Below are 224,557 nucleotides of genomic sequence, written 5' to 3'. Positions count from 1 at the left end.
AGGTTTCTTGCAAGGAATGTTTATGTGCCCGTTAGAGCCTGCAGTTTTTTTTTTTTGAATCTCATGTGCAACGAAGCAAATCTTTCTCGTTCTATTAGCAAAAGAACCCGGACTGAAAAATTAATTTGGAGCCCTCTTCTATCTATGCCCCTTTGAAAAACGACAACCACTTCACTTAAGCTATCTTCGCTTTTTTTATTTTCAGGCCTAGCTTCAGAATCTCTACTCACTGACATACATTTCTTACTCTATTGACTTGAAATTATCTCATACCGTTTTCAATGGGTCAGATGTAGCATCGTCGTATTTCGTCGCCTTTCAAACGAAATACTCCATGCAGGCGACAAACGCCGAACTGATGTGTTGCTTGTTGCGTTCGGGAATGCGTATGCAGACAAGTACTAGTCATGCCTCAGGTGGTAGCTTATATCTACCCAAGGACGACAGGAGCAGAGATTGGTAATTTAACCAAGTATTGCCCGCTGTATCATATTTGGTACAGGGAATATATTAACTGAACAAAGCTACTATTGGTGTGGTGATAAGCAGCTATTGCAGACCTAGCATGCTGTAAAAAGTTAGTGACTTGCATATTATGCAATCGAAAATAGTTATTTACAACTATTACTAATTAGGTTATGTGCCCAACAAAGTTTCATTCATATTTTTCTTAAAACGAACTGTACAAGAAGAGTAAAAGCAGAGTTTTTTCGCAAGTTTTCTGAAGGAATATCTGTGCGCATTTTAGAGTTAAATGCAAGAATGTGGGCAATTCAAAATTGAGAGTGTTAGGTTGAACTGACATTGGCAGTGCGGGCCAAACGAATGCAATCAGAAACAATTAAGGTGTCAGTTTGAATCGAACACAGCTATCCTGTTTGAGAATTAGATATTCTACTGCGCACTCACGACAGGTCTCGGAAATGCTTCAGGAATGAGCGTACGAAGGCGTAAAGGTCAATTGGTGTTGCAGTGTTGCATACCTAACTCTATAGACATTTTATATGTTCTCCTGAGAACTGGCTAACCTCCCTGTCTTTCCTCAATTATTCCTCCTTATATGTTCTCGTATAAAACAGTCGTTACGTTTGGTTAACGTCTGTGCCATTTTTATTGTATAATGAAGGAACGACAACGTTTTCATTTTGTTCCCTGGTCTTGAACTTATATTTGTTGACTTCGAGCTTAACGGCCATTCACATTTACTCTCGCATTTGATGCAGCAGATAATAAATGTGTATTTGTGTTGCGAGTTTTGCTTTGTTGACTGACCTCCAGTGCACCGTATGCTCTGACCCCCCTCCCCCCAAAAAAACTCCTTGAATCGCAACGTAAAATATATTGGACGACATAGTGCGACCAGTCCCAGTGTACAATACATTGGACAACGCTTTGCGGCAAAGTGACAACACATGAAGAAAGACAACGTGGCGAAGGTGGAGAACGCGACAGTTACCCAGATGGCATCGCTTTTTTTCGCTTTAGTTCTGTTCGAGATTTTAGGTTTAGGCATTCATCGTGATTTTCAGCTGCGAACAAACGAAGTCTTTACTCATACGAAAATTTTTCCGGGATGAAGTTTTTAACGCTATCACGTTCGAGTCTTCACCGATAGCGTAGAGCGAGTTTTTCCATAATAGAAAAGATTGAGCAGTCATGCGGTCTTGGGCCTATTGATGAATACACAACGTTAGATCATTGGGAGCGTTGCCAAAAGTTATTGTATAAAACTATGAAATGATTGAGTTTTACGAAAAATTTATTACGCTTGCTCTTCATTTATATTGGTAACTGTATTGTACTGTGCGTACCCATTCCAGTAATATTAGGTATCAAAGATGTTTTAGAAACTCGTAGAACCAATAAATCTGCTTCATTCAGATATGAAGTAAATGTTACCTTGTGTATACTTTTTTCCATGTGAAACGGGCCCTTTTAGCGTCATCAATATTTTTCTCAATAACTTCAGCTAATGCTGGGGCTGTGCTTTATGACGCTGTAACACTTGTTTGATTTGACTTACGCACCACCTAATATTGATATTGTTACCACATATGCAATTTAGGTATCTGCATCTGTGTAGCGGAAACAGGGTGGTGCGAGACGAAGAGGACGTTCGCCGAACCAATGCCGAGACATTGCTTTCTTTGCGACAAACAGTGATCTGCAATTACTATATCAGACATTACAGAATTACCTAAACATGATAGAGGAATGCATGGCTTGAAAAAATTGGAATGTCTCTAAACGTAAACAAAAGCGCGCTTCTAGCGTTCTCTTTCAGGGATCCTGTCAACATCTCCTTGATGTATGGCACAGAGCAGATTCCCCAGGTGGATTCACTCAAATACTTAGGCATCATATATTACAGCCCGTTAAATCGGAAAAGCCACATCGATCACGTTGGGTCCAAAGCAACACGAGCCATGGGGTGGTTACGCAAGCTTAGCAACATAAAAAGGGGTTGCGAAGAAATACATTGGTAATGGTCTATAAAATGTACATTCGTCCTATCATAGAATTCGGCTGTGCCTTATTTTTGGTTAGTGCGACATATAAAATAAGACCACTAATACTATTCGAAAAGGAGGCTTTACGACTGTGCCTTGGACTGCCCAAGTTTGTTGCTAACAATGTGCTATACATGGAAGCGCGTCTACCGTCATTGTTGAATAGATTCAAAATGCTTATTATCCAAACATTTTTAAATCTATACACTGTGCCCCAGAGAGCATCGTTTTATGCATTTATTAAATAAGCAAGCTTATTTTTTGAAACTTGGTGGTCGCGATTCCACTGCCCACAGGTCATGTGCGTTCAAGTGCTGCTGGAACCACTGAACGTCAAAGTCAAACATATTTTCTCAGCAAGAAACGTTAATTTAGATGTTCAAATAGAATTTGAAAATATTTATCCCTCTAACGCAAAGCAAATGCCATTTCAACATTTAAATGATCGGCTGCAGGAAAACTTGGAACACGTGAACATGAACAGCATATTTGCGACTGATGCATCCGTATCAAATGAAAAGGCTGGGCCAGGTATCTTCTCACGTTTCCTTGACTGGTCTTTTTCGGTTAGACTCCAGATTACACACCAATCTTCATAGCAGAATTATTTGCTATTGTACTGGGCCTACGGAAACTTCCTTTGGGCGAATCGGAAGCAGTCGTAAATACAGATTCTTTTTCAGTATGTGCTGCTCTATCTTCAGGAGCCAACTTAACAATTATGCACATGTTTCGAAAACTCATACCGACAAACTTGAAAAAACTGCAGCTCTTATGGGTACCAGGCCATCATGGCATATATCTCAATGAGATGGCGGATGCACCAGCCACAGTATCTCATAGCGGTACCCTTATCCCGATTTTGCCTGATACGGCTTACGCGACAGCAATAAGGTTTAGAAACCTCTGTTTGCATGAATACGACTACTACTCAATGGATAAATATCGAGATTTCGCACATCTAAGCTACCGCTGGAATAGACAGTGGTGCGCAACATGGCGCTTGGGAGTCAGTTTTACAAGACTGCGTTGCAGAATTATGCAACTGAATTATTATTTGCATAAAGCTGGTCTAAAGGCGTCACCTTTATGTCAGACTTGCGAAGAAATGGAAACAATAGATTATTTCTTTTTGTTCTTTCGCCAATATTCTCATCAGCGGAAAAGATACCTGGTAGCTCCACTTGAAAAATTAGGATTAAAAATAAATGTGGCAGTAATTTAGTCGTATGGCAGCATTAAATTCGGTTATAGCCACAGGGACGTCTGCTCTGCGGTATTTCAATACATAATATACAAACAAAGCGATTGCCATGTTAAACTGCATATATATATATATATATATATATACATATATATATATATATATATATATATATATATATATATATATATATATATATATATATACATATATATATATATATATATATATATATATATATATATTGTGAAGGGGTTTAATAGCCGTTAAAGACAGCGACGTGACAGCGTGAAGAACCATCCACCGATCGGCACAGCAACGGACCGAAGCACGAGCCGAGAGCGCTGGGCGTTGGCGATGCTTCTTGCTGCAGGCCCATCTTCTTCTTCACAATTACCCCGGCTGAAAAAGGAGCCATCCTGGCGACCTAAGAAGTTTCAGGGAGAGGCTCATGATACGGTTTTAGGCGGGAAACATCGACGATGTCACGTGCACGCCAGCGCATGTCATCCGATCGGGAAACTGGCTCAATTAGGTAATTAACCGGAAAGGTTTTCTCTAAAACGGTGTAAGGCCCCTCGTACCAGGGGACAAGTTTTGATGAGAGTCCGGGAGTTTGGTATGGGATGGCAAGCCACACGAGAGACCCCGGGGCATAGCTGGTATCCGGAAGAGAGGTGCAACAGTTTTCTTTCTGGCGTTGTTGCTCGTCCGAGGTGAGCGCACGGGCGAGCTGGCGGCACTCTTCGGCACTCTTCTTCTTCACAATATATATATATATATATATATATATATATATATATATATATAGTGGTTAGAGCATCGAACGCGTAATTCGAAGGTCGTAGGTTCGATTCCTGCTCACAGTTGGTAATTTTTTCATCCACTTTTCTTTCTTCTTATTTACAATCCATTGGTTTTAATAACTTCCCCTGTACATTCCTTGGCATTACTGTCTGTTATATCTCATTAATATTGTGTTAAAACACGGAAAAACGAGCCCTTAGGTATACACTTCTTTCCCTTATTTCATTGAACGAGGGTCTCGTACTGGCAGACTTGGTGTGTTTAGGTTGTATAAGAGGGACATTTAATCAGCTGCCCGCTCATAATAAGTTCACGTGCCACGTGACGCCAAAACATGCGAATAAGAGTGTTTTCACACTCGTTCTTTGGCTTATAGATGGCGCTGACTGTCACTCCTACTTCTAAATTCACAGATAACCCCAAAAAAGTGGATGGAGGGAGGGCCGCTGTGATAGCTCAGTGGTTAGAGCATCGAATGCGTAATTCGAAGGTCGTAGGTTCGATTCCTGCTCACAGTTGGTAATTTTTTCATCCACTTTTCTTTCTTCTTATTTACAATCCATTGGTTTTAATAACTTCCCCTGTACATTCCTTGGCATTACTGTCTGTTATATCTCATTAATATTGTGTTAAAACACGGAAAAACGAGCCCTTAGGTATACACTTCTTTCCCTTATTTCATTGAACGAGGGTCTCGTACTGGCAGACTTGGTGTGTTTAGGTTGTATAAGAGGGACATTTAATCAGCTGCCCGCTCATAATAAGTTCACGTGCCACGAGACGCCAAAACATGCGAATAAGAGTGTTTTCACACTCGTTCTTTGGCTTATAGATGGCGCTGACTGTCACTCCTACTTCTAAATTCACAGATAACCCCAAAAAAGTGGATGGAGGGAGGGCCGCTGTGATAGCTCAGTGGTTAGAGCATCGAACGCGTAATTCGAAGGTCGTAGGTTCGATTCCTGCTCACAGTTGGTAATTTTTTCATCCACTTTTCTTTCTTCTTATTTACAATCCATTGGTTTTAATAACTTCCCCTGTACATTCCTTGGCATTACTGTCTGTTATATCTCATTAATATTGTGTTAAAACACGGAAAAACGAGCCCTTAGGTATACACTTCTTTCCCTTATTTCATTGAACGAGGGTCTCGTACTGGCAGACTTGGTGTGTTTAGGTTGTATAAGAGGGACATTTAATCAGCTGCCCGCTCATAATAAGTTCACGTGCCACGTGACGCCAAAACATGCGAATAAGAGTGTTTTCACACTCGTTCTTTGGCTTATAGATGGCGCTGACTGTCACTCCTACTTCTAAATTCACAGATAACCCCAAAAAAGTGGATGGAGGGAGGGCCGCTGTGATAGCTCAGTGGTTAGAGCATCGAACGCGTAATTCGAAGGTCGTAGGTTCGATTCCTGCTCACAGTTGGTAATTTTTTCATCCACTTTTCTTTCTTCTTATTTACAATCCATTGGTTTTAATAACTTCCCCTGTACATTCCTTGGCATTACTGTCTGTTATATCTCATTAATATTGTGTTAAAACACGGAAAAACGAGCCCTTAGGTATACACTTCTTTCCCTTATTTCATTGAACGAGGGTCTCGTACTGGCAGACTTGGTGTGTTTAGGTTGTATAAGAGGGACATTTAATCAGCTGCCCGCTCATAATAAGTTCACGTGCCACGTGACGCCAAAACATGCGAATAAGAGTGTTTTCACACTCGTTCTTTGGCTTATAGATGGCGCTGACTGTCACTCCTACTTCTAAATTCACAGATAACCCCAAAAAAGTGGATGGAGGGAGGGCCGCTGTGATAGCTCAGTGGTTAGAGCATCGAACGCGTAATTCGAAGGTCGTAGGTTCGATTCCTGCTCACAGTTGGTAATTTTTTCATCCACTTTTCTTTCTTCTTATTTACAATCCATTGGTTTTAATAACTTCCCCTGTACATTCCTTGGCATTACTGTCTGTTATATCTCATTAATATTGTGTTAAAACACGGAAAAACGAGCCCTTAGGTATACACTTCTTTCCCTTATTTTTATATATATATATATATATATATATATGTGTGTTTTAGACCTACCTTTACCTCTGTCTGAAATCGCATCTGATAGCCAGCATCGCTCCCTGCTCAGCTATACTCCTTTTTCGATTTTTGGCTTTTCTTTCTATAGGTTTTTTTTTCAGTCCGAAATTACGTTGTGTTTGAAAAACCATAAGCCTTTTATTAAGATCCTGCCACCCGGTTCTTGGCCGATCTCCCTTTGTGGGTGTGCGCAAGATTATCAAGGCTCATCATCATCATCATCATCATCATCATCATCATCATCTTCATCATCATCATCATCAGACCGCTCAGCTGTGAAGGGTTGGTGACGAGCTTGCTGAGCGGGGGCTGCCCACCACTGTGTGGCGGGGCCGTGACGAAGGCTTTGGCCATATCGCTGGTCGGCCGCGAATGAGTCACGACGTGGCCACGGTGTTCTAGTTTCACTGATATCTGTCACACATACCGATGGTTGCAAAGGAGCTAGTGACACCGCCGTGTTTTTGGGTGTACTGGTAGGCGGATGAGGAATGGTTTCGTCAACCCCACCACCTTGTCGCTGCAGCTCTTCACGTACTATGGCCTGAATAGTAACGGCAAGGTCGGTGGACGGGCTCACGTCGACGCTGGTGACCGTTGTCACAATTTGCCAGCCTACCAAATTTCGAGGAATACGTTGGGTATTGAGCTTCTCGAAAGTACGGCAGTGACGTTGAACGGCGGAGACGGAAGTGAGGTCTTCCCTGCCTATCAAAAAAATGTAGACATCCTCTGCTATACTCTTCAGAAGGTATCCGACCATGTTCTCTTTAGACATATACGGGTATGTGATCTAGAAGAGCATCAGAACCTTCTCTGTCTAGGTAATACACGTTTCTCCAGGAGTCTGAGCTCTTTGACCCAACGTGCGCTCCACGCTTTTTTTTCGAATCAGAGTTGCCGAAGCGTTTCTCGAGTTCGTCAGCAAAACGATCCCACGTGAATCTTCATGGTTTTTGTATCACATCAGGGCGTTTTCCGTGAGAAACAGCATGGCACTTCCCAGCTGGTTGGTGGGATCCTAGCAGTTGTACGGGTTCACCTTTTGGTAATGCGTCAGGCACGCATCCACATCATCTCCTGCTCTTCCCGCGAACGGGCGGGGTTCCATGTAGCGATGCCGAGGTGCAGCCGGCACTGACCTTTGCGTAGTTGAGATGCCGTTAACTTCGCTCTCAGCCATGACGGTTATTGTCGGTGCAAACCGGCAAGACGACGGCTCCGGCGAAGTTCAAACAGCTGTGGCTCCGTGGTTCGTTGACGTGCTGTTAACCAGCACCTCCACCACTCTGTTACGTCTACGAGAGGGTTTTATTCAGAGGCGACGTAACGGTCGACTCGAGGGTATTCAAGGAACGTGCACCAGAGATGTAGATGTAGATGCAGATCCTAAACTCGTGGCTCACACACACTTTGGGGATCGGCAAAAATCAGGTAGCTTACCAAAAAAACTAATGTCCTCTACCACCAACCGAAAGTCCGCTTCGTCTCACACCACCCTGTTCCCCACTACACAGATGCACATACCTAAATATCATATGTTGTAAGAATATTGTCGGCATCGCCTTCGGCAGTTTATGTTATTGATCACTGGTATAAATCCCAAAACGTCTTAAGAATGTTCATGTTCATTACTATACAGTGCTCGCAAAATGTACCATCACAAGTAAAAATGAGACAAAAAAAACATAGGGTGGAGTTTTTTTATTCAAAATATCACACAGAAAACCCATATACCTTGCGAAACACTCACACTTACGTCTTCACGTGGCTAACATCATGATATCAGTACGTTGTCGCAGCATACTTGTGCTTTGCGATGCATGCATGCATACACGCACAAAGTAAAAAGAACCAAAGGGTCGGCAAACTTTCATTTTCAAAAAGATAATTGACGAAATAAAGATAAAAGCATAATAACCTGATAAGCACCAGAAAATAACACAAGAAAGTGGTCTTGCCACCACAAATCAAAGCGCACAATGTGCATTGAGCACTGAAACTGCGCCTGGTCCACTCAGCTGGAGCAAAGTACGTGGCATCGCTAAGACGAGGTGGAATTGCCGTAACTTGGCGTAGAAGACGACGCACGCGCAGTAAGATGAGTGGTCACGTGCACGTAGGAGCGCAGCTCTTCTTCTTGAACGGCCGATTTGTCGCCCATGTAGTAGAGCGAAGCATAGGCCGTGGTGAGAAACCCTGTGCCAAGGAAGTCGCCGCAGCCCGTCAGGCAGGGGATGGCCGCGTTGTCCGGGTTGACGCCCCAGTTCCAGAGGTGGTACACAATGAGGCGCGCCAGGTACAGCAATACCAGCACCTTCACAAATCGAGTAATTCTTGGTTGCTTCGGCATAATATTACTAGTTGCAGTCGCACGTGTCAAAGCCCCGACATAATTATTAGGCATGTCGTACCAGAGAGCTTCAGAAATTCTGACACGGCCACTCGCCAAGGTGTACTAGTCGCTAGGGCACTCGGCTGCTGGCTCGCAGGTTGTGGGAGTGAATCCCGAATACGGTGCCTGCATTTACAATGCAGGCGAAAGTTTTGTAGGTCTGTGGGCTCAGGTTTGGGTGCACGCTAAAGAACCTAAGGTGGAATAAATATCCGGAGTCATCTACTACGGCGCTTTTCATATACATATGGTGGTTTGGGGAAATAAACCCCACATATTATCATCATTGGATCAAATCCCAGGCTTAGCGGTCGTATATCCGACGGAGGCCCATGTGCTTGAGGCTCTTGTGCTTTGATTTAGGTGAACATTCAAGAACCTCAGGTGGTGCAAACTTCCGGAGCCATGCTAAACTGTCTCTCGCATATACATACAGTGGTTTTGGAACGTTAAGCACCAACAAATATATTGTGGCTAATTTCGGCAACAAGTACCAGCACCTGTTTTGTCACACCACCATCACTTTAGCTTACCCTGTCGCAGACATTGCTGAACGTTTCACATCTACATCAGCCGACGACAAGCTTCGACAGACACCAAGTGACGTGACTTCGTTACTTGCAGAGTTGATGTCGATTTGACCCTTTCGGAACAGCAACAGACTGAGCTACGTGAACTGCTATATAGGGTTAAAGAGTGCTTAGCATCCAACTCGCAGGTTGGTCAAACACTGATCCCCAAATACCGAATAACAGCGACAGCATATACCGACACCTCACCTATAAAACAACACCCTTACCGCGTTTTGGCAAAGGAACGTGACGTGATAAATGTTCACGTTAAAGAGATGCTGCAAGATGACGTTATCCAACCTTCCAAGACTGCTGTAGTCATCTCCGGTTGTTCTCGTAAAGTAAAAAGATGAATCACTGCGCTTCTGCGTAGACTACAGAAAACAGCAGCATGGCTGGAAAAGACGTCTATCCGCTGCCCCGCATGAATGATTCCCTCGACAGACTGTGGTAGGCTAAGTATTTTTTATCGATGTTCTTCAATAGTGGCTTCTGGCAGATCGAAGTTCATAAACGACAACACGAAAAAACCGCCTTCGTTAGACCAGACGGCCTATATGAATGCAAAGTACCCCCCTTCGGTTTCAGTTCTGTACCTGCGACATTCCAGAGCACTAAGGACGCTGTTCTTACCGGTCCAACGAGGCACATGCGTCTAGTTTATCTAAATGATGGTGTCATGTTTTCTGCGACCTTTTAGGAGCACATAAAGCGTCTGCAGGCAGTGCTGGAAGCACACCGCTCTGCTAACCTGACGCTGACGCCAGAAAAATGCCACTTCAGTTATAAAAAATTTAAGTTTCTCGGCCATATTTTCAGTGGGGATGGTGCTCGACCAGACTCTGACGAAAGCACCACCGTGACCCCGTTTCCTGTTTCACGTGAGAAGAAGGTAGTAAAAGGCTTTATAGGGCTCTGTGCGTACTATCGCTGTTTTATAGCCAATTTTTCTAGGATTGCTGAACCGCTCATTCAATTCACTCGTGAAGACGTGTAATTCGTCTGGGAGGAAGAACAGGACGTAGCTTTCTCCGAAATACGGGAGCATTTGCAGACACCGCGAGTCCTCGCTCAGTTTTAACCAAGATGCTGATACTGAAATTCATATTGACGCCAGTAACACGAGTTTTGGTGTTGAACTCATCCAACTACAACAGGCCACGGAGCAAGTGATAACACTTTTCCCGTACCGACATAAAGTACTCCACGTCAGAAAAAGGGTGCCTCGCTGTTGTATGGGCCACGATGAAGTTTAGGCCTTACCATCATGGACGCCACTTCAAGGTAGTAAACGACCAACATTCGTTGTGCGCATTAGCCAACCTACAGGACCCGTGCGGGCTTCTGGCACGATGGAGTCTTCGTGTGCAGAAATTCGATTTCATGATCACTTTCACATCCGGCCGCAAGCACGAAGAGGCCGACTCGTTGTCCCACGCCCCTGTCGAAGTTTGTGGCCATGACAACGAAGATGACGGTAGTACTACACTACCCTTACTACAACCGAACTGATTACACGACCGCACGTGGACAACGAAATACGTGCAGTTATCAAAAAACTTGAAAGACGTAGCTCTTCCATATCTCATGATACTTCTCGAAGTCTGTCGTCATTATGCCTATGAGATGGGGCCCCGTATAAGAAAAACTCCAACAGCATTGAGAGAACTTATCTTCTAGTCATGCCAACTGATATGCGTGACGAAATGCTTCTCGCCTGCCACGATGAGCCCACATCTGGTCACATAGGTTCCCCTCGAACTCTCGATCGAGTTCGGCAAGCGCACTACTGGCCTAAGCTTTACGCATCTGTTAAGCGATACGAGAAAATATGCCGTGATTGTCAACGCCACAAATCCCCGTCACTGAATCCCGCGGGGCTTCTTCAACCACGCGAACCACCGAGGGTGACATTCGATCAAATAATAATAGATTTACTGGGGCCCTTTCTGCTGAAATCTGCTGAAACAAAGGCAGTACATCGCGGTACATCATAAGCGTAGTAAAAAAGGGCGTGTGTGGGCTTCGTAGCCTTGGCTGTGCTGCCACAGGAAGTTGTCACCGAGTATAGTGAGCACTCTTTCGGCCCGTTTATCTGCAATAGAGAGGACACCAGAAAGCGAAGCTTACTGGTTCGCCCGCCTGAAGATGCGCCGAAGTGATTTGGCCTAACCCGGGCGTTGTTCGGCGTTGCGAGGGTTGGCAGAGCCGATGGCGTTCGCGCATAGCGACATCGCAACTGCAACCCCGACAAGGCGCGGGCTAGGGAAGCCGAATTCAAGCGCCGGAAGTGAAAGATCAACGACACCGACGAGTTGCGAGGGCGGGAATGGAGAAGGCGCGCTGGTAACACCGACGAGACGCAAGCCAAGGAAGCGAAGCGCGAGCGTCTTCAACGCGTCGGCAACACCAACGAGACGCGAGTGAAGGAAGCCAAGTACAAGCACCAACAGCGGAATGCCAACGCTGACGAATTCTCGACGTCTTCGTCGTTTGGCAACTTCTCTAAAGCGCCACACGCCTCCACTGAAGCGTCCACCCGCAAGCGCTGGGCTCCGCCGGGCGAACAAGAGGCGACGTGTAAGAACAATAAGTGCTTTTCTGAAGACACTACTGGTCCGAGTGAGTTGCCTTGCGCATCGGTGACGTGTTGATCTTCGTGCTCTACGTCACTTTCAACCTGCCGAAAGAGCAGCTTCAGCGCTGTCTGGAGGAGACGCTGATTGTTGAAGCGAGGCCTGTCGATGTGCCTGTTATAGTCGTGGGAGATTTCAACGTTTTCGTCAGCGGAGGTAGACGAGAATGGCTTGTTCACTACATGCTAGACGTGCACTCGCTGAAGTGCGTGTCGGTGGAACGGAAATCACCCACCACAATAAAAGGAATGCGCATCGATCTGGCCTTTACCAACTTCGACGCAGAATGTCTGCAGGAACCTCTCAGCGTGCACTTCACCGATCACAAGGCGGTGATCATCAAGGCGAAACACGCGCCTGCTCCGGTACAGTGCCCGTGTCCACTCTGAAGAAACGACTAGACATACGTTAGCCATCGCTTCAAACGAATCTTCCAGTGCTCACCGCAGCACCCACGTTAGCGCCTTTCAACCCGTCACGCCACACGTGCGCAACGCTGATGTTTCGCACTCCTTCAGGGTGCCATTCGAGAGGGTTCAAATTTTTTAGTATCATAAATTCCGATTCCTAGTGCTTCTTCAACGTCCACCTTGATTTAAGTACATGGGCCTATAGGTTTCCCACTTCCATCGGAATTCGGGCCGATGCAGAGGGGATAAGATCCAGAGCCCTGCTGCTGACACTCGAACACCCTAATTAATAGACTACCGTGGCGGAACTCGAATAGGACAGGTGCTATTACGAATGGTGGCTAAACAGTCTTTAAAACAATTTGTTGGCCGATCAATGTAGTTAGTTAGGTGTAATAACGTCGACTTATAATTTATACTTGTACATAAAAATTTCCCCTCTCTTATTCACAGCATTTCCTGTCGCCCTTTTATTACAACAAGCTTCCAGAGTAACCGCGGCTCTCCCGTCAATTTAGGTATCGCTACTTCAATAAAAAGGACTTGATTCTGTAGTACATTGCAGAGAGTGGCGTTTGTCAAAAATGTCCTCTTGCTCATGCTTGTCATAACCTACCTCTGTACCTCCTTGTTGGCATTTTTACGTATACATTGCTTTCAATTCGCCATACTACACCCTAGATCTGAACTCTTACATTACATACCTTCATGAAGGGCCTTTGGAGGGTTGGTTTTGGGACGTTAAACCCCACATATCAACATTTGGAGGGTGAAGGCCGAACATAATAAGGATAGCCTCGGGGAAATTTAAAACGGCTAGAAAACAACGTGCTTAGATGAAGCAATTCTGGGTTACCTTATAGAGTATATGATCCGGATACTTAGAATTTGAAAAGGTTGAATGTGACAAGCAAGTATTTTTCTTTGTCTCGCCTTTCTTTTTATTCCGCTGGTGAAGTGTTGCATGCAATATGTCTGTTGAAGCGTCTTTCGACGCATTCGCGTCGCCTTTTGCACTCATACCGGAGCGCCAAAGCACCCATAGAACAACAACTAAAAATTAATGATATAATGATAAATAATATTATTATTATTGATAAAAGTCTAACGGTATAGGCATGAACAATATTAATATTAGTAATGAACTGACTGGTGATAAACTAACGGCTAAAGTGAATCCCCACATCCTCCATCCCTCGTGCGTACGCCTCAGGCTAGGCTTAAAACGCCATGATGACCTATGGGCAGTTACAGCACCTCACCGTGACTTCTTGTTCAAGCAAAAAAAAAACACCAGGCTTGCGCAAGACGCGCTGCACTGTCACCGCGGAAGCTGCAAGAGTGGTATTGCTAAAGAAATTTTTTTCATTCATGCATTGTGTAACTGCTACGAGCACACTTGCAGGGTAGCGATTGTGCCATAAATAACAATTATTTGTGGTAGTAAGCCATTCACTATGCCATTCTTGGTCATAACGCGATTGGCATTGTGTGATGTCTGGTTGTTCCTTTGCTGTTCTGGAACAATTTATTACTTATAATAACGCGATTCCTTTCTCGACATGAAAGCTGCCATGTGTTAATCTGAAACAAAGTTGCACGCATGAAATTTCAGGTACCGGTGTAGCTCAGTGGTAAACTACTGGCCTGGCTGGCAGGGGACCTGGTTTTTAATCCCAGTCAGGCCTCGGAGTTTTTATTTACTTCGCTTGTTTCTTTTTTTCCACAGCGCGCGATAGCGGATACGGACACCGGCGACGAACAATTACGGCACAAAGACCCTTGCGCTCTCATAATATCTTTCTCTGTAATGCAATAGTGACAGTCTGAAAACATAAAAATTACTACCAAAGTTTATGTGGCCATTACCCCCTGAGAAATACTGAACTCAAAATTATGGACACAAAAGATGCCAATATAGTCATGCAAAAAAGAAAACCCCTCCAGCTGCGCATGAGCTGTTTATATATGAAACTGAAACAGCGAACATGGGAAAACGGAGACAACCATTCACCTTTGGTGCCCTAGAGTGCGTCTCTCAAATAGATGGCGCCAACGACTCGTGGAGTGTCAAAGCGAGTAAAGGCGTAGTTTAATTCCCTAAGAAAGCACGTATTATTGTTGGTGCTTAGGCTGCTCATTTTTGCGCCGGGCTTAAGTTTACTAGCACCAGACGCGATAAAGAATCATTTGGTACAAGTCAAGTATGCTTCTGTTTCATTGCAATTACCAGTTCTACTTGGTGATAGTTATCTCAGTTTTTTTCCTAATTAAAACATAAGCTTGCCAGTTCAATAATTATTTTTTATTTTGTACTTATTTATTTAGGTATTTATTTGTATTATTATTTACTTATACGCTTATTGATTGATACTGCGATCATGTACACGATCTTGGCAGCTTGGTACATTATGTAGGTGCATAAAAACAAAAAAGACACAGGAAACAACAGATTTGTTAGCACGTGTGCTTTGATGAACAAAACTAAAGGGCAATAAGCGCTACTCCAGCATTCTTTGGGTCCAACAGGTGTGTTAGCACGAGGTGAAAGAGAAAAAAGAAACATACGAAAATTATCCTAGCCAGAGTAGATAGTTGCTTCATACCGAACGTGAGATTCCAATTGCGAGTTAATCTTGCACCACACTTTTACCGGGCTATTTGTTCCGATCCCTTACAGTTAATTTTAGGAAAGAGAGAATTTGGAACGTGTCACGATTACAGTTACAGCTAGTGATTTCCTGTGTCTGGTATCGCAACCTGACAAATATAGAAAGTGCGACGTGTCAATCTTGTATTGACCTTTCATTAGTTGAAACAAATAATTCTAAATGGCATACACGAGAAGAAAGGATGACGTAATTGAGCCAGCTTTGGCAAGCCGATCCGTTTTGAAGCCACCAGCGTTGGCCCAACATGTGACATATCACGCCAAGATCAAGTACGCAACGATTCTTGCCGATACTGCGGCGCGCTGCGGAATGTGGCACGCGGCAGATTTCGTTCTAAATCATTTTGTTCGGTGCAGACCAGCCGGCTCACGCAGTAGGTTTAAAAGCGAAACGCCACCGAGGCGAGTGAAACCCAGCGCACGCTCTGACATTTTGATCATGTGTTGGACCGACACGGTGGGCTTCCCTCGTGTGATGATGCTCCTTCTTTTTTCTTCCTTCATCCAGGCCCCACCGAGACAGCAGCTGCAGCCATCGAATAAGGCGTCCAATGCCTAATGATTTGAACTAAAGCAGTAGTTGTCCTCATGTCTACTATATCGGGTGTATTTGTACGTCAACACTTGGGAATGTTTGTGAGCGCAGCTCGTAGCCCTGATGGTCGCGTGCGGAATACTCATGTTTTTCCTCGTGTGTCTAAACGAAAAGTGAATTCTTGGCGTTTCGTAATTACGCAACATCATCGGTGGGGACCCACCTGTCCTAGCGATGCACCACAGTAGGCTGCGAAGAAGGTGATGGTCATGGAGACCTTGCCGAAGCGCAGAATCCTAGAGAGCACGGCGAACAGCGTCTGGCCGGGCACCACGACGCCGACGAGGACGTAGGCCACGTTGGCCATCTCTCCACCCTGGTAGTACATCTGCAGGGGCCCCACGCAGACGTGTTCCCCGAACGGTATGTCTCCCAGTGGCGTCACCCGGTTCATGTAGCTGGACAAGCTGCAGCTAAAGACGGCCGCCAGGTTGCCGCCCAGCGCTGCAATCGGTAACCATCAGACACGCGAAGCAGAGTATTTCATGGTTGGCTCGATTGTGATTGAAAACGAACTTTTTTACACGAAAATGTGTCACGCCGGGGTACACCACCGCTCCACTCACGTCTTTCCCTCATGTATAATACGTTGTGAAGTATACATGCACAGATGACCAAGAAAAACTTGAAGAAAAGAAAACATTGTTCAGTCACCACTAGTCACACATATGACACCTATATATAGCTCCGCTGCGTGTCGAGTGAAGCGACTCCACCACGGAACGCACATTAAGCAGGGCCCTAACGGTGAGCTATTTATGTACGTTATTTTCTGTTGATTGTGACCATAGCTCGGCGGCACTTCAGCGCGTTCACTTTATATAGCTGGTGAGATAGCGAGAAGAATGTGGTTGAGATTTAACTTTAGAGTCATCGTTCTTCCTCTGAATGTGTTCCCACGGTCCGCACGAGTGAGAACGCCTCTGCAAGACGTTGCCGCTCGTGTGGGCGTGCCCTTGATGCGGGTGGTTTAAACGTGTCACAGCTAGTTTGTGTTGAAGTTACGGAGTGCACAAATGCTAATTCGCTCACTGCAGTGGCCGCTTTTTCGAAAGGAGTGCAGTGCTGAACTGATTGGTTGGTTGGTTGCGAAACTTTATTGAGGTCCTGCAAGGCGCGCGTCAGCGCGCAGCGGGCGTCTCCCACGTCGGGACCGTTGGGCCAAGCCTATCAGCCGCTCCGCGGGCCTGCTGGACGGCCCAAAGTTGGTCGGCCAGGAGGGAGCTGCGAAGGGCCGCCTCCCACCTGACCGATGTAGTGTTGGGGTTAGTGTACATTGCCTTGCACTCCCAGAGCATGTGCGCCAGCGTGGATACATCCCCACATTCGGGGCAAGGGTCATTGGGGAACACGTCAGGATAAATAGCGTGAAGGGATCTCAGGTTAGGGTACGTGTCGGTCTGCAGTAGTCTGAGCGTAAGGGCTTGTGGCCTATTAAGATTTGGATGAGGGAGTGGATATAGTCTCCGCGCGAGGTAAAAATATTTTGTTATTTTGTTGTACGTGGCAGGCGCGTCCCTGTTTTCCGCAACCCCGTTGGCCCCGAATCGTTGCCCGGAACCCGCGCGGTCGGTAAGTGCGCGCGCGGCCTCGTGGGCAGACTCGTTGAGATTGGGGGGAGCGCCTTGGACCTGTCCAACATGTGCAGGAAACCAAATCAGTACGTGGTGCTTGATGCCGTCGCGGCCACCACATTGGAGCACGCGCAGGGCTTTCTTGGAGATTACACCGCGCTCGAAAGCGCGAATAGCTGACCTAGAGTCACTATAGATGACCTCCCTTTCACCTTCCAGGATGGCCAGGGCGATGGCCACTTGCTCGGCAACCGCCGGATCGTCAGTGTGAACTGATGCGCAGTTGGTGATTTGTTGTTTGGAGTCGACGACGACTGCGGAGAAGGCGCGGCTCCCACGGTACGCGGCCGCATCGACAAAGCTGACGCCGTGCTCCTCACTGTGAATCTGCTTGAGAAGAGTGGCAGCTCTAGCCCGTCGCCTACCACGATTGTGTTCGGGATGGACATTCCTCGGTATCGGTGCCACGGTGATGAGGTCACGAATCTCACGGGGTACCTGTCTCATCTTCTCGTCCACTTCAGCCGGAGAGTGACCGAGCTCTCGGAGTATATGTCTGCCGGTCTGGGAGCTCGAAAGGCGCGCGAGCTGGGCCCGCTCCTGCGCTTCGGCAATCTCCTCCAACGTATTGTGTACTCCGAGCTGGAGCAGGCGCTCGGTGCGCGTCCTGATCGGGATACCGAGGGCCCGCTTGGTAATCTTTCTGAGCAAGACGTTGATCTTGTCACGCTCGGCACGCTGCCAATTGTGCATGGCCGCGACATATGAAAAGTGGCAGAGCACAAAGGCATTGACCAGGCGGATTAGGTTGTCTTCCTTGAGGCCTTGGTAGCGGTTGGCCACCCGCCGAACCAGCCGAACCGCGTTATCCGTCTTGGCAGCGAGCTTGAGTATAGTCTTGCCGTTGGAACCATTGGACTCGATGGTCATGCCGAGGACCCGAATGGAGTCAACTCTGGGTATCGCACTGCCATCTCCGGTGTAGAGCTTGATATCACTCTTCGAGATCGGCTGCCAGTTTTTGGGCTTGGGCCCTCGCCTAGTGGGTTGGTAAAGGAGAAGCTCGGACTTGCTTGGGGAACACCTCAGGCCTGTGGGACGGAGGTAATCTTCCGTGGTGTCTATGGCCTCCTGCAGGGAGCGCTCGACTTGCCCGTCGCTGCCACCTGTGCACCAAATGGTAATATCGTCCGCGTAAATTTTGGGTTAATGCCTTCGATACATGAGAGCCTCTTGGACAACCCGACCATGACAAGATTGAACAGGGTGGGCGATAGCACTGACCCTTGTGGCGTGCCGCGCGATCCCAGCTCGATCTCCTCGGAGACAAGGTCTCCCACACTGAGGGTGACTCTCCTACGGGTCAAGAACGAGTTGACATATTTGTAGAATCTGACTCCAAGGCCGAGCTCAGCAATCGACCGCAACACGAAAGAGTGAGCAACATTGTCGAAGGCTTTCTCTAAATCGAGGCCGAGAATGGCCCGCATGTCTCGAGTGTTGCAGTCGATGACTTGGTGCTTGAGCAGCTTCATAGCGTCTTGCGTCGAAAGCTTGGCCCGAAAGCCAATCATGGTGTACGGGTAGAGCCCATTGTCTTCCAGGTACCGAGTCAACCTATTGAGGACCACATGCTCGGCTACCTTTCCCACGCAGGATGTGAGCGAAATGGGGCGCATGTTGTCCAAGTTGGGTGACCTCCCCGGCTTAGGAATGAGCACGGTGCGCGCGACCTTCCACGGGTCGGGGACCTCGCCGCTCTTCCATGCCTCGTTGATGATCTCGGTGAGGTAGTCGATTGATCGGTCATCCAGGTTGCGCAGGGTCTTATTAGTTATGCCATCGGGGCCCGCGGCAGACCTCCCATTGAGCGCGTAAAGCGCCTGCCGAACCTCTTCGTGGCATATCTCGGCGTCCAGTTCAGTGTTGGCCGGTCCTGAGTACTCGGGGTACGTTGTTGCGGGGTTCGAGTCGACAGGGAGGTACTTTTGCACCAGCTGCTTCAAAACCTCCTCTTCTGAAGACGACTGCTTGGCTTTGTGCATGGCTCGCGCTAGTACGTTCCGCTGGTTAGTTTTGGTGTTAGTCTCGCTGAGCAGGTGCTTGAGCAGGTTCCATGTCTTGCCATTACGCATCTGGCCATCTACCGAGTTGCACACCTCGTCCCACTGCTGCTTGGAGAGCACGCGACAGTGCTCCTCGATGGTCTTGTTTAGGTCGGAGATTTTCTTGCGCAACCTGCGATTGAGGCGCTGGCCTTTCCAGCGGGCGAGAAGTGACTGCTTGGCCTCTAGCAGGTGGGCAAGGCGGCTATCCATTTTTTCAACCGGAAGGTCAGTACTAATAATCTTGGTGGTACTTATGACGTCCTCTCTGAGCTGGCTAATCCACTCCTGTAGGCTTGGCCTGGTTGCAGGTAGGGGTCGGTCGTTGCGGACTTTGCGAAACTGGTCCCAGTTTGTCCAAGAAAACTCCCGTGCCCTCTTTCGGACCATTAAAAACTGCGTCACCAGGACGTAATGGTCGCTACCTAAGTCAATGTTTGAGTTGGCCCACTGTACATCGGGGAGATTCTTGACGAAGGTCAGGTCGGGAGTGGAGTCTCTGCAGGATGAGGTGCCCAACCGAGTTGGAAAGGCCTTGTCGGTGATTAGAGTCAGGTCCATGTCCGTCGCGTTCTGCCACAGTTCCGCGCCCTTGCTGGTATTGTACGGGTAGCCCCAAGTGTGGTGCGGAGCATTAAAATCGCCCGCCACAACCAAGGGTTGGTACCTGCCAAGTTGACGGCCTTCTTTATGAGGGCCCTGAAGCGCTGCCGTCGGTCCTTAGGACTACTGTACACGTTGAGAAAAAAGATGCTGCTTCGGTCCGAGCTGCGCGGCAGAATCTCGGTCATGACATATTCGGCGCTGCTGGTGGCCATTTTGAGGTCGTGAGAGATGTGTGTGAGCTTGTTACAGACCAAGGTGCAGACGCCCCGGCCATCAGAATAACGCGAGACGGGCTTGTAACCAGTCAATGTCACGTTTGGAGTTAATGTTTCCTGAAGCAGAATGACGAGGGGTTTTTCGCTAGAGCATCGAATGTACTGCTGCAAGGATGCCCCTGCAGTTCCATTGCCAAATAAGAAACTTCTCACTTGGCCTGGCCATCTTGGTGCTTTTGTGGGCTGGTGCTGCCCTCAGATTGGCTAAGAATAGCGTGGACGATGGGGCCCATAGCGCCGGGCTGGGGTTGTACGACGGTGGTGGAGGTCAGAGCTGGTTTCACTACGCTTTCGAGAAACGACTCTACCTTGGATACTCGGTCGTTTTGCGCGGCCAGGGTGATCTGCAGTTGGGCGAAATTCTCCCCGAGCTTATTGATGCTCTCACTGAGCGCGGATAGCGTGTCTTGCACCACACTTTTACCGGGCTATTTGTTCCGATCCCTTACAGTTAATTTTAGGAAAGAGAGAATTTGGAACGTGTCACGATTACAGTTACAGCTAGTGATTTCCTGTGTCTGGTATCGTAACCTGACAAATATAGAAAGTGCGACGTGTCAATCTTGTATTGACCTTTCATTAGTTGAAGCAAATAATTCTAAATGGCATACACGAGAAGAAAGGATGACGTAATTGAGCCAGCTTTGGCAAGCCGATTCGTTTTGAAGCCACCAGCGTTGGCCCAACATGTGACATATCACGCCAAGATCAAGTACGCAACGATTCTTGCCGATACTGCGGCGCGCTGCGGAATGTGGCACGCGGCAGATTTCGTTCTAAATCATTTTGTTCGGTGCAGACCAGCCGGCTCACGCAGTAGGTTTAAAAGCGAAACGCCACCGAGGCGAGTGCAACCCAGCGCACGCTCTGACATTTTGATCATGTGTTGGGCCGACACGGTAGGCTTCCCTCGTGTGATGATGCTCCTTCTTTTTTCTTCCTTCATCCAGGCCCCGCCGAGACAGCAGCTACAGCCATCGAATAAGGCGTCCAATGCTTAATGATTTGAACTAAAGCAGTAGTTGTCCTTTTGGCAGCAGCGGTGGCAGAACCGGCAGATCTACTGATTTTCGTCTGTTTGCGCAGATTTTTTTCGTCGACCACTGCCTTCCTGTCGGTGGCCTGTGTGGAAACCATCTCCCTGCTATCAAGTTTCATCGCATCGTGTGCCATTTTCACGCCGCGATTTCTTCGGATCAACTGATATCTCCAACTGAAGCTACCGACGATCTTACCGCTGGGGGCCACCACCATCACCGAGCTTCACTATAAAAGTCACCGACCCTGAGGACAGCGGCTCTTTGGCAGCAGCGGTGGCAGAACCGGCAGATCTACTGATTTTCGTCTGTTTGCGCAGATTTTTTTCGTCGACCACTGCCTTCCTGTCGGTGGCCTGTGTGGAAACCATCTCCCTGCTATCAAGTTTCATCGCATCGTGTGCCATTTTCACGCCGCGATTTCTTCGGATCAACTGATATCTCCAACTGAAGCTACCGACGATCTTACCGCTGGGGGCCACCACCATCACCGAGCTTCACTATAAAAGTCACCGACCCTGAGGACAGCGGCTCTTTGGCAGCAGCGGTGGCAGAACCGGCAGATCTACTGATTTTCGTCTGTTTGCGCAGGTTAGTTCACGCCCGGTTTAAATTTGCTTTGTTGTTCTTAGCGAGTTTTCTGTGCTGCCGCTGCTGCCAAGTGAATTGTATTTGTTCTGTGTGCTACATTTCCTGGTACTATGTCGACACTAAATGCATGCCCTACATGTAACGATGCCATTAAATCCGATGAATTGTCGGTGGCATGTGGCGAGTGTAGCCACTGTTTTCACATTGGAACATGTGCAGGCATATCAGAAAAACAGTATAAAAAGAAGTCCGAATCGGCTAGGCAAAAGTGGGTTTGCTCTACGTGCAAAGATAGTAGAAAAAGTGTCGAGATTACTGAAGGGAGGCCGGAAGCTGAAGTTGACATCAGATCTATTCTCAGTGGCATAAGTCAGAAGTTAGACGAGTTGTTGCCGCTCAGGGAAACAGTGCCAAACATCGAGCGGTCGATACAGCTCATGTCGGACAAGTACGATGAGATGTTGACAAGGCTTGCCGCACAAGAAAAAGATACGAAAGAAATACGGAAAAGACTTGAACGCCTTGAACAGGACACCTGCGCTAGTGATGATGCTTCAAAAAAACTTGAGGCCGATTTAAATGAGCTCGAGTGGAGAAGCCGCAAGTTTAACTTGGAAATACATGGTGTAAGCGTCTCTGAAGGTGAAAATTTGCTTGCAAAGGTAAATTCTGTTGCCAGCATGATTGACGTTTGTGCACTGGACGCAGCAGACGTCGCTGCCATTCACCGCCTCCCATGCAAATTTGGCAAAACACCAGGTATAATCGTTCGGTATGTCAGACAATCTGTTAGAGACGAATGGCTGCATAACCGGTCAAAACTGAGAGAAAAGAAATCAAGCCTGTTCATCCAAGAGAACTTGACCAACCAAAGTCGGCAACTGCTTCGAGAGGCTAAGGAATGGGCGAGGGAAAATCGGTACAAATACGCATGGCACAAGAACGGGAAAATCCTGCTGCGCAAATCTGACGGCGATTCCGTGTTAGTAGTGCGTCACAGGACCGACTTTCCCGTCTAAGCCTGCTAGTTGCTGACTGTATCTAGATTATTTCATTCCTCAAAATGGCTAGTCAAAGTCCCTTTCTTCCACACGAGCTAGACGCTTTTGTGACAAGTCATCACGCACATTCCTTGAAGTGCCTTCATCTAAACGTTCGTTCACTCTATAACAAGGAAGAAGATATAAATGACTTCATCAATGGTTTTCATTTTCTGTTTGATGCAGTAATGCTTAGTGAAACTTGGTGCAGGGATGATCGTGATTTGTTCAAATTTCCGTCTTATCAATCGTATTGTGTAAACAGAACTAATCGCCGAGGCGGTGGCGTTATGCTGTTGCTAAGAGAGCACGTAAACTGCGAGCTGCTTTCCAACTTTTGTATCTGTTGTGATGATTTTGAAATAATAACAGCTCGTGTGAATGACTGTATGTTTTCCGTTTGCTATAGACCACCAAGTGGAAATCTTCCTAGTTTCTTTTGTTTCTATGAACAGCTGTTATCATTTGTTTCAGAAACTGGCGATTATTTGGTGTCTGCTGGTGATTTTAATATCGACCTGTTGACCATTTCTGCACCACAAAAGGCCATGTTAACCATGCTGACTTCTAACGGATGCGAAAATTTAATCTATGTACCGACAAGGGTAACTACTGAAAGCGAAACACTGTTAGATTTATTTATTACTAATATCGATTCTACAAAAGCCAACAGTGGTGTAATAACGTGGGACCTTAGTGACCACCTCCCAATATTTGCTCTACTAAGAAAGCAAAATTTCACGATAAATGAAAAGCATCAGTACATTTCTTTTCAAAATATTACACAAACAGGTTTGGATAATTTTAGAGCTGAATTGCTACTTAGCGATATTCCGCAAATTCTGAAAATAGACGACGTTGACATTGCATACAGTAAACTTATTGATGAAATTTCTCGTGTGTATAAGCGTCACTTCCCACAAAAAAAGTTTAAATTGGGTAAAAAAAATAAGAAAACCATGGATAACCCCTGAATTGTTACAAAAAATTAAGTGTAAAAATGCGCTTTATCACAAGTTCATTAAAAGTAAGGAACCAAGCATATTGAAAGAATACAAGTCGCTTAGAAACAAACTAAACAAAGAACTAAGGTCACACAGGAAATGCTATTTTCAAGCTGAGTTTGATAGCTGCTCGAAAAAACCCGATATGTTATGGAAAAAGCTTAATACTGTCTTAAATCGCCGTAAATCGTCTCCACGTGTAGAAAAGCTATTTCTTGGTGGCCACGAAATATGGGGCGATGATTTGGCGAATACATTTAATGATTATTTTGTGAGCAATTCTAATTCTTGTGCATCTGCTGATATTACAAAATTTATGCCTGATAGCAATCCATCTTCCTTTTTCCTTCGCCCATTTACAGAGTCTGAAGTACTGTCAGTTTTTCTTTCGCTTAAAAATAGCTCAAGTTGTGACGTTGAGGGCATGCAGGTTCGTCCAATCAAGTATGTGCTTGATTTAATTTGTCCATATCTTACCTACATCTTTAATCTGTCTTTGGCGAGCGCTATCTTTCCCAGGAGGATGCAGATCGCAAGAGTTTCTGTGCTTTTTAAGACAGGTGACATAAACGATATCAAAAATTATAGACCTATTTCGATATTACCAGTATTATCCAAAGGGCTGGAGAAACTTATACACGTGCAAATGTCTAATTTTTTCGATAAGCACAATCTTATATCTACAGCCCAATTTGGATTTAGAAAACACCTTTCTACTGAGTTAGCCTTGCTACAACAAAAAGAATTCATTTTAACACAATTTGAAAGCAAGAATCTTGTGCTCGGCCTTTACATTGATTTCAGTAAAGCATTTGATTGTATCCATCATTCCATACTACTTAAAAAACTTGAAACCTATGGTATTCGCGGGCACTGCTTAAATCTCGTGAAGTCGTATCTAGATCATCGCCATCAGTACGTCCAGATTGAGCATTACCGTTCAGACTTAAAACACATCAGCAGAGGCGTTCCTCAAGGTAGTATTCTCGGCCCCTTTCTTTTTATAGTTTACATCAATGACCTAGTAAATATCTACAGTGATGCGAAATACATTATGTACGCTGACGACGCTAGCCTATTTTTTTCGTCACCTGAACTTGGTAGCCTTCAGAATAACACCAACACTGCTCTAAGGGCGCTCCAAGAATGGTCAGCAGCAAACGTTTTGCAAATTAATACTAAAAAGACAAAAGCCGTGATTTTCAGACCAAAATCTAAGCAGATAACCTGCGATCACATCACCCTTCTTTACACAAATGAAGCAATAGAAATAGTGAGTAGTGTGAAAATACTGGGAGTTACCTTCACACAAAATATGCTTTGGGATTTACACATCGAATCAGTTTTAGGCAAACTATCTCGTGTGGTTGGTATGATGGCGCGTCACAGATTGATATTACCTTTTAAAATAAAGCTTCTTGTTTACAATGCGCTCTTTTTTTCTTCCTTGTATTATTGTTTTTTGGTATGGGGTACGACGACATATACAAATCTTGAAAGACTTCATGTACTGCAGAAAAAATTTCTACGGGCGCTTTTCAATGTACCCTACAATTCCCATACTTCAGATTTATTCTTGAAGGGAAATGTCATCCGCGTGTTTACCCTATACAATTACAAGTTAAGTATAGCGTTCAAACGAGAGATAAAAGAAAACCTAAAGTTTTTCCACGAGTTATCTCATCTTGCCAAAAACACCCATTCATACGGCACTCGTTACATAGAACAGTGGAAGGTGGTCACTGCGCGGACAAGCTATTCTATGCAGAAGCTATCATACACGCTGCCAACCCTTTTAAATTCATTTCATAAATTACACATTGAATTGAAAATAACTTCTGCACGAACACTGCGCGAGCATTTCATCAATTCATGCTAACATAGTAAATAGTGTAAAATATTGCTTTTTTTTCATTCTTCCTTACTGATGTGTTTTTTTTTAGACATATCTGTATTCCGAATATGTGTTTCTTGTGATTTTTTTTTCTCTTTATGTGAATGTTTGCCATCGCTGCCTGCACTGTAGGGGTGGCTGCGGGCCTCTGTCAAGTTGCTTGTGCTTTCAAGCAACTTTTACCCGCAGTCTCCTCCATCGCTGATGGAAATAAAAATTATTATTATTATTATTATTATTATGTCTACTATATCGGGTGTATTTGTGCGTCAACACTTGGGAATGTTTGTGAGCGCAGCTCGTAGCCCTGATGGTCGCGTGCGGAATACTCATGTTTTTCCTCGTGTGTCTAAACGAAAAGTGAATTCTTGCGTTTCGTAATTACGCAACATCATCGGTGGGGACCCACCTGCCGTAGCGATGCACCACAGTAGGCTGCGAAGAAGGTGATGGTCATGGAGACCTTGCCGAAGCGCAGAATCCTAGAGAGCACGGCGAACAGCGTCTGGCCGGGCACCACGACGCCGACGAGCACGTAGGCCACGTTGGCCATCTCTCCACCCTGATAGTACATCTGCAGGGGCCCCACGCAGACGTGTTCCCCGAACGGTATGTCTCCCAGTGGCGTCACCCGGTTCAGGTAGCTGGACAAGCTGCAGCTAAAGACGGCCGCCAGGTTGCCGCCCAGCGCTGCAATCGGTAACCATCAGACACGCGAAGCAGAGTATTTCATGGTTGGCTCGATTGTGATTCAAAACGAACTTTTTTACACGAAAATGTGTCACGCCGGGGTACACCACCGCTCCACTCACGTCTTTCCCTCATGTATAATACGTTGTGAAGTATACATGCACAGATGACCAAGAAAAACTTGAAGAAAAGAAAACATTGTTCAGTCACCACTAGTCACACATATGACACCTATATATAGCTCCGCTGCGTGTCGAGTGAAGCGACTCCACCACGGAACGCACATTAAGCAGGGCCCTAACGGTGAGCTATTTATGTACGTTATTTTCTGTTGATGGTGACCATAGCTCGGCGGCACTTCAGCGCGTTCACTTTATATAGCTGGTGAGATAGCGAGAAGAATGTGGTTGAGATTTAACTTTAGAGTCATCGTTCTTCCTCTGAATGTGTTCCCACGGTCCGCACGAGTGAGCACGCCTCTGCAAGACGTTGCCGCTCGTGTGGGCGTGCCCTTGATGCGGGTGGTTTAAACGTGTCACAGCTAGTTTGTGTTGAAGTTACGGAGTGCACAAATGCCAATTCGCTCACTGCAGTGGCCGCTTTTTCGAAAGGAGTGCAGTGCTGAACTAATAAGAAGTAACAATTGTGAGAGCTGCTGATTCTTACTAGTCCTGTGTATACTTGAGCGTTCATTTCTTGCGCGTTCCTTTTTATCTGCGCAGCCAGCTATTAGTGAGAAGCTAGTATACGGCTCTTAGTTGGCGCTCGTCCTGTTGTATGTCCATTTCGTGCGTCTGTCCTGCTTGAGCAGGGCACGGCAAGTTTGAGCTGCATGCAGTTTTTAGATGCGGAGCATCTAATACTCGAGGCTTGTAGTGCGGCGCCGTCCGCAAGCTTCCTCCTCCTTCTTCCACCATGTGTGCATCCCTTCCTCCTCTACACACCGCGCGCGCTTCACTCCTCCACCATGTGTGCACCCTTCCTCCTCTACACACCGCGTGCGCTTCTCCTCTTCACGAACATTCGCTAGCTGTATAATGTAGCGCGCATGCGTGGTCACGCTTCGAGAACATCGGCAGCTGACGCGCGCATATGCGCCGTCGCGCTTCGAGAACATCGGCAGCTGACGCGCGCGCATGCGCCGTTGCGCTTCTCCCCCTTCTCGAACATTCGACAGCTGACAGTTCGTGCGCCGTCGCGCTGTATATATACTCAAGGTCGGCGCTCGCTCGCTCAGTTGCCGCTCGTCGGTTGGTTTGTACGGCGCGTCGACGTCCAAGGTCGCGGTGAAATGAATTCCAACGAATCCACAAACACAATGATCGACGTCCCTTCGACCAGCGCCGCCCTTTCGCATACGTGTGTACGTGTTCACTCATTTAACACCCCCTCCTACAACCACGTTAACCAATTTAGCCATCGACCCAAGTAAGTCGCAATTCAACACCCCATTTCACAACCACGTTAACCAATTTAGCCATCGACCCAAGTAAGTCGCACTTTAACACCCCGTTAACCAATTATATGCTCCGCATCCTCCTCAGTGTTCCCCCGAGGGAAGCTGCGGGCAATTTTTCACGTTAACCTACATTTGTTGCTGCCGCCTTCATTCCTTCGCAGTTGTGGAAATGCGCCGTAAATGTTCACATACCTCTGTCAAGATACGTTTACCTTTCAGGTAAAAGCCTATTCTATGAAGGAAGGAATAGTCAATGCCCCCTTCATTTCTATTAGAGCCAGTGCAAATGCGCGCTCCTCTACGGATGCCATCGGTCCGCTTTAGTTCAGGGAATGGTCGTGCTGCGTCGCCACATGTGAAGCTGCTTGCGCCACACGTGCGTTCAAGCACTTTCCCTTGTAGGTATAGCGGACACCTTTGTGTCTCGAATATTATATTTCCGTCAGATTTGTTCTTGCTCCTTGGTTTGTGGCTCAAAGCCTTGCCGATGCCACCTCACGGTGCTCTTGAAGTCAGTGCATGAAGTAGTATCGTAATCATGCTTCCCCATTGTTTGCTTACATAGCGCCATGAATGCCGACATGCTACCTCGGAACACCGTAGCATTTACAGAAGCAACGTGAGCGCCAACATTGTGAACCCCAGGAATGTAAGACACCGCCCCAGAGATCTGTACACAACCGAACAAAACATTAGAGAGTTTTTGTGCTGGGTACGCATTCTCTTGGGGCGTTGCCGGCTTGAGAGCACGCGGCGTTGCGTACACAACCCATACCCAACCGGAATGCCTTTTAGTTGGCACCACGGTTGCGCGCACGCAAACGCAAGCCGCACGAAGGTCACACGCGCTCGTAGCAAGACAGCGTCCGGTCCCGTAAGTATATTTTCATTATTTTTTACAATCTAAAGTGTTAAATTTGATTTGCATAGGTAAATGAAGTGAATTACTTTCAATAAAATATTTTTAATTATTCTGACAGCTTTCAGCACTGAAAAAACTTTTTTTCGTATGTGCCGTAGTTGCAACTGAAGCCGGCACCGTCGAGGCCAAGCAATCCGGACGGCCGGTCGTTGTCTGACAAACGCGACAACAGAACCAATGGTGTAACTTGTAACTCTGTAAATTTTACCGTGTACGTGTACTTCTTTACTTTAACGTGTTACCACATACCGTCTGCATTTACCGTCTTACCTAAACGCGTGTCTTCCAACGTTTTCAGTTTCTCATACGAAGATGTTTACATACGTACGTAAATATGTACGCCTTTACGTTTTCGCGAACCATAAATGGTGATGCTAACTGCATTTAACTTACATATTTTTGAATTGCCGATGCGGCAAAATCACGATACTTTTTTATCGTGTACAGTATCCTGGTATATGCAAAAAGATAAAAAATACAAGGTTGCTGTAACGATGGTGTCGACATCATGTGACACTTCATCCAACCAGTCTCAAACACGTTGGCTTACGCGTAATTTTTTTTCCAGCTGAAAATGCTTGAAAAGGTAACTCGATTGTAATCATGCTGCTGGCGTTTTTGCGCGAGACGTACAATGCGCAAAGTTTCTGCAGTAACAGTTTTGTATTGCCTACTTTGCTATGGCCCCGCTAGATGGCGCCACCTATTCAGCTGGTTGGGGGCTCGCACGTTTTTCGCTTCTATGTACTAGGTCATTCTAGCTTCTGTAATCTGCCTGAAACAATTTAATCACTATTGATCTACCGCCAGTACCTCACGCAACAGAAAAATGTCCACCTGGGGCGTGAAGTAAAACCTTGCGCTGCTTCACCGTAGGCGGCATCTTAGAAGGCGGCCGATCCATGCTGACCAAGATTTAGCGCCTTTGTGCTATAATAACTGTGTCAAGCTAGTGGCTCTGGTCAGTCTCGGCTTGGCTCGCCCTAAAGGGGAGTTACATCACGGGTAACATGATGCGCCAGGGCAAGTTATCTCCGCTGGGAGGCCATTGGTGGCAGCGTTGTTTATGGCAGCGCGGACGCATCGCACCAGCAATCTTGCGACGCATCTGTTTGGGGGTTTGGGGTTTTTGGACGTTGGGGCGGCGGCAATACCGCCGCATCAACGTCCTGGGTACGCAAGCCGCTCGGGTACCCAGCACTAAAACCATACGAGGGAGTTTTAGTGCTGGGTACCCAAGCGGCGTGCGTACCCAGGACGTTGGGCCGGCGGTATTAAAAATGCGTGAAACCCCAAACAGATGCGTTGCAAGACCGCTGGGGCGATGGGGCCATGCGTCCGCGCGGCCATAAACAACGCTGCCACCACTGGCCTCCTAGTAGAAATAAGCTGCCCCGGCGCACATGCTGGCGCATCATGTTACCTTCAAGGCGAGCAAAGGCGAGGCCGGCCAGAGCCACCGCTTTGACTTCTAAGTTTTAAGCACAAATATTATAGTGGCTAGCTGCTATACAAATAGCATGACACAAAGGCGCAAAATGTCGGACGGCATGGATTGGCCGCCTTCGCAAGAATTCACCGTATCCGCACTGCGAATACTCTAGCCGTCAAGCTAGAGTAAGCCAAAGGGCGAGCACTTATAGCGATTACACGGTTTCAGCCAGCTTACCAAAATTAGAATGGCCTGGAACATAGAAACTAAAAATATGCCAGACCCCGACCAGCTGAATAGGTGACGCCATCTATCAGGGCCATAGTGAAACAGACAATCACAACTTTGTTATTGCATAAACATTGTGCATTGTACATCTGGCGCAAAAACTGCGCAGCGAACAATATTACAAATGAGTAACCTTTTTATTTTTTTCACCTAAAAATTATTGCGCGTAAGCTAACATGTTCATGACTGTGGTTGCACAAGTATCACAAGATGTCGACACTGTTGTTACAGTAACTTTGCATTTTTAACTTTTTTGCGTACACCAGGATACTGTGCACGATACAAAAAGTGTCCTTATCACTAAGTATGTTTCATTTAGCATTTTAAATCGTAAAAATATTTAAATAACACTTACGCGACACAACGCTATGGCGCTGCGAGCGCGTGTGACCTTCGTGCTGCTTGCGTTTGCGTGCGCGCCTCTATAAGGCATTCCAGTTGGGTATGGATTGGGTACGCAACGCCGCGCGTCTCCAAGCCCGCTACGCCCCAAGAGCTGCCGTACCCAGCAATAAAACTCCCTATTTCGTATGATTTGCGTCGTGAGGTGCTACATGATGGGCTATCTCCCCCATAACCGCATAGAACAGGCCGAAGCTTGGCGATGGGCAAGAGCTGGAGATGGCAACGAAGGGCTAGACCTTGCACATCTGGCTGGCATATTATAAAAATGCAAGAGGCACTACATATTCACTATTTATTTGTTTATTTAATTACTTCGCTCTCAAGTTATCACTGAGAGAGAGTTTCAATTCAAGCCCTTAAACTATGGTGCAGCCTCGTACACGGCTGCGAAAGTAGCTGTTTAAAGACATTGCGTAGAATGTGGCGGATTCCAGTGTTTGAATAGCCTGACTCACCATTTACTGCAGACAGGTGCAGGGCGATTGGCGGATAAGCGAAGACTGCGTAATCCAGGATGTAACCACCGAAGCTGCAAAACGCATTGGCAATAAAAGTTGCTAGACACTTGTATTTAGGAGCTTTCGTACGGAGAGCTTTACAAATTGTGCGGTAATTAAACTTGGAGCCTCTTAGAATATTTCACATTGCCATTACGAAATTCTATTCAATTACACTTGTTTACGAGACAGTATTATAGGTGACAAGGCAAACGTTGAATATCTGAAATGAGGACTGCTTTTAATGATATTTACTTTCGTTTACTGTGGTTTTATTATTTACCCGTTTTGTTTAGTTATTTGAGGGTTTATTTATTTATTAACATTTCTTTTAATCAAGTTCCACATCATTGCAGGTAGAAGACACATTAAATTGCTACATACAATACCTAAAAAGAAATAGAGAACAAAACAAAATAGAATGATCCCATAAAATGGATTCGTACAGAATAACCTAGAGACTGCTGCAAATGCTTGAATGATATGTGGTATTCAGAACCCCGAAACCACCATATGATTATTAGAGACGCTGCAGGGGAGGACTCAAAATATATTGAATACCTGGGGTTCTTTTACGTGCATAGAAATATCAGTAAGTGGGCCTTCAGCATTTTCGCCTCCACTGACAATGCAGCCATCGCAACCTGCAATCGGTCCCACGACCTGCCAGTCAGCAGCCAATTTCCTCAGTAACTAGAACGCCGCAGTAGGGCCTGCTGCCAATGCTATACAATGGCGTTAGTAGACAGAACAGCAGCAGTAACAGCAAGGAAAGCCGACTTAGACGTAGATTACGGGGAGAAATTTCACCTGAATTAACGCAAAAGCTTCGAGTGTAACACTCGCTTTCCTAATGAGCAATGGGTGCGTTCTCTGCTCACTTACCTCGAGACCGTGAGTGCGATAATAATTGGCAGCCACCCGATGCGCAGCACTTCCCGGGAGACGGTGTTGCGTCGGGCCAGAACTATCCACATTGGCAGCAGGAGCAGGCACAACGCGATCACCAGCGGCGCCAGATCTGCATATGGTTGTCAAGAGCACATTGTAAGCAGAGGCGTGGCAAGCTGGGCCAGTCGCTGCTGCCTCGTGGTTGGTGCAACCGCGCATGAACAGACGGGAGCACACAAAAAAAAGGGATGAAAGAAAGCTGTATTGTACGTAAATCTACGCAGATGAATATTGATACAGCAAGACCCCTGAAGGTATGCGCAACTGATGCACACAGCTTTTAGTGAATAACTGCTGGCCTTTGTTTGCAACAATTTCTTGTCCACTAACTCTGGCACTTTAAATTATATACTATCAACGTCAAGTGGCCCAGTCCACCCAGAGGTCGTGTTCTGAACGCACGGAAAACTTAGCATAGAGCAGTCGCACCTGTGCCTGAAGCCTACGCGTATAATACCACAACTTGCATCATCAGAACCAATAGTGTCAGTATAATAAACATTGTGATCAATCGATATCATTTATTCTTATAGCAAGTGAGTCCGAAACTTAACCGAACACCTGAAGCACGGCGGCAAGCACGTAAGCATGTGCGCAGTGAGGAAGCGTAGTGTAACTTGCACAAGAACGCGTATAAACAGGCTTTACTTTACTTTTGCAAGATCTGGTCGTTTCAATGCTAATAAAAGTTGGCAGAACCCACGTACAGTGGGAATCAATGAAATGCGAAGCATGAATGAGAAAGGTTAATATGTCACTTTGAAATCTGCACAACGTGACGAATTGAAGGCATATGATGCCTTCTATGACTTCCGTGTCATGACTATCATGTTTGGATGTGTCGTTTAACTTCGTCATCTATTGACGTCACAGGATACCAAATTTCGTATATGTGAAGCTAGCGAAACAGTGGCGAGCACGCAATGAGCACGCTATGGCGAGCACGGTGGCGACCACGTATGTTGTCATGCTCTTACATGACACGCGGGTCAGGATTATTATGTTTAGACCAGTCATATATTTTGTCACTCATTGACGTCACGTACCACCAAATTCGGTATATGTAGAGCTAGCAAAACGACCGCGAGCGCAACATGAAGGGCCCATTATACTCCAACGTCGCATTTACGCGAACACAATGGGTACAGCGACGCTACGTTAGAAAAACGCGAGCACTCTATAGTCTGACGCCAGGTGTGACCGGCGCGATCAGTGTTCGTCAGTGCGGCCCGACGGCAACCGGTGTAAAATGTGGCATGCTGCATTTCGTGCCAATGCGTTACCGAGACAACACTGCGTCTCTCTCTTTTCGTGGCGGAGGGATGCCAAACACGCTGAAACGCACATGCGTTAAAGCGACACAACGCGGCGCGTGCCTGCGAGTATATGGCAGCACCAGTGCCTGGCGTGCACCAACGCCGGCTCGACGCGACAAAATAACACTGGCGAGCACGCGCACCACTTCACGTCGAAATGTATTGGCGTCTTGACTCTGGCATGTAGTCATGTTTTTACATGACACGCATCTCATGATTATCGTGTTTGCACCAGTCACATACCTCCGTCATCCATTCACTTAGCGTAATAGCAAATTTGGTGTATCGAACGCTCACGATTGGCAGCAAAGGCATCATGAGCGTGGCATATAGTCATGTTGTTACATGACAGACATATCATGAATTTCATGTTAGGGTTTATCCCTTGTGTTTGCCATGCAATTATGTCATGCCATACCAGTTTTGCAAGAAGCCATGTGAACAAACCACCGCAAGAGCTGCAGGACAATGAAATGTAAATCTTGATATTCATAACACACATGATATGATTTTCATGTTACGACTAGTCAGATATGTTCTTAATATAGTCATGTTATGCCATACCAAGATTGGTATCTTTACTCGAAACGGCCCGGAGAGCTAAATGTCGTAGGCGGCTAGATAGATAGATAGATAGATAGATAGATAGATAGATAGATAGATAGATAGATAGATAGATATGCTCAAAGTCACCGAAGTTCGCTAAGAAATGCTTCGCAATCAAATAGGTCGTGGCAAAGACGCACACGGATGGTACAGCATTAAAGACGAGTAGCCGGAGAGCAGGAAAAGCGTGGTCAGATCGCCGAACGAAGCCGCGATGGCCGGCGCGATGTTGTCCGGGTTTTTCTCGCACTTGGTGGACAGCACCACGACCGTGGACATCACGAAGCCTGTGTGATGAAAGAAACAGGAATTGAAAAAGCGCTCTTTCTGAGTACAGAACGTCAGGTTGCTTTAAATTGTAGGGCAGCATGTAGATGAATGTTCGTAAGTGTTCAATTTGCAAACAATGTGGTTAAAGAAAGCCTTTGTTGACATTTTCTTGTTTAGGTTAACTACTGTGCTCAGATGAGTGTACTGAAAAGCAGTGAAGGGGATCTTTATGTCACGCCTTTGACTTCGCCTTACAGCCTTGCGAAGCGATATGTCTAAAACAAAATTTCCCTACAGGTCTTCAACGTTTCTTTTTAGATGCGGAGCATCTAATACTCGAGGCTTGTAGTGCGGCGCCGTCCGCAAGCTTCCTCCTCCTTCTTCCACCATCTGTGCATCCCTTCCTCCTCTACACACCGCGCGCGCTTCACTCCTCCACCATCTGTGCACCCTTCCTCCTCTACACACCGCGTGCGCTTCTCCTCTTCACGAACATTCGCTAGCTGTATAATGTAGCGCGCATGCGCCGTCACGCTTCGAGAACATCGGCAGCTGACGCGCGCGCATACGCCGTTGCGCTTCTCCCCCTTCTCGAACATTCGACAGCTGACAGTGCATGCGCCGTCACGCTGTATAAATACTCAAGGTCGGCGCTCGCTCGCTCAGTTGCCGCTCGTCGGTTGGTTTGTACGGCGCGTCGACGTCCAAGGTTGCGGTGAAATGAATTCCAACGAATCCACAAACACAATGATCGACGTCCCTTCGACCAGCGCCGTCCTTTCGCATACGTATGTACGTGTTCACTCATTTAACACCCCCTCCTACAACCACGTTAACCAATTTAGCCATCGACCCAAGTAAGTCGCACTTTAACACTTGTTAACCAATTATATGCTCCGCATCCTCCTCAGTGTTCCCCCGAAGGAAGCTGCGGGCAATTTTTTTCATTTGTTCAGTGATATGAAGCTGAGCTCACACTTTTAAATGCACGTGTTAAGTTTATTAGTTAAGTTATACTCCTAAAATTTCATGAAAAGGCGCTATTTGCTCGCTGTCTTCACAATTGGTTTTTCTGTAGCGGCAGGCATCTTAAGAGGGTTGAAGATATTATTTGAAACAGTAATTGGGCAATTAAATTATTTGCTGTTTAACTACTGTAGTTAGACAGTTAGGTTAAAAGGCAGTATATAAGCCCTTTATGCAAAAAGCCGATGTCCGCATTGAGATCTTACAAAAACGATGTGTAATATGACTGCTAATAAATAAAATAATCCCCGATTTGGCGGTGAAACCAAATTGAGGGGGCGGTATATCAACCATCTACCGACTCCTTTGTGTGGGTGTGTAACCAGCATAGTTATTACAAGAGACCCTTTTTCCAAAATCTCAAAGCAGCACTGTGTTCTTCACATCAAGGACTCCAATTCATCCCGTTCACTTACCTACTTGACTCCGCTTTGAAAAGGTGTATAATGTAAGTTTTCTAAGTAGTATTCCAAATTATGTAGTCAACCCTTCTAAAATTCCTTTGGCGACAGAAAAGACTGTAGAAATTTAGCAAATAGCGCATTTTACTGATCTCTAAACAAAATTAGACACATTTTTCAAACGCTCTGAATATATACGTGAAGTAATGCGATATGAATAGAATCCACTAATTATGTGCACATTGATATTTCAAAATATTCGCGCACAAATGACAGAAAATGAATGATTGACACTTTACCCTATCCGCTTGAGGAAGCGTGACCATTCGTACAGCGAGAAAGCTCCCGATATATCAAGTCAGCCAATACATATGCCTCTGTATAAAATGTTCAAAATATCAACCTTGTGTATTAAAAGACGATTGTCTTTTTAATTCAGCTCCTATCGTGCCTTCTACTTTTATTGGTTTTAAACGCCTGCGGTATACAATTCTGTGGGCATCGAAATAGAGCACCGCAATATGTATGCGCATTTTCACATGTGTGTCATCACAACAATATTCCACATTTCTTGATGCCTATGAATTCTCTCGCTTTTCAAATTTGTTTATATTATGTAACACACCGTGCCTATTTAGTTTTGTCAACTCAATATTTATGTGTGAATTTCTAAACTTCTCAAGAATATTTTTAAATGCTTCACAATCGCATTACTTGTTTTGGTCCCCTGCTCCCATATGCAGTTCTTCGGTTATTGAGGCTATGCAAAACAAATACGCAACTGAGAAAGAGACTGGCGGTGTTGACAGCGGCCAGCGCTCCAGCGTAGAGGATGGCGATGTGGGAAGGGTCCCAGAGACCGTCAATCGCCAGACCTTTCAGGACGGCAAGTGAACATGTCAGGAAGGTCGCCACTGTCGACTGACACTGCACGTGAACATAGATCGACAAAACAAGGTGTAGTTCATACAGTGGGAATCGATGACATGCGAAGCACTAACAAGGAAGGTCAATATCTCACTTTAAAACCAAACCAACGTTACCAGACGGACGTAAATTATGCTGTACCCGACTTCCATCCATGATTGCTATATTTAGACGTGTCATTTACCTTTGCTTTCTATACACACCACTTGATACCAAATTTGGTATATGTAGATCTAGCTAAACGACCCTGAGTGCGCTTTGAGCACGGAATGTATTCATGTTTACAAGACACGAATGTCATGATTATTATGTCCGGGCGTGTCATTTACCTTCGTAGTCTGCTCACGTGGCGTGGTACTAAATTTGGTATATGTGAAGTAAGCGAAACGAGTGCGAGTGCAACACGAGCGTGGAGTTTAGCCATGACTTTCATGATATGCATGTCACAATTTCTAGGTTAGAATCTTCGTCATGCGTTATGTGATACCCTACCAGTTTTGCAATGTGTCCTGTGAATGAAACCACCGCAAGAGCAGCAAAAGCATGTAATCCAAATCATGATATTCATGACATAGCTATCAAGGTTTTCATTTTATTAATAGTTATATATGCTCGTCATATAGCCATGATATCGCATACAAGTTTTGGTATTGATACCATTATTCAAACGGCTAGGAGAGCTAAATGTCTGAGATTGTATAAAAGATAGATAGATAGATAGGTAGATAGATAGATAGACAGACAGACAGACAGACAGACAGACAGACAGACAGACAGACAGACAGACAGACAGACAGACAGACAGACAGACAGACAGACAGACAGACAGACAGACAGACAGACAGACAGACAGACAGTCAGACAGACAGACAGACAGACAGATAGATAGATAGATAGATAGATAGATAGATAGATAGATAGATACATAGATAGATAGATAGATAGATAGAGAGATAGAGAGATAGATAGATAGATAGATGGATAGATAGGGATAGATAGATAGATATATAGATAGATGGATAGACAGACAGCTCAATTTACTGAACTTTGATAAGAAATGCTTCACATTAAAAAAAGCTTTCTCATTCAGGGCTAACTAAAACCTGGACTCACAAAATTTTTTCTCAACAGGATTACCTTGGACTCAAGCTGATGGCCAGAACAGACTATTGTGAGTCTGAATGAGTTGTATAATGAATGAGTGATTTAGCCTCTGCACGTAAACAGGTGATTAGTAATGAGCTCACTTTCCAGGCCCAACAGCACTGAACGAACAAAATACTAGTTACTGTAGTTATGATTTAAATAATTTCACGCACTGTGTTCGATATGGCGTGAATCTCAGGGTGATACAGTTATGAACAGAGGAAACTCGAAGAATAGGTTACATAGTAGAAGAGTTATCACGAGTGAAAACTTGACAACATTGTCTGAGACCACGGCTTATGCGATTTTTTTATGTGGTTGAGGCCTCGTGATAAGCGTGTAAGCGACACTACGCTGACATCAAGCGTGCTTGCGGAAATAAAGACGAAAGCGCTGGGTTAATGTGACCTTAATCTTTTACTTCAGTTCCCAGTTGCTGCTTCTCATGTGTCTAGATTCACTAAAGGAAATGTTTCATGTGTGATCTTGCCGGACTAATCTCGACATACTCAACTTTTATATTGATACACATACTCCACTAGTAAGTACACTTATTTCCCAATTTCTACTCTGTCAACTTATCGATTTCAAGCTGTAATGGATTAGAACTACAGCAGCAGCAATCTCTGACAATAAGATGTTGTCGCCATGCTCTTCCTTTCACGTTAGCGTTTACTATGAGGGTTGTTTTTTAACACAAAAGAGTTTTATGCCGGTGTCGACTAAGATTTCAGTGACGTATTTACGTCACGGAAATGACGTCGAAAAAATATTCACAATCAGAAAACGAAAAAAATATTCTTTTAATGACAATTGAAACCATCACCCCTAGGTTTAGGACAACATAATCTGGACACACTAGCCCCTGTGCCATAGTCACATGTTTTGTACGCTTTTAAAAATACGTCACTTATATAAACCATTGTCCTTTCATGCTCCTGGTATACAGCAGCAAGGCAATATGGCCATCACATCTGCCATTAGTTTATTCAACACGTCGTTTCTGAGCATTCATACCATTCGGTGTGTTCCGTTAAAATGCGATTTTGTCAACGCCTTAACACACCACCAGGTGGCGCCCTAATCCTTAGCCCACTCAGTTTGGACTGGCATGGTGAATGAACGTGTTTTTGGGCGCTCCCGATTGACTGCGCCGATAAGTGGTTTTGCATGTTTTGAGCTTGCTTTTATAACTATAAGGCAGCAGTCAAAACCTTTGTAACACTTATTGCATTGCACGGCGTTTTCGGGGTCAGTCTCCAGGTATTTACTCGTTTGTGTGTGTGTTTGTGTTTTCCTCTTGCCACCTCGTGGGAGAGGTGCAGGTACACTGAACACGCACATTTGTGTAGTAGAGATTATACTTCCTTTTTTCGTAGGGCATGGTTTGTCGTATGCCGTGTTTTGTAATTATCGATTGAGACAATTCATAAGGACAATTGGTGTCAAAAAGACATGGTTAAAAAGGCTGTAAAATGTTCACCATGTGGGTGGGTTTGAAAATAGAACCAAGTGCAGACGCGAACGAAGTGGAGGCTGCCGGCAAGTGTAGGCAATGTGAGATCGAGAAAAAAATGGAGAAAATGATGGTTGTCCAGAGTGAACTGCTGATGAGAATCACCGAGCTGGAGATCGCGTTGGCGACAGAGCAAGAGAAAACGAAGGCTGAGAGAGAGGCTCAAATTCACCAAGGAGGCACTAGCGAAGGTGAGAAAGGAGCGGCCGACGGAGATAATGGTAGCGCCCCATAACGGCGGAGAAAAAAGAACAAGCAAGTTTGAAAAAAAAACAGCTTCTGTCGGTTCAATGGTCACAAAAGCTAGCTTCAGCGAAGTAGTGGGGGGGCTGGGACGGGACACAGCAGCTGGCGTCACAGGTGCAAGAGACTCCATTCCCCCCCTCCCCCGGGTGCAGGATGCTCCAGCTGAAAAGTCACAGCACGTGATAATCGCCGGGCACTAGAATTGAAATCGATGCGCAGAAGCAATCAAAGAGAGGGCAAGAGGTGACAAAAAGCACGCAGTAGGAACGTTCCCAGGACGCAAGTTGGAAGCAGTCATGAGGCAAGTGAGCGCGGAACTAAAAAATACAGCTGATAAACGAAACCTCGTGATAAATTCGGGTGGTTTAAGTGATGTCCTAAATGAAGATACGGCAGGACCATCGACCACACTGGCAAAAGGAGTCGATGACATGTGCACCATTTCTCCTCAGGTACAGGTAGTGATATGCACGATACCGGAGGTACCGGTGCGTAACGGCAACCTGCAAAGAGTGGTTGTCAACGCAAACCAAGAGATATGACGAATGAGTCGAAAGAAAGGCATTGAGGTTGTGGAAATAAACAGAGAGGTGCATAGATGGGGTGGTTTTCAACGAGACAGAATTCACTTCGATAGGAGGCAAGGCCATGAGGTAGCTTAGTGACTTGCAGGACGCGCCGTAGCTTTTTTGGGGGGTATGCAGGCCCTTAGGGGTGCAGGATAGCTAGTATCGAGGAAAACAACCAGGCAAGTTCTTTGACAAGTGGTATAGACACAAACCATTCCAAATAGGCATCAGTATTTAAGACACGTAGAGTCCGGGGCAGAAATTGACGTAGCCACGAGGGCCGAGCCAATTCGCACGTAGGGCGTATTAACATGCAGGGTGGCAGAAATATAGGCTGGAGTGGGACAAGGTAGAAGAACAGCTAAGGAATGAGAGGCCGATGGTATATGGTTTTGCAGAAACAAATCTTAGGGGCATGGAACAACCTCCTAACCATCCGGACTACACGCGGGAATACCTTAATAGAACAGATGGTCGCTGAAAGGGGGGTGGTATTGGAACGTTCATTCATAAAAGTACAGACTGGCAAAGGGTCATGCAGGCATGCAAGGAACATTTATGGATAAAAGGAAAAGTGGCCAGGCAAGTGACGCTTCTCGGTTTTGTGTACAGGGCGCGGGTTCGAATCCCGGCTGCGGCGGCTGCATTTCCGATGGAGGCGGAAATGTTGTAGGCCCGTGTGCTCAGATTTGGGTGCACGTTAAAGAACCCCAGGTGGTCTAAATTTCCGGAGCCCTCCACTACGGCGTCTCTCATAATCATAGAGTGGTTTTGGGACGTTAAACCCCACATATAAATCAATCAATCGGTTTTGTGTACTTGTGGACAGGGACAAAAGGCAGAGAGAAAGTCAATAAATGGTGCAGTGATGAGGAAATGACTTTGACGAACTAGTAGAAGAGTTCGAGGTATTTGTATGATGAGATATGAATGCGCACATAAAAGATATGGATGGGTATACTGATCCGACAGGCAGAATGCTAATAGTAGTGTGTGAAAGGCATGATTTAATCATTTGCAACAGCACTGAGAAATGCGAAGGGCAGATAAAATGGAAGGTGGGAAGGCTGCAGTCGACAATACATTACGCAATAATGTTACATAGGATGTATGATCGGCTAAGGGTGATGAACATAGACGAATTTGGGTCCAGAAGCTTAGGCACTAATCACAAACCTATGAAGCTGTTTAATCATTTGCAACAGCACCGAGAAATGCGTAAGGCAGATAAAATGGATGGTGGGAAGGCTGCAGTCGACAATAGATTACGCAATAATGTTACATAGGATGTATGATCGGCTAAGGGTGATAAACATAGACGAATTTGGGTTCAGAAGCTTAGGCAGTGATCACAAACCTATCAAGCTGAGTTTCGGGGAAAAAAAGAACTGGAAAGGCAGCATTACGAGCAACCAAACGGTAATATTTATTCAGAAATGCAAATAGAAATAGCAGCTAAAGAGATTGAGAAAATAATCACCGAGGATATTAAAGCAAACTGGACGTACCCAAATATAACTCGATAGTTTGAGTTAGAGCTTGCTAAGGTACGAGTCAAATCAGCCGGGAAAAGCAGACACAAGCCCAAGAGCTGGCGGGATGATGAAGGTAAGAGATCAATAGTAAGACGTCAAAAAAGCATCTAGGGGACACAAGTAGGCTAACCAGAAGGGTGAACCGGAAGATGATGTGAAAACAAAGTGGGATAACTTTTTCAGCTCCAGAAGGAAGCATCGAATTTGATCAGTGAAAAGATAAGAAGGGGGCCCGATGAATGGCGGAAGTAAACAGGACAGGTTAGAAAGGCAGCTGCAAACTTTTAGAACCATTTCCATTCTCTGAGTAATAAGACAAGCATAAAACAGAGGTTTATAACTACAGTTAAAGGGGTCAGACTAGAAGGGGATTAGGCAATGAAATTTATAATAACATTGATGACAGAAAAGTTCAAACACTAAGACAGCGCTGCATGCACCGTACCAGATGAGGATGGACCAATTAGTTGAGTGGCTCCCCTGGGACAAGGAGAGGGGTAAAGGGCAGAAAAAAAGAGTTTCTAATAGCACATCAGCAGGCCCTGATGGTATCAGAATCATGGATAATAAAGAAACTAGGACCAAACTCTAAGCAAACCTTAAGAGAGGCAGCGAGCAAAGTAATAATAGATGGTGAAGCCCCCGATAGGTGGAAGCTAAGCAGGATGAGCATGATCTATAAAGTAAAGGGGGCTAAAGCCGATATATACTACTACCGTCTCATAACAGTAACATCAGTAGTTTACAGGCTGGTGATGCAGATAGTAAAGAAAAGTTTACAGCCATGGGTGGACAATGACGAGGTGCTGAAGAACTACAAAATGGGTTTTGCAAACAAAGAAGGTTGGAGGACGAAATGTTTTTATTGATGCATTGTAATAAAATAGCGGAAAAGAACATATGCCCCTATGGCTGACTTTTCTAGATATCAAGGGAGCTTACCATAGTGCGATTCAAGAAGACTTGTGGAGAATACTGGACACACTAGATGTGGAAAATGGAATACCTAATCTTCTAAAGGACATTTTTAAATGTATCAAAGTAGTTATCAAATGGGAAGAACAGGTATCTGAACCTATTGAGATACGACGCGGACTTGGACCGGGATATCCCTTGTCACCTTTGTTATTTATGCTGTGTCTATAAAGACTAGAAGCCAAGTTAGAGGAGAGTCGACTCGGATACAGCCTCTTTTTTGCCAAGCAAGGAAAACACATTGAAGAGTCAATACCAGCATTGATGTATGCAGATGATATAGTAATAATAACTGACAACAAGGGATATCTGCAGAGATTGGTAGACATTTCTGATAATGAGAGAGATAGGTTAAATTGGAAGTTCTGCAGGAAAAAATTTGCAATCATTTTTATTTGTTAGAAAGGCAGTGATCATACTATACAAGAAGTCACGCAAGAAATAGCGAATAATTACGAATACTTGGGTGTATGAATAAATAACGGGGCTAGGTACCTAAGAGAGCACGAAAGATGCGCAATAGCTAAGAACAACAGGAATGGAGCTGTAATGAAAAATAGGGCACTTTGGAACTACAATAGGTATGACGTTGCGAGAGGAATTCAGAAAGGTGTCATTGTCTCGGGTTTGACGTTCGGCAATGCGGGCTTGTGCATGAAACCAGAAGTTCAAGCAAGATTGAAAAATAAAGTGGCATTGGTATACTTGCTTTGGAAGCATACGGGAATACCCCAAATCAGCCGGTACACGGAGACATGGGATGGACATTGTTTGAATTTAGGGAAGCTAGCAGCAAAGGTAGAATTTGAGGAGCGATTGAGAAAAATAACAGGGGAGCGTTGGATTAGGAAAGATTTCAGTTACTTGTACATGAAGAAAGTTGATACTAAATGAAGGAAACTAACTCAAAATTATCAAGCAAGTATTTAGACAACAGCAGAATACAACGGTTAAAAAGAAGGGGAACGAAACAGAGAAGGGACTTGTGAAAGATGGGATTGCTTACGCAATCATCACTGGAGACCTACCGAACTTTCAAGAAGGAAATTGTAAGGGAAAAGATGTACGATAATTCTCGAGGTATTTCTCTGCTCTGCGAGGCTAGAACGGCACAATTGCGGACCAAGACGTAGCGATTATATTTGAAGGCATAGACACGGTATGTATTGCGTGTGGAGAGCAGGAGGAAACGGCTGAACATTTGATAATGTTTTGTAAAGGACTTCGCCGTATAGCCGAAGATACTGGCACCCATTTTTTAAAAGCATTGGGGTTTAGCGACAGTGAAGGCAAAATAGTCTTTAAACGGGTGGAAATAACCAGGAAGAGGCTTAGTGATTGGTGGCTACAATCGAGGCGCGAGCAAAACTCAGTCCTTAAACACACAGTGGTAGTACTTAACTTTATGGCTAGGTGGCTTGAGCCACCACCTGATCTAGTGGGTACAGTCGAATACAACCATTCATCCAGCCACTCGTCGGCGTCGTTCATAGCATCCAGCTATTTCAAAGAGATCTCACACGCCCACCGACTTTACTGGCTTTAACTCCGCCTTCCCCACGAACGCTCACCCCGCGAACAATCGCCGCATACCGAAGTTAACAGGCGACGCGCGTTGCGTTTCTCTGTCGCCGGGCCAGGCATTGGTCTGTAAGTGGTGCCTATAGGTGACCTTAGCGCGAGTTTCTCGTCCAATCAGTCACACTTTACCGGCTGTCACATTTTATTCTCTAGTTGTGCTCTCCCCTTTAACTACTTGAACTACCACAAGCATCTGTGGCCACAAGGTTTTCTTTATTCCTTAATTATGGGTGCCAGTCGTGGAGATAGAGATGTATGACTAAGCGACAACGTGAATGCATCCATGTTAACCAATAGACATTGTGCAAGCCCTCTTACCTCATTGTAGTATTAACTTTAAACTAGTTCCCTAAGGATGCATATTACTTTCGTGTTTTACTGACTCCTATAGCGCAGGGATCAGCGATGTTTTAGTGGCGAAGCTTCTTATTCCGGGGGTCGCGCATCCGTGATGTATGTAATAGTAGTAGGTAGCCACCTCTCGTTTAGTCTTTGGAATGTCCGCTGGATGGTGGTGCTTTTATATGATGAATATATGATGAAAAGACGCGAGATGGCGCTACTTGAAGCGTTCACTCGATGGATGAAACGACGAACGGATGGAGAGATACAGATTCACAGACGGACACACGGATGCACAGACGAACGCATGCACGGACGCTCATATGGGCGGACAGACGCACGAAAGAACGCATGGACAGACGCACGGACAGGCAGATGAACAGACGCAGAAACGGACACGCGGACGGAGGCATGAATGGACGGACGTACGCATGGATGGTTGCAAGGGTTGATGCGTGGACGGACGCACGGATGGACGGAAGCAAGAACAAACGGATGGATGGGAGCGGGAATGAACTGACGAGCGTTTCGCCTCACCTCATCATCATTCATTCTGTGGATGTGCTCTGATTTTTTTAAGAACCACGGCAAGACAATTGTTACGCATTGTAGTATGGTGGTACACCTACAAGTAGTTTTCCTATCTCATTTTCACGGCAATAAAGTTACTTTCATACCAACAAAGTGTAGTCTTACTATAAAGGGCTCAGTTGGCCTATTATACAGAAAAAAGCGGAGACACTTCCTGAACATTTACAGGAAATCCAAGCAGTAACTGATGATGAGTGGGGCGAAGCGTCTGTCTGTCTGTCTGTCTGTCTGTCTGTCTGTCTGTCTGTCTGTCTGTCTGTCTGTCTGTCGGTCGGTCGGTCGGTCGGTCGGTCGGTCGGTCGGTCGGTCTAAATTTTAGTGCATCTAAATTTTAGTGCATTCTAAATTTTAGTGCGCCCATCCATCCGTCCGTCTATCTGTGTGTCGTTCTGTCCATCCGTTCACTGCTATCACACTAGGGCACGCATTACATGGACAAACAGATGGACGGGCACTTCGCCCCACTCATCATTACGTATGCCGTACATATGGTGTGAATTTCTTATTATGAATGCACAATCTATCCTCTTTATTCATAAACTATACAAAAACTACTAATGCCATCTGGTGAGATTTCTGAAGACACATATATACAACGCCATCTAGTGAGTAATTTTTAGAACTGACTAATAGATGCTACTACAAGAGACTATTAGAGAGGAAGGATAGACCCACAACCCCAAAAGCTTCGCACCTAAAATTTGTAACTCTACTGTTTCCAGCAATGCAAACTTTGCGCTAATGGTACTAGAAAGTACCACAAAACAGGAAAAACTTCATCATTACATTAAGAAAACTGCTATTTGTAGAGTTGTGGCCGTTTGTGATTCTATAATAAAATGTGAACTTTTCTGCTGATGTTACGTTTCATCTTTAAATTTAAGTAACGTGAACTTTGTTATTGAATTTATTTAAGAGAGCTACAGCGAACATTTACCATAGATGACAATTTAGCCTTTTTTGTCTCAACGGCATACTGAAGCCTTTATGAATTGCCAAACCACAATCAACCTATGAACTTTTACCCGCCAACCTACGTTTTACAAGTTCTGGCGACATTAAAAAATAACTTTTTTTGAATATATCTCCCAAAGTGATGGTTCTACTCGATTGTGGCCTGTGTGAATACTTGTCAATTCTATCGTGCTCCCGAGTCGAACTCTTCGTTGATATTTTTGTAGAAAAATATTGCTGCAAAGTTTTACTGAGACCCGCGTAGTAAATATAAAGGATTGCGGATTCAACCGATTTACTGAATATTTATAATACTGTTATATTTATTTTTATTGCTTTTAAGTTATCCAGATAGTACAACGCAACAAGACAAACTGTAGTATAAAAGGTGTTTCTGCATATATTTGAAACAAGTGCGTTCGCACACTGTGACCAATTAGGTGAGCAAATGAGTGTTAGCGTGCTTAGAGTTGCATTTTTGATTATTACAATGGAGAAATTTGCCCGTACAATCTGTGCCACTGCCACACTTATTTTCTGTTTCCACAAAATGATGAGAGCTCTGCATCTACAGGAGCAGCTTCCACATTCATCAACCTGTAGTACTTCCATCGAAACTACCCCGTCTATTTCCCTTGTGTATTCCACTTGAAATACTTAACAATAAATGCTTTTTTCGATTCTAAAGTCGAAAGCATGTTTTTAGCGTTTATAGTTTTGATACCCGTGAGCTACATTAGTGTCAGTGCTGGCATAACAGACCACTGATAATTACTCATTTGTTTCGTACACCAGACAAGTTATCACTAGAAGTTATCATCATGCAGGCCTTTTTCAAGATATCGCACAGGCAGGAATTTTATAACCACAGTCTGAAATGATGGATAGAAATGCTACAGGGAATACCTACTTACACGAAACTAAACCTAGCAAAAGTAGTGGTTTTCAGTGAAAAAAATGAACATTGCATTGCAGAACGAAATGGTAGAACTATTTATTGGGTTGGTTTGTTCATATATTTATTCACCCTATATAGTAATCTCAATTATGACCACTTAATTATCCATGTGAAATATATTTTCCTTACAGTTCACTATCAAAAGCTTTCGAAGATTGTAGCAGTGATTAAATGAGCAAAAGTAGGTACGTTACCTGCAAGAGGGCGATGTTTGCAAATATCATGGGTAGTTGTTCGCGAACCCGGTTCAGGTTGCCCAAGTTTGCCTGCGAGATAAATAAAATATGCCTTGTAGTATACTGCATTGGGAAACAAGGTTGAACTATTTTAAGTATAGGATATACTCTACTATAAAAGAGCCTCAAAGGGGGCCTGTGACACTGTTTGAACACGTATTTATCATTAGTTATTCTGGTGCTGTGGAACCCATTACTTTTATTGCAAACACGACAACGTCAAAATGACGCAGTTGTAATTTATTTCACGGGCTAAACCACCTTTTTACAGGCTACCGCGACACACAGCGACTATTTTTATTATAAGAAGTGACGTCATGTCATGTGGCGTTACGACAAACACTGTACTATTTTGATTAGTTTGATGCGAGAAATAGCAGGCCGTATTCATATGGTGGTATCTAGGCCTATGAGTGAATGCTAAAACAGCAAGAATCTTTTTTTATACTTTTTCAGAATGAGATCATTCCTCTTTCGAAATGATGTGTTTTCAGAACAACGAACACAACACTTAACCTGCGAACGATGCTATAGCACACCGGCAACTAAAAGTGGAAACTTGTACCGAGTTTTTAGCGAGCCAAAAATGCAACAGGTGGTGAACGCCCGCGTTGCTGAATAGAACGCACCTTGCATGCAAACTGAGAACTGACCTTGCCCAAAGCGCTTGTGTGTATCTTACCTAGTGTGACCATGGGAGCATCTGCTACTCGACGCATGTGGTTTGTAGTAAGCACGCCATCACGCCCTCAAAAAAAGCGATCAAGCGGTATTGTTCGAACGCCACCAAGAGATTACTTTTTTATGATGTCCTTATGAGACGCGCGCTGTGAGTGGAAGTGGTCTTTGACGTTATCAGGCGAGTAACATGTGAAAGGAAACGTTTCTCGTTGTCGTCTGCTAAAATATTGAACTTTAAGGACTCATAATTTCACTTTCTGTGCACCAATTTTCATCATTCTTGTTGCATTTGTTTCAGTAATCACTGCTACACGCGTTTCAATGCTAAATAAGGCTGTAGTAAAAGTGTCGCGGGGCGCTTTGAGCCATCTCAATACATCTTCAGTCCTACGCCCGTATTCATACACGCTCTTTTTCTGGAGCTTGACTTACCGCCACCTTCAATGCCACACAAATGCGTTTACGACAGAATACTACCATGGGTGGCCCTGAAGGCGACGCCAAGGCACCACCAACGCACGACAACTGGTGCAGTCTCGTGAGCCTCATATAACCAAAAAAAGCCTACCTTTCCCCCAATAACGCACCCCTAAAAAGCTATAGTTTAGTCCCTGAGGCAATGCACAACAGGCCATGTGTGCTCCCACAAACCCAATCTGGAATACAAAATACAACCACATTTTATAATACCTGATAGCAAACCTATGCACTCTATGTGCATCTCGCGCTTTGGAAGGAGTATTGTGTTCTTGCTGAAGCACAAGAAATTCATTTTTGAAATATATAAATGGGAAAACTCTGAAAATAATTTCGGTAAAGCAGCAGTGACTACGTGCGTTTGACGGGTTCTCGTTTTCCTAAAGGTAGAAAAATTTTATTAGTTTTAAGATTTGTTATACTTTTATAAAGTTTAACGACTTATATAACAAAAAAGAGCAGAACCGAGTGAATATACCATTTAAAATTAGCTTGCTGGGACGTTCGGCATTCTAAATTTTAGTGAACAAGTTGAAAATATTACATTCAGTATTTTCTATTCCCGAAAATTGAAGTTTACTTTGAAAAGTACGTTTAGTTATAATGAGTTCAAAGTGTAACGTGAGAGCAATGTCTTGTCCTTATAGTGCGTATTTCAAAAACCTCGATGAAAATGTTTTATGTGTCATGTAACCCGAGAAGTTCAAATCGTGGATTACTTCAAAGTAAGCGATAAAGCTGAAAGTAGCTTGTGTCAATGAAGTTTTTGCATATAACTGTACTCTCTGTAGAGGGTAGCACACTTTCAACCAGAAACATTTATGCGAGCTAAGTATCTGTTTTTAGCTTTCTATGCACCCACTACATGGTAGCAAGCGGATACATGCCTTAACGTCCATGATTTTTGTCAACTGTGGCAGGCTTCAAACCACGAGTTATTATAATTATCGGGTGTTATTACACCCAGTGTCAATGTACTCCTGTACCACGTGATTTTTACAACGCTATGTCACGTTATATTATGAAGCCTGTATACAACGCTCTTGTGTTTGTAAAGCATGAAAGTTCTTTTGACTGCATTTTAAGTAGAGGAAGTAATTTTAGCTGCATTTCCGAGCATCGACGTGGCTGTGTGGCTGAATTCATGTTTGAAAAGGAAAGGGCCGGCATTCGATCCTCACTCGGTCCCGGACATGTTTATTGTTAATTCATTTCATTTGACTCTTGTGTCAATCATGGACAAGATCATAATTTTTTGCTCCCGACGAACGATGCCGGCCCCGATGCAGACGCCAGCATATCTGCGAAACAAGCTTTCTGACGTTATCACATGAAAAAGTGTGGCTCATCCACGGGAACATTGTAAGGATGTTGGGGCAGCGTTATCAAGATATGTTCGGACTGGAATTCGCTGACGTGTAGCAAGACCGCGCTGCCAGGACGACTTACTTTTGCGTCCGGATGACTCTTTCTGCAGCAAAGCTACACGTTTATTCCTCATATGCCTGGGCGCAAGCTCTAGCTCTTTGTTAAAGTGAACCTTATAAGACTACGTCATGTTTCACCCTCTCGCCTCCTCATTTCCCCTGTCATGCTCACAAGACTCCTCCACGCCCTAACTTCCCTTCCCACCTTCTTGCTATGCTATGTAATATTAAGCATGGTTAAGGGAAATTCCTGTATTCAGTATGCGCTGGAGCCGTCATTTCGACATCTTGTCTTCAATTCTGCACTACTTTCTTCAGTGCTTTTTTATGCATGCTTCATACCCTCCCCTTCAAAACAAGCAAAAACAAGTGGAGGGCAACATTGAAAGCGGGCGTGGTGGCGATAAGGAGGCCGCCATTTCGAATTGGGTTCTTCAAAGAGAAACAGGCATTCCCTCAAAACGGGAAAAAATGCGCGGGCGTTGAGTCGGAGGGGGAGAGGGGGAGATGCATCACTGAATTATGAAATATATTATGATTATGCTTAATTCATTCTCAATCTGACGGAGGCCACACGTGTAAATTGTACGTCAGAAATTGATATAAGGGCTCCACTGTCATCAGTTTTTGTTGGGCATGTACTCAGTCATATTGCATGAATTCAAGAACCCCCTTGAAAAAGTTCATAACTAAGTTATGACTGCGTATTTTCTTTCCTAGTGATTGGAAGTTTGCTTTGGCACAACGCTTTAACTTAGCGGGTCATGACTTCGATGAACTCTAAAGAGATACTAAAAGCAACTATTAGGTCAATGTTTACTGTTATAAATATTGGTTCATAAACCTCGTGTGTTACCTTTGTGCCAAGGAAAGGCCTATTTTGAAATAAAATCACGTTTTAGTGGTCCGCAACAGGTTAGCGCACTTCAAATTACTTGCCTCAAAAAGTGAACTGCTCATACCAACTCACGTCACCGTTGCAATGTACAACGTTGCCCGGCTTTCTAGCAGCAGATCGAAAGCAGTGGGAGCCACAGCAGAAAATACGGCCATAGATCAACTTCCCACCATTGGCTCCAAGATCGTAGACGTTTTTTGGTTCAACTGTGACCCGCTATGTGGCACCATCTGTCCAGTTTAACTACGCGGAAATTGCATTTTTGAACCACTCGCGCCATTCCCCATAGTTACGTCGTCCGGTTCTTTTTTCCATTAATCAAACAGAAACAAAAAGCAGCGATTTATTGCGTATTTTCGTGCACGGAAGGTTTTTTATTTAGTGCTGTTAAACAAATTACAAGAGAATAACTCTACGTGGTTCATCTGATGTAATCGGGATATTTTTAAAAATGCCTGGCTGCGGCGCTTGTGTTCTTGTGAATCTACCCTGATTTTACGGTAAGTAGCGCACTGTCGTTGATAAAATTGTCGTTTTAGATGCTGTCATGCATTGAGCTTTCTTTCTGGCGGAAATTGTTATGTTACTTTAGTGTCCCTTTAACTTTACAAACATAAGTTCCAGTATGCATGCCAAGTTGTGTAGACGAATCTGTGTCTATTGCATTGTTTTTGCGATAAAAAGTGACTAAAGTTATGATAGGTGGCGATAGTAGCATCAAAATTGAATAACTTTCAAAGCGTTACCTTTATTTTGTGCCCATTTACAGAGTGTTGAAGGGTTTCACATTTTTATTACCTTAACAAGCACACCTGAATTAGTGAACTTTGCTTCTCTTTTAGGCCACACTGTTTCAAATAATGACTGCATTTTGTCTAGAAACTGTACTTAACTAGCTTCAGGATACCATCTTATAGACGATTCCTCTTCACATCTTCTGAAAATTGTGCGGAATAACAGTAGTGGAGCGGGGATCACGCTTATGGACAAGACTTGAAGTCCATGAAACTGCGAGTATTAGGGTGAGTCAGATAGTTCAGTTAGGCGTCTTAAAAGTGTGCCTAAAGAAGGAACAATGAGTTCGTTGTTTTATGAGATGCAAACATCAAAAGGAGCTTATGATATGGAAGACGCCATCGAAAATCAATAGGTTTTGTAATTTAGGTGAAGGTGTGATTAAAATTTAAACATGATACTCTACAGAGCAACTGAAAGCTACAGTCCTACAGGCACGCATAAGAACGTACATTCGAATAGTGCAAGTGGAATAGAAAAGAGAGGACATTGATTAGTTCTGTATTATGTGGGTCGAAGAGTGGCACACTGAATACGCACCTGGGTGCTAAGCCTCGCAACCAGGGTCTGCTCCAGGTTGCCGCTGAGTCCCAGCAAGGGTGGAATGACCACGAATATGTGGTGCACTATCACATACACCGGCCACTCCTGCATTGTTGAAATGAGAACATGTAGAGCAGGCTCAAACAAGGTGTAGTCACAAAACAGCATGCGGTGGCCCCAAACACCAATAAAAGTCCGAACATTTTTTTCCCTCAATTCTTTCCATCTTATTACAGAGGAGCTAAAATCAACAAGTGTCTCTTGAGCTTTCCTGTGAGCAATCAAACGATATTGCTTTCATTTGGTCCAGCTTGAAAATTTCTAGAAATTTTCTGTTGTTGATCAGTAAGACCCATATCCACGTGTCGTACTAGAACTTGTGCGACCACCTCATGCTGCATTGCTTGTACAAGCAAAAACTATATATTTTTATTTTCAGTAAGGGTAAAATCTGTTTTACTAACCATTTGACCAGGACACGTAAGCATAGCATATGTGGCCACTTTTTACATTAAAAAAAACAGATTTCAGTTGTACCATACAGCAAAACAAAGCTTTAATTAGAACTTTTAAAACAATGCAAATAGTTTTTATCCGTTCAATTTTATGGAACTTCATTTACAAAGACCTAATAATGGTTTAAATTGGATAGCTACTCAACCCAACAAGTCCGCCTATTTTTAGAAGGTGATTGCTTTTGGTCAGCCAATTAGTATATATTAAATACGTGGCCGTCAAAAACAATAACCACAATCTGTTTGGTCGTGCTCAAGGAGGCAAAAAGTTTGCTGCGATTTCCTTACTAAATTCATAAGTTGCAACTAGAACCATTCACTTTGAAATACGAGGTAATATAATTACTGCGAATGAAGGATACTGGAACTACGCAGTACAACAGTTTATATTCCGCACTATTACCGCAGGTCGTGCAGTGCAGTTTTAAAGGGCGCGATGGGGAACAATTTATCAATTTGAAGGTTTAGAGGCTTGACATTATGCGATTAATCAATTCAGGGTATGCTGTTAGGACTGTGATGGGAAATATCTTACACGTTACTTTTTTCGCCGAAATACTTGAAGGAATTGTTAAAAGCGACGCGCACACGACCATTGCATGAACATGAACTCAATGGAGTGTCTAGTGTCGTAAATACGGGTTGCTCTCTTTTTTATGGAATAAAGTTTTGGTACGCTTCATTGCGCTAATCCTGCAGTGAAGGCACGGCAAGCATGTAATAAGGCCTTATTTTTTAGCAAGTTTCTTCTGTGGGAAATGCTATGGCGCTGGCAATGTGTCATATATAAGCAACGTATTGGGTTTAACCGCCAGCCATCTGAAAGTTCAGTACTGCTCAAATGTTACGATGAAACTGCAACAAATTTGTGAACTAATCTAAAGATGGTGTAGTGGCTCAAGTCAGTAGCTGCATATATAGCATCATAGAAGCGCGTACATGAGAGACACAGGGACGCGGCATTCTATTACTTTCTTAAAAGGGTATTTGTAGAGTCTGCCTCATCCGTTTGTTCACTTATGAATACACAGGTATTTTAAACTATTGGCAGCTGAAGACACCTAAAGTTACGTTGCATTTCAGGAACTGTCTACTTCCCGTCTTCAACTCAGGCTAGCCCTTGGGTGAAGGAAGTCTCAGCATAATTTCCAATTTCTTAACCCATTGTAAAGCATGTTGTCGTTTGGAGTTTGCCAATGAAGAGGGAGGGAGGGGGCGAGTGCGATGAAAATTCACTCTTACACTAAATGGGCAGCCCTACCCACGCCCACGATAGAATCTCTAGATTTATCGGTTTTACCACAAATGTGTTTTTGCCGAGGTGCACCACGGCTCCGCTGACCTATTTCTGTCACTGATATCACGCAAAATATATCCTAACCGATGGCAAACTTCTCTAAGGGTTTCGAAGATACAACCTCCCATGCCACAGCGGGCGGCACAAAACCACTAGGCCATGGAGTGTACGTTGCCCAGTTTTCATATACATGATAGGTCGTTCAGCGCGTTCACATCTGTAGCGAAATGGCCCGAAAGACGTGCTTTGGGCACGCGGTAAAGGTCGTTGTCCTGTATCTAAGATGCGCGCGCGTCTTCACAAAACACGGTTGTTCATGCGCACCCACCAATCTCGCAATTAAGGCGCTATGTACCGCTTGCACTTCCTTGGCAAGATTGGTTTTAAGTTACAGTAGTTAAGGAGAGCACGAAGGTTACTTCGCTAGCTACTCCAACCGAGTTAATCCAAAGCTGCTCACACACGAATAATTAAGAATCCTATCCGTGACAATTGTTACTCTGCACGCGTCCCGTGTATGCTCCTTTTGTGCGTGCCTTCTCCTTGAGCTGCACGCTGCAAATTTCGAACTGCTTGCTGTTCCTTGCGTGACAGTATAATTTGTTTCTGCAGCATAGATTCCTTATATTCGTTCGCTTTTGTGCACTAACAAAAGAGAATAAACTATTAACTGCCTCTGTTATGACGCGTTTCTCTTTCCTGATATACTGATTCCCAGACGGAGAGATCAGCCATGTTTTCTCACATATTCTACTTTTATTTGTACTCTCGTTTTCTTCCTTTTTTTTTCATGAAGCGGCTCCAATTGCTGCCTCACGAAATATTCACAATTGAGAGATTGCGCCTACTTGTTTCTGTCTGTCTTTTTTTTCATCATTTGTGAGTGTCTCCCTTGTTACAACAATGCATTTTAATATTTCACAACGTTCATCAAAATTGTTTATGAAGCTCTTATTTTGAGTGACTCAGTAGTTCGCTGTTACACTCCCGCCATTTTTACCTTGACCACGTCGAGCAGGATGCCAGCCAAGGTGGAGCCGAAGCCAGCCAGGATAAAAGGCACGAACACCTGAAGCGCCGTCGAGATCAGCTGAGCGTTCATCGTTCGTTCACCAGGAGTGGCGCTCCCAATAGCCATGTGTGGCACACTTGCACGGCCGATAAGGGCAGTGCCAACGCAGGCGTCAATCGAGAGGGGTGCGCCCGCTTCGGACGGACAATAATCCGGCGTTGGTGAAAGCATGAACGACGCCTGGCCAATCTCACGAACAAGCAACGACAAGCTTACGTCACCGTTGCGAGGGTCCTGACGGCCTTCCTCTGACGGTACCATGGTGGATGGCCGCTTTGAAGCTACAGTGCGTAAGCGTTGCAAAAACTGTAAACTGCTGCCTTCATTTTACTCAATACTGCCGCTTTGTGGAGACATCATGTGACTAGCTTCTAAATAGCGTAAGACTTGGTTTAGCTGCTTGCGGGTAGGAGCGTGTAGGCGCTATGATAAATATATTAAGACATTCCGAATTGTGCCTCATATAGACCCTTTTCAAAATTGTAAAGTTTGCTTTCCTGCTATGTGACTTGAGCGAATATTGGTGGCTTGTCATTCTGTCCAAATAGCTTCTTTAAGCGGGTCTCGCGTACGCAATAATGAGAAAAATGTTGAGTCGCCTCACAAAATTAAGCACTCATAATAAACAAGACCGAGCACGTTCAACTAGGACTCAGGCGTGCGCACGAAGGGGGCAGAAGGGACGGCGGCGCCCCCTAGTCACCTAAGAGGGGGCGCAAGATCTGCTCCTTACATTGACTCGGAAGCGGGGCACCCTGCTAGCCACACAAGAGGGAGATCGTAAAATAGGCCCCCAATATTGACCTAATAGAGAGGGTTGTGGGCGCAGCAATGGACCTCCGCCTCCCTGACTACGAGCGCTACGCATGCCCATGACTAGGACCTAGGACCACGTCTCCGCATGAAGCACGACAGGCACCACCATTACTTATTGAAAAGAAAAGCAGTTCAGAGGAAGCGCACTTGCGAATTATGAAAAACGTTCATTGGGTCTTGCGGTTGTACATCAGAAACGATTTGAAATGCAGGCGCAAAGTAACACACGAGATGAGATACCAGCGCTAACTATGCCATCTGGTTTGCCATCTCGTGTCTTATTTTTAGTTTGCGTTGCTCGCGCTGCATTTCCTTTCAGTTATAGGATGGTCAAACGCTGTCTAGCCTAAACACCGACGTACCGCCACCACTTTATTGAACTTTCGCTCAAGTGTCAATGTCAGCAGTAGTGAGCGTCTCAGGCAATGTATCTGTTTTCAACCGCGTGATAGAAACAAGGAGGCCTCAAGGTGCAATATGATGGTGGGCTAAGCGGCTTGATAAAAAACAGTATTATGTATGAGATCGAAAACAACACGAATAGAAAGGGAAAGGCTATGGAAATTCGCTTTTGTTTATCTGTCGTGGTAACACCATGTGAAAAGTTTCAGTGCACATGCTTGATTTTGTGTTCTTCCTTGAAGGAGTGGCCTGTCATTTTCTTTCAGTTCATGCTGTTTTCCTGCTGTTATCAAAACGTGCCACGAGGTTTTCCTTTCTTATGAGCGCTGTCAAAAAAGAGGTCATCATCTGCTCCCCGCAGTTGGGACTGAAATGTTATACTAAATGTGTAACTTCATGCAGTATTCTAAGACGCACACTTTCGAAAACACACAGTGGTGATAATTCACGAAGATATAGCGTAGGATGCGTTCACTCGTCCACGATTTCCGGTGGTCAGGAACTGCATCCACAATAAAAGAGCGTGGTTCTTCGATAGCGGAATGTTTCGTAGGGTGTAAAGATTGCAAAAAGCGATGTTTGAGATGTAGATTTTTTTCATGAGTGAGCAGTTCATTGTGATCCTCAAACGCCGTGTATACGGGAAGAGAGGGAGATATGAAAATCTCTCTCAAGGAACGCGCGATAACAATGATGCTGTCTTATTCCACTTCATTGAGATAAAAATTTGCTCTTACACCTACGTGATTTGTCAATGTAATGGTGAACAGTATTTTTATGTTGTTGGTACAAAGAAAATATATTAAATTGAGCGTAATTGCTGAAGATTAGCTTACCCCCCTTTTACCTACTTCTCGTGATCCTGGAAAGTTTGATCAAATAAAGACTTACTGGCGTAAGCGTGTCAGTTTATGGAGAGCGCAGTTTTATAGCAAAATACTGTAACTGAGACATTAGTACAATAGTAAGTGCCACATTCTAAATCATTGAAAGGAGGATGGACAGAAAGTTCACGAGCGACATTCGTTTTCTTCTACCCTCACGCACGCACGCGCGTACCCAGGGCCACACATACCCACACATGCGCACACACTAAAACACACACACACACTTAACACATACATATACATACGACACACACACATACTTCTTGGGAATCAATAAATTATAATTTACATACAAGGCCGTATGTGCCAGTTATTATTGTCGAATATCAGTCACACAATCCACCTTCTTCATTAGCTGTGCTGCCCTCTGGCGTTTTGGCAGGGCTTTTCCAGAAGTAAAAGCTCCTAAAGTAATGTTTAGCGACATTTCAAAAAAAGTCCGATTCACAATTGTCGAATTTCGACAAAGAGGGGGGCATTGGCTTTCATTTACGTAATGTAGAAGCGTTACGTCCCGTAGCACAAGTGAACAACAAAATTGTAGGACTGAACAAGACCATCCTTTGTCCGCTGAACATCGTAGGTTCGCGCTTACTTTTCCTAAGCTAGTTATGAGCAAGCGAGAAACATCTGTTTACCGGTAGTGGTTCCCGAATGCCACGTGGATATATTGTAAAAGATTACTACCAGCAGTCTATCTAAAGCCACGTGAATTTGCTGTGTAGAGTAAGATTTTGATAACGGCATTTGCAGTTGTGGCGAACAGTGCATTTCCTGGGAAGAGTTCCAATGTGTGAGCTTATTACCATTTGTACCAAGTTTTGAATCGCGAAAGCGGACAACGTAAGCACGCAAGGCCTGACCGTTACCTCGGTTGGATTTACTCGGTTGAGTTTACTTGTCCATGGTACCACTACCAAGCGGAGAGTACAGCATGTGTCAGCGTAGTCGTGCGTTTGAAAATACTGACCGGGAAGTGCTGTCCTCTAGCATGGTTCATAAGTGGGATCAAAGTTAAATGAGATTTAGAGTGATATTTCATTACTTGTGAAATTGTAAACGTTACATATCCTATTTCCTCGACTCTTTAGACTGCCTTATGGTATGAACAAAGCATAAAAAGTGACTGCTTCGAGAGACTTGCAGGGAGGATAATACGGTGTCTCTGATTCGGCAAAAAATGACCATTGCTCAGCCCCTAATGCCCAGGACTTGAGTGTCAGTAAGGCAAAAGATAATCACCTTTTTAAAGCAATGGCTGAGCCTCTTCTAGACTAGAACGCTCCTTGTGACGCTGCGGGAACGGAACACAGGTGCTGGCACGGACGCAGACTTTTTCTTCTGCGTCTGCTTCCTCGTGTAACGCGTGTCTTTATCGTGATTTCTGCTTCACGTTTTAGTGCATCCATCACAGCACGTGCTCTTCTTCTGCCGAAAAAAAATTGCTCATCTTAGACAGAGTGGCGCAGCATTGCTTAACAGCAGAGGTGGTGAACTTGTCATAGATTGGAGCAGTAAATTCAATATGTCTGTTTATTCAGCTTGACACCACATAATTTACCCACCGTTGTTATTTCATCACCCTGTGTACAAGTCGCAGGAAACGTTCCGTTCGGACAAGATTAAGTTGAACTAGACGATCGAGAGACGAGGTGTGGATTCATGAATGTTACAGCTTTTGTGCGCCACACGGCAAACCATACTTACATTGCTCTACAAAATGTGATTGTGATTTCTCTCTTTTCTTTGGCTCTCTTTTGTGTGTTTGTGTACTTGTAAGGTTTGATGATGATGATATTGATCTGAGATGAATGGCAATCACAGACAAAGGGGAATGGGCCAAGAACCGGGTGGCAAGATACCAAAATAAAACTAAAAACAATGAGAAAAAATACTTCAGAGATAAAATTGCAAAAAAAACTTTTCTCACTGCATTTTTTCCTTTGTCTCTGTATTTTTTTCACTCATCAATCCTTCTCTGTTTTCGCTTTTTTGGCTCTCTTTCAATCATTTATTTTGCTCTCTTTTTGCTTCTCAGTCACTCGTCTTCTAACTTTTGAGCTGTTTCTTCTATTTGTTTTTTTCTTTCTTCCTCACTTTTCCTCACCTTTTTTTCTTTTTTTTTGACCGCCAGCCTCTCGACTTCTATCTTTGTCTTCATAGCTTTTTATTATTTGAAATTATTTGCGCTTCTACTTGTTTTCGCACTCTAACTCTCTATTTTTTTTTCATCTGTACCCGTCCTTGCCTTCTCCTCTCATCCTTATTGTCACTTTTCATTCCTACCCGTTCGCCGTGCTCTACTATTGACCGTGAGATCGAGGGGAGTCACCACTTGGCGGCAACTGTCTGAAGCGCGCAGTTATCACCGTTTTCATTTATTCAGAAAAAGTGCACTAAGACCACATCTTCAAGAACTGGGCTTGAAATTATCAGAACCTGCTCTTTTTTTATTTTGGAGCCTCTACAATAGGGTGCAGCCATGGGGATGTTTTATTCGCCATTCAGGAATACACCACTGCGACTAAACAATTTTATTGCGAAATAGGGGGCTCACTACATATTTTTCAAATTCCCATTTGGCACTAGAAATCATAATTAAATAACTAGCGTTTCCAGTAATAAAGCAATGCGGAAAGTATTGGGCGAATTCACCTTATAATTGGCTAATATCCTCCATTTGGGTACGATTCATGTGCAAAGGAAAACAACAACAACAACAAGTTTAAATTGCTCCGTGCGTCATCTGCTAGCCATGTCGTGTTTCTCTGTGTGTGCGTACGTTATGCATTCTCAAAGGGTGATTTGTCCGGTCATGTTAGTGCGAGTGTAGCTGCTTGATTGTATGGCTTAAAGGACGTACGAAAGAATATGGCCTGCCTCGGCTGCTAATACAATGATCGATGATTGATATGTAGGCTCGAACGTCACAAAACCACCATATGATTATGAGAGACGCCGTAGTGGAGGGCTCCGGAAATTTCGACCACCCGGGGTTCTTGCTAATGCATTGTAATTAGATCAGTGAGTGCAACTTTCCACAGTGCTGTTGATTGTCGTCATGCCGTCCATTTACTGAAGTTATTCAGAATAGGTGTCACTTTTCACTTTAAGCACAATTAAAAATGCTCCTGACATCCTCTCAAACATTTGTACTAATAAATGGCGTGTGCATTCAGTGTTTTAGGGCCTTCCTTCTGAAAAAAAACGAGGCTCCAGGCTACACTTCTGCATGCTCTTTGCAGGTGCACAACTACAGCACTGTAGTCTATCAATTGTGCGAGGGGCCTTAGTTGAGCCTTTATGTCTATGGTGTCCCTACACATGAATATTACAATCACAAAAACTGGGAACCTTCTGTAGTTTGACTGTTCTTGAAAAGAAGTTACCATAAGCAACCGTGTGCTTACACTTACGAACACCTTAAAAAGCCCATACATTCAAGTTTATTTCAAACGGCATTACTTTCATTTATTATTGCAAAGAGCTGAAAAACTCATGTTTTTTTACATTGTCTTGAGCGTTTTTGTGGCAATGTTATCGGCCGACGAAAGGCAGTGGTGATATTTTGTTTGAAAAAAAAGAACTTGTCCCGTAAAATAAGAAAACTTTTGATGTAGCACTATCATATAGGTATTATGCATCGATGAAAGCTTTCTACTAAATACTTATGAAGTTTTTATATCGACTGGTGCATGAACACGTGTGTATACGTGGTAAAAGTAGTGGGGCGCAAAACACTGTCAGCCACTAATCTTTCCTGTACATACTAATTGGCTGTATCACATATGATGGTGTACAAAATGAGGAAAAATTATCATTTGCGTATAAGTGCCACTAATGGTACTGAACACATCGCACGGATATGCGTGCTTTCTACTATCTTTCTTTCTTTTTCGTTGTATGCAGATGAGCAAGAGGTAAGTAAGTAGTTCCATCCTAATACAGCAGAGTGTAGCAGGCGGAGCGCAAACTAATCACAAATGAACAACACAGCCACAGCGTGATTTAGTGCAAAAAAGCACCGACAGTCACCCAGTGCAAACATCCTTTTGAAAGGCAGAATGCGCTTTGCTTGCTGGCAATGGTAACCTTGCATAGGCTTCGTGTACCTATTCAGTAGAGAGGAGCGTAGATACTACCAATCAACTGCGATCCACACACTATACTCGCCGAAAATCGTTTCTGTCCGCAGGCAACAAAGCGCCACTGTGTGTATGTATACGCGCCGCACACTTCCTATGCAAACGTGCATGGAGGTAGCCCGATCTCCCCGTGTATACAAGGATAACTTCTGCTCTACCATCGTGCCTGATATTCAATTAAAAACGATGAAATAAAAAACAAGAAGCCTGGGTAGACAAATGATTGAAATGCTCACCTACGTATGGTGCATGCGCGGGTTCGAACCTCGCATCAGCAAAGAATTTTTTCCTCCCGGAATGATCTGTTTGTCCTCACCTTCCTATCCTTCCCTGGCGTCCTTTTTTTCTGTCTCTCTGTACTTGTTTTTTTTTCATGTAGTTTACTTTTCATGAAACGGTACTCAATATGGGTTAACTCACACAACTTTTACAGAGCGACTTTGTTGCATACTCGTAATCTCAACTTTGTTTTGCAACACTGCTGTCACGTATGCCACCACGTAACGTACAACTGCTCAAAAGATAGAGTACCCTAAGTGTTTAAAAATTGACTCCAGCAAATATATTAAACTACAACAGAAGAGCTGTCCGTCGATATTTTAAGAAAAGAAAATTGTCGTCTTCATTTAGTTTACATTTCTTTTTCATGCATAATGCAAGGTATAAGCATGGGCAAGAACTCAAAAAGCACAAGGGGGACAAGAGTCCTGCTCTTCGTTCGTCATTCGAAAGTTTGGCAGATCCCACTTAATTAAAAATCGGCGTTATGAGAAGGATGCTTATGGAAGAGCGTTAGCTATACACGCTCGACATGTACCGCCACCATGAACTGTGGTAGGTTGAAGCGTTTCCTAAGCACCCGATGTTGGTTACGTGCGCACACATCGCCAACGAGTGTACATCTGCCACGCATCTGCGTCGTTCCTGTGCCAATGGGTCTTGAATACACGTCCAGGCGGCTGTTGACACCTCCTTAATTTGGACCAATCACTGTGAAATGTCAGCACCATCAGTGAAAGTACAGTTGTTTCTTTATTCGTTCATTAATCAATATTTATCATTTATTGTTCACACATACACACACACACACACACACACGAAACGAGAACATATGTGTAAGCACACGACTTTGTGTGTAATTATCCATATGACAGCGCAACAGATGACCACCCACTCTCTTCGTCCGTCCATCCATCTGTCCATCGGCCCCTCTGTTGGTCTCTTCATTCGAGTGTCCTACCGTCCGTGCACCCGTGCCTAAGTCTGCCTGTCCATCGGTCCGTCTATCTTTTGGTCCTTTTTACTAGTCGGGGTCTTCAACATAGACATCATGAATTTTGAGACCTATTCCTTCACCCATGAGTTGCCATTCACGTCGTGAAGGTGCACTGAATTTTCTTGACGCTCTCGAAGTAAACCTATTGTCTGTTCGCGCCACATTTTGGTTCATTTAAACTCTCAATCACTTTCTGGTGCATTGCGTTTAACTACAGCTGAACTTAACGCCATGTGAGGGCTGTATCGTTGGAGTACATATGTATTGGTAAGAAAAATAGGTAGCCATCCCTGCATTCCCAATTCACGCTTCTCGAAGATTACAATCTATCTGGATAGCATTTGCGAGACCTGGCGTGGCTCTGGAGTAGAATTCATTTTGACAAGCAAAATACTGGGGCTGCAAAACTTCTGGGAGCCTGACATCATTTCTTTACATTACCCGCTCCAACGAAGCCAATGCCAGCTTTTCCTTGAAGCTCACCCGTTAAATCTACTCATGTGTGTTCTCCCCGCTCCTAGGTAGATATAAAGTGTCAATCACCTGTGGCACGTACACGCCCACGGGTGTGTGTCATTGTCCAGCGAGAAGTGTTTGACAGCTTCGCGATAACATAGTAGCCTAATATTGTTCATGACTAGCGAGTCGTATTTGTGAAACCCTCCTACCCCCACATGCAACTTTTGGCTTAACCCAAGGTAACGGGGCGCTCACCGCAGCACCCAAATGTAGGCGGATAGATAGATAGATAGATAAATAGATAGATAGATAGATAGATAGATAGATAGATGGAAGCCAAGGATGCTTGCCGTATTGCCGTACGCAAAGAAATCACTCGAATTTAGAATTACATAAAGGCGATTGAGTGCATAGATTATTTTGTCTTTGGGATCTTAAATGCTCTTTCCTAGATGTAGGGATACCTGCTGTAGGTTTTTTGTGATCATAATGACTTGATTAAGAAAAAAATGCTTTCTCTTGATTGCTGCCCGTGAGCTAACGCAGAAAGCGGAATCTTTCGAAGTTTTATTTCATTTCGGCCATCAGTGAAAGAAAGTGCATCATTGCAAGTGGGAAACCATTCTTTTGAGCTAGAAAATCAAAGAAAAAACATTGTGCTTACTAAACGCTTTTCAATGCGTTGAAACGTTAAAGTAAAGCTAGTAGGCACCGCTTCAAGATGTATGCAGTGGAAAAAAATATTTATAATACTGAGGTTAATTTTTCCCGCCATTCGGAAATATTCTCTTCTTGAGGATAGTATTTTTAACACGATATTAAATGTCACAAAGACAACGAAATAATATATTGGCATTATTGTATTGCGTTTTCTGACACTAAGTGATTTATGAGATGGATTACTTCACCAGCACCTGTTGTAAAATAATCACTCGTTTACACAATGTCTAAATTATCGTCGATCATCGTTAGGGCAGATGAATGTGCTATTAAGGCAAGAATTATTGAATGTGTTTCTGATGTCTTCTCGTACGTCAAGTGCATAGCACCTTATTGTCGAAGTATCCTGACCGCTTCAGTACAACTGACTCGCTTCTAAATGGAACGCACTTTTTTAACACTAACATAGCATTAATAAGCGTTCTCTGCGGCAGCTTTGAATATATAGCGCATCTTAGTTTGGTTGGAAGGTAAATGTGTCAACCTGATTGCTTAGGCAAAGGTCACTTTTCTTATGCCGGTGAGTAGGCCACTCGGTCATGAATTTGTCGCATACGTATTTTATAACTTTCTAATTCGATAAACTTTCTGATTGTTTTTGTTATTCGAAATGAACACCAGTCAAAAACTGGCCTTGTGTTTAAATAATAATTCACTAAACAACTAGTTCAGCTCCGCGTAATTCATGACAGATATAGTGACACGGGTGTGTTGATGAAAAAGACTGGTGTTCTATACAGGATGAGGCTAGCTTCTCGGGCCAACAAAGCTCGCTTGGTCTGCCCGAGATTACTTTATGGTCCAACATTAGAGCTCTATGATCCCTCTATAGTTGGTCCGAGCTCGCTCTACGGCGGCCATGGACGTCAGGCTCTGTCCAGGTGGCGCTGCGAAAAACGCCACCACCAGCACCCTCACCGCTGCGCTGATTCTAAATAGGTTCTGTGAAGAGAGCCGTCCGCAACCGAAAATGCTTAAGCCATCTTTTGTCGATGTTCATGCACGGTTTTTGAACGTTGAGGACCTGGCAAGCTTTTTTCGTCAATCGAAACTCGCTTCAGAAAATTTGCAAGCTCCTCAAACGAACTGCGGGTACATTGCAAAAGATGTTTCAGTTATTTCGGCGTGCAGCACCTCTCAATTTAAGGGCGATCCAGCTTCGAATAACATTGAATTTGATACAAGCACTGCGCTGTGCGTTCTGTAACGGCTAAACAAGTTAAATTTGGGCTTACACATGATGCAAAAAATCATCACGTGAGCAATGTATCTTACGATCAGTGGTACGAACGTCCCTTTATCAGATGACCCCAGTGATTTCAGCCTTTGCAGTTACATTCTTAGTATACATATCTCGCTACCTGAGCCTTGTGAATATCGTTACACGTAGGCACGACACAATTCCTCGTAAAATATGAAATATACATGCAAACATGGACAAACATGAGCGAAAGGGAAAGCAGGGATCTTAACTGCAATGCTCAGGTAGCATACATAATTTTCGAGCATGGCAGAAGCTGATCATGAAAGGGAAGGAAATATTATATGTTTAAACGACTGTCTCAACAACGAAACCAACAATTTTGAGTGCTGCTACTTTTGAACTCACACATGTAAAACCGTCCACCCCGGGCCAAGTGCTCATCCAGAACCGGAGAACTACAACGAAAAATCCAGAATAATGGCTGTGTTCGAATTCTTAGAGAGCACTTAAACCGTCTACGCAGGCAGCTTTGACGATGGTATCGAGCCCATGCTGTCCGAGAAATGGAACACGTTTGGATGGATGGATAGATGGATGGATGGATGGATGGATGAATGGATGGATGGATCGATCGATGGATGGATGGATGGATGGATGGATGGATGGATAGATGGATGGATGGACGGATGGATGGATGGATGGATGAATGGATGGATGGATGGATGGATGGATGGATGGATGGGCGGACGGACAGACGGACGGACGGACGGACGGACGGATGGACGGACGGACGGACAGACGGACGGACGGACGGATGGATATGACTGTACTCTTTAGATCAGGTGGTGGCAAGCGCCACCAAGCCGTAATACTTAATGAACGAAAAACTAGATTTATCTTTATTCCTTCACATAGTGAGGTTGAGGATTCGTACTTTGCAGTGATGTGTTTAATTTTCACTCGTGTCTTGACTTTAGCCACCAATCGGATAACCTCCTTATAGTTATTTCTACCCGCTTAAGGTGTATCTTGCCCTCCCTGTCCCTAAACCCCAGTGCTTTGAAAAACTCGGTGCCATCATCCTGAACTAAAGGATGAAGCCCTTCACAGAACATTATCTAGTGTTCGGCCCTTTCGTCTTCCTCTCCACACGCACTGCATACCGATGTACCCCTTCGTATTTGGCCCGATATTTTTTAGTTCGCAATACTCCCGTCCTGGCCTCAAACAATAGATAACTACCCCGAGTATTATCATAGATTCTTTCCTTGGCCATTTCTTGCCTAAATGTTCGATAGATCTCTACTGATCACTTCTTAATCACGCCAATTCTCCACATATCGGCCTCAGATTCCTTCACCTTCTTCTTTACCAATAATTTTTCATCGTTTAGCCCCCTGCTGTTGTCTAAGTATTTACCAGTCAATTTTCTGGTTCGCTTTCTCCATTTTGTATCGACCTTCTTCATGTACAAGTAGCTGAATACCCTCCTAGCCCAACGCTCCTCTCACATTTCTCTCAATTGCTTCTCAAATTTTATCTTGTTGTTAGCTTCCATGCCCTCAAATGATGTCCGTCCCATATCACCTTGTACTTCCTGATTTGGTGTATTCTCGTGAGCTCCTAAGGCAAGCCTACCTATTTCACGTTGTTTAATTTCTAATCTTACTTGAACTTTTGATGTCATGCGCAAGACCACATTGCCGAACGTCCGAGAAGGAACCATAACCCCTTTACATATTCCTCTCACAACATCAAACCAATTGTAATTCCACAGTGCCCTGGTTTTCATTACATCTGCATTCCTCTTACCTTTAGTCGTCACGTATATTTCGTGTTTTCTCAGGTACTCGGTCTCATTGCTTATCCATACGCCCAGATATTTGTATTTATCTGCTATCTCTAGCGTCACCTCCTGTATTCTAAGCTCACTACCTTCATTGTCATTGAAAATCAGGACTGCTGATTTTTCCTTACTGAATCAGAAATCTAACCTACCTATCTCATTACCGCAGATGGCCACCAATCTCTGCAAATCTTTCTTGTTGTCGGCCATTAGCACTATATCATCTTCGTACATCAATGCTAGTAGTGCTTGTTCAATGAGTTGTCCTTGTTTGACGAAAGAGATGTTAAAGCCCAGTCCACTTCTCTCTAATTTGGCCTCTAATCCTTGTAGGTACATCATGAATAACAAGGGTGACAGGGGACACCCCTGCCTGAGCCCCCGTTTTACCTCTGCAGGCTTGAATATCTGTTTTTCCTACTTTATAATTACCTTGTTACCTTTATAGATAATCTTTATAAGATTAGTGGCTACATCTTCCACCCCTAATGTGTCCAGTATTCCCCACAGTTCCTCCTCAAACACGCTATATTGCGCATCTTGTTGTCCAAAAATGCTAGCCACAGGAGCCTGTGTTCCTTTTCTGCTATTTCGATGCACTGCGTCAGTGAGGACAGATTGTCTTCCAACCTCCTGTGTTTCCGAAACCCGATCTGCAGTTCCCCCAACACCCCTCATCCTCTATCTATGCTTGCAGCCTTTCCTTTATAATCTGCATCGCCAGCTTGTAGACCACTGATGTCACTGTTATAGGACGGTAGTTGTTTATGTCAGCTTTGTCCCCCTTTTCTTTATAGACCATGCTCATCCTGCTAAGGTTCCATGCATCGGGGACTTCACCACTTCACCATTTTTCGCTCACTGCCTCTCTCAAAGCCTGCTTAGACTTCGGACCTAATGTCTTTATCAGCATAATTGGACTAGGAACCCTCTTCTCAGTCCTTTCCCACTCTCATTGTGAAAATGGAGCCATTGCGCCACTCGATTTATCCTTGTCTATTGTGGTGCCTAAAGCACTTCTTTGTTTGAAATTTTTCTGTCACTCTTGTTCTAATATATTCAATAGCTTGGTCCCCTTCTAGCCTAGCATCCTGAGCTGTATTTAGAAACCTCTGCTCTAGGCTCGTTTCTTTTCTTAGGAAGTTTATATAGTTCCAAAACTTCGCAGCTGCCTTTCTACCTTTTTTATGTACTTCTGCCAGCCACTGAGCTCCCTTTCTTCTAATCTCGTCATTGATCCTAAGGGTTGCATCCATTCGAAAGCTTCGAAAAATTTGCATTTTCTTTGAAGATCATATATCGGTTCACCCCACTGCTTAGCATGTCTGTGTTCCCTAGAGGCTTCCTGACGTTTTGCTATGGCTCTCTTAACTTCCTCATCCCACCAACTTTTGGGTTTGTGTCTTCTTTTCCGGGGTGACTTGTCACGTGTCTTTGCAAGCTCTAGCTCAAACAGTCTAATTAAATTCGTGTATTTCCACACTGATTTATTATCGTCAGTGATTACTTTTTCAATTTGTTTAGTAGCTACATCTATTTGCCTTTCTGAATAACAATTTTCTTGTAGTTGCTCATCTTATCTCCTTCCCGCTTTCACTGCTCTTCTAGAACTTAGTTTGATACGTTTGAGATTACTACCCAGACTTCTGGAGCACCTTCACCTATGTACATTCCTCTGAGCATATCATACATCCTATGTGACATCAGTACGTAATCTATCGTCGACTGCAGCCTTCCTACTGCCCGCGTTATTTGCCCTTCACACTTCCCGGTACTGTTGAAAATGAACAAATCATGCCTTTCACAAATAGCCATGATCAATTTGCCTGTTGGGTTAGTATACCCATCTATATCTTCTATGTGCGCATTCATATCACCTAGTATAATTATCTCGCACTCTCCTGCTAACTCCTGAATGTCATTTGATATACGCTCTACCATTGCCTGGTTTTCCTTTCTGAGGAAAGCCGGCTTCTACGCTACGAGGCGCCACCTCGCGTCGTGAAAAGAAGGCTAAAATAAGCAAATGTAAAGATTGTATTTTGTGGCCTATTTCGTGTTCAAAGTTTAGAAAAAATAAACGTTACTCACATTGAGTATTTGGCGAAGTGTCTACTTGTGTGCAGATGACCATTCCGGCGAGATCCGACATATCTGAGCGAATTGTTGAGTCGCCATTTTGTTTAGACAGCAAAGTAGCCTGCATCGTATTTGTCTACGATTCGGTCTTTTCGGAGCTGTCTATTTGCCTTCTACGAGAAAATTGGAATGGGACTTAAGATGACTGCCGTCCATTCAGCTGTCTATTTAACCATCTATGGCAAGTATTGAAAAGTACCCAATGTTCTAATATTCAAGTATGAATCCCACGGAAACCCACGCGCTGTCCATTATTCTTTATTCAGAAAGTAATTATTCTCAATATGGCTCAGCAACGACTGCCACAGAGTTCACTCTAATGGAAATAATTAGGAAATCTGGGTTTCGCTTACAATCGAAGCACTCATAATTGCATTGCATTACGAATCATTTTGGCAGTAGACGTATGAGGAATCTTAGTCACGTATTTGTGCTTAACTCTTTCTTTCTCACCTGTAATTCAAAATTTTGGGGGAGGCTGGTGTAAACTTGTCGTCAATTTTCGATTTCTTGAGTTTATCATCCTCTTTTTACTTTCAAAATTTTAGATTTACAAAAGTGATTTGTCGTTAAGTTTCTTCCTTTTTTCAAGAACATTTAGCCAGAAAATAAATAGTGTGACTGAGTGCTCTAATATTTTCACGTCATTTGGACCAACTGCTGTAAGCATCACTGATGAGATTGTGAGTATTCCTAAAAAAATCAAACTAAAGTAATAGCACGAATAACCACATAAAAAGATTATTTTCTAACTCATTACGAATGAAGGAAAGATTTGATTAAAATATAGTGCATTGTTCGGTGTTCTTCTTGAGAAACTAAAACATCCGTAAAGTGAATAGTGGAAAGGAACAAGTATTGGTAATGGGCCCTTATCTCCATCAAGTCACGCATTATAGAAAAAGACAAGGTCTTTATTCTGGGAAGGCCTTTACACAATCGTTCCTTGAAATTAAACAATCCAGGGAATATTTGGAGAATTCCCCTTATAATTGGCCAATCCCCTCTATTGGTTACAAACCATGGGTTCGGACAAAAACAACAACAACAAGAATAACAAGAACTCCATAAGATTTATTTGAACCCGCCCATTTCTTCGCCCATCTCCCACAGTGGGTATTAGCCACAAAAGAACGTGAATTTGCACAAGAAGACGATAATTGGTACAAGAATAACAACAACTCTATAAGATTTATTAAGACCCCCCAGTTCTTTGCCCATCTCTCACAGAGGGTATTAGCCACAAAAGAACGTGAACATGCAGAAGAAGGCGATCATTGGTTGGTGTAAACAAAAGCTCTTGTTACGTGCAAGCGCTTTTTGAGCTGCAAAGCGGACATTCACTGACGTTCTCAGCCTCATGTCTGAACAATTCACAGGTCGATTAAGTGAATGCACCAGCCCGCTGAGACCGCCCGTGTCGGTGTGCAGCCTAGAGAAGGAGGAGACGGTCCTTCTTGACGTTAATCCAGCGGTGAGTTAATGTGATGTACACAACCTGCTCATATTGCAAGCTTACGTGCAAGGAGTTGCAGACGTTGAAATATTAACATTGGTTAATGAGCGACCCATCATGCTGCTTATTCAGCAGCACACCTTTTTTGCATAGCAGTGTGTGCGTATTGGGAAGCAACACAACGTCTGCTTTATTGGCAGAGACGGAATCAATAGCACAGAAATTCAGAGAATTCCTTACAAATATTTTCACACATATTCTGCATTGATATTGAGTACCTTCTACAATGACGCCCGTGAAATATATCTTTTGAGAATTACGAAGAATATAAGGCACTGAACAGCCAGAGTTTGTAGGTTTCATGATATATTGCTGGTGTCCGTGTTTTCCCACCCTCCAATTCGGAATGAGTCGTAAGTGAGTACGAGAATGATGAATAAGCAGAAATGGTATAGTTTTTGTAAGCCTGGGAGCATGGGTTTCTTGACCAGCGGGGGTATGAGCACATGGATGGGAATATGACGCAGAGAGAAGCCTGCGCTGGTAATTTAGCTTAATAATTCAGGAAGACAAAAACTTACAGCGGCTGTAATCATTTTGAAGTGCGCCATACGACGTGCATTATAGCGTGCCTTTCACACGTAAAACTAAATATTTCAATAGTAATATGAATTTTAAGATCTTTACGACAGACGCCCTAAGTTTTTTTTAAAAATTATTATGAAAAATCGTTTTTCATGAAAAACAACAACCTGGGCATGCTCAACGCGGACACTGCCTTCTTCGTTCAACGCGCCGAGGAGGCTCGTCAACTGGCCCTACGCCGTATTCAGGCTCACAAAACTGCCGACAAACGCCCCTACAACCTTACACAACGAGAGGTTACCTTCCAACCAGGTGATGAAGTTTGGGTGTGGACCCTCATTCGACAGCGTTGTCACTCTTAAAAGTTGCTGCAGCGCTACTTCGGCCCGTACAAAGTTCTACGCCGACTCAGTGACGTTACTTACGAAGTTCTCTCTGAGGGCACCTCAAGACGTTCCCGTCGGTTTCCACAAATTGATGTGGTGCATGTGTCAAGGCTCAAGCCATATTTCTCGCCTCAGCAATCGAACGTGGACTGACTTACCATGCATTGACTTTTTTGTCACTTTCGTTTCTTTTTTATTGTCTTTTGTCCTTATTCCTTTCCTTATTGAGTACTTCTACGACACCATACCATTTTTTTGCCCTTCGGCGCAGTTGTTAGATTCTATAGTAGCTCCTTTTTTTCTCATTTTTTTCAGCGCTCATAACCAGCATCGAGACGATGCTTTCCGAGGAGAGGGAGTAATCTCACAGGTAATATAATGGGTATGAGTCATAACTGTAACGTGAAATCGCTTGGAAGTAGAGAAAGAAGAGGACTTTTGTTTTCTGGCCTGGGGGTGAGCTAGACGTTGATTCGTCGTGATCTGTTATTTCGTTCGAAGTAATATATATATATATATATATTTATATATATATATATATATATATATATATATATATATATATATATATATATATATATATATAAATATATATATATATATGTTGGAGCTAACACGGAAAGATCCAGCCCTGACAGCGTTCAGTCTTCGAACTCATTTTTTTATTATCGCCTGCACCCGCCACGTGGCCGAAAATGCCAACTTCTTCTTCTTCGACGAGCAGCTCATTGAGGCGCTACAAGGCTCCCCGCCGTAGAGCGGGAGCCGTAGGAATCACCAGAGAATTCGCCCAGTGGACATGCTTGGTTGTTGGTATCCAGGCTTTAGGTTGAAACCCCGCGGCCGCGACCGCGGCGATATACGCAGGTTTTAGTCGATCAGCAGCCACGACGTCTTCACGGCCATTGATGTCCAGCGTGAACGTCTTAGGTGTACGATGGAGTACGCGGAATGGGCCATCATAGGCTGGTGTTAGTGGTGGCCGTACTTGGTCACGCCGAACGAAGACGTGACTGCAGCCATGCAGATCCTGACTGACGAAGACAGACTGGGGGTGTCGGTCGGCAGGAATCACAGGAGCAAGGTCCCGAAACGTGGTGCGCAGCTCTCGAATGTACGTGGAGGCATCGTGAGTGGAAGGTAGCGATGATGGCTAGAAGAATTCTCCTGGAAGACGCGGGGAAACGCCATAGACTAGTTCGGCTGATGAGCAGCCGAGATCTACTTTCAATGCTGATCGGATGCCCAGAAGTACGAAGGGGAGGTGGTCGAGCCAACGTTACCTTGGCTGGTGAGCAGTGAGGGCAGCTTTCATTTGTCGATGAAGCCGTTCGACCATGCCATTGGCGGAAGGATGGTAGGCAGTCGTGTGGATGGTCCACGGGGTCGTGTAAAAACAGGAGGTCCAGTGGTCACAATGTGGTGAGTGATGAAATGATTCACCGGGGACTCTCTGGTGTGCGGCTTCGTGATGCTGGGAAAGTCGTCGAGTATTTTTGCATACGGTGAAGCAGGTGTGAGAGCTCGCAGTCCCGTTGGCGAGGAAGTACAGAGTACACCGTTGATGGAGAGGCGGGTGTTGAGATCAATGAGGCGATGAGCATGCATGTCCACAGCAAGGTTGAAAAAACTGAGGAAGTCAGCTCCAAGGACAGCTTGCGAGACGTCAGCAAGGATGAAAATCCAGCGGAACGTACGGCGTAGTCCAAGATCAAGTGAAAGAGAGCACGTGCCGTATGTGCGAATGGCGGAATTGTTGATCGCTTGGAGTGGGCAGGTCTGTTCGTTGTGCCGGCGATCGGCACACGAGGCCGGAATGACGCTAACCTGGGCTCCTGTGTCGACTAGGAAGCAAGCGCCAGTGATCTTATCAGAAACATAGAAAAGGCGGCATGACTTTCGACCAGTACTACTGGCCGCCGTCAGTGGCCGGTCGTCGCAATTTCCCGACCAGGAGCACGGGCGAGTGCACTTGCGAGCAGAGGCACCGAATCGGCGGTGGTACCAGCACACGGTTGAGGATGAAATGTGTCGCGGCGCGTCGGGTGGCCGAAGTTCCGGAGAACGTGGGGGCGTCGAGGAGCGACTGTGTATATGGAACCTGGATGACGGTCGACGATGCGCAGGTACAAAGTCATCGAGGCGCCTGACAAGGGCGTCCAAACGGTTCTCGATGCTCCCGAGCACCGGGTCTGCAGCGGTGACCGGTAGCGGTGTGGTAACGGCGTTGAGGCTATGTGCCCGCGAGTAGTCCGCCACTTGGTCAGCCATTTCAGTGAGTGTGTCTAGTGGGACATCTCCTGCAGCTACGAGGACCGGGACCATGCTCTGTGGTAAGCGCTGGAGGAACAACTCATGTAACAGTTTCTCCTCTTGAGGGGCGAAGGGGCCGCCAAAGAGCTGGCGCATGCGTCGCAGGAGCTGTGGTGGGCGACGGTCACCGAGCTCTGTAGCCGTGATGAGCTGTTGGAGTCTGCTGTGTTCGGACTCAGACTTGCGGGAAATCATAGCTGCCTTCAACATGTAGTAGAGATGGTTCGGGTGCGGCGACGCTAAAATATCAGCTAAGTCGTCGGCTACGTCCGGAGGTAACCAGGACAACAGATTCCAGTACCTGGTCTGTTATCTGGTGATTTGCCGTAGACGGAAGTGCGCCTCTACCTGCAGAGACCATGTGCTGGGGCTGTTGGGCCAAAATGGTGGCAGGTTGACATGCTGAATCGCAGCGACTGCAGCACCGCTAGGTCTGGCGTCTTCTTCGGCGTCAGGACCGGTGGGTTTGGTGGTAGATCCGGCGGGATGATCGGGGCTGTGTGTTCTTTACCGGGTCACCATTAACTGTCGGAGCTAACACGGAAATATCCAGCCCTGACAGCGTTCAGTCTTCGAACTCAATTTTTATTATCGCCTGCACCCGCCGCGCGGCCCAAAATGCCAACTTCTTCTTCTTCGACGAGCAGCGCATTGAGGCGCTACATATATATTGTCGCGAGAGGAAACGATAGGCAGGAACTCGAAGTCAAGGACTGTTTACTCAGCCACAGCTGCCATTCACTTCTTCGCTCTCGTCTTCTGCTACCTACACAGCGTGGCATTACCCTCTCCCCAAAGAAAAATAAAGAAGAAGCATCGAATGAATGCCACGGCTCCGAAAAACAACGAAAGGTAGTAAGAAATGTCTGTGTCCTTTGAAAAGAAAAAGGACGAGATTAGAAATAAAGAGGAAAGAAAGTAATGTGCAATTGTCTTGAAGGATATTGCCACATCACAAAGTTCTTGTCTTGCAGTCAACGAGAACAGTACGGCTTCATCCTGGAGACGTGAACCACATCCGAGGAGTGGGGTCTGCGAGAACGATGGGACGTGTCTGCTGGGACAACTTCGTGGTTCACTTCGTCGAGGTGATGAAGAACTCGGTGGGGCCTGAAGTACCGACATAACAATTTTTCTGAGCGTTCACATTGACGTATAGGAGTCTAAACCCAAACTAGGTCACCGGGTTTGTATATTACTGCTCTGTGGTGGGTGTTGTACCAGCGAGCATCTTGATTTTGCCGCGATAAAATGCGAAAGCGCGCCAGCTGTTGGGCGTCTTCGGCACGCTGAACGAATACATCTGCGTCCGGGGTAATCGTGTCCGGCAGAGTTGGTTGCAGCATGGTGTCAAGCATTGTGGTGACGTCGCGGCCGTAAACCAGACGAAAAGGAGCAAAGCCGGTGGTTTCCTGCAAAGCCGTATTGTAGGCAAATGTTATATACGGAAGGATTTCATCCCAATTCTTCTGATCCTTGGCGACATACATCGAAAGCATATCTGCAATCGTTTTGTTAAGACGTTCGGTTAACCCGTTAGTCTGCGGGTGGTACGCAGTTGCTGTTCGGTGCGTCGTGCCGCTCAGCAACAGGATCTGTCGGAGCAACTGTGCCGTAAAAGCAGTACCACGATCTGTGATGACGACAGCTGGAGCACCGTGGCGGAGAACGATGTTCTTTATGAAAAAGTCAGCCACCTCGGAAGCAGTTGCTCGCTGGGTGGCTTGTGTTTCGCAGTATCTGGTGTTTCGTCGTGACTAGCACGCAAATTATCATCACGGAGAGCAGCAGGAACGACGAAGAGGTAAACAGTTTTCGTTGAATGAAAGTTGCGCTTGTAGAGGATGCCTTGGCGTAGACAGAAAGATGACAAATCACGCGCCAACTGATGTGGGGGTTGTGGGCGACGTCCCTCAAGGTATTCAATCAGTGGTTATAATTCTAAGTCTTCCCGTTGCTGCTCAGCCACGTTTAATGATGCGAGATTAGCAAGGCAGCTGAAGTCTTCATCACTGTCTTCTTCAGCGACCTCGACGGGTGCGCGGGGAAGACAGTCAGCGTCGGTGTGTTTCTGGCCAGAGTTGTAAACCATCGTTATATCAAATTCTTGTAACCGAAGGCTCCATCATGCGAGACGGCCAGAAGGATCTTTCAGATTCACTAGCCAGCAGAGAGAGTGTTGGTCACTTACGATTCAGAAGGGATGTCCGTACAAGTAGGGCCTGAATTTCGTTATGGCCCATACAACCGCCAGACATTCTTTTTCAGTCGTCGCGTAGTTCTCCGCTAATGACAATGTGCGGCTAGCGTAGGCGATGTCGCGTTCCACGCCATCTTGATATTGCACGAGAATAGCTGCGAGGCCAATGTTGCTCGCGTCAGTGCGGACTTCTGTGTCTGATTCGGTGTCGAAGTGACCAGGGATCGGAGGCGTTTGTAGGCGTTGTTGAAGGTCGCGAAACGCGCCGGATTGTTTGGGGCCCCAGACGAAGGCGACGTCATCCTTGTCGAGTTGTTGTAGAGGGTCGGCAATTTTCGAAAAGTTTGACACGAAGCGGCGGTAATAAGCACAAAGTCCCAGAAAGCGGCGTACATCATGCTTTGTTTTCGGTATCAGGAACAAAGCAACTGCCATAGCCTTGTGAGGATCCGGGCGAACACCACTGCTGCTGACAATGTGGCCAACGAATTTCAATTCCTCATATCCAAAATGACACTTTTCCGGTTTCAGAGAGAGGCCGGCAGTGCGAATAGCCAGAAGAACCGCCTCAAGCCGCTCAATGTGCCGTACGAAAGTCGTAGAAAAAACGACTACATCGTCTAAATACACTAAACAAGAGTACCACTTCAAGCCACATAAAACTGTGTTCATCCTTCGTTGGAACGTGGCAGGAGCGCAGCACAGGCCAAAATGGAGAACTTTAAAGTCATAGAGACCGTCCGGTGTAATAAACGCGGTTTTTTCTCGGTCCCGTTCATCTACTTCAATCTGACAACATACGCTACGGAGATCCATGGAAGAGAATTAACGGGCGTGTCGCAGGCGATCCAAGGAGTCATCAATACGAGGAAGAGGATATACGTTTTTTTTCGTTATCTTGTTCAGTTTGCGGTAGTCGACGCAGAATTGTAATGAACCATCTTTCTTTTTAACCATAACAACTGGTGACGCCGAAGGACTAGTCGATGATTGAATTACGTCGTCGTCGAGCATTTGTTTCACTTGATGACGGATAGCATCTAGCTCCTTCTGCGACACGCGGTAAGCATGTTGACCCACGGGTTGCACATTGGTCTCAGTGATAAGTCTGTGCTTCATTAGAGGAGTCTGTCGGACTTTTGAAGTAGTGGCAAAACAGTCACTAAAGGATGAGAGGAGACTGAGGAGCCTTGCCCTCTTAGGTTCTTCTAACTGGCGATTGACGTTGAGGTGACTAGTCACGTCATTATCGCAGCTGTTCTCCGTCGAGGTCGTCGTAATCAAAGGTAAGGCGTCCAAGTCATCCAATGCCTCCAAGTAAGCTATGGTTGTACGTTTCGCAAAACGCCTGTGTTCGCCACCGAATTTCGTAACTAAAACCGTAGTCTGGCCATTTCGCAGTTGAACGAGACTTCGAGCAACGGCCACTTCCCGATCAAGCAATAACGTCATGTTACTTTCGGCGATGCCCGTAATCGACTGCTCCCGGGGACACTCAACAAGCACGAAGATACTACTGCGAGCTGGCAACGTGACGCAATCATCGAATACGCGTAAGATCATGTCACGATGTTCGTTCTCGATGTCGGAATCTGGAGAAACACAGTTAACAAAACTGACGAACAAATCACGCAGAATAAATATCGCTCCATATTCTTGCAGAAAATCCATGCCCAAAATGACCGGCCGAGAACTATTGGGCAGTACAAGGAATGATGCTACAAAAGCCGACACACAAATCTCAAGCCTGGCGGTGCACCTTCCTATAAAGGATACGAGGTGTCCTCCAGCGGTGATTAGTTGAGGGCCGTCCCACGTTGTCAGCACCTTGTGTAGACGGGTGGCCAATGAAGCACTCATCACCGAGTAATCAGCTCCCGTGTCGACAAGCGCAGTCACCGGATAACAGTCGACGGAAACGGTAATGGCAGCGGACGTTCTGTTGGCGGTTTCACAAACAGGCTTTAACGGCACGTCGTAAGGCAGTGGCGGAGGGTATTTGTCGGTGCGCGTGACAGCGACCTCACCTCCGGAGGTCGCCGTTTTCAGTTTCCCCGATGTGGGCTTGCGCCACTGACACCAGGGGACCCAAAGGCGGGTCGGGCGCGGTGTGTTCATGTGGACGGACGGGGTGATGGTGACCGTGACTGTCGTCACGGCGGGACAGGTGCATGATGACTACCTTCCAAGTAATCTCCAATTTCTTTTGGGCGTTCACCATAGCGTGGACAACGTGCATCTGGGTGGAATCCGCGTAGGCCTATTCGTCGGTAGTAACAGTAGCGGTACATGTGTCCAACTTCGTCACAATGGTAGCACAAAGGACGATTGTCGGGTGCAAGCCAGACGGTGGACTTGCGCGGGCCAGGATGAAAATCGGCCTGAGAAGGCAGGCGATGGGCTGGACTTGGAAAGTGTCTGGGGGTCCCAGCAGGTGGATGAACAAAATGTGCCGTCAACGGCGTAGAGACGCATAGGGCATCCACGTAGGAAAGCGTGGGAGCTTCGACTTGCAATGGTGGTGAGGAGTCAACGAACTGCCTGATTTTGTTACGAACGACGTCCGTAAGAGCAGCACTACTGGAAGGAGACGCTGCATGAAATTTCGGAAGTTCCTCGCGTACAACTTGCCGTATGAGTTCTGTGAGGACCTCCCTGTTATCACCTCCTGGTACAATTAAGCACGCAGCGGACATGGCTATCTGACGCTCATACTGCGACACCCGCTGCCGAAGCATGCGCTCCATAATTGTGGCCTCACGTATGAACTCGGACACTGTCGTAGGAGAGTTGCGCACAAGGCCCGCAAAAGTTGTTCCTTTACGCCTCGCATTAGCAGGCGTAGTTTCTTGTCTTCTGGCATGTGGGGGTCAGCCCGTCGAAACAATCGCGACATTTCTTCGACGAACATGGCCACGCTCTCGTTCGGCACTTGAAACCGCGAAGAAAGTGCCTGCTCCACTATTTCTTTCCGTTCGGGGTTACTGAACGCCTCACGAAGCTGCCGATGGAATTCATGCCAACTTGTGAATGAAGTTTCGTGGTTCTTATACCACACACTTGCCGGGTCTCTGAGGGAGATATACACGTTCTTCAACTTACGGCGATTGTCCCAGTCGTTGATGGCGGCGACCCGGTCGAAATGGTCAAGCCAGTCTTCGACATCCTCACCGGCATCACCATGAAATGGGTTGGGTGCGCGAGGCGTGTTGATGACACAGGGTACGCTAGCGAGTGGGTCATGCTCGGTTTGGGTTGCGGATGTGGCAAACATTGTCCTTTGCCAAGGGGCCATACTGTGGTGGTAGTCCTTGAAGGCGGCGGCTGCTTCGATAGATATCAGCAGACTTTGGTGCACTGGCGGTGATTGCTTCTGGTTCAGGACCAGCAGGCATAAGACGTTGCAGTACAGTACCCAGCACCTCCACCAGTCTGTTGCGAGAGGAAACGATGGGCAGGAACTCGAAGTCGAGGTCTGTTTACTCCGCCACAGCTGCCATTCGCTTCTTCGCTCTCGTCTTCTGCTACCAACACAGCGTGGCAATATATATATATATATATATATATATATATATATATATATATATATATATATATGTATATATATATATATTGTAGAGAAGCCGCCGAACACTGAAGTGGGTCAAACTCTCAAGTGTTCTCTAGTGGGTCTACCAAAAAAGGACGCCGCTCGCGCTGAGAGTCCATGCTTGGCCGTTACTGTCGCCATTGTGTATACTCGCTGTGTGCCTGCTAATAAACGCCATAACAAATTGGTGGAGAGTGCTACGATCCCCTTTGCTGCCCTGGGAACTGCGTTCACGTACCCTGCAATCTACCATGTCCCACGACGCCTCTTAGCAAACACCTCCTCCCATGCCACCCCTTGTGCCGGTGTCCCCAGGATCCGAGATCCACCCATCTTCACGGGCGCCGATGGCACTGACGTGGAGGACTGGCTCGCTATTTATGAGCGCGTGAGCGTCCCCAACAAATGGGACGAGGACGGCAAGTTGACCAACTTGGTGTTTTACCTTGCGGGCGTTGCAAGCTTGTGGTACAACAACCACGCGTTCGATTTCGCAACCTGGTCCAATTTCAAGAGCGCTATTACCAACGTTTTTGGCCGCCCTGCCGTTCGTAAACTGCAGGCCGAGCAGTGCTTACGCGAACGCGCTCAGCAGGCCGGTGAATCATTCACCAGTTACATAAAAGATGTCCTGGACCTGTGCAAGAAGTCCAACGACAGCATGTCCGAATCAGACAAGGTCCGGAACGTCATGAAGGGCATTGACGTCATGAGCGCCTGAAGGCTTACTATGACCCGCTCGTGGTGACAAGCTGTTAGGTCGCCAGGTGGCTCCCTCTTCGACCCCGGGGTAATTGTAGAGAAGCCGCCGAACACTGAAGTGGGTCAAACTCTCAAGTGTTCCCTAGTGGGTCTACCCAAAAAAGGACGCCGCTCGCGCTGAGAGTCCGTGCTTGGCCGTCCGTTACTGTCGCCATTGTGTATACTCGCTGTGTGTCTGCTAATAAACGCCATAACAATATATATATATATATATATATATATATATATATATATATATATATATATATATATATATATATATATATATATATATAACTGATCCCCTGATGAAGGGAGGATCCCTCCCGAAACTGTTGGGAAATAAATATATTTATCCTTGTTGACAACGCTCCCGTTGTGCCATATCCCACATATATATATATATATATATATATATATATATATATATATATAAACAACTTGCCAAGAGCAGGAATCGAACTTTTTTCACCCACTTTTCTTTCTTTTTATTTACATTACATTGGTTGTAATACCTTCCCCTATATATAGATTCCTTGGCATCATTGTCTGTTAGATCTCATTATTATTGTGTCAAAACATGGAAAAACGAGCCCTTCGCTATACACTGCTTTCCCTTGTTCATTAACGAGGGTCTTGTACTGGCAGACTTGACGCCGTTAGGTCGTATACGAGGAACTATTGGTCAGCTGCCCACTCGTAATAACTTCACGTGCTACTTGACACCACACAGGCTCATAAAAGGGTGTTTTACACTTGCCGCGGTGCCTACAGATCGCGCTCACTGACACTCCCACGTTTAAACTCACATATAAACCCAATAAAGCGGCTGGAGGGAGAGCCGCCGTGATAGCTCAGTGGCTAGAGTATCTAACGCGTTATTCTAAGGTTGTAGGTTCGTTTCCTTCTCACGGCAAGGTATTTTTCCCACTTTTCTTTCTCCTTATTTGCATTACATTGGTTCTAATTACTTCTCCATACATTCCTTGGCATTATTGTCTGTTAAATTTCTTATTGATATATATATATATATATATATATATTGTCACAGGGGTGAGAGAATGAATGAAATAAATATATTTACAAAATATACAGGGAGAGTCATAGGCAGCTGCAGCCAAGATGGAAGAACAGCAGCAACAACAATACGAGCACGGTCACTTTCATCCTCTTCGTCATCTATGATGCTCTTTCGTTGCCGATGTCGTGCAACATATGACCCCCAGCTGCTGACAGTACCGTCTCGCCGCCTAAAGGAGAGTGAGATCATATGCGGGTATGCACGGTTTGAGGCGCGTCACGTGGACGACGTCACTAGCGGGTGCGGACGACGATGACTGACTCACCAACGGAGCAATCTCGTATGTGACATCGGTAGGCCGGCGTAAAACCTTGTAAGGCCCCGAGTAGCGAGAGAGGAGCTTCGAAGAGGGGCCAACGTGGCGGCATGGTGTCCAGAGGAGGACCAATGAACCTGGAGAGTAGGAAACTATTCTGTGAAGGCTATCGTAGCGGGCCTTCTGAGAGAGCTGCGAGCTAAGAATACGTTCCCGGGCGATTTGGCGGGCCAATTGAGCCCGAGCAGTGGCATTCCGGGCGTACTCTGTAACCGTTTGCGTAGTTGATCGGAGAAGAGTCTCGAAGGGTAAAGTTGGACGGCGGCCGAACAATAAATAGAAGGGAGAGAAGCCAGCGGTGTCGTGGCGTGACGAATTGTTCGCGAATGTCACATAAGGCAAAGTACTATCCCAATCAAGGTGATCTTTGGAAACGTACATGGAGAGCATTGTTGTCAATGATCAATTTAGGCGCTCGGTAAGGCCATTTCTTTGTGGGTGATACGCCGTAGTGAGCTTGTGACGCGTCGAACACGAGCGAAGGATGTCACTTACTACTTTTGAAAGAAATGAACGACCACGATCAGTCAGCAGCTGTCGAGGACCACCATGGTGAAGAATTACGTCATGAAGCAAGAAATCCGCGACGTCAGACAATATATATATATATATATATATATATATATATATATATATATATATATATATATTGTCTGGGTGGCGAGTGCTATAGCAGCATCTTCAGCTGTGTCCGCACGTTTGGCGATGATAGTCGCCGATGCCAGTACCGCGCCCTTGTAATCTGTGATGGTAATCGCGAAGACATTACGTCCTGGATATTTGGCTGCGTCCACGTGTCACACCTGCGGGTCATTGCGATGCTTTTTCCGGATCATGTTAACCTGGCGAGCCCCCTTTCTCGGTGCTGTGAGGATGCATGCTTCGAGGGATCTGCTGAATTTCAAGGCTTTCTCACAGCTGTGACGGTATTTTGCCTTTGCGTTCTTCGTTGGGTCCTAGGGTGGTCTGGTATCCTGTGCGTCGAAGGACGGTTTGCCCTGTGAGTGACAGCTTGAGTCTCTCGACCTGGTTAATTAGGTGTGCTTCGGTGAGTTCTTCCCACGTATTTTGAACTCCCATGCGAAGCAGTCGGTCAGTGGAGGCGGCTGGCGGCAGTCCTAGGGCAAGCTCTGTAGCCTTTTGTATCAGCAGATTAAGTTTTCGTTTCTCCGCTGTCTTCAGGTTGAGGTAGGGAGTTCCGTACGTTATGTGGCTGTAAAGGAGAGCTTGTACCTTTTTAGGTTGTCGTGCTCTTTGAAGCCACTGCGGCGCTTAGCCGCCCTTCAGATTAGGTGGGTGAGCTGTGTCACAGTGTTCTGCAGCTGGGGTAGGGCAGCGGAGCCAGACCCATCTTTATGTATATGTGTTCCAAGGACTCGAAGCGTGTCAACTTGTGGTATTTGGACTCCCTGTAGAAAGACTTGTGGGTCAGGAGTGTCGTAGCTTGGTGGTCTACCCCGGGTGCGTGCCGCAAGTACTAACAGTTCCGATTTTTCGGAGCACATTGGAGGCCCCAGGTCTTGACATATCTTTCAGTGATAGAACCGCCTCTTGAAGTCAGTCTTCCTGTTCACCCATACTTGAACCTCTTGTGTACATAGTGATATCATCGGCGTATAAAGGGTGAAGTATCCCAGGGCCAGCGTCCAAGAGACGTGGGAGCATAAGGAGGGCCAAGTTCAAAAGCACTGGTGATATCACTGAGCCCTGCGGCGTGCCTTTGTTAGGGAGTTGAAAAAGCTCGCTCCTGATATTGGCAATCCCTACAGTGGCAGTGCGGTTGGTGAGAAAAGCCAGCATATAGGCGTATGTCTTGGCGCCGCAGCCGACATCTTCCAGGCTACGCAGAATAGCTTCGTGGCTCACATTGTCAAATGCACCCTTTACGTCCAAAGCTAGAACAGATGACTTACTGTGATTGCTCAAGCAGAGAAGAATATGTTCCTTTATCTGCAAGAGGACGTGCTGAGCATTTGGCGGAAGCCGAACAAGGGGTTCGGGTAGTGACCATTGTCTTCGAGATGTGTGGTGAGCCGCTCATTTACCATGTGCTCAAAGAGTATCCCAGCGCAATATGCAAGGTAAATGAGATGAAGATTCGCAATCGAGATTGGCTTGTTTGGCTTGGGTACCATGGACACCTCTGAGTGCTTCCAGGCTTGAGGTAGCTCGCCCTTCCTCCAGCAGTCGTTATAGTGCCGAAGGAGTGCCGTCAACGCCCTGGGCGGTAGCTGTAGTAGGTGCTTATTGGTCACTCCGTCTTTTCCTGGGCTCATGTTGCGCGTAAGCTTAGCGAGGGCCGCTTAGCTCTGCGAGCGTGAAAGGTTGGTCTAGTGCTTCGTTCGGTGCTCCTCGGTACTCCCTGGGTGTCGAACTGTTGATGGAGGTAGCTTGCTGTTTAACCGAGCCACGCAGTTTTGCTTCAAGTTCTTGGAGTAACTGGTGCTCTGTGCCCTCACAGTTGTGCATGAGCCACTGCATTGTATTTCTTTAATTAGTTTTTGTGTGGGTGTCGTCGATCAGGGCTCGAAGAATGCGCCAAATCTTCTTTGTGCTCAGTGTCCCTTGAAGTTTGTTGCAGAAGGACCGCCAGTTCTTGCTCGCAAGGTTTTCGCCGTACTGCTGTGCCTGTCTAGTGAGTACGGCGATGCGGCACTTCAGCTTGCGGTTGAGCTTTTGCCGTTGCCATCGTTTATTAAGCGATCACAGAGCTTCCCATGGGTGAAGGAGATGATTATCGACTGCCGGATCGTCCTCGTTCAAGTGTATCGTTTTGGTATGTCCATCAGCAACACTTACAATACTGTTTAACCAGGCTTCATTGTCTTCGATAGTCGAGTTATCATGAAGGTCATTCCTGTAGGCGGTCCAGTTCATGAGCCGAGCTTTTCCTGTCTTGAGTGAGCGGTGGGCCTGTTCATCCTCTATTTGAATTATGTGATGGTCACTCCTTAGAGTGTCTGGTAGCCTTGTCAACGTTGCGTTGTGCACGTCTTTAGCGAACGTGAGATCAGGATTAGTATCCCTCGACACGCTGTTGCCCACTCGGGTTGGATGGAGCAAGTCATTCCACAGCGTCAGACCGTGTTGCTGTACAGCGTCGTAAACACGCGCCCCCTTCTTGGTGGTGCTGTGATAGCGCCAGGCCGTGTGTGGAGCATTGAAGTCCCCAACTATGACGAGTCGGCTGCCGTTAACCATTTGATGGAGCTCGTGGACGAAGTGGTTGTATTGGTGTAACTGCTCCCGCGGAGGGCTGTAAAGGTTGGTCAGGTATAAGTTTTGTTGAGTCTTCCGAGTGGGGATTATCGCCACGATGGTGTGTTCGATGCCAATGTCTTCAATTTCATAAGGCTGTGCGGTTAGAGTCTTCTTTACTAAAATTGCAGTGCCGGATGAGCATGTGGGAGTGCTGTAGCCAAGGAGCTTGATTTTTTCTGTGTGGGTTTCCTTCAACGTGATCGTATCTGGATTATTTGTTTTAACATATTCTTGCATGCTTGCAGAACGAGGTCTGTAGGATCTGCATTTCCAGTGCCAAATTCGAAGAGCGGGGAGTGGCTCAGACTGTCTATGTGCGGGAACTGCCATTCTGGCAGTTGATTCCCGCCTGGTGCTGGTCGTTTAGTGCTGTCGATCGAATTTCCACTGCAGTTTCCTCCCCTAAAGTCTTTCGCTGTTTCCGCTTGGTCCTTGATTGCTCCACCAGCTGCTCATGGGTAACGAAATTTTTGTATGCATATGTTATGAAGTTATGCTGTTGTGCCATGAAGCCATCAAGCTTGGCGTCGAGCGTGCTTACAGTACGGGTCAGTGGTTCTACCTTTTCCAAAATTTTAGTAACCACTTTCTGTATGGTTATGTCTATGAATGCGAGGAGTTTCACAGGGAGGGCTTTTTCGAAAGCTTCAAGGCGTAGTTCGACGAGTTCGAGCATCTTTGCTTCATGTGCTTGCAGTCTTTCTTCTACCCGCTTCATTATTCTGGCTTCCGTCTGTTTTAGTATCCTGTCGTCAAGTTCTAGTGTGCTACACTCGGCTGGTGGGCGTTGTTGTACCCTCCGTTGTAGATCTTGGACCTTATTTTTTAGAGCCCGGATGGTCGCTGTCTGAGCAGGCGAGATGGTCGAGGCACTTGTAGTATTTAGAGAACTGGACCCGTCACTACCAGTCACCGCGGTGGCGTAACTGATTCCCCTAACGAAGCGAGACTATGATAGCGTGCGGGATCCAGAGCGACCTTTTTTCTTAAAGCGAGAGAGACTTCGGTAAAATTTTGGGGGAAAAAAGGGGGCGCGTGAAATTTCTGGTGTGATAACTGACCCGGGTAAATCATTGGTGCAAGCACTGCAGCGATTCTCACGGGAGCGAGCTTTATCGAGCTGCTGTCGTCTTACTTGATAAGGAGGGGAGTTGCCCGGAATTTCTTCTTGCATTCTTTTCCAGCAGTCTCATGGTCTTCTCCGCAGATCTTGCACATCGGTTGGCAGTCATGTGGTTCTGTGTCCTTGTCGTGGCCACATTTGTATCAGAAGTTCACTTTCGGCTGAGGGCAGATGTCTTTTCGGTGACCTATGGTGCCAAAGGTTCGGCAATATTGGATGGACTTCCGGTATTGCTTGCATCGCTAGTCTCCACTGAGGTACGTTACGTAAAAAAGAACGTGCTGCCCGTCGAAAGTGATAACTGCAGCTGTGGAAGATCCCAGCATGCGCGCGCCAAGGACGTTGTATCTTGGGTCTACGCGAAGTCCTGCAACAATCTCTGTGGGGCTTGTTCCTGGTTCGAGGCCGTAGATCACTCCGCGGCACACATCATTGGGGTGTCGAGTGTGCGGATTTATTTGATATATTGCTTCACCGAGCTGTATAGCATTTATAATTTGCAGTTGGGAAGCTCGTTCAGTACCCGCTGTTCTTGCGATGATCACATTCTCTACTTTCTCCACCTGCACTCGCACATGGTCATAGAAGTCCTGCTGGTCAAGCCACTGGATCTTCCGATGGCATGTGTAACTTCGATTAGGGTTCGTTTTGAAAGATCTAGTCCTGGTTGCGGGCCGATACAATTTTTAAGTCATCAGCAGGGAATGGCCACATCCTAGTGCTGCGTTGACGTTGCGGTTGAGATTCGGCGTCTGGCTTCACAGGTTGCGTAGCTCGTTCTTCGGCTGACTTGTCTTTTTTGGCTGACCTGCCTTTACGGCCAGCGTGAAGCCACTCAATGTGGGCTTTGCCTGTCGTTTTGCCACTATTTTCATCAAACGTTCATTGTGATGCCGTTCTTGAGGTACCCTCCGTGTTGTGCACTTGCATCATACTCGGGCTTTCTTGACGTGGGTTAGGCGTCTGCGTTTCCATGAGAGCGTTAGCACTTTACCTCAGACGCTGCGTCTTTGTGTTGCGTGAGCAGCGTGCTCGTGCACCTGTGAGCCGCTGGCGCCCAGCTCGTTTCGCAGGCCCGTCCTCGTGCCACAGCGGCGTTCGCGTGCAGCGCGACCTCTGAATTCCTTGGCGATGTTGCGTCCCACCGAACAGGCACAATATGTTTAGAGTTCAATATCTAGTAAAAAAAGTACACTCACTGCAATGAGTCTGGTATCAAACCATGTCCTGCAACGTGAGGAATCCCAGGTCACCAAATGCGAGCAGTGTCCAGGCAGGGTTGCAAAGAAAATAGCAATAAGAGCAGGAGCCCATGTGAGGTGCGACTAGACACCTCAGCCCCCCGGTGGCAACCGCATCACTGGGAAAATTAAAAACAAAACTTCAACCTCAATCTTCTTCTCTAATAATGAGCTTATGATAGTCAAACAAATGTCACCAGAGTTTTCAGAGTGCAGTTTGTCAATCTAGACGAAATCATTGTTTCACAACAGTGTTCCTTTATTGTCACGGAACGTCAAAATGCATTGATCCGCACTTTCTTGTGCGTATGTGTTGAACACAGCACTGTTCATTTAGCTGTTAAAGATGCAAAAAAGCAAAGCTAACACCCCAATATGGCGTATCCAAACCCACCCATAGGATGGCCTATAGTATCAATGATTATACAGGTCAGCACAGTTCGTGGGTTTTCGATGCTTGGAAAAAAACTTAACCTATCACAAGTATCCAATTCCTTAACTCATCTTATCTTCATTCAACTTGTCCTTGCAGTTACTTCCACTGTGACGCGTCGAACCCGAGCCAAGAACGGTGCTCGGTGCCGCCGTCGTGCTGCCGCCCCGAGTCGACCTTCACTGGCATCTTCTGTGGGCGCAGCGTACTGAACTTGTCCGATCACGAGGCTTGGTTCCGCGTTCACACGGGAAGCTGCCCCGACGCGACAAACCGCTACGTGAAGGAGCACGTCATGATCCTCGGGGGTGTCTGCCTCGTCGCTGTCATTGTTCTGGCCTTCATAGACATGGTTACAAATGCCGTAGTTGACGAGATCGACATCATTCGCAAGATATATGACCATGTCAACGGTGCAGAGGGCGGAGTGTCATCCACATTCACAACCTAAGATGCAATTTTCGTTAGAACGTGTCCCGTTTTTTTGCTGTTTACATTTACACGTTCAATCTTTCCTGGTTATCTATATTGATCACTTTTATAAATCTTTTTAAAATATCTTTAGCACCTCAGGCCACAATAGCGAATAATCGCAACCTAAATAGTTGATTGAAAGATGTGAAAATTCAAGAGCTTGGTTTTCTTTGTTATACAATATAATAAATAATCTTAACAGACAATGATGCATAGAAAGTCTACGAAAAAAAGAAAAGTAGGCAAAAACGTACCTTGCTGTAAGCGGTAATCCATCTGTCCTCTTTAGGCAGGCATCCTCTTTAGACAGACAATCTCAGAGTCAAGGCTGCTAGTAGCCCTGACTCTGAGTTTAGAACAATTTTCGGCCTGTTAGCGTCACGCACCACGTGAATATATTACGAGCTGCCAGCTAAATAATAATCACTTGCATACAGCCTAAATACATCAAGTCTTCGAGAACCAAGGCCTCACTATGAACAAAGGAAAGATATCGGAAATTTAAGGCTCATTCGTCATACCTATTCCCCTCTGGGAATATGGATGAGGAATAAAGTGGTACAGTACATGACGTAGAGGTGACGCCTTCTTTGAATGAAAAAGCTGAAATCCACCTAGATAGAGGGATTTCGATTCCCAGAAAAGCATAGAGGCCTGCGTGAGTAACAGTGTCCTCTTGCCTGCTCCTCTACACCGGGGTAGGGAAACAGGAAAGCAACCACACGATGGATAACGATGTTGATATGTGGTTGTGATTATATACCGTTGCTACAAGTTGACCAAGTGCTATATTCTACATCGAGTCGAATAATTTACAAGAAGGTTATAAGTGCTCTTACGACCACAGTCTCACTGTTGACCTCAAGTGAAGCGCCGAACACAAGTTGATCAAGTTGCGGCACATTACGATATCGACAAGTAAAATAAATAAAATTCTGTCATTCGCGAGTTCATGCAGGATAGGTAAAAAACAGTGTTCATGCGTTTATGGCACCTGATGGTGAATATAACAGGCGCCACTTTCAGTGCAGCCGACAATATGGGTATAACAGGCGCAAACGTTTTGGAAAAGGAACATAAAAACGCAGAAAGTACAATTGCATTTTCTGCCATTATTGTCAAATATTTGAACTAAAAATCAAGCAATTTTTTCCCTTCGACGACCGCAGTCTTCCTCTAAATATTGTCAAATTTGCCGTGTGTGCTTGGCGTTTCGTGTACTGTCTTCAAAAGCCATTTCAATGACATGCGCCTTATTGCCGAATTTCCCCTCGCTCAGCATTTTACTTGTATCATTGGTGAGTAGTGAAGCAGGACCCTTCTAACTTTTGAAGTGTACCAGTGCTAAGTAGTGTGGCTTTCTTTATATGCAAGGTACATCAATGACTGCCAGCGCAAAACTTTCTCTTTAGACTTCAAACAGAAATATGTGACACAGTCCCCCTCATTTTTTTTAAGTTGGTAAGGGCCGTTCATTAGGGTAATATTTCTCTTTGAGCGGGTAATTTTTTTCTCTGTTGCCAATGCCCTATTTATTTACAGATGTTCCCTAAAGGGTGTAATAGTACTACAAAAGGTGGTGCCATTATTGGTGCGGCTTGATATTGTAACCCTCTGAAACATGTTAGAACAGTCTTTATATCTTTTAACCTTTCTTTAATATACTATATCAGCCACACTAATCATGCAGTAGAAAAAGAAGACGACGATCGGTTTCTTTTCTTTTTCGATTAGATCGTCAAACGAGTGATGTGGTTTAATGATAATTGTTTCAAGCAAAGTATGCGATAGGGCAAAAATTTCCTTCAGAATGTTAGACTCAGGGTGTGAAATAGTAGCAATACCTTTGTGTCTCCCCGGATACCAGGCGTTTTTCATTTGTTAATTGTCAATTTCTTTCTGGTGTTTAAAGCACTAGTCACGTTGGCAGTCTTTTGGCAGCCTGTTGAAGGAAAAACTGTATTCACAGGAGACTTTAATTCACTGCATTTGTCTTGGGAGCTAAGGACAAATTTTTAGGAAGGCGGCTGTGCGAATACATCATTGACCACAACCTCTCGTGTCCGAATAAAGGCCACGTAACATCTGTCCGAAGTCAGACTTGCTGAGTATTGGATTGACCCTTTTTCTTCAATGCAATCAATCTTTTGTCATCGGCTGTTGTTTACTCAACAACTAACAACGATCTTCTTCTTATTGTTTTTTATATTACTTGTTGAGTCATAACTTTAGATCGGCCAACACGCACATATGAAAACCATGGTAAATTTCATGCCTGCCTGCATTCTGCCATTTCTAAATTTCAAAATGCGAGTGCTAACGAGATTGCATGTACAAATGGGTATGTGCTAAAGAGATCTAGAAAAAATTCTGAATTCACTATTCGATTGAGTAAATGACCTTCATCTTTTTGGTGGAAGAATGAATTTACGCGGGATTATAGAAGCCTAAATTCCGTTAAAAAACTTCTCAATAATCAGTACTCAACAAACTGGAAATACTATTCATTGCGTGCTCTTGTATTAGAGCGTACTATTAAGCGTGCAAAAAAATACGAAAATTCACATTACAATTACCCTTTCAAATTAAAAAAAATGAGCGTGATTTGTTCCCATAGCTCGTGAAAAAGAAAGTACTGACAACGCCTTTCACCTGACAATCATGTGTCTTTATGCCGGAAGAAATGAACTACTTTCCAGAAGACGAGGTGCCAAGTTTAAAGCACTGCTTCACTGCTAAATTTTCGGCTATTCGCTTTGTGCTAGTATATCACTTGGATTTAAAAAAAATGTTAGCTGAAGTAAGTCACAAAGTACGATGCCGAATAAGGACATCTGCAGGACCAGATGAAAAAAAATTTTTATTTATGGTCTTACTTCTGGAATTGCCTAATCTTCTGCTGAAACTTGTGAATTATTTGTTAGGGAACGCAAGGATCCCACCAGAATGGAAACTTGCTAAAATGATAATGTTGCTCTGAAATCAAACTGGAGCATACAAGTTGGATAACAAAAGACCAATCACATTGACATTAAATTTTAGTGGAATTGATTTATAGGACAATCAAAATACAAAGAATGAACTTATTGACGAGAGGTCAGTCTATAGCCTCTGTCCGATTGGGTTAAGGACTGGTTGTTTATTTTTTAATATCCATGTTCATTTGAAAAGTCGTATGCAACTTTCTCGGCAACGTAACAAATCTGCAGCTTTAATTACTTTACACTTCGCTAAAGCATATCACACCGTAGAGCACTGTATCTTTATGAATCGATTAGAATAGCTTGATTTCCAACGTGCTTAATAACGTAGGCTTGCACTTTTCTTGCAGACAGAAAATTTCAATGTTTTAAAGATGGGTATATATCATCTACTCACTCACAATTGAGGGGGCTACCGCAAGGCTCAGTGGTTTTCCCAGTGCTATTTAATGCACTAATGAGCACCATTACACGTCACCAGAACATAACAAATTATGTTTATGCAGACGATGTCGCGTTTTTTGCAATCGCACATCACATTCAGACTTTATCTAAACGGCTACAGATTTACCTTAACACTCTGGATAGCTGGCTCGATGGTAATTGATTTATGCTTAATTCGAGTGAATGCACGCTTCTTATTCTCCCACTGCAGTGTCGTGTGCACAACTCACTGTCTTATTATCATCAGGTGCCGCATTCAACCTGCAGAGGAGAGCTCGCACAGCCAGAGAGGAAGACGAAGCTCTTGCCCGGTCCTCTTTCCAAGCGCCTTTCATTTTTAATTAAAGTGAGCGCTTCTATATCGAACTCCTGCTGTGTCTGCGTCGTGACATTGGTGGAGGAGCTGGGTGCATGTCCAGGACACCTTCCAACAGCCCGGGATCTAGTCTACAAAGACTTCCGCTCGTCGAAACCCCCGTTCACCGCGCCAGCCGCCGCCTGTTAGGCCTGAGCCCAGGGTTCGGTCCTTGGACGGAAAACATGACCGCGCCAGGAAGCAGTTGCCCCACCATGACTAGCCCAAGCACGACACAGGTGACTGTTTTCACCCCTAAAACTCCTGTGGACTTTCATGGCAACACATATGAGGACGCAGATGACTGGCTTGAGGAGTTCGAGCGCACAGCCAACGTTAACGGGTGGAACGCCGCACAGAAGTTGGGGTACGTGTATTTCCCTCTTCAAGACGGGGCTCGCACGTGGTTCACGAATCGCGTGTGGTCAACGTGGGACGAGTTCCGGCGGAAGTTCCTGGACACCTTCGCAAACACCGAAAGGCGGGAGCAGGCACGACTCCTTGAATCACGGATACAAAAGCCCAACGAGTCTGTTGCATTGTTTGTTGAGGACATGGCTCGTCTCTTTCATCGAGCCGATCCCGATATGTACGAGAACAGAAAGATCAGCCACCTGATGCGTGGTGTTAAAGAGCAGCTGTTTGCTGGTCTCGTACGGAATCCACCTTCAAGCGTCGACGAATTTTCGAAGGAGGCGACCGCCATAGAACGCGCACTACAGCTACGGTACCGCCAGTACGACCGTCCAAACAACAGCGGACAAATCAGCGCAACCGCCGTGACCACCGTGACACCTGACGAGCGTTCTTTGCGTGACCTGATACGCGAAATTGTACAAGAAGAGGTGAAGAAGCTCGCTGCCACACCGAATGACTGCGCGATTGCGTCGGTCACAGAAGTTGTTGGCCAAGAAATAAGGCAAGCGCTTTCACTTCCCGAGCCGAACACTGAAATAGTAAGGCCAACATATGCAGATATTCTCCGTCGACAGCCTAGATCTAACGTGCCGCCACCTCAACAGTACCACCAGCAACAGCCGCCGACAGTGCCTTGGTACTACAAGGAAACGTCGACGCCGATGCGACCCCCACTCCGCAAAACCGACTTATGGCGTACCCCTGACTGGGAAGCAGGCCACATCGTGCGGTATTGTCCTCATCGCGTTGCCCGGGTATCAAGGATTTCCGTCCACTACCCCTCGGCGCTATTTCGACGGAAGACGCAACGTTGAAACGAGGGCGACGATTCCGCGAGACGTTTCTCCTGGGTTCCGGTCACGCTCGCCCTTCCCAGGTCATTTTCCCCGATCTGATAGGGGTAGCACCACGGACATGGCGAGAGGAAGGTCTCCCAGTCCACGCCGGGGAAACTAAAAGCAGCGACCTTAGGGGGGAAGGTTGCGAATTGCCGAAGATTGGAAATCCCCCATTACCGCCGCATGAAGTGCCGCACATTTTGAATGAACCGACGAAAGACGAGATTGTCACCGCCGACATTACACTTTCAATTGACGGTCACGACGTGACCGCACTGGTCGACACTGGTGCGGACTTTTCAATAATGAGTGCGAGTCTGGCCGACCAACTCAAGAAGGTAAAAATGGAATGGACGGGGCCGCAAATTAGAGGAGCCGGAGGCCAGCTGCTGACACCTACCAGAAAGTGCACCGCACGAATCAAGATCGGGGATTCATCATTCGTGGCAACCTTCGTTATTCTTGCTGAGTGTTGTAAACAGGCCATCTTGGGTATGGATTTCCTGCGGGAGTACGGTGCCATTATAAATATACCGGACGGTGTACTGACCTTCTCAGCGGACCATAGCGCAGTGCTGCAGCGCAATCCCATGCGCGTGATTGACGACGTGACCATGCCACCGTTGTCATGCCGCCTCGTCTCTGTCACGTGTAACACGCAGCGTAGTGCAGAAGGTGTCGCGGAACAAATATCGACGCTTTTACTCTCTCGAGGAATCGCTATTGCCAGAAGTCTCGTCAGTGTAGTGTCTGGGCAAGCAGAGGTCCTGTTGACAAACTTCAGCAACGAGCGTCGACACATTGCAGAGGGTACCACAGTTGCATACTTCGAAGAAATTGTAGAATTCCGCGAGTGCTTCGCAGTACAACAGGCAGAGACACCGGCCGCTTCAACACCACTGCCTGTCGACGTGAGCACAGATTTATCGCCAGCGCGGAGGCAGAGTCTTCTAGATATTCTCGGACAGTTTGAAAATTGTTTTTTGTCGACCTCGAGGGTAAATCAAACGCCACTGACAAAGCACCGAATTATAACGGAAGAGACGGCAAGACCAATTCGACAAAACCCATACCGCGTGGCACTGAAAGAACGCGAAGCAATCCAAGAACAAGTCCAGAAAATGCTCAATGATGACATCATTCAGCCGTCAAAAATCCCTTGGGCATCACCGGTAGTGCTAGTTAAGAAGAAAGACGGCAGCTTACGCTTCTTTGTAGACTACCGCAAGCTGAACCGCGTGACAAAGAAAGACGTATATCCACTACCGCGTATTGACGATTCACTTGACAGGCTGAGGCATGCACGCTTCTTCTCGTCGATGGACCTGAAAAGCGGTTATTGGCAAATCGAGGTCGATGAGCGGGACAGAGAAAAGACTGCTTTTTTTACGCCTGACGGGCTTTACGAGTTTAAAGTCTTGCCCTTCGGATTGTGCTCAGCCCCAGCAACATTTCAGAGACTGATGGATACCGTCCTATCAGGCCTTAAATGGCAGACGTGTCTGGTATACCTCGACGACGTCATTGTTTTCTCACCAACATTCGAGGAACATCTAAGACGGCTGTTATTAGTATTTCGAGCAATATGGTCCGCTGGCTTATCGCTGAAACCTGAGAAATGTCATTTCGGTTTCAAGGAACTCCGATTCTTAGGACATGTGGTGAGCCATGAAGGTGTTCGTCCGGACCCCGACAAGATCGACGCCGTCCGAAAATTTGCGGTGCCAACAGACAAGAAGGCCGTAAGACGGCCAATTTCTCGCACATAGCGTCGCCCTTATTACGCATAACGAGAGACGATGCTCCATTTTTATGGGGCGAAGAGGAACAAGCAGCATTTGACGGTCTACGACAGCGCCTGCAGACACCCCCTGTGCTTGGTCACTTTGACGAGGACGCTCCAACCATGATCCACACTGATGCCAGCAACGTAGGTTTAGGCGCTGTACTCGTCCAGTGGCAAGACTCAGCCGAGAGAGTGATTCCATATGCAAGTAGGACGCCTTCCAGTGCCGAGTCCCATTATTCCACAACGGAAAAGGAATGTCTTGCTGTAGTATGGGCAGTTCTGAAGTTTCGCCCATACCTCTACGGCCATCCCTTCCACGTAGTCAGCGACCACCACTCTCTTTGCTGGCTGACCAACTTGAAGGACCCATCCGGTCGGCTAGCGCGCTGGAGCTTACGCCTACAAGAATTCGATATGACGGTCGTCTATAAGTCGGGACGACAGCACTCTGATGCTGATTGCTTATCCAGGTCGCCTATAAAGCAAGATGATGTCTCAGAAGATGATGACATGGCATTTTTAGGAGTGGTCGACACGGTCACCATTTCGTCTAAGCAGAAAGAAGACAGTGAGTTGATCCCTCTTATTAATTTTCTTAACGGCCAGTCTACAAGCGTTCCCAAGATATTTGCAAGGAGCTTGCCATCATTCTGCTTGCGCAGTGGTGTCCTATACAAGAAGAACTTTGCCCCCAGCGGAAATGCCCACTTACTTGTCGTCCCGACATCCATTCGCGATGAGATCCTGAGCGCTTGCCACGATGAGCCAACCTCGGGCCACCTCGGATACACGCGCACATTGGCCAGAATCTAACAAAAGTACTACTGGCCGAAGCTTCCAGGCACTGTAGAGCATTACGTGAGCACGTGCCTCGATTGTCAACGACGAAAATCGCCACCTTTAAAACCAGCCGGATTGTTGCAACCAGTTCAAGTGCCCACCATGCCCTTTGCACAAATCGGAATGGATCTCCTTGGACCATTCCCGACTTCGCATACTGGAAATAAGTGGGTAATTGTCGCTACGGACTATCTTACTCGCTACGCAGAAACAAATGCTTTATCAAGTGGAACCGCAGTAGAAGCGGCACGATTTTTCATTGAAAATATCGTTCTGAGGCATGGCGCTCCTAGAATTATAATAACAGACAGAGGTACCGCTTTCACGGCTATGCTCCTCAAGTCAGTGCTTGAGTTGAGTGAAACAGCGCATCGAAAAACTGCCTCCTACCACCCACGAACCAACGGCTTAACAGAACGCCTCAACAAGACAATTGCTGATATGCTTAGTATGTACATCGACGTGGATCATAAAAATTGGGACGACGTTCTACCATACGTGACGTTTGCCTATAATACGGCGCAGCAGGAAACTACACGGAGCACGCCATTTAGTCTTCTTTATGGCCGTGAAGTGACGACAATGCTCGATGCCATGCTGCTGCACGACTGCGAGGATACAGACACGGATGTTCAAGCCTTTACCCAACGAGCTGAAGAGGCACGGCAGCTAGCACGCGTGCGAATCGCCCGACAGCAGAGTTACGACGCACAACGTTATAACCTGCGACACCGACACGTCACTTATCAACCTGGCGAGAAAGTGTGGGTCTGGAGCCCTATTCGCCGACGCGGCCTTTGTGAAAAGTAACTGAAGAAGTACTTTGGTCCCTACAATGTTATACGGCACCTAAGTGACGTGAATTATGAGGTCATCCCTGACAGTTCCTTGCGAGCTCAAAAATCTGAAATCGTATACGTTGTGCGAATGAAGCCATATTTCAGTGAGCCAGTTGCGTAATACGTCAACTATAGATACACCGCGTATTCTGTAGCCGAGCATCGGGTCGATGCTCTTTTTGGAGGGAGGCAAATGCCGCATTCAACCTGCAGAGGAGAGCTCGCACAGCCAGAGAGGAAGACGAAGCTCTTGCCCGGTCCTCTTTCCGAGCGCCTTTCATTTTTAATTAAAGTGAGCTCTTCTATATCGAACTCCTGCTGTGTCTGCGTCGTGACACAGGATATACGACAGGTAGAAGCTATTAAGCAACTAGAAGTAATTCATCATACATTGCTTAACTGGCGACCTCAAATTGAATATATCGCCGGAAAACGTGCATGGGCCTGTGGCGTATTACGTAGGCTAAGCAACTACCTCATAAGTATTAGAAGAGACCCGTTGATAATGATATATGCCATATACATTCGTCCTATTTTGGAAGCCGGTTGTACACCTTTCTCTAAGGCTTCAGCTTGAAAATTAGACCTCTTCTTTGTTTTCGGAAAGGCAAGATTTGCGCTTATGTCCTACCCTGCATAAAACAGTTCCCAATATGACGTTCTGTACCTGGAATTCAGAGTTCCTTCTATATCCAGCAGAAACTGCATTTGACAGTACAAACACTCTTTAGAATTCATGATTCACTATTACGACAATGAGAAACGACCTTTTTTTTCAACCCGTATGAATTTTCGAAGCTTCATGGCAACGATTTCACAGCTAACAAGTCATAAACGCACATATATGCGATATCTTCCCGACTCGTCATAAGTCATACCCTGTGGAAATTCAATTTGATGATATTTTTTTCATATAAAGCCCAATTACTTCCCTGTAATATCTTAGATGCTTTATTACAAGATCACCTGCGCAATATTACAACAATTGTTATTGTTTTTGCAGAGGCATCACAATCGGATGAAAACTGCTGTGTTGGTATACTTAGACCGAATTCAGATTGTCCTTATACTTTTCAACTACCTAATCTATACCCGTTTTTGTGGCTGAATTTTTGACAGTTGTGGCCGCTTTGCGCCTGTTGGAAATGGTAATTACACCAGCTGTCATGATAACATATTCTCTATCTCTCAGTGCGACACTTTCTCTTAGTGCTGAATCTTAGCTACTAAAGGCGTGCTATGCACCAGTACCTGCTCACCCGCCGGTCGCGGGATCGAATCCCAAAGGTGGTGTCTGCATTTTCGATGGAGGCGAAATTGCTGTAGACCCATATGCTCAGATTTGGGTGCACGTTAAAGAACCCCAAGTGGCCGAAATTTCCGGAGCCCTCCACTACGGCGTCGCTCATAATCAAAGGGTGGTTTTGGGACGTTAAACCTCACATACCACCCAATCAATCAACCAACATTTATTATATCCCTGGCAGTATGCCTTTTGCCAAACTTATAAACTAGAAGTACATGTTATCAGGCTGCGCTTCTAAATTTCTACAAACACAGGTGGGGTTAGGCACCTTCGCCACTGTGCACGTTCTATGGTGAACTGAAAACAATAAATAATTTTTATACCTGCCCTTGATTTATTACAGAGCGGGAAATTGTTTTAGAAATACCTTTACGTGGTATTATAATGAATTTATTTCTGCCTGTCATTTGGTCATTAGGAGCCTCTATTTCTCGGTTCTCCATTGAGGAGGAATGCGTGGCTGTCAAGGACTATAATAATGAAACTCATCGGTTGAGTAATTTATCAGTATTATTATGCTGACATAATTACGACATTTATACGTATAAAAATAAGGATAATACGCTAACCTAAAGAGATTTTCGTTTCCTTGTTTTCTTTTTATTTAAATGTATGCATTAGGTCAAGCACCATAGTTTTCAAGGTAATCGGTATTCTTTCTATTATATGACTTGTATTCTTCCCAAGCTTCATACTATTTCGTAAAACCACTCAATTCTTGGCCGATCCCCCACGGTGAGTATGCGCCAAAGGCCATAGGGGAAAAGATGATGCTGTTTTAAGAAGGTCGCTTTGAGCATTCGGCGCCTCTACTCTGGGCTACAGTCACAGGGATGTTCACTACAGCATAGAGGGATTTATCATCAGACTAAAAGAATATAGAGGTGAATTCTTCAGTCTTTTAAACTTTTGAACATTATTATTATTCAGTAATTATTTGTTTTTAAACCTATCCCTATCATATACAAGTAGTATTGCGAATAAAAAAAACAAATTCACCTAACACTCGGCTAATTGTTGTAAAATGAAATAGCTGATTCTCTTGCGAAGGCATCGCTTTTGACACCCATCATTCCTATTTTCCCTCCTACAGTACACATTACGGTGGCGCAATTTCGCACACTTAAAATCAGGCAAAATTGATCAGACCCTGCACTGACGGCTTCTCCGGAGTACAACCACTTGTTATTTTCCTGGCGCAGTGAAGTGTCTGATTCAAGGATGATGGAAGTTGTCATCACAATATTTCGTTGCCGCGTTAGCTCCTTCAATTTTTACTTGCATAGACCAGGTTAATTGAAGTCCCCTATGTGCATTTACTGTAACGAAGAGGAAACGATCAGTCATTTTTTATTACATTGTTGCCGTTCCGATTTATTCAGGCGAAACATACTAGCACCACCTCTTCAAAAACTCGGCTTGCAATAATCGCAATCTTATTTTCTTTCATTTGAAGCCTCTATGCTCAGTTTCTGCCACAGGGATGTTTTATTCGCCCATCAGGAATACATCACTGCGAATAAACGATTTTTTTTGCTAAGCTATGGTCTCTCTATTTTTCTTTTATTTCTTTTTCTGCAAATTCGCAATTGCCACTTCAGAACATAATCAAATACCAAAAGTTTTTAAGAATGAAACAATGCTGAAAGTATCGGGCAAATTCACCTCATAATTGGCCAATCCCCTCCTTTGTGTACGAGCCATTTGCAGAGGAAAACAACAACAACAATTCTCTGCATTGGGTGAGAGCCATGAGATGAGAAGAAGAAGAAGAAGAACATACACGAACGTGTCAATTGATGGCCCTGTGATCTCGGTACTACCAGAATCGGAACACATAGTGTCGATCAGATATAGAAAATTGGCTATTTATACGGATATGATGGAAAATATTACTAAATATACGGACTATCAGCACCTTACATATCCCTGGAAACCTCAGTGGAGTCAATCTAAAAAGTTAGAAGTTATTTTAACCAAATTTCGATGTCGTGTCCCTCCATTAAACTTTTACTTGCACAGAGCTGGTCTGGCGATATCCCCCCTGTGTCCATTCTGTGAAGAAACGGAAACAATAGAGCATTACTTTATAACATGTAAAAACTATTCATTAATTAGGAAAAGACTTTTAATTGTTCCGTTTCACGCAGTAGGATTAAATTTAACTGCAGATAATGTTCTAAGTTTCGGTGCCTTTAGCTTGGGACATTGCCACAGGAGCGTATTCGATGCTGTATGCAATTTCATTCGAGAATCAAAGCGCATGTCATAATAATGCCTGCTTAAATATATTTCTGACGACACTTGTCTAATTTTGAATGAAATTTGCATATTCATTTGATTTTGATCGGGTGAGATAAGCTCGATTGTCTGGTCTACTCAAAATTTCTGTCTTACACTGTAGTATTACCTCACCTTTTCTCTTCTTGATTCAATCTTCAATTATTTGTTTAGTTTAATATTCTTTTTCTAGTTAATTATTCTTTTCTATTATATCATTAGTTTTTCATTTAGGATAAACCTTTTAGTATATCTCATATAGGCTACTTCTAGATTTCATGGCCAATCCCCCATAGTAGGTATGTGCCAGTGCGAAGGGGCAACAACAACAACAACAACAAGTGTCTATTGTGAACCACAAAGCAGAGTCCTTTCCAACCTCATCAGCTGCATGTCCAGGCCACATAAGGATGAAGGTGGTGCAAGCTCACGTTCAAGCGGACTTTCGGCTCCAGTCAGCAGCCCGCAGGCTGAGACAACGATCCTTCTTGACGTCAATCCAGTGGTGAGCTTACCGCAGTATCGATAGTGCATTATTAATAAGATAGGTTAACGTGCGGGTCAATATTGTAATTTTTAATGTTCCGGGATTACCATCATAAGTTTCCTGCTTGTTTAAATAAATGAAAAGCCTGCTCCCGAGAATCAATCAAAGTAATAGAGCTCTCCGCAAATCTCTTCATCAGGTATATAAGCAATACTTTTTTTTATCCTATAACTTGCACATAATCCAGCGTACCTTCTTATATTCGACTTATCACGAAACTTCCAAGCCCATCACTCTATTGCTCTGCGCATGACATTATGTGTGTAAAGCGTACCCGTTAGGACACAATATCTAATCAACCAATAGTCGCAATTCGGGTCAGTGTTTTCTAGGCTATAAGCTCAGAGAGCGTGAACTGGTTATCAATTACGGAACATATCCAAGGCGAGAAACTGTCTTTAAAAAAAGTACATAACAAATTACGGTACTCGGTGTTGTACTATATATGAGAGAACTAAAAGCCATCCTGTGGGTCTCACACTTGATGAGGCCGCATCGACGAAAAATTCAGGGATTACCGAATTCAATTATCACCACACCACTGTGTGTTTAGAAAAAAATTGGCAGCATATCCACAGAGTGAATGAAGGAGAGGGAGGCGAAGCATTCGTCCGTCCATTCGTTTTTGCTTCCGTCCATCCATGCGTCTGTCTGTGTGACCGTCCATGCGTCCATCCCACTGTCAGTGCGTGCGTCTGTTCGTGTGTCCGTCCTTGCGTTCGTCCATGCATCCATCCATGCATCTGTCTGTGTGTCCGTTCGTCCATCTTTTCAACACTACAAGTACCACCATCTCGCATCTTTTCATCATATATTCTCCATATAGAAGCACCGCCATCCAGCGAACATTCCAAGCACTAAACGAGAGGTGGCACGCGCATACTTTCTTACGGCATGCGCTACGGGTCTACTTCTTACCTTTAACCACCTCGAGTTCTTGGTATATACTAGTTCACTGTGTTGTAGCACTGCGGCCGAACGCTCGCTAAACCTTTCTAAAACGAAGGAGGTTACGCACAGCAAGTATAACGTAGCAACCTTTTCCTGTCAGATAGTGATCAATATACATGCCAATGGCTGCTAATGGGAAATGACAGACAGGAGAATTCGACATTTACTTTCTTACGGCTTGCGCTTCGTATCTACTTCCCACCTATAACAACCTCGAGTTCATGGTATATACTAGTTCAATGTATTCATTGCACTGCGGCTCAAAGCTCGCTAAACCTTTCTAGAGCTGAGGATGTTATACGCAGCGAGCATTATGTAGGAACCCTTTCTTCTCAGATATATTGCTCAATGTACATTCCAATGGCTACTAATGTGGATCGCAGCGGGCGCGTTAACTAAAAGCAGAATGCTCCTGTCTCTCATTCCCCATTAGCAGCCATTGTCATGCACATTGAGCACTATTTTTTTTATTGTTCAACAACGCGCAGAAGAGATCTCTCACTGGCACCACCTTGGGGGTCAAAATGTTCTACTTGTTACACACTACAACGGCTACGAGGGACGAATGGTTGCCGCTATAAGGAGCTTCGCCCTAAAAAGAAAAAAAAATGGCAGCATATTCACGGAGTGAATGGTGGAGAGTGGGGCGAAGCATTCGTCCGTCCATAAGTCCATCTGTGTGACCGTCCATGCGTCTAATCATGCGCCTGTCCCTGCGTTCGTTCATGCATCCGCCCCTGCGTCCGTTCATGCGTCCATCCATGCATCTGTCCGTGTGTCCGTTCGTCCATATATTCAACACTCCAAGTCACACCATCTCGCATCTTTTTATCATATATTCCCCATATAGAAGCACCGCCATTCAGTGGACATTCCAAGGGCTAAACGAGAAGTGGCACACGCACACTTTCTTACGGCTTGCGCTTGGGGTCTACTTCCAACCTTGAACCACCTTGAGTTCATGGTATATACTAGTTCACTGTATTCATGGCACTGCGGCCCAATGCTCGCTAAAGCTTTCTAAAACCAAGGAGGTTACGCCCAGCGAGTATAACGTAGCAACCTTTTCCTGTCAGATAATGCTCAATGAACATGCCAATGGCTGCTAATGGGAATCGCAGCGTGCGCGTTGACTAAAAGCCGAATGCTCCTGTCTCTCATTTCCATTAGCAGCCACTGGCTGGTACATTTAGCACTATTTTTTATTGTTAAACAACGCACAGGAGAAATCTCTCACTGGCACCACCTTGGAGGTCGAATGTTATACCTATTTCGGGTATGTGCCACTGGTGGTTGCGTACTACGAGGGACGCACAAGCCACGCCATCATGAGCTTCGCCCCTAAAAACTACTGCTCGTGCTGCACACCCGTTGACTAAACACGTGTTAAGAATTCAGTCAAAGGCGTCTAAACCACGGTGAAAAGTGAGAACTAGACACAAAGACCAGGTGTCTAGTCCGGCCGTGCCACCTCTTGTTCATTCCTTGGAAGGTCCTCTGGATGACAGTACTTCAGTATGAAGAATATATGACGAAAGTTACGAAATGATGGTACTGACAGAGAGACAGATGCACAGACGGACCGAAGGATAGACGGACACATGGACGAATGCATGGATGGCGCATGGACGAACGCAGGGACGGACTCACGAATGAACGCATGGATGGACGCATGAATGGACGCATGAATGGACGCACGGATGGACGCATCAATAGACGCACGAGTGGACGGACGCATGGACGTACGCACTGAAGGAAGGATGCACGGACGGATGGATTCACGGGCAGACAAACGGGCGCGTGGACAGACGGACGGACGCATGAACAGATGCATGGACGGTCGCACAGACGGACACACGGGTGGAAGGAAGCAAGCATGAATGGACGAACGCAAGCATGGATGGACTGACGGACTGACGGACTGACGGATGCTTCATCGCCCCACTCATTATTTTGCACTTCGTGGATTTGCTGTTTTTTTTTTCAACAGCTCTTCACCACTAGTATACCCTATATCCCTTATATTCGAAAAAATAGTTCTATTCTGTTGTATCGTATTGTAGTGTATCGTACTGCATCAACAGGGAGTAGTTCAAAAAGAAAACGTCGCTTCAAATTCCTCAGTTTACGAATTCCTAAGATCGGCTAATATAATAGCTGCCTATAGAATGCTGACGTGAGCCACTCATTGAAATCCGGTTTCTTCTCTTTGAAGGTGCGATGCCCGCTGCTGCTTCTCAATCTTCTCCTGTGGTTCGTGGGGGCGTTCTTCATGTTGGCCGGGGCACTTTTTCTGGTGGAATCGTCGGAGTTTGAGGAGGACGAGCGCATCTTGGAAAACCTGGATTTTCCTGGCACGCTACTGTCGCACCTGGAGGTGCTGCTCTTTTCATTCGGGCTCGCCCTGTTCGCGGTCAGCTCATGTGGATGCGTTGGGGCACTGCGCGAGAACACCTTCCTGCTCAATATGTACTCCCACGCACTCACTCTCCTGATTCTCATCAACTTCGTGCTGGGTGTTCTAGTATTTTTTGTTCCTGGTAAGAAACTTCAGTTGTCTGAGTCAAATCGGTAACACAGTGACAACGGGAAAATTGGGGAATCATTTCATGTGTTCTTCTCGACAAATATATCTTGCAATGTAGAACTTGTCACATAGTTACCCCTTTCGGCTTTTTTGCATGAAATATATAGGCTAAGTTTCATCTATTAAAAAACGGAAATGCGTTAACCACTCAATAATATACTTCAATTGCATCGATATTGCGTGAAGGACATCATGTTATGAGATGACTTTTTTTAATTCCAACTAATACCATCCACGTGCTAGCATTATTAAAAAATAAGCTACATGCAAATGCACTTTCCTACAAAACATAAGGCGGACCGTCCCTGTGCAGGGCAACAAAACTGGTACAAGAAGTACCACACGAACTACGGAATCGGTGTGTCCGGCTTCAAGCACTAACTTGGCTTGTAAAATTCCGTCGTAAATGGTTATGTGTCAACGATCGCCTGTTCCTGAGTTAATACTGAAAGACCTTTGTCCAAAGCTACGAGGACCACTCCGAATATTCCTATCCATAATAAGTAATATTTTTGTAATAATTAGCATTTCGATATAATACACATTCCATCCAAAAAGTTCCCTGTTACAATAGGGGCTCCTGCAGTAATAGGATGCTTCGGAAGTTTTGACCATCTGGTGTTTTTTATGTGCGCGGACATCGCAAAGTGCACAGACCCATTGAAGTTCACCTGCATGGAAATGCGAACGCTGCGGTCGGAATTGAGTAATTCGGCCTCCATGCCATCAGCGGAGCACCGTAAACGCTACGCGAATGCGTTGGACTCACCCATTTGTTGTAAATAATACGCCTTGAACGAAGAAATACGAAGTCATTGTATTCAAGTTTCTCTTTAGTTATATAACAAGCCTATTTTTATATATCCTGCCAGTATGCTAAGCAAAAACTTGTTTTAAGTGCGAAGCATTTTTAAACAAATTTCGGCGACTTTGAGCGTATCTATCTATCTATTTATCTATCTATCTATCTATCTATCTATCTATCTATTTATCTATCTATCTATCTATCTATCTATCTAGCCGCCTACGACGTTTAGCTCTCCTGGCCGTTTTGATAATGGTATTATTACCAAATTTGGTATGGCATAACAAGACCGTATGAAAAACACATCTGACTAGCTATATTATGAAAATCTAAACGTATTTGTTATGAATGTCAAGATTTACCTTTCATGGTTCTGAAGCTCTTGCGGTGGTTTAGTTCACATAGCATGTAGCAAAACTGGCATGGTATGGGATGATTGCATGGCGAACACAAGCAGCAGACCTTAACAAGAAAATCATGATATGCGTGTCATGTAACAACATGACTACATGCCACGCTCATAATGCGTTCGCGGCCGTTTCGTTAGCGTCACATATACCAAGTTTTGTACTACGGGACGTGATTGGATGACGAAGGTATTATACTGGTGCAAACATGATAAACATGAAAAGCGTGTCATGTAACAACATGACTACATGCCACGCTCATGATGCGCTGGTGGCCGTTCCGCTAGCTCTACTTATACCGAATTAGGCATTACGAGACGTGAATGGATGATGAAGGTATTATACTGGTGCAAACATGATAAACATGAAATACCTGTCATATAACAACATGACTACGTCCTACGCTCATGATGCGCTCGCGGCCGTTTCGCTAGCTTCACTTGTACCAAACACCGCATTACGCGACGCAGGCGGACGCCATAGGTAAATTACACATCCAAACATAATAATCAGATGTCTGTCATGTGAATACATGACTACATGCCAAAGTCAAGGCGCCAGTACATTTCAAGGTGAAGTGGTCCGCGTGGTCGTCGGCGTTCATTTCATCGCGCCACGCCGGTGTTGCCACGCCAGGCGCCGGTCCTGCCTTATATTTGCAGGCGCGCGCCGAACTGCATTGCTTTGACGCATGCACGTTTGAGCGCGTCCGGCGTCCCTCTGTCACAAACAGAAGGAGACGCAGTGTTGTCTGGGTAACGCATCGACGCGAAATGCAGCGTGTCACATTTCTCGCTGGTTGCCGTCAAGCCGCGCCGATGGACTCTAGTCGCGCTGGTCGCGCCTAGCGTCGCACTAAAAAAATTGCCCGCAGCTTCCCTCGGGGGAACACTGAGGAGGATGCGGAAGCATGTAATTGGTTAACGGGTGTTAAATTGCGACTTACTTGGGTCGATGGCTAAATTGGTTAACGCGGTTGTGAAATGGGGTGTTAAATGAGTGAACACGTACGGCACGTATGCGAAAGGGCGGTGTTTTATTTATTGCGACGAACCAACGGACGAGCGGCAACTGAGCGAGCGAGCGCCGCCCTTGAGTATATATACAGCGTGACGGTGCATGCGCTGTCAGCTGTCGAATGTTCTCGAAGGAGAAGCGCGCGCGCGGCACAGATGGCGACGGCGCGACGGCGCATGCGCTGTCAGCTGTCGAATGTTCTCGAAGGAGAAGCGCGCGCGGCACAGATGGTGGGCGACGGCGCAACGGCGCATGCGCGCACGTCAGCTGTCGAATTTTCGAGAAGCGGTGCGGACGGCGCGGACGGCGCACTACAAGGCGCGAGTATAAGATGCTTCCGCATCTAATATGTTGAACGATTTTGAGTACTTCGTACTCAACTATGGGAGAGCACTGAGCCGTCCCGCTAAAACAGTTTAGTGGCTGGTAACAGAGTTAGACACATGCCTGAATACACAGGCATGGTTCAGTGTGCACCGACGCTCGCGTAGGTTTTAAATAGCTAACTTTACCGTACAAGCTCATGTTTGTGTTACTGGTTTCCGTACCAATACTTTACCTTCCTGGTGCATTTAATGTGAAACTTTGACCGTTTTAACTCGGACACATGTATGCTTTTGAAGTGCAACAAATAACCTTAAACTTGATGAACGCGTGAATATTGCAGTAGCAGAGAACGAGTGATTATTGTATCAGACGTAATGAATTAGCTCAACTAAGGCTGTGCGGACGGCGCGGACGGCGCGGACGGCGCACTACAAGGCGCGAGTATAAGATGCTTCCGCATCTAAAAGTGCTCGTGTTTTGCTAACGTAGCGTCACTGTGCCCAGCGTGCGCACGCTTCAACGCTACATTGGATTATAATGGGCCCTTCAGGACGCACTCGCGACTGTTTTACTAACTCCACATATACAAAATTTGGTGTTACGTGTCGTCATTGGATGGCAAAATACATGACTGGTGAAACATGATAATCCTGACACATGTGTCATCTAAGAACATTGCAACATTCCACGCTCATAGCATTCTCACGGCTGTTTCGCTAGCTCCACACATAATAATTTTGGTATCACGTGACTTAAATATATTACGAAGGTAAACGACACATCCAACCAATATAATCATAACACGGAAGTCATGTACGGCATCATTCAACTCCACCTCGTAACTTTGTGCTGATTTTAAAATGACATATCAACATTTCTCATTCGTGCTTGGAATATTATCGATTTCCACTGTACGTAGGGTCTGTCAATTTTTTGGCATAACAATATCCCAAAGAGCACCCTAACCACCCAAATGCCAACATTGATTTGGGGTGTTACAGCTGCGTGCGAATCTTCGCCGCACACATACCCGACGGAATTTTTCGAAACGGGGTCGTATCAGTGACGTTACACGCGTATGATCTTCAAAAAAAGGGACCTTGTTTGTTTTGCTATTTTTTATTGCTATGCTCCTTACATAGGCTTGTCTGTTCCCGGCCGAGCAGTTCTCCGCAGGCGAGGAGGAAGAGTTGCGAGCTCACGTTCCTTGAAACAGACAAAATAAATTCTATTTTAGGGACGAATCTCCTTTGGGTGTGGGTTAGTATCGCTTCTGTCGTAGTAGCCACCCCTGCTTCTCCCAATCGCGAAGCAGAGCGGTGGGTGCGTTGAAAAAGCTTGCGCTCGGATTCTTTGGCTGCGTCTCGTCTGTGTTACCCGCGTGCCGTGTGCATTCTCGAACGCGATCCGATGCATGGACGCATGCATGGATGGATAGGCACAAGGATGGATGAAAGCACGCGCTGACAGACAGACAGACAGACAGACAGACAGACAGACAGACAGACAGGCATACCGGTGAACAGACAGACATTCATCTATCCGTCCATGTGTCCGTTTGTGCGTGCGTCAGTTCATTCGTGCATCACTCCTTTCATGCGTCCATCCGTCCGTCTGTCCATGCGTCCGTTCACGCGTCTGTCTGTTCGTGCGTGCATTCATTCGTCCGTTTTTGTGTCTACCCGTCAGTCCGTGCGTGCCTCCTTCCATCCGTGTGTTCGTCCGCTCATTCGTGAGTCCCACTCATCATCAGTCACCTTGTGGATATGCTGTGATTTTTTTCATTTTTGGGAGTGGCATCACCAGATGGAAACGTTGACCGCAAGCCGAACCTAATGAGTTTCTGAAACATTCCGAGAGGAGAACCTATATATATATATATATATATATATATATACATATATATATAATTTTGAGTGCACCGCACCTACGGCTCGTACAGCTTCCGCGGCTGGAATGGTTAGTCATGACGACATTTAGAACTCGAAGCGTGCAGATATGTCAAATGTGAAAATTATCGTAGCAGACTTCTCTTTCAGAGTAATAAACAATTAGTGCAAGAACGTATCTTGGGGTCATTGAATCTTAGGGCCAGCCCATATCTTAGGGCCAGGCGGTTGCAATTTATATTGCATTATATGTTTCTTTATTGGTGTACATGCTGTATCACATGTTTTGTTTTCTTAATTATGGCTGCCTCATCATTCATCACACACTCAGTGTTCCTGCAGCTTGTGTTCCTGCAGCTTTTACACGAACCATTTTTTGATGGGCTGAGCACTCAAATGCTGATTTAGAGTCAGAACGTCATGATTGCTTCCTCACAAATTTTCCAATTGTCATGCCAGACTACATGTGGATCTTCACTTGCTATTATTCTGCCAATTTTTTCAGGGAGCATCACGGTCGTGATAAGGACCACACTATCCGAAAGGCTGGTGGTTCAGTATCGCGATGCGCCAGACATCGAGAACTTGGTCGACGCAGTACAGCGCTACCTGAAGTGCTGCGGAATGACACACCGAAACTTTCGCGACTGGGAAAATAACATGTAAGTATCACATTTTCCAAACCCTAATTGATTGCCATACCTGCTGTTTCCAAACCGTAAAAAGTGCAAAGCTTATAACACAACAATGTTCTTGTTGCTATATATTGGCGATAAGGGGTCGTGCACTCCACGAAAATCACTGAAAAAGGCTTGAAAATACCAATACACGAAAAACATAGTGTGGCGGTTATTGTTCCTAAAAACGAAATATGGTATGCTGGGTGCACCTTTTTTTTATTATTGCTAGTGAACAATAGTGCGAACGCATTTGGTAAAACCTCTTTCTTATCGCAACCCCAAGCAACCGAGTTGTTTCTCATTTTACGGGGAACGTGCTAGAGCCAGGAACCTGCATAAGCTCCGAAACTTTACACAGATGAAAATGCGATGGGTAGAGTGACAGTGGGGCTAGTCTATGGGGAGAAGATGTACTAGTTATATATTTCTGTAAAACCTGACGAATAGCAAGACCAGACATTATTTCCGACGATGTCGTAATTTTTCACACAGTTCCTAAATGGAAGCTCCTAAATCTACGAAAAAAATTTTAGTGTTTTTTCACCCGCATGAACGCGGAACATGTAGACGGGGAAACAAACTACATCAACTTTGGTTCATTTGGCGGAGCAACACTGCGCAGCAGCGGAAAATTACCGCCATAACTGATCCCAACTTCGACAGCACTATGTATTTACGTGCCCGGGGCTCAAAATTTCTAGACTATTAGAACGTAAGTAGGTGGGACCATCTTTTGGCCGCAAGAAGGCAATCACGTCTTAAATAAATAAAAAATAAGCAACAGAAAATCATATCTAAAAACATAAGTAAATGAAACGGTTCCGGTTGTAAACAGAAGCAACTAATTAGAAAATTAGAAAATAATTAGAAGTTAGAAAGTATAGCAATAAAAGTTTAAGGCTTTCCAGGACAATTGTTCTTCGCTTTTTATAAGCACATGGGCTTCATCGTAGATTATTACACACTCTGCGCAGCCACGCAGTTAATGGGATGACATTGTTATTTTACCATGATAGTCCACAGGATCTCTGCACCATATGACAATGAGTATCTTTAGGAACTAGCAGTTTTCGTCCAATATGATTGTTTTCGTCTGTTTTCTGTTCAGTTGCGGCAAGGCTGTTGCCGATGACGCTTCATTCGCATGTCCTCATATTATGGTCATGAGTAGGCATGGAGCCTGTAAAAATTCTGCAGCTGTATAGCAAAATCATACGAGTTGTAAAACTACCCATAGGCTCTGTGTATCGAAATCTGAGCATGCCATTGGCTGAGATAGCTGTACTGCATACATTGTCGTATCACTTGTTGATCAGCAAGCCAACTATTGACCGCTATATTTTGTGTTTTACGTTGCCGCTACGAGATGACGCGACAGTCTGCTAGTTTACGTAGAATTGGTCAATTGCGTGTGCAGCTTTTGGAACGCAGTTTCGCAACTGGTGTGACTGAGGAACTCTGGCTCAATAGTACAATGTCTAATTTTGCACACAGATGAAGCCACTTGCCAGTTTCATGGACGCAACATTTGCGAAGGCGCAAAATTGCGTACTGTGCTCTCTCATAACTGGCAAAGGGCACACGTACCTTCCATAGCACGGTGAACAGCTATTGAAACGGGATGTAACCACCACCTCCTAAACACACGTGCTCATCATTTCCCCCTTCATTCACACGTACCTTTGCGGTAGCTCTGTCGTTGATTTTTTTTTGTCGCCTGTGAAGCTGACGGGGAGAAGTGACATCAATCGAAGGCAGGGTGCTATGACGACTTTCAAAGCCCACCTCTGGAGGGCAAAGCAGCTACGACAACGAGAACGCATGGGAGGGGGTGTGTGTTCCCATTGTTTACAGGCACCTTGTTATCCAGTATGTGATTCTGATGGTTTTCACATAGTTTTCTTCGTAAAAGTGAACAATGAACAGTGCTGTATTTATTTTGCATAAATTGGTTCCAAATCTGCGTGTTACACCGCAAATGTAGTCGAAAGACGATAGTCTTCCGTCTGAAGAGAGTGAACAACACGTTTATTTGATGTTCTGTGCAAAACAAAAATGGTGGAAGGTATTCTGGAGGCGCTGCGTTTGAGTGCCTCGAGCGTGTAGCGGAGGCGAACCAGTGCATCGAGGCACGTTAAGGTCCCTATATGAAACTAGTTTCCAAGGTAGCGACACCTTTCCCTTTCCTCTTCGCCTATGTTCCTGAAGCGTCCCCTAGAAGGTTTAAAACTTTCATCCAAAAGCGAATGTTTGGGTTCCGTTGCTACGGTGAATAGATGTAAATGAAAGAAAATGGAACGAAATAAGACTTAGAATAAACAGTTACCTTTATAAACATAAACGGCACAACACAAGAGCAAGCGGGAAGTGCGTTACTCAACCGGCAACGTTGTGCAGTTCTATACTTTACACCACTAGCCATGGCGTCTCGCGTAGTACATTTTAGTTCCACGGCCACGGTATTTCGTCCAGTTCTAACTAGTCCACTTCTCCGATTGCGTTTTGTTTGTGCTGTGACACAGTGAACGTGCTTCTTGCTGGATCCTGTAAGCGGCCACAGGGCGTGACGTTGTGACGATTGATTACAACCGGCTTGTTCACACGCAAGAAAAAACTACGACCAGACTGGTACGAACACTCGCCCAGCAGCACTGCGATGACGTTTTTTTTAATGTGCCCATTTGGACAATCGTGATGCCAAGTGATTTTGATGCGGTGCTGAGAACTTCCTGAAAAGCGAGAGTTCTACTGGTGAGGTGTCTCGAAGCAGCGCGTTTCGGCTCAAGCGGGAACTGGTCAAGAGTGAAATGTTTCTGAAGGTGCGTTGATTACAACCTACAGCTGCTCTGTATACGTGCATACCCAGATGTATTTGTACCAACTGGCATGCACTAGACACGTATAGACGCGCGCCTGGCGTTTCAATAAAAACTGACAAGTGAACTCGCTTCGCAGATCTGCGTCGACATACGTTGACAGAGTTGCACGAAAGCATTCGCGTGAAATGGTTCATAGTTGCACAACATGGTGCGCTTCATCTCGGAAAGCACGAGGTAAGTTGAAGAGAGCGAAACCATTTTCTGTTGTTTACGGCAACGCAGCATTGCTGAAAAACGCAGATGTTGCATTGAACGAGCATGGCGAAACAATCTTGGTCGACTTAGCGCACACCGAAACGCTCCTCCTCGTCAGTTTATGTTCTGGCTACGATTTTGTCTTTGGTCACGGCGAGAATCCCGCTGGAGCCATATGCGCATGCGTACTCGTTTTGAACCTTTTGCATAATAATAAATAACACCGCCAGCCATTTGCGACATCACGTGCAAGTAATGCACCATTTACAGACGCGGATGGAAGAGAAAAAGAGGAGTAATCGAGAGAGTGAGGAGGACGGTTCGAGAACAATGAGTGACGCTACCTTGTTTCATCTAGGGACCTTAAGGCACGTTAGACACGAGCGCCATCTGGCACAAGCGTCATCTTCGAAAACGAAGGCGTGCAGCCCGCGGAGAAAGGTGCGCGCCAGTCTCGGAGGTGATAAAGTGTTGAACGCAAAGCGACGGGCAGGTGCCATCATCGTGCCGTCGTAGCAAAGCGTTCGAAACACCTTTTAGAGCATCGCGTTGCACTGTTAGTACAGTGCGATAAACGCTAATTTCCTTAGTGTTTCTTGTGTGTGCCACTTTTAGTATAAAGGCAGACATACAAAACTTCGAAGTGTTGTTATGGCGCCTCAGATGTGCGCAATAATTGCTATTTAATTGACGATCGCACAGCTATGAACGATAAACATTGAGCAATATTGGTGGGCGCTGCGAACGAGGTTGGCCGTTTGGTGCCGTTTGAGGTATCGTTAGGGCAGACAAACAGGCAATTGTACAGACAGAAAGACCAGAATTTTTCTGTCGAAGGTCTTCAAGAAAGACTATCGTCTTCAATAAAGCAAGATGCACCATTTGTATTTAATGTTATTTATGCTGTCTGGCCCCTAAACCACCCACAGGATAAAATTTATTCATGACGCTGCAGTTGAACACGACTCTAAAGCGAATGATTTCATCGACTCATCTATCCAGTTGTACGAATTATTTTGCTCGGCGTTCGAAGTGAAAATGCCACGAGCACGTGCATCTACTAAGAGAAATTGACGCTAGCATGATCATTGGTGGTGATTTAGGGGCTTATCATTTAGTTTGTGTGTTTTTTGTTGTCTATAAAGACAAACTTATTGTATGGTTATAAGTACAGAGCTTAGCTGCAAAAATTGTTTGACGCAATTGTGTTGTACTCAGTTTACTAGTTCTTCAAACACCTTGTTTTAGCAGCTACTTCCACTGTAACCTGTCCAACCCGAGCCACGAGCGCTGCTCGGTGCCGGCATCATGCTGTCGCGCGGACTCCAGTTACACGGGCATCTTCTGCGGACGTGATGTGCTGAACCTGTCCGACCACGAGGCTTGGTTCCGCGTGCATACGGGAAGTTGCCCGGACGCGGCTAATCGCTTTCTAAAGGAGCACGTCATGATCATTGGTGGCGTCTGCCTCATCGCCGTCATCGTGTTGGCCTTCATCGATATGGTCACGAACGCCGTGATCGATGAGATCGACATCATCCGCAAGTTATACGACCACGTGAGGTCTGCTTACAGTGGGACGCCGTATAACCAACAATCTGAATTGCAAAATCGGGAATTTGTTTGAGATCCAATTTTCTTCCCGGAGCCTTCTAATACACTAACGTGGCGTTCTTCTGTGACCTCAAGGTTTGATTTGCTTATACATTTTTGATGTGATCATACTCGAACTTATATAAAGAAGGAAACCATATACTGTATAATGGCGCAGAGAACATATATACATCGTGATTAAGCAGTATTTTTGTGTGTATGCTGTGTCTTTAAAAAAAATCGGCAGATACCACGTACCTCGCTAAATGGTGTTATGCGAAGTAAGCCGGCGTAAGGTGAATATGTTTTATTTTTTGATGACCGAGATTTTATCAAGTGGCGGTAAATATATGTAAAAATACACGCCCACGCATACGTTAAACAGCTGCAGAAGTTTCATATTAGCAGTTGAGTGCAGTAGTGTAACGATGCCAACAGTAACATGGATATTAGCAATACCAAAAGATGGTAAGCTGATATGAAGCGCTGGTGTTTGTGCTGCTGCGCGTGAGGATGATAGCTCTCAAGACTGCTACACAAATCAAGTTCAGGGGATGGCGCCTAACTACAATTTACGTTAACGTGACATGACGGCTGTATTATAGGAGTACATATGTATAAAAGTGAATAGCCAGTACTGCATCCACAATTGACGGCACACGAACCTTAGGGCATATTTGAAAATTATACTCGAGAGCTGATGTTGCTCTGTGCAGGATACTTCGCTGCCACGCAGAATTCTAGAGTCCGATTGCAGCTGGGACACTGACATTTACTGTTCAAATTGATTCGGTGAACGCTGTCTATGGCAGGTTTTCCTAAAGCTCAAGCGTTATAGTTACCCATGTGTGTTCTCAGAGTTCCTGAGTAGATATAAAACATCTATCATCATTCGCGCAAACCCGCATCCCAGTGCACATACGTGTCCCCCGGTATGTGCTACTGTTTTTCGGAAAGTGACGACGTACGTGACGAGATTGTGACGAGATTCTTTGTTGCGTGTGATGCGCTAGCCCGTAGCAGCCTTGGTACTCACGTGCTTGATCTTCGACGACCACAGTCTGTGCTAGACGTTGTAGTTGTACTGTGAATGCTGCTTGTAGTAAAGTGCAAGTGTTTGTACAGTAAAATGCCACTTTCCTAAATTTACCTTTGGTTATTTTGTTCTTGGACACCGCGATTCGAGAATATTCTGGGTCTGCGTTGATATTTTGCAGGAAAAAGCGCACAAGAAACGAAGACGAAGTTGGAGGGAAGACAAATAGCACTGTTTATATTTTGCTTTTTTGTCATCTTTTTTTCGTCTGTTCCAGAAATGAATACGCACCAACTTACCATTTAACACAGTTAGGTGAACGGCAGCAGTGTGGCCGTGGCACATTGAACCGCTTAACACCCCCGCATCGCAATCAATTTATATTTGCCATGGCATCCCGAAACCACACGCGACCACAAGTTCATGCCCCACTTCAAGTGGGGCTTAAACTTGTCCCCCTCCCCCCTTAAAAAAATATTCTGCCAACGCCCCCGGTAAGCGGTGCCATCGTTGCGGTAGGCTGGACAAGTGACAATTTGTAAGCCTATAAAAATCAATGGAACAATGTACAGTTAAAAATGAGTGCGTGTGATATTACCGATACCATTTTGCTGTTGAAGCGAAGACAGCTTCTCTGCTATTCCGGCCACTACACGCACAAAATAATGTTCATCAGCAAGGTTCCTGGAAACGCGAACACGTATGGCGCAAGATAGGTTTAGTGATAAGACTTTCAGCGGCGCGACCACTGCGAAATGGGATTAAAGCTTCTGTGTGGTGTCTGATTGCTGTCGATCTATCAAGCACCATTCTAGAATATCGCAAAGGCGAAAATCGCCGCGTAGCGCATAGAGAAAGAGAAGGGAAAATGACCCCACCTCTCCGAAGGGAATCTTCTATATGGCCTATATGGCCTTTTCTATACGACGCTTTGACACCTTCCTGCCCTTTCTCACTCAATATGCCGGTGAAGCCATCGCGCGAGCCGTAGACGCATGCCAGTTCACCTGCGACTGTCTAAAGGCCTCACAGGAGCACCAAAGGCAGCCATACGATTCTCATAGTCAAAACGTGCACTTTTCGCCGTGTTCCCTTGTCCTTCTGTGGTCACCCACTCGACGCGTCGGTCTTTCTCAAAAACTGCTCGGTAAACTTAGGCCCGTGTGCTCAGATTTGGGTGCACGTTAAAGAAACCCAGGTGGTCAAAATTTCCGGAGTCCTCCACTACGGCGTCTCTCATAATCATATGGTGGTTTTGGGACATTAAACCGCACAAATCAATCAAATCAATGCTCGGTAAACTGGACCATACCGCGTCATTTGCCACGTGACTGACATTACATAAGACATCGTTCCAGCCGATCGAACGTTGTTATCGTCCGCTTCGAGCAAAACCATGCACATAGCTCGACTCAAGCCTTATCAACATCCTTCGACCGCATGCATGTAGACCAAGCACTGAAACGGAGCTTATACCGCGGGGGGGGGGGGGGGGTTGATACAGAACAGCTGTCGCAGCTTTGGTGCATGAAAGTAAAGGACAACGACGGTTGCTGATTGTTGTTGGGCTGGTGTCATCTCGTTCACCCATAACTCCGAATAATTCAATGACCTACCGGTAACATTATTACACAAATACTCTAAACTTCATGTGGCTTTAAAGAAAACCGCATACTTCGTACGCTCTAAAAATATGGCTTTTATTTCTTCCACTGTCCTCTCAGAGCGTTGTTGGTAAAGTGCAGTACTCTATGAAGCAGTTCCCTTGATAAGTTCCTTCTATGGTTCGTTTCTAAACGTCCGTCCCGTTCATCGTGTTGCCAGTCGCAGAAGAGCAACTTTGTAGACGTCTTAACACTTCACTTGTATGCGGGCTTACCACGAGCATTGACATCGTTCATAACTCCATTCATGCCAAACAAAGCTGTGCAACCTCTGGAACGCTCTTCTTCCACCAGGATATGGCTACACGTTACCCACTTTCGTTCGTCCCACGAATAATCGCGGCGGGCTAACGGGAGCACACTAAGCGTGTTGTGTTTCCTTCTGGTCAGGCAGTAGGGTTTGATAACTATATATGCCTTAACAGGGCAGCCTTATGCCATGTTCGGCTTCCAATCATCATGCTCTTCTGGCTGTCGCATCGCTTTCTCTGGTAACACTCACTGTTAGTATGTGCCTTAGAGTCCTGTGGATGTCCACTGGATGCCGATCGGTGATTTGCGGACGAACAGTGGACGACCGAGAAATCCGGAAGCGGTTGTCCAGTGGACGTCCATCGGTGTTTAAATGACCATTATGTAACTACCACAGCTGCCACACGCATCTGTGACCACAGAGGTTTTCTTATTTCTTAATGATTGACGTTAGCCTGCGAGAGGTAGAAGAATGACAAAGCGTGATTGTGAATGCATCTACGTCAAGAAATAATCTAACTGCCTAACAATAATGGACATTGCGCAAGCTGTTTTATATCATGGTACAATAAACTACTTTTATAAAGACACGCTTTACTTTTGTGTTTTCTCGATTCCTTTAAGGGAGGCATAAATCATGTTTTTTTTCTGAGGTTGGTATCATATATCACCTAACCCCTTCGCGGCGCCACTGATGAATAGCGGATGCATATTGTCTCGCTGACGAAGTGCGGCATCCATGGTCAGTCAAGTTCCCCAGCACGGTTATATCGATGAACGCGTCTTTCAAAGTAAACCTGAAATTTCTCTGTGTCAACGAAGAACGTACAATATCATCATCATAAGTGTGAGCACTGTTCCATTTTAAAAGCTGGATGGGGAAGGGCGAAAGCAAAGTGCAAATACCCCTTAATGCTGATGTATTAGGCCCACTTTGCGCCCCCTGCCCTCTCAAGTGACTTGACAGACGTCCGTCCCTGTCCTGCTTCCCCCCATGCACACACCTTTGCGTATGTTCGTAAACTACATCGACTGCATGGCGCCATTGTAAAGCGCTTGCTTCATATGCCAACCACGACAATAAAAAAATATGCTGGAATGCAGCACGTTCGATGTGGTGCGTCAGCCGCAGAGCCAAGCAAAGTTTGAATGTCGACTCATTCGAAAGTTTTCTATGCTTTCGCTCGTAGTATACTTGCTTACTATAAAAATAATTTGCTTTCTTCCGAAAGTGAAAAGCGCCGCACCAGCTGTTTCGCCGAGAGCACTCAATCGAGCTCATGGCCTGCTGCTACAGGAACTGCCTCAATATTGAAGATAAATTTTGAAAAGTATTGCTTCAGCCACAGCAAGTTAAAATGAACCCCTCTTCTCAGCTCCCATTACAATGTCTTTCACAAATGCCAAATCAGGAGCTTACGCGACAATCGTAAATTTTTAACGGTGAAGCTTCTTAGGCCATAGCTAGTTGCCTCAAGAGAACCAAGCATCCTAAGCTGGCTGTGTGGGAGTTTCTGGACGCCTATAACATACACTTTACTTAATTTGCCGGCTGCGTTGTCGAAAAAACCTATTTTTGAAACTATTTCTAACCAGACGTATATGGCCGTCATAATTATTACAAGAAATAAATGTATAGCCTCCGTGACTTGAGTGCAACGCTGGGTGGCACACCACACCGTACCACTCGCAACACAAGAATAGTGCCTGTAAATGTTAATCAGACTCAGTATGTGCCCATAGATCTGTTAGATCTATGTGCACATAGATGTGGGCAGCAGGATCTATGGGCACATAGATGTGCCAATAGATCTTGCTGGGCCGGCGCGAGACTAGAGCATGCGCAGTTTGGGTGTAGATGACGCCCTGGCGTCGCCGCCGACGCCGAAGCATGGCATCGTGCGACTAAGAAATGCTCCGCATTGAAAACATTTTGAACCAAGCTTAGCCCATCGCAAGCAAAGAGTAGTAACGTCAGATGGCTGAATATATTGTCTCTCGGCAACTGTTTATTCAAACTTTGTTGTGTGCTGCGCGTGTGACACCGCCGAACGTCGGCACTGCGTTGAAGTTTGTGCCGTGTTCGTGTTCTGCTGAGTGCCTGACTACGTCCAGAAACCTTCATTCCACTGTACTCGGCTCTGAATGCGCGCTCCTTAGACACCAATAAGTTAAGTCTACTACATGTCACTATTTGTCGTACGCGTAGCGCAGTGTGTGATTCTTTTGGTCTTAGCGAGCATGGCAAACCATAATATTTTCCACCTACCTATGTGATAGTATTGACAGAAAAAATGGTGCGAGGGCATCAGACAAATTGGTGAGGGACCAAGATATGCTGTTATTATATGTGCGTTTACGACGCCGTCGTGGCGTAGTGGTTCTGTCTAAGCCTGACGACAACAGATTTCGACACAACCTGATGGCATCATCGGGCTGTTTTTTTTTTTGGAGTGGCGGGGTATGGCGGGAATCTCTAAGTTCTATATCGTTGTCCGCAATCAGCGTGGTTAAACGATATATAAAATTTAGATTATTGTAGGCGGGCATGATTGTGCCATGATCCATTCGACATGCTTAGTGGAAATCGTTGTACGGAAATCAACGACCAACCTTAACTCTCGTCTACAATTTCACTGCATCAACTTGCCACAGTGTTGTAGTGGTTACAGCACTCGACTGCTGCTCCGCTGGTCGTGGGATTTAATCCCAGACTCGCTGTGCCCATTAAGATTAAGGCAGAATCCTGGAGGCTTGTGCACTCCCATTCAGCTGCACTTCGATGTTTGGGTGCAGGCGGTCCATATTTACGGAGCCCTCTATACGGCATCTCTCATAATATTGGTACGAGAAAGAGACCGACCTGGAGGGGTAGTCATAGATGTATTTTCTGCCGGTTAAGTGAGCTGCGCCAGCCACAGAGATTAGCGCGCGACTGTCTGTATGCTTTGTCTTCTTCATCTTCATGCACTAGCACGTAGCATGACCCCCGGTGGCGGAGGCACCATCCCGGTGCTTTAAAGGTCATTATCTGACGCATTCTTGTAGGGTTTAATCCGCGAGACATGTACAATATCACTGGACCACCCAGCAGATGATGATGGATTGATGGGGCCGATCTCGTAGGTGACAAGTGTTACTTGACGCAATATACGGTAGGGTCCCGTGTAACGAGACAAAAGTTTTTCCGATAGGGCCAGCCGACAATGAGGAGACCAGAGTAAAACGAGAGTACCGGAAGCGAAATGTGCGTCTCTGTGTTCCGCATCGTACCGATGGCATTAATTGGTGTGCGGCGCCATCAGGCGAGCGCGAATGAGCTGACGGGCATGATCGGTTAGCGCAATCGTGTCACGGGCATACTCGCTGGTGGACGAGGTGTGAGCTGAGGTGACTAAGTCAAGTGGCAAGGTCGGCTATCTTCCGTACAATATGTACAACGGCGAAATGCCCGCTCTGTCGTGATGGAATTAATTATACGCAAAAGTTGCGTAGCGTAAGGCAAGGTCCCAGTCTCGGTGGTCGGGCAACACGCACATATTGAGCATATGTGTTAGAGTACGGTTAAATCGTTCCGTGAGGCCGTTTGTTTGAGGGTGGTAAGCGGTTGTCAGTGTGTGTTGCGTGGAACAAAAACGCAGGATGTCGGCGCTGTCTTGGGATAAATATGTGCGGCCACAGTCTGTGAGGAGTTGTCTCGGAGGACCGTGAATCAACATAATGTCCCGTAACAAGAAGTCAGCGACGTCGGTTGCACAGTTGGTCGGTAGAGCTCGTGTAATAGCGTAGCGTGTAGCGTAGTCTGTAATCACGGCTATCTATTTGTTTCCCAATGTTGATGTGAGAAAAGGACCGAGCAGGTCTAACCCAACACATCAAAATGGTTCCGCGGGTATGTCGATTGGTAGACGATGGCCAGCGGGTAGCAGCGACGGTGTTTTATGACGTTGGTATAGGTCAAACGTGGCGACGTATCGGCGTACTGAGCGAGCAAGGCCTGGCCAGAAGAAACGGTGCCGGACGCGCTCGTACGTGCGGGATACTCCAAGGTGTCCAGCCGTGGGAGCGTCGTGAAGTTCGATGAGAATACAGCGGCGCAAATGCTCAGACACAACCATAAAAAGGTCAGACCCGTCTGGTCGGAAAGTGCGACGGTACAGCACACCCTTTTAAATGACAAAATAGCGGACGGAAGCATCATTTGGGGAGGATTCCGTACGGCTGATGATGTCAAGCAGCACTGGATCGCACTTCTGTTCTTCCCCAATGTTAAGGAAGTCGGACACTGACAAGATGGGGTTCTCTGTGGGCTTGTCAGTGTCCTCAGGATCGTCGACAGCGTACCTGGAGAGGCAATCGGCATCATGGTGTACGCGGCCAGATTTGTAGACCGCTGAATAGGAAAACTCTTGCAGGTGCAAAGCCCAGCGACCAAAGCGGCCTGATGGATCGTTCAGAGAGTTGAGCCAGAAGAGCGCGTGGTGGTTGGTAACTACCAAAAATAGGCGTCCGTATAGATAAGGTCGGCATTTCGCCACAGCCCATACAAGGGCCAAGCACTTACACTCTGTCATCGAATAGTTACGTTCATGGGCGGATAGGAGGTGGCTGGCATATGCAGTAACACAATTATGGTGATGTTGTTTCTGAGCCAGCACTGCACCAATGCCATGTCCACTTGCATCTGTACGAATTTCCGTAGGGGCAACAGGGTTGAAGTGTGCCAGAATCGGAGGAATAGTGAAAAGAACGATGAGAGTCGAGAACGCAGTAGCCCCTTTGGAGCCCCATGAAAACGGGACATTATAGACATTATTCTTGAAGAGCTGCGTAAGCGACCTCGCTATGTGTGCAAAATGTTTCATGAAGCGTCGGAAGTAGGAACATAGTCCGATAAAACTGCGTACATTCTTCGCAGGTCGTGGTACAGGGAAGTTTTTGCTGGCGCTGCTTTTTGCCGGGTCTGGTTGTACACCCTTGGCGTCTACTAATTGGCCTAGTACTGTGATTATGGCATCCAAAGTGACATTTGGACGAGTTGAGCTGCAGGCCAGCGTGACGGAAGATGCCTAAGATGGCTGAGAGGCGCTCTATATGAATTTCAAATGTTGTTGAAACGTCGATGACGTCGTCCGAGCAGCACAAACAGGTGGACCATTTGAACCCTTTGAGCAGGGAGTCTATCATTCGTTCGAAGGTGGCCGGAGCGTTACAAAGGCTAAAGGGCATGACCTTGAACTGATATAGGCCATCGAAGGTGATGAATGCCGTCTTCTCGCGGTCCATTTTATCTACCTCTATTTGCCAGGAGCCGGAACGAAGGTCTATGGAGGAAAAATAGTGGTAACCATAGAGGCAATCAAGTGCATCATCTATTCATGGCAGAGCGTACACGTCTTTTTTGGTGATTTTGTTTAGGTGTCGTTAATCAACGCAGAAATGCCATGCACCGTCTTTTTGTGGACTAGCACTACTGGAAAAGGCCAAGGACTGAAGGATGGCTCAACGCGGTACTTGGCGAGAATTTTGTCGACCTCACTTTCGTCGACTTCATTTTGTCGACCTCACTGTCGACCTCACATAATGTGACGCTCGGCTGCCGACACCCGATATGGATGCCTAGGAATAGGATACTCATTACCAGTGTTTATGCGGTGGGTCATACCAATAGCTTTCCCCAACGGGCGGCCGCTGAGGTTAAAAACGTGGATGTAGGACAGCAGCACACGGTGGAGCTTGTCAGTCTGCTGCGGCGTTAAGATGGAAGCGATCGTCGACGTAATAGCGCTGTCGGAGCAAGTGTCAGATTGATGTTGAGTGTAAGGGACAAAAGCAGCAGCCATCGTGAAAACATCTACCGCATTGCTTCTAAGGTGCAGAGCAACGCCAAAGAGAACCATTGTGGCAGCACTTGAGGTGTCAAGCTAAAGTTCCCAACTGGGAGCCAAGTAGAATTTCCTGCGACGCACAGAATGGTGTGCGGTAATGTAATGCTGTGGTTTATGGGGTCATCGGTGATAGTGGTCAGAACATAGTCACCGTCGGGAACTGGTGGTATTGAGCGAGCTTACGTAGGTCAGTGTCTGTGGAGCGAGGTGAGCATATCCCGTTGTGCAGAGGCGACTCGGCCGTTATGCAAGAGGTTCTGTTGCGGAAAAGTGAAGACTGAGCGTACTGGTCGAACAGTAAATTAGGGAAGAATGCGTGGACAGGCACTTGAGGCCTAAGATTATGTCGTGAGAGGACCGTGAAATGAACAACTGTGTGTCGATCTGCAATGCTTACACGAGCGCAGCACATTCCAACGATAGCTGCTATTCCGCTATCCTCAACACAGATGAACTGAGTGGTCGCAGGTGTGAGAACCTTCTTGAGCTTGCGGCGAAAATCACTCGTCATCACGGAAAGTTGAGCGCCGGTGTCGACAAAAGCAGTGACATGTACGCCGTCTACTTGTAGGTATATAAGGTACCGTTTTGTCTGTATTGACAAGAGAGGATTTTCTGTCTGCCCTAGTGATGCAGTGCCGGGTGCACGTTAAAGAACCTCAGGTGGTCAAAATTTCCGAAGCCCTCCACTACGGCGTCTCTCACAATCATATGGTGGTTTTGGGACGTTAAACCTACAAATCAATCAATCAATTAGTGATGCAGTGCCACCTTTGGGAGCAGCAACACTTAGTTTTCCGTCGGGGAACCTCGTGGAAAGGTGGTAGAAGACAGTCGGTGGGGCTGTAGAGAACGAGACTGGCGACGTTGGGGAATGGAGAGCAGGGGAAGTGGTATTCAGTAAGAGGTTCCTGGGCAGATTGGTCGCGGCTGGTCTCATGACGATAGGCAGGACGAGCATGGAAGGGACGAGATGAGGCTTGTGCAGTAGAACCCCAGCGAGTTCTGAAATGGCGAGAAATGTACCCGATTCGGTGACACGAGAAGCAGACCAGCTTGTCTTCGTGTGTTCCCCATGCGAAAGAATTATGGAACGTTGAGGGAGAGCCGTTCGGGAAGGAACGTGCAGGCGTGAATTGGGGCTGGAAGTTGGTGCGATGGGGCGGTGAAATAAAATAAATTCCCAAGCTTCCGATTTCCTGCTGTACGACTGCTTGAATGAGGGGCAACGTAATTGGAGGAGAAGGGTCAGGAGGCGTTGGTCCCACCTTTGCTGGAGCAGCCACTTCAAGTTCCCACCTGACAAGACACGCTAAGTTGTCACAGGTGTCTGGTGGATGATATCTGTCGAGACATGAGGACGTCGCAGTGGTGTTCGGAAGGCGCTGGAACTGATGGGAGATGTGCCTAGTTTAGCTTGTTGGAACCGGCGGCATTCTTGAATAATCGCATCAACATATGACACATTTTTCAATACCAACAGGTTGAACGCATCGTCGGCGATACCCTTTAGAATATGCGCAATTTCGTCAGGCTCGGACATGTTTTCGTCAGCTTGGCGCCATAGTGAGAGGACAGCCTGAATGTAACTGGTGCAGGACTCCATGGAAGATTGTGCGTGAGTCGATAACTCATTCTTCGCAGCTTCATGGCGACCAAAGGGGTTGCCAAAAAGCTCACGTATATATTCCTTGAAGCTGTCCCAGCTTGTCATTTCATACTCGTGGTTGTCAAACCAAACACGAGGAGTTCCTTCGAGATAAAAGACGACATTTGCGAACATAATTGTGGGATCCCAGGTGTAACTGGCGCTGACGCATTCGTAGAGGCGTAGCCACTGGTCGACCTCGGAACCCTCGCGGCCGGAGCACATGCCAGGGTCTTTGAGGGCGGGAAACGTCATGAAAGTTGTTGCGGGCGTTGATTTGACAGGCCGGGCAGAAGGTTGGGTGACCAGGGACGATGTAGCCGAGTCTTGAGTGGTCATGTTGAAAGCCGCGAGGGAGCGTCCTGTTCAGAGTTCCTTGGCAAGGACGGGGATCACACAACTCCACCAAATATGTTACGAAAAGGACACCGACTCAGCGGGATAGTCATAGGTGTATTTTCAGCCAGTTAAGCGAGCGGCGCCAGCCACAGAGATTATGATAATGATGATGATGAACCTTCAGCTTTGCTGGCACTCGCCCACAAAGAGGAATCGGCCAAGAACCGGGCGGCAGGATCATCAAGTGTGCTAAGTCAGGCATTCAGGTAGTCTCATAGCCGTAAATAATAACAATAGACTAACAGGGTAATCTTTTTGTGGCCATTATGTACTCGCATGCAGCAGATAAAACCTCCCTGTGGCTATATCCTAATGTAATTCCTGCGAAGGATAAAATTTGTTCCACGTTTATTTTTAAACCTAGCTTCTCAATTGGTTCGACCAGGTATCTTTTCCTTTGACAAAGCATATCGTTGACAGGATAAAAAGAAATGATCTATCGATTCCGATTCCTTGCAAAAGAGAAAAGAGACACAACGGAGATGCTGTTAGTCCAGCTTTATGCAGGTAGTAATTCAGATGCGGAATTCTGCATCGTAATCTGGTGATTGTAATTTCTAACTGCCGAGATACACACCACTGTTTGTTCCTGCAAAATCTTAGATGTACGAAGTCTCTGACTTTATCCAATGATAGTTTTTCTATTCCTTTGTGCAAACAAGCATTTCTAAATCTGAGTGCTGTTACGTAGGCAAAATGAGGTAAAATAGGTAAGAGTGGTCCGCTTAAAGATACTTTGGCTAACGAGTCTGCCATCTCATTTGGATAAATCCCGCAGTGGCCATGTATCCATAGCAAGTGAAATTTTTTCAGGTTTGCTGGTAATAAACTGCTAATCATACTCAATAATGTCAATTTTTTGCTGTATATAGTGCAGTACATACTGAGAGAGAATCGGTAAGTATGACCTTTTGATTCGTTGGCAGGATGTTTACAAAGCGCTAGAATTATAGCAAATAATTCAGCGATGAGTATAGGCGTGTAATGTGGTAATCGAACTGAGAAAGGCCTGTCGAGATAAGTACAGAAGAAGCCTACTCCAGCCTTTTCGTTCAATACGGATGCATCCGTCGCAATAATGTTGTTTATGGACAGATGTGTCAAGTAATCTTTTAACCAAATATTTAAATACTGAAGGGGCAGTTGTTTCGTATTAGAGGGGAAAATATAATCAAATTTAATTTCAAGTTTTGAATTAGGTGTCTTCGTTATGCCAATTTGATAAATCTTTACATTGAGAGGCTCTAGCAGTGCTTGGACGAACGTAATCTGAGAGGAGTATAGTCTTGACCATTGTGTTCCAAAGAATGCGGTTGGTTCTCGAATAAAAACGTAAGAAGCTTGTCGCAGACGCAAATTGTATATTTTTAAAAAGTTTGAACTGTGAGTATTCTAAACCGAGTTAACAAAGGTGGAAGGCACACTTCCACATACGAAAAATTATTGGCAACAAATTTGGGGAGTCCAACACAAAAGCGCAAAGCTTCTCTTTCTAATAATATTAATTGTCTCATCTTGTAAGCCGCGCTGCCTGAAAATAATACGCACCTGAATTTCATAATAGGCCGCACATACATCTTGTAAATCATTATCAATGAACTCCTACGCAATCCTATTTTTTTGTTTCCTAATTTGCGCAACCACCCCAAGGCACTTGACGCTTTACAGCCAGCCTCGTCTATATGGCTTTTTCAATTTAGCGTCCTAATATATACGATGCCTATGTATTTCAGGAAATCGACCTTGGCAATGAGCTCGGTACGATACATCAGGGAAATGTTGACACGATCCTTAAAAGAGAATGCCAGAAGCGCACTTTTTTTGATGTTCAATGACATATGGATATTGTCAAGCCATCCTTCTAGCATGTTTATGTATGTGATGTAAGAAGGTAGCGACGGTTGGTAGAAGCAGAAGAGGAAGAAGTGTGAATAGAAAGAATGATCTGAAGTCAGCATTGGCTTTTCACTCGGAAGAGAGTGATGATAAAAAAGCACTGAAAATAAACGCAGTCATTAAATGATCTTACAAAAGATCCGAATCGAATTTGCTGTTGAATCCACAAAAAGAGTATATAGCCGTTGGTGGAATGATGAATGTACAAGAGAGCACCGACGACGTCAGGCAGCTTGGAAGTAGCTCTTACACAATCAATCCCCCCAAAACTGGGCCGATTATAAATTCACTGCTGCGGGCTTTAAAAGAACGGTAGCCCAAGCTAAACAAGAATATGACAGAAGACATTATGAATACCTGTCGAAGCCTAAACATATGAAAGCACTGTTCCGATATATGAGAGCTCGGAAAATCTTGCCATCACCAGTTAATGTAGCTTGTGATAATCTGTCGGCACAAGAAATGACCACTACCTTAGAGGCAATCGGCAAAGGTCTGGAAAGCAGATTCACTTCAGTAGTGCCAAACAACTGGCACAACTCTACGACAAAGTCTGACTTTGAAGAAGTGACACAGACTGAAGTATCCAACGTGATTAAACATTTACCCTGTGCATCTCCTGGCCCAGATGGAATCACAGTACCCATGATTAAAATTCTGTTCAATTTATCGCCTCGAGAAGTCACCAATGTTATTAACTACTCCTTAAAAAACTCATGGGGGCCGCAGGATAGGAGGATAGCAAAGGTGATTCCTATACTAAAAAATCCGGGTGTAGGATTAACAGTCGATATTATCAGACCAATCTCTCTAACATCTAACATGGTCAAACTAGTAGAGAGGGTCCTACATAGCCGAGTAAGTATCTGGATGGCAGACAATTTAATAACAAAACCGAACCAAATAGGCTTTCGTAGTGATTTCTCTATTTGGTGCGCCCATGCTGATTTAGAGATCTGAATACAGCTCGCACGTAAAAGAAGGCAATACGCTGCTTTAGTAACGCTTGACTTAGCCAAGGCGTATGACAGTGTGGAGCACTTCATATTGTTAAATACGCTAGAGAGATTGAACTTCTAACATCATTTTATTGAGTGGGTGACAGAATTCTTAAAATCAAGAGAATTCTACTGCGTCAAGGATGGATGTTCCTCATCTAGATTTAAACAAACGCGCGGAGTTCCCCAAGGAGCAGTCTTATCTCCAATATTATATAATGCTTTAATGAGCACAATTCCAACAGATCAAGAAGTTACTGTCTACAATTATGCTGATGACATCGCACTCTTTGCTGCTGACTGTGGTATTTACTCACTACAACTTAAATTACAAAGATATAATAACATGTTAGAAATTTGGTTGCAGTCGATTTCGTTATCGTTAAATGTCAACAAAAGTGCGCTCATGGCGTTTCCGCTTGCAGAACCAATTTCAATTTCAATTCTATATAAACAGGAACCCATCCAGCAAGTAGTATCTATAAAATATTTGGGAATCATTTATAATGACAAACTTAACTGGAGTCTACACATAGAGTATATAACTACAAAAGCACAGCGGGCTTCAGGCTTACTACACAAGCTAAGTAACCGGAAATATAAGTTACGGAGGCAAACCTTGATAACGTTGTACAAGATTTACTTGCGCCCAATCATGGAATTCGGCTGCATATTATTCTCAGGTGGCCCTACTTATAAAACGAAACCTCTAGTTGTCTTGGAGCGAGAAGCACTGCGAATGTGTCAGGGACTCCCTAGATTTGTGGCTATCAACGTACTGTACCAGGAAGTGCGCCTGCCTACGCTACTTTGTCGATTTGGAATTTTGACCGTACAAGCATTTTTAAAATTTCATAGCTTACCGGCAAGAATATCTTAATATGCTTTTATCGCAAACCCAGACGCCTTCTTTCTTGCTCATTGGCCACGGTTTCACACACCTCAGATAATGCTTGTACAAAAAAATCTACAAAGTATAAATGTGAACATTAGAAATGTAATTGAGACTAATGACTCGAATTGTCATGTTATTATGAAGTATGATGATATATTCCCCCAAAGCGCCAAATTACAATCTCTCAAATATTTAAATAACATATTATTAGATTACTTGGAGCATGCAGAAACTAAACATATAATAGCCACAGATGCTTCCGTAAATAATCAAAAGGCAGGTGTAGGCATTGCCTCTGATTCGCTTGACTGGTCATTTTCAGTGAGACTGCCTGATTTTACTCCAGTGTTTGGAGTGGAGCTCGTGGCGATTATTTTAGCTCTTCGAAAACTTCCATCAAATCAAAACAACGCAGTCATAATGACGGATTCTCTTTCAGTTTGTGCAGCTCTGACAGCTTCAGAGAACTCTCGAATTCTGAGCACATGCAAAACATTAGTAACACCGCAGTTGAGACTCCTGAGATTACTATGGGTTCCGGGACACTGTGGATTAAGATTAAATGAATTGACCGATTCCTTAGCACGAGCCGCACTTGATGGGCAGTTTTGTTCATACTGCCAGATGTTGAATATATCACGGCAATAAGATATCGAAAATCAGCAATCTCCACTGATACGATAGAAAAAGTAACTACATGGACAGACTATAACCACCTCATGCTTCTATGCAACCCCACTGGAGCCAGTCCAGAAAGCTCGAAGTCTTAATTACTAAATTTCGATGTCGTGTCCCTCCCCTAAACCTGTATCTACACAGACCTGGTCAGACAACATCACCCCTCTGCACATTCTGCGGAGAAATGGAATCACTAGATCATTATTTTTTGTATTGTCGCCACTACGATATACTTAGAAAAAGGTTACTACTTATGCCATTTATGAAAATAGGCGTTAGATTGACGGCGGAAACGGCGCTAAGCTTTGGTTCCTCAGTTTTGGGACATTGCCACAGGGATGCTTTCAATGCCGTTTGCGATTATATTCAGGCAACCAAGCGTATACCTTTGTGATCTTCAATAAAAAAAATTATTTATTACTCCCCAGGGCAGAGTGAAGTAAACGCAGCTGAGTGGTAATCATAACACCTCAAATCTCAAAATTGCTTAACGTGATTTTTTTTTCGTTTGCTCTTTTTATGTTGTTTTTTTACATTAGTCTTATTATAATACCAATTCATTACACATAGTTAAAATGATCACAGAAAAACTGCACTACACCTTCTTGGCCAATCCCCCTGAGTGGGTATGAGCCATCATCCCAGGGAAACAAAGAAAACAAAACAATAAACATGGAGTATGAGCCAGGCCACGTCTCCCAGTCATCGCAGCGTCACACCACGTCTCCCAGCCATCATAGCGTCACATGTAATTCTGTAATGCCTGATACAATGAGTGCAGATCACTGTTTATTACGAAGAAAGCAATATCATCTGCATATACGTAAATCTGGATGTCCTGATGAGTTGGAATGGAACTTAGTAATATGTTGAATAACACCGGGGATAATACAGAGCTCTGAGGAATACCTCGTGTTTGCTTATATCTTTTAGAACCAAGAAGCAATAAAAGAAGCAATAAAATAAAAGAAGCAATAAAAGAAGCAACCAAGAAGCAATAAAATTCTCTGTCTTTCACAAACTCTGTAATCCATGCTGTTATATATTTTGGAAAGCGATAGTCTTGCATCTGCTAGATTAGTATAGGATACTCCACTTTGTCGTACGCTTTACCTAAGTCTAGAGTGACTAGTGCACAGTATTTGCGGCGATGCCAAGCCAGCTGTATGCAACTTTCCAAATCGACATGTGCACACCAAATGGAGTATCCCGATCTAAAGCCAATTTGTCTGGGGTTCAGTATTGTATGTTCATTGATGTAGTTCATTATGCGGGCATTTAAGACTCTCTCTGCAAGCTTGACCAGGTTAGATGTCAATGAAATAGGCCTTATGTTATCCAGAGTAAACTCCATTCCCTGTTTCTTAAGTGTCGCAAAAATTTTGGAAAGCTTCCAATCTGCCGGAATCCAAGAAGTTTTCAGAGAATAATTAACTATATTACGGATTTCATGTGTGGATATTTCGTATAGCACTTTAATCATTGTAGAGGTCTCCCCATCAGGTTCAGGAGCAACAGGTGGTAAGCTCTTCATCACATCTGCCAGTTTAGCTGAAGATACCTCCTGGAAATCACAATACACCCTTAATTTCACCATGGACTTTGGTATGATTGTCGTTAACCTGGTTTTCAAGCCTTCAGTAATATTTTCAAAGAAATCAGGGAGTTCGAGAGGACACATAATGGTGCAATGACTGCTTTCTGCCTGTGGAATCAATTTTCTCGCATGTAAAAGCCTGAAAAGCATTTTCTTATTTTTAGACTTAGTCAGATAATTAAATTTATTCATATCATAGTCTTCTTTTGCTTTGCGCACTAGACGCTTAAAATCAGTGGCCAAGAATTTAAAATCACTGCAATTTTTGGGGCATTCGTTAATTAACAGCTTTTTCTAAGCCGCTTTTCGCTTTCTATACCCCCTGACACATTCTAGATTCCACCACGGGCTAAAAGATCCCGCTGTGTTCGAGTTTACATAAACGTTGAATTTTTTAATGATCGTTTCAACACCACACATAGACTCATAGCCCTAAGGGCTTCCTGAATTTCCTCGCGAAAAGTTAACGTAAATTTTAAGTCTTTTTTGTAATTTAGCGTAATTTACGAATAAGCCAACTTTCCCTGCCAAACTAAACCTCGGGAACTTAGTTTCAAAAGTAATGGGAAGGTGGTCGCTGTTTGTAGCACAATCTAATATATTCCACGAGGATATGCTTAAATTGGAGCTGGAAAAGGTTAAATCAATAGTCGATTTAGAGTTACCTCTTACAGATGTAGCAACGTGTGAGTTCAAGCAGGAAAAGTTATTATCAAGCGTCCATTCCCACAAACGTCTTCCGCATACATCAGATTGGAAGCCCGAAGACACATGGTGTGAATTGAAATCACCACACAGTACTATTTCTTTTCTGCATGAAGCTACCATAATATCGAGGCATCTCGTGTCTTAAATTCCTGCAGGAAAGCATACATTTGCAAAAGAGACTGGTAGTGTTATATCTAACACCAGAATTTCGTAATACGTATCCATACACTGATACGATATCTTGGCTCTGTGACTAAATTTAGTTGATATTAAGAAAGCCAGACTGCCACCTCTACTCGGCTGATCCAGCCGGACTAATCGATAATTTTTCATGTAAAATATTTTACCGTTAGCGAGCCAGGTTTCCTGAATAGAAATTATGTCGGGAGAAATTCGCGAAGAAATATATTGTAAATCCGTAGTTGCCGACCAAATAGACCGGCAGTTTCACTGCAGAATTTTTTGGGAACCTATTTTGATGCTATACCGGCAGAAGGAACTGCCTGATCCAGAATATCTTTGTTTCAAGAAATAATTTTTTGAGAAGTTCTCTAAGAAAACTTTCTTCGACAAGTATTTCTTGGATTTTGGGTTCTGAGAAGACTTTTTAAAAGGGGGAGATCTGTTACGTTTCACAGTTCTTAGATACTCTGTGTCCATATCTGTAAAGTCTCCTGAATTATCTGTCACAGGTTCTGACTCAGCCTGAACTCTATTTTTTGAAGGTCCTGTTTTCGGAGAGATAGATCTATGGTTAACTGTCTGATTTTCCTCCTCTGTACCCACTGAAATCAACAGAGTGTGCGAATCCCGATTTTGCACAGACACTGTACCAATGATTTGTGTCAGCTGTTGTGTTAACATATCAGCCAAGGCTTCAAAAAGAGTAGCTGCCAGACGCTGCATTGCCTTTTTAGTAGATTCAATAGCCTCAGTTATAGACTTTGCGAGCGATGTATCCATTACCGCTGTGTGCCGGGATGTTATGCCTGCGTAACCTTTCGATCTTTCATGCATTTCTGCTACCGCCTCCCTCCTAGAGCAACGCCTGCGTTTTATGACTTCTGAACACCCATTTCTCTTTCTTCTGCGCCACATTCAGCAGAGTCTGCAGGGTGCGCTTCATTACACAAGCAGCACTTCTGGTCATCAGATTTGCAATCGCAGCTATCATGACTCTCTCCGCACAGATGACATCTAGCGTGTGATCTGCATCCTTTCATGCTGTGGCCGAATCGCCAACATTTTGAGCACTGCAGAGGTTTCGAGTAAAGTCGTTCTACTTTGTAGATTAGTGGCCATGCCTTAATTTCTGTTGGTCTGACTCTTCCTGCAAAAGTTACTCTAACTGATTCAGTAGGCGATTTCGTTTTACCAGTCGTTCGGGTGCATCGATAGACTGAAACTGCCCCAGCTACAGCAAATAGGTCTAGAATTTCTTGAGGTGCCAGACTCGTATCCACCCCACAGACTATGCCCTTCGTACATGCAAGATGAACTGGAATGAATGGGCTCACCGGCTGTGCAGCAAATTCAGAGCAATTCAGAAGCTCTCGCACGCAATCCTGATCTGCAGAGCAGCACAGGATACCCCCTCGGCCGAACTGGCGGGCCTCAGTAATCTTCTGGAAAAGCGATGAGGCTTTCTGAAGCTCCACTTGTATCACCTTCAGATTCTTCATTGAAATGGAACCCCCATTTGTAGGAACCAGAGCCACAGGGACGTAGCTATCTCCACTGCGTAGCAAGGTATCGAGCGGCCAGTCCTTGACCGGTAGTGAGGCCAGCCAAGGGGAGTGCCCTTGGCCAGGTGATGAGAAAGACATTAGAATATTCTAACTTGCCTCACCTCCAGAGCACTGCAACAACGTTTCAGTTGAGAGAAATTAACAAGAAATACGAGGAATGAAAAGCCAACCAAATCTTAGCTAAAAGGATCCTGCCGCTCGACGTTGAGCCAATCTTCTATGAGCCACGTAGGGATCCTGCCCGTGCTGCGAAGCGACGGAGGAATCGCGACACAGAGATTAGGTCGCGTCAGTCTATATGTTTTGGGTTCTTCAACTCCATACACTGGCACGTAGCAATATCTATCGTTACCTCAACTAAAGTCATCAGAGAGCCTGATTTTTAATGTAAAATCTTTAATTTATATATTTAGTGAAGAGGACAGTATATAATTATTTGTGGTACTTGAAAAAACGCCACTCACACGTGCAGATTTTCCAGATCTTTCAGAGTTACCCAAGACGCCATACAGTGAATAGCGCTCAACTCAACATGTCGAATTTTATGGCACCTGCTTTTCTTGCATGCGCACGAATTTTACATCTATCACTGCATTTGTACGTAGTTTTGGGAAGTATACCATCGCATCGTTGTTATTGGTTAAGAAAGAGTACACTTATGCATCAACGGCAGCGCTCAGTACGTCATTGCTAAACGAACTCTCAATAGGAAAGTATATGCTGCCTTCCCAGTTATTTTATTCTACACTCACATGTTCTAATTCAAGGAAGAAATGCTTAGCATTTAGCCTCTAATGACCTGACACAGCAACTCAAGCACGCAGATTTTTTTTCTGCTGCTATCTCTTCGAAGCGGTTTAACACTCTTAGCCTTTGAGTTTCGGCAACTTCGGGGAAATCTCCCCCTCCTTTTTGCACAAACAAACTTTCGTTTACTTTTGATATAAACTGTCTCGACGCGGCTAATGAACACCACACGCAGGGAGGCTCTCTGCAACTGCTTTTAATTAAAAGCGGAGTCTGATAGCGCCGCAATGAACGCCGCCCTGCCGAAAACAAGTTCCGGCATCCAGCTCTTGCGAGTAATTTGCGGCACTTGCTGTAGCGGGAGAGAATGTGACACGGGCACCGAAAGAGCCCTCGTTAATCGCTGTGGTCACTCAGTAGAAAAAATACGCGCCAGTCTGTGGCTCAATGCGACCGCACGTACGCTGTCGAAAGTACCTGTCTCCCCGATTGAAGACAAGCACAGCGTTCTCACAGCGAGCTCATTTGCCGACGACACTGCATGAAATGCACAAGAACTTCGACTCGCATGACGACTTGAGGCCTGTTTTCACGCTGAAACGATCCCCTACTCAGGGCTCATTGTTTACACGAAATCACACCCGGATGGTAGAGTCGTTTTTCAAAGCACAGCATAGATCAAGTATTGAAACCGCGTTATAGACGATGAGGTGCGTGCGTAGAATGCCACGAAACCATGGTTGTAGCATATGAAGCAAACAGGAACCCCATTAGACATTCGTACTTGAAATGTGGCGCAAAATTAAAAATGAGGTCAGGAAAAAGTCATCGTTGTGGCAGGAAGAGGCGAGTTTAAGCACTTGATTTGTGTTGATTGTGGAAAATTTTTGTTAAGTGCACCAGTGTGCGGACGAATATTTTCGGAAATTAAGGCTCAATATGGTTTCAACAATGTAAACCTATGACGAAGTGCACATGAATTTCTTACCTTCAATTTTTCTCTTACAGTTGATTGCTCTAACGTTCTTATTTACGGTAAATTGGTCCATAGGATCAGATGATATCGGAACTTGTGCGGCGAATAACCTTCGCAGCGTGGACTGGAAGGTAAGATTTTTCTTCTGTAAAACAATAAGGGCAATTTTTCTTGTTCCACTGTAAACACATAAATGTCATACTTCATAAGGTGGAATTACAAACTCATGCTTCTCACTACGGACAATATGCAGCTCGTAGTTGATGTAGAACTAGTAAGCCAAGCGAGAAACGATGCAACGCCACGTTATTAGACTGATTGTTGCCCTCGTTACCACTTGCTTCATGACATAATTTGGCCGCAAATATCACAAACACAGAGTAAAAGAACACACAACTAGTGTAAGTGATTCTGAAATGAAAGAAAAGAAGATAAAAGTGAGCCCCGTAACTGTCTGCATCATGTGCGCAACTTCATCAGTTGCTCACAAGGAAAGGGGGTAAGTAGAAATTAAAAGGATGAGATTAAAAGGTATAGAGATTGAGATAGGGGAAAGGAGTGAGTGTCGTGCAGGGAGAGCGACACCCAGAAGCAATGAGAAAAAAGAAAGATGGACACGGTCGCAGAAGTCTGAGGACGGGGCACCACTCAGCGAGAGCCCTTGTCGGTGTCAGGAGATGACGTAGGGCGAGACAGTCTGCCATAGCTGCGCTCTTTCCGACTGGCTCGCCCTACGCCACCGGTAGCACAACCGGTCGGCGCGAAACCCAGCGAGCGAGTCCCCAAAACTTGTGCTTGTCAGGGTGTGTTCTGTGTTTGTGATATTTGCGGACAAAGTATGTCATTAACCCCGTTACTACTTGAAACACGACCATCATTAAGACAGCATGTATTGAATTTTATGGGCTAAGCTCCTCTAGCCGTGGCTAGAAAACAGTGGGCCACCAATATTGCTTTTCCGATAGTTTTGATCGTCATACACAAGAACGACTCACCCCCACATCTGGCGTTAAGGGCCGTAGATGCGGCCGTTGGCTTCTAGAAATCCTACACTTTCTTCGATGAGGCAGGCAACAACATAGTTCTGAAATAAAACAACAAGGCTGTGGGGCCAACAATTTTCGAAGATGTGGTCGTAAGCTATCTTAACAACCGCTTTCGACCTCAAGCGATATAATCTAAACTCGCAACCGTAAAGACCAAGGCTCACTGTAGGCTTCTCACACATTGCATCAACCTTGAAGTGCAATAGCTGCAGTCGATTTTACATTCAGAACTCCAGCCGCTATCAACAGCGTGGTTATACGCACGGTGCTGCAGACGACACGAGACGGTGGCGTGCCCAACTTATTCCACAGCCCCCGTGGAAACGCACGTGACGGCCGCCCCACATTGAGCTGGGTAGCTCGCATTGCGAAGCTCTCCTTCGTTTTTCCTTTGTCTATGCGGTGCGGCACTAACTTGCACTACCCGGCTCCACACACTCCACTGCACACTCGGCGTACTTGTTAGCGATTCATCACCCCGAGGCAAATGAGCACCACGGGTTTGCAAGCCAGCAGCAACGCCTGCTCGCCGCCAAGACTCTGCGGAGTGGTCCCGGAAGGCTGAAGCGAAGAGGATTCATCCGCAAGTGAACCTGGCTCTGAAAGCCAGTAAAGCAGAAACGCCATGTAAGTGGCAGGAAGCGGACCTGAGCTGAGAGCCCGCGAGGCCCATGACAGAGGAAAAGGGCGACAAGCGAACATGGAAGCGGAACGGGCGCGGGATGCAGCCGCCTGAAGGGGTCGTTACCAGTCTGGAGGCGCCGAAGCGTGCTTATTGCGCTACTTCCTAGACCACTCACTCTGCCTCATTTGCAAGGTATGCGACCGCTTGTGGTTCGAGAATACACACCACAATCTCCTCTTATATACTCGTCTTCTGTATATAAAGGCATCGATGTTTTAACTTTTAAAGATTGTATACAAACCGTCACCGTATTACAACGTGTCACGTCTTTAAATGGTGTGTGGGGCGAATGTTGCACGCTTTTATCGATAAGCGCTGGAGCTTCGCCTCACACACGAGCATTCACTTTGTGGAGATGACATGGATTTTTTTTCGCGAATATATTTCATGCAAAGTAAAGTATGGATATGTCTCGGATGACAGCGATGTTTTAAGTTAATGCCGGTGAATGTTGCACATTCAGAAAGATAACTATGTTTTTTGCCACCACCATTCTGTGTAGAAAGCAAGCCATGATCTCTCCGGAACGGTGCGTCGACAATGAAAGCCAGAAAATGGAGCACGCCTTCGAGTGACTGACGAAAGCATTGCAGAGAGTACGAATTCTATCTGTCCCACGTGAGAGGCCACACGTTACCGCGCTTTTTCGGCGACGCCACTTGGTGCGCCAGCCCTCAAATATCACGCTCCCTGTCATTTCTTTCTTCTCTGCGTACCGCTGTTTTTTCCGTCGCGCGAGTGAGCACGTACATCTTCATTAATGATTTCATTAATGAAGATGTACTTCATCTTCATTAATGAAGCGTTCCACGCGGTGTAGTTCTGAGAACCTTCTAAATTTCTGTGAAACTGAGTTATGTACTTATTGAAATAAGAGAGCGTAGTTTAGCACAGTGCAACCGCATCAATACTTTTCATATGTTCATGCCGACATTACTCGTTTTTAAATGAGCTGAATAGACAACATGAATACAACATTGATGAAAAATACTAAAGATCCCGCGAAAAAATATTTAACCTTTCAGAAAAAGATAACTGGCTATTGAAAACTGCGCACGTTTCAGCGCGGATTTCAGCACGCAGTCCGTTTAAAGGATATAGTTTTAAAGGATATAGCATCCTATTTCAATCGCTGCAAAGGGTACTAACTTGGTAAGCTATTTCGTTCATTTGCCGTTTTCGAGTGCAGCCTTTACAGCATATACACACTCAGTATGTGTCTCTTTGTTTGTTTGTGATTGTGTGTGTGCGTGTGTTTGTGTGTGTGTGTGTGTGCGTGCGTGTGTGTTTACTCTAGTTGCAAAAGTGTCACCATGCAGAGTTGGTAAAGGGCTCGCATATATTTTGAGATCAGCTAGGCAACTGCAACAGGCCAAATTTTGTGCAGAGAAGCACAACCACGAACGACGAAAACGGAGGACATAACACGTGTGCTAACTTTCCACAATATTGTTTATTTCACCCGAAGCACGGATATATGCTTACACACTGCACCCAAATGTAATGCGTGGAGAAGTACAATATTTCGTCATTCTTAATTTAAGAAAAGATGCACCAAGAAGTGCACAAAAGGTGTGCTCATCAAGGTCATAGCTTTAACAATGATCCTGCACGAAACAGCACAGATGTGGGGCCGTAGATACACAAAATGTCTCATAACATAAAACCAGTTCAGTCACGTAAAAATATGTAGGTAGTCTACTCCACCCAATTGAAGCCTAACTAAATTTGGAAACTAAGCAATCAAGCTCTTCAGAAGTAGTCTGCTTGCAAGATAAGGCATAAAACCTAGTTTCTTGACTGTAGAGAGGTGTATCAGCTTCCACTTTCTAGAAAAAAAACAACACGTCACATAGATGCATGGTGTGCTGTCGACAGGTAATGAGAGCGCTGCAACATTGCAGACAAGGGCAACAATCGGTGGCTCGCGGTGCTTTGCAGACTTCGTTGGTGTGCTCGGGGTTTTTGAGAATTGACCAACCATAAAAAAAAACGCCAGGCCTGCGCGGAAGGCGCCGCACAGTCACAGCAAAAGATAAAAGAGCCGCCTTTCAGAGCATTTTCAAAACACTCGTTGGGTAACTGCTGCAAGCACACTTGCTTGATACCCACTACGGTAGTAATAACAATCTACTGGGATTCACAACGCTATTTTTCTTTATTCTTCTGAGCATCGTGGTATCAGCTAAACACTTGCAAGGGATTCCGTGCCAATTTTTCAGGCAGTGGCTGATGACAATGAGGAATTAGTGGTTAAGTGCCACATAAAATAAAGGAATGAGAACGAGCTTCGTGATGGTATGGACCATTGAATGGTCAACTCGTTACGCGATTTGCGTTGTGCGACGACTGGTAGTTCTTTCGCTATTTAAAACGCTCTATAAGTCGTATTAACGGGATTGCTTGCCCGACTTCAAGCCTGCCTAAGGCAAGTTTGCCAACAAGTCACAAGCACCCGAGTAGCTCAGCTTGAAAAAGGATCTGCCTCTCGATGCCTATGGCATCAGATTTCTACCAGTATCAAATGACGAAGGAATACCTTTCGACCTAGTTATGTTACTGGGCCTGCACGGTATATGACAATCTAGAATGGCGGTGCGCCATGCTGATGTTAATGCTCGGCCGGATAGGTAATACTTCTTTCAATCTGTCTGTTCGTTCGTGGAATCACATAAGGTTCAACAAGAGGTGCCCGAATGGCTTCATCAAGTAGAAAGCCTTCTACAGATGAAGGAATTTTAAAAAGCCTGGTAAATATGACGCTTTTTACCTCTTTTCATTGTTTCATGTTTCTACTTTGTTTGATGTATATATGTTTGCAAATGTTGTATGCACGCAGGCAATAAAAAAACAGAGTAGCTCAGTGGTAGAATGCTGCCCTGCCACCGAGGTCTAGTGGCTAAGGTACTCGGCTGCTTACCCGCAGGTCGCGGGATCAAATCCCGCCTGTGGCGGCTGCATTTCCGATGGAGGCGGAAATGTTGTAGCCCCGTGTACTCAGATTTGGGTGCACGTGAAAGAACCACAGGTGGTCAAAATTTCCGGAGCCCTCCACTACGGCGTCTCTCATAATCATATGGTGGTTTTGGGACGTTAAACCCCACAAATCAATCAATCAGTGGTAGAATGTTGGGCTGGCACCTAGCAAGCCCGAGTAGAATGCTGGGCTGGCACCCCGCGGACCCGAGCTCGAGCCCCACAGTGTCTTTAATGCTATGTTTTTTTTTCTATTTCGCGCGATGTTGTTACAGACACCGGCAGCGGTGGCGGCGGCGCCGGACAGCTGCGCATGACCCGAGTTGCGATATCATAACAGCTTTCGCTGTAAAACCAACCAGACTAATACTAGAAGCCGGCAAAATCACAAAGTTTTGTAGCAATTATGCAAGCCCACAATCATTATCCCTGTCGGTTGAAGAATTGCATATTGTGAGCGTGCACCCGCTGTCCGCCTCGGTGTAACCGTGGGGGCGCTGCTCTAGTGCTGACCCAAAGGTCACAGGTTCCACCCCAGCGGTGGCAGTCGCATTCAATGAAGGTGAAATTATAGAGGCACGTGTTCTGTGTAGTGTCAGTCTACGTTAAAGAACACGACATAGTCAAAATATCGGGAGCCCTCCAGTACGGCATCTTTTATATTCATATCGTGGTTTCTGCTTCCCTTCCTTTTTCGCTCAGTCTGTGTTTCCAACTTTTCTGTCTCCCATTCTCCAGTGCAGGGTAGCAAACCAGATACCTGATTTTCGGTTAACCTGTCTGCCTTTCTACAATATATATATATATATATATATATATATATATATATATTATCAGCCTGACTACATCCACTGCAGGACAAAGGCCTCGTCGATGTTTCGCCTGTCAACTTGGTCCTGTGCTTGCTGCTGCCATTTTATACCCGCAAACTTTTTAATCTCATCTGTCCACCTAACCTTCTGTCTCCCCCTAACCAGCTTGCCCTCTCGAGGAATCCAGTTAGTTACCCTTAATGACCAGCGGTCATCTTGTCAACGTGCTATATGCCCTGCCCATGTCCATTTCCTCTTCTTGATATGAACTACGATATTATTAATTTCGGTTTGTTCCCTAATCCGCTCTGCTCTCTTCTTGTCTCTTAAGGTTACATCTACCAGTTTCTTTTCCATTGCTCGCTGCGTCGTCGACAATTTAAGCTGAACCCTCTTTGTAAGTCTCCAGGTTTCTGCTCCGTAGCTCAGTAAAGGCAAGATGCAGCTGTTATATACCTTCCTCTTGAGGGATAGTGGCAATCTACCTGTCATGATTTGACTGTGCTCCACCCCATTCTTATCCTTCTAGTTACTTTAGTCACGTGGTTTGGCTCCGTGGTTATGGTGCTTTGGTTGACATTAGTCTCCATCCCTTCTCCTCCTTCTGTTTCTCTGCGTCGAATGTTGCCTAACGTCTTACCAACAAGGCCGGATTTCCTCCCTTGTCGTCCGCAGAGGTTTATTGTATTGTGTACTGTAATACCTGAAATGACTGGAGCGCTTTTAGCAGGTGGCACCCAGCCAAACCAATAAGTGTAAAAAAAATGTTCCACACCCACTACGATTCAGGAAGTAAACCGAGAGAGTAATAAAGCAGTCCGACAATTGAATATGATCAAGGTGAAAACATAAGTGTACACAATTAGAAACAATTATTCGGTGTAAACATGTATATGCATATCTAGGACAAGTATAAAACAGGTGAGCCTAATCAAGAAAAAAAACAATCATTAAGGAATAAAAATAGTCTAGTGCACTCGGTAGCTACTTCCAAAGAATGTGAAGAAGTCAGCTAATGTGATTAAAGTAAAATGCATGCAATCACTGCGTGCTGTCATCTCTAAAACTTGGGCCTGGAACACTAAGGAAGAAAAACAACAAAGACGAGAAGTTCAGTGTGAGGCAGCGAGCGATGGAACAAAAAATGATAGCAGTACACCAAGCGAGTGGAGGCGGCTGAGTGAGTCAGGAAAAAATTAGGCAATGGAGGCAACCTAGTAACATCAAGGTAAAAAATTGCATCTGATGTGGTCACAAAATACGTAGCCGGTGGACAGTGCGAAATACGGTAACAAGTCGAAAGTAACACCTACTGTGCGGTTACCACTGGACGGTAAGCCCAGCTGAGAAAGGAAGAGAATTAAATAGTGTGAGAAAATCAAGACGTTCTTAGGTATCAAATAAAAAAACAGCTCGCCAGGGCGAAATAGAAGCCATTGTGTAGGTCTTCATATCCTGCAGTAGACTCAAACAGGTTTAGAATGAGAGTTATAATATTAAGTGACGACGTCCTACAAGAAAGTAGGAAGGTCATACTTTAATGCAACTGCACGAGGCCCAACTGAGACAGGCCACCTGACAAACAATGATACAACTGTTTGTATGTACACATGAAAATTATGCGCTCAATATCAGCACCCACACTGTCTTCCCCCACTCGTTGGACAGCAAGTTAGCAATTTGAGCAAATCAGCAATTAGCAGTTAGCAATGGCCTGCGTTTGATCCTCACTCGACCCGGAAATGTCCCTTTTTTAATGTATTGTCACATTTGTAGATTCTTCGGTCATGGACAGGATTATGATTTTTCCCTACCAATCAACGAAGTCTGATGCAAACGCTGACGCGGACGCCGACATTTCCACGAAACGAAGCCTTTAACGCTATCGCGTTGAGAAAAGAGAAGATGACAGTCGGCCCAACAAATGGTTATGCGGCAATTAAATTTGTTCAGCCTACCAGAAAGGTACCATCACCAACTAGTATGGGCTACAGAAAATAGCCCATTCCCAATACTCATGACTGCTCCACTAAAAATGAAGCAAACAGCAGTTAGTCCTAAGCTAGGGAACGGGAAAGGCAACGGCGGCTGTGAGAGAATCTGAAGTGACGTAAGGCATCATCTCAACAACGACATGCACGTAGTTCTATGAGTAGTGCGAATTCTTGGTTTCGGAGTGAGACTCTGTCCACCGAGTTTAGACATCCGGCATGTGTCCGTGACTCTGTGAGGCTTACCTCGAACCTCTCTGCTCGAGAATTAATGTAGAAACAACCAGTATCGTCTAGCCAAAGTTTTTCAAAGAGCTAGATGCAACAAAAAAGCCTTCAGCACCCAGTTAAGACCTCTAAACGACCTAGGAGCTGGCCTTCGGCCAAGCGGGTGGGGGAGGCTGGCAGCGTTTGTTTAATGAATAATACACTATTGAAATGCAGAGTTTTCACAACCTTTAAAAAATCCAACCAGCCTAAAAAATTTCTGGCTATGAGCCTGCCTAGAAGGAACCAAATTAATTTACGAATAGCCCAGTTTCACTGTTTCAAGGCTTGTGCAATATTATTTTGCTTCCTTTACGGAACCGTCTGTACTATATTGTGTTGCACTGTATATTTGATGATATAGTCGTGCATTTTGATATTGTCGTCTGTGAAAAATACAAAGGCTCACCTAGGAAATGAGCCGCAGAGTAGAGGAAAAGCAATTCCTCTCTTAAAAAAGGCACCGGGACTAGACACATCCTCGGTGTTTTCAGACTCTGCTGGGGAGCCTCGAACAACAGTCTTGGCAGTCTCATTAGTAGAAGCTAGCAGAGCATACCGAATGGACTGTGTGCCGAAGGAAAGCACGGTCATTAATCGTGACAGTCTCAGAAGGGGAACTAGGCAGAGTGGCGTGGAATAGACGCCCAAGGTTAGGCATATGTGTAATCCGGTGACCAGCACACTTTTTCGCGCGAAAGTGTGTACGTTGTGCAAAGGAAGAACCGGCCTCATTTTCTAGGTCCTGCGTTGTAACCAGCAAGTACGTGTTTATTCGAATGTGAGAGTGGGAGTGGCTCGTAATCGAAGGTACTGTTCTTTTCTTTAGTAGCCATCTCCCTCGATATAAAGGGTGTCAGGCAGAAATTATTGGCTTTCGAAGCGAACGCAGCCATAGGGATATCAGAAGTCTCTTGGCAATTATCAGATGAAACAAACTTTTTCATCAGTATCATCAGCCTGTTTCCGTGTGCTCTGCAGCAAGGAAAGCCTGTGTTCAATGACTTCTAATTATTATAGTACTGTGCTAGCTAATTCAAAGTTGTGCCGGCAATGGTATTCTATTGCTCCATATCACCATATTATCTGCCATGTTTACTCGATTTCCCCTTCTTACACACAAATTGTGTCATTCTTATAACAATCCAAAGAAGCGGTTCGCGGTCTTCTATCCATTGTTCACACTCTCCCAATCTGCATCTACCTCTACTTCCACTATAGGCTGTTCTTTGTCCCCTTTTCAGCCAATTCTCTTGAATCACTGCAACCTCCCAGCCTGCTTTTTCCATCTTCCGGAGACGGTATAGAAGTATATATTGTTCCGGGAGGGCAAACAGAGAAACGAGGTGATAGTTGAAATATATTTACACGACGTCAAGCGTAAGCCGAGATGGCAAGCGAGAGCGTGCACCACAACCCAGAATCACGTCGTCTTTCTCGCTGGCTGTCTTGCTTCTTCAAGGTGGTGAAGTCTTGAAACATGACCCCCAAGTGCAGAAAAACCATTTCGGTGCTTTTTATTGTGTTGCGGAGCAGTAGAGATTCAGGCGGGAGACATGAACAATGTCTGTAGACAGTGGAGCGGTGGGAGATGACTTCAGTGGGGCTATCTCGTAGGTAATCTTGGTCACCTGGCGCAAGACGCGGTAGGGGGCCTCAGTACCGGGAAAGCAGTTTCTCAGAGAGACCAACATGTCGAGTCGGGGTCCACAAGAACACAAGTGAACCCGTGGAAAAGGAAACGCCACGATGTTGTGCGTCATAACATTGCTTTTGTTGCTCTTGCCATGGTAAGAGCTCTGGTGATAGTGTCACGGGCGTATTCAGACGGCGAATCGACAGTTGTCAGATAGATGGTGTAGAAAGGTAGAGTTGGGTCACGGCTGAATAAGAGATAGAATGGTGAAAACCCAGCAGTATCGTGGCGTGAGTAGTTGTATGCAACAACAACAGACAATGCAACGTCCCAGATTATAGGTCATCAGTGGAGAACATTCATATAGAGCATATCAGGTAAAGTCCGGTAAAATCGTTCGGTAAGCCCATTAGTTTGTGGATGTTAGGTCGTCGCAAATTTATTTTCGGTTTTGCAAGAGTGAAGCAGGTCGTCAATAACTCGGGAGAAAAAATAGCGTCCACGATCTGTGGGGAGTTGGCATGGAGCACCATGATGAACGATGACATCGTAGAGAAACCAATCGGCAACATGTGTGACACAGCTGCTTGGCAAAGCCCGTGTGATGGCTTACCGGATTGGATGATCCATAGCGACAGCTATCTATTTGTTTCCGGAGGTAGACTCAGGAAAAGGGTCTGGGGAGTCAAGGCCAACTCGAAAGAAGGGGTCAATAAAAAGATCAAGTGACTGGAGGAGTCAGGCAGGATTCATAGGCGTTTTTTTTGACGCTGGCACTGATCGCATGCTACGACGTAGCCGCGGACGGAGCGATAAAGCCTGGGCCAGAAAAATTGATGCTGAACATAGTCGTAAGTCCAAGAGAGACCAAGGTGACTGGTGGTGGGGGCATCATGGAGCTGGGCGATAACATTCGAACGTAGGTGGGAAGGCACCACAAGGAGCAGTTCGCGCTCATTTTTGTTGACATTGTAGCGGTATAAGGTGCGTTTTTTAAGCACAAACAGTAGAGTAGACGGATGGGCGTCAGAGAGTTCCGCTTCTCAATAATGTCACGCAAGAAGGGGTCTCGACGCTGTTCAACACGAATGTTGGTCAGAACAGAGAGAGAGCACACATGGCGGTGCTTCATCGAAAGTCTCAGGGGGGGGGGGGAGGTCCAGTGGATGGCGGGACAAACAGTCAGCGTCATGGTTTCAACGGCCAGATTTATAGCACACTCAGTAGTATTCTTGGAGCCGCAGTGCCCAGCGACCAAGACGCCCAGTGGGATCCTTTAACGACGAAAGCCACAGAGCTCGTCGTGATCAGTTTTGTCGGTGAAACAGCGACGATGTAAGTAGGGCTGAAATTTGCCAACAACCCAAACTAGAGCAAGGCATTCCCGTTCAGTGATCGAGTAGTTCCGCTCGGCCGCCGAGTGCAGACGGCAGGCCTATGCGTCACGCGGGCGCAGCCGCTTTGATGCTAGATCAAACAGTACCACTTTCGTGACCGCTGGCATCAGTGCGGACTTCTGTTGGGGCGGACATGTTGAAATAGGCCAGAATAGGTGGTGTTGTGGGCAACGCGATGTGATTAGAGAACGCCGAAGCCTGCATGCGCAGCGCGCCAAAAGAATGCAACATTCTTCTTCATCAAGTCCGTAAGTGGTTGGGCGACGTCCGCAAAATTGTTTACAAAAAGTCGGAAGCACTAACCTACCCCCCAAATGCTGTAGACTTTCGTAGTGCTGCTCGGGACGCGGAAGTTTTGCGTAGCTCAAACTTTATCAGGATCAGGACGTACGCCAGGGGAATCGACAAAATATCCCAACATGGTTAATTTCTGGCATCCAAAGTGGCCCTTCGTTGTGTTCAGTTGCAGTCGTGCGCTATGAAAAACAGAAAGAATGGAAGAAATGCGGTCGAGGTGTGTTTCAAAGGTCGGGGAAAATACAATGAGGTCGTCGAGGTAACAGACAAATTGACCACTTGAACCCGCGCAAGAGAGTGTCCATCATTCGCTCGAAGGTGGCTGGAACATTGCATAATCCGAACGGCATAACCTTAAACTGGTAAGGATGATCACGGTTACCAATCCAGTCTTCTCGCGGTCCATGGCGTCGACAGCAATTTGAGAGTATTGTGATGGAAGGTCGATGAAGGCAAAATGCTTAGCGCCGTGAAAACATTCAAGGAAGTCGTCAATGTGCGGTAGCAGGTAGAAGTCTTTTTTTAGTGATCCAGTTTAGATGTCGGTGGTCGACACAGAATCACCAGCGTTTGTCCTTTTTCTTTCCAAGAACAACGGGGTAGCCCATGAAATAGAAGTGGCTTAACTAATTCTTTGGGGAGCATCTTGTTGGCTTTGTTTTGAATGATCTGACGCTCCGCAGCAAAAACGTGGTACGGCCGTCAATGTACCGGAGATGCATCGCCGATGCTAATGCAGTGCTTCACAAAGCTGGTTCGACCTAACGTACGGTCATAGAAGTTGAATGCATCCAAGTACGATTCCAGGACGTGATGAAAAGTTTGATGCGGCAAAAGGTCCACTGCAATCATTTTTTCCACATTGGAAGATGGACTCTCGTCGAAAAACAGACTTGCGTTTAGTTGAGGTGACGCACATCATTGGGGTTCAAAGCTGAGATGACGCAATCCTCAGATGGTGTCAGCGCGGCGAGTGCTGTTCTACATGGAAGCACTTGCAAACACAGAGCAAAGTTCAGTAAAGTGATGCAAATGCGGTTTTCCCGTAACGGATAATAGTGTGCAGAAAAGCCATTACATCTGTCAAAATGACAGATGTAATGGGCGTGAGCGCGTAGTCTCCATCAGGTTCGGGTGGCGACGCTGTTACGGCAATGCACGTAACTGTTTCGGTGATAAACGGACATGTTCAGCAGAGCAGAGATGAACTTGGAGCTGACTGGGCGTTTCAGGGCAAGTCAAGTTCCACCGTGCCAGCTGAACAGTCATTGAGGGCCTAATTGGCGGACAAAAAGTCTAGACCGAAGATAACGTCATTGGTGCAGTTGGTGAGAACAGTGAAGAGGACGGATGTTTGTTGGCCGGCTGTAGTAAAGCGTGCTGCAATGCGTGAAAGGGCCGGAGTCAAGACTTTCTTTAAGCGGTCACGAAAGTGCGAGCTCATTTAATAAATTTTGGCGTCAGAGTAGACTAGGGTTTTAACAGAAAAACCATCCACTTTTACATGACTCAAGTTCTGGATGGTCGGGAGGGTCAAGAAAGGAACTGTAGGGCAAGTCGTAGCAGCAGCGTCACCTCCAGAAGCTGCACCAGTTGGTTTCCCGAAGGAAATCGTCAGTCGAAGGACGGGGATGGGGAGCGGGGTGGCAGCGGAGGAGACCACGAGAATCTACATCGCGGTGAAGGCAAGCAGCTGTATTGGGCATTGGTCGTGACGGTCATGTCGTAATGAGCTGAGTCATGACGGCGCGGTGGTTCTTGGCCAGAAGGGCGGGCTGTTGCGTCGAATTTCGTGAAGTTTCAGCTTGTGCATGAGGGTGAGGTCCACGTGTTTCGGCAATCACGTGAAAGGTGTCCCCCTAGTTTCACCGGAAGCAAATCGGCCAGTCGTCAGGCGTCCTCCATGCGTGTAAATCTCGGTTACGTGGAGCAGGACGCCGGTAGTGCTGTCGGGTGTTCAAGTTAGGCGGGTGGACATCGTATTGGCGCACAGAACAGATCGTCCGAAGCCCCGAGTTTGCGAACTCTTGGCGCAGAACGCTCTGTATGAGGGATATGGTGGGCTGTGGATCATTCGGCGTCAAGACTCTCAAGTTCTGGTGGCATCGCTTCGACTTCGCGTTGAGCGACCCTCGTGATGTCAGCAGCGACTGGATTTCGCTAGGTGTCAAAACGGAAGTCTTCACAAGTTGACGCTGCAGTGGTGTTCGGAAGACGGGTGAAGTGGTCGGTGATGCGATGGCCTTTAACCTCTTGAAAGCGTCGGTACTTCTTAATGACGTCTTGGACTGTCGAACAGTCTTTACATACAAGGAGGCTTAAGACATCATCAGCGATGCCCTTGAGTACGTGCGCAATCTTGCCGGCTTTGGTCACTGTGTTATCAACCTAATGGCAGAGGGTCGAGACATCTTGAATATAGGCCAGATAAGACTCCATGGGTGTCTGGCCACGCGTACAAAGTTCTTTCTTAGCGGTCTGCTTGCAACCGGCAGATTGACCGAACAACTCGCGCAACTTCGTCTTACAAAAGTCCCTGCTGGTGATCTCTTCTACGTTATTGTTGAACCAAGCCTTGGCCGTACCTGTCAATTAAAAGATAAAGTTTGCCAGCATCGTGGTTGAGTCCAACAATAATTTTCACTAACGAGCTTGTAGAGTTGGAGCCACTCATCGACGTCTTCGCCGTCAGTGTCCCAAAAGTTGCAAGGATCGCGGGGTGGAGTGGTCACAATGACCGTAGGTGAGGTGGGCGCCGTTGATGCGTTGGGCATGGCTGTTGGCGCATCATTCCTGTCGGTAGATATGTTATAAGCGTCAACTTGGCATCTGCTGCGAAGCTCCGACGTGCTTTGCTACCCAGCACCTCCGCCAAACTGTTATGGGTGGGCACACAGAGAAACGAGTTTATAGTTGAAATATATTTGCACGACGCCAAGCGTAATCCGAAATGGCAAGCAAGAGCGTGCCCCACATCCCAGGATCACGTCGTCTTGCTCGCTGTCTGTCTCTCTTGCTTCTTCAGTGCGATGTAGTCTTAAAACAATATGTTTGATAGATATGCCTTTTCGACCTTGCGCGGAGGTCCCTGGTAATATACCGCGTTCAGTACACCTTGTCGCTTCGTGGTCGTGATGCGGAAGTAGAGACCAGTAACATGAGACTTAGAGTCATGTCCTTTTCGCAAGAGGACCATGCTTGCAGGCTGCACATCAGGGATCTTTGATCGATGACGCTTATCAAAACTTCTATTCATTGTATGGCTATATCGTTGATTGATTGATTAGTGGAGTTTATTGGCGCAAGGGCCAGATATGGCCAATGAGCGCCAGAGCAATGATAATGAACTGTGCGATGTGCAGTGTGGATAAAACAGATGTGACGTGGCTGTAAATGGGCCTGAAAAACAGTCGCTGTAGGGGCGTAAAAATATACATATAGTAAAATTATGGCAATGACAAATGTTGTGTGCTATGGAGGTATAAAAATGGTTTAAAAGTGATATGTATGTGAAATAAAAACTTGGCATGGAGCACCAGTGCCTCGACAGAGCCCTTAAAAAAGAGCATGGAGGCCTCGGCTCATTGAAAGCTGCTATCACAGCGGCATCCTCTGAACAGAGAATGCGCTATGAACTTGTTGGGCTAAAAACATTCAGTGTTGGACTGAAAACATTCAATACTGCATCTTTTAAAAAGCTTAGAATTGATTTTGCATCAAAAAGCGGCTCTTCGCCGAGAAACATAATCGGATGTAAGGGAAGGTGATAGTGGTATGCTAAAGGAAAATATTTCTTTCTTTCTCTTTCAGCTTCCGGACACTCCAAGAGGACGTGGAGGACGGTTAGCCTCTCGCCACGTCTACTACAAGTAGGAGGTTCATCGCCAGTCAGCAGAAAGTTATGGGTACGAGAAGTGTGTCCTATTCTGAGGCGACAGAATAGGACAGCAGTTCACCGTGTTCTCGCAGCGGAGGGCAAGTAACCTAACTGCGGCTTAATCAAGTGAAGCTTATTATTTATTTCTGTGTCCCACAATCGTTGCCAGTGGAGTCGCAGTTTTTTACGTAGGAAGGGTTTTCGGTCTGTTGCAGGGACAGTAGCAGTAGGGTTAATAGCCCGCAATATAATTGACGTGGCCATTCGGTAAGCTAACACGTTGCCCTCGATACTTCTATGGCCAGGTACCCAGCAAATAGTGACATGCTGGTTGGACATGTACGCAGTACATAGGACGGAATACAACTCAATTATTACCGAATTTCTTAACCTTAAAGGTGATCCTAATGCATTTACGATGCTTAGTGAGTCTGTAAATATAATAGATTTTTGTATGTCTGATTTCCGTATATGCTTCACAGCCGACAATAGTGCATAACCCTCAGCCGTAAATATACTTCTTTCAGGGTGCAGCACACCGGATTCCGAGAAGGATGGTCCGACGGCTGCATAAGCCACCCCTGCATGCGACTTAGAAGCGTCGGTATAAAACTCTAACCATGAGTAGTTGGACTGGAGTTCTCGGAAATGCATTTTAATATGTGCTTATAGTGCGTGTTTAGTGATCTCGACAAATGAGGTGTCACAGTGTATAAGCTGCAACTGCCATAGCAGTAAAAGTATCGCTGTGGGCGTAGGACAAAGTTCTAGCAGCGGAACACCCATTTCCTCACTTAAGTTTCTCACATGCAAAGAGAACGGCTTTCTCACTGTGGGTCGATTATGGAAGAGGGTGGCAGCGGTCATATCGTTTATAGTTGAATAAGATGGATGCTTGATGTTTGCGCGTACCTTTATAAAATATGTGAAACTGCTATAGGATCGCTGCAGGTGAAGTGATCACTGATTCGACTCTACATAGAGGCTCTGGATCGGACATGTCCTGAAAGCAGCGGTTGCAAGTCGGATACCCAGATGGTGAACGGGGTCTAGGATTTTTAATGCACTTGGCGTTAATCAAGGCGCGACCCGACAAGGCTTTTGTATAACTCCAAGAGGCACTTTAGATCACTACCCCATGTTGTACGTGACAGGAGTTTTAGGATGTTCATCGCTTTCAAACATTTCATTTTGACATATTTAATATGGGAAATAAACGTCAGCTTAGAATATAAAGTGGTTCCAGGAATTTATGCTCACTGCTCACAGAGAGTTGGTCTCCCTTGATCGTAACACTTGGTAGAGGCATTACCCCTCGTTTGTTGGAGAAAAGTATGCAAGTACTTTTCTTCGTGTTTATTTTAGAACCATTTTCGTCCGCCCATTTAGAGAATTTATTCATTCCAAGCTGCACTTGTCGTTTGCAGATAGACATATTGCATGATTTGAAACTCATCTGCACATCACCAACATACACGGAATAAAACATCGCACTTGGAATGACTGACTGCAGGGTGTTCATTTTTACAAGAAAGAGTGTGCAACTAAGCACGCCCCCTTGCGGAACACCAGTCTCTTGGGTAAAAGTTCTAGAAAGAGCATTTCCCACTTTTACGCGAAAGGTTCGGTTAGACAGACAACTTTTGATTGTGTTGAACATGTTCCCACAGATGCCCATGGTGACAAGATCGCGGAGAATCCCGAATCGCCATGTGGTGTCGTACGCCTTCTCTAAGTCTAGGAATACTGAAAGTACAAACTGCCTATGAATAAATGCATCTCTGATGTATGTCTCTATGCGAACAAGGTGGTCTGTTGTCGACCTCCCCTCTCTGAAACCACACTGAAGGGGGTCTAGTATACTGTTACTTTCTAAAAAGTGGATTAAGCGCCGCTTTATCATTTTGTCATATAGTTTGCATAGACAGCTTGTTAGCGTTATTGGCCTGTAGCAGGAAGCCAAGGACGGATCTTTGCCTTGTTTAAGTACTGGGATGACTATAGCTTCTTTCCAGGACAATAGAATATACCCAGCTGCCCACATGATATTAAAGAGAGTTAGGAGTGTTTTAGTGCTTCGGGGTGAAGGTACTTGACAATTTCGTATGTTATACGATCGACACCTGGCGCCGACTTGTTGCAGCGCGCAAGAGATGCCTTATGTTCAGCCAATGTAAATGGACAGTTGTAAGTCTCACTGGACAGACGTTTACATTTAAGGGGCTGCCGCTCTTCGCGTTCTTTGAATTTTAAGAACGTTTTTGTATAGTTTGATGCACTTGAGATGTATTCAAAGTGTTCGCCTAGGCAGTCCGCCTGCTCCTCTAGGCTCACCTAGGCTATTTACCAATGGTAGGGGGTGTGACTCCCGACCCATTAACTTGTTTACCCTATTCCAAACCTTTGTTTCGTCGGTGTAAGAATTGATACCAGAGATGTACATATTCCAACTTTCTTTCTTTGCAAGACGACGCGTTCTTGTAGCTTGTGACTGCACCTGTTTGAAATTGACGAGGTTTTCAGCCATTGGGTAACTTCGGAGTAATCTCCAAGCATTATTTTGACTATTTTGTGCTTTCCAACAATCGTCATTCCACCATGGGATGCGACGCTTATTAGTCATTCCGTTAGTTTGCTTAATACATTTCACTGCGCCGTCAATAATAAAATCTGTTAGGTATGCCACAGCATCGTCTATATTAAAATGACGATGCTGCAATGTCCTTCTCATCTAGCAATGTCCTTTTCATCTGAAAATGGGTTTTCTCGGAACAGTTCCCAGTTGGCTGACTTGGTGTTCCAACGAGGAAAGTCAGGCAAGCATGTATCTTCTTTAGTTAGCTTCCACATTATCGGGAAGTGGTCACTCCCAAAGGGGTTCTTGAGAAAAAACCACTCCATATAATGAATTAGTGTACTCGAGACAATACTCAGGTCTATAGAAGAGTATGTGTTGTTTGTAGTGCTATAATATGTTGATTCTTTTTTGTTAAGTAAACATGCACCTGACTAAAACAGAAAGTGTTCTATTAGGCGTCCTCGTGCATCCAAACGGGAGTCGTCCCATAGAGGATTATGTGCATTTAGATCACTAACGACTATATATGGCGGAGGAAGTTCATCAATGAAGCTTTGAAATTCTGTCTTCGAAAGTTGATAGCACGGAGGAATGTAAATAGAAGTAATTGTTAGTAGCTTCCCGAACAGCACTGTTCGGACAGCAACTGCCTCAAGAGAAGTTCGGAGGATTAATTGCTTACAGGCAACACCTTTATCAACTATTATAGTGACACCACCCGACGAGGCGGCAGCGTCGTCAAGGTCTTTGCGAAAGATGGCATATTGCGTTAGAAAGTTTGTTTGTGTGGACTTGAGATGTGTTTTCTGAACACACAGCACCTTTGGAGTATGTTTATTAAGGAGTTCTCTAATAACATAGAGGTTATGGAGAAGTCCTCTCACATTCCACTGTAAAATCTGCGTGTCCATTTTAGATGTGTTTTGTGCTGTGTGCTCAAGGATGGAAAATTAGCTCACGGACCCTTTTCAGGGGCCGCGACACGAGATTTTTCTTTTTTGGATCGGTCGACGGAGTCGCGCCGATCCTTAGGCGCTTGCTGCGCCCTCGCGCTCGGAGTTGTGTCCATTGCCTCTAGCGAGGCACTGGACAAGCGCTTGCGAGCGCTGCAGTTGTTTTGAGGCCCTCGCCTCTAAAGAGAAGGCCTTCGCGGCCCCCAGCCCGGAAATGGGTGGGTCCTTCTTCGATGGGGGAGCAGCACTGGCTGCAACCACCGAGGGTGCGGATGGCGTCACCGCCGGCTCACTACGCGTGTGCCAGGCAGCCGCCCGAGGCCGTCGTGGCGCTGCCCCCTGACGCGCCACTTCGGCAAAGCTGGTTTCTTGTAAGTAGGACACCTGCCTTCGTGCCTCCTTAAAGAAAATGTTTGGTTTTACTTTAATTGTGACAATTTACTTTTCTTTTTTCCAGCATGGGCATGACCGTGAGTATGCGGCATGCTCCCCATTACAGTTCGCACAGTGAAGAGAGTTTTCACAGGCTTCAGATGTGTGTTTTTCAGCACTGCATTTGGCGCAAATTAGGCGGCCTCGGCAGTTCTGTGAACTGTGGCTGAACCGCTAGCATTTGAAACATCGGAGAGGGTTTGGTATATATGGCATCACTCGAAGCTTGATATACCCAGCCTCAACGGAGTCGGGCAGCACACTAGAATTGAAGGTAAGTATTAAGTGCTTAGTGTGGACTTCTTTTCCATCACGCCTTATCCTAATTCACTTCACGTTGATGACATTCTGTTCGCTGAAACCCTCCAGGAGTTCAGCCTCCGTAAGCCGTAACAGGTCATCATCTGAAACAACGCCACGGGTGGTGTTCATGGTTCGGTGTGGGGTTGCTATTAATTTGTTATCTCCAAATTTCACTAGATTAGACAATTTTTGATACTGTTTCTGGTCGCGGAGCTCCAACAGGAGGTCACCACTTGTCATTCTCGATGCTTTATACCCTGGGCCAAAGATTTCTGTCAAAGACTTCGAAACAAGAAAAGGTGAAATTGTTCTCACTGGTTTGCCGGGTGTGTCAGCGTGGATAACGTGGAATCGGGGAAAGGATACTCTCTGGTGACCAAAAAACTGGAATACTTCTTCGGTGCGCCCTCTTTTCTGAGGGCGATCAGGGAGTGGGGGGAAGGAACTAGCCATTGGAAAAGGTTTATTTTCCACAGCGGTGCCAGTCACCCACCATGGAGTCCTACAAGGGGACGCTGCTGGGTCTGTAAGCACAGGACCTGCAACGCCAGCTGTACACCACCACTATAAACGAATATGGCATATCCAAGGTAGGATAGCCACACAGGGTTAACCCTTGCCGCCAGGAAACACGGAAGTCAATGGAAAAGAGTAGAGGACAGGAAAGATTTGAAGTAAGAGAAAAGACGAAGATGTGAGGGGGAGACAGGAAAAGGCGACTGCCGACAAACACCCCCGGATTGACCCAGGCGGGTCAATCCGGGGGTGCCTGTCTACGTGAAGCCAGGGCCAAAGGGGTATGTTGCCTTTTCCTGGGGGCCTTAAAGGTCCAATCACCCAGCGTCGGCTCAACCCCCAGGATCCCCTTTTCCCCGAACACGGCAAAGCCACGTGCGGCTAGGCGTGGGAGGGGGCCGAAACCCCCCCTCCCGTTAGCTCGGGTCCGTGGTGTCGCTACACACCAAACGCCTACTTGCGCAGGCGCCCCTGCGGGGGGCTATATCGTTGGTTCCACTCTGCCACCATATGTTGTATTTGGAGGAAAACATTGTCCACTAAACCCTGCTCAATATCAGGGGGCAGCCAACTTGATTTTCCGAAAGCCAAGAATTTGTCTTCAGGTTGATGTTGGACTGCAAAGCGTAATTTTATGCCCTTTTCTTTTCTGCACATTGTCGAAGCTTAGGACTTTGGAAAGCCGGTCTGTTCTCGGCAAGAATTTTATTACCATCTTTGAGATAATCAGGGTTAACAGTGGAGCTGCCTCAGACAAGCTGGACGACGTTTCAATAGGGGGACTTCTCTTTTCCGTTGTTTCCATCTGTCGGCTTCCATCTAACGTCTTTGAAGATTTCCCGTTTGAGATATGAAATTACTGCATTCGTATCTTCTCTGCCTGCCTTAGCAGCAACATGGCGCGTGCACTCCTTGACAACCAGAGATGCTTGCATTTTTAGCATGTCCTTACCTTCTTCATTTCGGCAAAGTCGAGGTGCAGTACCTCCAGAGGTACCTCAGAGTGTTTCGGCGTTATCGTTTATTGTGGACAAAACTTTCTTTGAAGACCCGGCATTCGTGGCACGTTTTAATGTAATACCCGCCTTCATGTTCGTCCACGTGAACCTTGCAGTTAGCTTCCTGTACGTTCTTCGAAATTCATCGTGCCCTCCAGATTTCGGGCTATTGTAGTAGAGCCTCAGAATGGTTTCCACTTCGGCATCAGCTACATGTACTATTCCATTTCTAAATATCAATTCAGTAGTTCCTTCCCACAGCCTTGCCAAGTTTACGTGCTCAACTGTCTTGTCTTGGGGAATGTGTGTTCTGGATATTGCATCCGCATCTTGGTGACTTTGTCCCGGACGATGAGCTACATCGAACTTGTGCTGTTGAATTTCGCTTATCTAACGCGCAATTCTCCCCTTTGGCTGTGCGAGAAGCCGCCGATAGGTGAAGGTCGGGCTGTCGGTGAACAGTTTAAATAAAACATCTCCCTTTCAAGTATGCTCTAAAATAACTCAAGGCCTTAGCAACCACTAGTTCTTTTTCTTTGATGTAATATTAATTTGGGTTTCGGTAAACGTATCTAAAAAATATCTGATCCCTTGTACTTGTCGAGTCATATCCTCTTTGTCATTTCTTTGGTAAAAAAAAAAATTGCCCGCAGCTTCACTCGGGGGAACACTGAGGAGGATGCGGAGCATATAATTGGTGAACGGGGTGTTAAAGTGCGACTTACTTGGGTCGATGGCTAAATTGGTTAACGTGGTTGTAGGAGGGGGTGTTAAATGAGTGAACACGTACACACGTATGCGAAAGGGCGGCGCTGGTTGAAGGGACGTCGATCATTGTGTTTGTGGATTCGTTGGAATTCATTTCACCGCGACCTTGGACGTCGACGCGCCGTACAAACCAACCGACGAGTGGCAACTGAGCGAGCGCCGACCTTGAGTATATATACAGCGGCGCGACGGCGCATGCGCTGTCAGCTGTCGAATGTTCTCGAAGGAGAAGCGCGCGCGCGGCACAGATGGCGACGGCGCGATGGCGCATGCGCTGTCAGCTGTCGAATGTTCTCGAAGGAGAAGCGGTGCGGACGGCGCACTACAAGGCGCGAGTATAAGATGCTTCCGCATCTAAAAACAGCCCCAGTTCCTTGATGGGAAGCATCGATTTAGAGTTTGAATACTAAGGTAAAATCTGAAACGTCAATACAGGGTCACAGGAAATGGTGGCCTTTAGCTTTACAAAGATAATTTCACATTTATCCGTCCGCAAGAACGGAACACCTTTTTATGTCAAGGTTACGAGGCAATTGGTCTTCTTGGCCTAGTCTGTTACAAATGCTCGGAAGTGCCCTGCAAGTCCTATAACCACAGGAATTGAAGAAACGTCGTGGGGCTCCGCATCAGATCTAATTCGCTGCATGCTTTATTCTTTGGTACTCTTCGTTTTGTCATCTACTCTCTGTTTGGCGCCTGTCTGAAAATACCACTGTTTGACAAAAGAACTCAGTTTTCTTCGCTGATTTTAGTCTTGCATCACTGAGTGCTTGCAATACTGCTGAAAAGTAAGATATATGGTCGTCTCTTGTCCTTGAATACACTACGGTATTGTCAACGTACACATCACAAAGCTTTCTATTAAAGTCTCCGAGTACACTGTTCATCATATTCTCAAAACAATGTACCGCAGTTCTTCCACCCGAACGGAAGTCGGTTGTATTCGAACAGGTCAAATGGTGTAACAAACACCGTGAACTTTTTCGTGTATTCCGTCAAGCGTACTTACCGGTATCCTTTCCTCAAATCAAATATAGAGGACTAGTCGCATCCACTGGTTCATCGATGATTTCGTCTATTTTTCGCATATGAAACGGGAACTGGTCGGTCTGGCGGTTGATAAGCTTGCAATCCGCGCATAAGTGAAGTAATTCATCTTATTTAGGCACGATCGTAATTGTTGAAGCAGACGACGATGTGAATGGTCTGATGATGCCCGCGTCCAGAAACCCTGAAATTCTTGCCTTAACCGGGATTTCATTTCATGGCTCGAAGTATATGTTTTTTTCTTTCTACGTTTTTGGCACGCAGTACGTTACTGTCGCACAGTCTTTCAAGTTGCTCAAGTCCTGTGGTTTTGGCCGCTGCGCGCAGTTCTTTCAAAATGCATTTTTGGCCTTTGAGAAGCGAGCGGCGGGTTTTCAAAGAAAAAGACAAACATCTCGGAGGCATTTGACTATACTCCAATTTTGTTTTATTGCGGAATATAATGCTGCAAAATGTTACCACTGGCCAAAAACGTATTTACCGGGCTCGTCGACCAAGTCATTAGCGCCAGCTAATAGACCAGACGCCACTGAGGGTACATAGAAGCAGCGCTCGTTAATCGTGGTAGAAAGTCCTCAGACGTAGGACGAAGTCTGGGTACTGCGAAATCCCACTAGGCGCCTTAAAAAGGGCTGGTGGTGTGTCCTATTTAGGCGTGCTAGCAGGCGCCTATCAATTTAGCGCACTAAGTGAACGAACGCGTCACCGGTTTTCTTAGTAGGCCTCTCTTGCTTAGAATTACCGGAAAGGGGAGCAATGCGGCGAAGCGGAATGATATATTTCGTTAGATTTTATACTAAATAAAATGAAATTGTGCTAAACAAAAGAGTTAGAACCAAAAAATTCACTAGATTTATTATCGGTCCTACACTTCTTACTACGAACAACTTCACATGCCGGCTGTAAAGCAAGATAGGTGAAAGCAAGAAGTTTTTATTCTTCTCTGCTGCTAGAGTAGTTACAACGCTGAGGAAAAAAATGAAAGAGAAGTCATAGATGTTCATGTTGGGCCTCTTTATAGGGCATCTTGTTGCATTTACTGAAAAGGAATTAGTAGAAAATGGCACCTGTATCAGAATTTATCACCTTTAACCGTGCTGGGGTGTAGTTAAGTGTTGCATGTTTAAGTATGACTACCTGCCACACGCACGGAAAAACTTTGTTTCTGTGTGTCGCAGATCGTTGGCCTTCAATACGAGTTAAATAATGATTGAGGTAGGTTATTTCGTTCTGAACTAGAAGTACTAATAAAAGGGAGAGTTAGAATGGTTGGTCCAATTTCATTTTTAAAAAGCTAAAAAGCTGAGAACCCAACTCGCTGTTTTGTTGATTACTTGATGCTCACAATTAAACTAATCTATCTCACTCATTATTGAACTAATATTGAAGGCTAGTTATCTGCGACCACACAGAAATAAAGTTTTTTTCCGTGAGTGTGGCACAGAAAACGTCACACGAGCGCTCGTGCCGTTAAGTCTTTTGATGTTTCGTTGTCTTGTGAGCCATGTCAAATGATAGCATATCGATATGAAGATCAAGTCAGAACTAAAAGATGACGCCTTGTTTACCAATTAAACAGCTTCAAGATACTCCTCGATCAAAAATGGTTCGTCCGCTTAAGTGATTTTATCGTCGTTTAAACATGTTGTGCTGCACAAAGCAAAATTGGCCGTGGCACTACTGTACTTACCTGAGAGCGGAGCGCCACCACGACGACGTACACACTGTCTTCACAGGTTAGAGCAACTGAGCTGACGGGATGAAGTTGGGTTGGCGGGGCGTTTGAGCTAGGAAAAATTCTTTGTGCTCTTTGCAGCTGTTTTCAGTGGCTAAGTTAGTCACAGAAAACCCGCCATTGCTTTCTGTCTAGCTAGTAATTTTTTTGCATATGCCTCGCATCGCTTGTGTTATCTGTAGACAATATCTCACAAGCACGGAATTCAGATCTGTGGCGCATTGCCCGAACACACTCATACTGCACGCCGACCGAGTCGGTTCATGTTGTTATTTAAGAAATGGCTGCTGTGGAGGCAGTGGAGTGCGCCTTGCTTGGAATGCTGAGTAACCTCACAAATTAGGATAAATGGGCAGCTGTCCGCAGCATATCGAAGGCACGCAAACGTCATGCAATATTTGTGAAGACTCATAGGTCTATTCAAGAAAAAGAGAGCAAGTGGACGATACCTAAGTTTTGCCTTGCGTCTATCAAAAAAAAAGTGGTTGGTGCGTGGCATGCATTTAAACAATCATTTTTATCGAGCCCATACTAAGCCTACAACTGCTGGTGAAAAACAAACAAAATAAAAAAACACTTCTGGGCAGCATCACATATGTAAAAATATCTGTTTCAAGTGCTCACCGTCTTTCTTATTGTTATTCGAATTGTGGCTTGGTCTGAGACTTAGCTCAACGTAAGTATATACGAGTAAGTATTGACCGCATTTAGCTTTTATGCGAACACGAAGTTCACTTCTTTTGGAAATGCCGGGTAATCAATCTTCGCCATGAACGTCACTGCCAGGAAAATGGGAGGAGCTGCACGTCGAGAGTCTTATTTCCGTAACATGAAAACGTGCCTGAAGATCAGCAGCAGTACTAAATAAAAACACTTTAACAATTGCATCAAATTCAGCAAAAGTATAGCTTGCTGATGCGTTTCCAATACAGAATAAAGATGCTTACGAGACTGGCGCATGCAACCTGACACATTAGGTGATGCATTCTCTACAGCATTTATTAGAGGATGTGGAAAGTGTACAAGTGTTTTTATGGAGACAACTCATGTCACGCCGAGGCAGTTTGTTTTTTTGAAAATTGTTTTCCAGTAGTGCTGTTACGTTCTCTGTGTGCGGTGCGTTTTTTAGAAACAAAATTATCCCCATTTCAATGTCCATTACCCTTAAACAGTGCTGTTATGGTCTCTGTGTGCGGTGCGTTTTATAAAAACAAAATTATCCCCATTTCAATGTTCATTACCCTTGAACAAGGCCACATACTTCCACTTGAAAACAAAGGGACTTTGATGAAAAGAGCGATCATGATAAAGACCCAAGGTGAAGTAGCTTAACGTACAGCAATAATTCGTCCTCAGTAGCACACATCATCATCATAGAAAATATCAACAGAAAAATCACACCTGCTCGCTGTGCAACTTTATACATAGGCCAGTAAGTACTGCGAAATTCTGAGCCTGGTATGCTACAGCGTACACCGAAAAATAGTATGCCATGCGTGACCTTTTACTGGTCTAAACCTGGAAGCATATGCTTTCTTAATACGAACAATAGTTCACTGTTTCGAGGCTTTAAGCATGCAACAACAGAGACAAGCACAAAACGATGTTACATATGTTTTCGTGTGCACCAACTGTTTCAGCCATAAAATAATAAAGATTTTCTACTATAATTATGCACCTAATAGCTCAAGTATTACCGCTACAAGTAACGATTTTAAGGCACATATTTCGACGCGATCCACCCTTATTTCAACCGATCTGTGTTCCGACAATTACGTATTTTAATCGTGACACCTACACAACAAGTATACAGTTGTGTAGGCGTCAACAAGTATACCGAAAGTGAATAAAGAGCTTACGGAAATGAAAGTTCATTCCGGAGTGTGAAAAAGGTGCTGTGGTGCATTGCTTGCGGATTCTATCTCGTTCTGAACCAGTGTTGTTACGCAGACACGGTACTGCGTCTTACACGGTCGATGAAAGGATTCCGCGTTTTCGCGATGTCTACAACAGCTGCTACAGTACTCCGTTATGAACTAAAAATACAGGCTGGCTGTTAAGCCGAAGCGACCAGATTTCCTCCGCGTGTTCTTTTTGATGGCGTTGCTGCACTAGGAAAACAAGATTTGTAGAGGCTGAACCAAGGCGTAGGTGCGCAGAACGTGGAATTCTAAGAGCCTGAGACACCCGCGAAAATATAGAGCTTGCTGAACTTTAGAAATATTTCAGGTGTTTTACGGCCACAACTTGCACCTAAAAATATATCCATTTCAAGGTGATGGTGTACCCACCGTATGGCTTTAGCGAACACTTCGTAACAGTGTTTTGAAAACATCGCATTCAAGAGAAACGAGAACTGCGAAATACAATATCTGTTTGCCACATTTCGCGTCACAGAGTAGGACTGAAAGTGACATCCTATACAGAATAATTGCATTCCGAAAAAAAGAAACACTAAAAACTATACAGGATGCATTAAACTTTTCTAGCATCTTTAAACATTGGAAAGCGTCGTAAGTACAGCACTGGGTATAAGGGTTGCGGTATCGATCCAAAAACAAGGCGCAGCGCAAAAGTCTAGGCGCCGCTTCAATTTAACTGAACTTTATTTAGCTGCCTTGTAGAGAAAAAATTTATGGCATGTTCACGGTTTTTCATGCGTTGTCATGCTTTGTTTGAGTGTTCACAAACTACTACGTCAGAATTTTCTTCCCGTAGAAGATGTCAAGTGCACATGTGTAAATAACAGATTGTGATGGATGTCTTTTGAGAACAGTTCTGCTGAAGACAAGTGTTTTGTCATATATATATTGGCCTTTAGGTTTACGTTGCACAATGAAGATTACCAGCGCAACGAAGCGCGAAGGCTGGCCAGTAATGTACTGCTTGCTTGTTCTCTGTTCTCCAATCAAGAAATAACCGACAACAAACAGTCCTTGCGAGAGGCGTCGTCTTGCATATCGTCTAATTCAGTCTGATGTACACAAAATATGGTAAGTTCAGAGAGCAGTTGATTGAGTTTACGACTGACATTTCAAGAAATGAAAAGGGCAGATATATCAACCAACATTAACAAAATCACCCATTACATCACACAATACATTGTTGCTGAATACCACCAAGTAACCAACGAATGCCTCTTCACTTGGACTGCCACAGACTATTCAAGGTTTTGTAATGAAACACTAGGACAGCAATGAAACATGACCCTTGAAATGCGTACAATTTTGAGTTATTTTAGGTGTGTTCGTGAGCAAAAGAGTCCACTGCTCAGAGACAAAGCACTTTGTAGGAGCGAAAAAGATTTTATAAAGTGAAGGTTTGATATCTCGAAACAGTCTTCCGAGCTCGTGAGTTCTGGGTCACCCTAGCTGGGAGGGTCCCTTATTGCAGGAATCCTCTGGGCGTGGCCACTTTTCTGGCGACGAGTGGTATTTCAATGCCTGTAGAGGACTCCATTGGAAATCTTGGCCTCCCACGTTTTGGAGAGGAGTCACTGTGTGTGGGCGTTACGGGATAGCAATTGCCATCTTCGTGGCGTCGTGAGACTTCTTGTGCCAGTGCGCATCGCACGTCATACGTCGGGCTCAAGTATCCATGAAGAGTCGGCTAGGTTCAATGTGGCAAGATACCGTGCGTGTACTTTTTACCTTTAAGTCTTCGAAATGCCGAGGTTTCATCTTTAATCAGCTTGGTGTGGTGTAGCTTTAACACCCTGCTTGCTAGGTGATGCCTATCAGTGCAAGTCAAGGATATTTCATATTAGATGGTTGATATTTCCTGCTGCACCACAGACTTTACACGCCGCACAGTCTGCCTTCGTGGGAGAAAACAATAACCAAAGCCAAGAAAAAAGCGCAGAATTTCCTCGACGTCGTCAATATAGAGGCCGGAGTTGCCATGAATGTAGTCTCGTCATCTTACGGGAGGTCTGTTTAACAGAGTTAGGCAGAGGCGACGTCCAGGCACCGAAAATGACATGCAACGCCTATCCTTGAAAACAGAATCGAGACGGCTTGCATTTCTTCATGTCATGTGCGAGCCACCTTATATGGGGAATTAATACCACTGATTCTGCGCTCCCCAGGTATAATCTCAAAAATGTAACTTTGTTGAATTTCCCATGTTGTCACAATTGAACATTTACTGTTTCATATTGTGACTGTCAAGAAACTTCTGTTAATTACGGTATATAAGACGTAAACAATGTACATTCATTCATTCATTCATTCATTCATTTATACATACATACATACATACATACTACATACATACATACATACATACATACATACATACATACATACATACATACATACATACATACATACATACATACATACATACATACATACATACATACATACATACATACATACTGCGTCTTCGTTCGGAATGCCACAATTAGTCACAACAAGAGTATTTGCTTCGGATTGAAACATAACACAGTATATCTATGGTGTCCCTCTGCACAACCTTTTTATCAGGATTGCATGAAGACTTGTAACAACATCCCACACGTACAATGACGCCATCTTGCAATGGTTTGAAGCTTACTCTAATAACCCACACGGCTATGCGCAGAAGTCTCATGTGTTTCCTTATTTAAGAACAGCAAACTCTACTGTTTTTTGCTTAGAAGTGAAGTTTAACGCTGCATTGCTCTTCCCGAGGTAGAAAACCTTAAAGCATGGGTTATAACAGCTCTCTCTTTCCTTTTTTTTTACCCTTGTGAGGTTGAAGTGTTTGTGCCTGTGAAACTGCAACACCCACAAACCTTTTTCTCTGCCCATAAATAGAACTTTGTCATCACAGGGCACTATTATTCAGCTGTGGAAAGCAAACACGCAACTGCTTGCTTATAACAACAAATAGGCGTTGATCTTAAGCTGACATCACTGATACGTCGCTTAAGCCTGCTTGATGAGGGATTACGGCGATAATTGGGAGAGTCGAAACGTTCATTTGCATCTACTTGTAAACCTGCACGTTTCGTGCAGGCCTGGCCTTTTTGCATGCCAATTCCAATATTTTGTACTCTCTTCGCTCTATTTCTTGTGCCTTAAAGACACCGTAGCTTAATGAGAAGCGCCAGACCTAGACGAAGCAAAGAGGAGAGGGGGGAGATGATCAACGATACCGCCACTTTATTTCATACCGGCAGGCACAGGCAAAGAGTGCAAAATGATTAGCATAATCTCTTTTATATTTCCATTTTTTGCCTCAGAGTGGCTAGTAGAACACAAATATAATATCAATGCAGTCATCACGTATTGAATCCTCATTTCGTTGCTGCCGCTCGCAAAGATATATGATTCTTTTGCTTTTAGTTGCCTTGAACTGGGTTATACTGCTGTATGTGTTTTTCTTACATTTTTTAATGTATTTTGTCTAGAATACCTTACTTTTTTTTCTTTTAGATAGGTATGATTTGTATTTTGTTTAAAGGCGCCTGACGACTATTTACACCGTCACGCATTTTTGTGCAACAAAACGTCCACCTTTTTATATCTTTGCTAACTACTAAAACACGCTGCAGAAAACTTGAGACTTTGTTTTATATTTCAAAAGTTCGTATATACTGATAATAAGAATGTATGGAAGGGTAAGGCAGGGCTAATGAAGCTGCAAGATCATGGTATAAACGAGAGCCAGAATGATAATATGTAGTATAATAACCTCTCAGATTCTTGATATCATTATGAAAGGTGCCGTAGTGGAGGAATATGGAAATTTTGGCCATCTGGTGTTCTCCAACGTGCACTACACCGCAGAGTACGCGGGCCTCTACCATTTCACCTCCTTCAAAATGCGACCCTTGTGGCCAACATAGAACTCGCGACCTTCCGGTCAGCAGCCAAGCTCTATTTACTATGGGGAATATTGCTACAAAATATTTTATTGGGGCATAATTCACGACTGGACTGCCACTGGTATTGCTACCTGTACGCGGAATCACATCTTCACCCATTGAAAGAAAGTAGCTTGGCTACTTTTTATTATTTCTTTTGACTATTGTCTATTTGTCTTGACTGCATTGACTAGTCTTTTCTTAATAAAATATTAGCCAACGGGAAGATTTACGTTCAAGTTTTCGCTAACACTGAAACGTTTAGCATGCCATAATGTCAGCACAGCGAAATGATGCAAAGAATGATGTTGGTTTTAGGTGCTTGGACACTTTGTCGTGTCTAATAACAAAGTGAGTGTTCGAGCTAGTCGGTACCCAACGATCAACTATTTGCAGCAAACATTCTTGAAAACTGACGAAAGAGACTCGGACGGGCACCTATCCCTGTTTGTTTTGTTAATTGTATAATAAATTCGGCGGAAAAAGCAGGCTAATTGGTACATGTTAAGAGCCACATTCAAAGGAGAGATAGTCACACAATAGATACGAAATGTAGAGCAATGTCGAATAAAATTAGAAAGTTTTTTAAAAAAACGATATCACAAACTTCAAGCAGGAAGAATGATACTGACAAAATCCCAACGAATGGAGAAAGAGAAAGATTTTCGTTGGATTTTGGACTGCTTTCTGTGTGCTTTAAATGCGAAACTTGATTTTTTCGTCGACGAATACTTCAGCGACGTTTTCCAATATTGGTTTTTCTGTTCAAAGTGCTAAATACTGCATAGGCTATCCTTGCAGAAAACGAACGAATCTCTAAATACTTACACAGCCATGTTATTTTAAGGGCTATCGTGAAAACTTTTTTAAGCTAATTTTATTCGATGATTGCTTCTTTTAAAGAGAAAAACAGAAAAAAATATTCCTTTATTCGCCTATAGAGCAACAAAATCGATCATGCCGCGTTTATAGCCTAAAGCTAAAACAAAGAAAGACATGCTTCGAATAACATATGACTAACGTTGACCAACCGTATATACTAATAATCAATCTGCGCACCTCAGTTCTTTCGACTCACGGTGCTTTCATAAAAAAAATTGGATGTTAAAACAAAAGCATGTACAATTGACTGTATGCTTTCTAGTATACGTGTAGGCAGCTGGTAGCGATATGCTGTATTTTAAAGGAAGTGTGTTCGAAATTTATCGAATGCTTCCTCAGTGATACACTGAAAAGAAAAAAAACTGAATAAAGTACCATAATGTAAATCATAACACGCAAGCCATAACAAACGAATTTCAATCCAAAACCCGAGCCGATGGGTTCACTTTTTTTTGCAACTCCTTTCAAGTGAAGCACGTGAGGCACGATGATGGCTGCGATGTTTCAACATTACCCTGTAGGCTTTCCTAGAACGAGTTGAGACGGGGCGGCGTATTTGCTCTAGCAAGCGGTCTGCAGCATGTGTTGCCGCTAGGCTGAGAGTTCTAAAGCTAAAGCAAAGACTGGGCAGCCGTCAGGCGTCCTTTATTTACTCCATGTTTCAAGTGCTGAAATATAACTGAGGAACAGGCAAACAAACGGATATACTACCCACGCCTCGATCCTCTCTGAGGCACAGAGTGTGAAATGTAAACATTTTAGGCGACAGAGAAAGTCTTACATTGGCACGTCGAAAGAGTAAATTGTCACTACATTTGCCGGTTCACTGCCTGGGGAAGTCTATCTTCAATATTTTTGTGGCGATCCTGTTTATTCTTCCACTAGATGGTAGTTTTGGCATAAATTTTGATTTGGGCCAATTGTGGACCCGTATGCGGGGCCATTCTACCACTGCTTGGTCAATGTCGGCATCGCAGAAGGGACGAAACATATTTCGAAAAGTCTGGCCACGTGATCGCGTACACAGGGTAAACTGTACAGTGGGTAAAATAAGCGTAAAGTAGGCAAAAACTATTGCCCTTAGCAAGCCATAGAAGAAACACATACATAAAACCTACTAAAAACACTATCCTAGAAACCGGGCTAACATATCCATGAATGGCCTTTGATTTGAGCTTCTTGCACGCATAAACAAAAAGAAAACCTTATGGCACGAAAAAAGAACGGTATATAATGTTCGAACACGCCATAATCTCTAAACGTCTTCATTGATGAAAATCTCATTGAAAGAACATATTCTTGTGTATGCTTTTAATGAAAACATTTCCATAATTCAACCTTTTGAGACAAGAAAAAAGCAGCCATAACGTGTTCTCTTTAGTCACCTCTAACATTTTGACTCGGAGCTTCGTATTTTGGTAGTCAAATGCACTTTTTCAGTAAAAGAGTTGACGTTACAGTTGTTAAGGTGTCATTTGCTCTCGATTTTGCATCGCTTTTTTTGAGGCGCAAACAACAGTGTCTTGCTATGGATATTTTGCTATATCTGCACCAATGGGTTACAAATTTCTGGTATGTTTATTCATGTGTCGTCTGTTTTAAATACATTCATATTCTCATTTGGCGCCGAAAATCTGAAAGATACGTTGTTCTTTGCTTTGTCAAGTATGGTTGGGGCGTTGTAGCCGTAACCCAATGAAGCTTCTTGATTGAATTTCTATGCGAGTGCGAGCAATACCAGTAGCTAATTATGTAGTCTGCCACGCTACTCACTTGAATGTAGCTTGATATTTGAAAAAATCCGTAAACAGGGTTGGTGTGCTCGTGCGGACGTTTGGTCAAGTTGCCATGTTTTCTTCAAGGATTGAAGAATAATTAGGAACACGAGCCCACTTCTCGAAACGACAGAACCAGCACCCAACCACCTGTTTACGCATTTGCTTTATCCACTACATCCGGACATTCACGAGAAATCAGCGTGGCCTGCATCGACTGTTGTTCAACGCAGTGAAATCATGATGGCCGTTAATCTAATACAATTAACAGGTTTTTCCAGCTTGTTAAGTGAATTACCACAATATCGACACAAACACATACGGCATATTTACTTCCATTCAGGCGTATATACAACAAAACCAGAAAAGACATATCGTACAAAGTCACCGGGAAGCACAAAACTAGCTCGCAAAGCAATAACTGAAAGTTTAAATTGTGTTAAAGAATAGGTAGTTCATCTGTAAGCAGAGAGGAGTCTACAACTTTCGCAAAGCAATAGCTAAACTATTGCAAAATTATGAAAGCGTTCTTATGAGTCCTTCCCGTTTTCATTACTCAAAATAGCTCGAGGAGATGCAGAAATGGGAATTTATTGTGCGTAACACATTTTATTTTTATTTATTTTATTTTTTTTATTTATTTACAGGTACCTTACAGGCCCTTGGTTAGGGCATTGAGTAAGGGGGGCTAACAAAGACATGTACAACAAGTAAAAGGGCGAAAGGTGCCAAAACGTAAGCTCAAGACATGAGTAACAAATAAACAAGAAATAAGTAAGTATAAATTGACAACATACATCGTTACCAAAAAACTAGAAAGATGCAGTTCATGGCACGCAGCAGTTAGGAAGTGTACAATACGTGTAAGTAAAATGGCACAGATTGTGGTATAATAAACTGGGAAAATCATGAAAGCACTTATAGGAAGTGTAAACAGTTCGTCCTAAGCAAACAAAAATAAAGCACAAAAAATAAGGGGACAATAAGCGGATTAGAAAAAAACTTTTTGCACAGCATTATGAATGTCATGTACATACAAGAACGAAACTGTGAACATGAAATTCTCAACCAAAATGTAAGACCAATTTGTTGCGGAAGGAAACAGGGTTAGTGTCAGATACCAAGTTATCGGGAAGATCATTCCACAACGTGATGGCACGAGGCAAAGCGGATGCGTTAAAAGAGTTCGTTTTGCCGTACATGCGCGAGAAACTAAGCCGGTTGTGTAGTCTAGTTGATAAATAGGAGGGTCGTTCAATTGGAAGTCTGGTCATTTTAGTGCTATTGACGTATTTATGAAAGAGGCATAAAAGAGAAATGTTGCGGCGAGTGGATAATAATTGAAGTGAATAATCCATTTTAAGTTGTGTTACGCTGCAGCAGAAATTATAATTACGAGAAATGAATCGGACTGCCCTATTTTGAACTGCCTTGATCATGTTGGTTAAGTAATTTTGGTGGGGGGACCAGATTGGTGAGGCAAATTCAAGTTGAGGTCGAACAAAAGTTTTGTAAGCTAGTTTTCGGACGTTAGCGGGGGAGGAATGTAAGTTACGGCGTAGGTATCCCAGTGATCTCGAGGCATTTGCGCAAATGTTAGTGATGTGAGAGGACCATGAAAGATTTTGTGTGAAGTGTAGGCCCAAATACTTGTATGTGGAAACATGCGAGAGGGGGTCATTATTTATACGGTATGAAAAAATGGAGGGGTCGTGCTTACGGCTAAATGAGATGGTTTTGCATTTTGATGCGTTTAGAACCATTTGCCACGTCTCACACCATTTCATAATTACATCAAGGTTTTTCTGTAGTGCATAATGATCGTTAACATTTTTGATAGGGTGGTAGATTATGCAGTCATCGGCAAATATTCGTATGAATGATGTACCGCCATCAGGCAAGTCGTTTATAAATATAAAAAATAGCAGCGGGGCGAGCACGCTGCCCTGTGGCACCCCGGAAGTTACATCGCATATTGACGACGAATCGTTATTGATGACAGTGAACTGTTTCCGGAGAGAAAGAAAATTTCGAACCCATGATAAGGTTAGCGAGTCTAATTGAAGAGCAGATAGCTTTGAGATTAGGCGGCAGTGGGGCACACGGTCAAACGCTTTCGAAAAGTCAAGAAAAATGCAGTCTATTTGGAGGTTATTATTCATGTTCGAGTGAAGGTCATTCGTGAATTCTAGCAGTTGTGTCTCGCATGACCAACCTTTCCTAAACCCATGTTGATTGCGGAAAAAGAACTGGTTAGACTCAAGATGGTCCTAAATGTGCGAAGCGATAATGTGTTCTAATAGCTTGCAGCAAATTGATGTAAGTGAGATTGGACGGTAATTTTGGGGAAGGTGTTGGTCTCCAGACTTGAACAATGGGGTAACTTTTGCAACTTTCCAGTCGTCAGGTATCTGCCCGGACTCTAAAGATTGTTGAAAAATATTGCACAGAATGTTACTGGTAATGGAAATTGTGTTTTTTAGTACTTTTGAGTTTATATTATCAGCCCCAGTGGAGCTAGACAGCTTCAGCTTAGTTATCTGACATTCTATACCTTTAGCTGTAATTTCGATAGGTTTCATGTACTGGTAATCATAATCGGGCACGTTAGGTAATTTGGATTGATCTTCCCGAGTAAACATTGAGGCAAAAAAAGAGTTAAAAGCAGAACAACACTGGCTGTTAGAAAGAGGTTCGTGATTCTCATCATGTAAGGTAATGTGATTAGCATTCCGATTGCGGGATATTTCACGCCAGAATTTTTTTGGGTTTGTTTTTAGGAGGGAGCCCAGGTCTGTTGAAAAATATTTAAGTTTAGCCTGACACCTCAAATAAGACAAAGACCTGTCCTTTATTTATGTCTATATATTGTAAAAATCAACTAGCATTTTTTCATTGCAATAACTTTTCTGCTTACATTAAAATGAATAGGGCCCTGGAGAATACATAATGCAAGAGCAACACCCCAAAATGTTTTTCTTTTTTTGAGTTTTGCATTGCGCTGTTATTATATAAGATGCGATCGCCTACTTTATTAAGCAGGCAGTCGAGCTTTTATTCCAAGCAAATTATGTTCATCATTTGTTTTTAAACTAACTATTTGCAGCCTCCTTCCTTCTTTTTTCTGGTCAAAAGAACTTCAGTGTTATTCGGTTCATATCCACCTCGGTAGTCTTGTGGTTATGGTGTTTGAGTGCTGACGCGAAGGTTGCGAGATGAAACGCCAGCAATCGCGGCTACGTTCAGATGAGAGCGGAGTGGTAGAGGTCTTTGTACTTCAATATATGTGCATGGTAAAGCATTCAAGATGGACAAAATTCAATGAATTTCTTCGCTACGGCATTTCTGATAATAATGTAATCTTTGAATGCGAAGCCCCAACAATCATTATGATTGTTTTGTGCACAGGTGTCGTGTACGACCATGCCGGCTCATCTGAAGAAGAGCAGCTCCTGTGGCAAATGCTCGGCCGAGTCAACCTGAACGCCAGCGACGATGGAGAGAAGCCAAAGTCAATGGCTGGTAATACAGGCACCCACGAGTTGGCTGACTTTTCTAGCAGAGCACCACACCTCAGCCTGGCAATTGAGAGACTCGACCCGGAAGACACCTTTCAATCGGCAAAGAAAGGTGAATGCCCGTAGCATCACTATGTTTGCCGAAATAATAGGCTAAATAGCCTGCCGCTAGTTTTACCATACAATGCATGTTTATATTTCATAAGAGGCGTGTCGAATGAACCAAGAGCGAGGAATAAAGTCAAAGCAATCGCATATACGTTGTCTATGTGCAGATACATTTCATTAAGATAGAATAAACAATACTTTTGTACGCACATTTCATGTCTGCACGTCAATATCTGCACAGCACGTGATTCACCGATTGTCTTCGTCCATTTATGGACACTCTTAACTGTTTTAGTATGTCCCATGCAAGGAACGTTGTAAGACTTACCATTTGGAAATACAAGTTATTGTGTTGCTATAACTGACACAACTCTTGCTTGTAGTTGAATGAATGGACTTTATTTAAAGTGCGGCAGTTTTACCGGGCGAGGTGGGGGAAGAGGGGATAAACCCCTGTCCCTTCCCACTCTCGGTTGATTATGATGGCAGTACCTCAGGTGACCGCTCGAAGTACTTGCGCCCTGGCGGTATCTTCAGCTTGCCAGACGGCCCAAAGCTGGTCGGCCAGCTCGTCGCTGGTGAGGGCCGCCTCCCAGCGGCAGCGAAGCTGATGCCGCCGATCAGCAACAGTGACCGCAGTCACGGCGGAGGCCAGCCCCTGCTCTCGCGCGGTGGTGGCAGCAGCGATTGGCCTCGGATTTCGTCCCTGCCTGACATGCGTCGTGAAGTGAGCGGCAGCAGTGACGTTAACTTTTTCAGCCCACTCCCAAAGCATGTGCTGCAGTGTGGCCCTTTCCCCGCATGCTTTACACGCGTCCGTCGGGTATAGATGAGGATAACATAGGCGTGGGATCACCGGGCTGGGGTAAGTATTTGTTTGTAATAACCTCAGAGCTACGGCCTGTTATTTGTCCAATTTATTGTAAGGTGTTGGGTATTTGTAGGTAAAATTTGACAAAAGATACGTGTGTATTTTATACGAAAGTTTGCGAGGTGCAAGAAAATTTTAGTGCATTTACATAAACGTTTTGCACAGGTAAGCCATTTAACAAGCTTTCTGGCTGTGCTTAAAATAAATGTCATAAAGGTTGTTAATAAAAACCTAAATTTTAGAACTTCGTTCATGGTTTTTGTGCGTAAAAGGAAGGCTTGACGCCAAAATCACTTCACTTGTTCTTCTGAAAAAAATTCGGAAGAAACACTCTGAGTTTGACGTCTCTGCCTACTTGCATAGAACAGCATGAACTCCGTGACGCACAATTAGTAATGTGTTTATTTTTTTCAGTTGGCGTCAATAGCGGTGTTGCGGGAAAATATTATTTCATTGGAATGTGGAGCAAAGTTAACCCGACTCAATCGGAAAAAATTGCGGGAAGTTCAAGTGCAGTTGGGTGCCATGGGACATAGGGTGATGCAGCATCAATGAAAGTAAACAATTGTACAACTTTATTTTTTTCTTTCTTTATTCTTTATTCATACATATCCCCGCTTTGCCAGAGGCGTTACAGCAGGGGGGTTACAAAGTTGAAAAAAATACATCTTCATTAACACTGCACACTTGCTCAGATGTCAAACAATTCCATTCGTTAATAGTTTTAACAAAAAACGAGTTTGAATACAGGTTCGTCCTGGCCCGGCACGGCTTTATTTTGTGTATGTGGTCTGTACGTTGAGATATGTAATCTGGTCTTTTTAAGTAAGTGTCGCTGTCTAGTCCCGTTTTTTTATGAAATATCTGGTATAAAAGCTTCAAACGCAATTTTTTGCGACGGGACGACAGTAACTCCCAGTTTAACTCCTTTTTCATTTCGGTACAACTCTGCTTTTGTCCGTACCGACCCAAAACAAACCTGGCTGCTCTGTTTTGTATTTTTTTCTAATTTATTTATCAAACCTGTTTGTGTTGGGTCCCAAAGAGTACAGGCATACTCCAAGATTGGACGAATACAAGTGAGGTAGGCCGTGCTTCTAAGGTTAGGATCTGCACATCTCAAATTCCTTTGAATATAATTCAACGCTATCGCGGCTTTGGAAACCACATAATCCACATGTGCATTCCAGGAACAATCATGCGACAGCAATACACCCAAATATTTGTACGAGTATTTTTTATCTAATTTATTTCCTCCTAGACAAAAATTTGCATCAAATATTTTTTTCTTCTTTGTAAAACACACATGAACGCACTTATTTGTGTTTAACTTCATTTGCCACTTAAGGCACCATTGATGAATACGTGCAAGATCAGCCTGCAATTCAAGGACATCATGTTCTTTCTGAATTTTTCTGTAGACTACGCAATCATCAGCAAAGAGCCGTATACTTGAGCTTATATCTTTGTTAATGTCATTTATAAAAATTATGAATAGCAGAGGCCCCAATACAGATCCCTGGGGGACGCCCGACGTGACCTCTAGAAATTCCGACTTAGTACCATTCAGGACAACACATTGGCGGCGTTGTGACAGGTAATTCTCTATCCAATTAAAAATTCTTTCATCTATATTAAATATTCGTAATTTTTCGAGGAGCAGAGGATGCGAAACAGTGTCGAAAGCTTTACTGAAGTCTAAAAAGATGCAGTCTGTTTGCCCACCTAGATCAATTTCAGATACTAGATCGTTGTAGAACTCGAGAAGCTGGGTCGTACAGGAAAAGCCCTTACGAAAACCGTGTTGAGTCTTTGTTAACAAATCGTAATCTAATAAATGCTTCATTAGAGCCTTATATATTACATGTTCAATGATTTTACATGATATCGAGGTAAGCGAAATAGGTCTATAATTCGTGACGTCTTTTTTAGGACCTCCTTTGTGGATCGGGACTACATTTGCCACTTTCCAGTCTTGTGGCAACTGGCCAGTACTTAGTGATTTTTCAAAGATCAGGTAAAGGTAGAGCGAAATGGGGTTAACGCACTGTTTTAAAACTCTTGGAGAGACACCGTCAGGGCCGATAGCTTTACTGTCGTCGAGATTCCTGAGCAAGGCCTCAATACCGCTGACACTAATTTCAAGAGGTTCCATGAGAGGAACACTGCTACTTGGCAAGGGTGAGCTCAATGCAGATTTAGGAAGAAAAATGGATTGGAAGTAGTTATTTAGGCACGTGGCTTTATCCGTATCATTGGAAAGAGTGCGTCCATCGAAAATAAGTTCATTTATTCCAACCGGATCAGACCCACATCCCTTTAGATATTGCCAGAAAGGTTTAGGATTTGTACTCATATTTTCATTCAATCGTTTAAAAAAATGCTGCTTTGCATTTACTGATTCTTCTTTATATTCACGTGTTAGCTCCTGTAGCTTCTTATAATGAACTTTACCTTTCATTTTTTTGTATTTTTTGAATACCCGTCTTCGTTTCTTAATTAGTTTCAGGATACTGTAAGTCACCCACGGTTTTTTACGTTTCTTAAGCTTAGCCGAATCCATACTTGGTATGTACTGCTCTGAGAGTTCGAGTATCTTATTTTTAAATGTGTTCCACAAATACTCTACACTGTGTTCCTCTACCAAGCATTCAAATACAGGCAAATAATCAAGAAGCCTTGCGGAAATTGACGGATAGTCGCCTTTATCAAAAAAGAACAACTTTCTTCTGATACTCTTCGTGATTTTTTGAATTTTTGTTGTAACACCTGCTACTACAACCTGATGGTCACTAATGCCTGGAATGATATCAACGTTACTTACTAAATTAGGGGAGTTACAAAAGAGAAGATCAAGGGTATGCTTAAGTCTTGTGGGTTCTAAAACGTACTGTATCAACCCAAAAGTGTCAACAATGTTCTTCATTTCTAGGTTATTACGGCTGGCATGCAGCACCTCGCATGAGTGACTTCGCCATTTTAGATCGGGTAAATTAAAATCACCTGCTAATAATATCGTACGGTCAGACGCCTGTGAAACGATGTCACCTAATAATTGCAAAATACTGGAGTTCGCGGCGGGCGGTCGATAAAACGTCCCAGCTACAAAAGAAAAATTGTTACTGACTGTAACAGTACTCCAGAAAGATTCGACAGCGTCATTACCGATATCAAGATTAGTGGATGAAAGGGACGAGTGAACTAACAAGAAAACACCACCCCCATGACTCGGCCTATCTTTACGGTAGGCAGTATAATTGTTAGGAAACACTTCATGATCAGAGATGGATGGGTTGAGCCAAGATTCTGTACCGAACACGACATCGGCCCCCACGGTATCAAGCAAGCCAGCGAATTCGTCTATTTTGTTTATTACACTTCGGCAATTCACTACTGCAATAATTAAATCACGATGAACGCAGATGGTACAATTTTCCTGTCATCGTTTAGACAAGGCAACGACTTCTTCCTTTTCATCATCCCAAGTAAATGCTCTGCCGTTTATAATCAGTTTATCGGCTTTTAGCTTAACCAGGTTTTTCTTATCCGCCCTTTTCGCTTTACCATATTCCCAAAGCTTCTTTCGTACAGTGCGCGTTTCGAATGAATAATCCTGCTCAATGCTGTACTGTGTACCTTTCAAATTCTTGGCTTTTTTAAGGACGACCTCTTTTTCCTTATCAGATGAAAAGTTCACAATAATTGGCCTTTTTTTCCGTTCATTAAAACGACCTACGCGATGTGCCCTTTGAACTGATGTCAGTTCGTATCCGAGTTGGGCAGTGCAGATGCCCTTAACGAGGGCCTCAGACTGTTCCCAAGTTTCATGCTGGTCATTATCGTCTATCCCGTAAAACACAAGGTTCATTCTACGGCTTCTGTTTTCGAGGTCGATATTTTTCTTTTGAAGAATTCGCATCTGATGAGTTAGATTCTTTATTACAGTGGCTTGCTCATGTACCAATTTCATGACGCTTTCTATATGGCCCTCGGTCATCTCTAGCTTGCTCTTTATTTCAGCTATGTTAGTATCACTGTTAGTTATCCTAGTATCAATATTTTCTAACTTACTCATAATAGTATCCTGCAACTTCTTCAAATAATCCATTTCACCTTTATCGAAAGGCCCAGGATTGAGCTCAATGTCTCCAGAAAGTAGTAGAAGAAGAGCAACATATAGCACTCGGTTCACAATAAAGCGAAAACGCTTCCCATTAACTCCAGTGCACACTCGCACCGTGGTGCTCGCGACACATGCCTTTGTGGGAGGAGCCGGCAACGCTAAAAGTGCTTTAGGAATTTCAAGCATACGAACAGCACTAACCTGCAAGAGCAGAAGTGTTTTGAGCTTCATGTCGGCAAGCGTGCCGGCTCCAATTCCCACGCAGCCAAGGTGTCGCGCAAATATATACGCCAGTTCTGGGTCACATGATGTTCCACACATGCAGCGACTGTCGCCGTCGTAATCGCTCACGCAAGCGGCCCAACAAGGATCACAGCACTCCTCGTCCAGCGATGAAGATGCTCGAGCTGATGACGCTTTGCGTGATGTATCCGCAGATGGGATGGCAGAACACACGTGTACCGTATGCCCGCCGAACGGCTGATGCGCAGTTTCCGTCCAAAAGACCGCAAAAACCTGCAAGAGCAGAAGTGTTTTGAGCTTCATGTCGGCAAGCGTGCCGGCTCCAATTCCCACGCAGCCAAGGTGTCGCGCAAATATATACGCCAGTTCTGGGTCACATGATGTTCCACACATGCAGCGACTGTCGCCGTCGTAATCGCTCACGCAAGCGGCCCAACAAGGATCACAGCACTCCTCGTCCAGCGATGAAGATGCTCGAGCTGATGACGCTTTGCGTGATGTATCCGCAGATGGGATGGCAGAACACACGTGTACCGTATGCCCGCCGAACGGCTGATGCGCAGTTTCCGTCCAAAAGACCGCAAAAACCTGCAAGAGCAGAAGTGTTTTGAGCTTCATGTCGGCAAGCGTGCCGGCTCCAATTTTTACTTCAACTTTATAAAAATCATAAAATAACGTAATATTTTAGGCGGTGCTAATTGTCATTGCATTGTCAAGGAATTTTCTTTATTTTTAAATACTTTATACTATATTTAGAGGGCATCATTGAAGGGCTTGTTAACCGCCGCAAGTTCAAAGGCGAAAAAGTAGTGTCTTTCTCGCCTTAACTACACTACCCACAAGCGCTACCTCTCTTCGCCACTCATTTTTTGTAAAACACGCGCAAAGTTGGCACTAAGTGTTTAGCCGGTTATGATTTCGCGCCTCTCGGCCACACGCTACTGCCTGTGCTTGTGCTGTCGTAAACGCAGAACACGAAGTGAAATCAGTTCTTCACGCGTGATAGTCATACATTACAAAGAAAAAAGACCATGTCACTGCTTCGTAAAGCCTTGTATGAAACAATTCACAGCAGATATGTCACCTATATTAAACAATTGAGAGCTTATTTCGCCCTGACGTCACGTGATCAAACTGCAAGGTCGCGAACTGTGCCGCGAAAAAGATAAACTACGTGAGATAATACGAAGCTGGTTTATTGTTTTCTTAGAGGTGGTTCAGGGGTCCTCTAATATAGTCTCAGTACAAAAATAGGGGTATATCTGACTTCATATATAAAGTGTTCTCTATATAATGCATAAAGTTTTTCGTGTGTTTATTATGACTACAATAATGAAACAAACGTAAGCGTTTACGGTGCAATTGTTCGTCTTCCCTTGGGCATACTATTATTTGTAATAATCGCCATCGTGTTTTCTAGCGATATGTTCGGTGTTTGGTTCGCGCGTCAGTGCTGTATTTACAACAATCGTTTTGTCATACCTTACGTCGTCTCACAAGTGGTGGAGATGCTAGGATCGTAAGTAGGGGCTGTAAAATCAAAATGAGGAAACATTTGCTGACGTGAGGCGTCGCTTCAGGATCGAGAAAGCAGCTTCACATATGGAATTATTCCTACGGTGTGCGCAAGTAATTTTCCACACCAATGAAAAGGAAGCTGCTAGTCAGTCGAATCGATTTAGACATGTGTATTGTATATAACCATCCACTCTTTCGGAGAGCTTAAGCATAAAAGGACACTAAATGCAACTATTAAGTCGACGTTGATTGTTGAAATGGTGGTCTAGAAACCTCGCAGTGTTACTTTCGTGAAAGGAAGGGCCTATTTTGAAATAACATCACGTTTTAGTGCTCCACCTCGGGTTAGCACACTTCAAATTACCCGCTTCAAGAAGCGAACCGACCGGACAATCTTACGTCACTGTTGCCGTGCACAACGTTGCTCGTCTTTAGTGCGCTAGTAGAAGCATACCGAAAGAAGCGGGAACAACAGCTGCAACAAAGGCCATTGATCAATTTACCGTCATTGGCTTAGAGATTGCAAACGCTTTTGTTTCAACTAAATATTTTTTGTTTCAACTAAATATCTGCAACAAAGTTACGTTATTTCCCACGCACTTCAACCATTCCTGATGATTGGCGCTCGGCAAAAATTATTCCCCTCCATAAGTCTGGCTCTTCTCTAGAAATTAGCAACAACAGACCAGTTTTCTTAACGAGTACTTGTAAACTTTTCGAGCATGTTATTTGTATGGCCATCATTGCTTACCTCGAATATAGCAATTTGCTTTATTCCAAACAGCAGGTATTTAGATCTGCTTTGTCAACTGTTACCCAACTATCTGAAATAACTGATGACTTAATTAGTACAATAAATAATAATGGTCAAACTGACGCCATATTTCTAAATTTGTCAAAGGCGTTTGATGTAGTCCGCCATCCCGATCTGATTACAAAACTTCTCTCAATTGGCGTTGAACGAAAAGTAGTTGTATGGGTAGTATGTTACTTAAGAAATAGAACACAGTGTGTCAATTAATTAATATGTGGGGTTTAACGTCCCAAAACCACCATATGGTTATGAGAGACGCCGTAGTGGAGGGCTCGGGAAATTTCGACCACCTGGGGTTCTTTAACGTGCACCCAAATCTGAGCACACGGGCCTACAACATTTCCGCCTCCATCGGAAATGCAGCCGCCGCAGCCGGGATTTGAACCCGCGACCTGCGGGTCAGTAGCCGAGTACCTTAGCCACTAGACCACCACGGCGGGGCAACACAGTGTGTCGCCACTAACGAGTGCATCTCTGAAGAGTTGGATGTGTGCTCTGGAGTCCCGCAAGGCAGGGCTCTGAACTGGGCCCTCTACTTTTTGTAGTGTATATAAATGATATTTATCTTACTGTTGAACCACTATTCATAGTAAATTATTTGCGGACGACTGTGTGGTATACACAGCTATTGAAACCCGAGATGACGAAATTAAGTTAAACAATGCTTTGCACTCAATTGAGACATGGTTAACAAAGTGGGTATTTTTGAAAACAGAGTTGCGCTGTACTCTTCCTGCTGTGAAATTAAACGCTTATAAGGCACTAGTACGACCTACATTGGAGTATGCAGATGTCATTTGGAGCCCTTACCAACAATACTTAATACGTAAAATTGAAAGAGTACAAAAATTAGCTTTGCGCTTCATTTATTCTGTTTATTCGCGTCACTCGAGTGTAACCACTTTACGTAACAGGGCAAATCTCCAAACACTCGAGCAACGTCGGGTCATATCTAGATTAAAATTCCTCTATCAGCTTTGCTACGGTGACTTCAATATGTGGCGAAAACCTTTCAAACAAACAGCGAGAATTCATCACGGTTAGCCGATTAGCCACATTTATTTGCATAACTTTTCTTTGTTTTCTTGAAATATTTCTTATTGGAATATGTTACCTGAAGAGACGATCAAGTTTATGTCATTAGAGGTGTTTTCTCCGCCTTTTTAATATGAGCTTTAGTTAAGGTGTCATTTCAAAAATGGAAGACATTATTATTGTGTTCTTTTACCGTATGCATACCGTATCGTATGCTTACACGCGATTGTGTAAGCATATTTACGCCTCCCGTTATGTGTGCTGTACGTTTTCAATTTACGTCAAGCAACACTGATGAATGGTCAAGTTGTATGTCGAATTTCTGTCAACGTACTTCTTTGTCTTCACTCCTGCATGGGCCCGAGTAGAGCCAGCAGTATCTATAAATAAAAAAAAACTACGCCCCGCTAGATGGCATCACCTGTTCCATGTAACCATGCGAAAATTGAATTTTCGAACCATTCGTACCATTTCCCATAGTAACGTCCGGCAGTTCTGTTTTTTCATAAATCAAACAGAAACGAATCTTGATGTACAGAATGTTCTTTATTTAGGGCAGTTCGATCGATTACTGGTGACTAATTGTAGGCAGTCCATCTGGTGTCATCGGGATCATTTTGAAGATGTCCTACTGCAGCGCTGGTGGTTTTGTTCTCGTGCATTTACCTAATTTCTGGTTGAGTATGGCACTGTTGTTGATAATATTTTCACGGGGGAAGAGAAGGCAGAGGGTAGAAATATATTTACCGATTGTAGAAGGAGTACACAGTGCCCTTGAACGAAGATGACGGAGTGGCAAGTACACACGAGCTTTTGTTTATTCGTCATCTTCATCGCCTTTGCGGTGCATTCGTAGATGTTAATGATGACTTGTATAATATAGCCGCCGCCGGTGAAAGCGCCGTCTCGGCGCTTAAGAATTAGTGCAATCCTGCGCAGAGAAGTACAACTTAAGGCGGGAGACGTGTACAATATCAGTGGATGGCAGAGAAGATGACGATGGAGTGTCCAAGGGGGCGATCTCATAGGTGACCTCGGTCAGTTGGCACAAAACTTTGTAAGGCCCGTTGTAGCGAGCGAGGAACTTCGAGGACAGGCCAATGTGACGAGAGGGAGTCCAGAGCAAGACCAATGATCCTGGGGAGTAAGAGACAGCCCTATAACGGCTGTCGTAGTGATCCTTTTGAGAGAGCTGCGAGGCAGAAAGGCGATCTCGGGCACTCCGTCTGGCCGCTCGAGCCCGAGTTGTTGCATCGCGAGCGTAATCGGTAGGAGTATCAGTATGCGACGGCAGAACAGTGTCAAAAAGCAAAGTGGGGTGACGGCCGTACAAGAGATAGAATGGAAAATAGCCAGCGGTGTCATGTCGTGACTAGTTGTAGGCATACATCACGTAAGGCAAAGTGACATCCCAATCACGACAATCTGCGGAGACATACATGAATAGCTTTGTCGTCAATGCGCGGTTAACGCACTCAGTGAGTCCAATTGTTAGCGGCTGGTAGGCCATCGTGAGTTTATGACGTGTGAAACATGAGCGAAGAATGTCGTCCGCGACCTTGGAGAGAAATGAACGACCACGTTTGGTGAGCAGTTGATGCGGTGCTCCATGGTGGAGAATAACGTCATGAAGCAGAAAGACCGCGACATCAGCGGCACAGCTTGTTGGTGGCCCTCGCGTGATGGCAAAGCGTGTCGCATAGTCTGTAGCCACCACTACCCACTTGATCTCACTCAGAGACGTTGGAAATGATCCAACGAGATCGAGGCCGACGCGGTAGAACAGGTCTGTTGAAATGTCGATAGGCTGAAGTGGGCCTGGTGGTGCCAATGAAGGATGCTTGCGGCACTGGCAATACTCACAAGATGCAACGTATCGGCCATTAGAGCGGTAAAAGGCGGACCAGAAGAATCAACGCCGTACGCGGTGATACGTGCGGGCTGCTCTGAGATGTCCAGCAGTTGGCGCATCATGAAGTTGTTCGAGCACAGTGGAACGGAGGGTTTTAGGAACCACCAGAAAAAGTTCTGGGCCTTCGGTGCTTGTGTGGCGCCGGTAGAGAATTTCGTCATGAAGCGTGAACAGGCCAAAGGAAGGATCGGAGGCGTCAGAAGGTAGACGGCGTATGATAGACCGCAAATCGGCATCACTGAGTTGTTCCCTACGTATGTCCGTGAAATCAGAAATGACAAAGACACAAGCATCAGAATCGTGCGCTGACAGGTCAGGGGGATCGACGGGATGGCGAGATAGACAGTCGGCATCCTGGTGCATTCGGCCAGACCTCTAGGTCACGTGAAAGCTATATTTCTGTAGCTTTAAAGCCCAACGACCCTGGCATCCAGAAGGATCCTTGAGGGAGGACAACCAGCACAGGGCGTAGTGATCCGTGATGACCGAAAAGTGGCGGCCGTACAAGTCTACTCTCAACCCGCACCTTCACCGAAAAGTCAAGAGGTGAGAGTAGGCAGAGGGTAGAAATATATTTACTGATTGTAGACGGAGTACAAGTACACAGTGTCATTGAACCAAGATGGTGGAGTGGCAACCACACAGGAGCGTTTGTTTAATTGTCATCTTCATCGGCGTTATGGCGCATTCGTTGATGTTAATGATGGCTTGTATCAATATTGCTGCGATACTGAGGGGACGCGTGGAAGACGAGGAGAATGAGGTTGGCATGAGCAGATATAGACCAGCCGTCCTGCGGCTTTGGCGTAGTTCTTGAGATAGCGCGTCCGTTATCATTCGCTTGGGATCGCTCCAATGTACCCCGCACCTTCCACCAATATTGTTACGGTGAGATGTCTTTATTTGCAAGAGATGATGTATGATGCGAGAGTCCAGGGATCTGGCAGATCACCGCTCGTGCCAACCTCGTTCTCCTCTTCTACCACGCGTCCCCTCAGTATAGTAGCTGTATTGTCGTTTTAGATGTTGTTATACACTGAGCTTTCACTCTGACATAAATTTCTATTAGACTTTAGTGTCCTTTTAATCAAGATCGCACTATCAGCTCCTACAGGTCGACTATGACGCAAGAGGTCTTTTGTTTACACTTCTCAGTTCAGCGAAACCCCACCTCCCTTGGGGGCTGTTTTGTAAGCATTCTATATAGAACGTTAGAAAGACAGAACAAAAGGACGCAAGGGAGCAAACAGCCAACAGGCGAGCCGAGACAATAGAAAATGCTTTCAACGCATGAAGACATATACAAATTATACAGCTCAACATGACTATTGTCCGACATTTCATTCAAATTTTGAGATTACAGACCAAGATGACCTTAAGAATTTATTTGTGGAAATGTTCTGAGTGTACGTTGCCGTCACAATTTAGTGAGTTGTTCTGGGTTTTTCGACATGTATAGCACAAGATTGGAGTAAGCCAGGCTCAAAACAGGACTAAATTGATTATCTGCGTTCAAGCACTTACGTTTCACTAGAATTCACGTAATCTAAGAAATTGTTTTTTATCCGTTCTAGTGATAGAACGAAACTGGACCGTTCTATGCACATTCTGTGGCTATTCTCAAGCCTTTACTGTCGGGATGCCCTCAACTAATCCGTGTGTCTACCTTTCATCCCTCTGTTTCATACCACCCATGGCAGAACGCTTACAAAATACCGCCCCTTTTCTCGACACACTTCCCCCTTTAAAGGAATTCCTGAGCACCGGGCTGATTCTGCGGCTTTTTTTTATAGATTCAAGTGGGTTCTCATATAAACCTATCCCATGTTTGTAAAGAGCTGTAAACACCGTCGACATATTGAGGCATTTGTAGTGAAGCCTCGACGCGTATGCTCCGCCCAGCTTGATGCTTGCCATGATCACAACACTACTGCATGACGCAGCAGCTACAAAGCTGCCTCTGAACTCCGATCCAGCTTTGCAGCTTGGTGACATTCTGAGGCGTTTGTAGCACGACGTCACAAGCTGCTCAGTATGTCGCCGGAGCCTAGCCCTGTTTACGAACATTATTAGGTCTATGGAAAGAAACAAAACAGCGTGGTGAAGGACCCACACCTGAGACTGCGCGAGTGCTTGTGGGCAGTTTCCGGCAGGTGTTACTAGAACGAAAAAATGGCTGCATATCCATGGAGTGAATGATGGATAGTGGGGCGAAGCATCCATCCGTTCATTCGTTCTTGCTTCCATCCGTCCATGCGTCCGCCTGTGTGACCGTCTGTGCGTCCATACGCCCGTCCGTGCATGTGTCTGTTCGTGCGTCCACACGTCCATCTGTGCGACCATCCCTGCGTTCGTCCATGCATTCACTCCTGCGTCCGTCCATGCGTTCATTCGTCTGTGCAGCCATCTGTGCGTCCATCCATGCATCTGTCTGTCTGTCCGTTCGCCCATCTATTCAACACACCAAGTACCACCTTCTCGCATTTTTTCATCATATATTTTCCAAATAGAAGCACCGCCATTCAGCGGACATTCCAAGGACTAAACGAACGAGAGTTGGCACACGCACACTTTTTTACGGCTTGCGCTTCGTGTCTACTTCCCACCTTTATCCACCTCGAGTTCATGGTATATACTAGTTCACTGTATACTCATGGCACTGCGGCCCAACGCTCGCTAAACGTTTGTAAAACCAAGAAGGTTACGCCGAGCGAGTGTAACGTATCAACCCTTTCTTGTCAGATAGTGCTCAATGTACATGCCAATGGCTGCTAATGGGGAATCAGAGACAGGAAAATTCGGCTTTTAGTTAGCGCGCACGCTGCGAATGTTTTATTGCCCATCAACGCACAATTATTCTTTCGCTTTTCGGGTGAAAAAATACGAAAAAATGCTCAACCACTTCTGTGAAAATGAGGTCAACGATTGGTTTAAGGTCGCCACCTCGTGCTTCCTTAAGACATTTAAAAATACTGAAGTTGCCCAATTAGAAATGTGCCGTACGGGAAGAACCAACACCTCTTCAGAAAATTATGCCTGGAATGTGAGCCGCGAACGCACTGCTGTATACCCTCCGGTTTTACTCTCGTCTTTGAGTACGAAGGCAAGCGTCTCTAACAGCTGCCCCCTGAAAAGACAGCAATGCTCTCACAGTTGCCTCTGAGCAGCCATGATGTCACGTGACAGAGTGGTACGGTGATGTCACGTGACTGAGCGGTACGGAGACGAGCGGTCTCATAAGGCGGTCGGTCGGAACACAAGGCAAGAAGCATGGCCTCCAAGATTAAGTGCTCAGAGTGACGTTCCACGCTTAGTTTTCCTAGGAGGCGTCGGAAGGACGCATAGATTTGAGACGTTGCATGAGCTAGAAAGCTCCGGCCAAGATGAACTGTCAACTTGGTCCTGTGCTCGCTGCAGCCGTTTCATACCCGCAAACTTCTTAATCTCATCTGCCCACCTAACCTTCTGTCTCACCTTAACTCGCTTGCCTTCCCTTGGAATCCATTTAGTTACCCATAATGACCAGCAGTTATCCTGTCTACGCACTACCTGCCCGGCCCATGTCCATTTTCTCTTCTTGATTTCAACTATGATATCCTTAACCCCCGTTTAATTCCTAATCCACTCTGCTCTCTTTCTGTCTCTTAAGGTTACACCTACCATTTTTCTTTCCATTGCTCGCTGCGTCGTCATCAATATAAGCTGTACCCTCTTTGCAGGTCTCCAGGTTTCGGCTCCGCATCTAAGTACCGGCAAGATACAGCTGTTATATACCTTCCTCTTAAGGGATAGTGGCAAACTACGTGTCATAATTGCCCCGCCGCGGTGGTCTAGTGGCTAAGGTACTCGACTGCTGACCCGCAGGGCGCGGGTTCGAATCCCGGCTGCGGCGGCTGCGATTTCGATGGAGGCGGAAATGTTGTAGGCCCGTGTGCTCAGATTTGGGTGCACGTTAAAGAACCCCAGGTGGTTTAAATTTCCGGAGCCCTCCACTACGGCGTGTCTCATATTCATATAGTGGTTTTGGGACGTTAAACCCCACATATCAATCAATACGTGTCATAATTTGAGAGTGCTTGCCAAATGTGCTCCACCCCATTCATATTCTTCCACTTCTATCTCGTGGTTCGGCTCCATGGTTATCACCTGCCCTAAATAGACATAGTCTTTTGTAACTTGATGTGCTGTATTACCTATCTCGAAGCGCTGCTCTCTCCCGAGGTTGTTGTACATTACTTTCGTTTTCTGTAGATTAATTTTAAGACCCACCTTTCTGCTCTCCTTCTCTAAATTCATTATCATGAGATGCAATTCGTCCCCTGAGTTACTCAGCAATGCAATGTCATCAGCGAAGCGCAGATTACTATGGTACTCTCCAATAACTCTTGTCCCTAACTGTTCCCAATCTAGACTTCGGAAAACCTCCTGTAAGCATGCGGTAAATAGCATTGGAGAGATGGCGTCCCCCTGCCTTACACCCTTCTTGATTGGTATTCTATTGCTAAGTTTATGGAGCACTATGGTTGCAGTTAATCCTCTGTAGATTTCTTCCAGGGTGTTTATATATACTTCATCGACGCCCTGATTCCGCAGTGTTTACATGACGGCCGATATATCTACTGAATCAAACGCCTTCTCGTAATCTATCAAGGCAATGTATAGTGGTTGTTTATATTCTGAGCAATTCTGTATTACCTGATTGATATTTTGAATGTGATCGATTGTTCAGTAGCCCGTTCGAAATCCTGCTCGTTCCTTTGGTTGATTGACATCTACTGTTTTCTTTACTCTGTTAGCAATGGCTTTTGTAAGTAGCTTGTATACTAAAGAGAGCAACCTGATCATCCTGTAATTCTTCAAGTCTTTGTCACCTCCTTTCTTATGTATTAAGATGATGTTAGCATTCTTCCAAGACTCCGGTATCTTCCCGTCAGGAGACACCTCGTAAACAGGGTGGCTAGTTTTTCTAACACAATCTGTCCTCTCTCTTTCAGCAGATCTGATATTACCTGATTCTCACCAGCAGCTTTGCGTCTTTGCACGCTCTCCAAAGCTTTTCCGACTTCTTCTATCATTACTGGTGGGGTGTCGTCTGGATCACTGCAAGTTCTTATAGTGTTCAGGTCGTGGTTGTCCCGGCTACTGTACAGATCTCTGTAAAACTCCTCCGCCATTTTAACGATCCTATTCATATAGGTAGTTTTTTTGCCTTCTTTGTCCCTAGTGCATACATTCGATTTTCGCCTATCCCAAGTTTCCTCTTTACTGCTTTGACGCTTCCTCCGTTTTTCAGAGCCTGCTCAATTCTCTCTATGTTATACTTTCTTGCATCGCATAGCGTACGCCTATTAATGAGATTCTTTGTTTCCTGGGATAGCTTGCTAGTATCCTGTTTAACTACCCTGCCTGCAACTTCCACTGCACACTCCATAATGATACTCCTCAGATTATCATTCATTGTATCTACGCTAAGGTTGGTTTCCTCGCTAAGAGCAGAGTACCTGTTCTGCAGTGACACTCCGAATTCCTGTACTTTCCCTCTCAGTGCTAGCTCATTGATTGGCTTCTTGCGTATCAGTTTCTGTAGTTGCTTCTTCAAGTCTAGGTAGATTCGAGACCGCACTATTCTATGGTCACTGCGTTGTACCTTGCCGAAGACTTCCACATCCTGCACAATGCCTTGGTGTGCACTCATTATAAAGTCTATTTCGTTCTTTTTTTCGCCATTAGGGCTTCTCTATGTCCACTTGCGGTTTTCTTGTTTTCGGTAGAAGGTATTCAAAATCCGTAAATTATTGCGTTCTTCGAAATATACTAGAAGCTTTTCTCTGGCGTTCCTAGAACCGATACCATAATCTCCTAGTGCCTGGTGTCCAGCCTGCCTCTTCGCTACCTTTTCATTAAAGTCTCCCATCTGTATAGTATACTGCGTTTTTACCTTACTCATTGCCGATTCCACGTCTTCATAGAAGCTTTCAACTGAAGTGGCATCATAGCTGGATGTGGGTGCGTAAGCCAATACCACTTTCAACTTGTATCTCTTATTCAGTTTAATTACAATACCTACCACCCTTTCATTAATGCTGTAGTATTACTCTATGTTGCCAGCTATATTCCTGTGGTTTAGGAACCCCACTCCCAGTTCTCTTCTGTCAGCCAAGTCCCGATAGCAAAGAATGTGCCCATTCTGTAGCACCGTATATGCCTCATATGTCCTCCTAACCTCACTGAGGCCTATGATATCGCATTGAACACCCTCTAGCTCCTCGAATAGTACAGCTAGACTTCCCTCACTAGATAAGGTTCTAGCGTTAAACGTTGACAAGTTCAGGTTCCAATGGTGGCCTGTCCGGATCTAGAGATTCTATGCACCCTCTGCCTAGTTGCAGATCTGACCGCCGCTGTGATCAGTTGCTTCGCTGCTGCTGGTTTCTGAGGGCCGTGAGTTAATTGACGTATGCATGTGGTAGGTAGTGGCCAGATACTGCGCCAGGGTGGTCAATCCTTCTCTGGTGAGGGAGTGCGTTAGCGGCATTGGTTACCGGTGAGGCCGCACCCCAGGCCTTTTAATGCAGTTCCATCACCAAGAGGATTTTTTTGAAATCCGGTTGGGAGCTGGGCGGCACCGGGATTTGAACCACGGACGTTTTGCATGCGAAGCTGATGCTCTATCCACTACCCCACCACCGCACGTAATGAATACCAGCCGGCAAAATGCCGTAAAATACACCGAAACGAAGGGGTTTGCTTTTCCCCTCATTCAGGAAAGCACCTGATAAACTGGCATATTCTTCGAACAGCTTCAAGAAAGCGCCGTAACTGGCTTGGTTTCACACGAACACAGAGATGTCACCCACATAAGCGTGATGCTTACTGCAGACCTGTCAATGGAAAGCCCTGATCACTAGGGCACTTTGCCACTTTTCTAAGGAGAGGATCTATGGAAAGAACAAAGAGCACCGTTGCAATTGGGCATCCCTGGTGTCACAAAGTATATTAATTAGGGAGGTGATTGCCAGGCTAATTCGAAGGACCGAAATATCGGCCCCCCAAACTGCACCACGAAAGCATGGACAATGTAGAAGTGGTTCTATTTGGCGCGCCAGCGAAGGCCGGCTGTGGCCCAAAGAACAAGTCAGAGCCGAGAGTTGATAAACAAAGTAAAATTATATTCTAAATTATGTCAGATGAAATCTACACAAAAATATGCACACTCGGCAATAGTTGAATACAATATGTCACCAATCAAACAAAGTACTACACAGTACAATCAGCCACACTCGAAAGAACGGACACAAACAACAATGCGCACTACATTGCAGTCGCACGCATCGAACAACCAAGACACTTAAAGACTAAAGAGTTTGAAAACCTATTCAGTCAGAAGTCCTTGAAACAAACGTCTGGATGATACTCTTCCGAGAATCACACACTCAAAGTTCAGCGCTGTTGTCATTACACTGCGCCCGAGGTTGCTCTTCCAGGAAACCTCGCGTCTTCAATTGGCTGCTCTTCAAGCACCGAGCTTCTTCGCCGGTAACACGTCGGCTTCCCACACACAGCTGTTGCTACGCGTCTTCACTCACTGGTGGTAGACACACACTTCTGCCTGTAGCACGAGTCTTCACCCCTCAGGTGGAAATCCTCTAGTTATCCTCCTTTGTCACTGAGAACAAAAGCCTTCGGCCACACGGCGGAAAGACCCTACGCACACTTGCGCAAAACTTTTGTCTTCTGCCTGCGCACACGGGCGCGACCTTTCTTCTTCTCCTCCTTTGTCACTGAGGACAAAAGTCTTCGCCGACAGACACGGCGGAAACACCCAACGCACACTGGCGTGAAATCCCTTCTTCTCCTGATCTCTCATCTCTGCAGCTCGATTAAATACCCTTCGCGCTAGATTCCAGAAAATTCTCATCATTTCCGTCGGCGCGATGCGCAGCGAAGGCTGGAGAAGCGCGAGACCTTTTGAGGGCCGTCCGCGATACATTACGCAACTCTGAATCACCACGCCCCTTACCCTCGAGAACCTTCAAGGGCTTGCTCGGTCGACGATGTGAGGTGGTTAGTCAGCAAACTACGCATTGGAAAGGAGGAGGAACGGCGCACTTAGGGAGTCTTTGGATGCTCGTTTTTTTTCTTTATCGTTGACCTTGAGGCGCCTCTCTACGCTTGATATGGTTACTGTCACTAGAATTCAGTGGCGCGCGCTTTTTTCGGAGGGCTCGTTTGTGACACCTGGCGAACACCTCTTGTCACTGGAAAGATTGCTGTCTCCACGCCGTTGATGCGAAGTCGGCTGGTCATGTTGGTGTATAAAAGCTTTATTCAGCGAACGTACTGCTCAGGCAAACCAAACATTTTAAGTACGCAGTAGAGGTAGTCATGTTCTACCCTGTTGAAGGCCTTAGCTTGATCCAATGACATGAAAGCACCGGTAACGCTTTTGGCGTTGGCATAGTAGAACAAATCTCTTATCAGAGTAAGTGTTTGCAAAATTGACTTACTCGGCACTGCACACGTTTCCGTGGGTGAGACTTTATCGGGCCGAAAAGGTTTTAGCCTGAAGCCAGGGATCATAGCTACAAGTTTGTAGTCCGTGTTAAGGAGGGTAATCGGCCTTTATGACCGTGGATCGTCAGGATCCATGCCCTCTTTTGGCAGTAAGACTACACGACCCTCACTGAAAGACCTCGGCTTTTGCCCATTGACAATGAACCCGTTAACCATGTCAGTAAGTGAGTCGCCTAGGACGTCGAAGAAAGTTATATAAAACCCCGTCAGTATTCGGTCTCGACCTGGAGCCGTGTTAGGGTTCATTTTCCTCAAGGCTTGCCAAACTTCATCTTTCGTCGCCTCAGCGCAGAACATATCAGACGCCTCAGGACACAGCGTGGGCAAGCCTTCACAAAAGTCTGCGATTCTTTGATGCTGGTTGCCATCTTGGGAGCGATGATCTGCAGAGCAGAGCCTTTCAAAATGTGCCCTAAAGACCTTCTTGTTTGATTTGATATCTGTGACGATGCTCCAACACTCTGTCCGTGCTGCGGCGAAAATACTGGGCTGGCGTTTTCTTACCCCTACTCGCTGTGCGTATGCCAAGTTACCAAGTTTATCCGTAGGCAGGTGCAGTTCCTCTCCGCGTTTAAAAGGCCTGGACCTTGTCCTTAACAACAGGTCGTATTTAGCCTTTTTGGCCCCATTGTACTTTTTAATTGCGCCTGTTACATTACCTGCGCGCTCAAAGATTTGAATACGCCTCAATGTTTTATTCATTTGTGATGTTAGACGTGCATGGCGCATTTTCCCGGCCTCCCGTGCAATCACTCGCCATCTGGCCTTCAAGAGATCCCATGCTGTCGGCGTTATTTGCAGTGTGTCTTCCAAAGATGCATGGATAATCGTGAGCATTTCAGGTACCGAAACTTCATCATTTAAAATTGATGAATCCATTCGGTACAACTTTGAGCAATGACTTTCTAGCTAGGACTTCAAAGTGAACAGCACTGGCATGTGGTCACTGAGCTTGCGTTGCCCAGCCGCTAAAGAAATGACATCGCATGTCTCTAAACTTGTAACGAGCTCTTTTGGGATATAGACTCTGTCAATCCTGCTCTGAGAAGTACCCTGAACGCGCGTGGCTCCAAAGGTGTTTCCGTGAAGCGTTGCCCATGCATCGACAAGCTTCAACTCTATATATTTTCTGCAACTTCTGCAACTCTTTCGAATGATATGTGCTTTGTCCTTAACTAGGGCCTCGGACATCTCAAAATGAGTCCAACACTCAGTTGAAAACACCACACAACACGCACGGTGCTGAATTTAGAAGGAATGACCTGGCAGCTCTAAAAAAGTCATTGGCAAGAGACTTGTCCACGGGCGCGTAAAAGTTGGTGAATCGGATTTTCTGGTCGTTTATCCACATGTCCACCGCAATAACATGGCCTTCTTCATCGAAGAGGCAATGTGCACCCCGCCTGAGCCTCGGAATGAGAAACACGACACCGGTGCCACGCGACTTCGTCTGCGTTAAGAAGAAGAAGGCTTCAACCTAAAATCTAGCATGGAAGGCCATGACGTCTTGCCGTGTTCGATAGTTGGTCTCTTGCAGAAAAGAACGTCGACCCGAGCAAGCGCACAAGGTTCATTATCTCCTGTTGTTTTACAAGATCTTTGAATCCACGAACATTGAAAGCTATGAAAGATAGCCTATCCATTTAAAATAGATTTTGGGGGAAACGAAACAATTGTTTTTTTTCTTTTTTTAACAGTGGTGTGTAAGGGGATGGCACGGCCTCTCCTTTGTCAAGTGGCAGTACATGTAGTCAACGTGATGACACTCGAAGGACTGCCGCTAAGATTTACTCACGCGCATAGATAGAATGGAACCAGTAAGCAACCCCAACACGCAGCATGCAACGTAACTCGCATGAATAAATTACTATAACAGGGCATAGCCGCCATAACATAGCACTCACAAATTGGCACATGAAGGTTCCATTGTGAATGACAGTAACATATGAAATACTAAACAGTTTGCATGCATCTGAGACAACAACTGCATAGTGGTTGTACGGCTGGGAAGCAAGCATAGCAACGGTACAGGCAACAGGAAGCGGAAAGAATGGATGTGTGCAGCACAAATTGAAAAAAAAAACCATCGAGTCCTCACCCGCTTCAGGTGATTGATCTCGATTTGGCGAATCCACTCGGGGCTTTTCGGATGTTCCGGATGTGGTGACATCACTTCCACTGCTTGAACTACCAGGCTTGGTGCGACGCTGAGAGTCTGTGACTCTAGAAAACTTGTCGGGAGAACACGTATTTTCAGGAGACAAAGATACCGATCGTGAGACTTCACTCTTTCATCTGTCACTCTTTCAATTTCGTGATGGTGACCGATTCCTACGATGTCTAGATCTCTTGTCAGACGTTTCTTCTTGGGCCTGTACAGTGTGTGTGCGAGGCGTTTTAGGTTTTTTTCAAGACGTGTTCTTTACATTTTTCATGGGCGTCTTCTTCACGCTACGTTCCAGGCCCACCAGTGGCCGTTCATGGAGCTCGTCACTTGCACTTGTTGGCTCCAAAGGTCGGAGCAATTTTCCCGTTTTGCCAGCGCCCCGAAATGCTTGAGGCGCTTCCTCCAGCGGTGATGCGTTCGAGGATTTTTCGTTTTCTGTGGCCTTGAGTTCCTCTGAAGAAGACGTAGCAGACGCACTCGGCGCTTCACAGCGTTGCTGGGCTCCTCTGACGACGTTGTCGGAGATCACAACGCTGCGGTGTCCCCATTCAGCGCAGAACCGTGGTTGTCACTCGTTGTGCATGGCGACGCGGCATCAACGCCGCTGGCATCTTCTGTCCTGGCGTCATGAAATTCTGTGTCGGTTGCGCTGTCTTCATACTAATAATCTGGAATCTTCTGTTGCCGTGGCTTGGTTTGCGTTGCAAAACTTCCATGTGTCTGGAGGTTCCAATTTGGGTTGTTCTCTTCGAAGCAGACTCTCCAAGTTCTGGCAATTTTTCATTGACTGTGAGGTGCTCTGCGCTGTGTCTCTGCGCTGTGAGGTGCTCTGTGTCTGCGTATGACTTGGGACAGAAGCAATCTTTCGTCGCGTGATCCCCAATACAGCGCTTACACTTGGACACACAATCCTCAGATGTATGGCCGAAGGTGCCACGTCGTTGACAGAAGGGTGTTGTGCAAGTAGCCGCAACATGACCTTTTCTGCTGCACCCTGCGCACAATCTGCGCATACCGCGATACTCGAGCATCATGCGGTGACCTTGAATTGGTAGGAAGTTAGGGGCGGGCTTGGCCACCTCGATTTGGACGATGCGGGTACCAGTGCACGTTCATTGATGCCTTTGCAAGATAACAAATGTGATACCCTTCATTTTTCTGTATGGCTGAAGAGTTGAAATAACTGCGTCATCTGACACGTACGGCGGAAGGCGGAACACACTGACTTGTACGCTGTGCGCCCCGACTGCTTCAACTTGTACCTTGTGACCTTGTAACTTGAATCCTTGGTTTACCACCAACTTGGTTGCTTGTGCAGCCAACCGATCCGCCACTAGGAACTTCGAACCTCCGAGGTGTTGCAGGAACAGCACCCCTTCCTTCCCCATGACGTCTTCGAGGCCATCGATGATCTCGTCAAGAGATGCCGTTTCCTCCGGGACGGTGGAGTTGAAGCAGTGCTCCTTGAGGGGGAGCGCCGCAGGCCTTGACGCCATCCTCGCTGGTCCCGGCAGGGGCTGACGACGATGGATGGGAACAGGCCTCAAAAAAACTGGCTGGCAAAGTCGCGAGTGGACACCCGGCAGCAACGCCGCCAGAACGCTGACCGCGTTGAAGACTGGAACGCCGAAGCTCCTTATAGGGGCACCCGTTCGTCCCTCGTAGTAGTAGTAGCAATCGCAGTGTGTAAGCAGTCTTACATTTTGACCTCCAAGAAGGTGCCGGTGAGACATTTCTTCTCTGCATTGTAGAACAATAAAAAATTCGCAGCGTGCGCCTTAACTAAAAGCCGAATTCTCCTGTCTCTCAGTCCCCCCCTAGCAGCCATTGGAATGTACATTGAGCACTATCTGACAAGAAAGGGTTGCTACGTTATATTCGCTGGGCGTAACCTCCTAGGCTCCTAGGTTTTAGAAAAGTTTAGCGAGCGTTGGGCCGCAGTGCCATGAATGCAGTGAACAAGTATATACCATGAACTCGAGATGGTTAAAGGTGGGAAGTAGACACGAAGCGCAAGCCGTAAGAAAGTGTGCGTGTGCCTCCTCTCATTCAGTCTTTGGAATATCCCCTGGATGGCGGTGCTTTTAAATGAGGAATATATGCTGAAAAGATGAGAGATGGTGGTACTTGGAGTGTTGAATAGGTGGAACAACGGACACACAGACAGATGCATGGACGGATGCACGGATGGCTGCACGGATGCCTGTACGGACGGGTAGACGCACGGATGGACGCAAGGGGCGGATGCATGGACAAAAGAAGGAACATACCCACAGATGAACGTGCGGACGCACGAGCAGACGCACGCACGGACGGGCGGATGGACACATGGGCGGCCACACAGACGCACGCATGGATGGACGGAAGCAAGAACGAATGGACGGATGAATGCTTCGTCCCACTCTCCATCATTCACTCGGTGGATATGCTGCCATTTTTATTTACATGCAACCCGTGAGCGCAGAATGCGGCATTTTGATTTCGCTTGTGGAGTGGGTTGTCTGTTTTTTTAAATGTGTAGCATTTTCTAATCACACTAGGATGCAAATCAAGCGTCGGCGGTGCCATTGACGCTGCCACTGCGCATGCTGGCATGTTCTGTCCAAGTTTTTTTTTCATTTGATGTGCAGGAAGGCACGCATCAGTATGACAATTTCCTGAAGTTGAAAGGAAGAAACAAGACGTGGCGTAGAACGGCTATTTGGGCTAAAAGGACTTGTTTTTTAGGCTAGTTGGTGCATACTTGGTGCAGAAGTCTGAGGCGCAAAAAACATATCGTGAAGCAGGAAGAGCTTCTGCTCTTCCTGCTTCACGATATGTTTTTTGCGCCTCAATCTTCTGCACCAACCATTTGAGCTAGTTGGTTAAATTCCATGGTAATAAGGGTTGCAGCGCAAGCACGAAGGTCCAATTTTGTTTCGTGGGGCGGGTCTCTTTATAGACAACGTAAGGGAGTCTGATTGGGTCAAGGGTCGCCCCGGTTCGGAGTGACATTTTTTTTGCCAAGATTGACACGATCCTCAAAAAAAAAGCTCGTAGATTTAGTACAAACCGCCTTCAGATATGTCGACGACTATTTAATTTTGCTGCAGCCTTCCGTAACGAATAAGAAAAACCCGCCTGAACTTGCATTGAGCGCTTTCTAAAACACATAGGGGCGGGCTAGAGTTCACTTGCGAAGTTCCCCAACAAGGATCGTTGAGGTTTTAAGATAGTAATAATACATTGTTTTCAAATCATGTATGCTGGGAATACCGACCGCAAAGTGTAAAACCCTTGTTAAGCTATGCTTCATGCCACACGAAACTGGGCAAGAGAGCTATCGCTTCATCGGCTGTAAGTGCTGGCTTATCTAAATCTTGCCTACAGAAGATAGCTGATAGTGTAACAATCAAGAATAACAGACTTCTGTCAGAGATATTTCCAAAATCTGTTTTTTCTTCAGTGTGCGAAACTTTTCTGAAGAAAATCAAACAAAAACAAGAAAAGGCAGGACAAAAAAGAGCTAAAAAGAGTTGGGGTCAATCCATACTTCCACAATATATCTCATGGTTCGAAATAGGTAGGTTCGAGATATGGTGGGGGTGTAGTTTTATCAGCCCCGTTCAAAGTAGACCAGATTTGCAGAATGACGAAGGAGTGCCTCGGTGGAATCATTACAAAAAGTTGGACATGCGCCGTAAAACACATTGTAACGAGGGCAGTGCACACTGTATAAATAAATTTATAAAGCGTGCAGTTGATGTTGTCTACATGCTTCCTTTAACGTGCAGTCGTTGTTATATGGGCCAAACTGGGCGGTGCATTGGTAAAAGGTAGGGGGAGCTAATGAATGATTTATGCGAAGAAATAAGTTCAAACCTTGTTTTGCACTGTAAAAGCTGCGGGTGCCAGCCTCGATTTCCGGGCAGGAGGGCGCTGGTACGCCATGTGGACAAATTAACCCGTGAAATAGCTGAGGCATATCATATTAGAAAACGTGGTGACAAATGCGTGAGCCAGCCTTCGGTGGCCTTGCATGACAAAAAGATCGCGCTTTTAGATAGGGGTTAGGCATTTTATTATTGTGCCTTCTTTCTTTTTACCGACAACTTAAGTTCCCAGAATATGTCACTTTGCTCACGTTTGCTGTTAAAGGTTGCCTGTTGTATATATTATGTGTGCCGCGAAAAATAAAATCAGTTGGTAGTCAGCGCTCCTGTTGTCCTCTTTGCTTTCCTTGCCTCGCCTTTCATTTCACGCTTCTTCTAGCACCTTCGTGCTTGGGCTGCCACCCTTATGACCATGGAAGACTTGACGTCACTTTCTCTAACAGAAAAAAACTAAAGGATTGACATAGTATCAATTGTGTAAACCGTAACCAGTCGGTGATTAATTAATAGATCGCTACTATTGAATCAAACATTCATTTTGACTTGCACTCCAAAATCGTCTCTGCTCTATGCAGATGGCCAACGACGCATGCACGCAAGGTAACCACGCGAACGCCGCAGCATGAGTGCATCAGTAAGAAATACTACCTAATCTAGAGAAACGGTCGCTGATCCGACCAAACTCGGCGCTCAGCATAAGTAACTGTCTTGCTCTCTCCTCGAAACGTGCCGGCGCCGTCAAGTCTGGCCCAAAGTCGCGCTCTCAAAGCGTACAACGCTTCGCACACGTCGGCGAGGCTTCCCCTGTTTCTCTTTTCAACTTCCTCCCAAGAAGCTGCAGAAGCAGGTGACAGGGAGGAGGTCTAGATTACGTCTAGACTGAACGTCACCGGCTCTGCGACGATCTCGGGCTGGTTACAGAAGCGCTTTGGTCATTTATGGTCGGCCATTTGCACTGCGAGTTCTACGGTGTTCAGTGGATATGTCGGGGAATGTAAAAACGAACATCGAGGTGTTTCGCTTGTTGCAGAAGAACGCCGCACGCGTTCCGAGTTTTATGTATCTGGTATGAAACGCTGCGCGTTGCGTAGCAGTGACAATTGATACTTTTTTATTCTTCAGTAGTCTATCTCGACGAATACTTGGTTTTCTGAAAGACGCCATTCGCCCACATATGCGTTCCTTTGATTTGAATGCAGTCGAGATTACTGTAAATGAATACGATACTGATAATGACGTTGTGCTACCAAAACTTAAAGGACAGATGACAAAAAAACGGAACGATGATAACTCAAGCATTTTCATTGTGAAGGACGTGGGGAGTAAATGTAGGTCGGCTAACGTAGCTTTTCACAATATTTCGGCAAAATTAGTTATCACAATAATATACGGCACAATAACGGCACCTTATTATGTAGAGCATAGGTGGAATTCGGTAGACCACCTGATAAATATCTGTACGCAATAAAATAGTAATACGACCTTTAAAGTGTCAGAGTGAGGCTGGCCCGCTGCCTTTGCGCGGGCTTTCCCGCCTTTTATGCCGTTCTCATGTCCCGACATGTCTGCCCTGCTTTGCTGTCTGCCGCGCTGGAAAGGGCGGGGTGGCTTTTAACTCCCTCACCCGGTAGCGGATGTTGACTGTGGCGCCGCGCGGGGAGCCTCGAGGTTTTCGCGCGCTGCGTCAGGGGCAGGCAGTACTCTCCGGGACAGCAAACGGTGAGCACACAATGTTTTCCGTCCGTCGACTCCCGTTGTTAGGGGCTCGTCGGACTTCGCTGACGGCGCCTCGCGCCCGAGGCGAACGCTCACCTTTTGTTGCCCCGCTGCGTACGCACGGCCGAGGGGTGATACGGTGTTCTAGTGCGTGGCCTAGCTACGCCGACCCGTCTCCCTTCGAAGCCAACGCGAGCGCCTTTGCACTCGCTCGAGCAACCGGGCCTTGGTCCCGGTGTCTCCGTGGATCACCTTTACCGCGGAGACGTGCTCGTGGCACCCTGTGTAGTACTTTGTGCCCGTGGCGTGTATAAGCCTACTTGCTGTCCCGCCGCGCCTTTTTGTAACGGGCTGTACTGCGTTTGGTGTTGCCACAATAAAGTGTTGCGACTTTGAGCAATATCGTGTTCTCGCCACGGCGACGGTTAACGCGTGCCCTGCGGCTCGCTAAGACTGGACCCACGCTGGTGGCCGTTCTCCTTCAGGATACGTGTACACCACAAACGATAGGAAGGCAAGGTAATTCAATAACAATAATTAGCCCAGATTTCGCTTATATAAGCGTCTCCAGAACGGACAAGTGCAAGAATGCTTCTGTCACAGGCGAAACAATGCTTCCTTACAATGATCTATACAAGAAAAATTCAGCAGCTGCCATGCTTTTAGTCGCCGATTTGACCAAAATAAAAGCAGCAACAGAAAAAATACTTGCCCTCAGTGCAGCCAAAAAATTTGTTGGTGTTAATTTTTTGCTCACACGCGAGAAAAAGAAAAGATGCGCACGCTGACATCTCGCACGCTCTGCTTTCTGCCGTTGTCTCCGCTACTCGGGGAACCCCCATTAAACGCGCCCTCTAGCAGTAGCCGGGCACGTGAGGCGAGATTCGCTGGTTTTGCTGGGCAGTGCGGTAATTGGAACGGCCGGAGAGAACAACGCCACGCACCCACAATCTCGGAGGGCACGTAAAAAACTACATGACAGCACTTGGATTGTTCACTAGATGGCGGTACCTGTAGTTGATAATGAAAGATGCGAGATGTTATAGTTGAAATGACGTCTAATATGACGCCTGTCATTGGTGGAAGGCAATCGTTCGATTTAGTGCGGCGACGTAGGCTATGGGGAGCGTTATAACAAAATTCGTTCGCTACCAAGATCCTGCCGTACGAGAGCGGGGGGCCCATGCGGCACGGCATACACACACAGCTTCCCCACGTCTCTAAATAATGATCGACTCGGCGAATTACATGGAGGATTTCCGGTTTACAGATGATTCCCTCCGTAGCTTCGCCCACACATCATCCTTGACCCCGTGGATATGCTGTTATATTTTTAGGTTTTAAAGTGTACCTATATTCACTGCGCTCGCCACGTTTTTTTTTCTTTTTTTAGAATTTATGATTGTTATAGTGAATTGTAGACCGCGCGGGTGCCATATAGATATTTTTGGTATATTTGTTGCTAATTGTGTTTCATCGATTAGCTTCTAGTGTTTATTTTCCTGCAAATCATTACGTATTATTGGTGAACGCGATCAGTGGCATTATGTCTTCTATCAAATTTGTAACTTCATGAGACTATTGTCACAAAACGAGTGCTAAAAAAGAGCGCGCCGCCAAATCCTTGCGACAACGGGCGGTGGAAACGCCGCGAGGTAAAAAGAAAAAAAAAAGAAAGCAAACATCCAAGGCTCCCGGGCGCGCGCTCTCCCCGCAGAAGCACGGCTTCGCAGACGAACCTCCTCACCCCACATCGGCGGCCCAGTAAGGCCGCGATCTTTCTAGAACAAAGGAGGCGTGGTCATACCGAGTTGACTCACCCGCCGGAGAGGGCATTCCAACCGTCTCGCCCTCTTCCCAGCCTTCGCTGCGTATCGCGCCGACGAAAGGACGAGAAATTTCTGGAAAGCGGCGCGGAAGGTATTTAATCGAGCGGCCGAGACGAGAAAGCAGGAGGTGACGGAAGTTAACGCCGGAGCGCGTAGGAATTCCGCCGTGGAGTCGGCGAAGGTTCTGCCCGTAGTGACAGAACAGGAGGTGACGGAAGTTAACGCCGGAGCGCGTAGGAATTCCGCCGTGTAGTCGGCGAAGTTTTTGGTCCGTAGGGACGGCTCGAGCTACAGGCAAGAGCGTGGGTTTACCGCTATCGAGCGAAGACGCGGGCAACAGCTGCGTGTGTGAAGCCGACGGATTTCCGGCGAAGAAGTTTGAAGCTTGGAGAGTGGCCTATTGAAGACGGGAGTTTTCCTGGAAGAGAAACTCCGGCGAGGTTTCCTGGAAGAGAAACTTCAGAGAGCTGCGGAACGACAACAACGCTGGACTTTGAGTGAGTGATTCTCGGACGAGTATCATTCAGACTTTTGTTCCAAGGACTTTGGACTGAATAGGTTTTCTATCGCTTTAGTCCTTAAGTGTCTTGGTTGTTCAATGCATGTGACTGCATTGTAGTGCGTGTCCGTTGTTTCAAGTGTGGCTGATTGTATTGTGTAGTACGTTGATTGATTGGTTTGATTGGTGACATATTGTATGTAACTAGTGTGGAGTGTGCATTTTTGTGTATTATTTTCGATCTGCCATTATTGAGAATATAATTTGTTTGTTTATCAACTCTCGGCTCTGACTTGTTCTTTGGGCCACAGCCGGCGTCCGCTGGCGCACCAATAAGGACCACTTCTAAATTGTCCACGCTTTCGTGGTGCGGTTCGGGGGGCCGATACTTCGGCTCTTGGAATTAGCCCGGCGATCGCCTCCCTAATTAACGGGACAGGTGTGACAACTATATTTGAAAAAATAGGAGTCGGAAAGTTGAAATTGTGTTACTAATTTCCGCGCAGTTTATATGGAAGCCGTCAGTGATAGCGTCTATAAAAATCAATAAATCTGAGCATCTGGATAATAAAGTGATAAAACATTTTCATTCCACATACTGGTGAATGAATTTAGGAGCATGCATTGACAGCCATGCGTAAAAACATTTCACCCCCCTCCCACACCATCTCATATAAACACATATAAAATTTAAAGAATAAAAACTCTATGCTTCCTCAAATATGTGTTCCTGTAAGCCACGCTGGAGCAAAGACCGCGGGTCAGCGGTCGCATTTTCAACTCTGTCGACGTACTTCAATACAGGTGGAATGCTCGATGCTTGTGTTGTGCACTATTAGTACAGGTTAAAACACTATATTTGCGACTCTCATACATCGGCTAAGACTAGCAACTGCTCACACAAAGGACTTACTTTGTATTCAGCCTACACCATTCTAAACATTTATGTTCGTGCGCCCAAGGTGACGAGGATGTGTGTCACCTGCTGCTCGACTGTCTTAAACAAGAGACGCAGATGGCAACTGGAACAGAAACTCATCACCCTCGTTTGCCTATTAATAGGGTTAACCCTACAAGGGTCAATGCAGAAATGGATGAAAAATCACATACAGTTCAATGAAAAACATTCACATGATACCCTCGGGCTTCACTCCTGCATATTTAAAGTATCGATACCCCCTTGGTGCCTTATTCTACCCACACTGCATCTTAGTCTACCAGGGATCCAATTAAAATCTGAGCTTTCATCGCCCGTGCATAAATAATGGTCTCTTCTTCTTTCGCACGAGAAATATTCAGACAGTGTACATATATATATATCGATAGCTCCACGAACCACCAGTGTTCGTCAGGTGCAGTAGTTGTCCCAGCAAGAGGTGTTACCATCAGCTTTAGGACTGACCACTCCACGACATCTACAGGAGCGGAACTAGCTGATTTGCGCACTGCACTTTGTGTGGTCAATCAGGAACCACAGCAACAATGGTCAATTTTCAGCGACTCAAAGGCTGCTCTACAATCTGTGCTCTCAGCACTGCTTCGCGGGCCGTACGAACAGCTTGTTTTTGAAGTTCGGTGCCTTCTCTACACTTCACACGAGAAGGGGCATCATGTGACGTTTCAGTGGCTAGGAAGTCACTGCGGCGTCATACGAAATGAACAGGTCAATACTGCCGTGTGGGCAGCTCTTGAAGGAACATGAGAAGAAGCCATACCACTTTCGTGGACAGATGCAGCCAGTAATCATCGAAGACTTGCGCGTGAAGTCACGTTTTCACTATGGTTTCCACCAAGCAACGAGACGAATCATCAACACCACCTGTCCTCTTTGTTGGCTCCCCGCATGCCCACTGGGCTGTACTTTTTTTAAAACTGCACTTTTTTAGAACTGCACTTTTTTAGAACGCACTGACAAAGCTGTTCTTCCATCAATCACCATGCATCGTGTTTGTGTTCAGCAAACTGCAAGCTAAACCGTCATTGTTCATGCCAACATATTTCTGGTATGCCAACAAGAAAGGCATGCCAACATACTTCGTATTTTGTCGCAATCTCTACCAGAGATTCTGCTCGCATGCACACTCGAATGCTTTCAACACATAATCCACACTTGAACTACCATCAAAAGTGTCTGGGTTCAATGTTATATGACTAATTTTAGATGATGTTAGCATCGTTAAGAGTGCTTGTGTCTGCCGCAGCTCTATTTTTCGCAACATAGTAAACTGAATAAGCACGTTCGACAACATTGTCGTATTGGCGATCGCGTCGGAATGGCTCGACATTTTCTCTTGAAGTTTTTTTTCAAGTTTCTAACTCTGCGTGTGGTATAATATTCTTTTACAGAACTTCTGGTGATGACGCCACTGATTGGCTGTCGGGCACTGGTGGCGATAGACTCGATTCGGCTTGTTGTCGTCATCGCTTCTGGCGCACAACAGTTCTCGCCGTACAGTTCGTACCCTGCAATAAGCGGGTGGCCGTCCCGCTGTGTGAGGTAGAAGATTTTCCGCATCTTCGGGAACCTGTCATCGACTGCACCAAATATAATGTTTCATCAAACGTAGTTCACCGTCACGCATTTATTTACATTCTTCCAATCTTTCTCTACTTCACCTTCGACTTGCATTTTTGTACCTTTGTACAGTCATTTTTCTTGAATTTTTACATGCCAATGGCCGATTATGTGCAGATGCGGCGTAGCTAGCCTTACGCATTCGATAAATCCATCATTACTCTCCTGGGCCAGCAACACCCACAGAGCGTAATGGACGGCAGTGTCCAGAGGCTTCAACCGAAGTCTTGATGGCAGGAATGGCAGCGGGGTGGCCACGCACGTCGGTCAGGCCCGTGATGGTCAGGTCGCCAAACTTTGAAGAAAGAAAAATTCTTCCTCACATTTTTTTTATTATTACGTGATTTGCATACACGGATACACAAGGACACAGAGGAAAGAGAGAGAGAGCAAGCTGGCGTCTGCCACCTAGAGGGGCACAACGCCTGCACACTCTTTCGAGGGAAGGGAAGAAACAGAGGAAACAAAGATTAGAAAGGAGAAAGGAAAAGAAGATGAGGAAGAGAGAAAAAAAATGACGTAGACTTTGACAAGTGTGAGTAAAAAGAAATAAAAATAATAAAAAAGAATAAAAAAAAGACTGTCTGTGAACGGGTAGCCAGGTCCATTTGGTTCATAAATGTAAGGAGAGCTCGGTGGGCCTGGTCGCGTCAGAAAGCACTACTACTCCGTAAGACTTAGTTGTCTAGGGTCGCGCACTTCAGTCCTAGGAATTTATATTCCTTATTCAGCAAAGACCGCTGCGTAGAAAGTGTGGGACAGGATAGATGCTCAAGTGTTTCGCAGGAGCCACAAGCTGCGCACAACGGGCTGTCCACAGGCCCTTGACGGTGTAATCGTTCACGCACCAGCACAGAGCCCACTCTGAGTTTGCACAACAGCGCTCAGGAACTACGAGACAAGCCATGGCCACGAACACGGGGAGGGAACGATCCATTTGCCACACGCTAGTCTGGGTGCTGCTTTAGAAGGTATCGGCGTAATAGCATACGAGCGTTGTCCATCGTCCATAGAATTCTCGGACAGTCACAGTCATCATGGTTGCATGACGAAGCAAGGCGATCCGCTTCTTCATTGCCCGCGATACCCACGTGCGAAGGTAACCACTGTGCAGCTAGGCATACCCAACGTGACAGAATATTAATAATGAATACAATGATGTGGCTCAGAATACGGCTGTTAGTCTCCTTGCTGGTGAGTCTGCTAAGGGCACCACGAAAGTCGATGAGGAAGACAACCTTCGATGCTGGTAAACCTTCTTGTACGTACTGAAGGGCGACATCAATCGCTGCTAGCTCGGCTGTCACCGACGATGAGGGGTGCGGTATTTTGCTGTGTTAAGTGAGTATTGAGGATATGGATAAGGGCGCTGTTCATAGTAATCCAGCGTCCTGTTTTAGTCTAGTAGCTGTGTTTGAGCATTATCTGAGTTGGACAGCTCTTCCAGTGGTGCCCGGCAGGTGAAACCTCGGGCAACCACAAGAACGCGTTCATTATCATGAAGAGAGGCGTGCCCAGGAGTCCAGACGATACGCATCGGGCGTAATGCGGATGGCGAGACAGATTTGATTGATTGATATGTGAGGTTCAACGTCCCAAAACCACCATATGAATATGAGAGACACCATAGTGAAGGACTCCGGAAATTTCGACCATCTGGGGTTATTTAACGCGCACCCAAATGCGAGCACATGGGCCTACAACATTCCTGCCTCCATCGGAAATGCAGCCGCCGCAGCCGCGATTCGATCCCGCGACCTGTGGGTGAGCAGCCGAGGACCTTAGCCACTAGACCACCGCGACGGGGCGATGGCGAGAGAGAAAGACTCTGTGTGTGTGTGTGTGCAGCCATAAGTCCTTGACTGAAGTCGCGGTAAGCAGCCTATGTCACTATAGTAACAGGAGAGTCATGTGACAATATCTTAGCGTGAACAGTGACTAGACTGAGACCTCCTGCTTCTGTTGAACTACTGTTCGTAGTGCATAGTGTGGCAGACACTACGATAGCGTCTGTGTCATCTAAGATGGCTAAACACATGACTGGATTCTTTGGGTAGCGTGCTGCATCAGTGCAGATGCAGAGCAGTTGTAAATCTGCGGTACCATCACAAAAAACGCGTCTCAAGGCTTGACCTCGGCCACGTCGACTACTGGCGTGGCGCACGGGATTCTAGATGCGCGGAATCGAAGCCACTTTCATGAGAGTATGAAGAGTAGCGGCAAGTTTATGTTGCGGTAATTGTGTGGGTGTTGCGGAAATAGGGTAGCTCGGACGAGGCATTATGGCGCAGCCCTGACGAGTCTGCCTGAACCGTTAGAGCTGACTATTGTGCTGGGCTTCGAGCCGTTCGGTTACGATGTTTGGCACACTGAGTTGAAGGAAGCGTTGCGTAGATATGTGTCGAGACGAGCCGAGAGCCGTCTTCACAGCTGACAGTGAAGGGATGTACAACTTCTTTGGTTTGAGCTAGTGTTAGATTATGATAGGGAAGCTGATATGGGAGCCGACAATGAGTGCTTGTACTGAGCGGAGAACATTCTTCTCACAGAGTCTTCTCCTGCGATTCCAGTTGCGGTGGATCATGTGTGTAATTTGAGTTATCTGTTGAGCCATAAGGTGTAGTATGCGACGCTTTGCCATCATACTGAACGTAGAGGCTATAACACGAAGTTGAAGCACCTGGAAGATCATACGGCCATCAAATCAAAGTGAACTGTAAGGAGAATCAGCCGTCTTGTGGCACCGCTTGTGTACCACTAACAACTACGACTTCTCCACTGACCACTTAAGGCTGCAAGCCGAAGCATAGTCCTAAATAACATATGCAGCTTCCTGGTGGGCGTCCTAAATGGTTCCGTCTTATACTTTCGTTGCCCAAATAGTAATATCATCGGCAGAGACGGCATGCGAGATATTGAGAATCTATTCTAATAAGGAAGGGAGTTTAGTCAAAGCCAAGTTAAACAAAGTAGGCTAAAGGACTGAGTGCCCGGACGTTCACGTTTAGTTCTCGCAGCGGTGGCTGGTAGCTTCGTTGGAGTGCCTGAATAATGGCACTGGCTTTGTGTTCACGGTCACCTAAAAGCCGCTAAAAATGTAGACTGGAATAGCCGCATTCCTTGTATAAAAGTATGAAGGTGTTGCATAACACGAGCCCGTTACCTGCACAAACATTAGTCACTTATGTACTCATAAACACGGTTTAAGAAAACAGTGGTTTATTATTATTTCATCACCGTTTGAAATGATTACAATGCGTCAATCATCACTCACACCCACTGAGGATTATAGGAGAAGTAGTTATATAAATTTTGAGGTCTTTGAAGTGAAATATATTATTGTATCCAAAGAGGACAGTACGTACTCTGCAAAAATACTCGATCAATTTTTTCACAATTTCAACCAGAAGGTATTGTTTTTATTTTGAATATAGGTTACCGCATTATCCCCCAAAACGAAAATTATTTTTGGATTCTGATAATTTATGTTATAAGAATACATATATGACCTGTCATTTAGAGGCGAATTTTTAATTTATTAAGGTAACTTCAAACATCATCAAAGGCGTTCGTGTGGCTGAAGCCCTGAGCCACGCTAGTGTTACAACTACTTCCTCATTTTCAAGGAGGTCACCACTACTAGTTAATGACCCTAGTTGTGCGCCGAAATTGGGAAATAATGTCTGCCACAATACTATATGCAAAGTGTGCTTTCTAACTAAAATTTATTCGACTGTTAAAGCAATGTTGTTTAAAGATAAGGTATACCGTTCGTTTCATTACCGATCTCCCATGATGCGTTGTTCCAGGCTTAGAAAGGCCAATGCTTTCTAACTAAAGTGTATTTGACTGGTAAAGCAATGTTGTTTAAAGGTAAGGTATAACATTCTTTTCATGACCGATCTCCCATGGTGCGTTGTGCCAGGCATAGAAAGGCCAACCAACGAACGAATAAACGAAAGGGTGATAACATAACAGAGAGGACCTATCATGAAGGCCGTCGTTTCAAGTTAGAGTAATAGTACAAGTGCCACGGCGTCAGTGAAAATAAAACGAAAATTCGATATCTCAGATATTTTGCTGGGCAATAAGTTCTACTAAAGTACCTATATTACTCAATGCACCACACTCTTGTTGGCGTCACGCAGTTCGTATTTAGATGCTTATTCCAATCGGCCTTGCATTCACCGCTATGAAAGCGCAGAAAACGCTCACGAACCAACCTGCACAGTCAACATGCTGCCCGCACTAAGAATCTGTAAGGACTCTTTTAGGAAAACATGCGCCTTGTGATACTGTGGAACGGCGTATATTTGTTTCTCGTTTTCCCGTCTTACAAGTAACGTTTTTCTCACGATTAAACCCATTTTTATAAACAGTGGGTAATGAAGTTTTCAGTGCGCAATAACTTAATATGAAAAATAGGAGAATAAAGGGTGGCTAAAAAGAACCCAATATGAATAAACGGCAAAATATTAAAGCGCAAACAGGTGGGATAACATGGTACGAAAGCAACACAAAGGCACTCAGTTCGAACCATGTACTTTAGCATAGTTACACAACCTTTGAGCGTGTAAAAATAAAAAAAAAGGTTAAGAGTGGACACTCCCGTAGACCCCAGCGACCCAATCGACCCTAGCACACCTGGTGGTTTGTCAGAGTAAGTGGCGTGCGCTTCCTGTTTTGGTTTCACTGGCGCAAATTTCGAATTACTTTGCGTAACCGACGTTTGGCTATGACGAAAGTTCATAATTTCAGACCAATTTTCATCGCCCAAATGGATAGTTTTTGTAGGTCGTCTTGATTTAGCGATTCCCTGTTTTGTTTTGTTCAGTGGTTCGTGTGAATTGGTCGTGACGTAATTTTTATTTCGATTAAGGTATAATGAATAGAGATACAGGTAATGATAATTCACTACGGTTTTATTCATCGCGCTTGTGTTTTTCTTTTGGAACAATTGATCAATGTATATATCAGTCAAAGAGACAGAGTATCCGCAATGTTTTATTCAAAGGCAAAATAGAGCCTGAGAGTATAAAAAGCACATTATGACAAAGGTAGACAACAAATGCATCTCGTCTTACAAATAAATAGTAACAAATAAAGAGAGAACACAGACAACGCACACATCGCTAAAGTGGGCAGAAGCCGAGAAGCTGGTGAAGTATGACACACCGGGCCAGTGGGTAAGTAAGGATCTATGGCAAAAACACAGTGCACAATGCTGATGACGAAGGAAGAATTGACATATACACAGCAATGAAGTCGCGAATCACGCCTGGGGTTAACCGAAATAATGCATAGAAAAAAAGAGCGCACAGAAACCACACGACACAATATAGCAGAAAGGCAAAGGTGCAATGTGCTGGCTGTGCTTAAGAACAGCTAGTCCAAAATGAAAAAAAGCAGACTTGATGCCTGCTTGTCCTCAGAAAGGTAGGGCTTTGCAGCTTGCTCACTACGTGAAAGCAAAATTTATGCTACAACACTGGCAGGTCTCGTGGCTCTTCTTATGCGTCGCCTTCATCAAAAACTTAAGACCCCAAGCGATTTGCGTCTGGGTGTTGCTGTGACGCTTGCGAGCTAAAATAGATTGTAGTCCTCACTTATCCAGAATTGTGGACCTTAATTGGTGCTACGAGAGTGGTATTACAGGGCTAATAAATAGCAGAAGGAAACCACTTTGGCTCATTATTTTTCACAAAGGCTCTACATCGTACGTTATCACTCACAAGCTATATAAAAATAAAATGGCAGCGTCCGCAGCCCCATCAAACGCTACAAGTTTGGGTATTCTTTCGAAAATTTTGATGGGGGAGATGAGGAGGTTGATAAGAAGCTAAAATACGAAAAGCGTGATAACGTGAACCGCGCCCACTTCATACTGTGTTCCTTACCCGCTCGAAGACATTCCAACAAGCGGTTTTGTTATTGATATATTACTTGAGCTGGAGAGATAAAGCATACACAGTGACCAAGCGACCTACAGTAAAGTGTACAGTTCGCCCGCATTTGCTACAAAAATACAGACACGATACCCAACATTCTTTTTAGGTTATGCAAATCACTTCGAGCGAATACAAAGTGTCCCTACTCCTCATAGCGGGTAACCTAAACAATGTATGCAACGAAGGAGTGGTTAGTCCAGTTGAACTTAATATAAGCATATAAGACCATAATGAAGTCTGCTGTAACGAAGTAATAACATAACAAAGCTATTGCAGGATTTGGCTCAACTCGAATACTTTAGTGTAAACCCGCCACTAATTGCTAACCTTTGAACTTGTCAAGCTGTATGCCTGAGATTGAAGACTAGAATCTAACCCTATCTAAGTTTCGGTTCACAAAACGCACATGCCAAAATAAACAAACCCGGCAAAACATTTTCAGAAACTTCGCGCGACACCCAGCAGAGCAGAAATAAAAATCGCCAACACTTCACAGATGGTGATAAAAAACATCGCTCACTTTCAGGTGATGTGCAGTGGCCTCAATCATGGCAAGAAAGTGAGATTCAAGTTGTTGTACGTATGCAAAAGCTGCTTCTGATGGCACAGTGAGATTCCCAAAAAGTTTGCTGGGGACGTGGTACGCTTTGAGCATTGCGAAATACTGGTGGGTCCGCTGTGCTGCTACTTTGGCCTGCAGATGTTTTATGGTTTGCTTGTACTTCATTGATGGAGACATTGTCGCTGGCGCACAGGAACGCACTGCAATAAACAAAAAATGGATGTAAAAGCAAAGAACAACTAATCCCATACGAGCACTTTCCTCGCTCTTTCAGGCCCAAAGTGCACAACTTTCTGTGGTGCAAAGTTTTCGATTCCACTACCTAAAAACAAACCATTCACAATGTTGACAATGCAGAAAAAAAAATGAAAATCACTGAGAGCCCACTCTTACATTTTGTAAGTGCACACGTAGTGTCCTTTTGAGGATAGTTTCGTCAGAATGGTACTCGGCTGCTGACCCGCAGGGCGCGGGTTCGAATCCCGGCTGCGGCGGCTGCATTTTCGATGGAGGCGGAAATGTTGTAGGCCCGTGTGCTCAGATTTGGGTGCACGTTAAAGAACCCCAGGTGGTCTAAATTTCCGGAACCCTCCACTACGGCGTCTCTCATAATCATATAGTGGTTCTGGGACGTTAAACCCCACATATCAATCAATCAATTAGTTTCGTCAGAATGTCCTAAACATAAAATAGCACATTAAAAACAGCTGCAATAAAAGCAAAGTCACCAATTTCTCTAGGGCACTCAGGCGTGGAGCTGTTGGCAGAGACATCTTCTGGAGGATCTTGTGAAGCTTGTTCAGTGCCTCGGACAGTGCTGTCAGAACAATCTTGCGAGCAGCCTGGGGGAAGTGGTTATTAAAATCGGAAAAGAAAAGAAAAGTGAACCCCGCAACTGTCTGCAGCTAAGTGCGACACCTCAGCAGTGGTTCACATGGGAAGGGGAATGGGGGATAATAGACTTGAGCGAAGAGAGGAAAGAGAAAGGAGAGAGCGAGCAAAGGAAGGGGGGGACGCACAGATCGTCTACCAAAATCACGGGGCGCGAATTCTCTAAATTCGCTCACGCAGTCCGCTTCCGTCTACAAAGTCGAGCAGCGCTGAAAGGGCACGCTTGATATGCGCGCGGCCACTGTTCGGGAACAAGAGGTGCTCAGTTGTTGTCCGAGGCAGGCCGAGAGCTCCGTACGTTGCGAGCATCACCTGTCTGCTCGCGTCACCAGCCGGGCAATGAAGCTAAAGGTGGTCCAGAGTCTCCAGGTCGCCGCAGTCCATGCAGTATGGACTGCCACGCCCGGAGTGCCGATGTTTTCGCTCGGCGGTGTAGTTGTCTCCGGTGCGGAGACGGAGAAGGAAACCGCGGTCTCGTCTTGGGAGTCCCTTGAGAGGGAGCCACCGCGGTGGCTTTCCAGCTGCTACGCGAGGGTCGGGATGACGCTCGCGCACGTAGCGGGCGGTGAGGAGACGGCCGGCATCCGCGGAGCACACGAAGTTGGTGACGCCGGTGTCGGGGTCGTGCGCATCCCTCGCGGCACAGTCGGCCGCCTCGTTGCCGGGTATTCCGATGTGCGAAGGCACCCAGTGCAGCGAAAGGTCGCAGCCCGTTTGCTGCACGGCGTGTAGCTTCCGGGCAACTCTCTGCGCAAGGAGGCTGCCGTCTTCCTCGCGCGAGATCGCGGCCAAGGCCGCCCGGGAGTCGCAGATGATGGCTGCAGCGCTCATGGGTGCCCGCTCACTCAGGAAATCGGCTGCCAAATTTATAGCGGCGAGTTCCGCCACAGTGGAGGAGGCGAGGGAGGGGAGGCGGCACTTGAGAACCGCGCCGACTGATGGCACAACGCAGGCGGCGGCCGCGGAGCCGTCGCGAAGCACTGACCCGTCGACGTAAACAAGCAGCCGGCCGTTCAGCTGTTCGTGAAGGAGGGCGGAGCACTCCTGCTGCATCGCTGACAGCGGGGTGCGCGCCTTCGCTTTGATGCCGCCAATGGTCTTGGTGATCACCAGAGGGGTGTGGCGGTAGGGTGGGATAGCCAGCCAGCTGGGGTACTGCATGTCTGGCACAACCGTCAAGAGCTCACTCGCCCGCTGCCCCATGGATGAGTGAGGTAGAGCATATAGCTTGTTCACAAGGAGCTGCCCCTGCCTTGTGGTTTTCAGCCGCAGTACATGATTTAGTGTCCGCTGGGTCACCCGCAGGGAGATGGGAGTTTCCCCCGCTTCGGCGAGCGTGGGGCCCACCTGGGAGGTTTGGGGAAGTCCGTAGTACTCCCGCACGGCGTTGCGATGGTCCGCGTCCAAGGCAGCTAGCTGGCAAACACTCAACGAAGCCACTGCTGCAGTGTAGATCACGCGTGCCGATGCGACTGCGTTGTAGACTCGCAGGGCAAGGGCAGGGGTGCAGCCGTGACCTCGCGCGAGGAGACTGCGTGCGGCGCCGAGTACCTTGCGGTTGCTCGTCCGCAGATCGTTGACGGCCGGTCGCCAGCTGAGCCGGTGGTCTATGGTCACCCCCAAGTAGCGCACCTTCGTGCTCCACTCGATGGGGAGGCCCCGGAGTGAGAGCCGAGGCGTGGAGCGGCGTGTCGACGCTCGCGGGTGGATGAGCAGTGCCTCCGTCTTGGAGGCGGCGAGCGCCAGTCCAACCCCGTTCAGGAATGCGTCAACCGCGTCGATGGCCACCTGGAGGGACTCGAGAAGGGCTGCCCGGTGGCGACCGGGGCCGCAGGCAAACAGCGCAATGTCATCGGCGTAAATCGCTACATGCACTTCACACGCCGTGTTGCACGGGATGTAGTCGGGCAGCTTGGCCAGAGCCAGATTGAACAGAAAAGGGCTCAATATGCTGCCCTGGGGTACGCCTGCGGTGACGGAGTGGGGACCGCTGATTGTGGAGCCAACACGAACGCGAAGAGTGCGGTCGCCCAAGAAGCTCTCCAGGTAGTCAAACATCCGCCCGCACACACCGAGGTCACGAAGTGCGTCCAAAATCGATGCGTGGGGCAAACAGTCAAACGCACTTCTCACGTCGAGCAGCACGAGGATGCCGTAATCGCCGTGGTACTTGGCCTCCTCGAGGGTGGCGATCACGTCGGCCAGTGAGTCGAACCTACAGCGCCTTGGGCGAAATCCGCTCTGTTCGGGAGGAAATGCGTTGGTTGCGGTGGCAATCCAGCGAAGGCGTCGCAATGCCATGGCTTCCATGACTTTCCCTGCGGCCGAGGTAAGTGACACTGGCCGGTAGGATGAAAGCTCCGTGGCCGGCTTCCGTGGCTTCAGGATGGGCACCACGAGCGCCTCTTTCCAGCCAGGAGGCACCTGACTTGTGCGCCACACTTCGTTGTAGGCCTCCAGCAACCGGGGCCGCGTGGAGGGGTCAATGTTGCGCAGCACCTGGTAGGTGAGGCCGTCCACTCCCGGGGCAGACCGCTTCGTGCGGTTGTTGAGCACTGCGGTCAGCTCGCTGAGAGTAAACTCCTCCGTGCACAATGCGCGGATCTCTAGCAGAATGCCCTCGGTGGGAAAGTACCGCTCGGGAGCGAACAGCTCAGGCCTGTTGAGTGCAGGCACAGGTGGTAGTCCCTGTGGAGGCTGTGGGCAAGCAGGAGGGGCAAACGTGTCTGCCAGCAGCTCAGCCAATTCCTGCGTGGCGATCTTCATTGCAACAGCAACACAGAGAACCGGGCAGCGAGGCTCTCTGGTGCGAAGAACGGCAGCGAAAATGCGCCAGGCTTGGGCGTGGTTCTGAGGGTCATCTAGTGACGAGCAGAGGCTCCCCCAGCTCTGGTTGCGACGGCGTCTGGCGTGCCTGCGGCACACCGCGTCAATACAGTTATAGGCACGCCAATCTTCCGCCTTCTGTGAGCGCACCGCCACAATCTGCGCCCTGCGACGCGCGGCGCGAAGGTTGAGGAGGCTGATGTCTGGTGCGGGGGTGCCCGCAGGCACGGTGCAGTGGGTGGTAGCTGCGTCGTGACACTCGGCCAGCGCGGTGAAGAAGTCTGCAGAGACTGGCACTCTAGCACACAGTTCTCTGAAGCGAGTCCACTTCACAACACTGTAGGTCCGAGTGTACCTGATGTAAGCTGAGGGGGGTGTGACCACGATGGGGTAGAGGTCGGAGCCCTGAGAGTCCGGTGCACGTTGCCACTCATATTTACACGTACCACCCACGAGAGTCAGGTCGATGGCACTGTCGGACACACCACGGCGCGCGAGAGTACAGCTACCCGTGTTTATAACGAGCAGTCCGGCCTTTTGCATGGCATCGAGAAGGTCGCGCCCACGGTGGTTCGTCACGCCACTGCCCCACGAGGTGTGGTGAGAGTTAAAGTCGCCACCGATGACCGCGTCGCGATTTAGGCGGTCTGCGAGGCGGCACACGAATTGGGTGTCCCAGCGTGCCGAGTAGTTCGATGTGCGCACGTACACGCTCGCGACACTGGTGTCCGTGCTCCCGATGCGCACAGTCAGGGCGACGGCCTCGAGGGTGTCACAGAGAATGTCCTCGATGTCCACTGCAGCGTGAGGGAGGTCGGCGCGCACATAAACCGAAGCCCGCGACGTGCCGGGAGGATGCGAGGGAGTGCTGCACCGGACTGCGCTACACTCTTCAAGTTCGCACTGCGTTGTGCTGTGATAGCCGACAAAACCAGGTAGGTTGAGTGTTCCGACGCGAGCGTAGGTTTCCTGCAGCAGCAAGACGTCGTACTCGCGTCGGAGGAGTTGGGTAGACAGCTCGGCGTGACGGCAGCGGAGAGAACGAACGTTCCATTGAAGAATCCGCGGCCGAAACACCTTGCCGCTAGCCATGTTGATTGAGGGCAGCGTGGGCGGCCAGGGCCGCGTTGCACAGCTCGAACACAGGGCTGGATTGCGGTATTGTCCCGATGAGGGCCTGCATGGCAGCGGCCAGGGCACTAATCACCATGTCCCTTTGCACCTCGCAGTCGGGGGCCGAGGGTTCGGCGGCCGGGGGCGAAACAACCGCGCTGTACGTCCGGCCCGGTTGCACTACCGAGGAAATACCAGTGCACGGTGCTCGAGCAGGCACGGCTTTTCCCTCGCTCTTAAGGTTCCTCTCGGCCTCACGACGAGAGAGGGGCGGGTCCGCAGAGGCCATGATTTCTAGCACCTTCCTCTCGTGTTGCCAGCGAGGGCATCGGGGCTCGGTGGCGGGATGTGGGCCGCCGCAGTGTAGGCACTTGGGGCCGGGTGCAACGCAGTCGGCGCGGGCGTGGTCGCCGCCACATCGCGAACAGCGTGGGGAGCTGGTGCACGTCGCATGAGTGTGTCCGAAAGCGCCACAGCCAGCGCACTGGAGAGGGCGGCGACGACGACAACGTACAGGGCGGGTCTGCTTAAATAACGCCACCTCAGGTGGCGGTGCGTTACCCACAAATCGGAGAAGGACATTGCGTCCGGTACGGGCACAAGAGAGGATGGGAGCAGAGCTCTCTATGTTGTTTTTGAGGACCTCCTCGTCAAAAGCCGCGTCAACGCCGTGAAGTACGCCGGTACAGGTTCCTTTGTTGGCGGTCTTGGCGTTGACAGCCACTTTCCCGATGCTTTCCACTGCCAGGAGAGCGGAGGTGTCAGCTCCGGGTGTGGTGTCAACCACAACAACGTTGCCGCTGAAGTTAATGCGCACACGCTTCGTGCCGGGCACCTTCGAGAGCTGTGCTGCAATTGCGTCGCTGCTGAGGGAAAGGAAGTTGTTCTTCCTGCCCTTGGGGCGGTAGAGGATGGTGGCAGAGGTGCGACGGGGCTCATTCGCGACCAGGTGTTCGATAATATCGAGTTGGTGCTGGCGGCTACCTGGTTTCTGGCGGGGCCCCTTTCCCTTGCTTGGGGGAGCTGCACTGGCTGGCTGCCTACTGGAAGGGGCATTTGTAGCTGTTGATGCCTGGCACGGAAATCCGTTTTTCTGCTGATGCTTGCGTCGGGCCTCTTCATAATCTGCTTCGGTAGAGGCGTCCACCGTCAGTGGGCGCATGGGGCCGAAAGCAGAAGGAGGGTGTGGCGCGGTGCTAGCGGCAGAGTTTGGAGGAGCTGCGGCCGTAGCAGACGACGCGCCCGTGCTCTCCTTTGAGCGGGAGAGTGGAGGAGAGTGCTGTTGTTGTGGCGAGGAGGTGGGAGGTAAACAAACCACCCCATCAGACACCGGAGAGGCCGCTCTCTCTGGAGGACGGGTCGGACGAGTTGCGTGACCGGAAGAAGGTGGGGAAGGCTCGAGGAGGGTGGGATTTCCTGTGGCGGTCTGGGAGGCTCCCGCTTGCGCAAGAGACTCCAATGTTGCCTCGGTTGCCCTTCCAGTAGAGGTCATGCGCGTTCCTTCGCCTGGAAAAAGGGGAGAGACAGCACTACGTGCACACCCCTCTCCGAACAGGTCTTCTTGACGCCCGGCGCGGCAGGCTTGCACAGCCAGCAGGCAAGGGCAGAAAGTGGTTGCCGGCGGCGCAGAGTGAGCGCGCGCTCGCTTGGGGGGAGCTGCAAACGACGCCTGTTGTGTTGCTCGTTGGCGGCCTGGTCCGTCAGCGCAGATTCCGGTTCTGAAAAGGGCCAGACCCTTTGGGGAGGGCGACAGGGACGGAGAGGAGGACGGAGGCGTGTTGTGCTCCCAAGAGGAGGATGATGTGGGCGAGGAGGAATCGGTACTGGCCTGTTCCTCGCTGTCTGCCGGTGTTGATGCGACCGATTCTTGGTAGTCCTGCAGCTCAGCCTTGCTTCCCTCTTGTAGTGTGGGTACAAGATGGAGTTGGGAAGGCTGTGGTACTAAGGAAATGGCGGCGGCGGCCTCCTCGGCTGCGGCCGTTAGCTTCGCGCTTTTCGTGGTGGCGGCCTTGATTTTTGGTGCCGGACGCCGGCGTGGTGACAACAGTTTCCCGATCCTTCGTACATGGGGCCGAGAAGTTGGGGTGCTGGTAGATGAGTGCTTTTGAAGACGATTGGCAGCAGCCTTCAGTTTACGAGCCCGGGTCATCATCGGGGCCGCAGGCGATTGTTTGGGTGAGCTGGGGCGGCTCGTTGCGGTAGCATGCAGGCTCGCGCAGAGGGTGATCTCGTCAGGAGCGTCCTTAGAAGGGGTGTCCGTCATTACTGGTAGAGGCGATGGGCCGTACTAGGCGAGGTCATTACAGATTAAAAAAAAAAGAACTAAGGGGAGATGAGAGGGCTCTACATTTCCTCAATATCTTGATAGCCCTGAACAGGGCTTGAGACAAAAAATGGCTCAATAGGACAAGGGAGGGAAGAAAAAATTAAAACGGCGCACGGGTGTGCGCAAAAGCTATCAAAATAAAAAACTGGGGAAAAAAAAAAGGGAAGCATGGAAGCGCCCGTAAGGTACGGCGCCACACTAGACGCTCGCGTGCTCCTCCAGGAAAACCGGTCGGGGACCGACCGAAAAACACGTCTGCTCTCTTCGGCGGTCGAGACGAGACCTCGCTGCGAGCAGCCTGCGGAAGTCTCTATATCAATCCACTCTGGTGTTGAAGTGAACATACAACTTACCGGTCACACAAGTTCCTTTTGTGACAGCTGAACGACTGGTTAAGGTTTTCTCCGGCAAGACGAAGTCAGCAGAAATTCTTTCACCAGCTACATGGGAGCTGCCACCTGCAGAGGTTTGGTCAACAGTAAATTTGGGTAAAAAAAAAGAAATCGCGACACTGAACGCACCCTGCTCATCGGGGCACCTCAATGTGTGGGAGCCGCTTTTTGAAGCCTCTATCGCAGGTCCTGAAGAAATTAAATTACGACAATGTGCCAGTAAGACGCTTAAAATAACACAAACTGAAGCTCATCCGCACCTTGCAGTGCAGCTTCTGCTGTCATGTCACAGTCACTATTTGAAGCGACGCTCAGAGAACGAGCATATATGTGCAGTTGGTACAAGTTACAAAGCTTGTAGCATAGGGAAACCTAAACAGCTCTTTCAAACGCATAAATTGGTCGAACGTGGAAGAAAACAGAAGGCACCAACTAGGAAACAAGTAATTTGTGATTCTTGGAATCATCAACAGTTCCAGCTTTCACCGATGAAAGGTATATGTACATGTGCACTCAGGCTTGAAGATAACGTGAAATAGCCCTTTAAAGTCTTTCAAAACAAGTTGCGTAGGTCAAGAGCATCAAAAAACGACAGAATTGTAAAGCTGCTGTTAGGAAGGTAATAGCGCCACACTTCACGAAATTTAAGACTTTCCAAGTGTTACTTCTATAGTGAGGTTTCTCCATCGGCTACAAAGATCTTCGCGGTTAACTGTCACCACTGATTCAATACAAGTGGCTGCTATTGCACATATTTGAGTTTCAGTCAATCACTTACATGGTGCAGCTGGTTGCACACTGGGAACAGCCATTCTTGTAAGCCTTGTGTGCCCAGGGTTCATGAAACTTTGAGCAGTAAAATTGTCGCTACAAACCCTGTACGTTGCGTACAATAGGCTGGCCGGCTTACTCAGGAGATCATCGCGTCCAGCATACTGCATCCATGCTTTCATCCTGCATTGGCAATGAACTATTAGCTGAAAGGCGAAGTGCTTGAATAGTGATTTTTTATTGTTACCCTCACTGAGCAAGTACGAACAGTAAGCCTAAAGACATGCAAACCAAACAAAAGCTTCAACACACCTGCCATCCCGTGGTATGCGGAAGAAACTCGTCCCAGGCTTCTTTTGGGTTCTGCCATTGTTGAAGCATCACGATACACAGCAGTAGCTGCCGTAGCTTGGACCGCCGGACGGCATGGCATCAGCGCGGTCTGAAAATGTTAGTAAGTGGATGCTTCGCTGTCAAATTACGAAAAAAATATGTGCACGCCATAATTGTACCAACAAACCCCTTTGAATGATTACCTAATCGATGCACAATACAAAACCAGTGATACATCTCTGACCCATAAAACTCTGACTTACAAAGATACACGTCAAGACCACGTACAAAGATCTTCAAAAGTTTGCAGGCCGCTATCCCTTGTAATGCAATGGTATCGCGGCTGGGAACTTTAGAACACCTTTGTACGTACGCAGTATCAACAGTACATTGGGAAGAAAAATCGTATTTGAAATTTGTGCAGTAAAATTATATTGGAAACGTCAAAAAAATTTCTAAGCAGCTTGCACTAGTGGCACAAGGCTAGCGAAGAAATGAAGATGATGGCCACTTGGCTAGTCCAGATTTGCCTCCGGCACACCAAAAATTATTCGTGTTCCGAGCCTTCGGAAAACGCGTCGTGAAGCATGCGAGGCCCAGCGAACGCTTCTCAATATTTTGCACCGAGCCACCGAGCTTATGACCTAGCTGCCCAGCTATGCTCAGCGCACAGACGCTCGCGTCCGTGGCAGACGCAGCACGCGTCGCCTCGGCTTGACGCCGTGCCGCCTTTGCTATACTGCATACGTTGCACAATGTTCCCGTCTAGCCGCCGCATAGAGCCACAAACTTCCTGTTTAGCGAACCTCCCAGTCCTTACAAGCTTCAGAAAAAGGTTACAACTGCGTGAATGAGACGCCACGTAAGAAACAAACTCGCACACACGAAGCGCAACGTGTGTGTGTGAGTGCATCTTTCTATGTTTGTTGCATGGTGTCTTATTCGCGCAGGTGTAACCGTTTTCTGAAAAAATGACCCAACAAGACCAACAACATGTCATTCAACAAGCCTCGCTTGAAAACGTGCCTAACCTGTTATATCACGCACGAAAACGCCGACGCAGCCGACGTTGACGAAAGCGACGAAAGCTTCTCGCTGTCAGTCATGCATGGGCTTGTCACTGGGTAGATGGTGTTTATGACAGTATGGCTGAAGAAAAATAATCGCGTAAGATGTGTTGAATAAATTGTTTTTATGTAGGAAGAACATACCGAATTTGGGCGTATAATTATTATTTTGTAAAAACAATTCTGTTGCATTGATTATAACTGTGTTTTTTTGCGCTTGCGTCCTCTGACGTTTGGTGAGAGCACTAGTTCGTTACGTAGTCGTGACGCACTTCCTGAGGCCAGGTTTCGCGGAGTGTCCTCTCTTGTCTTCTTCTTTCTCGATGATTTGAACAAGAAGAAAATCAGTCAAGTTAAAATAGTCAAACTGCGATGATTGTCAAGAAAATATATCAAGTGCTCTCGATGAGAGTACTCGGTCACATTTGTTGACGTTGGCTGCATCCATTTTTTCTCGCGTGCCTTATAATTGATACATCATCATAGCGGGGAGTGTATACCTGCGTTTAGACTGATCGGTGGCAGACCAGGAAAATGTGTCCGTGGCCTCACAGTGGTTCCGGTATAGTTTGCCAGAACAGATGATACGCCTAAGTGCAGAAATACGGAGCATACGAAGGCCGACTGCACTACAATAGCTGCACTTGACAGTAATATTGGTGGCTTTCCATCTCAGAACCACGTTATGGTTATGAGAGACGTCCTAGTGAAGGGCTGCGAAAATTCTACCTATCTGGTGTTCTTTAACGTACGCTGACATTCCACAGTACGCGGGAATCTTCCATTGCGCCTTCATCGAAATGCGACTGCCGCGATCGGGATTTCACCCCACGACCTTTGAATCAGCAGCCGAGTAGTAGCCACTTGTACCGACGAAGCTGAACCCGTTCGACACTTATTCAAGCCTGCTGAAAAAAAGAGTAATAACAGAGCAAAGGGATCCCTGTGCTTGAATTCCGTGTTAACGCTACATTTGTCGCCAACTTCGCTGCAGTTATGCCTAATGTGCTCAAAAAGAGACGTTCCTCGAGTGGGAAAAGAGCATTCTGAAAAGTGTTAGAGATATGCAGTTTTTGTCGAGGCTTTCCGAATATGCGATATAAAGCCCACAGTGTACAGATATGATGAGATATGGAGTCCGAACGAGTTTTATCTGACGAATGCAAACAATATGTGCTAATGATTGATTGATATGTGGGGTTTAATGTCCCAAGATCACCATATGATTATGAGGGACGCATTAAACAATACGTGCTAAACCCACGCATTATACAGGAATAATTTTTGAAGTACGTTTGTACGTCCCAAAACGGTGATATGAATATTTGGGATGCCGTATTGAAGGACTTCAGAAACTTCGGTCATCTGGGGTTCCTTCACGTGCACATAAGTATATGTACACCAGCCTCGAGCACTTTAACTATCACATATAAGGCTGCCGCTGCAGCAAGGTTTCGCCGCAACTTTCAGATCGGCAGTGAAGCGCCGTAACCTCTAGACCACTACTTGCTCCGTGCTCTAGACACCGTAGCGAGTGGAGAAAGCAACACCGATTTTTTATGAATGCTTTACGAGTTTAAGTGGGAAGTAGAATACGCTAAAATATTGCACACTGCAGGTTATCACACACAATTGTGTTTCGGAGGTGCCTGTTATTATATCGCCGATGTAAAAATGCTTTATTCTTATAGTACCTTGCTGAGCTTTAAGACATGAATAATCTGAGCGCGCTGTAATACTTTTCGAGGTCTCCAACTTAGGTACGTCCGCCATGCTATCTACTATAGCGCTATCTCAGTTGAAAGTTGAGAAGGCATCTTCGCCTCATGGTCAATCTGCTATTGTTGAAAAAAAGTCGCAATGCATATGAAACACACATTTCACTTCCATAAGTGAGCCGAAGTTGATACTGCAGAGTAAATGTATTAAGAAGGGTTAAACAATTCAGAGTACTTGGTACTTCATACTATGGGAGAGCAGAAACCTTTCCCAGACAGCATAGTAAACGATGGATAATCTGCGAGAAAGAATACTGGGTAACCCCCTAACTAGAACCTCACTCTTCACCTGAAGACGACTAATGTGCAGCCTTCACTTGTAGTGTATCAAAACGTTCAAGCAGGGCGTAGCCATGGCAGTGTATTTGACGAAGTATGTGCTCGTGGTAGGGTGAACTAAGGAATGCTTTTTAGGTAAAATGAATAAAAGCCTGCTAAATGACGACCGATTTTAACATACTTTTAATTGCTTCATAATGCACATTACAAGGACATTACTCTTGCTCCAAAGAAGTGCTCCTGCTTTATGAGGGCTCGCGCGAACACTGTTCTGGGATTACGAATCACTTTTGTTTTCTGGCTGAAATATGTGCCTTCGAGCTTGCAATCTCACCGCCTTGTTCGCATAGGCAATCCTCCTCTCAAAATCTTGAGGAAATGTTAATTTTACGTATGTAGTGGCTCTGTTTTAGAACCTTTCTTCAAGCAGCGTCACGTGTCCAAAAATCAGCAAAAGTGCGTACAACCTAAATATTGTCTTAGCTGTTGAGTGATCGCCGTGGTGGTGGAGTCTTCTCTTGCCTAGCGTATTAGCCAGATGTCTCCGAAAGATTTTGTCGCTACGAAGAGCGGCTATTAGGGCTAGTTTGCTAGAGTGCTAATTGAAAGGTGTTGCAGTGCTGCCACAAAATTGAATAATTAAAGGCGCAATAATAGGTGAACTATAGGGATTATATATTTGCTGTTTCTGGAGTTTGTATTATTTTCTATAAAGTTAATTTTTTTGCATTGGTGTTGGCAATTTATAGCCTTGTTCCGGGTCTGTATTGGCCACCACGTGACCATATGACGTGGGGTGGCGAACTCAAATTAGATGTTGCGCCCTGTTTGATAAGTCGCAAAAGCTTTAAAATTTCCGAACCGGCAGGTGAGTAGTTAAAAGACATTGCATAGTATCTTCGCGGAATGGGCTTGCTTGGCGGTATATTCGAATAGTTGTGAACTGAATGCCGAGAACCGATTTTCAAGAGCCACACCCCCGTCCGTCTACCGGCAAGACAGGCCGAACTCTTCGGAAGCTCAACACAACGTAAAGCAGGCGTATGTGCTACAGGCGGCAAGAAGTACCGTGGGGGATATTGCATCCATTACCGTCACAACAAGGCCACGCTCTTTCCCGTTCCTGCTTTTGGCGCGGTGAAGACAGATTGCATAACCTGGTTGGCCGTATAGCCAACCAGGGTGGCCCTCCAGCAGCTTAGTTACTAAATATACATATCGCACCACCTCCCAGGTATGTTTTCAGCCCAAGTATATTAAATATATACTGTGACGTTCCCGCAAACACAGACTGAACCCCGGTTCTTTCAAGATTTTTTCGCTCGTTTCTCAAACCTCCCTACTGAAAATTCCTACATGTACAGGACCTGCACATACGATGTTATTGGATACGGGGCATACAAGTGTTACGGGTTATACAGGTGGTACGGTTCATACGGATGGTACGGGTCATACGGGTGGCACGGGTCATAAGGGGTGGTGCGGGTCATACAGGTGGTACGGCTCATATAGGTGGTATAAGTGTAACGAATATATGGGTATTACAGGTTATGCAGGTGATATGGGTTGGATTAGCTATTTGGGTCAAAATTACTATGCAGTAAAAGAATGTATTAAGAAAGGCATGCCAGTTCATGAAGCACAGAGTAAAATAAACAATGTAATGTAGGTACGCTGCAATGATATCAAATAAACACAATAAGGCTAGAGTAATGTTTTGACGACTCATTTATTTAGGTCGTTCAACATTTCAGCAATGAATCTGTTCATTTTTCTTAGCCTCTCAATGGCTGCCACTTCACTTGGTCTCCCAGCAATGTACTTGCTGAAGGCATCTGTAAAAATGAGCAGGAATATGTAGCAATTAGGAACTTACTGGTTCGTATAGTTGATAAATTTTATTGTCCCTATATTCAGCAAAATATACTAAGCATGTAACACTTACTTCCGACTGCCTCCAATTTCTTAGGCGTGAGTGCCCTTCAGGGTGGTGCCTCGTTTTCCGAGCGCACGTAGCGCCGATAAGGGGCTCCTGTGATGCTCCTGTTGTGGAGGGCACTCACACCCCACAGAAACTTGGTCGCCTCCTTACAGAACAAGCTGTCTCTCGGACGCGAAAGCAGCCATGCCCATTTTTTCTGCTCCAAAAATATGCCGTTTTCTAGGTGAATCTGCGCTAAAAAAATGTGGAATCATAATAAAAGACTCAAGAGATATCTTGTTTTTGAAAATGTTAGTTGCGCTCTTTGGTCGTGTGAGTAATGTTTTGCTCGTATGTATTCAAATAGTTTTGATGAATCTTACATTTCACTTCTGCAAC

General features: G+C 45.6%; 3 protein-coding genes and 3 non-coding genes across 6 annotated transcripts; 5 read left to right on the top strand and 1 right to left on the bottom strand.

Moving 5' to 3' along the window:
* Positions 1 to 5,422: 5,422 nt before the first annotated feature.
* On the top strand, positions 5,423 to 5,495 carry TRNAT-CGU (transfer RNA threonine (anticodon CGU)). The gene has a single exon. It is a non-coding gene; the product is annotated as a tRNA-Thr (tRNA).
* Positions 5,496 to 5,878: 383 nt separating this feature from the next.
* Positions 5,879 to 5,951, top strand: TRNAT-CGU (transfer RNA threonine (anticodon CGU)). The gene has a single exon. It is a non-coding gene; the product is annotated as a tRNA-Thr (tRNA).
* A 383-nt stretch (positions 5,952 to 6,334) lies between these two features.
* On the top strand, positions 6,335 to 6,407 carry TRNAT-CGU (transfer RNA threonine (anticodon CGU)). Its single transcript has one exon. It is a non-coding gene; the product is annotated as a tRNA-Thr (tRNA).
* Positions 6,408 to 8,660: 2,253 nt separating this feature from the next.
* LOC142784750 (solute carrier family 41 member 1-like) lies at positions 8,661 to 55,631 on the bottom strand. The gene is made up of 11 exons (XM_075883250.1): positions 55,494 to 55,631; positions 52,679 to 52,786; positions 47,819 to 47,890; positions 37,067 to 37,211; positions 34,728 to 34,874; positions 32,600 to 32,735; positions 31,673 to 31,746; positions 26,431 to 26,711; positions 22,953 to 22,977; positions 16,059 to 16,339; positions 8,661 to 8,933 (listed from the first exon to the last, which is right to left on the bottom strand). Exons 1-11 carry the CDS (start codon positions 55,629 to 55,631, stop codon positions 8,661 to 8,663), a joined length of 1,680 nt encoding a protein of 559 aa, XP_075739365.1.
* Positions 55,632 to 55,824: 193 nt separating this feature from the next.
* LOC142784749 (tetraspanin-33-like) lies at positions 55,825 to 88,635 on the top strand. The gene is made up of 3 exons (XM_075883249.1): positions 55,825 to 55,851; positions 61,580 to 61,590; positions 88,284 to 88,635. The coding sequence occupies exons 1-3, from the start codon at positions 55,825 to 55,827 to the stop codon at positions 88,633 to 88,635; spliced, it is 390 nt and encodes a 129-aa protein (XP_075739364.1).
* A 12,504-nt stretch (positions 88,636 to 101,139) lies between these two features.
* Positions 101,140 to 172,221, top strand: LOC142784748 (tetraspanin-33-like). Its single transcript, XM_075883248.1, has 5 exons — positions 101,140 to 101,253; positions 104,462 to 104,786; positions 109,784 to 109,940; positions 114,281 to 114,606; positions 171,986 to 172,221. Exons 1-5 carry the CDS (start codon positions 101,140 to 101,142, stop codon positions 172,219 to 172,221), a joined length of 1,158 nt encoding a protein of 385 aa, XP_075739363.1.
* Positions 172,222 to 224,557: the final 52,336 nt, after the last annotated feature.

The sequence above is a fragment of the Rhipicephalus microplus genome, unplaced genomic scaffold (genome assembly GCF_043290135.1).
Source record: "Rhipicephalus microplus isolate Deutch F79 unplaced genomic scaffold, USDA_Rmic scaffold_15, whole genome shotgun sequence".
NCBI classification, from domain to species: Eukaryota; Metazoa; Arthropoda; class Arachnida; order Ixodida; family Ixodidae; genus Rhipicephalus; species Rhipicephalus microplus.
Note: the sequence above shows the minus strand (reverse complement) of the source record. Positions and strands in the feature narration are given on the sequence as shown.

Coding starts and splice junctions, on each gene's coding strand:
- LOC142784750 (XM_075883250.1), bottom strand. CDS start 55,631: ATGGCTATTGGGAGCGCCACTCCTGGTGAACGAACGATGAACGCTCAG. Junction 22,978..26,430: donor GTGGTGCATCGCTACGGCAG/GTGGGTCCCCAC, acceptor CCCATTCCTTAG/CCTCTCGAAGCAGTTGCCGA. Junction 8,934..16,058: donor GTGGTGCATCGCTAGGACAG/GTGGGTCCCCAC, acceptor CGATTTGTGAAG/GTGCTGGTATTGCTGTACCT.
- LOC142784749 (XM_075883249.1), top strand. CDS start 55,825: ATGGTGGATGGCCGCTTTGAAGCTACA.
- LOC142784748 (XM_075883248.1), top strand. CDS start 101,140: ATGTCCAGGCCACATAAGGATGAAGGTGGTGCAAGCTCACGTTCAAGC. Junction 101,254..104,461: donor TTCTTGACGTCAATCCAGTG/GTGAGCTTACCG, acceptor TTCTCTTTGAAG/GTGCGATGCCCGCTGCTGCT. Junction 104,787..109,783: donor TCTAGTATTTTTTGTTCCTG/GTAAGAAACTTC, acceptor CAATTTTTTCAG/GGAGCATCACGGTCGTGATA.